We start from the raw sequence: 242978 nt of genomic DNA on the forward strand, positions 1-242978 counted from the left end.
AAACCCTCAATTTAATAGCTTTCCCAAGCTTTAACAAAGTTTAGTATCCTAAATTAGAATATTTCTATATATAAAATAAATTGTAAATATTTTATGTAAATTTTATTAAATATATAAATATGAAGTGCCGAAGTGGGTTATTAAGTAACCTATTTATTTTTAGTTAGGATCTCAATATTTTGACACAGTTATTAAATGAGTCGTATTTGAATCGACTCAAATTCAACACAACACGAACACGACTCTATGGTCCATTTTACCAACTCTACGAAAAACTAGAAAGCTATAAACACAAACTTACGATAGCTAATGAAAGAACTTAATTCTTTCATTTAATTCATAAAATTACGGTTCGACATTGAGTAGGATCCTACAAAAGAGTTTCTGCAGTCGAAATCATAACCTGGAGTCCTGGACTACCCAGTGACTTATCCAGACCCAGCTTCACTGCTAATGACTGGATTGAAACAACTACCCATATAAAACCTAGGGAAAATTTGAAAAAGAAAAAGTTAACACGCAGATCCCAACTGAGGGACGAGTTTTATGTACATCGTACGATGTTATTCACATGCATCGCAAAAGGCTCATGGACTAAGATCTTGTTCAAGATCCTAGCATTAAAGAACCCGAAGCTGTGCAAGAAATGCTGCACATAGATCCAGAAACAGAAACTGTGGACCCTGAACCCTCTGAAGGTCGAGCAAGTATTTTTCATCGCGAGTTTTGTAAAGCTGTTGAAGACACACAGCAACAAAGATACATCAACAATAAATTTAAAGACTTTCTACATAGTTCGAAATGAAGATATTACAAAATGAAAACAGCCGGCATTTTACCATGCAGAAGCTTCTAATACAATAACGAAAATAACACAATTGAGCAGCATGGAAGCGTGTATTACCTGCACTTCGAACTTGACCACATTTGGTGACTTGACAACACCATCATTTTCAATTATGGCAGATTCGTCACCAAAGTAGTGATTACTGTGCAGTGGATTGTTAACCATGCCTTCGTGATGACCAGAAATGCCCGGAATCCATCTGCACTTCATGTTATAGTGCCCAATCTTCTTCCAACCCACATTCAGTTCTTGCAAAGCTTTGAGAACTTCTGTCATTATTTCACGTGGATGGGCTCGAGACTGTAAGGCAATAAAAATTATAGATAATATTTAACATAGGGCACTCTACCATGAGAACAGCCAAAAGAGACAGACTCAACCTGTAGTCCAAGAGCCCATTTCCTTTCATATGGCAACTGTCCTCTTAAACCCATTCCTTGATAATCCATGAATCCTGGAGCACGGTGTGCAACAGGTGATACAGCAGGTTCACTGGGATGCAAACGGTTGAAACCAGATTCCTTTTATATTTTTCATTTTAAAAAAGAAACGAAAAATTTAGTATAGCTCAATGATAAATTAAAATATGTTAAAAAACAATAAAATCATCAAATAAAACAAAAGATTACAGGACAAAAGAATTACTTATTCAATTGATAAGAATATACTATATATTATTCACAGTAGGATAGATTTCACATGGGAAGCCACAAAACTAGGTAGTTCAGAACAGAAAAATTTCATTACCACTGACAACTACACATGACTATCTAGAAATAAAACTAAAAATCAAATAAAATGTATGCAAAATCATTTTCAACATAAAATCAAATTGAGGAAATATGAGCTTACCATAGTTTCCTGAAACTCGGCTCCAAGGTAGCCACTGGAAACACGGAATCGGTTGTCCAACAGCAAATAGTATGCAACAGTAGCCTGAAATGTAGCAAAAATAATAAGACACCATATGAAAATTATGGGAACAGAGCTAAGAAGGTACAAACCTCGTTTTGTAACCTATTGCGAAGAGATTCAACCAGTTGGTTCTGGTCAAATCCCATCTTAACCACTTCCTTAAGAATCTCCTCATCAATCTGCAAGTAATATAATTGTATTGGAATCAACCTATCCACACTGAGTTTATAATTAAGGCATTGAAGATGTTATATTCCGAATAAATGCAAAGTTGTTCTCTATATACATTAATTACAAGCTTTGATAGCATTAATTGAAATCCCAGATCCCAAGAACCAAAATTGCAAAAGCCTCAAAACAGATAATAGAGACATTCGCCCTGAGCATATTTATACAACTGCGAAAAATCCATCTCAATGAACCAGTATGCTGGTTCTACACATATAACTGGAAGTAATAAAAGAATTACAAAGTCAACCAACCTTTTTGGCTTGTTGCATCGTATCTGGAGGGGGCACGGCTAAATAACGCGGAAGATGGGCTTGGAACCATGGGTGCTGACGTATCTCAGGAATAGTGATTCGCTTCATTGGATCAACTATAAGCATCCTTGGGATCAAATCTCTTGCACCCGGAGACAAATGACTGGGCAGAGTGTATATCCCACCCTATAGGACAAAAATTGATTATATCCAGCCGAAAAGTCTCTGTGCAGGTAAACTTATGATTGATAGTACGAACCTAATTTGGAAATAATTTGGTGGTTAAAAGGACAAAATGGTAATATCAAAGGCTTATCTAAGCAGATCATTAAGTTACACCAATAAGATCTCTCCAATAAAGCTGTACAGCTGAACAAAGATGTCCATCATCTTTAAGCTACAGTGTCTATCATCTTTAAGCTACAATAATTCTATCCCGTTCAATTATCTTGAAGTGCCAAAGACAATAAGCTTAATGAAGCATGCCTGTTCCATGGACTCTTCATTCCAACTAAAAGCATTTGTGTTAGATTCCACACAATACAAACTGCTTTGCCAGTACAGCAACCACACACTTCATTTCAGCGGAAAACATTCCAACTTTTAACAAGTATCCCATCAGACAGATATTGTGTGTTTTCCAACAATGTGAAAAGCCAATGAGCAAAAAATTGAAAAACCAGAATAGTCCTAGCAATAATTAAAAGTTTGATGACAAGTTCCAAAGAGGTCATCAGTGAGCTTATTTATTCAATAAAAGTATTATAGATAATCTACATCCGTTATAACCATTGCAATTTAGCTGACGAAAAACATTTAAATCATCGGAAAAAATGATGCAATACCTTAATTTTCTTAAAAAGGTTGGGAATGTTTTCATCATCAAAAGGAAGAGTGCCACAGAGAAGAGCATACAATATAACACCACAACTCCACACATCTACTTCAGGCCCAGCATACAACTTTCCAGAAATAACCTACAAGAATAAGGAATTGTAACCTCAGAAATTGAGACTTTTACTTACTGCCATATAAAACTTTTCATTTAAGCAAAAACCAAAAGGAGCAATTCATACTAAACTGTAATATTATTACCTCTGGGGCAGCATAATTTGGGCTTCCACAACTTGTCTTCAGAAAATGACCATCTCGCATTATATTGCTCAAGCCAAAATCAGCAATCTTAACATTCCATTTAGAGTCCAAAAGCAAATTCTCAGGCTTAAGGTCTCTATGAACCACCATATTCCTGTGGCAGTACTCCACACCAGAAATTATCTGCTTCCAGAAAAAAATTACTGCCACTTACAAGCCAACTGGGAGATGTATAAACAATAAAAAAATTGTAATATAAGGTACAACTCGTACCTGCTGGAAAAAGTTTCGGGCTTCATCCTCCTGCAGCCTCCCTTTCTCCACAATATAATCAAATAACTCTCCAGATTTCACATACTCCATCACAACGTAAATATCACTTGGTGTTTCTATAACTTCATAAAGTCGTATGATGTGGGGATGCATAAACAATCTCAAGATTTTAATCTCTCGTCTCACTGGAAGAAATATTAAATGTAAGAGAAAGGATTGATATACTCATAGATCAAATGACAATGTAAAAATGAAATTATGACCCCATGAAAAACAAATCAAATATTTCTTTACTGCCAAACTAAGAGAATATAATCACGAAAAGCACAATTATTAGGGCTCAATACATGAATCTATAAGCCTCAACTCACTACCATTAAATTGAATCCAAATTAACAGATATGAAAATAATCACGAAGATAGAAAATATCATCGTCCACAAACTTGGATCATACCTTTCTCTTCCATTTCCATGTTTTTTATCTTGCGACGGTTAAGTATCTTGATAGCAACTTTGTGGCCAGTCAATGCATGCTCTGCAATTTTCACCTTGCCAAAGGATCCAATTCCAAGAGTTTTACCAAGCTTGTAATTTGGTAAAAACATATCCACACCACTACTGCTTCGGTTAGAGGCTCCATCCATTTTCCTATCTTGAAAGGAAGATTGGAAGATTAGACAAGCATGTGCACGACTATTTTGAAAACTAAGAATACCTACAAGGAGGATGTTAGTAAAGCACAGATACATAGAAGGATGAACAAATATTTTAGGAGCCACTCCAAGAATTTCAACTAAATCAAGACAGCTAAACTAAGGAGCAGATTCTTCAGGCAAACACATCTACTACATCAAGACGGTGGGTATTTAAAATTACATGGAGTCCTCGTAATTATAAAATTTCAAACTCTAATACCATACTCCAGTGCAAAATTCTAGCATTCTTGGCCTCTATAAGCTCTAAATCTACTCACTACTTTAAACAAATTTTCACTCTGTTTAATTCTCGAAAGAAAGTATCTATCATAATATGCATACAAAGACAGCAGCAAGCTAATATCTTGTACTCTACAGACACAAAAGCAAAATAAGATTGACAGCCGTAGGCATCATCCAATTTCAGCTCTTTTCTTAATATAATTGAATCTAAAAATAAACAAACTAATTGTGTTCTTAGCACACATATAGCCTTTAAAAAAAAATTAAAAAAATATTTATTCAGCAGAGGAAGAATTTTCAATCATTTAATGCTCTTTAGTACATGCTAGCAGTAAAATGAAATCCAAAAATTATTTGTAATTAATAAAAAAATAAACAACAAAATTTTAGCTGCAAAAAGGGCAAATCTTGTCAAGGTCAACATCGATCACAAACCCAAAAACCCAGATTTTCTTAAAAAACTAGAAACCAAAAAAGTCGATTCTCAATTGAATACATGTTCAACAAAACCCTATCAATCACAACAACAGATCTCAAATCAATCCAAAATGACACCAAATTCTACAAATAAAACGACACAACCACCACCATTCACATTCACATATACATACAGAGAGATAAAAGAGAGGCTTACAGAGAAAGAAGAGGCAGAATCTGAGCCAACGACACTGAGGCGAAATCGAGCTACTAAAACTGAGTTGAAAACGAGACCCAAATTGAAAATTTCAATCACAGTTATTAACTTTTTGTGATAAAATGTTCAAATAAATTATGTATTTAATACAATTACTGTAACACCAAATAGTCTAGGTTTTTTTTTTTTTTTTTTGTCTTTTTTTCCAATTTTATTCTTCTGTTTCCTTTTCTCTCTGTGGGAGTTTAGAGGCAAAGAGACTCGAACGATCGACCTTTTTTTTTCTGAAATTTTTGGTTGTTCATTAATTTGAAATGACTTCTTCGTCCTAAATAATTTAGTGAAATGGCAGAATTGTCCTTGTTTGTTTTGTCCGTTCAATGGTTCTGACCTTTTTCAAGTTATTGTTTGATTATGAGGGGTAGATTTGGGATTTTGAGGAAAGTGCAGATTGGAGGAAGTATTCGGTAAAGTGATGATGAGGGGTTTTAGGTCTTTACAATTCCGAAATTAATATAATTTTTAACTAATAATAATTATTAAAATAAAAAAAAAGGGAAGTAATGTGCAATTCAATGTGATACTAATTTCTTTTATAATTTTGCTTGGGTGGTTGGATAGTTTCAGCGAGTCACCATTGAGTCAACAGGGGGGGGGGGGGGGAATAAATCAATTCAAGTAATACGCAATCTAATGGGATATGATGTCTTCTAAAATTGTTTTTGGGTTGTTTCAATGAGTCAGAATCAGCTATGCAATTTCAGAGAAAAAAAAAAAAAAAAGAGTAAGCTTTGTGTCGCATTCCTCTTTAATAAAATCTGGGAACAATTTGTCAATATTTATGCCTGAACAAAGTTTGAAGTTTTTAATATTTCATCGTACATTATTCAAGAGAGGTGCATTGGCAAGTTGAATTTATTTTGAATTATTGATATGAGAGACTCATATCACTATTTAAATATATGGCAAGAGTAGATGTTTACACCTAATAATTATTTAGTTCTATGCCTAACAATTTTTAAATTATATAATGTGAAATTGCCATTTTTCAAATGGAGTTTCGAAAAAGATCAAGTTTAATAAGAATTTTTTTTTTTTTGGGTTTCCATTTAAGGAGAGCTTGAATCCATTACTTCATGTCCGAGTTTTATTAGATATAAGGCAGGGTGATGATAGTACCTCTCAACTTCGGCCATACCCACTAAACTGATTAAACTAGGCCTTGTTTGAGCCGGTTCAATTCATTTTCTGGGCTGGTCCCATTAATTTTTCCCCAAACCCAAAAAAAAAAAAAGAAATTCAGACAAGATTGTGCAAACACAGTAGCAAATCATTCTCCGCTTTAACCAATATTTATATATAGGGTTTTATCTCTCTAAGGTCACCCATGAGGGATGTATGACCAAGAGCAAGTGATCATTTTGTGATCATTCTCAGACCATAAATCAGTAGCACAATCGGATTTATCGGTTTTCTGCATATAATCCAAATATGTATTTAAATTCGGATTTTCAAGTTTCTATGTTGATTCTTTCTTGAAAATCAATAGGATCGTTAGAAGGGGTGCTACCAAATTAACTAAAAAAAGAATCCAATGCACAATAGTTACATATCATCTATTCCTTGATAGCCAAAAGATGGCAATTAACACAATTGAAGCGGAAGCAAATATTAACCACAATACTAATGGTTTTAGAATTGAGTTCTGAGAAACAAAAGTGGAAAAAAAAAGAGTTTTGAATGTAAATCAAATTAAAGCGAAGTGCGAAAATTAAAACATGAAGTGCGAACCATGCCATGAGTTCAGTACTGTGTTGTTGTTGATCAAAGAGGGAGTTAGTGAATGCAATTCGATCACTGGAGCTGAAGTCGTCAGAGCTAGAGCTTTGTTCAATTGCATAAGGAGCGAGAAGATGAAGAGGGAGAAAATCCAGCTTGTTAAATGCAGCTTCATTTTGAATTTCCCACCCGGCTCTGATTCACTGTTATTATTATTTTTACTTTCACCTTCGGTGCTCTCTTGATTTCACTATTAATGTATATATAGGAAAATTTAAAAATAAAACGAGGTGGGATATTTTCCATTGTTACTTTAAAAAATAAACCAAGTGGGGCGCCGTTACAAAAACAAACGAGTGGAAATATCATAATAAAAAAATTCCATAGATTTTTTATGTTTTCACTTATATATTTCAATGTTTAAAAAGTTGTCATTAAAATGTGCAACCAAAATAAGCTCTCACAATGATCTACTTTCATTCTTTTATTGAAACGATTTATAGTCAAATTATACTGGTTGAGAAATTTGATAACCAATAAAAAGTATGGGCATTACAGGGATCTATTCGGGAAAAATGAAAAAAATGTAAAATATAAAAACTTAGTGGTGCAATCTAGTTTCTTTTTTGAAGTAGAATTATGATTGTGGTGATTGTTGAGTGTTAGAAAATGCATATTTATAAAGGAGAAAACCGTCATTTTACATTTCAAGTCTTACTAACAACCCTTACTTTTATGTATTTAACCTTCTTGTGATTTAATTACATGTGTTTTATTTTAATTAAGTATTTTATGTATTTTAGGGGCATTATAGTCATTTCACAATAAAGGAGAAATCAGACGGCAAAACGGACATCACTTTTGAACTTAGGACAATCGAAAACCTTAGGAGGAGCATAAAAGGAAAAATGGCACTATTCATATGTACGGTACTATTCACGTGTACGGTACTAACTACGTTACTGTTCACAACACTGTTCACATAGACGGATTGATGACGTGGCATTGACCGATGATGTGGCATTGACTGATGAGGTGTCACGATCCTGTTGGACTAAAATTCTTATGTACTGTTGATGGTGACGTGGCAGCATATCAGTGGACGAAAAATCTCGCGTACGGTGCATGCATCACACAGGATTATTTTCAACCAAACCGTCTTACTGTTCATCCGGGTCAAACCGTGTTACTGTTCATCCGCGTGGTCAAACCGTGGACTGTTGACTGATGATGTGGCGCAATCCTGAGCGTCCAAACTGTTTTTAATTCGATGGCCATGATTTACTCCATGTATTTATAAAAAGGGGGCCTCTCCCCCCTAATTGGATATCTCTGAATCCATTTTTGGGATCCATTTTCTGTAATTCCTTCTCCATCTTGTATTTTCTTCGTATTTTAATAAATTCCCATTTTGCCCCTAGTTCAATTATGAGTGGCTAATTTTCTTTCAAGCTTGGGTTGAAGGTGAAATCTCAACATGTGTCATGGGCTTTATTTGGTAAATTTATTTTCTCTTCCCCTCTAGTTTTTGTGGATGTTTTGACTTCTCGTCGACAAATAATACTAATCTTGTCTAGTACCGCCTTGGTTTCACCGGCTCTCTAGTATAAGGTTATTATTATTTGGCACGATAAGCCCTTAGCACCATATTGATTTGAGCGTGGTTCATGAGGTGTGGATTCCCCCCTCATGATTTAATTGGCATTAATACGGATTATTTAGCCCATGATGCATGTTGATACGGATCCAGATACCCAAGTACGTTATTTCAATAGAATTCTCTTCAATTTCTTCTCGCCATTTTAATTTAAGTTGTAGCATATTCCAAATCATTTCCACCACAAATCCAATCACCCATTCACAAAATTAATTCTACACAATTAAAATCCACCTCCTCGTGGGATCGACACTCGTCACCATTGATCTATACTATAATAGATTCGTGCGCTTGCGAGTACATTAAAATTTGCACAACAGTGATCTTAACAAAACTATACAAACAGTCGGTTCAATCCATAATGTTTACATATCCGTTTGTGTTGATTTTCGAGCAAGAATCAACATAAAAACTTGTAAATATGAATTTAAACACATACTCGGATTATATGCAGAAAACTGATCAACCAATGTTGTGCTACTGATTTATGGTCAAATGATGATCACAAAGTCGGAAAATCCTCTTTATTCACGTTGCAAGAATTCTCTGATCTTCTCTTGAATTGAATTTTCTCCAAATTACACTTTACTTAATTTTTGCTTTGCTTAACTTTCTCTATGGATTTGCACTCTATTTATAGCATTCCAAAAGTAGTGATCATCTTTTCAATGATCACTTAATAAGCTTAAACAATTGTTGGAGTGATCATTTTTTTAATGATCACTTTCTTAATGATCACTTAATATCTTTCAATATAATATTGTAAGATATTATAGAGTTATAGCTTAAAATAATCACTTGCTCTTGGTCATGCATCCCTCATGAGTGACCTCAAAATGATAGAACTCTATATATAAATATATTAATATATATTTACATACATATTTCCAATAGTTTATGTGTATGTGTGTGTGTGTGTGTGTGTCTATATATATATATATATATATATATAGAGAGAGAGAGAGAGAGAGAGAGAGAGAAAGAATGAGAGAGAGAGTTTTTCGATCTTATCTTAAATTTTAAAGTCCGAGAAAGCTATCAAACCATGAAATTTAATAGCATTATGTAAATATATTATTAAATCACATCGTTTAATAATTTTTCTGAACTTTTCCGTATTTTAAAAATCTTGCATTATAACATTGATGTATGTCCTCTATCGGAAATGTTTTAATATGAGAGTCTCGGATTGGAACAATATCCAAGACAAAGGTTGGTGGCCTTTGGATTTAAAATTACTTATAAAATTCTTAGTTATTTTTATCAACATGGAATGTGAGATATATGAATAAGTTGATATAATGAAAGGAAAATGAGTAAGTATGACTATAAAATTATTGTTAATTGTTACCATATGTCATTTTATAACTTTCTAATGCCAGTGAGGGTATTATAATATATTAACTTACACTTTTCTTTCAGTTGTTATAAATTTGTAGTGTACAATTAGTTATTTTATTTTCTTTGGTGTTAGGCATTTGTCTAAAGTAGGCCTAAGTCCCAAGTTATCCTAAGAGGTTTATTTGAGCCTCATGTGACCTTATATTTACTCCAAAGAAAATTTATTTTATATATATAGCTTTATATTTACTCCTTTTGTAGTGATGTATCGTTATTCAAATTTTACATTTTGAATACAATTAATTAATTCAAATAAAAAAAAATCTTAAATTTTTTTATGATAAGTTAAAGGAGCCTTATGAGGCTTCCTTTTCTTATGGTGTAAATAATTTGTATCATAAAAATTATTATAAAAAATTAATAAGTTCATAATTAGAGATGGCCAACGAGTCGTGTTGTGGTGGCCCAGGTCCATCAGAGAAAGCCCACGCGTGCTCGTGCCGTGTCATGCCCACTATGCGTTTCGTGTCGTGTCGTGCCTCGGAAAAGTAGTCCATTAAGCTTTTTTTTCATTTTTATTTTTTTAAGAGTGCATGCTAAATTACCGTCTTATTTTTTTATAAAGTCTATGTACTTTTTTTAGATCCATGTGCTCTTATTTAAATTTAATAGAATAAAAAATTCAAAACTCAAGTCCATATTCCATAATAATAAATTAATAATAATAAGATAATGAAATATTAATTGCTAAGTTTAACTCTATGGTATTAGAATTCTTTTTTAGTACTTAACAACAACAACAATAATAATTTTTTTTAAGGGTTAACTTAGAATTACGTAGAGTCATATATCATAGTTTATAATAATATTAATACATATTTATAAAATCATGATATTTATAATTTTATTTATTAAAATCATGATATCAATTATTTATTTAATAAATTATAAAAATAAATCAATTATAATTTTTTTGAAACTAAGAATTAAATAAATTTAAAAAACTTGAGCCAATAAAATATATTAAAAGATTCAATTTCAAGTGATTTATAAAATCATAAAATTTTAAGTTTACTTTCATTAAAAAATAAAACATGCTTATTGCGTGTTTTTTCGCATGACGTGCTTTGGCCGTCTCTAATCATGTCATGCTTTTAAGGCCCACGTGCGTGTCGTGCCGCATGCTCTACCGAAACGTGCTCGTGTCGTGCCGTGCCTCGTGCCGTCCGACCCATTGGCCACCTCTATTTATAATATCAGGATAACTTTTTATGTGAAATATTAGCTGACATAGAAGGCGAGATATATTAATCATTATGTATGTATATAGATATATCATATTATAAAATTTTCATATATGCATAGTTGCGCGCGCGCACACACATACATACATGTGTGTGTGTGTGTTATATATATGAATGCATTACAAAAGAATGTTTTTAATATGTTGTAGCCAAGCTTGGCCCTCTATTTTTTTTATAATAAATTTATAAATTAGAACAATAAATTAAAATTTTAAAAAATAATAGAAAAATAAAAAAGAAAACTTAAATTTCTAATTAAAAAATCAATAATGATTCAAAAAACTAGATACATACATACGTACGTACATATATATGTTATATCATTATCAGCTGAGCGTAACAACAATTGTCAGCATTGATGATACGCACATCCAAGAGTTTCAAAACCAAAATATGCAAAATCATAAGAAAAATAGAGTAATATCATGAAACCGACATTGTTGCCATTCTTTTGTATTACATTCATACATACATAGATATATACATAAATAACACAAACACATGTATGAATGAGAATGGGTTTTGTCCTTATGCTTCCTCTACAATAGGCTTGGGCCTGGGCTTGAAAAATCTCGATCCAACTCACATTTTTGCCATCCGCATGTGGGATGGAGGAGTAAAAATTATTGGCAGTGTTTAGTTATTAAAAAAAAACATAAAGGAATGATAATGAAATTAGAGTGGATCCCATAAATTTGAAAATGAAAAATAAAAATCTTATTTTTCATAAGGAGGTGGGAATATGAATGAAGAGTGAATTAATATTTGTACTATCAATGAAAATTAAAAATTTCTTTTTATCCCATTTAAATAATAATAATAATATTATTATTATTATCAACAATAACAACAATTACAATCGTCGTAGTAACAACAACAACAATAATAATAGTAGAAATAACTATTGTAAACTTAAAATGAGTTAATAATCAACAAGTTGTTTTAATCAACAATAAATTAAAAAATTAATTTTTCTAAATAAATAGTAAACAAAGAAAATAAAGTTAAAAAAGCTTAGAGATTTAATTTTTTAAATATTGGAATCTATGAATCAAGCAACCTCTTGATTAATTAACATTTAATAGAAAGTTTAGGGGAATTTTTAGTTTTTTGAATCATTATTGATTTATGAATTACAAAATATAAGTTTTTTTTTTCTATTATTTTCTGAAATTTTAATTTATTATTTTGATTTATAAATTTATTATAAAAGAATAGATGATCCTGGACCGAGCCCACTGGGGCTTGGGCCATTTACCCATCCTAATCCCACGTGTACACACACTAGTCGTGTTTAATTTCATCATTCAGAGATTTAATTAAGGTACCCATACATAATAAACTAATAATTATTCGGTGCTAGCTTTCCCGGCATGTTCAAACCTCAAAACATTTTAGATGGTGTGGCAACCAAACAGAAAAAAACCTCTAGATTTTTTGCTACAGAGAGACCTGTGCTGCCAGGTACAATTTCCCAACACGCGGCCTAAGATATCACGAATCAAAATTAATTATGCCAAGAATACGGGAATACAATTATATCAAACAAGATGTAACCTGATAAACCAACACATCTAACAAGGAATAACAGATTTGCGCTACATCAAGACCAGCATTTTATAACTGATCGCCATACATGTGATTGATCATGCATGCGAAAGATCCAATTATTTTAATTATTTTTTAACTTTTTGATGAGCATAATTTATATACATATTTTACCTTTTATTATATATTTGCTAGTTATTTTTATTTTTTATTTTTAATTAATTGTATTATTTTATTGAATAGGAAATTAATTGGAGATTGCGGATAAAAAGGCCATGAAGAAGTTCAAATTGAGAATGAATAAATATTAAATTAGAAGATAAAAATACAGTCAAGAATTGATAGAACCGAATGGAAGAAATCAAAGCAATTAATCCAATTGGGAAATGTTGAATAATTAAAGCAATTAAAAGATTTAATTTTTTCAACAATTGGAGTGCACGTGCATGGCATTGTAAAAGTGGAAAGCACACACTAAAGGGGCCCGCAATTGACTTTCAAAAGTTGGAATTAATGGCTTATGGTGACGTTAAATTGGAAAAGGATTTCAATTAGAATTGAAAAAGGATTTCTTTAGAATTGTTGGAGAAGAATTCGGTCAACTAGCATTATAAAAGGAGGGCCGCCAAAGGACAAGAGAGAAGAAGAATAGCGAGAGCAGCAACAATTCGGCTGAGAAATTATTCAAATTATTAATTGGATTATTAATGACTTATTTTCCTAATTTCCTTACGAGAGTAGGATTATTAATGACTTGACTGAGAGTTGAAAACAATATAAATAAGCATGGATTCCATTAAACAAACTCTGATCAATCACTCGTCAAAATTCGTTGGCTAATAAATCTCTTTTTCCCCAACTGCAATCTACGTATAAAATGTAAGTAACAAGACTTAAAAAGCGGAAAAAAAAACGCTTATTCTCTTTGTGTTAATTTCTATCGTTCTTTGTTTACATATAATTACGTGCTGTGCATGAGTAGTCCATCGAGACCTATGCTTCTTCTTCTTTTTTTTTTTTTTTTCCTTTCTTTCTTTTTGAAGAATTCATGTTATATGTTAATGAGATAACAGATGATTTGGAGTTTCAATTGTTTGCTTTCGTGTAACGTTTTTTTTTATTTTAAATTACGTATTAATTTTAAATTTAAATTAGATTTTTCAATTTATAACAATCCATATGGGATCGACTTCGTTACTATTATTCTATCTCTAGATTTGTGCACTGACGAGTATATTAAAATTTTCACAACACTTTTATCATTTTGCTTAGGGAAAGTGGAATCCTCATCGTTATTTTTCCCTTTTAGAAAAGAAAAGAAAAGAAATAAATAAATATCAAATTTTCTTATTTCCTATTTGTATTTTTCTTTCCTTCCCTTAGAAAGATAGGATTATCACTGACTTGACTAAGAGTTGAATAACATATAAATAAGTATTGATTGCATTAACAAATCCAATCAATCACACATTAAAATTCATCAGCTAAATCTCTTTTCTCCCCCGCTGCTGAAGTCTACACATTAATGTAAGCAATAAGACTTTCAGAGAAAGTAAAGAAGAAAAAACTCATTCTCTTTGCATAAATTTCTATTTACGTGCATGATTAATTTTATTCGTTCTATTTTTATTCAGGTATTAATTTAATTTGAAAGTATAGCTCAATTGTTTGTTTCGTGAAACGCTTTTTTTTTTTTTTTTTTTTCCCTATATGAAAAGTGGTTCAATTGTTTGTTTAATTATTGCAGGCACTTGACAAATTTAGATTCAACTAATTAGAATGGCAGTAATAGTAATTATTACGGCGGTAGTACTTGTTGCCATACTTTTGATCAGATTTATATTTGAGCAAGAGCAAGATTCTGAAGCGCATCATCATCACGTACGTAGTTAATTGCTTACCATCATTATATGTAAATACTTTGTTTATCATTATTATTATTATTATTATTATTATTTTGTTGCCACAGAAAAAACATGTGTGTCTTTCTTTTGTGTGAGTATGATTATTTGTTTATTTATTAATAGTATAATTTTTACATGATGCTCAGACTCAGGGATTAGATTTCAGCGACAATAACGTGGGTCAATATTCAAATTATCCACCAGCAACACAATTTGAGTACTCGGAAAAGGTCAGCTGAGAAATTATTCATAAAATTTGATGACAATCAATAGATTGGATTTTATTAATTAATTTTGTGTTGTTAATATTTATAATTTACTGTGACTCCATATGGCTGAACCCTTAATTTTTTACATATATATTTTAGGAAATTATTATTCCCGTTACTATTATTATTATTATTATTATTATTATTATGATGTCAGAGATGGACATGTTTGTTTTGAATATATTATATATATATATATATATATTTTAATTTTTGCAGGATAATATGTTTGAAAACGGAAATATTAAAGGATCACACGGTTACACGTCCATCAGTACTGGTACTACTGACGATGCCAACTATCAATATAACAATATGGTGGTGGGTTTTGTCTTTCTTAATTTCTTAATAATATTAATTGATTTATGTATATAATATTCTGTTCTTTGATTCATAATTACTGATTTATTATACCTGTGCAGGATAATAGATTCATAAAAGAGAATAATGGACAAATTACTGATTATAAAGATAACTTTTTGAGGGATTACATATTTGAAAACTGTAACAACAGCAACTACAAGGGACAAAATCACACCTCTCCCCCTCACCCCTGCTACAATTATAAGATGGTGGGTTCTTTTAACATTATATTATGTATTTTTATTTTTTTTTTGTTTCTTTACTCTTAAATGTAGTTTCATATTATATATATATATATGTATATATATATATATTCATTATTATTTTTTTTTTACAGAACCAGACAACATCGTCTTCTAATAACAATAATCATGCAAGCAATGGAGGTTTTACTCGTAACTATTGTTGCAACTGTCATCGTTATCAAGTATGTGTGTGTGTATATTACTAAATTAAATTACATACATGACTTTCAATTTTTTTATGAATTAATATTGTTTTATCATAATTAATTAATTAATTAATTAGTTGTTGGTGTATATATATTGTTTTGTGGGCACCAATTGAAACAGGTTATTACAGAGGAAGAATTTATTAATCTTGGTGATGGCCGACGTCTTTGTCGAAATTGTTACTCAATATCAATGAAGGATGCTGAGGACTGCAAATTACTTTTTCATTTAGTTCGTAAATTCTTCGGATTATTTGATCTTAAACTCGATGAGCGCCCTATTTTGTTGACGGACGAATATGAGATCATGAGGCTGCGAGGATTAAAAGTACGTAACTTTAACTTAGGCATCGTCATGTTAATCAAACGTTTTTTTTTTCTCTATTTCATCTATATATCTATATCTTTCTGGTTTTTTTTTTGTTTTTAAATTTGTTTCTTATTTATCTATAGGAAAGGGCCAACGGTGTATTTGCAAGTAAAGAAAGTTGGGTCGGCATAACAACAACGAGGGTAAGAATTTCGCTCATCTTATTAGACACTTATGATTTATGTCTATTCTTTTGTTGTTTTTATTTTCATCAACAAACAGTCACATTAGTAATCGTATAACTTTGACCAATATACCTTGCTGCTTCTATTGTTTATTAACCATAATTTATGAAAGCGCATGCCATAGGAAACATATTGTAAATATCTATAAATATTTTGAGCTTTTTTTCCCTCTCTTTTTGAGACAAGTAGCGAATATTATGTTCTTTTATTCTTTATAGCGAAAGGAGTTGGGAAGAAGTTGTTAATAATAAGATTATTGAAAAAAATAGGTAAAAGAAATATCCTGTAAATATTTAATGTAATTGCTAAGTTAAAAGCTAAGATGAGTAGCGGATCTTCGTTCAATAATTTTCGTTAAATTTCTCTCTTATTTTGTTCTATAATATATATTGTAATTACCTTTTCCAATGGAATTTTAAAATAGATTGAAAGCTGGTCTTTGGAAGGAGGGGAGATTAAAAAAATTACAGTGCCGCAAAAGAAGACCAATAAAGAGGCTTGGGTTTTACTAACGTTCGGTTATCCCAAGTAATTTTTATTTCTCTCTCTCTTTCTCTCTCTATACATACATACATACGTACATATATATATATATATATATATATATATATGCACTTTTTTCCTTTTTTTTATAAAATATAATGAAGCATTCAGTCTTGTATTAGTTTAAATTTATAAGATTAAATTTCCTATATAAAGGGTTAAGACTGGAGCAACCTTGGCGCACGAAATGATGCATTCGTGGTTCTATAGTAACGGTCTTAGAGGTAAGTTAATTTGTCATTTAGAAAAAAAGACCTTAATTTTGCTTAATCTTTGATTAAGGTTTTTAAGCTGGGAATCTATTAAGTGTACGTCTCGCATCATCATCATCATCATTTGTTTCTGATAAATAACTGTGTAATAACGCAGGTACTAGAAAATTGAAAAAAAATGTGGAAGAGGGAATTTGCCAGGTGATGTCCGTTAGATGGACTGATTGGTACATAGCTAATGAATATGATAGTGATGATCAATTTGTTCAAAAATTAATACCATTTTATGAAGCTTGTCGGGCACAGACGGATGGGTACAAAGAAGCTTGGGATGTAGTTCAGAAACATGGCTTAATGCCTACGTTGAAACAACTTGTCAAAACTAGAAAATACCCCAAGCGTTAGGCTCTTGCAGTTGTGAGACAGACAATAACTGATTATAATTTTATGTAGTAACTTTCCTTTAGTCTTCCCGTCACCATTTCTTTAATTTCAATTTTTTTTTTCCCCAAGACCTGAGACACAGCTAGAGTGCAAGGGCGGGTTTTTGGGTCACCATTGCAATTTCATAGAAGCATCACAACAGAAGATGCGTACTTCTGGGGAAAAAAAAGATAAAAAAATAAAACCAATTCTCAAGGATACATGTTTCTGCATTTCACCACTAGAAATTACAAATTACAGACGGGCTTGGTTCTATACAATAAGTTTTTTGAAGTAACTGTTGTCATAAATACACTCAAATCTGAAAGTAGCAGCTCTACAGCAATTCAAGGAACATACATATGAAGGCACGAGCTTCAGTAATCAGGAATGGAAGCAAAGCGGTATCCTTCAGCACCCCTCCAGGAGTAATATGCTATCCTGGTCTCATAGAAGCCTACAACAATAAGAGCAATGTCGTCTTTGTTAGCACAAATCCCCAAAAATGTCGCTTTCATTGTGTAAAGTCATAACTTCACGAAATTACAGTGCCGCATAATCAATCATACAGAAATTGAACAAAGCAAGAAACAGACAGCAAAGCTTCACACTTTGTTCTGTAGTCTGTTACAGAGAACATTGATAAATTAAAGGTGTATTTCACAAGATAGCAGCAAATCAAACTCCAAAGAAGCCACATCCATGTAGACCAGTTTCAGAAATAAGAAGGAAAACTAATAACAGAAGACAACTCCATGTATTTGACTATTTTGGAGGTTTTTGCAGATACATTTTACTAGATCTTTCTGTAGAGCCTTGCTCCAGCTTCCGAAATTGGAATCTCATCATTGCCAGTTCCAATCCAAAAACTGGTTCAAACTCATAAGAAAAACCAAGATTCTTAGGAGCGTAAGAACACATTTTAAGCACCTTGAAAAATAGAAGGGATTCCAAACAGTTTCAAGGTACTAAATCGACAATAAAATTGACAGCAAACATAGTGGAGAAAAGCTGCACAATGTTTACCAATACATCAAGTGATGGTGGTCTAACAGCACTTGTCTCAACTCTCAAGAGCTACAAATTGTGTTAGGTGATAAAGCATTAAATTGAAGAGGCTAACCTCAGTAATACACTTAATCTGAAACAAAAGTTCAATGTTTCAAGCAACAAAGGCAGTAGGACGTGGTTTGCAAGCACAAGGAGTAACTGCACAATATGTGTTTGATTTCATCTTTCAAAGAATTAAGGTACCCACAATAAGCTAATTTTTCAGTGCTTTCCAGGTTCAAAACACTTTAGAAGGTGGGACAACCAAAATACCGGTAAATTTTTGCTTCAGAGCTCTGCTAAAATTTACAATAGCCAAAACATGTGGCCTAGATCACAAAAAAAAAAAAATAATAAAATAAAATCTGAGAAAATACAGGAATACAATATATGTCACAATGAATATCAGCCATTGTCGTTTGAAAAGAATCAAAGTTCAAGAGTAGAACTCAAGACCAGCATCTTAGAATTGATTACTCTACAATTAATTTATTAGGCATTTCGGTTATGACAAAAATGCCGCGACGTACCTGGGAGGAACGCAAGGATTCCAAGGACGAGCAGACCAAAAGCTTGGGCCGTCTCTCCACCCATGTGACCAGTGAAGATGAACAAGGAAAGAAAGAGAAGCAACAATCCAAGACAAAGCAAGAAAAGGGCAAGAGCAATGGACTTCCATGGGATCTTATCAAAGGCTTTTGGGGAATAATCAAATCTAGGATCGTAACGTCGACTCCTACTACCATCATATTCATCATCGTCATCAGTTGAAAGTCTGCTGTATTGAACATTGCGCCGAGACGCCATATATGCAAACGAAGTGCACGCCAAACTCTTCAAGCGTTCAATCTCAAATCACACAAACAAACAAATTTCAACTATGATGTAATTATTATTTTACAAAAAGTTTTATCTTTTTTTTTCCCCTCAAGCAGCAACACGCTTATTAACAAAATGAGAGAGAAAAAAATTGAATTACTTCATCTATCATAGTTTCTACAACTCAGCCATAAAATTTTCATATATTGTTTTTAATTTTTTAAATATCGTCGAACACGGCTCTCATCACAGCAATAAGGATTCAAATTTTTTTTTTTTTGGGTAATTTCAGAATCTTTACAAACCCTGGATCTCAAACATCAAATCTATTCAACCAATAAACGAGCGATTGGGTGCGAGAGGACTCACCGCAACGTGTCCGGCGTGGCGTTTGGCTTTGGGAGAGGAGGAGAACGACACGAGACGACGCGCGGAGTTTGCTAGGTGCCGAGATTTGAATGTAAAGACGACAGTGCTGGTTGTCTCTTGACTTTCTGTGCGTGGAGCAGTGCGGGACTGATCTGGACCGTCGATTTTAGCCAGATGATCGTTTCCTCCGGGTCCCGCTCTCGCCAGGTAGTGTTAGCAATAGTTAGAGGATAGCCGTCAGTCACGACTCATGAGGACGACATGCCGTTTAAACAGTAGCTAACACTATAATCTCACAGATGATCTTATCATTCAGATCCCTGATCTATTTCTTTTTTATAAATTATAATCAAAGCACATATAGCTTGTCTAATTGTATTAAATAAATCTGTACGGTTAATTTTCCACAAATACCTTTACCGCATCATCTTATATGTTTTGAACTGATTACTGATTAATATGTATTCCGGTGATTATAAGAAATTCAACAATATGATAGGAATTTCAAGTAAAATTACATGCTACAAACTTAGAATATAAAGTTTACATATTTTATGATTAACAACAAAAGCCTAACTGATAAATATCAGGTGATAATCATATGATACAGAATAATTACAATAAATACACCATTAATTAGGATATATGCGTGGGTAGATGAGATACTCCACCTTGTGTTTGAAGGTTAGTGACTTACCATCTAAAAAAGGATTCGAATAGCAAATATTCTTTTACGGATGCTCGTTGTTGCTTACGACAACAACCAGCTTAAACTTCATCTGAAAGTTCACAAATGTTAGGCAACAAATCAAAATTAGCTAATAAAAACACATATTACAAAGGACAATGCGCATTCATACAGTTTGGATTTGGCTCAGAGAACTTTCTTTTAGGTCACGTGGGCATCAATTAAGTATGTCACTCATCAATCGGTTAAGTTCTACCATATGACAAATATGTCCCATGACGCAAAAACAGCACACAAAAAGCTAGTTTGATCCAACAACTTTATTCCCCCCTTTCAACTCTTTTTTTTTTTTTTTTGGTTTTTGTTTTCGTCCAGAAACAAAAATAAAATAAAAATAAAGTCCAAAGATTCAACTTGTCACTCTCAAAACCCTCGATCGCTAAGCCCAATACTTTACCACTTCAATGGCCTCTCACAATCACCACCACCACCATCACCATCACCAGCAGCAGCTGAACTGCGCTGGAGGCACCACCAACTGTTGCTGCAGCAGCTGTTGCAGCCACCCTTCTCCTCAGCCAACGGAGCCACTTCTCCAAGCCATTGCCTCTCAACTCTTCCAACAACAACAGCACCAGCAACAGCCAGGATCTTGTTGCCAAGGCCGGACTCACATAACTCGTCAAAGTCAAAATTTTCGCCAAAAAATTCAAAATTTTCATCATCACCAACAAGAAAAATTCGTTCTTTCATCTCTTCTTAGCCGTATTGATGCTCTCGAAGCCTCCCTGCAAAACTTTTCTTTATCCTCCACATCTTTTTCTTTAAGAGATATGGCAGCTCGTGTGATTCAAACCCATTTTCGGGCATTTCTTGTGAGGAGATCCAGAACCCTTAGGAAGCTCAAAGAGCTTGCTTTGATCAAATCTGCCTTCAACTCTCTTAAATCATCGGTTTCCAACAAAACGCATTTTGATTTTCATGTTGTTTCTCAGAAAGCCTTGGACTTGCTTCTCATACTTGACTCTCTTCAGGTATATGAATGATGGGTATTGCTTAGTTTGTTAAGTTCTTGTGCTTTATTTTGTTGGCCTTTTTATGAGTGGATTTGTTTGCAGGGTGGTGATCCAATGATCAGAGGTGGGAAAAGGTCGGTAAGCAAAGATTTGATTAAGTTTTTGGAGTTTGTTGATGGGTTTGCTGCGAAAAGGCATGAAATTTCAACTAAAGCCGCAAAGAATGTCAGATTTGTTGGGAATAGTATTAAACCTAGGGATTTTAGGACTAATGGAGGATATTTGAGTGGGGATCAGGCTGAAGTAATGAGCAAGGTGAGGGACAGAATTGAAAAGATACATGCGTTTTCGAGGGTTATTAAAAGTGAGGATGAAGATGTGGAGCTCGAAAGTTTTCATGAAGATAGCATTATCATTGAAAGATAATGCATTATGTTATTTCCTATTTGTATTTTTCTTTCCTTCCCTTAGAAAGATAGCATTATCATTGACTTGACTGAGAGTTGAAGACAATATAAATAAGCATGGATTCCATTAAACAAACTCTGATCAATCACTCGTCAAAATTCGTTGGCTAATAAATCTCTTTTTCCCCAACTGCAATCTACGTATAAAATGTAAGTAACAAGACTAAAAAAGCGGAAAAAAAAACGCTTATTCTCTTTGTGTTAATTTCTATCTTTCTTTGTTTACGTATAATTACGTGCTGTGCATGAGTAGTCCATCGAGACCTATGCTTCTTTTTTTTTCCTTTCTTTCTTTTTGAAGAATTCATGTTATATGTTAATGAGATAACAGATGATTTGTAGTTTCCATTGTTTGTTTTTGTGCAACGTTTTTTTATATAATTACGTATGAAAAGTGGTTCAATTGTTTGTTTAATTCTTGCAGGCATTCATAAAAATTTAGCTTTAAATAATTACGATGACAATAATAGCAATGATAATGGTGGCAGTACTTGTTCCCATACTTACTCTCTGTTTTATAATTTGAGCAAGAACAAGATTCAGAAGCACCTTATGATCAGGTATATAGCTAATTGCGTACAGTCATTACATGTAAATACTTGTTTTATTATTATTATTTTGTTGCCACAGAAAAAACACGTGTGTCTTTCTTTTGTGTGAGTATGATTATTTGTTTATTTATTAATAGTATAATTTTTACTTGATGCTCAGACCCCCAGGGATTAGATTTCAGCGACAATAACGTGGGTCAATATTCAAATTATAATTACGTATAATTACATGTAAATACGTTTTTTTTTCAACAATTCAAATTATAATTATTAAGACCAAATTATACCTATAATGAATACATGAATACAATATATATCAAACGAATATATGAAAGTCGGCTATTAACTCTAGTGCTTAGAAGATTCAAGATTAAGATCAAACAAAGAAAGAAACAGAAGCAATATTGATATAGTTATTTTTAATTATTTTTTTAGTATTGTCTTCATAAAGTGGAATCCTTAACCTTATTTTTCCATTTCAGGAAAGTAAAAATATAGGCAATTCCACGTAACTTAACGTCTGGCGAATATAATTATTTTTAATTTTGTCTTGGTGCTTTAAGGAAAGCGGAATCCTTAATATTTTTTTTAATTTTGGAAAACCAAAGTTTGATTAAAAAAACTGACGAAAGCCTTCCTATTTTCCTAATTTCCTTACGAGAGGTACAATTGAACAAAATAAATCAAACAAGCCTTCCTATTTTCCTAAGCCTGCCAGGTACAATTTCCCAGCACGCGGCCTAAGATATCACGAATCAAAATTAATTATGCCAAGAATACGGGAATACAATAATATCAAACAAGATGTAACCTGATAAACCAACACATCTAACAAGGAATAACAGTTAAAATAACAGATTTGCGCTACATCAAGACCAGCATTTTATAACTGATCGCCATACATGTGATTGATCATGCATGCGAAAGATCCAATTATTTTAATTATTTTTTAACTTTTTGATGAGCATAATTTATATACATATTTTACCTTTTATTATATATTTGCTAGTTATTTTTATTTTTTATTTTTAATTAATTGTATTATTTTATTGAATAGGAAATTAATTGGAGATTGCGGATAAAAAGGCCATGAAGAAGTTCAAATTGAGAATGAATAAATATTAAATTAGAAGATAAAAATACAGTCAAGAATTGATAGAACCGAATGGAAGAAATCAAAGCAATTAATCCAATTGGGAAATGTTGAATAATTAAAGCAATTAAAAGATTTAATTTTTTCAACAATTGGAGTGCACGTGCATGGCATTGTAAAAGTGGAAAGCACACACTAAAGGGGCCCGCAATTGACTTTCAAAAGTTGGAATTAATGGCTTATGGTGACGTTAAATTGGAAAAGGATTTCAATTAGAATTGAAAAAGGATTTCTTTAGAATTGTTGGAGAAGAATTCGGTCAACTAGCATTATAAAAGGAGGGCCGCCAAAGGACAAGAGAGAAGAAGAATAGCGAGAGCAGCAACAATTCGGCTGAGAAATTATTCAAATTATTAATTGGATTATTAATGACTTATTTTCCTAATTTCCTTACGAGAGTAGGATTATTAATGACTTGACTGAGAGTTGAAAACAATATAAATAAGCATGGATTCCATTAAACAAACTCTGATCAATCACTCGTCAAAATTCGTTGGCTAATAAATCTCTTTTTCCCCAACTGCAATCTACGTATAAAATGTAAGTAACAAGACTTAAAAAGCGGAAAAAAAAACGCTTATTCTCTTTGTGTTAATTTCTATCGTTCTTTGTTTACATATAATTACGTGCTGTGCATGAGTAGTCCATCGAGACCTATGCTTCTTCTTCTTTTTTTTTTTTTTTTCCTTTCTTTCTTTTTGAAGAATTCATGTTATATGTTAATGAGATAACAGATGATTTGGAGTTTCAATTGTTTGCTTTCGTGTAACGTTTTTTTTTATTTTAAATTACGTATTAATTTTAAATTTAAATTAGATTTTTCAATTTATAACAATCCATATGGGATCGACTTCGTTACTATTATTCTATCTCTAGATTTGTGCACTGACGAGTATATTAAAATTTTCACAACACTTTTATCATTTTGCTTAGGGAAAGTGGAATCCTCATCGTTATTTTTCCCTTTTAGAAAAGAAAAGAAAAGAAATAAATAAATATCAAATTTTCTTATTTCCTATTTGTATTTTTCTTTCCTTCCCTTAGAAAGATAGGATTATCACTGACTTGACTAAGAGTTGAATAACATATAAATAAGTATTGATTGCATTAACAAATCCAATCAATCACACATTAAAATTCATCAGCTAAATCTCTTTTCTCCCCCGCTGCTGAAGTCTACACATTAATGTAAGCAATAAGACTTTCAGAGAAAGTAAAGAAGAAAAAACTCATTCTCTTTGCATAAATTTCTATTTACGTGCATGATTAATTTTATTCGTTCTATTTTTATTCAGGTATTAATTTAATTTGAAAGTATAGCTCAATTGTTTGTTTCGTGAAACGCTTTTTTTTTTTTTTTTTTTTTCCCTATATGAAAAGTGGTTCAATTGTTTGTTTAATTATTGCAGGCACTTGACAAATTTAGATTCAACTAATTAGAATGGCAGTAATAGTAATTATTACGGCGGTAGTACTTGTTGCCATACTTTTGATCAGATTTATATTTGAGCAAGAGCAAGATTCTGAAGCGCATCATCATCACGTACGTAGTTAATTGCTTACCATCATTATATGTAAATACTTTGTTTATCATTATTATTATTATTATTATTATTATTTTGTTGCCACAGAAAAAACATGTGTGTCTTTCTTTTGTGTGAGTATGATTATTTGTTTATTTATTAATAGTATAATTTTTACATGATGCTCAGACTCAGGGATTAGATTTCAGCGACAATAACGTGGGTCAATATTCAAATTATCCACCAGCAACACAATTTGAGTACTCGGAAAAGGTCAGCTGAGAAATTATTCATAAAATTTGATGACAATCAATAGATTGGATTTTATTAATTAATTTTGTGTTGTTAATATTTATAATTTACTGTGACTCCATATGGCTGAACCCTTAATTTTTTACATATATATTTTAGGAAATTATTATTCCCGTTACTATTATTATTATTATTATTATTATTATTATGATGTCAGAGATGGACATGTTTGTTTTGAATATATTATATATATATATATATATATTTTAATTTTTGCAGGATAATATGTTTGAAAACGGAAATATTAAAGGATCACACGGTTACACGTCCATCAGTACTGGTACTACTGACGATGCCAACTATCAATATAACAATATGGTGGTGGGTTTTGTCTTTCTTAATTTCTTAATAATATTAATTGATTTATGTATATAATATTCTGTTCTTTGATTCATAATTACTGATTTATTATACCTGTGCAGGATAATAGATTCATAAAAGAGAATAATGGACAAATTACTGATTATAAAGATAACTTTTTGAGGGATTACATATTTGAAAACTGTAACAACAGCAACTACAAGGGACAAAATCACACCTCTCCCCCTCACCCCTGCTACAATTATAAGATGGTGGGTTCTTTTAACATTATATTATGTATTTTTATTTTTTTTTTGTTTCTTTACTCTTAAATGTAGTTTCATATTATATATATATATATATGTATATATATATATATTCATTATTATTTTTTTTTTACAGAACCAGACAACATCGTCTTCTAATAACAATAATCATGCAAGCAATGGAGGTTTTACTTGTAACTATTGTTGCAACTGTCATCGTTATCAAGTATGTGTGTGTGTATATTACTAAATTAAATTACATACATGACTTTCAATTTTTTTATGAATTAATATTGTTTTATCATAATTAATTAATTAATTAATTAGTTGTTGGTGTATATATATTGTTTTGTGGGCACCAATTGAAACAGGTTATTACAGAGGAAGAATTTATTAATCTTGAGGATGGCCGACGTCTTTGTCGAAATTGTTACTCAATATCAATGAAGGATGCTGAGGACTGCAAATTACTTTTTCATTTAGTTCGTAAATTCTTCGGATTATTTGATCTTAAACTCGATGAGCGCCCTATTTTGTTGACGGACGAATATGAGATCATGAGGCTGCGAAGATTAAAAGTACGTAACTCTAACTTAGGCATCGTCATGTTAATCAAACGTTTTTTTTTTTTTTTTCTCTATTTCATCTATATATCTATATCTTTCTGGTTTTTTTTTTTTGTTTTTAAATTTGTTTCTTATTTATCTATAGGAAAGGGCCAACGGTGTATTTGCAGGTAAAGAAAGTTGGGTCGGTATAACAACAACGAGGGTAAGAATTTCGCTCATCTTATTAGACACTTATGATTTATGTCTGTTCTTTTGTTGTTTTTATTTTCATCAACAAACAGTCACATTAGTAATCGTATAACTTTGACCAATATACCTTGCTGCTTCTATTGTTTATTAACCATAATTTATGAAAGCGCATGCCATAGGAAACATATTGTAAATATCTATAAATATTTTGAGCTTTTTTTCCCTCTCTTTTTGAGACAAGTAGCAAATATTATGTTCTTTTATTCTTTATAGCGAAAGGAGTTGGGAAGAAGTTGTTAATAATAAGATTATTGAGAAAAATAGGTAAAAGAAATATCCTGTAAATATTTAATGTAATTGCTAAGTTAAAAGCTAAGATGAGTAGCGGATCTTCGTCCAATAATTTTCGTTAAATTTCTCTCTTATTTTGTTCTATAATATATATTGTAATTACCTTTTCCAATGGAATTTTAAAATAGATTGAAAGCTGGTCTTTGGAAGGAGGGGAGATTAAAAAAATTACAGTGCCGCAAAAGAAGACCAATAAAGAGGCTTGGGTTTTACTAACGTTCGGTTATCCCAAGTAATTTTTATTTCTCTCTCTCTTTCTCTCTCTATACATACATACGTACATATATATATATATATATATATATATATGCACTTTTTTTCCTTTTTTTTATTAAATATAATGAAGCATTCAGTCTTGTATTAGTTTAAATTTATAAGATTAAATTTCCTATATAAAGGGTTAAGACTGGAGCAACCTTGGCGCACGAAATGATGCATTCGTGGTTCTATAGTAACGGTCTTAGAGGTAAGTTAATTTGTCATTTAGAAAAAAAGACCTTAATTTTGCTTAATCTTTGATTAAGGTTTTAAGCTGGGAATCTATTAAGTGTACGTCTCGCATCATCATCATCATCATTTGTTTCTGATAAATAACTGTGTAATAACGCAGGTACTAGAAAATTGAAAAAAAATGTGGAAGAGGGAATTTGCCAGGTGATGTCCGTCAGATGGACTGATTGGTACATAGCTAATAAATATGATAGTGATGATCAATTTGTTCAAAAATTAATACCATTTTATCAAGCTTGTCTGGCACAGACGGATGGGTACAAAGAAGCTTGGGATGTAGTTCAGAAACATGGCTTAATGCCTACGTTGAAACAACTTGTCAAAACTAGAAAATACCCCAAGCGTTAGGCTCTTGCAGTTGTGAGACAGACAATAACTGATTATAATTTTATATAGTAACTTTCCTTTAGTCTTCCCGTCACCATTTCTTTAATTTCAATTTTTTTTTTCCCCAAGACCTGAGACACAGCTAGAGTGCAAGGGCGGGTTTTTGGGTCACCATTGCAATTTCATAGAAGCATCACAACAGAAGATGCGTACTTCTGGGGAAAAAAAGATAAAAAAATAAAACCAATTCTCAAGGATACATGTTTCTGCATTTCACCACTAGAAATTACAAATTACAGACGGGTTTGGTTCTATACAATAAGTTTTTTGAAGTAACTGTTGTCATAAATACACTCAAATCTGAAAGTAGCAGCTCTACAGCAATTCAAGGAACATACATATGAAGGCACGAGCTTCAGTAATCAGGAATGGAAGCAAAGCGGTATCCTTCAGCACCCCTCCAGGAGTAATATGCTATCCTGGTCTCATAGAAGCCTACAACAATAAGAGCAATGTCGTCTTTGTTAGCACAAATCCCCAAAAATGTCGCTTTCATTGTGTAAAGTCATAACTTCACGAAATTACAGTGCCGCATAATCAATCATACAGAAATTGAACAAAGCAAGAAACAGACAGCAAAGCTTCACACTTTGTTCTGTAGTCTGTTACAGAGAACATTGATAAATTAAAGGTGTATTTCACAAGATAGCAGCAAATCAAACTCCAAAGAAGCCACATCCATGTAGACCAGTTTCAGAAATAAGAAGGAAAACTAATAACAGAAGACAACTCCATGTATTTGACTATTTTGGAGGTTTTTGCAGATACATTTTACTAGATCTTTCTGTAGAGCCTTGCTCCAGCTTCCGAAATTGGAATCTCATCATTGCCAGTTCCAATCCAAAAACTGGTTCAAACTCATAAGAAAAACCAAGATTCTTAGGAGCGTAAGAACACATTTTAAGCACCTTGAAAAATAGAAGGGATTCCAAACAGTTTCAAGGTACTAAATCGACAATAAAATTGACAGCAAACATAGTGGAGAAAAGCTGCACAATGTTTACCAATACATCAAGTGATGGTGGTCTAACAGCACTTGTCTCAACTCTCAAGAGCTACAAATTGTGTTAGGTGATAAAGCATTAAATTGAAGAGGCTAACCTCAGTAATACACTTAATCTGAAACAAAAGTTCAATGTTTCAAGCAACAAAGGCAGTAGGACGTGGTTTGCAAGCACAAGGAGTAACTGCACAATATGTGTTTGATTTCATCTTTCAAAGAATTAAGGTACCCACAATAAGCTAATTTTTCAGTGCTTTCCAGGTTCAAAACAATTTAGAAGGTGGGACAACCAAAATACCGGTAAATTTTTGCTTCAGAGCTCTGCTAAAATTTACAATAGCCAAAACATGTGGCCTAGATCACAAAAAAAAAAAAATAATAAAATAAAATCTGAGAAAATACAGGAATACAATATATGTCACAATGAATATCAGCCATTGTCGTTTGAAAAGAATCAAAGTTCAAGAGTAGAACTCAAGACCAGCATCTTAGAATTGATTACTCTACAATTAATTTATTAGGCATTTCGGTTATGACAAAAATGCCGCGACGTACCTGGGAGGAACGCAAGGATTCCAAGGACGAGCAGACCAAAAGCTTGGGCCGTCTCTCCACCCATGTGACCAGTGAAGATGAACAAGGAAAGAAAGAGAAGCAACAATCCAAGACAAAGCAAGAAAAGGGCAAGAGCAATGGACTTCCATGGGATCTTATCAAAGGCTTTTGGGGAATAATCAAATCTAGGATCGTAACGTCGACTCCTACTACCATCATATTCATCATCGTCATCAGTTGAAAGTCTGCTGTATTGAACATTGCGCCGAGACGCCATATATGCAAACGAAGTGCACGCCAAACTCTTCAAGCGTTCAATCTCAAATCACACAAACAAACAAATTTCAACTATGATGTAATTATTATTTTACAAAAAGTTTTATCTTTTTTTTTCCCCTCAAGCAGCAACACGCTTATTAACAAAATGAGAGAGAAAAAAATTGAATTACTTCATCTATATCATAGTTTCTACAACTCAGCCATAAAATTTTCATATATTGTTTTTAATTTTTTAAATATCGTCGAACACGGCTCTCATCACAGCAATAAGGATTCAAATTTTTTTTTTTTTGGGTAATTTCAGAATCTTTACAAACCCTGGATCTCAAACATCAAATCTATTCAACCAATAAACGAGCGATTGGGTGCGAGAGGACTCACCGCAACGTGTCCGGCGTGGCGTTTGGCTTTGGGAGAGGAGGAGAACGACACGAGACGACGCGCGGAGTTTGCTAGGTGCCGAGATTTGAATGTAAAGACGACAGTGCTGGTTGTCTCTTGACTTTCTGTGCGTGGAGCACTGCGGGACTGATCTGGACCGTCGATTTTAGCCAGATGATCGTTTCCTCCGGGTCCCGCTCTCGCCAGGTAGTGTTAGCAATAGTTAGAGGATAGCCGTCAGTCACGACTCATGAGGACGACATGCCGTTTAAACAGTAGCTAACACTATAATCTCACAGATGATCTTATCATTCAGATCCCTGATCTATTTCTTTTTTATAAATTATAATCAAAGCACATATAGCTTGTCTAATTGTATTAAATAAATCTGTACGGTTAATTTTCCACAAATACCTTTACCGCATCATCTTATATGTTTTGAACTGATTACTGATTAATATGTATTCCGGTGATTATAAGAAATTCAACAATATGATAGGAATTTCAAGTAAAATTACATGCTACAAACTTAGAATATAAAGTTTACATATTTTATGATTAACAACAAAAGCCTAACTGATAAATATCAGGTGATAATCATATGATACAGAATAATTACAATAAATACACCATTAATTAGGATATATGCGTGGGTAGATGAGATACTCCACCTTGTGTTTGAAGGTTAGTGACTTACCATCTAAAAAAGGATTCGAATAGCAAATATTCTTTTACGGATGCTCGTTGTTGCTTACGACAACAACCAGCTTAAACTTCATCTGAAAGTTCACAAATGTTAGGCAACAAATCAAAATTAGCTAATAAAAACACATATTACAAAGGACAATGCGCATTCATACAGTTTGGATTTGGCTCAGAGAACTTTCTTTTAGGTCACGTGGGCATCAATTAAGTATGTCACTCATCAATCGGTTAAGTTCTACCATATGACAAATATGTCCCATGACGCAAAAACAGCACACAAAAAGCTAGTTTGATCCAACAACTTTATTCCCCCCTTTCAACTCTTTTTTTTTTTTTTTTGGTTTTTGTTTTCGTCCAGAAACAAAAATAAAATAAAAATAAAGTCCAAAGATTCAACTTGTCACTCTCAAAACCCTCGATCGCTAAGCCCAATACTTTACCACTTCAATGGCCTCTCACAATCACCACCACCACCATCACCATCACCAGCAGCAGCTGAACTGCGCTGGAGGCACCACCAACTGTTGCTGCAGCAGCTGTTGCAGCCACCCTTCTCCTCAGCCAACGGAGCCACTTCTCCAAGCCATTGCCTCTCAACTCTTCCAACAACAACAGCACCAGCAACAGCCAGGATCTTGTTGCCAAGGCCGGACTCACATAACTCGTCAAAGTCAAAATTTTCGCCAAAAAATTCAAAATTTTCATCATCACCAACAAGAAAAATTCGTTCTTTCATCTCTTCTTAGCCGTATTGATGCTCTCGAAGCCTCCCTGCAAAACTTTTCTTTATCCTCCACATCTTTTTCTTTAAGAGATATGGCAGCTCGTGTGATTCAAACCCATTTTCGGGCATTTCTTGTGAGGAGATCCAGAACCCTTAGGAAGCTCAAAGAGCTTGCTTTGATCAAATCTGCCTTCAACTCTCTTAAATCATCGGTTTCCAACAAAACGCATTTTGATTTTCATGTTGTTTCTCAGAAAGCCTTGGACTTGCTTCTCATACTTGACTCTCTTCAGGTATATGAATGATGGGCATTGCTTAGTTTGTTAAGTTCTTGTGCTTTATTTTGTTGGCCTTTTTATGAGTGGATTTGTTTGCAGGGTGGTGATCCAATGATCAGAGATGGGAAAAGGTCGGTAAGCAAAGATTTGATTAAGTTTTTGGAGTTTGTTGATGGGTTTGTTGCGAAAAGGCATGAAATTTCAACTAAAGCCGCTAAGAATGTCAGATTTGTTGGGAATAGTATTAAACCTAGGAATTTTAGGACTAATGGAGGATATTTGAGTGGGGATCAGGCTGAAGTAATGAGCAAGGTGAGGGACAGAATTGAAAAGATACATGCGTTTTCGAGGGTTATTAAAAGTGAGTATGAAGATGTGGAGCTCGAAAGTTTTCATGAAGTTATTGATGGTGATGATGAGGAAGAAAACCCTAGCGTTTACGGAAGCAAAAATGGGGTTTTGGTGAAAAGGTATGTTGTGGCTCAACCTAAAGTGAAGAAAAATGTGACCTTTGCAGAGAATGGGAATGTGTATAGGTTTATTGACAATGGCAATGGCAAGTCAAATGGGTCAATTTCAAGTGGGGACGGTACTTTAACTGATGAAAGTGCTTCAAGTGATGGTAATGGACAGGGCATTGAAGTTAAAGAGATTAACGATTTACCTAAGGAGACTGAGGATGAGAAGGAGTTGTACTTCGAAAATGGAGTATGGATGCAGAGCCCTGATGGAGAAAGAAACCCCAGAAGAAGTATGAAGGCTGAAGGTAGAAATGAGATTGATGGGGACTATAAAGTTGAAGATGGGCAGTTTGTGTTCTCTGCTCCAATGCCCGTGAAGATGGAATCCAGAGCTGATTTGATGAAGAAGAGAAAGGCGTTGAAGATTGTCGCATAAGAGGCCATCCTAAATGGGGTTTTAGGATTTTGTCGTCTTTAAATTTCTGTGGCTGTTCGGTGGATATTAAAATCAACTTTCATGTTGCCACTCTAATTGTTTGTTTAGGTCTTCAGTTACCATGGTAGAGGTGGAATGGGACTTTGTTATTTCGGTTAGGAGGTTAGTGACTGTAACAGTCCCCTGGCCCAACAAGCTTGTAATTTTCACCGGATAATAATTCTTGAAATTGTGATTGGCTTTCTTCTGCTGAATTTTGTTTCTCATGAACTCAACTGAAAGAAAGTATTGTTATACCCTGAAGATTTGGTGCATTCAGATGTTTGTGAAACAAAAATTCCCGAAGAACCAAGCAAGAAGTATTCAACTCAAATTAATTACTGATGATTACCATAAAATTTGTAAAGACAAATTCGAGCAAAACATATCTCATCTCAACTGAAAGTAATGCATGATACATAAATTACTGAAATTGCACAGCCAATTCTGCAAGTTTAGAATTTTGTTCTCCAAGGAAAAAAAAAAATTCTTATTAGGCAGGTACTGTGAAGGTTGAACACCATCTCTTCAAACGATGAACAAAACTTAGTATACTGGCCTGAATCTTTCCACCACAAGTGTAAATGACTATTGTGTGATCCTGTCCAGGGCATTCACAATTAGTGCACAAGTAACTCAGCTTGAAGACTGGTCCAATGCAGATTTAGAGATACTATTTTCTGCACAAGATTATCCTGTTTTGGCATTTTGGTGGTCTGAAGGAGGCAGCACTGATGAACCGTCTACTTGACTAGCAATCGTGGTGTTGTCGTGAAGGCCAGTGCTGGCATGGTTTCAAGTCTTGGGGCATTCATATTATTTAAACAGCTAGCACAACCTTAAAACTATGGTCAGACGCCATCCCTTTCTCGGCACATTTAACAGCCTCCTGATACAAAACATCAAAATATGAGTTCTTGCCTTTTGGTAAGCTACCTTGTAGCTCAACAGAGATCATCGTATCCATGTCAGCCTCATCCTTCGCATCTGTACTCCATTGCTTTAAAATATAATGCTGTGGAAGCATAAAGATATTTGTCTAAACGCTGCAATTACATGTCTGCAGAGGATCCCTTCGAACTCAAACATCTTGCAACTACAGTTAGCTATTTGCACTGCTGTAGTGATTGCAGAATCATAGTCAGTTATGATGAAGCCTGGTTGCCATCCAGACATTGCCTCAAGCCAACTTGTGAAGAGCCATGTGAATGTAGATTCAGTCGCATCAGCGAGCAATGCACCGCCAAATACTACTGACTGCTCATGATGATGCACTCCAGTAAAAGGAGCAAATGGCATTTTATATTGATTCACTTGATACATCATATCCAAAGCTACAGCATCACAGAAACAATTATATGCAATCCTCGATCAAGTGTCAACCCAAAAAGCACTACTCAGCCTGTCTTCTTCAACCTGTATCGTATAATAAAAACCAGGATCTCTACTTTGCATTACTTTAAAAAATCCAAGGAGACTTTGGCATCTATTCTGAAAGTGCTTAAGCGACCTTCACCAATGTAATTAATACCATTTTATGGAGCAAGTTCCATTTTTCCAAAACCGTTGTAATCTTCAGCCAACACATTCAAAGAAGCAGTCAATCCTGCTCCCATGGAACCAAAAGAGCTACTCAACGACTTATACTTGAATCACATTCCTGCTTATGTGACCGAAGAAAATGCCTCATTGCAGGGGTAACGAGCTGACGTTTATGGTACTTCTCTAATTTCGCTACATACCACTTCCCACTACCCCTTCTCCTCACAGTCATTAATGCTTTACAGACTCCTCTTCCATTTGTTTCTTTTTTTAAATTTAATTTTATGAATCCTGTCACATGCACACATCAAATCTTCAATGCGACAACCCGCAAGTGCTTAGAGTTGACATTAATCAATCCTCCCCAAATTCTAGTATCCCATATTAGTGTCTTCTAATTAACTAAGTTTTGCACCCATTATAACATTGATATTCATAGCAGTCAAAACAATCCTCGTTTACATGGTTTATGAAAAATATAATATACCCAGATGGTAAAAATTTTAAATTCACTACAACAAACACATTAACCGTCACTATAATGTAAAGGAAGCTACTGAAACAAGTGAAAGAAAAAAAAAAAAAAAACAGCTTAGAGATAACACAGAACAGCAAATTCTTGTTTTTTTTATCTTATTGCTTGATTTTGTTAAATTTTAAAACTTTTTATTGGTAGTGAATCAATAAAACGTAAGAGAAATGAAGGTGGTTTTATGGGTTACACTTTGCTAAAAGAAATGAGGCCGCCGACGAGGACACAAGTTATCGTCCGCTATTTTCTTTTGGATTAAGAATGTGAAGTGGATAAATGCAGACCGTTAGATTGGTTTTGTAAATAAGGTTATTAGAGATCCGACGGTGGGTGTTTTGTTTTAGAGGGAATTTAAGTTCTGCTCGAGACTTCCCTTCAAGTCTCGGGCGTATGAAATTATTGGATTTATATATTTTTTTTACTCTTTAGAAAAAAATTTAGGAATTAATATGCCACTAACTCAACTCAAGCTTAATATAAAACCTCTTAAATCAACGTTAAGAATAAACTATTTATATTTTTTTAAAAAAATGTTTTTTATTATAAGATTGTCTCATTAACTTTGAAGATAAGTTATACCACTATTCTTACAAACATTACATTACCTTATATAAGTTATTACGTAACGTAAAATGATAAAATGATAGTAAACAAAACATTAACATGTGAAGGTTAGGCATTTATAAACATGCCCCTGACGTCGTACCATTTTCTTAAGCTTGAGGTAATTGGCACTAAAATAAGAATTGATGAATGGCCCATCTCACCATACACTGCCAAAAACTACGCACCTTGTGATAAAACTCGTGCAACAATATGCAGCCACCAAATCCATCGCAGGAACCAAGCAACTACATGCATTTATTATCACCTCAGGCCCCTTATTTACCCACCTTCGCTCAAGTCTCATACGCGCGTATGGTCATGTCTCCAATGTACGTATATTGTTCGACGAAATGTCTGAACGAAGTTCGTTCTTGTATAACACTGTGATGAAAATGTACGCACAAAATGGGGCTTCTCATGATTCGCTTAAAATGTTTCTCGGTATGCTTAGGTTAGGAGAATATAACCCGGATAATTATACTTACCCTATTGTTATTAAGGCTTGCACTGACTTGGCTTGGCGCAAATTAGGCATTGCTTTACATGGGAGGGTTTTAATAACTGGTTTTGACATGGACACATTTGTGGGGAATTGTCTGATTGCAATGTATATGAATTTTGGGGAGGTCAAGGCAGCCAGGAAGGTGTTCGATGCAATGTGGGAGCATAGTGTGGTGTCATGGAATACTCTGATAAGTGGGTATTTTAAGAACGCGTATGCGAAGGAAGCTTTGGTGGTTTTTGATTGGATGTTGAAGAGTGGGGTGGAGCCTGATTGTGCCAGTGTGGTCTCTGTGTTGCCCGCGTGTGGTTATTTGAAGGAAATTGAAATGGGGAGAATGATTCATGAACTGGTGGCCGGTGGACGGTTAGGGAAGAATATTGCTGCTTGGAATGCATTGGTGGATATGTATGTGAAATGTGGTAGTGTAAATGAGGCGCGGTTGGTTTTTGATAGGATGAGTGAGAGGGATGTTGTTACTTGGACTTCGATGATAAATGGGTATGCTTTGAATGGTGATGTGAGGAATGCATTGGGGCTTTTTCAATTGATGCAGTTTGAAGGCGTAAGACCAAATTCTTTGACCATAGGATCTCTTCTTTCTGCTTGTTCCAGTTTATATTATCTGAAGCGTGGACGGTCTTTGCATGCGTGGACGATAAAGCAGAACCTTGAGTGTGAGGTTATTGTGGAAACTGCATTGATAGATATGTATGCTAAATGCAACCTTGTTAAACTTAGTTTCCAAGTGTTTGCAAGAACATCAAAGAAGAAAACAGTGCCATGGAATGCGATTCTGGCTGGGTGTGTTCACAATGGGCTTGCAAGAAAAGCTGTAGAACTTTTCAGACAAATGCTGGTGGAAGTAGTAGAACCAAATGATGCTACCTTAAATAGTCTTCTTCCGGCATATGCCATTCTTGCAGATCTGCAGCAAGCAATGAATATTCACTGTTACCTGATAAGATATGGATTTCTTTCAGTCGTAGAAGTTTCAACTGGGCTTATTGATATATATTCTAAATGTGGAAGTCTAGAATCTGCGCACAAGATTTTCAGTGAGATTCCCATAAAGGACAAGGATATTGTGGTGTGGAGTGTAATAATTGCTGGCTATGGAATGCATGGACATGGTGAGACTGCTGTTTCACTTTTCAAAGAAATGGTTCAGTCAGGGGTGCAACCGAATGAAGTTACTTTTACTTCAGCGTTGCATGCGTGCAGCCATGGTGGTTTACTGGATGAGGGCTTGGATTTGTTCAATTTCATGCTTGAAAATCACCAAACATGCTCTCGTGCTGATCATTACACTTGCATTGTCGATCTTCTCGGTCGAGCTGGTCGACTTGATGAAGCTTGTGATCTGATTAGAACAATGCCTCTAAAGCCTACTCATGCTGTTTGGGGTGCACTACTTGGAGCTTGTGTAATACATGGGAATGTTGAGCTGGGAGAGGTAGCTGCAAAGTGGTTATTTGAGCTTGAACCGGAGAATCCGGGAAACTATGTACTGCTGTCAAAACTTTATTCTGCAGTACGAAGGTGGAAAGATGCAGAGAATGTGAGAGACGTGATGGATGAGAAAGGATTAAGAAAAGCTCCAGCTCACAGTTTAATTGAGGTCAGGAATATTTTGACTGCATGATTTAATGGTAAATGCTATCACTTATGTGTGGAAGACTAATTTGATGAAGTTAGTGAAATCTCCTTTTGAAGAGTCCTTGCTCTACGGACTGGCTGAAGGAATCATTATCAAGCATCAATAATTATGTGCGAGGAATGAGAATGGCTCCATATCTTTATAGAAGATAATCAGTACACGAACAGTTTTACAATAGTAAAACTACATCAAAATTGCCGGTTGGTGGGTCAAATTCAATAGTTCAACTTTCACTATGCACGGAGCCATTGACCTCTGTTCCACACGTATATATGTTTGTTAAATAGTAAATGGATTCACGGGAATGCAATAATTGGATGCATGGTCTTCGACTCTTCGTTCCTTAAAAGTGGGAGCCGTAGACAGCGGTGCTTGACATTTAACTTGACTTCACAATGCACTATGTAAGAGTGAGTTTATGGCATGATTGATCTGGTGATTTATGATGATGCAGATGTCCGGTCCCTTGAGGCAGAGCCCAAGATCGTCGCTATGCATTCTAAAGGTCTTAAATTTTTCTTTTGCAAAGTATATCGTTGATGCTTGATGGTACTTGATATCCTCAAATTGACCTGACTTCAATTTTTCCTTGTATCATTTGTTTTCCCTAATAAATCTTCTGAGAAACCTCTCAATAGTCTCTATATAGCAGTGTACTTCATTAGATTGAGGGGTTCAACTTTAATTGATGGAGTTAGAAATTGTCAAAGAATAACTATATTTTTGTAACTCTGTAACATGAGCTTCTTGTTACTTCATTTTATTCAAATGCATTTGATACAACTGCTGCCAACTGCAGAAATGCCTATTACTGAAGACAAAACAATTCATACAGCAAAACCCTGGGAGGAGTTAAAATCTTGTAAAATGACTTTGAAATCGGGTAGGATTTGCTGAGAATATTGAAGATTCAAAACTAAGAATGCATAATATGGTTATGGCTTAAATTAATAGGGATGTATTTGTCGACGTGATTGGCTTCCTGGTTTGCCAGAGTTTTACCGTTTGACTTTTGCTTTTGTGTTGTGAGGTTTGGTTATTTTGTCTTGTTTTCTTGCATTACTTGCATGTGTAAATAGCGTTACTCACAAACATCATGAAAGTGAGAAAAACCTGACAAATCACCTAAACCCCTCTTTGATTTTCGTAGTTACATTACATTGTGGTCGTGTTTCATTGTCAGTATCGAACTTTCAAGCTGAAGATCATATCTGGCTTGCTGCACTAGGAATTTAACTTTGAAAGAGAAACAAATGGATTAAGACAACATGTAGCAGTAGTAAGTGGAAGATGGATGTGCATGCTTTGTTTCTGATTTCACTTATGGTTTTGTTGACCCTGTTGGCTATAGAATAAAGCATCAAATGAATGAATATTGCTTTGAAATCACTGACCCCAACTCACTGCTTCAAGGCATGTGCTACGCAACTACAGCTTTTAGACATTAATATATTCTCCCTTGACTGGCCCACTTTTGCTATGCAATAAACGTGTGATGCCAGAGAGATTCCAATCTCAAATCTCTTGTTATTTATCATCTAAATGGGCTCATCCCAAAAAAAAAAAAAAAAAAAAAAAAGTGTGTATCATCTAAATGTAAATGGATTAATTAATCTCTTGTTATGTATCATTTTAAACGGATTTTTTTGGTTCAACTAGTTAATATGCAAAATTCGCCATTATTCTACGATGCCAAAACTTATGCTTTGCATAATTATTGAATGATGAGTAACAAAAAGCTTGAAGAAACAGATTGGCAAGTGGCTCTCCCAAATGAACGTTCCCACCCAGTTTAAGGCATTCAACTGCTCATTTTCATCAACTTCTTATGTGGCGTGGCATTTAAGTTGCATTGCATTCAAGTGAGACATGACAATGGCTTCCGCACCAAATCGTTTATGAAAAATTAGCAGTTCCAATACTTAACAGCTCATTTATATCATGCGATGTTAATACATTATTTTGATATCTCATCGCGGTGCAATTTTTTCCTTCTCTTTTTTTCTGTAAATTTGAGAGGCGGGATCCAGTTAAAGTATGATGAATACAGGTATTGTCAATAATTTATTAGCCTATCTATCAATTCTAATGAATAGAAAAGGAGCCTATCTTAATCCTAGTTATATTTTTCTTTTTCTTTTTCTTTTTTTCCTTGCCGACCAAAGGAATTATTATATTACAGGACCTCCTCGGCATCAATATTTTTTTACATCACTTTCAATATTGACACTTTCATAGTGAAATAATATATTTAGAAAGATCCTTTTTATCTTGTACCAAATTACCTAATCTAGCAAAAGTCTACACAACCGTTAACATAACATAAGGATGAAACTACTATTAAAATGATTTTTGAGTGTAATTTTTATCAACTAATATACATATTCAAAATGTCGGTTGGACATTATACAATTCAATTAATACTATCAACAAGACGTTCACATCCTACCCAAATGAGAACCATACCCAATAAATCTACTAATGACAAAACTTCCGTAAATGATTGTAAAAGCCCTAATCATTAATTCTGTTAGGCCCATAGCCTCTAACCTCTCCCTAATCCAAGTAGCCAAATCTGCCAAATCTTTTGAACCCATTAATTTAATCACAGCTTAAGCATGGGATTAACCTAACTTTAGCTCTAAGACCTCAAGGTCAAATCTCAAATTCCCACACGACCCCCATCACATTTTCAAATGATAATAGGAATATATTTTGTAATTTTATTTTTACTTCTCTCTCTCTCTCTAACCCCAACCCCGTTTTGAGTTTTGACTTGGAATAATTAATGTTAAAACTAAAAGAAAATTAATTTAATTAAGTAATAAAATTAATAATAATTAAATAATTGTAAGAAAAAAGGGCAGCGAGATCGGAAGATCCACCAATGAAATAGCAGCTCACGCCCAAGCAAGCAAGGCAAGAAAGGGAAACAAGGAAAAACAAAAAAAAAACAAAACCAAAAACCAGAAAAAAACCCAATTTTCTCTCGCTTTCCATTTCTTTGTTGATCCATTGTTGAGAAAACAAAGATAAAAAAAAGACACAACATCTTGCCAATTACAGTAATAATAACACACAACCCAGAAATTTTGACCTTTTTTCCCCTTAGGGTTTGATAAAAGGAGGGATTATTATTATGTGGATGTGAGAATCAATGCGGTCTTTGAGAAAAAGACCAGAATTGAAAAAAACCAAGAAGGTAAAATCTGTAAATGAATCAAAGCAATTGAAAGAACGCAGATCTGATGGTGGGTTTGTCTTTGGTTTCGTTAAAAAGGGAGGATTTTTATTGCTATCGGGATTGGTTTTGTCATTGTTGTTGGGGTGCTAGTGCAGCAGTTGTTGTGAGGCTGCATAGACAAGGATGCAGCTTCACTTCTCGCCTAGTATGAGAAGCATCACGATATTGTCAAGCAATAGTAACAATGGAGGGTTTATTGACTTGATGAAGATCAAGGTCGCAGCTCGCCACCTCTCTTATAGGACTCTTTTTCATACCATTCTTATTCTTGCTTTCCTGTTGCCATTTGTCTTCATTCTCACTGCTCTTGTTACCCTTGAAGGTGTTGACAAGTGCTCCTCATTTGGTACTTTCCCCTCCTCTTTTTCATTTCTAATGCAATCTTTATTTGATGGATCTTGATTTTATTTTATCTGGCCTTTTTTTGGGGATGGATCTTGATATGATTTTGAAATTTGAGATATATGTTTGTTGGTTTGGACTAATTGTTTTTGTTGGGGCATGATTAGTTTGATTGTTAATTGCTATACTAGTTTGGTGTTACCAGTTTTCTGTTATTTTTAGATCTGAATGGATTATAATTATGAGTTTCTTCTGATTGGTTTGTTTAGTTCAACTTTGAATTTAAGTTTAGTGCAATCCAATTAACATGGGCAGGAAGTGATCTAGGGCATTGACTTAGTGGTTGTTTTGTGCCACTTTGATCATAACTTCACGCGGGTTAGAGCATTTTCCTACTTTTTACTTTTGAATACATTGTTTAGGCTTATGGAATCGAAATATGTATATTCTTTTTTTATTGCTGGTGCTAAAATCAGTAGAATTATGGGGTTATGGCTGCATAGCAAACTCAAATGTAAGTTCTTGAGTCACTGCTTCTGAATTTAAAAGAATAGATGCAAGTTAGATTAACCATTTATTTATTTATGTGATCATTGTAACTGGAGATTGACTAGGTATCTACCATGACCGTATTTCAATCACTTAATGGAAGATTCCCCAATTGATGAGTTTTAACTTTTATCCCTATTATTGTATTGTTGTGCAAAATATGAAATTTATAGTTCAGTGATTTTGTGTTTTTTCATAGCCTGTACAGAGCATATTTATATGTTACATAGATTGGGATCTGATTTTTTCCCTTCACAATTCTTATAGTGTACTTTAAGTGGATTTATGATTCTTGTTCTCTCCTTTTCTTCTTTGCTTCAGATTGTTTAGGTAGGCGGTTGGGACCAAGGCTTCTTGGAAGGGTTGATGATTCAGAGGTTAACAACTCGTTTTAATTTCCTCAAACGTTATTCTTTCTTTCAACATTATGTTACATTTTTCATCTGGTTTGCTGCGTATCATTTGTTCATGGTGTTAATTTAAGCTGGTTCCTTTTGGTGCCACAATAATGATGCAGAGACTGGTTAAAGACTTCTACAAAGTCCTTAATCAAGTTGATACTGAGGAAATCCCAGATGGTCTAAAGCTTCCAGATTCTTTTAGTGAACTTGTTTCTGAAATGAAGAACAACCAGTATGATGCAAAGACATTTGGTTTCATGTTAAGAGCAATGGTATGCTGCTCTACATATATATTTTTATCTGGTTTATCATTAATAATTTTTGGAGGGGAGTAGGTTTTCAGAAACTGAGGTTTCAAGCTGTAGGTTATCTTTCAGTTTCTCTACACCAAAAATTTTCATCTTTCTTTCATTGAAGACTTTTGCAATAAGGCTAAGTGAGGTTTCAATCCTGACTTTTTATTAGGGTCGAATGGAGTTCTTATGATTTATGCAAAGTGTGTGTGAATTAGAAGTAAATATTGCTGATGTACATCCTTGTTTCTTTTATGTGATGTTTTTGGAAATCCTAGGAATATGCAATATACGTATAATCAACAACCTTGCAGTAGGATTGAATAAGGTTCTACACCTTAGCATCTTGTGGGTGGGAAGTCGAATTTTTGTTGGTTTTGATTCTTGTTTCCTGTTGGTGATATCTTTTGGAAATTTAGGGGAACATATGAAATGGAGAAGTACATTGTCTTTTGGAACACATTTATTTTGTCTTCCATGTTGGCATTCATAGTGGGAAAAAGATAGTTAAGATGGTCAGTTGATATGATTCATTTCTGCGCAGATGGAGAAATTCGAAAGAGAAATTAGGGAATCTAAGTTTGCAGAGCTGATGAATAAGCACTTCGCTGCAAGTTCCATTCCTAAAGGCATCCACTGTCTCTCACTGCGTTTGACTGATGAATATTCCTCTAATGCTCACGCACGCAGACAATTGCCTTCTCCTGAGTTGCTCCCTCTGCTTTCTGACAACTCTTACCACCACTTCATCCTATCAACTGATAACATTTTGGCTGCTTCTGTTGTTGTTACTTCTGCTGTGCAGTCCTCTCTAAAACCTGAAAAGATAGTCTTCCATGTCATCACAGACAAGAAAACTTATGCAGGTATGCATTCATGGTTTGCATTGAACCCGGTCTCTCCTGCTATTGTTGAAGTGAAAGGCATTCACCAGTTTGACTGGTTAACAAGAGAGAACGTTCCCGTTCTTGAAGCTGTTGAGAACCATGATGGGATCAGGAATTATTACCATGGAAATCATGTTGCTGGGGCAAATCTTAGTGATACAACTCCACGAACTTTTGCTTCAAAATTGCAAGCTAGGAGTCCAAAGTACATATCATTACTCAACCATCTCCGCATATACATACCAGAGGTAAGCGTAATTGATACTTCCCATTTCTCTTCTCCTCTACAGCCTGGAATCTGTCATGATTTTTAACTTTTTCCTAAAGAGGATATAACTATGTCTCTTGGCTAACAGAAAGTTAATACTTAATACTATTGGGAATTATAGGAAAAGATTATAAGATGATTTCACTGTTGCTTTTGAAATTTTTAAAGCAATTATGATCTCCTATAGTTGCTGTTTGTGTGGTGGATTCCTTGCTGTTTATGTGGTGGATTCCTTGCCGTTTATTGATTAATCGGGACATGGAATTTGTTGGCTTTCTAAGAACTTGTGTTTTGCATATTTTTTGAATCCACAGAGAGAGCAATGGTTAAATTATTTTTGCTATTGTGTATATTGAACAGCTATTTCCACACCTCGACAAGGTGGTCTTTTTAGATGATGATATTGTAATCCAGCGTGATTTGTCTCCTCTTTGGGAAATTGATCTTGGTGGAAAGGTTAATGGAGCTGTAGAAACTTGCAGAGGTGAAGATGAGTGGGTAATGTCTAAGCGGTTTAGAAACTACTTCAATTTTTCCCATCCGCTCATAGCAAAGCATTTGGATCCTGAAGAATGTGCCTGGGCTTATGGAATGAACATATTTGATCTACGTGCTTGGAGGAAGACAAATATAAGAGAAACCTACCATTCCTGGCTGAAAGAGGTAAAATTTTTAAATCTTCTTTCTTAGACAAAATTTCCCCCTTTTTTTATATGCTTTAATGAGGATTGAAAGCTAAAGATATTGAGATATAGAAATGTAATGCTCATGCTACTGGATCTCATCGCTGACGCACTTTTCTTTTCTATGAATGCTACTGCAACCTTATTTGGCTTGGAGCCACACTTCTGTTGTCTTTATTAGGGCTCTTTCCCCTTTAAAAACTTATTAAACTTATTATTGAATAGTATTTGATATTTGATATTTGGCTATGCAACATTTTTTGCTTCTAAATTATTTCAAGCTATGAATGTTTCAAACTTTTGACTTTTTTTAATAGGATGGTCATCTATGGATGGAGTTTGAAATATCTGACATGATTCTGGAGTAACAACAGGATTTAATTCTAAGGAGCTGGAAATGTAGATGTTCCTTTTTTTATTTTTGTTGTATGTGATAATGTGATAATATATTGTTGGCAAACAACTGAAGTTTTTTGACCACTTTATTCTGATTGGTGTTATGTTTGCTAGAACCTGAAGTCTAATCTCACGATGTGGAAGCTTGGAACTTTACCACCTGCTTTGATAGCATTTAAAGGCCATGTTCATCCAATTGATCCCTCGTGGCACTTGCTTGGCTTGGGCTATCAGAATAAGACCAGCATTGAGAGTGTGAAAAAGGCTGCAGTAATCCACTACAATGGCCAGTCAAAACCATGGCTGCAAATAGGGTTTGAGCATCTCCGGCCTTTTTGGGCCAAATATGTCAACTACTCCAATGATTTTGTGAGGAACTGCCACATCCTGGAGACATAGTCCATCGTCTAGATAAGCTAGAAAAAAGAGATGGAAATGGGAAAAGACATTAATGGTAAGGGTTTAACATACATTTTGTTGTCTCTCGAGATTTCTCTCAAGGTCTGTTTGAGAGGGCCAGTTGAATTAGTGGCCAAAAGGGCAATGCTGTCCGGGTTTAGATTTGCTGTCATCCCCACACCTATACAGAAATTGTTCCTGCATCACCAGCTCGGGTCGGGCATGAGTTTCATTCTTTCTGTAACATACAAAATCCATCATCATTTTTTGGTTCGGAAAAGGATACTATTATTGATCATCCAGCTGGGGGTTCTTGCTTGATTACTTTGCCATATTTTGGAATAAAGGGAAACACACAAATTACTGCCTGTGTCAATGTTTTCCTACTTGATAGGTGACCGGAACAAGAAAGCTAGGAGTTATTTTGTGAGGCTCCCCCATTAGCCCAGAAATTTTTTTCCCCTTTATTAATTGCTGTTTCATTTTTTTGTTAGTACCTTCCAATTTTTTACCCCCTCGATTTCGATATCTTGGTGACATTTAGGAGTAGGTCATGAAGATTGCTTTGTCACAGGTCCCATTGAATTGGGGAGCTGTGCTTAGGTTACATATTGGTATTTCTTATGTAAGATTCACGATAAACATTTGAAATGTGCAGATAATCAATTTTCTTGAATTTGTTTATCTTCTATTGCAGCATTTGTAATGTTGTTACTTTTGATCAATGGTGATTGCATGCTAAAGTTGCTGTTGATGCTTAAAGCCGTTGTCTTTTGTCAAAAAATTGAAGTTATTTCATGAAATTTCTCAAGGCTTCAGCAACGATGATCCCCATTAAGAAGTAGATTCTTATCACAATGAAGTTTAAGAATTTTATTAGCAGTTAGTCTAAAGATAGATTCTTCTTGTCCTTGGAATTTGCTTAAGTTGATGATAACAAGAAACCCACTTAGAATAATTGCTTTCTTTTAGCTTGCATCAACCAGTTTTGGAAATTCTGTTTTTTCGAGGCAGAGGTTCCATTTGACACATTCCTAATTTTATAAAGAGTTCCCCATCTGATTGGACTTCCTTGGCATTTTGCTCTTCTTCAACATCCAAATTCTTGTCTTGTTGATAATTTAATTGAATGATTAAAGACAAGGTTAGCGTCTTTTAGTTCCCTATTGCATTAAGTTATTATTATCGATTCTTCCAAAGCTTAAATGGAAGAATCTGTAAGGTTCCTGGCCAATGTGACAATTGACATGAATGTACATAAAGATAGACTCATAAGCAAAACTTAAACTGTACTTGGTCTTGTCATCCATCTAGATTATAGGTTGTTGGATTTCCCAAGTTCATTATATAAGTCAGGGTTGACACGATGAACCCCAACCACCAAGATTTGAACTTTATACAAAATTGGCTGCTGTATCTTGAATTTGACCAGTTAATTACAATTCCATGGATCATACCGCAATCTGTCCGAGTCTAGTATGTTACGTTACACGAGAATCACATTACACACATGGGTTCATTCAACATAAAACAACATTTAGGTTGAGTTTTTAAGTTTTCCATTTCATATTATTAAGTTTCCGCGACAATATGTACATAACGCAAGTACTGTTGGAACACAAAACACAAAGCTCACTATATGATGTGATATTTGACAAGTAAATTATGTTAGTCCCAAATTTAGGAGAAGCATTGCACAAGTGATTTTACTGCTGCTAGGAAAATTATTAAATAGCTGTCACGCCCATTACCGGGACATTACGGTAGGATTATTTATTTTATTATTCATTAGATAACCATAGACCCATTTTGATTTTTGACATTCATATTTTCATCATAAAAGGGTTTTGATTGGTGGGGTCTGATGAAGATCAAACGACTGTGACGGAAGATGGACACAAGTGATCTTGTATAAGTGGGACACGAAAGAAATGTCTGATTAGCGTTTGTGAGATTGGAAGTTAGGAAAAGGGTCACAGTCCTATAAAACTTAAAAGAGAGGAGAATTTGTCCACTTCCATAGCCTTAGGAGATTGGAAGGAGAAGGCAAGAAATGGAAGCATTGACCTTAGATTTAGAATTAGATGACTTTGAAAACTCTGAAACTGCCTCCTCTCTAAACACTTATTTTATTTCGTCTCTTTATTATTAACTATTGAAAAAAGCCACAACCTTGTTTCTTCTTCTTAAGGTTTTGGAATTTTTGAAACAATAACTGGGGAAAAAGGGAGTGACCGGATCAGTTTTTGAGGCAAGTAAGATAACCCATCAAGGTTTTTGGATTCTTTTGAGCGTTTGTTTTGTTTTTTTTTTTATTGGTTTTGAGGTGAGAAAGATGTTTGGATGATATAAAGCGTGTCCTCTGGATGAACGTTTGATGTTATTATTGATGATTGGTTGATTGATTGCTGTCACAGACATTTTGCTGCTTTATTCGTGCAACTTTATTTATGGATTTGGTCTGGCTTTTTGTTCTATTTAGGGATTATTGAAAATCGAGGATATTGATGCGAATTTTGATTGCTAGAAATCCTAATTGATGCCTCTATAATTATCTTTCCTTTTCTTTCATTTTTTTTCCAGTTTAGATTTTTTATTCTTTTTAAGATGTATCCAAACTCTCAAAGTTCTTCTTTTGCTTGTTTCTGGATTTTCAGCGCACCAAAGTGAGAATATTGATCAATCTGCAACTTTCTGCGTATTCTGGTGGGTTTTTGATTGCTCAAAAGTAAACCTATTGAGGATTGACGTATACTTTGGTAGAAGGCTTCAGTGAAGATCTCTGAGATTGGAATTTTAAAGTCTTTGAGGTCCTTGGAGTCAATCAGAAAGCTTTAGAATGGCAAGTGTGCAAGATCAGTTAGAGATCAAGTTCCGATTGACCGATGGATCGGATATTGGTCCCAAGAGCTTTCCTGCTGCTACAAGTGTTGCAACCTTGAAAGAAAGCGTTCTTTCTCAATGGCCTAAAGGTAAGTTTGGTGTTCATTAAATTCCATCATAATGAATTTTTTAAATATTAAATATAATGAATTTTTTAAATCAGCATTCTGGTTTGGTTATTGTTTCATTATAGAGTATGGTCTTGAATAGAACAATGTCGGAGCATTTATTATTAATCGAACTATACATTTACTTCTCACTGCTGATAAATATTCTGAAAAATTCCTCATCTACAAATTTGATTCATTCCATTGCCTTTCATATCATGTGTCATATGAATGCAGATTACAATGCTTTTAGAGCACAGTGATCATAGAATGCTTTTGGCATCACCAGATTTATGGATAAATATTTTTCAGCGATACTGCAGACTTGTTTTGAAGGCTGTTCAAACCTCAGCTTGTAATTTCATTTATGTGATCTTATCTCATTTAATATGCCTAAGAAAATATTTCTCTACTCTATCGTGATTAAATGAACATATTTGTCAAATAATTTGCTACCTTTCTTGCATTTATTCTATCGTAATTGTTAGGTGCCGGACTGAGTCACTGCATGATTTTTTTTTTTCCTTTTTTGAAAGTTGTCGCTGCATGATTGATATGCCTAAGGATCCCTTGCTTTGGATTTTGTCGTCTTCTTGCCTACCATGTGATTATCAAACGATCTCTTATTTGCTACTTCTTGTTCCCTTTAAATATGCACTTAACATTATTATTCTGGACAGAGAAAGAGAATGGTCCAAGGACAGTGAAAGATGTAAAGTTAATAAGTGCCGGAAAAATATTGGAGAACAATAGAACATTGGGAGAGTGCCGGAGTCCGCTATGTGATATCCCTGGTGGAGTTACAACCATGCATGTTGTTGTTCAACCTCCTTCTACAGAAAAAGGTAAAATATCTTTATTTTGGAAAAATAGGGGCAACGAATGTTGTCTGATAATCCAGGCACATATTTTGCTCCTCCTCCTCTCATGCTGTTTTGGGTTAGGAACACTGGAACCATGTACGAAGTTGACAGAATATTATATATCAAGATTAATGCGATTCCTTTCTTCATTTTTTTTTTTTTTTAAGTTTTTGGGGAAAAAAAACATTACGGAGAAATGCGTAATCAATATTTCGCCTTTGTTTCACGTTTGAGGTTTCCAAACTCTTTATTTCAAAATATTTTTTATTTTTTAACAAAATATTTTTATTTTTTAACAAAATATTTTTATTTTTTAAGTTACATAAAATTCCATCCTTGATTACCTCTCAAGTGGAAAAGGCACCAACTACAGCCAACCACTCAGATATGATTACCTAATACCTTCAGCATTTTCCCCAACTGGCAAAATTTATTTCGTTATGTTTCACATGCTTTGTGTTAAAGTGTTTACTGTTTCTGTTTGTAATGTAGCAGAAAAGAAAGCAGCTAGTCAACCAAAGCAGAACAAATGTGTTTGTGTTATATTATAATTTGCGATTAAGAGGGTGGAAGACATCATTCGCAGGTAGGTTTGAAATTTGGAATATTATTTGCATCACCGGTTTTGGTCATGGCTCTTTGAACTAATCCTAGCATTGTGTACTAACTTTGTCCCAGATAAATGACGGTGGAACTGTTATAGAGGATTGAGTTGGTGAATTGCCATAGATGAGAGACAGTCGCATTAAGCACATAGGTCTTGTTTTTTGAAGTTTTATTGTGTTCTCTTAACATAGCTGTTGCATTCACAGCATTTGGTATACTGTATGTATGTTGTTATGTTGAGATTAAGCAACTATATCTCAGATTCAATATTCTAGAATCTTTCAAGATGATTGTTTATTTTTTTCTTTTTGGCTTGTCAAGATGAACTTGATCTTAATGCAAATCCAGGTTGGTGGTAAATGTAATGGCATACAGGGAACTTTTTCCGCATGTTGAACACACAACAATGATTGCCTTAACACAATTGTAATATTATTATTGTAAACATTCATGTTCTGCCTGCTTCTCCAATAACTTGAACGGTTGAGAGAATCGGCAACAGCCAAATTTTGAGAATGAAACTATTAATGTTACCTTCTCACCATATCTTAATTTAATTTTGATATAATAACATTAACAACCATCCCACCCTCCTTCAATCTGAAAGCACGACGACGTGTTCATTCGTATTTGGCCTTGGCCGTTTCAACAATATTAATTTACAAAATTTCCCAAATTGGGTTTTTTTTTTTTTTATAAGAATCCAAATTGGGTTTTTGCTAAATGATATCCACAGTCCACCGGTGATGCCACGTGTCATGACCTCGCAAACTTTCGGGAACGCTCTACACTCAACCCAATTTTAAGCTCTTTTGGCTCTGCAGTCTGCACTGGTCCACCCAGCTCGAGCTTTAATAATAACGACACTACTACTTGAAGCTCAAGAAAGCTCTAGATTTTTGTTATTCTCTTCCACTTCTTTTAACATTCCCAAGCAATCCCAATCCCGCAACAGTTTTTGATAATTTTTTGTAATACCCACATCGGAAAAAAGTTTTGTTTACGATGGCTGCAAGGGCGTCGTTAAGTGGAGTCAGCCTTTGTACTCCCCCGCCGTCGCAGAAGAGGAATGTTTTGGTGTTTGGGCAGCCGCAGTGCTTGCTGAGCTTCCCAACGAGAGCTAATTTCTTTAAAGGTTTGAACTTTAATTCTGTACAATTGAAGAAGCGTAATGGGTTGTTCAGTAAAGGACACGACAAGTTGTTTCTTATTAGATGTGAAGCTACTAGTGGAAGAGTGAGCTCATTTTCCTTTTTCTTCCATTTGGGTTTGTTTAATTATCTTCTGGGCTGATTTTATTTTAATTGATAATTGATTTTTTTAATTTCTAAATATTTAATTTTATGTGCTTATTTCCTTTTGAATTTGCTAATTATTTTGCAAGTATAAGCTTCAAATATGTTTGATGTTTAATACGGTGGTAATGTTATTTTGTGTATAATTTATGAGATAAATCGATTTTGATGAGATTCTGAAGTCACACGGTTGAGATTTATTTCAATTTGTGATGCTTTCAGAGCTTGATTTTCATTGCTTGCTGTAAATCAGCTTAATTGGACAATGTTTTCAAGTTATGTGATATTTGTTGGGTTTGAGATTGTGAACAATTGAAGCTTGAGTAATGGATGAGATGGCTTTTGTAATGTAATGACAGATTACGCAGCAGGAGTTTACAGATATGGCCTGGCAGGCCATTGTTTCATCACCAGATGTGGCAAAAGAGAACAAGCATCAAATTGTGGAGACTGAACACTTGTTGAAGGCACTGTTAGAGCAAAAGAATGGGCTTGCTAGAAGGATCTTTTCCAAGGTTGGAGTTGATAATACACGTCTTCTGGAAGCCACTGAGAAGTTCATCCAACGTCAACCAAAGGTAATCATTATGCATAGCTGTTTTATCCCCATTTATATGTTTTGATGTCTCTGTATGTGAACTGCATGGAACAAGTAGTTAAGACAAGTTTTTCTTAGTAATGCTGTAAATTTGGATCTTTAATAGCAAAAGGATGTTTTAACCTGGATGGTTGTTGGTCCGCAAATTTCACTCTTTATGTATGAATAGGAAACTGAGATGGAGTTTTGTTCAATATGATGGGTTCTAAAATGCTGAAATAGAGAGAGCTGGAAACTCTGATCAAATTTGGAGACCACTTATGAATTGATGTTGTGACTCTTACTTGTTTAGACCTCTGGACATTCTCATGTGTATGACTTGGAGTGAAATGTGAAGATGCATTAGGTTGAGCTGAATTTTTTATCTTTGATTTTAGGGAATGGGCACATACAGTTTACCTGCCTTGCAGTTCTTAAGCTGACAGCATTCTCTGTCCAGTAAGCTTGTGCTGATTCCCCAATTGTTTTTCCTCTTTCTGATCAATTATACTAGGTGCTTGGCGAAACAGCTGGTTCTATGTTAGGACGTGATTTGGAAGCCCTTATCCAGCGAAGCAGGGAATACAAGAAAGAATATGGAGACTCATTTGTTTCTGTTGAGCATTTGGTTCTTGGGTTCACCCAGGATCAACGATTTGGGAAGCAATTGTTCAGGGATTTTCAAATATCCTTGCCGACACTGAAATCTGCAATTGAAGCTATAAGGGGACGTCAATCAGTTATTGACCAAGGTGATACTATGTGCTTTTCTTTGCATTATGGCATTATACAGCGTAGGTCCTCGTACACAATCACAAACACCTTTGATGTTGTCTTCCAATTGTAATCTGTCATGAAATAATAAAAGTGCCTTGCTTTATTTGTTATTAATTATTATTATTATTATTGTTGTTGTGGTTCTTCTTCTTCTTCTTCTTCTGCTTCGTCTTCTTATTCTTATTGTTATTATTGTTTTTTAACTTTACTTCTGTTGTGGTACATTTTCTTCTTGGAGCATGCTGAATTGGAAATACCAGAGCATTTGTGTGAAGAATGCGCATGATGCCCTTTTAATCTAGTAAAAAATCCTTAGAAGTGTGTTTTACTTCCTGTATGCTACAAAAGAGATGAACTGCGGGTGCATGATGCCTATCTTTCCTCGTTTGATCGGCCAGGTGTTATGTGTGTAGTTGAAATTTTATAAGTATAGTGTCTTTGGCCTCATTCAAGCTTGGAAATATTTGTTTTTTGCAAGTATGAATTGGAATTTTACCTTTATGCATCTTTTCCTAAACAATTTTTTGCTTTCTGTTAAACATTTAGTTTGTGTGATGCTGGTGTGTGTTGGGTAAACAAACTTAGCAAATATTTAGTTGTAATCTTTTCTTGGCATGTCTAAGTGGAATTCTAAGTTTTACTTTTTACAGGATGTCTTTTGTTTCTCTAAAGGTCTTGGGAGGTCTCACAGTTTGCTTTTGTTACAGATCCTGAGGGTAAGTATGAAGCACTGGAGAAATATGGAAAAGATCTGACAGCTATGGCAAGTGCAGGGAAGCTAGACCCAGTGATAGGGAGAGATGATGAAATACGGAGGTGTATCCAAATTCTTTCCAGGAGAACAAAGAACAATCCTGTGCTAATTGGTGAACCTGGTGTTGGAAAAACTGCAATTTCTGAAGGGTGAGCTTTTAAGTCTTTTTGCGTAAAATGTGCAAATGGGGGCATGCAAATAGGGTTGTAGTAAACCTGGTTGCTGGGTTCACATAACAAACATGAAACAGCGATCATGTGGATTTGACATGAGAGTTGTGTGCATGCTCTAACTATAATAATAGTAAGAACAATAATTAGAGCCTATGGGCCTATGCCTGATTGTAATCACTAGGAGCACCCCCACTGCATGCTAATCTGTTACATGAGCCTAGTTTGAGATTTAGGATTCTTGATATACATAGATTGAATTACTTTCGTTTCACTTGATATACATAGATTGAATTACTTTCGTTTCATTTGACAGCTTTCTTGGTCAATTGACCCCTTCTACTGTGGTTCTTTTATAAGTATTTTAACTTCACCATTCCTTGTAAACAGGCTGGCTCAGAGAATTGTGCAAGGGGATGTTCCACAGGCCCTAATGAACCGCAAGGTATTTTCTATTATTCTTGGGATGGGTTTGCAGGGAAGCATAGGATTTTGGTTGTTGGCTATGATAACAATTGCTTAGTTTTCCTTAATATTGTTTAGATCTGGATATGGATCTGACTTCTTTTCTGTTTTCAGCTGATATCTCTTGACATGGGTGCACTCATTGCTGGAGCAAAATATCGTGGAGAGTTTGAAGATAGACTGAAGGCGGTGCTTAAAGAAGTAACGGAGTCTGAGGGCCAGATCATCCTATTCATTGATGAGATACACACAGTTGTTGGAGCAGGTAATATGCTTGTTAGATTTCTCGTCACTGCCTTCATTCCTCAGGTAGCTACATTTTTTGCTGCTCCTTCATCCAATATTGCATGAGGAGAATTAAAAAATGACTCATTTGATCCAATTCACATCTAAGTACTTTAGGAGAAAATATTTAAAGCTTATTCTTTACTTTATGTATAATTTGATGGAAGTCGGCCTAGCAGTTGCAGGAAATGAGGTTTGATAATGATTCAGATACTAATATATGAGCTATTGAGATCTTTTACAGGTGCTACAAATGGAGCAATGGATGCTGGCAATCTCCTGAAGCCTATGCTTGGTCGGGGAGAGTTGCGATGTATTGGTGCAACTACACTTGATGAATATCGGAAATATATCGAGAAAGATCCAGCATTGGAACGTCGTTTCCAGCAAGTTTATGTTGATCAACCTACTGTGGAGGATACAATTTCTATACTAAGGGGTCTGCGTGAAAGATATGAACTGCATCATGGAGTCCGCATTTCTGACAGTGCACTTGTGGAAGCTGCTATTCTCTCTGATCGTTATATAAGTGGGCGGTTCTTGCCTGACAAAGGTAATGGCATAATGTACATACTCATTTAGCATCCTGATTTGAGCCGCATCATGGGGTCAGCAACATTTCCTTGCAGTAATTAGGATGAGTGTACTTGCTGTTTGTTTTTCGCTTCCTTCTCTTTTGGCAGTACATGGCTAAATTCAACAAATGGCTTACCTACTTCACATATGTTAATAGCTGATCTGCACACTACTTCAATATGCAAATGCAATGATGTCTATGCAGACATGTCATGACTGCTGCTAACATTGCAAAAGAACATCTAGGACACCAACATCTGCATTTTTGTCTGGTACATCTTTCAAAGTTGCCTTTGTGAACCTTCTGTTTCTTTTACCTGAAGCAAATCCTTGTCGTTAAAAACTACATTGAAATGTGCTAGATGATATTAGCAAAATGCATGAAGAATACACTGGGAGTCTCTTTTCAGTAATATTATATGTGGAAGTTGTTACCAGATTTCATCTGCTTTAACAGATCTGCATGACACATACTTTGCTTTAGTACTTGACATAATTTTGTGGAAATAATATATTAGCATCTACACGTTACATCAAGTGCAACTGGACTTTTGTACTGCAGCTATTGACCTTGTGGATGAAGCAGCTGCCAAACTGAAAATGGAAATTACTTCAAAACCTACTGCCCTTGATGAGATCAATCGTTCGGTATTGAAACTAGAGATGGAGAGGCTATCTCTGACAAATGATACAGACAAAGCTTCAAAAGATAGGTTGAACCGCCTTGAGGCTGAACTGTCACTTCTGAAGGAGAGACAAGCTCAGCTGACTGAGCAGTGGGAGCACGAAAAGACTGTCATGACGCGCATTCAGTCCATTAAAGAAGAGGTATGTCATTATTCTCTTATATAACTGTAACCACCAGTGGGCGGCAATGGCAGCTCCCTAGCATGTTTTTGAGAAACAAAGACTTAATAGCATTGATTAGGCTGGTTCCAGATTAAATTGATGGATCAGATCAGTGGAAGCAGTGGAAAATTAGTCATCAGAAAGATCATGATGTTGAATTAAAAAATTGACTGATTTTTTTCTATTTTTGCAGATTGACAGAGTAAATCTTGAGATCCAGCAGGCTGAGCGTGAGTATGATCTTAATCGTGCTGCTGAGCTGAAGTATGGGAGCCTCAATGCTTTGCAGCGCCAACTTGAAAGTGCCGAAAAAGAGTTAAATGAGTACATAAGCTCCGGCAAGTCCATGTTGAGAGAAGAAGTTACGGGAAGTGACATTGCTGAAATTGTAAGTAAATGGACTGGTATTCCTGTTTCCAAGCTTCAACAATCAGAGAGGGAGAAGCTGTTACATTTGGAGGAAGAGCTGCACAAACGTGTTGTGGGTCAAGATCCAGCAGTGAAATCAGTAGCTGAGGCGATTCAGCGATCTCGAGCAGGTCTTTCTGATCCTCACCGTCCAATAGCTAGTTTCATGTTCATGGGTCCAACCGGTGTTGGAAAGACTGAACTGGCTAAGGCACTAGCTTCCTACATGTTCAACACTGAAGAGGCCCTTGTACGAATTGATATGAGTGAGTATATGGAAAAGCATGCAGTTTCAAGATTGATTGGAGCCCCACCTGGTTATGTGGGATATGAGGAAGGAGGACAGTTGACGGAGGTAGTTCGCCGTAGGCCCTATGCAGTAATTCTGTTCGACGAGATTGAGAAGGCCCACTCTGATGTATTTAATGTGTTTCTTCAAATTCTGGATGATGGGAGAGTTACTGATTCACAGGGTCGTACTGTGAGTTTCACCAATACTGTCATCATTATGACTTCAAACGTGGGTTCACAATACATACTTAATATGGATGATGAGACATTCCCGAAGGAGACAGCCTATGAAACTATCAAACAGCGGGTAATGGATGCTGCAAGATCAATATTCCGCCCCGAGTTCATGAACCGAGTAGATGAGTATATAGTATTCCAACCACTGGACCGTGACCAGATAAGCAGTATTGTGAGGTTACAGGTAAGTTTCTCTAAAGTGTCTTGGATTTACTCTCCCTGGCATTTTAATTATGAAATGCTGGTTAAGTTTTGTTACCTAGCTTTTACAATTAGGTCCATTGTTTCTTAGCAGGTAGAAATTGTAATTCTTATAAAAGATACTGAATTCCTTCTTTTTTTTCCCCCTCATTGCACATTAAATTTAGGAGCTAATAATCCAACCCGCTGTTGCACCTTATATATGGCTGACCTCACCCAAACTTTAGGAGAATTTCTTTTTTCCCTTTTTTGGGGAGGTCTGTGGGTGGGCAGACTGAAACATCCACTCAAATTGTTGCCGCTTTCATGTATGCACTTTTTTGTCTGGATTTTTCAAAATGGATCTCACCAAGATCTCCATGGAAAGTTCCTAGACCAACTGCTTATAGTCACATTCAATTAAATTTACGAGCTGATAATGCCTACCCGCGTTGCACCTATATATGACTGACCTCACCCAAACTTTAGGAGAATTTCTTTCTTCCCTTTGTTGGGGAGATCGGTGGGTGGGCAGACTGAACCCCCTCCACCAACAACCCCCCCAAGAACACACAACCAACAAAATTGTCGCCACTCTCATGGATGCACTTTCTTGTCTGGATTTTTCAAAATGTATCTCACCAAGATCTCGATGGAAGGTTCATAGAGCAACTGCATATAATAACATTTGATTGAAATGGTTGTTTCAGTTTGTTTGTTTTGTTTTGAATGTAAACATAACCTGCATTATGTCTGTGTTACAGTTGGATCGGGTGCAGAAGAGGATTGCAGACCGGAAGATGAAAATGCAAGTGACCGATGCAGCTATTCAGCTCCTTGGGAGTCTTGGGTATGACCCCAACTATGGTGCAAGGCCGGTCAAGAGAGTGATTCAGCAGTACGTTGAAAATGAGCTTGCCAAGGGCATTCTGAGAGGGGAGTTCAAGGATGAAGACACAATTGTAATAGACACTGAAGTTACAGCATTTTCCAATGGCCAGCTTCCGCAGCAAAAGCTAGTCTTCAGGAGACTTGATACCAGTTCGGATGCTTCTGCTGCAGATAACCAAGAAGCTTTCTCACAGACAGCATAAATGTCTGTCCAATGTGTTTAATTTTACCAAATTATATTTGTGTTCAGCAAAATTATGAGCGAATTTTCTTAACTGATAGGCTGTAACCTGCTTCTTGTATATGATGATGCTTTATACAAAATCATAAGCCTTGAAGAGTTTCTTTTTCAACGATCATCACAAATTCACATTCGTTTTATCAATGTTCCTAGTGATAATTTTTGGTCCTCTATCTGTTACGTTATACGTGGAAAGTAAGATGCTTTCGTCGTCATCAATGTATTTTGTGTGTCATGTTATCAAGTCTGTTTCAATTGTGTGAGAAACGACTGTTTCTGATTCGGACACTACAAGCAAATGAATCAGGAAAATGCAATATCAAGTTATATACAGACATATAAAAGAACATGTAATTTGCTTAAACTATGGTACAATGTAGGTCAGTAAGTTTTCTTCTTTGTACCGTTCTTCATTCGATATAAGCCACAAACATTGGTGCATTATAATGGGCTTCGAAACTAAGTGAGTCCTTGTTTAAATCTCTCTGTAAGTTTGTTTAAATCTTTCTCTGTAAGTTCTGAAGCATCAATGCCCGTGTTTTGCCATCCGGTTTAAGGCCAATCTCACGCATTCTTGTGTACAGCTTCTTTGCTGATTCAAACTTGCCTCTTAAACACATTCCTTGAATAACAGCATTATAAAGAGATACATCTGGTGCAACCTGCAGCAGATCAAACATGTAGTATGAAGTTAAATTTACTGCGTCAGAAAAGCACATGATGTAACCATTAAACTTACCTCCATGTGAGATACACAAATGCTTATTCATAGCCTCATTTTATTGGGAAAAAAAAAAATTCAGTCCTTTGATTTAAATTCAATTTTTCTAATATCATTCTAAATAGCTCTCAGAGAATCTCAATAAATTTCTAACATCGATGATACTATGTGCACAAATGCTATGAGATTCATTCAAAATGTTGAATGATATGTATGAAAGGAGAACCTACTTCAAGAATTTCTTCCACTTCAGCCCAAAGAGATCCCCAAATGCAGCCTCTTATTAACGATAAATATGTTAACGTGTCTGGGGTGCATTTCCGGTGAACCATGTGTTCATAAACTTGCAATGCTATTTTTGGTTTCCTTGCAATCTCACAAGCATGAATTACAATATTATATGATGAAGTCGAAACTGGAAGTTCAGAAGTTTCCATCTGCCATAAGAGCTGCAGAGACTTTTCCCATAAACCCAATTTCTGACATGCCATTAAAGCAGTATTGTACAAATGCACATTTAATTCCGAGCTTTGTTCTGTTTTTATGCTCTCAAAGAGCTGAAGAGCATCAGCATGTTGATTTGCCTTGTACAAAGCAGTAAGCAGTCCGTTCCATGTGTACACATCTGGGGTATGACCCAAAATTTTTATTATACCGTGGACCTTAAATGCTAGCTTTACCTCACCTGCTTTTCCAAGAGAGTTAATCAACGCATTGCAAGAAATTAGATTTGGCTTAAGCCTACCATTCAACATATTCTCAAAGAGATTTAATGCCAAATCCCACTTCCCCTCCCTTGTGCATGAACCAATTACAGCCTGCGTTACATCATCCCCTGGCTCGAGTCCATTCTGGATCATCTCATTGTAGGCATCAAGAGCCAGTTCGTTCTGACTGCAACGAGCAAAAATGCAAACTAATAGAGAATAAGTAACTCGTGTTCCAATAAGACCATCTTCCTTCATACTCCTCCATAGTTTCTCAGTCTCAATCCAATTGTTTACTCTGCCGCAAACCGATATCATTGTGTTATACACAATTACATCAAAATCCTTCTTCTGTCTAGAATACCCTCCAAATCCTACAAACATATCAAGGGCCGAATCAAAACCCTGTGCATGTTCAACTGCTTTAAGGATTAAGCTATAACTATGGCCCATAGTTATCTCATTTGTCCTCATGAATTCAAAGACTCTCAGAGCATAGTCAAGAAGTCCATTCCTTATAAGGCATGAGAGAAGAGAATTACAAGCATGCACATTTGGTTGTAAACCAGAGCATTTCATAGACTCGTACAGCTCCAATGCACTTCTCACCTTGTTGGACCTACTAAGCATCAAAACTCTCCTTGACAATATCTCTTCATTTGCTTCCTCTAAGAACTGCACTCTTATTTCACTCCCAAAAGCCATCTTCCCAGAAACAGCCAAAGGTTGATTGCCACTTTTAACTTCAACATCTGAGCCTCCTTGCTGGACCACCACATTTCCCCAAGGAGGCAAATTACTTCCAACAAAATCCAAATCAAGAAATTCCTCTCTTCTTTCAATCAAATGGTTTTCTCTCACATCCTCGGAAGTAGTCACGGGCTCAATACTGGCAACGATGTTTGATGCAATAATTGAATTATGTAATCTCTGCGGACCCTTCATTCGTAAACAACCAAACGAAATACACCTCTTTGATTTTACAGTAGAACCATGAAGCATAACACAACCATATTTTCTACAACATATTGTATAACTAGAAGTACTTGGCCTACCATACAAGTTATTCTGGCAGCAAGCAAACCCACTCGATGCTATTATAACAGAAACTGAATTACTCAATACCTCCCCCATCATACTAACCCAGAGAAAGCACAATCAAGAAATGATAGAGAAATATATTCATTCAGCTCCAATTCAAGCTAGCTGAGCTAAGTGAGCAAAAGGAACCAACTTTTCAAAAACATAACATATGGGTTGTAAAAAGAACAGTTTTTGAAATTTCAAAAGCGTTGTAGGTCAAAAAACTCACGGTAAGTTGTAAACTTTGAGACTCTTTAACACTGCAAATGGATTTAATGCTTATGTGAAAGAGTGACTTTTGCTATCACAAGAAGATAGCACTTCTGGATGAAGCTCGTTACCTGAAAAGAGTCAGATATTTGCAATAAACTATAAAGTGAAAGCGAGAGCAAAGACTCTGCCGCTGGGGCGTGGGCTTTGTTTTCTTAGAAGCACTAAAGCTGAACGTCGTCGTTTTGACTCCGGAAGTTCTTGTCCGTCTTATTCGAGAAAACGAGAAACGCGTCTTTTTTAACCATCAGTGTTCCAACCCAATTTGCTTTTGCTGACAGAAGGTTCGATTTTTAAGTAGTGGGTAAGTTTCTTTCTCTTTTCAGTTAATGGGTATTGATAAAAAATTATATATATATATATCTAAACTAATGTTTAATGGCTCAAAATTGATCTTACATGAATTTTATCTTTTTAATGCTCCTTAGCAATTGGAGATTTTTATTTAGTTATTCCGTTTTGGAAAATAAAAATTGGCGGTGCCAGAGGAAGGGGAAGAAGAGGAACAAATGGAGAGAGTGAAAGAGGAGGAAGTCAAGGAAGGAGTAGCATCGATAGCATTATTGCCAAATGGGTCCATTTCTGGCCACTTTATCCAACTTCCTCGCTCTATCTGCTATGGCCTTCATGGCACTGGTACTTGCTTCTCTCTCTCTCAATTTTTATGTGTTCGTTTTGTGTGTATTTATCTTGATGTAGGTGCTTATGTTTGTGTTTAGCATTGTTCGGAATAGCTCTTGTATCCAGTTTTATTCTTTAGGAGCATGAAATTTGGTGTGATAATCATGCATGTGTAGCATGTAGTGCTTGTTAATGGGTTTGTTACTTCGTCTGGATTCTTAGATAGCAATTATTAGTTTTCTGTATTATGCTTATTGTTCCATCATATGGTTTACCAGTTGCATGATCAATATTATTTGATAATGTTGATATTATTTGATAATGTGGTTTTGGCAATGTGAACTTCTGCTGTATGTATGTATCTTTAGTTGATTTTGCTTGAATTGTAAATATTGCATAGTCTTCACAAACTGGTCATGCATAACACCAGAAACCAAGCAATGTGTTGGATAACTTTTTCAACATTTGAAACCTATGGAATGTCAAGTATCTGCTTATGAAATCATTTCATACACTTGTAGTGCATAACATTAGAAACCAAGCAAGGTTTAGGATTACTTTTTCAATGTTGGAAAGTTGTGGAATATCAAATATTTGTTTATGAAATCAATTTATTTGTTGATTTAGAGTTGGCTTGCGAAAGGGAGTGCAGCAGGGGAGAGGATTACCGGTTGATCAAGCTCACAATCATAGACTACAATGTAAATCGGCAACTTTTTCTTTACTTGATATTATCTTCAAAAAGTTTTAATTTGTTATAGTTTTTTGTCTAGTGAGTATTAAAGCTGTGCTTTCCACCATCAACGTTCTGTACTTCTTCTCTTCATGGCAGAAAAAGAAAGAACATGATGTTATAGTGGAGTGTAGAGGCCATGATGCTGCTCGGTTCAACAACATTAATCACGCTCATGGGTAAGCCATGTTGGAATACCTAGCTCCTGTTTTTTATGTCAATTTTTTTTCCTTTTTTTCTCACCAGCAATATCTTACCATCTTATTGTTTTGTATCTACCATTATCAGTTTGACTATCGGTTATCATTTTTTTTTTAATTTGAAAATCTAGTATACATTGAATATCGAAAAGAATGGCTGAATAAATCTAAGCTATAAACTTCACACATGAAATGGGTTGACCGAAATGACCTTGATTTGATGATATATTATGATCACTGTATAAATGTCAACTTTTTCCTACTTTCTTTTCCTTTTTTTTTAAGTATCATGTGACTGATTTTGTTTTTAATTAGCTTATTAATCACCAGTGGTTATTTCTACTGAAAAAAGTATTTTTGCTAACAAAAGCCTCATTTTACGACAGCTGGGAGAAAGATGTTTCTGGAATGGTTGAACAAGAGCAAGAGAAGAACAAGATTGCGGTTTCTTTTGAATGTGAAACACTGAAAGCTGAGAAAGTAGCGGAAGATCATATCAAACAGTACATGCCAAAATTAGCTGGTCTGGATGCAGTTGGTATGTATTAACCTTCTATACCTTCCTGAGGCTAGCGGGCTCTGGGCATTTATCAGTGCGAATGTGATTATCATATCAAATCAAGTAGTATAGTTTTATTTTCTTCCCAAGATGTGCTTTGTTGGAGTGATGCTGTCTTCCAGTGTTAACTGGCCCATATTTCCTTTTTACGTGCTTCTTTTTCTTTTAGTATGCAGCTTAAAATGTTGTTCAATCCCTGACTGAAGTTGGAAAATGTGCAGTTAACATTGGAAAGATGCGCATATCAGGATTGGACATTGAAGCAGAAGAGGATGTGTAAACATTTACAGCATGGAAAGCAGCTACTGTGTCCGGTTCATTGTATTCTCAGTTAGCAAATGGATTTTCTTGCTTACTTTTCATGTAATTGATGCTTTTGGGTCCTTTTACCACCGTATCTAACAAGACATCTAGATAATATCTGAAAAATGCATATCACGCAGGTTAGCGTAATGGTTCCGTGTCCAAAATATTTGCCTTAAATGTAATATTCCAAACTCAAATTCTTCAAAGCGAGTAGTAAAGCTTGGCTGAAATAGAAACGGAGCTCAAAAGCATAGATGATGCAAATCTTGGCACAAACTGGCAAGTGGTTACAACGAAGCAAAAAACGACTGCATCTGTGATAGCTACATTCCAGACCGACAAAAAAGCGTCATGGGCAGTGGTGCGCCACATTGCCACAGCAATATAGCAGCTTGGGCAAGGGTAATATGAACAAATGGTAGATCCAGACTACGAGGTATATGAGGCATATATTCAGGCCCTCGATGTCCACATTCCTGATCAGATGCAGGAGATGAGTTGAAAACGCAGAAGATAGGAAGAAGACTCCAGTGATGCGTTATGAGCCCAGCATCAAAGTTTAATAAGAGAAGAACACAAATGCACATACTTGAATCTGTTAACTCACCTCTTCCCTGCAACTTGATTACTGGTTACAAATTGGAATCCACATTCATTTAAACATATATAATTGATTACAGTTTCCTAACCTGGATTCAGATTTGTCGAGGATATTACTATTAGTTAAAACATCTTGTAAGGCAAATGATTACTGTAAACCAATTACCGTAAATAGTAAGTTGTATGAATTATTATTGCAGATCATCCAATACACATATGTAACTGTGACATCCACAAATGTACATGGTATTACATGGTTCACAAAACCTGTTCTAACGGATGTTTTGAAAAGAAATGATTACAACTTGAATTTAAACCTTCACTGCACATTAGGAAGTTGAGACCAGATGATTCAGATGGTTGGGTTCAGCTTCTGGACACGGAAGTTGGCTGAATAGCTATCGAAGTATCACTTTTCAAAATTTATCGGGGTCCAACTGGAGAGACTAAATACATGCCTGCTTGGTAAACAAAAAAAAAAGTAGTTTTGTCAGGCTAACAAACCTAATGAACGAACAAACTTACAGAAGCTATACCATTCGCATTATGCATGATTGTTACCCTAAAAGTAGGTACTGTCTACTTTTCAAGATGAAAAACAAAAAAAAGATCATTTCAAACTTGCAAATTGATTAATATCATTTTTTTCCACTAGTTTTTGAATTTTCCATGTGAAAATAAAGACTGCAGCTATAGTGGCCTAGAAAATGCAGCAGGAAAAAGAATTAACACTTACATTGTCATCTATCATATGTCAAAGCTAGCCCGAGAAAATGCTTATAGCTGGCATCATCAAGGATGCTTATTCTTCTCATTGCAACAAAATTCTAAGTGCTGTCAACAAGTCTTACAAATGCCTATTTGCACAGGTAAAATTTTACATGCAGGACCTAGTATAGAAATCACGTGTCCTGCCAAGAGTTGACAACGGCAAGCACTTGTAGATAAGGTTCAACTCGAAAGGTGCACCATTTCAAAGATTTTACCTTGACCAGCATGACCCAACCAAGATATCCACAACACCGAAAATCAGGTAATTTGAGTTGACCACGAATTTCAGCCCTTTTATGATTCCTACTTTTGTACTAGAATTTTCCAAAATATTTCACAAATCAAATCTCATCAAAAAATTAAATTGCATGACACAGAGATATAGATGAAATGGGAATTCTGAGGTACCTAGGATATTTCCCAACTATCATTCTGGCTCGGATACCTCCTCTGAATCAGATAAGGGTAAGAGGGAACAAATCCCAAGCATATGTCCATTGAGGCACACATAATACTCGATGCAATCTTCATAAGCACCCAACCTGCAGCTGGCACTCTGTGGTATCATTTTGGCTTGTAACATGCTCCACAACTTTGCTTTGCAATAAGGACATGCTTCTGTTGGATGAAGCTGGGCCCCTCTCTTAATCAGCATCTTCCGAACCTTTGACATTTGGAACGACTTGAAAACTCCACGGAAGAATCCCACATCTCCTTCCTCCCCTTGGTCAAGATGCTCACAAGGATCAGAGACATATAACACATCAGTTCTGCATTGTGGCAAAAGGAAGCTCTTTCCTGATGTCCTAGAGAACCTGGTTTTGTTCACAAAATGACCAGGGATCTGAATGCTATTGAACAGGCCACCCTTCTTACATCCTGAACAGTAAATAAGCAGCTTCCCTAGTGCCCTCCAGTTCCCATCCACACTGTGACTTCCACTAGATTGCAGATCAACCATCATCTTTGGGGCCCTTGTTCGGCAAAACTCCTTCCATAATACTCTCTTGGCTAGATCATCAAACCATTTGCATGTACAGGATAAAGCAGCAATAGTCTTAGGGTTCCAGTTCATGTGTTGAAATACTAGGAAAATCACATCTTCACTAAGATGTCCTTTTGTGCATTGACAGCTTGCTGAGTGTACGCAGCGGTACTGCTTGGTTAGAATCATTGTTTCCACTCTCCACCTAGCATGAGAAAAAGCAGTGATCTTAAATTCTAGATTTACATGCCAAAAGACTTATATCAATTGCCATGTATCGTATATCGGAAACAAACAAAGTACCACAAGATGATGAACTCGAACTCATGCAATAAACCACGCCAAGTAAGCAATGAACTTTAGATCAGAGACAAAGTGCTTGAATGAATTGAACAAAACTAAAGCCTAACCAAGAGAAGGGACTAAAAAAACAAAAAACAAAAAACAACATAAAGTCATGCAATGCAGCAAGTTAACTTCACTCCCGCGCATTGTAAAATGAAGAATAATGACTTCAAAATTTCAAAAATATTTGAATTCCCAGCTGAATGTCTTATTACTTACTTATTACCATCTATTACAGCCTTTTCAAAGAGCTTGTACCATTCTATATTAGGATTTTTGGTACAAAATTTAGATACTATAAACCAAAAGATAGGCAAATTATCTTAGATTATCAATGCATGTTACTCAATGCAAAAACCTCAGGTCCAAATACCCTTTACATGAAAACTCTGAAGAGTCCAGAAGAAACTCCGAAGAGTCAATTAAACCAAAGAGAACGCATTTCATATCTTCACTCAATACCACTAAATCAACAATTAGAAAAAAAATTAAAAAAAAAAAAAGCTTACAGCAACCTACCTTAAATCAAAATCAAACACAAAAAAGGCAGAGAAGCTGAAACTGAACTAGATCGTAATGAGCATGCAATCAAGACCAGAATTTTTCACCTCAGTTCATGAAGCTCCCCCTTTGCATGTCCTCAGAACCCAATAAAACTCGTCTCTGCACAAAATAAAATGAATCCAGATTAGGGTTCAACATGTGCTAAGTATCAAACCAAAAATTCCCTAAAACTAAGCCAACAAAAATGCGAGAAATTTAAAAGTTACATGCAAGGACGAGTTGGAAAATTATACAAATTTCAAAAGGGTAAATTGTCAAGAAAAAATTAGACTTACAGAGGAAGGAGGAGAGCAAATGCAGAGAAATGGCAGTGAAGAGAGAGAGGAAAGAAACTCTGGGCTTCAACATAGAAGGAAGAAAATACTAAATATTGAAGGACAGGGATAAAGTCACTCGTCTGTTTTCTATATTTGTAACTGACAAGTGGTTTCACGTCACGTTTGCATGGTGACACGTCGGTGATTATGTGGCGCCAGCAAAGACTGAGTGTGGGAACCACTGTTGGTATTTGTCAGTGAGATGATTGGCGGTCACTTTAGACAAATGACTGTGACATGCTTGGGTGTCACCCACCATTTTTCACTGTTGTTTGTTTTAAAATATATACATGCTTTGTGTGATTGCGTCCGGCCGTAATGCGAGGCCAATGCGGAAGTGCTTGCTGTACAGCCCACAGAGAGATTCTAAAACCCCACCTTTTTTTTCCATGTGTCATTATGTGAATTTTTTATTATATTGGTGAGATGTTGTTTTTGTGTGTGTGTCACCTGTTCATTGGCCATCTTCCTTTTCCCTTCGGTTTTAGCGTGCGTATCCTGCGATTTTAACTGTATATAGTACGTTACTACGGGTGAAATTCTGAACCAACAAAGGGTTGTTGCAGCTGTAGAATGCAACTAGAGGTGGCAAACATGCCCTAATCAACTTGTTGTCTAAACTGAACAAACAGGTTCGGTTCAGGATTTTTGGAACAGTGCAAGCCTGTGTATATCTTAAGTTTGATGTTGCTTTGTCTTTCTTTTCAGTGTTTGATTTCAATCCCGCTAGGCGCAAAAATGGTTGAATTTAAATGCACAGATATAATTGATCTAATCAAAGGGATTTAATCAAAACAGTCTCTAATACCATTTTAAATTAACATTCGATCCAAAAACTTAAGCTAAACTGTAAAGCCGTAAAGGTAAGAACACATCAGTTTTGAAGGATTGAACTTTTTTGACATCTTCACCACCAAGGATGGCCATGGTCATACGAAAAGATTGAAAAGACTCTTCTTAATCAAAGAAACAGACAACTCGGCGCTTGAAACGATCATGCAACAAGCAATAATATACAAAAATCAATCGTCAGCCATCATATTACAAGAGGAGAAAACTCAGCATATAGCAAACCAACAAGCAATTCATAGTCAGGAAGATTTTGTACTCCCCCCCCCCCCAAAAAGAAAAAAAGGAAAAGATGAGTATATTTGTTTTATTCACAAGACGTGAATCAAACGAATTCGAAGAGAAAATGAAACACGCCCTCCAGCAAATTGTATACGAAGCAAGTCAAAGTCAGTACTGAAACAACTCTACTTGTTTCAACTGAAGCAATTACACAACTGAAGTTCCATTAGCTCGTCAATTCAATTCTCCATGTACAACCTTATATTTATTCCTTTCCATTCTTCCTCAAAATAAAGAAACAAAGAACAGTTAATGAAGGTGTCTTCAAACTCTAGGTGAGGACATTTGCAGAAGGTTTGCTCTCTTGGAGGGAGATCACAGTTTCAAAAGCACCCACCAAGGCCTTAACCTTACTTTTCCGAGTTTCAACAAGTTTACTTGCTGTTTGTTCGATGACATTGTTAAACAGAACCTGGGAATCTTTCTTCCCCTGCACATCTTGATGCCTCAAAACAACTTTTTGTGAACGAGGTTTGGTGCTATTCATCTCATCATCAACTCCTCTCTTCTTGAAGCTTCTTCTACTGTCAGCTTTGAGATTTTGATTCTGACCCAGTACTCTTCCTCGCCTGAACTTAAGCCTCCTTGGACAATTGCTCTCAGACTGAATGTCAACAATCTTTCCCCTCCTAAAATGCAATTTCATTGCTTCAGAATCCTTGTCCTCAGAATGAACCATCCCATACTTTTTAGGTTTACCCTGGTGTTCGCCACCCAAACTTTCTTCTCCATCCACGCTCATGCTTTCTTCATATTCAGATTCAGAAAGATAGTCATCTTCTGCTTCGGTCTCCGTATACTCAGACTGTTCTTTATCTTCTTCATTCTGTAACAATGATGATGGAGATGTTGGGATGCATTTGGGTAACAAGGATGAAGGAGATGGAGATAATTCAGTAGCACAACTTGCACTGTGATCAGATTCTAAGGATTTGTTCTCAGTTTCCATCTTGATGACATACAGAGTCTTTTCATGAACCAAATCATTATTGTTGGCCTGCTTCAGCTCATTCTTAGATTGCTCAGTTTCAGCATTTTTGACCTTGCCCTGGTTCTTCAGAGGAGACACAACTTTCACACTCTTGTGCTTTCTTGAATTTAGGCTTGCAATTCTACAGATAGAAGGTTTAGGAGACAATGATACCCTTGGGGATGCTAATGGAAGTCTTGGGGAGGCTGGGGCTTTCTTTACAGCTATGTTAGAAGAATTAGGAGAAAATGATGCCTTTGGGGATGGCAATGAAAGTCTAAGGGAAGTTAGTGGTTTCTTTACAGCTACTTTAGGCTGCCCCATCTTCTTTCCACTGTTGATGTCACTGTTTCTTCCACCACTTAAACCTCCTAAATGATCAGGCAAAGACAATGGCCTCTTTACCGGAGATTTCAGCTTCATAGAAGAGGCATTTGTTTCTTTAGATTTTGATGAAACAGTTCTTGAGGATACATTAACCTTCTCAGAAGATGATGACACTTCCTGCCTATTGAATTTAGGGGATTCAGATAAACGGGTTTTTGGTCTGGGAGAAGTTCTGAGGATGGCTGCTGCTGTCTTCTTCATCCCAGAATCGACTTCACTGTTAACGGGATTTTGGCCACCTGATGTTGCAGTAACATTTTGAACATATGGTGATTTTGTAGATACTTCCCGCTTGATGATCTCGGCCTCAGATAAACGGGTTTTTGGTCTGAGAGAAGTTCTGAGGTTGGCTGCTGCCGTCTTCTTCATCCCAGAATGGACTTCACTGTTAACGGGATTTTGGCCACCTGATGTTGCATTAACATTTTGAACATATGGTGATTTTGTAGATACTTCCCGCTTGATGATCTCAGCCTCAGATAAACGGGTTTTTGGTCTGAGAGAAGTTCTGAGGTTGGCTGCTGCTGTCTTCTTCATCCCGGAATGGCCTTCACTGTTAACGGGATTTTGGCCACCTGATGTTGCAGTAACATTTTGAACATATGGCGATTTTGTAGATACTTCCTGCTTGATGATCTCGGCCTCAGGGATATCTAACGAACTTTTCAAGAAGGGAGAAGGATCAGACTTTACCACAGATGTCTTCTTCCTCTCAGGCACTGTCACAGTCACAGTTGGACTTTGGCTGTCAGGCGCTGGTTTTATGATCCTTTTCTGAATAGGACGCCTTTCCTTGGCTTCAGATGCATGTTTTCTCCCATATTTACAGAAATCGTGACAAGAACCAGTGGAGGCTCTGAGATAACGAGGAAGAACTTTTTCTCCACTGTTTGAAAAACTTGCTTTTCCCATAGAGTTTCTTCTTGAATTTCCTTCGTTGGGCTTGGTTATTTCCGGAGTCATCGGTAAATCACCACTCTCCTCAGCCATCAACTAGGTGCAAACCCGAAAATTAATAGAAATATTTTATGAAGGTCAATTTGAGTAGATTTACATGTACGCAAGATATCAAGTAAAAATCCGCAAAATTAAGGCCCCATTTGGGACTGCTGAGGGAGCGCAGCAGTCCCAAACGGGACTTAAGTAGACAGCAATATAAAAGTACTGGGAAGAGAACTCACCGATATCTAAATAAACAATATTGTGAATGAAGAACGGCTTGGAACTAGAACAAAGTCTCGAGGAACTTCAACCTAAAATATGAAAAAATAAATAAATAAGTAAGCATTACATATACCTTAAAAATCAATAGCAAACTCTGCTTGTGATTGGATTTTATACCATGTAAAACTAAAGAACAATCATAAGTTTTCGGCAAGATTGGAAACCGAGAAGAAATAGAAACTTCTGGAGAGAGTACAATCAATTCTTACTATCTTTCCAGGGCCCATGGACAAGGAACAGTAAAGAAATATAAAAAGCTCTTGAACTGCTTGCTTTCATTAGATTTGGCAACACTAACGGAGAAAACCAAACACCTCCACAACAAACAACAATGAAGAGAATTTTTCAAAAGTGTTTTTGCAGGGCTTAAAAGGTAAAGGGCAATAGCATTCAGCATTTGGCAGTCTTCATTTCTGTGCAAGAAGAAATCTATGCAGATAGTTCTCATTAATGTCTTGCTGAAAAATCCACAACTAACAAGAACCAACCAAAATTTCACCTAGAATAGCAATTTTATTCATTTCAACCATATGAAGGAATTATACATTTGAACCTCTAAACCCCTGCAGAGCAACAAATTGAACAAACAAGTTTCACTGTTTAATGAAAAAGATGAAAGCACAAACTTTTACGATCACTGTAAAGCAATGCTGTAGCAAATCATGATAAGAGGGAAAAGAACATAAAATAGATTGCATTGAGAAAAGCATAATAGAAGCAATCAAAAACAATCAATTTACCACCAAAAAAAAAAAACAAAAGAAAAAAACCAAAAGCACCATTGCACCAATTAAAGAAAGCAATATCACAACCATAACATCTCATATATGCAACAAGTATTAACCTTTATTGAAGACCAAAAAAAAAAGAGTGGGAAAAAAAAACGTTTACACTCCTAAATCTATCAACCAGCAGCATCTTATTGCTATCAAAGAGAAGCCCATCGAAAAAAGAAATTGCATAAATAAACAAACAGAAATATCGAGAACAAGCGTGATAGGAAAACAACCATAATCAAGTAAAAGTTAAACGCACCAACAAAACGACATAAAAAAAGAGCTCATCTGCAACTCCAAAAGGCATCGCCAAAATCACATTTTGAAGATAACCCATTTGGCGAAAGAAATCAAAAGCCGAAACTCACATGGCTTTTTGAGCCAAAAAGGGGTTTATAAAAGAGAAAGTGAAGCATTACCTTTGTCCTTTGCTTTTGCCCTGTTGCTGGCTTGCTTCTGCTTACCCAGAAAGCTAAGAAAAGAGGAATTTATTATTATTATTATTATTATAATAATATAGTGATTGAATGCTGTTTTGGGGTTGTAGTTTTGTTTGTGTGAGTTAATTGCTTGAGAGATCGTGCAAGCAACTGTTGTTTTGTTGCTGTTTGTGAAGTTTTGTTTCTGGAGTGGTGGTGGGGGCTCCTTGCTATTGCTAGCGGCTGCCGCGTTTGTTGCTGCTGAGTGCTGACTTTGTAATTTGTATTCAGACAGACAGACTTGAGAGAAACCAAACCAAACCAAATTTATATTATATCATGCTTTGCGTTGTGCGACAAATAATCCCACTAAAACTTCGACTCTTATTTTTAATTTATATCTAAAACAAAAATATAAAATTATGCTATCTTAAAATTAATTAATTAATTAATTTAGTGGGTGCTGCTTATATTATAATTATAGCCAATGGTATCAGTGCATCCGTCTGGTAAATTTATGTTTAGTACTCCAGTTAGTATTTGATTTTGTGAATAAAATAAATAAATAAATAAATAATTGGGAAATCAAAAACACGTCATCTTGACTTGAGTTTGATTAAAAATAATAATTAAACTCAGGCAAAATGACGTCATTTTAGATTTATCCTTATAATTTTTTATTATATGGTTGTTCTCTTAAAATGTAAAGATATCCCGTGCATTGATATTGACAGATTTTATGTCCATATTAATAATAATAATAATAATAGATTTTCCGAAGCAAGCGACAGATGTTGGACAACGCGTGTCCATCCTCTTAACATATTGTTTTTTTTATTCTTTTTATATTTTAGATTTGGTTCGGTCGAGTCGGTCGTGTTATTTGTTAATTATAATGTTTACTTTTTTTAATGGTTGATATCCAACAACTTATTTTTAATCATACAGTTTCAGAATTTCAGATTCTTTATTTCTAAGCCTTCGTCTCATTTGTTTATTACTTTCCGTTAAAGATATTAATCTTCATTGGCTATGTACATCTCATCAATTTTCCAATCAAACCAAACACTTTTTCTTTTTTTTTCTTTTTTTCTTTTTTTTTATGGGTATTGGGGCGTGGATGAAAAATTTTAGTCTTCTTAATAAAAACAAGAGTAAGGGGCTATTTATTTTTTTGACTGAATGACTTAATTGATTTAATTTTAATCAATTAACTCATAAAGTTTTTTTTTTCAACTTAATAAAAATTTTCAATCATTAAATTATTAAGTTAATTTTTTTTAACTTTTTTCTTAACCTAAAAAGTCTGAATGATATCATTAAAATATATTTTTTAAAATATCCATGTCTAATTAATTAATTTTTATCATTATCTAAATAAGATTTAATAATTAGTATTATTACACATCTCTATATAAATTTTTTAAGTTAAAAAAAAACTTAACATTTATTTTTAGCTATTCAGAAAAAAAAATAAACATATCATTTAAATTTAAACATTTAGCTCTATTAAAAATTTAGACTAATTCAAATATATTCAAATTGCAGACCAAAAAAGACAAATGCGGCCTAAGTTTAAGATTTTACAAAAATTTAAGAAGTATTTTAAAAATTATCATTTTACGAGAGGATGAAATCGAAATTAATCTAAAGAAATACGGTACTACGTGTTACTTTCATGTTGTTATTCTGATTTCTTTTTTTTTTATACATACATATTCGTCTAATTCATTTTTTTAAAGAATAAAAATTTTCGTTAGATGAATTATACGTTAGAAATAAATAATTGTCTTAAGACATAAGGTATACTAAAACGTAATATTAAAAGACTAAATAGAGCCACCCCACGTTTCTTTGAATTAGACTAGAAAAACGACATTGAAAATAAAAATGAAAAAAGCGAGATAGATCCAAATTCTCTAGAACATGCCAACTAGGTGCAATCGAATTTATGTCAACGGAACGTGCCAACTTCTCTCTGTTGAATTTTTATTTTTTGTTATTATTAATATACAAATTTATTTTGTACAAATTCATGTGTCATGATAAAATTAATTGAATTAAATATCACTTAGCTCACATGTTTTGTTTTTATTATTTTATATTTTTATTCAACCAATGAATTAATGCTACGTTAGTTTGTACAAAATAAATTTATACAAAAATTTGTGACTCTATCATCACTCTTTCTAAATTCATCTTCTCTAGTAAATATTTAAGTGTTAAAAGTGAGATAGATCTAGCTCGCCTGTATTTCGAGCCAAATTGCTGGATTTAAACCATGAGTTAATCTCTAATGGTAATCTAAATTTCAAAGAAAAAAACAAAATATTTGATTCTTCATTTATTAATTCTTTTGGGTATATTTATTTTGTCGTGCTTTGGCTACAATTTTAACACAAACTCTTAGACATGCTCATTGGAGCGGAGCCTCTATTCCTGCCTGTGGAAGCAAACGTGGAAAGGACTTTCTGAATGAAGTGCTTGGCAATTCGGCATGGGATCATCTCACAAACTTAAAGGAGGAGGAGAACGAATGGCCTTTTCCGAGAGAAAGCTAAAAGCCTGTGCATCTTTCTGGCCGTGGGGAAAAAGTTTTTGGCAAGTGATCTTTAATCATTTCTCAAAATATGCTTTTGACATGACAGAGTTATGGCCACACTGCAACGCAAATAATTAAACAAAGAAAGAAAATGACAATTGAGTAATAGTTTCAATCTCCTTGGATTCTCTAGTTTCCATCGTGACCCATGCCCAGTGTCTAGCATTTTCTTTTCAATGATTTAATTAGAGCTCTATTAATATTTATAATTAAAAATCAATCAGAATTTATTTTAATAATTTTATTAATTTAATACTAAAGTGATATCTAGTTTACTCCGAATAATGAAGAGACAAATATATTTTTACTCAAGTTTATTGAGAGGAGAATCAATTGGGACTTAAACTCACCTTGAGTGCATGAGTTGTAAAAGGTTACGAGCCCATTGGATGTTAATGTTGTCACCTGATGTTTGCATGTTTGGTTCATTTAAATTTTCAACACAGAGTATATAAAGTCGTGTCACGCGTGCAACAGATACAGGAGTATACATGTGTGAGAAGAATGTAAATAAACCAATAATTACAAAATCAAAATGGTTGGTGGCTTTGGTTGAGGAAGCTGACCATCCAACCACGAATTAGGTGAACCAAAAAGCTTTAATTCCATTTTGAGTTTACTATTACAGTATTCTCTTTCTTTCTTCAAAGGCCCTTCACTTCTTTGGATTTTCTGTACAAATTCCATTCTTTGCTAAACACCAAGTCACCAACCAAGACAGAAGAGGAAAATCAAAGTTTATTACTTATTATTATTTTTAACGCCTTGCCTTTAAAATCTTTTTTCCGCTTCTTACTTTAAACACAGCACATTATTTTCAAACCACTTAAATTTTGAGGTTGTGACACCATAGTTATTCTAACCTAACTTTTTAAGTTTCAACGACCTTTAATAAATAGCCAAAGAACCAAATTGTGAAGCCTAGACTTTAATGTGATGGTAGATTTTCTTTTAAATATTTGATAATAGATCTCCTTGTTCTAGTCATGCCATTTTTAATTTTAAAGGGTCTGTCACACTTCTCATTGTAATATCAATCAAATGTAATATTTAATATTTCCATCTTTTAGTTTTTTTTTTTATAAAAAAAAAAACTTTATCTCGAGCCAAAAAGTGCAGTTATCAAATTGATGATGTTTCTACTTCAAGAAAAATATTCTGTTTGACTATGAACATACAAGTATTTAAGGGGAACCCAAAAAATATAAATATATACATGATTCTTCCTATTTGCATTTTTTTGATAATTTAAATTTGAAAACATTACGACACTACCAGTGGCCTTACTTCCCTTTCTTCAAATGTGAATATACAGAACAATGATAAAAAGAGAAGAAAAATTCCATTATATCCTAGACAAGTATGTGTTTGTGAGTATTTACGCTGAAAAACTGATCATCGTTTCTGGCCTGAGACAGTTTTCTTGACAGCACCAACTGAGACTAAAAACTCATCAAGGGATGATAATGTCTTCATGTCATCTGGAGGGAAATAACTAGCTGCTTTTCCCATGAGTGATGTGAAGAGAAGGGAGAGTGAAGGTCGAGTAACGTAGCGTTCACCCAGAAGGTCATCGAGAAATGCAAATGCAGCTAAGAAATCAGACCTGCTTGCATTTATCGGAGCTGCAAAATGAGCTGGGATTATTCTCCTGAACCTCCAGTCGCATACAATACGATCAATCCAATCCCTGACCTATAGTTTTAAGAATCAAGTGAGGTGTTAAACTATTTGGATTTAAATATACGTGCAAGGTGAAACAGTAGGTGTCTTTACCTTCTCAGGGACTTTGCTGAAAACCAGTGTCTTAACAATAGGTGAAACAATCAGCTTCTGTGACATCTGAGCAAAGCTAGCATTAGGTTCCAACAGATTGGAAGGACCAAGGAACAAGATTTGGAGAACCATTCTTTCCCACCCTTCAACAAGAAATTAGTCTGATTTAGTTTCTTTGTCATAAAATACTTACTGATGTTTTAAGTTGCATCAGCATTGAACTGGTATATGACTTGAAATGGAATGGAGAACCAACCTTTCTGTTGATTCATCGGGTTGTCAACTACAGGCTCCTGAGGAACCTCCTTGCCTTTACTAAGAATTTTCACTGCCAGACCATTCTTTGCGGATGCTAACAATGACTCTTTGCTAATGCATTCGGGTGGCTTTCTTGGGACAAAGATGACAGCATCAGTAACGAGTAGTGTTCTTGAAGGTTTATGATAGAAAGCAACCTCCACATAAGGTCCAATCCCTGAAATAAATCACAAGCAAATAAGTACACTATGATGCAGTGTATTGAAGTTTGAGGCAGGGGAAAATGCAGTTCTTACCAACTTCTGGTGAGCTTAAAACCTTTTGTTCAATCTCATCAGCCCACGGGGTTGATAAATCCTCATCTATCAAGGTTTTGGCGCGGAAAATCCCAAAAAAGGCCAGCGGCAAGTTCAAGGGCCAACTCCATTGCCTAGGTGCAACCCATATCTGAGCCCGCGGGAACTTTCTCGAAAAGGGGCCAACAAAAATTTTGTGCTCATAAGCAAATGTTGGCAGGATGATATACTCTACTGGAGCTGCAAGCTCCTTCACAAGCTGGAAAATTTTGAGAAGTCACTAGTTAAATTAGGCATCCCAAGAATATTACAGCATGACAGCTGAAAAAGATTTTCTTTTTGTTCAACTTTGAAAACCTGGTTTTTAGACAAAAAACAAGCTAATAAATCTCACATGACCTAAGATTACAAATGCTATCAAATTTTCTTTCTAGTGTTCAGGGTGGCACAATGAGATAGAACCTGAATACACTCCTTAGTTGGAGCAATGGGTGCATGGACCCATAATCCTCCAGATTTGAGTTTGATGACTGTCATTCGGATGTTAGTGGAGACGCTGCTGAATCCTAATGCTTGCTCTTGTTCAAATAGCCATATCCGGCCTTTTACAACCTAAAGTAGAAACCAAAGTCAAGATTTTTAGTATAAGACAAGCAGAACTGAGGCTACAATGTACATCAACAAATGATCATTATCTATCCAAATGCATGAAACAATTTGCTACATCTGTACAATAGAATCCTTTTATATCAAACTAAGAATCAACTTCAGCAAGCTGCTTGGCATCTTTATGATCAAAGGATCTGTACATCACAAAGGTCAATGATTTGTTGTCTCCTTCCAAGACTCCTCAACTATCAAGCAAATCTTCACAAGTCAAAAGTGTAGCAACAACAGGCAAATTGACTGTTAGAGCAACTCCATGGCTTTGTCCTAAGTCCAAGTATAGAAACAAAGAAGCAAATTGACTACTAAAGAAACCTCTAGACCCAAAATCTTAACTCATAGGTAAGAGTTTCAGCACAAATATTAAATACAAGACTCAATTGGCCTCTAAAGTAAAACGTGGATTCGGACGAGATCCCGAAAGTCAACCAAAATATTAAAATAATTGAAATAGTGTTTATACGTAGAAGAAATCGAACATGAGACATGAAACTTAGCTCTAGTAGTAGTATTATGTTCGACAAACAGGTAGACCAATAAGAAGCTTAATTGGGAGGTAAGAGTCTCATCATTGACATTGATACGAGAATATGTATTTTCACATATTTATTAATTCTTAGAACATTTGTTTTCACTTAATTCATGAACCCACATCAAATCTAATGACCATTAAAATCTGATTAAAGCCAAAGCGGGAGATAAAGAAGCAAACCTCAGTTCTAATAGTGCGCCTATTGAGAAAAGGGCCTAGAGGGAAAGGAAACCCAGTAAAGTTAAGATAAAACCTGCCACTGTCACTTTTACTGCTTCTTGTTATATCACCAGCAGCTGCAGAAGAAGCAACAACCAAAGTGCTTATATCTCTCTTTCTGCTTCTGCTTTTCAGCTGAAAAGAGAAACCATTTAAGGTCCCACCGAAGAAACCTGAACTTGAGTCTCTAATGGCAATTAGGTTCTGTAGAATTGTTGGGTTTGGAGAAGAAACAGCAATGGCTGCTGCCATTTTTGGTAACTTTGCTATTTGTGTATCGTTTGCTAACGACTAGAGAGTTGAGTTTAGTTTGCAGCGTGGTTGTAACGTTAACAGCACACAAACGTTGAATCTCCAGGCTGTGATTCTTACACGTGGAGGCTTATGTTAGATTCATAGATGGATTGTCCTAGGTGGATTGTTTGAGGAATTTTTATTTATTGTGGATGACAAGAAACAATTAAGAAAAAAGATGGAAAATTTGGATTAGTCGAAGAGAATTGGAGTAATGACTATTGAGCATTATTGATTCTATATTTATGAGGCTACTCTAGAAATTAGGGGCCACTTACAGGAAAAGTCCACTGCACTTCTAATTTACCAGTCATTTGCACAATAAAATATTGATATGTAGAGTTTTCATTGTAATCACTTTTTCAATGACTGATGGTCGAAACATTCATTTGCCACGCTAATGCTGCAGTAAGAAATATAAATAACGAATATCGGTAAACGGACAATCTGCAGCCTGGTGATCCGCCCACCACACAGATCACAGAGGGAGAAAAAAACCAAAAAGAAAAATTCCAATAATTCCATCTCAAACTCTCAGATCCCATAGCTTGGACAGAATCATTACATAGCTTTAATTAACACAACACCAATCTCATTACAAACAAGAATTTGAGCTACAGAAGGCATGTTCTACTAAACAATTTCAACTCTAGGCTCCCAGAGCTCTAGAGGTTCAGGACATCACAGGCATCATCATATAAGCCACATCCTCGAAGCATTTGAGGTTCAGGACATCAAAGACTTCGGATGTAACACTAGGGAAGTCGACAAATTATAGAGTTGATGACAGTTGTAATAAGGCATGCCATCTTGTAGGTGCAAACTCCTATTCACAGTGTTGACCAACAAAAATCCAATAGCAGCTCAGGTGACAATCTCTCTTACAAGCCAATCCAAACTAGGATATGCAAAGTAAAGAATTAGAAATGATGGAAGAGCAAACAGAATGGTGACGAGTATGTACAGGGCCAAGATAGCTGCACTGGCAGGTATTGCGTACACAACAATCAGAAGAAATATGACGACCAGTGGGAACTTGGCTGTCAGATGAACAAAGAAAATCAAAGACTTCCGCAAGGAAGAATGTATTCTCTCCACAGTAAGATAATTAGTAGCATGAAGGTGATCACGGTTTGATCCAGCTGGCTCAGGATGATGATGATAATGATGATGATGATGTTGTCCCCTCCTGTGGTTGCCACGGTTCAGTTGATTTCCAAAGGTAGAACTGCTGCTTGATGATGAGGCTGGTTGAGGATCTTCACAGAAACCAGAATGAGACTTCACTCTGTCACCGTTCATGCTCTCAACCATCCAAAGTAGAAAATAATTCTTGCGAGGAAATTTGAGGTTTCCCTTGTAAACAACACGGAAAGACAAGAGATTGCACCATGGGCAGGAGATAAAGAGGGGAAGCTGAACTGGTAAGGTGGGAAATTTCACAACAGCCCATTGCAATCCTAGGATGCAGTTTTTACAAAGGGTATGGCCGCACCATAAAACATAGGGCACATTTTCAACCATATTGAAGGATTCCCAACATATCGGGCACTCCAGACTTTCCTCTCTGCTAACAACAGAAGATACATCATCATCCGAGCATTCTGAAGCAGCTTCAGAAGCCTTTAGGGAGTCATTTTTCACTCCAACATTTCCAGCTAAACAAGTGGATGCAAAATTCCACATTTCGATAGTTTGGAAGAGACGACTATACAAACAACATCACTTGCTAGGGTTGCAGCAGCTGAACTTCAGAAAAGAAACCAATAACCATCATCACAAACCCTAAGAAAATGCTCTGCCAAATTTCCCACAGTGCTCGCACTTAAAAGGGAACCTGGAAAGAATACGCCAAGTAAAGGCTGTGCTTAAATTTTGGAAATATTTCACATTGTTTGCTATAATGCCAAAGCAATAAAATCTTATCCAGATTCCATTATGTAGTACCCTCTAGGAGACAAAAACACTAAATTTATGCCTTCCTCAGGGAAATAATGTAATAGTCAAAAGCAATCAAACCTTCAAACCGAAACACTGAAATATAAATTCAAAAAGGAACTTTAGAAAATTTAATGAAAAACCAAGACAGAAAAACGATGAAATCTATTTAGGACTATATGTTTAATTGGTGAGCCTCTAACCCACAAAATCCCGAGATTCAAATACTTGGACTCATTATCAATCTATAGGGGTACTTTTTTTTTTTTTTTCCCTTTTGATAACAGCCTACAGGGATACTTAGAATCTCAAGAAAGAAGTGAAAGAATATGAATAAACGTGTTTATAGATAATTACTTCAAAATTAACTGTGAATATTCATACAAAGAATCCATTAGTTTGGAACAAAAGAGAAGGATTCAATCTGCAATCCGTCACATTCTATGAGGAGTATAAAACCTAGGCGGGTCATCTCAAGGTAACGCATGGACTACATCACTTGCCGCCTAATGATCAGAGATGTGATTTAGCTAAAATAAGCTTCATGATCAGTCCAGCTTCAGCAAGATTTAACACATTTTTATCCATCATCATTCATCTATCCCAGCTAAACACAAGAACTATACAATGAACAAAGCATTAGAACCATAATCAACAAATTTAACAATTTGACACAGAAATTTTAACTTTTGGCATAAATTTCAACAATGAACACAAACATTAAAACCATAATCAACAAATTTAACAATTTGACGCAGAAATTTCAAATTTTGGCATAAATGATCCCAAAACTAGAATCATTAAATCCAAGAATCAGACAAAAAAATAACCTTCAGAATTTAAAACTTAAAAAAAAATAATACACGATTGAACCCTTAGTTAAACTTATAAAACGAAACCCAACTACAAATCAACAAAGAACCCAAAAAAAAATGGAGTAAAATTGAAAAAAATGATATTATAATTAACAACAGATCCGTACATATTCAACGTTTATGAAAATAAAAAGTAGCAATCTTACCGCGTGATCGGAGAGAGAAAACGAAGAGGGGGTTGAGTGAACCCTCAAGTTCTCTCTCCCTGTCTGTTTCTTGCTATATACGTGTGAGCTGAGCTGAGCTTCGTTGAAGAAGCAGATGAGAAAAAATCAAAATGAGAATTTGTTTCTGATTTTTCTTTCTTTCTTTTTTTCAATTATTATTTTTTAGAGAGAAGTTTTGGGTTTCGTGGGTTGCGTTCGAATGGCTCGTTTTCTTTTTTATTTTTTTATTTTTTTATTTTTTTCAACTACTTGTGGTAGTTATTAAGGAAAATGACAACGACGTCGTTGTCGACATCCTCCAAAACGATGACGTTTCAATGCTGCTTTGCTTGAGTTGGCTTATTCATTCATATCCATTTACGACCTTTATACATAGTAATAGCAGCTACAAATACAATGAGAAAAGGGTCGTTTATAATTTTATTGGTTTTTCATTTTTTATTTTCAATACTACGTAACATATGTGGTATTTATAACCAGAAATATGCTCAAGTTTCTTAAATCATTAACTTTATTTTTTGTCAGAATCATTAAATTTGCATCTACATATTCGATAGAGAATAACATTTGTAGCTTTATCTATAAAACCGCTCGACATTATCAAAAAAAAAAAAAGGTGGTTCTTTATAGCCATTGATTACAACTCACAACAACTATACGACACCTCTTTTAACACATAGATCCGAAAAATTCTTTCAACCCCGGATCCAGTCCTCAGTAACCATTATAATTGTTGAATGCAACAGTTGGTGCATTTATTCAAGGTGGTCGTGTGGTCTAATTGACATGAACATAGCAGCATACCTTCTAAGCCTTCGTTCAATGCCCTCAATTTCGTTTCCCATTACATGACTCACATTTTCTGCGGTACCGCCTCTAATTCTAATCCTGTATCTCCTCCAAGCAAATTGTATATTCACAGCTGCCCATGTTCTCCAATTTGATGAGTAATATCTTGTTATTCTCTTAAGCCTCTCATCGGCTAACTTGTACCGAAAATGATCAGCAATGTACCTCAAGTCACTCGCATTGAGGCCATATGCCTCTACTGATTCCATGCAAGTAAATGTTGCCGGGGATGCCGGAAGCCGGTCCTTGAATGGCCGGCGGAGGCACCATGAGAGCAGCTCATCCCCCAGGAAGCCACCAGGGCCGAGTACACTAGTGGCTAGCTTGCCTTTGCTTAGGCTTTGGCTACGTTTAATGCGGCCTCGGACTAAGAACACCATTCTTGACACAGGGTTCCCTTCTCTTATTATCTGCGACGACATGAGTATATTATAAAAGTCTAATTCACAGTAGTTTGAGACATAGCTTGATTTTAATTTTGCAGTCCAAGTTCGTACTTTACCTTTTCATCTTTGGAGTATATAAGGGCCTTGACTCGGTCGCATATATTGTCAAGAACAAGATCATCCAAGCAATGGAAAAGAGGTACCTACATGCCAAAATATTAGAACTGAAAAGACAAATTCTAGAGTAAGTTATTCTACCAGTGGCGCGTCGGTGCTCAACAACGTTATATAGTCGCTAAACAATAGAGAGTAGATTAGTTGTTCAAATCCTGTATTTGAAATTGGTAGCTAGTCTAGAACATATACAATGCTATGTGACTTTGCCGTATGTGGTACCTTTTTGACAAGGTCTAGGCAAAGATAACGCTTAATGTCCCTCCTTAGCCCTTGAGGCAAGTCTTCAATCCAATCCAATTCATCTTCTCCCATGGTTGCCCATCGCTGCCGTTCGAAATGGCGTACCCGCCACTTCAAACCCGACGTCAACTGCCTTCGCCTCATCCACCATTCCATATCTCGACTTCTCAACTGTATTTTCTTCCTCCTTGCCATTACCACTTGCAACGACACCTTCAATAATTTTTTGTTCAATTTTTTTTTTTTTAAAAAAGTCTATATTATCGGACTAAATGTGATGTAAATAAGCTATAATATGTGGAGCTCAAGTCCAATTTAAGTCTGAATTTTGTAAAACCCGAATGACTTGAAATCATTAGAGAAAATCAATTCAAATGTCACCTGGATATTTCCAACTAGTAAAGTGAAGAGTGTCAAGCCACAGAGCACAATGCATATGCTAAACATCACTTCTAGCACATTACTTGTGGGCTCAAGCTCATTGCCAAAAGAGCTGCAATGAATGAAAGATAAATTAATGCCTAATGTTATTTTAACAATATTTTAATGCATAACGTGAGCGTTCACGTCCTGAATTAACAGTAGCATCCTGTATCATATATATGTATGTGTATATAGTTTTGGATTAGAATTGTAGTATAAGGCTTGTTATTACAGAACTGCAATCTTAGTTGTTTTCTTACCTCAGGTTTAACAAGCCCCAGAAAATGGGATAAAGGATTGTATCAGCAGTGGAGTTGCTAGAAATGACAGGAAGAGCTGCCGCATATATGCCATATCTGTACGGTCCATCATCATCTAAACACGATGATTTCCCGACCATCAACGCCAACGGGAACTCGGATTTATGATACACCTTTGAGCAAGACACAGGAAAATCACAACTTTTGCTATTCTCACATTGCTGCTGGAGACATGAAACTATACGTTGGGTCGCCAGTGCATACCAGCACCCTCCCGCAACCTGGAAATCAAAAACATAAATAAATGTGCGTAGATTCTGTATCCCAAAACCACGAGCCTAATTGTGGGATTCAATTACTGCAATGAACAAGATTAAGTGTAACCCTTTTACATGTGAGAAGATTAAGTAGGCAATGAGATTGATGCAGAAACCCCACCAAACTGTACCAAAAATGTACCCTGTGACCTTCCTCATTCTTCTCATTAAGCAGAGGCTGTGATACACTTTAGGCAGGAACTGAAACAATATAACTAATATAAGTATCGTCATAATCAGCTTCATTCTGTCTTCTTTGATTAGTTTTGGTACCACCAGCCATAATACTGCCTGCAAAAATTTGGGGGGAAAAAGAAAACTCAAGATTGATGTTCAAACTAGAAAATATACTTGATTTTTTGGCAAAACACCAAATAGATCCAAAACATTAGTCCAAACAAAAGATGACAAAATTAGGGATACGTGATCTTAGTATTTATTTAATCAAATCATCTTCGTTGCACGTTTCAAAATCTAACTTTGAGAATAATTATTGTTATTTAATTTGACAACACTATTTTAAATATGTTGAAGTCTGCATTGGAGAACAATTTTTATTTTTTTCTCAAGTGTTTTAGCATTATCATCTAATGGAGATATGTAGATCTCCACTTGTAGCAACAACGGAATAACATCAACTAGTAACATCAGATAATGTCAAACTTACAACTAAATATATTGAAAATTCATATAAAACATTACATGTAAGACGTTACATATTATAAGATGTTTGGGTATACACATGATACGATAGTGAGGGGGCGGTTATAAGATTATGACGAGGCAACAAATATTAAATGGACTGCATCTGCATGCGTTGAGGCTGAAATTCAAAAGAAGGTTGGCTGACAGCTAACCTGAGGAATCGGTAGTATGACAAAAACATCAAGCCAAAATTTTGTAGGAGATATGACATAGTGACGAGCAATCGCACGTGCGTCCCACACGAGTTTGCCACAACCGACAACAAGCGATTCCCTGGACACGTAAGCCAGCCTGAACTGAAGCCACAAGTGCCACAAATGCACGACATCAACGCACGTGCGAATAACCGTCACAATCAGTGCCAGCTCAGCATCCATGTAGACACAAGGGGCCCCACCTCTACCAGGCGCAACGTACAAGGAAAACACGTAAAAGAACAGGGGATCGACGGCCAGGGCAATCCCACGAGCCAGCAACAAAACTCTGTTCAACTTTTGGACGAAATCACAGCGCGGGTCCAAGATGCGGGTCCGGGTCTGATAATCGGGTCGAGATTGGGGGAGGGGTGATCCAGCAGCAGAGGGTTGGTGGTGGGCGTGGGAGCTGGAGAAGCCAGGTTGAGTGGTGCATGCGTTGCAGTACTCAATGATTGAACCAAATTTAATTATGTGCTCCCCGTTGTTGCTATGGTTACCATCTGATCTACCTTGACTGCATAACCTTGCAAGAAAATAAATTATAGAAAAATAAATGTTAAATTTCTTTTCTTTTTCTTTTTTCCTTTTGGGGGAGGGGGGGATATTAAAATTCAGAGAGAAGAAGATGACCTGAAGAACATTGTCTTTGGTCTTGTGGAGTGTGGAGGGTGTGATCAGAACGAGATGATGGGAGAGAAAGAATTAACAAGTTAGGAGAGGCTAGGTAATCACTATATTTAATATTAATTTGAAGATGTTAGCCTTACCCCTACTGAGTTTGTATATGCTGTATTTGTGCAATAACTCCATCATCACCGCACATGAGCGTCTTGGATTATGGTGCTCATTAAACTTCACAGAGACAACTCATTTTATTAGTCATAATTAATTGGGTTATAATAATCTTATTCAACAAGTTAATAAACTTTCCAAATATATGTGATTAGGAGGGGCCGGGCATGCATAAACTGAAACGCGTGTTCCAAAGCAAATCACTCCTTTGATGCCCTCTTTTTACTTAATATCAAATTATTATAAAAGTTGTTGTAGTTTATTATTTTATTATTATATCTTTATGAAATTCATTATTTTATTATATTTTCTATTAGTTAATCAGTTGATTGATATACATATATACGTACATACTATATACATATTCAATTCGAAATTTTAAAGTGCGGGAATATCCGGAAAAATATATAAACCGTGTGATTTAAGCGCTTCAAGTTGTAAGTCTTTAAATCTCAGACTTTTCCCGTACTTTAAGATTCCGGACCGGAAAACTACTATATATATATATTCTAATTCAGGATTTTAAAGTGTGGGAAAATACGAAAAACTTTTAAAACCTTGTGATTTTAATTCTTTAATTTCATAATTCTTTAAAACCGTGTATTATGAATTCAAACAAACTTGTCATGCATGTCTTAAGAAAATACCCTTTAATTGTATGTACGTATAATGTAATGTATTATAACAAAGATTAATGATGATGGACATCCCAAATTTTCTATTCTAAATGACGTGTCATTCATTGAGTAGTTAGTAATTTTTAACAAGACTTAAAGTAAATTAATTGTATTATTTTACCATTCAATTGATAAATGTCACATCATCTAGATTGCATTTTAAAATTAAAAAATTTAAGATTGGTAATAGATCTTACCAATAGAGAGGCATTTGAAATATATAAATTGCCTATCTAGTTAGTTTTTATGCAGAGTGTATACACACACATATGTACATTTGTACATACGTTGTAATCATATGTTATCACATTGTATTAATGATCTATTTTTCATGATCATCGGGTGCTGCAATATATAGAAGCCACCTTCAAGGCAATAGCTTCTAAATTGCTAAACGTGTATGGACAAGTTAATTAAAAATGCAAGTACGTATATGGTAGGAGGCCCAACGAAATACAAACTGTTTTTTGTTGAATGCATGATAATTTTGAGTAATTAATCCTTTTTAATAAGAATCCAATATTTAATAATAATATGTAGCTATAGTTTTCAGGTTCATATTAGGTAGTTTATGCGAGAAGTAATGGACTATTGATTTCAGATAGGGGAACAGAGCAATACACGCAAAATACAAACTCTCATGGGTACACTATTATTAGATGAAAATGTTAAAAAATATTACACAGTTATTAACGCTCGTGACTCGTTTTGCGCTAGGTTTTTAATATTTTCTGAGAGAGCTTGTCGCATTTTTTTAATGTAAAAGATATCAGATTATATATATTAAAAAATTGTGGAGATTTGTCTTTTCTGAGATTTACCTGGACCTACGTGCATGAAAATAAGATTTTGTAACATTTTTGTGGGGCTGACGTGTTTTCACTTTTACAATGTTACAAAACAGTCCTCAAAATTTGCTTCTGAAGATGCATGTGCTGCATATGAGTAGTGCTTCTGCTGCGAGTTTCTTTGCAACGGATGCCCAAGCAAGCAAAAGTGCTTTCTACCAGACTTGTGATTCACGTTATTATAATTAAATATAATATTGTCGTCCTCAACTTTCAAAAAGTGCTTTTCGAGACAAGAATCTCTATCCCATATATGTGATTACGACATCGATCGAGAATTTGAACTCTGCATTTTGTGATACCTTGCTAGCTAGCTAGCTAGCTTCTTCGTCAATACACATCGTTTCTTTCCTTTGCATTTGAGTGGAAGATTCCTAAAGCATATGTAACTTTCCGTACGTACAGCCATCCAAATGGGAGCCCCGGAAAGCAATTACAAGAAAAATAAAAAATAAAAAATAAAAAATGACATTTTTTTTTTGTGGGGTACCCAAAAGTGCTGGTCACTTGCATTAATGCCGTATCTTTTGTTTACTTTTTAATTTTTGGATTCAGTTTATACGAACCATCTCCCAAGTTTTTCAAAAGCACTTCCAACTTTGTATTGTTAATAAATATATCATCTTTCGTGCAAGATGAATTTAATTTGTTGTTTTGTTCTGTTGAGTCATTATTTAGGAAAAGATCCATCTCTTATTTTACTACAATAAGAGATAAGTTAAAAAAAATAAAAAGAAATACAAATACTAATTAATATTTTATGAAATAAAATACATTACATCAAAGTTGTACGTAACATGAGCTTGCTTTATTAAAATAAAAAATCTCTTTATTGAAAATTGTTGCTGATTTGTTTATATTATAAAAGCTTTGACAAGGTACATGGTATTAAGCTAGATTCTTTTCTTTTGAGGCTTGAATAAATATATTTGATTAAATATCACTTTGCTTAAACTACCACTCAATTCATTAATTGTTTCCTTTTTAGAGTACGTTTACTTCATGAATTATGATTCTCTACTATAGGAGCTTACCTTAATTTTGAAACATTCTTTGACATACATGTATTTTGAATCATATTCCTCTCACGAGATTATAATCCACTGTATTAATAATTATCAATTACCTATATTTCGCTCAAGAAAGAAACTTTTTTTTTTAATCAAAAAATAGAAACTTAAATCACGAGAGAATTCTAAAATAATCATCAATCATATATAAATGCATATGATATTGTAATTTAAAACTCAAATTATGGAACAATCTTTGTTTGGAGAAGCATGTGATTAATATTGTGATAAAAAAAATAATAAAAGAATAGTTGAACCACTTATGACTATCAAGTACGCCGAAAGAATTTTATGAAATCGAGGTGATTAAGCCCAGACGAGGAGGGGTAGACAATGATAAATTGTACGGTACATGAGCTTGTAATATGAAAAAGGAAGGGTGGCAAACTGAAAAAGGTACATACTTCGATCGTATTTGAATAACAGATTTAATTTTTAATTTATAAGATAAAAAGATGCTATATATGAATACATTTAATCGTTACATATTGTCTGTGGTCGATTCATGTATCAAGAGATCTAGGTTTACGAAATTTTAATGGACAGATATCACAATGTATTAGTAACCACAGTATGAAACTATTTCAGAATATATCCAATTATACTTTGCTTTTTAATTAGTTTCTGATCTCTAATCAATCAAAATGCAATAAAGACAATCATATATACAAACAGTCTCAATTAAGAACTAGAGCTGATAATAAAATTTTAATATAGTCACGTCCACTTTCAGAAAGCAAAATAATGCAACTCTTTCAGATTATTATTATTATTATTATTATTATTATTATTTCAATAGGATGAGAAAAAAAGATAAAAAGGATAATGAGATTGCTTGCTGTCTTTTTTGTCTCGTGGGAAAAGCAAAACGTGATGCACGGTGACTTATAAAAGTTAAAAAGATGCTTAATCATCGACTGCATGCCCAATAATTGGCACTAACCTCGAGCGGCTCCATATTATTATTTTTTTTAAAAAAATAAATTATGTAGGATTAGTCTGTTGAAATGTGCATGTAATTATTGTGCAAACTAATGGTTTAACAAACAAACCGCAGTCTGAATGGCAAGGATGTTATACTTCTCTATTTCACTTATTGTAAAAAAAAATAATAAAAATTAAGGGAACAAGATACATAAGGTCCATAAAATCTATTAATTCATTCTCATAAAATTTGTAGTAAAAAGAAAAAAAAAAAAAAAACAGAGAAAATCCTTTTGGGGGAAGGACCACAACTTCAATTCCAACCACAATATTTGGAATCTCCAACAGCTAAAGTTTAATTAAGATCTGAATGTCTTGTAGCTTATTTACTTCCACATGAGGGCCACAAAATTATTAGACTCTAGTTGTTTCTTTTCTTTTTTTTTTTTGGGGGGGGGGGGGGGGGCTTATTGAAGTATGCATACTGCGGGCAGCTAATTAAGGTGGGACTAGGGCGTGAGTCATATGACCCTTTGTTGGTCTAAGATGTGAACTGTGTGTGAGCTACAAGACAGAAGCAAGTTGTCTGCATGGACCAGCCATATCTCTTGCGCACAAATTATTACTGATCTGTTGATATCTATGTCTAATGCCAATCTTTATGATAACCCCAGCATTCAGTGTCACTCGATATATGAACAACAACTGCACACTTGATGAGATGTGGTAACTACCCAGCAGTAAAATCAAGATTTTAGTTCCTCGACAAGCCAGCCATAATATATTCAAATTTTATGTAGCTCGCAATTAGTCAATTTTGAGGGTTAAAAAATGTAAATTTACATGTAATGATTAAATATCATTAAAACATTTTATATTTCCTCCAGTTTTTGGGGCCTGGTTCAGCCCTCCATTGTAGTTTGTATCAATGCTCATGTATTAGTGATATTAAAATTGTAAATTAACCGACTTAGGTCCCATTTGGAATTGAGGTACTGTAGTTTTTAAGTTACTGTTGCAGTGGAAAAAAAAACTATAACGATCAAATAAAAGTTAATAATATGTAGTAAATATAAATTTTAAATATAATTTTGACAAAATTACTAAAGATATAATATATTTTTCATTATGTAAGTGAAAAATCATATCAACATAACTTAAAAGCTACAACAGTTAGTGTTTATCAAACACTTTAGTGTTGTACCTACCCAACCTCAATCACAAACACACCCTTAAACAATGTTATTCTTTTATATATTTTAACAACGTTACATAGTTAAAATGTTGACTGTAAAATTGTTATTCTTTTATATATGTAGGGCCATATCGTTCTCCTTTCTCAACAATATGACTAGTTAGTAGGAAAAAATGAACAATATATGAGAGGGGAGGGTCCAATTCAAATGCATGCATGGATAATTATGGATTAAAACTATTGTAGTTTGAATGCTAGAGAAAGGGAAAAACCAGAAAAAAAAAATAGTACAATTGGGTTAAAAATGATGATATATTCGGAACCTCTTTTACACACTTTATAAAAGATAATGAGATTCACAAGTTCCCTATTTACGCAAAAGTAATAATGATCCCCACAAGTGAAAGCTCTACATATTCCTAATTCCTGAACTATAAGTGTTTCTATTTCCCTATTTTTTTTTTGTTAGTTAATCATTATTTCATGAAAAATCACAGTAAGGTCAAATTCTGGAATGATTATATTTGGACACGTAATTTTTTATTTTATTGAAATTATATTTGAGGTTTTGAGTCTGTTCTCACCTTTTTTTTTACATATTTATAAATTTTTTTAATGCGAATACCTACATCTTTTAAAATATGAACACTCTGTATTGATATATTAGTTAGTTAAATAAAAAAGCTAAATAAGTAAAACAAGAGGGGGAAAAAAAGCTACTGCAATAATTTGCTTCTTCTTCCTTCTTTGTCACGATCCAAGCACATCTTTACCCAAAACGGGAATTGGGAAATCTCAGTTTGCCGGAGTCTAATAAACAAAACTCTCTCCTTCCCCTTCAATGGCTCTACACAAATGAAGAAACCTAAGCATCACATTCATAATATCAGATGTGATGTTTGGCGCCAAGATGTGATGGGTGCTCACCTAATAAATAAAAACGCAGAATCGCTTTCGTTCTCTGCTGCCTTCACAAGTGCTTCCGTATCCGTATTGAGTGTATCGCTCACCCCATGTGAAATTTCGAAGCACAAAGCTTATCACCTTAGCATGTTTCATTCAGACTTCTCTTCATTTTTGGACCCACTGGTATTTGGATTTTTTGAAATTCAACAAACATCAATATCTTTATTTTAATTACTTAAAAATCTCAAATAATTGAGTTGAGTGTATGATTAGGAGTGTGGTCGTTTTCAATTTTCCGTACATATAATGCTAATCTCACCGTACCACTAGCTACTTGCCAAGAGTAATTAAAATTGAATTAACTGACTATGAAAGTTACGAGTAGCGATCAAGAAACTTTGATATTGAAAAATAACATTCATGGAGGTTGATAATTATACCTAACCTGTTTCTAAATAGAAAACTTCATTTGAACGAACAACGTACTTGATATAAAATGTGAATATAAAATGAATTGTAAACTCGAACGTTTTAGTCGGATCACATGTAACATATAGGCATTAATTAACAAGCTAAATTGAACCAATATATAAAGTGTTCAGAATCCTTTATCTTACTCAAGATGTGGCGAAAGAATTTCTCATCGTTTAGAAGGAAATTGACCTCAAAATTAAAATTAGAACTTACAAAAACACGCAATTTAAAGACTAATGAAGAATCTTTCATAAGAAAAATCAAATCTCATTTCCGTTTTTGTATGTTATGCTTCTAACTGAAACTTGTCAGATACAGATATAATTCACGCTTTATAGAACGTAATTTTAATTTTTTAGTAAAAAAATGTTTTTTTTTTCGTAATATACTGTTGCTTTACTATAATAATTCTAATATTTAAGATATAATCAAAGTACGAGAGCGCAAAAGATATTAGAAATTATTTTTTTAAAAAAAAAATTGATTTTGCGCTTTCACCCATGGTAATATCAAAAAATTTAAAACAAGTATCGCGGAGCCGGGAGCCCCATACTGACCCACAAATTCTAAATTAAATATAACAAGAAACAAAAATCTTTCCATATATAATTGACAGATACCTAGTTTGGCCGTTTGTTTTAAAAGAAAGAAAGAAAAAATTCATTGTGATCGCACCTAGTTGCGAAGGTTACGTCTCTGCCGAGCAAAATTAAATTATTTGAATTATTATTAATGAAGAATCGTTTAGAAAATCAGTCAGTAATGAAATATTTCCGTCTACTTCATCTGCTCAAATTATTATTATTATTTTTTTGCAATTTTTGCAACTTGATGTTAATTTGTGGGCTACGTCTTGTCAGTAAGCTGGTTTATGCGGTTTATTGGTAATGTATGCTTTTGGAAGAAGCCCGAATGTACTTTTGTTTTATACCTCTCATTCTTTTAATTCTATTTTTTTTTTCTTAACCACGAGGTATTCTAGGGAGAACCCTAACTGTGGGAGGCACCTTTAAACTCATACCACAATTCAGATTAGAAGTCACCGCTCGAACAGGGAAGCACATATTCTCCTAACAAAGGCGACTTCCCTGCGACTCGAATTGGGGAGCAAATCCAATCAAGCCACTTAAAAGAACTTCATTGCCAGTGGAGCCAACACTTTGTTGGTTTTTAATCCTACTTATTATGTTTCCTGAAACAGCAGTACAGTACATTTACTTGTGTTGCTGCAAAATGTTTATTAAACCAAAGTAATTTGAAAAATAATTTTTAAACCTCAACGTTTAATTTCAGAATTACATTAAATTATTTTATTTAAGTATCTGTACTACGGGTTATGTCAAATGATTTCATTTAATCTCATTCACACATGTAGCTATCAAGTATTTATTTTAATATAGAGTTGGCATTTATCTTAACTTAAACCAAACAAAAAAAAAAGAAAAAAAATTCTCCTCTAACTACAAATCTCTACTATTTTATAACTAGATAGAGGAGAAATTGTATAATACATCATAAGTAATACAATCAACGTATACATGTATGACATGTATTAGCAATTAAGAAAAAAAATACTTAATCATCAATTTCAAAAAGTAGATAAGGACTTTGCATATATGGAATAATAATAAACCCAAATTCTCAAGATTCATTAAGTAGTTAACAACTTTCCATGGAATAATGATTACCATTAGCAGAAACACAATTAATGTTTGTAGGTTGGAGTGGATTTTAAGTTTCTACTTTACTAATAATGTACCAAAACCAAAAATGTTAATCGCTTTCCACGAGAAGTGCTATTAATTCCTCGTCATATTGACCGTGAAAATGACAATGAAAAGAAGGCATGTTTGTCCGTTAAACAGTAAGAACATAAGTGCATTCATTTTCAACTGAATTGTTCTAAGTAGGTAAGAGTGTGAAATTTTACTGCACAAACCACTACATCGTGTAATATTTGTGATTTAATAGCAACATGATGGTGTTGACTAGAGCTGGCAAAACGGGTCATCGGGTCGTGTTCGTGTCGTGTCAACTTTGTGTCGTGTCAAATTTAGATCGACCCAAACCCGACCCATTTAATAATCGTGTCAAAATATTGAAACCCAAACCCGACACGGAAAAATAATCGGGTTACCCAATAACCCGTTTAATATCTATATATTGAACAAAAGTTACATCAAATATTTACACAATATCATACATACGTATGTACATACATACGTACATACATACATACATAATTTCTCGATATTATAAAATATACATATCTACCAATATATTACACATTTACACTATTGAGGTTTTAATATTATATATATATATAATATTATATATCAATATTATAAAATATACATGTCTATCAATTTTTACACGTTTACACTATTGAAACTCTAAATGTATTTAAAATTTTATAAATAAAACATTGTGTTTATATTCACCCTTTTAAAAAAAAATAATCTCTAATATTTGAGTTTTAATGATAAGAATATGTAAATTATTTTAAAATAGAAAATATAATCGGGTCATTGATCGAGTAAATGGGTCAAGAATTTTCACCCTAACCCGACACGGAAAAAAATCGTGTTGACCCGGACCCGACCTATTTAATAATCGTGTTAAATTTAATGACCCATACCCATTTATTTATGTCGTGTTCGTGTCGGGTAATCGGGTCGTGTCAAATTTTGCCAGCTCTAGTGTTGACCCCAAGAGCACTAGTTAATTAAGGAATTCTTTTTTTTTAAAGGGTTAATTAAGGAATCTCAAAGCGAGCGATTAATAAATGTAATTCTTACCCCAATGGTAACTGATTGCAGCGTCTTGTTGTCAGTGAATATTGAATTAATTAATTCCACTGCATGTAATAAAGGATCAGGATTCTCTCCTGATCTGAACACTCCGGATCTTTTACCGATCTTGTGCCACATATTTTTTAGTGTTAGTGAATAATTAGGATTTAACTTTTTTAAAAAAAATTTATTAACTACTAATTATATTAATAAAATTTACTCTAATAAAAATCAGATCATGAGGGAATCTTAATCCTGTAATAAGTAGCTAGCCAGTGAGATGAGATGATCAAGTGGTTTACGTAGTGCATGGCCATGCGTGGTGGTCCATAAGTAAAGCTTGTGTAGATGATCATCGACATGAAGTGGTCACTGATCACTGATCACTTCACCCCATGGGTGGACCCCAGTAGCTTGCTCGTTAACATTATAGCCAGACACACAGCAACCCCACTTCCAGGCCAGTACTCAACTCAGCCACACCGGCTTTTAACGTGTTTTGCTACCCCCTTGATCACCTTCACTTGCGTGTATCTACCGCTCTCTTCTCTTCTCTTCATTTACTACGTGACACCGCAGCCCTCAACATGATACAGCCTAACCATATATAGCCCCTAGGCCTCCCTATCTCTCTTATAATATAATCCCTGCATCATACTGCTGGTTGATTGATTGATTGAATCCAATTGGCCATTGTACACCATCGTCGACCGGTACCAGCACCAACACCAGCGCCTCCTTTCTCCTCCCATGGTTACTCCCTCATCACCATGCCCTCTCACCCCAACCTCCCCTTCTCCCTGCCAAGGTACTGTATGTAAGCCGTTTATACAGTTTTAGGATCTTGCGCGTTCCGGTTGTTCGCATAGATAATTAAATTCTAATACAAGAGGTTATTTAATAATGCCTGCAGGTGGATTATCGAATTGTTTCGAAGCAAGAAAGTTGACGGCGATCAAAATGGCGAAAACAACAACGACGGCAACAGCGACGACAACAATCCAATATCAAACCACAACTTTGAATGCTATGCATGCACTCAAGTAGGGGTTCCGGTCTTTCACTCCACCAGCTGCGACCAAGCCCACCAGCCCGAATGGGAGGCCTCTGCCGGGTCCTCCCTCGTCCCCATTCAGGCCCGTAGTAAGATCCTAGGCCCCAAGGACGGCCGTCCTGCCTCAGCCACCTTCGCTCATGTGTTCGATCCTCGCAGCAAGCGCGTGCAGAGACTCAACCGCGCGTTCCTCCTCGCACGTGGCATGTCTTTGGCTGTGGACCCTTTGTTCTTCTATGCGCTGTCCATCGGCCGAGGTGGCGCCCCGTGTTTGTACATGGACGGCGCCTTGGCGGCGATTGTAACCGTTCTTCGCACGTGCGTTGACGCCGTCCATTTGTTTCACTTGTGGCTTCAGTTCAGGCTGGCGTACGTCTCGAGGGAGTCGCTTGTTGTCGGATGCGGCAAGCTCGTGTGGGACCCACGTGCCATCGCTTCTCATTACGTGCGGTCTCTCAAAGGATTTTGGTTCGACGTTTTCGTAATTCTCCCCGTTCCTCAGGTCAGTTCTGCTGAAAGTTTAAAGGTTCATGGGTCGGAAAAAATAATTTCTGGAGAAAACAAAGGTTTTCTAAAATTTGTTACATTTCACCCCCTGAGATTCACCTTAGTTTTATGGTATGACCCTAATATTTGTTACTTTTATATTATAGCTCCCGTTCAGTGATACTAACCAACATGGGTCAATTTCAATTGTCTCCGAACGTTTTGATTTTAAATTTCGCGTGCGTTATGGGTTGCACACACCAGACGCAAAGCCGTGTTTTGTATCAAAAGTATCCTTTTTGCTGTCTTATTCAACTTATTAAATTACACAAGTACCCCCAAAATGGTAGGCTGACGTGGGTGACAAACAGTGTGAGGTTTAGATTTCAGTTTCTGCAAGCCTACCTGTCATGACAGAAACAGAAGCTGAACTGGAGACCTAGCATCTTTTGTTTGTTTTGATTTAGGTTTTCAGTTAGGTCTACGCGCCAAAATGTGCAAGTTTTTGATACTCGCTCGCATCGTCTGGTTTCACAGCAGTAAATCACAATTATGAAGATTAACTACGTAGAGTCATCGAGGGATATTTACCTTCAACGCTTTAATTTTTCTTCTTTTGGTTACATATATGTTCGGGTTAATTTTAATTTATCCCTTGATAAAAATGATAATTTTTAATACGTGTCTAATTTATTGAATACTTGAATATACTCTCATTTTTTATTCAAAAGATCTGAGTAAATGAGAGTTACGTTGATTCAATTTCTCGTCTTCTAAATAGTGAATGGAGTCAAACTGTTATTTTCAGTAAAATGAAATGCTCTGAAGATTGTCATCTTATCATGGATAATTTAAAATTAACCACTCTCTTTCAAACTGAGGCGTCATATTTCATACAAATTATAGGACCTGCCTACGGTACAGATTCTGTACCTAACATCTCCCATCATCCCACCATCCCATTTTCTATTGTTTAATTTTTCACTCCACATCCAACGGCTGATGCTGCAGTCTGTAGCTTACAGATTCTGTAAGCTAGTCGAGTCCCAAATTATATTGTAATACAGGCCTGCTTGATCATAAGATTGCATGTTACTCCTCTAACCAAGAGGATAGGGCAATAATGAGTCATTGGTTCAAATTCAGTTTCTTCTTGATGTAAAAATGTGATTGTGTTGTGATGTGATCTGATCAGATGTGGCCTAATACTGATAACTGAAGGTGGGATCCACAGACCCCATCACCCAGCAAACAGATGGTACAATAATTGCGTTTTTTGGGTGGGTCTATGATGATCATATGATATGATGTGCAACTTTCTAATTATTGGCCGTTCATTTGCTTCTGTTACCTCTGTTTTGGTGATAAACATTGAATTACCTTCACCTCAATTCCTTACACCAAGAAGAAACATTCAGTTTATACAACTTATATTTTCTTTATAATTTCTTATTAGGTGCATGTATTAATCAATCAAGCAGGAACAAGTGCATGGTTGATAAGAATATTTAATGGACGGGGGACTATAAATAAGAATATGTATAGCTGTTGTGACGTAATTTTTCTGATATCGATACTTAAGCATTCAATTTACTTGCGTTTTTGCAGGCTGTGTTTTGGCTAGTGGTACCAAAATTAATAAGAGAAGAGAAGATTAAGATGATAATGACAATACTTTTAATAATCTTCTTGTTCCAATTCCTTCCTAAAGTGTATCACAGCATCTACTTAATGAGAAGAATGCAGAAGGTCACTGGCTACATCTTTGGCACCATTTGGTGGGGATTCGGCCTCAATCTCATTGCTTACTTTATTGCTTCTCATGTAAGCAACCTGGATCGTAAACTCTCAGTCCAAAGAGTTACTGGTTCGCATTATTCACTTCACCCCGACTGTACCAGTAATAACTTTTTGATTAACGACTTTCTACAGGTTGCGGGAGGATGCTGGTACGTCCTTGCCATACAACGCGTAGCTTCCTGTCTCCGGCAGCAATGTCACCGGCAAGCAAATTGCAATCTCTACTTATCTTGCTCAGAGGAGGTATGCTATCAGTTTCTGGTGCCGTCGGGTGCTATTGGCAACACATGTGGAGGTAACTCAACCACAACTGTGAGGAAGTCTTTGTGCTTAGATGTTAATGGGCCCTTCCATTATGGAATCTACCAGTGGGCTCTTCCTGTCATTTCTAGCAACTCTGTTGCCGTAAAAATCCTTTATCCAATCTTTTGGGGCCTCATGACTCTCAGGTAAACTTATCGGCCGTTACAAAACTGCAGTGAGCTTTGAAATTAAAAAAATTGCTTTCGGCTTTTGGCTAACTTTCGGACTTTCGCTAACAGCACTTTTGGCAATGATCTTGAGCCTACAAGTCACTGGCTTGAAGTAATGTTCAGCATATGCATTGTACTCAGTGGACTAATGCTCTTCACTCTGTTGATTGGTAACATTCAGGTAAGTCATGTATGATCGACTACAATTAATGCAAATTTCAATGATGCCGGAAATACTGACTCTAATAAGTTAAATTGCTGTTGCTGTGAAGGTGTTTTTGCATGCTGTAATGGCAAAGAAGCGAAAGATGCAGCTGAGGTGCCGAGACATGGAATGGTGGATGAGACGGAGGCAGCTGCCGTCGCGTTTGAGACAGAGAGTTCGCCATTATGAGCGTCAAAGATGGGCAACAATGGGAGGAGAAGATGAGATGGAACTGATCAAAGACTTGCCGGAAGGGCTGAGGCGTGGCATTAAACGGTATCTCTGCCTTGATCTTATAAAAAAGGTACTCGATCGTATTTGCGAGATGATGTTCTTAATAAGAAATGAATCAACGGGTCCTGAATTCTCATTACTGTTCTGTGTATTAGGTACCTTTGTTCCACAACCTGGATGATCTCATTCTTGACAACATATGTGACAGAGTTAGGCCCCTTGTATACTCTAAAGATGAAAAGGTGAAAAAAAGAATTATGGATATTTATCAAAAAGCTGATTTATATGATTTACCAATTCACTGAAAAATTTCATTTGCTTGCAAAAACAGATAATCAGAGAAGGGGATCCTGTGCCAAGAATGGTGTTCATTGTTCGTGGACGGATTAAACGTTGCCAAAGCCTAAGCAAAGGCATGGTAGCAACAAGTGTGCTTGAACCAGGAGGGTTTCTGGGTGATGAGTTGCTTTCCTGGTGCCTGCGCCGCCCGTTTATCGATCGGCTGCCAGCATCATCAGCAACATTTTTTTGTATGGAATCCATAGAAGCATTTGGGTTAGATGCAAAGAATCTCCGATACATCACAGATCATTTCCGGTACAAATTTGCCAACGAAAGGCTGAAGAGAACCGCGAGATATTATTCATCAAATTGGAGGACATGGGCGGCTGTGAATATTCAATTTGCTTGGAGAAGATACAGGATGAGGACTAGAGGTCCTGTGATTTCTGTAACTGAAAATGGAGAAGGCAATGAGAGCAACAGACTTATGAGATATGCTGCTATGTTCATGTCAATTAGACCACATGATCACCTTGAATAAGCACACCGTGTCGTGCAATTCTTCCATTGATGAATGAAGTTTCTTTTCTTTTCTTTGGGTAGCAATTTAGCCATGGAACATCGAACTTGTACTCGATTTAGACAATTGGATTTGAAATAAAAGAAAAAGGGGGGGAAATTCTTTCCTACTTCAGGTTTTTGCTAGCGGATGAATGATAAGAAAGCAAGCTAGATTTCTCAGTCATTATTTAATAATATTTGAATGAATTTTTTTTAAAAATAAATTATTTAGGATTAATAAAAAATTTGAAGACCATTTTGAAGATACTCCAATGAAGTGCTTTTCCAAATTCCAAAGAGTATTTCAAAATCTTAAAAAGCACCTCAAATTTCTATCATATACCGTTTATATATAAAATTCACAAAAATTTGCTTATGCAATCTTATTCAATCTTAAGCAGGACTTTTGTCCATACGAATCTCACAAGCTACTCTTAAGGTCTATTAACATAATTTCTTTATAAATGGTTATTCAAAAATTGTTTTCTGAATCGGAAAAGAGAGCTTGAAACTTCATACCTCTGTTACTAAACGAAAATTTATATAAATCTGTACACCAAGTGTTACTCTTTTAAGTTATAGACTAATGATCTGTTTATTAATTATTTTATAAATTTTGTGTAAAATCACGTGACAAAGTAAAAAATAAACAATTCAGCAATCATGTATCACTGCCACGTGAATTTGGTACAAACAAAATCTATTCATTAGTTTTGTTTACATATAATTAATACGACTGTAAATGAGTTATAAAGAGTATATACAACCAAACATTTAGAGGGGGGAAAAATATATATATATATATCTTGCTCAAAGCCCTTCTACTTCAAACCATTTTTTTTCCCAAAAGGCCAGCCAAACACGGCCTTATAAGAAAGCTAGCTCCCGCCAATCCAAACTGTGATTTGATTGACTTTCGTTCAAAGTCAATGACTTTCCACAATTTCCTCTCAAACCAGTGGGCTGTAATAACCCCACAATTCCCTCCAAAAATAGAAAAAAATTGGCAATCCGCTTCTATCAACAATCTCTCTTGCAAACCAAACAACATGAAGATCATCATTGTCTCCTGACCCCCTGGAAATCTTTCTGGGGTGGGTCTCCACTTCTTTAATTTGGGTTTCAAATTTGTATTCTTGATGCTTCAAATTATTTTCGTGTAAGTGAATTTTTTATAAGCTTCATGTTAAAGTTCAATATTGCAGGTACATAAATTGTACATGCTTTCATGAATGATCGCATATATACATACATATGATGTGTTGGTATCAAAATATATGTGGAGTTATAATGTGCTTCACTGGGTTCTTTTTTCTTAGTTTTTCTGATACAACCATATGGAGAAATATAAAGAATTTCTAAATGTCGTAGCTTTTGATATTAAGAGTTTTGTTCTATGTATGAGCTTGATGGGAAGATGTGTGTAATGAAGGTCACGTGTGATTTCGATAATGAGAATTTTGGCAGTAAAAAGTTTACGGCTGAAATTAATGTTTGCAATCATGTCGTGATTGTATGAAAAATGAGTTATAATTTTCTTTGGGAGAATAGTTGGAGTTTCTAAGAAAACAGTATCAGGTTGCAACAAATTGGCAGTAGTTTCATTTTTTGCCATATTGATAAGAATGGCAAATGTGGTTGTAAGGTGATGAACAGCCTTTTGATATATAGCAATGTCAATAAAATGGAAGGGAAATTGCTAGCTTGTTTATCCTTGTTCCTGTATGTGACAGATTATATCGGAGTTTACAGGGTTTCATTTGATAATGTGTTAACAGGTACCTTGTATAGAAGTAGTTTATTATATCAACCAAATGGGGGGGAAGTCTTCAAAGCATGAGATAGCAAAGACCAAAAGAAGCTCATCCTTCCATGATCTCCATTTTGAAGTCATCAATATTCTCACTAAAAGTTTTTATATCCGTAACTTGGTGTCTAAGAAACGAAGGCGTATGCTAGTTGAGGGTTATGATCTTGACATGTCGTACATAACAGACCGTCTTTTGGCAATGTCGTTTCCTGCAGAACATATGCGAGCAGTTTATCGCAACCCTCTCTGGCAGGTCAAGGCTGTCCTAGACATGAGACACCAAGAACATTATAAGGTAGATCTTTTCAACCTATTACATTTTCAAATACCATTTTTTATCATGTATTTGGTCTTCCTATCTCTGTATGTAATGGACCTTATAGAAGTTTGTGACGAATTAACTGTCCACTGGTGATAATCCTCTGTTCTGAGGTTATAAATAGAAAGAAATTAGGAAGTTCGATTTCATTTACTTTAATGAACTTTATGTTGTATGTGCTTGGCATGATGACAAAAAGAGGCTTCTGCAGGCATCTACTTCAATTTCTTTTATGTTTTTCAGTGTAGCTACTCATGTTTCTTGTTAATCGTAAAATTTTAGCTGCCAAAATTTTTTATTACTTTTAAATCTTTTGATGTATATAGCTCTCGATTCAGTAGTATTTGTTATTTTCAGGTTTATAATTTATGTATAGAAGAGAGCTATGATCCAGAACACTTTTATGGCCGTGTCGAGAGATATCCTTTTGATGACAACCACGTCCCCCCTTTGGAGATGATAAAGCTCCTTTGTGAGAGTGTGCATTCATGGCTATCAAGTGACCCCAAAAATATTGCTGTCATACACTGCATGGTATAACTTGCTTTTCCGTTTAATCTGTTTAGTTGTTTTTAAGACGGTTCATGAGTAACGTTGATCAAAATTAATTGGCCAAATTTCAACCATCAAATAAAGTTTGTTCATAGCAGTTGTCACTTGTGGCCATGCTCAAATTAAGCAAAGCATGTTTCGCAACTTGCAGCAAACCAAATAAATGCACATAAAGACTTAAGAGCCTCTGCAATGAACAGCAGAAAGATCATAACTATCTGATTCTCATTTTTTCTGATGCCAGTTGAAATCAATGAAAATTTTGTAAATGCTTTTAACTATTGCCTGGAGCAATCTTGATAGTGTCAAATGACTAACCTATGACTTGATTGAGCTAATATTTTGAATACAAAATGGTAACAGAAATTTTTTTAGTATTCTGGACTTGGGTGTTCCAACAGTAATTCCAATTTTTTTGCCTTTTGGTGTGGTTACATTATGCTTCACCTTGGTCTTTCTCATTTGTACTTTCAGGCAGGAAAAGGCCGAACAGGTTTAATGGTGTGTTCATATCTTGTTTATACTGGCATGTCGGCAGAGGAAGCTTTACAGTTGTATGCACATAAACGGACTACTAATAATGAAGGAGTAAGTCATATTAGGTAAACAAGATTGGAACACAAATCCAGTGCGATAATAGATGATAGAAATTAAAAGTTATCCGTGTTCTGTCTTATGTGTTTGTGGAGAAAGGATTGGCCTGATATTGGTAGTAAATCTATTCTTTCTGTCATTTTCCTCTACATAGACTTAAACCCTTTATTTATTTATTTTTGTACTTTTTTTAATCAATATAATGTGGATGCTGAGATGGACAAGCCACTAGACATGACAGGGTGGAGCTAAAACTCTGAGATGTGCTTTCCTACTGGGAATAAGCTGATACTGTTAACACCTAAAAGTAGATCAAATGTGCAGTAGAGCCTAGGAACTTTATTAAGGTACTGCAAAGACAAGGAATCACCGAAAATGTTTATGGGTTGAGGCAGTCACAAAATGCATATTAGCAAGTGATTTGAGGAAGTGTGTACCCACTTGAAATGGAGAAGGGGAAGAAGGGATTTGTTTGAATATATCGACCTTTTTCACAAATCTGGTTTCATTATGTTGTAAAGTTTGATGATCAAGTTGAGGAAATGCTATAGTATAAATCAAAATCAACTGAAACAAGTAACGGGGGAGTACTAAGACAATTGAAGCAAATGATCTCTTTAGGATTTGCACTTTTTACAAACAAGGTCACGTAGTGTTTGGATATTAGTTTTATTTAACGCTAACGTATATTCTTTGAAGGATTGTCTCTTAGTGGCTGCAGATTTTAGGATTTGTTAGGTTGGTGATAATTTTTATGCTTGTGTCGAACAGGTCTCCATACCAAGCCAAAGACGTTATGTTGGCTACTGGAACAATATAATTTCATTTCCCAGGGGTGTTCACAGTGGAACTCCAGATGTAAACTTGCCTAAAAGATGTAGCAGAGAATTGCTCCGAGTTCGACTTTATGACACGATCAACACTGATGCAGTCTTCTTTGTTGTCTCAGAGTTGCAAGAGGTGAGTTCCCCCTAACACGAGGTTACCGGCATTATTTTAATGAGGCAAATCTTTGATTAGCCCAATACGCTCTCTTTGGTTTCATAGGTTACTGGTCAGTTGCACCGTCCAGCAATGGAACTTTCCAGGAGTTCTTGCAGACCAGTCAAAAAAGGAAATCAGAGGAACACAAACCATAAGTACTATGTTTCTTGCATTGAAGATGAAGAAGAAGGAAGCAAATTAGAGTCAGAAGAACCACGTGTCGTTGTCCAAATGGACACGGAGAATTCCATAATCTACCAAAAGACCTGTCTTGATCATTATTTTGATAAACCTTTACAAGTATGCCCCCCGCAAATATGCACACCAAAATCGCTAATATAGTAATTAAGCTGAATTTGTCAATCAAATCATGTTCCAAATGCTTCATGTACGTTTTTGATATCTGACTGCGCAGGTAAGCGGAGATGTTCGTGTTATATTTTACCAAAAAATGATTGGATCACGTTTCTTCTACGCTTGTTTCAACGCAGCATTCATCCGAAACAGCATGCTACAGGTCACTTCTATGGTTTCTACATGCAAAGAGATCAATTCGCAGGTTGCTTGCGTAAAAAACTTAATTATGGTTCTGTCTTTGCTTTCTAAATCCTGCAGTTCTCCATACGGGACCTGGATAAAGTTGGCAGCCGAGGTCGATCAATATGTGGGCCTTCATTTTGCTTGGAGCTGGTGTTTGGTCCTGCTAATCCAAAGTGTTCATTGGTGCATCCACACGATGACGACGACGACGACGACGACGACAAACATTTCAGCCATGAATAGTCATCATGAGATCGGATTTATAGAAATGTTAAAAAGCTCGTACACACAACTTTCATAAACACACACCTCTGGAAATTTTTTCCACCAAAAATGGATGAATCTTCGTAGTGTTTAATGGCAACTGATTTATCTTGCTTATCCTGTCTGGTTTTTCATGGGCGGGGAAGCATAGGAAATGAGAGCAAATTTTTGTAAATATTATTATTTTGGTAGCTAGCTAGATGATGTTTCTTTCATTTCTGTTTCTGCTTCTTGATACAAAACCACTTGCATAAATTTAGTGCTCATTGAACTTTGCACCATCGCTCGGCCAAAACTCATGCATACCAATGCCACTTCTCTTTGTTTCGGAGGAGTTATTTAATTTTACAAAGAGTTTTGGGGAAGAAAAAAAAAAAAAGAGAAAGAGAGAGAAAGAAGGTGAAGAGGAAAAAGAAAACACTTTAAGATGGAGCATGACTGCTATTTCATACAATTTTGTTTTGATAAGTAACCCCTTTAATGAATTCAGCTATTTCTATGACTAAAAACTAATTAATTCAAAATAGAACACCAATTCTGTAGTGCTTCTTCAGTCACACTCTTCCATTAATTCCATTCACAATTTGCCACATAATCGCGGTACACGTCACGTGTGTGGATATTTTTGTTAAAGACATGGCAAGCCCACCAAGCAGACACTCTTCATAAACCACCATTTGTATTTGACTATTTGATAGGGTTAGGGAGGGGCAAAAAGACGAAGCCCGATCCAATTATATAGTAAAGCCCCCCTGTTTGATGCGGATTCGGATAGGATCACAATAACTTGGAGGAGGGTTAAACTTCCAACACCGCAACGACATCGTTTCTAACTCCGTCTTTCCTCCTCTCGATACAAAGTACAATAAAACTCCCGCAAGTTACCGAACAGAAGCCTTTGTAAACACTGTTCAACCAAAACGGAGTGTCTGTCTCTCTGTCTCTCTGTTTCTCTGTTTCGTTCACTCTCCAATTACCTCCCGATCCCTAACCTTGCCACCTATATTTCGTTTGTTTCCCGAGAAAACCCCCCCGAAACCCTAAAAAAAATCCCACCCTTTTACCTCCCGATGGCGACAACTAAACCGCAACGATCCCCGGAAGAAATCGAGGACATAATCCTCCGAAAAATCTTCCTCGTAACCCTAAATGAAGCCACCACCGACGCCGATCCGCGAATCGCATACTTGGAATTAACCGCGGCGGAGCTTCTGAGCGAAGGCAAAGACATGAGGCTCTCCCGAGACCTCATGGAAAGAGTCTTAGTAGACCGCCTTTCTGGAAATTTCCCCGCCGCCGAGCCGCCGTTTTTGTACTTGATCAACTGTTACCGCCGCGCCCACGACGAATTGAAGAAAATCGGAAACATGAAGGATAAGAATCTCCGGTCCGAGCTGGAGGCCGTAGTTAAACAAGCTAAGAAAATGATTGTATCTTATTGTAGAATTCACTTAGCCAATCCTGATTTTTTTGGTAGTAATAATGATAATAATTATGAAATTAATAATAGTAATAATAAGTCGAGTATTTCACCATTGCTGCCGTTTATATTTGCGGAGGTTGGGGGCGGAATTGATGGCTTTGGAAACAGTACTAGTAGTGGGTCCCAGTGTCCGCCGGGCTTTTTGAAGGAGTTCTTTGAGGAGGCGGATTTTGATACCTTGGACCCCATACTGAAAGGGTTGTATGAGAATTTGAGAGGTAGTGTTTTGAATGTTTCGGCATTGGGGAATTTTCAGCAGCCTTTAAGGGCTTTGTTGTATTTGGTTAGTTTTCCAGTGGGGGTGAAGAGTTTGGTGAATCATCAGTGGTGGATACCAAAAAGTGTGTACTTAAATGGGAGAGTTATTGAGATGACGAGTATTTTGGGTCCATTTTTTCATGTTAGTGCTTTGCCTGACCATGCTATTTTCAAGAGCCAGCCTGATGTTGGGTGAGTGGATTTTCAACTGTTATTTTTATAGCTACTATTAGATTGTTTCGATTGTTTAAGAGTATTGTTTGCTGCAATTTTGTTTCCAGAGTAGGGAAATACAAATAATGAAACCTGCTAATGCTCTTTTGTTCTGTAAGAACAAAAGAATAAACTTACTTATCTTAATCTATGAACCTTTCAGCTAATTTCATTTGGATTATTCATTTTAATAAGCAAACAGAGGAAAGAAAAGGGTAATATGTATTTGATGCCTTTTCTGCTAATGAAGTAAACTTGATTATGTTTCCAGTTGAGTTGACGAAGGAAAAAATGTGCTCTTATGAAAATAAACTAATTCAGTGATCTTACAATGCTGTTATGGTAGGAAGTGCTTTTAATATTTGCTAAATAAATTGTTTGTAAATGCTCTGGTTTTCTAACATATGAACCTACTGCTTGGAGTACTTTTGGGTGGAATATTTGATGCCTAATAAGGATTTCTTATTGATATATCACTTGTTGCCTGAGAAAACCAGCCAGCAGTGTTTCTCTGAAGCATCAACTCGTCGACCAGCTGATTTGCTGTCTTCGTTCACAACAATTAAGACTGTAATGAGAGGGTTGTATAAGGATCTTGGAGATGTTCTTCTTGCTCTCCTGAAAAATACCGACACCCGTGAGAATGTTCTTGAGTATCTTGCGGAGGTGATAAATAGAAACTCTTCAAGAGCCCATATTCAGGTGATTTTTCCCTGACATACCGCATTTTTAAGTTGCCCTTAATGGCATTGAAACAATTTTTTCCAATAACAATACATAAAACAATCAACGCGTAAGTACTTTTATACTGTTCTTCTATTTAAAGGAAATGCTGAAGCCAAATTATTGAGGGTTGGTCCATAATAGAACAAAGTTTATTTATTGGTTACTTACTGCATCCTTTGGTCTACTTTAATATTGTATTGTGCATAACTTGTTTCACAGGTTGAGCCTTTATCTTGTGCCAGCTCTGGCATGTTTGTCAACCTTAGCGCTGTCATGCTACGACTTTGTGATCCATTTTTAGATGCAAATTTAACTAAAAGGGATAAAATTGATCCGAAATATGTTTTCTATAGTAGTCGTTTGGATTTAAGGTGAGGACTTTCTTTAATCGACATTTGATCTTCTTCCATTTCTCGCTATTGGTTTGTTGTTTCTGTTCCTAATTATTGGTTTTGAGTGTATATTAGATCATTGACCGCTTTACATGCATCATCGGAAGAAGTTTCTGAATGGATTAATAAAGGCAATCCTGTGAAAGCAGACGGGTCTAAACATTTTAGTGATGGTGAAAACCGATTGTTACAATCTCAAGAAGCCACCAGTTCCAGTGGTGGTGCATCTGAACCTTCTCTCCCAGCTGGGAGGCCAGCGTCAATCGGTGGTGGAAAATCTAAATACCCGTTTATTTGTGAATGTTTCTTTATGACTGCAAGGGTGCTCAACTTGGGCTTGTTAAAAGCATTTTCGGACTTTAAGCATCTCGTTCAGGTGTTGCTTGATTTTTGTAAATGGCTAATTTTGAACTGAAAATTATTGCTTTCCGAGTTTGTTTTTGTTTTTTAATAATTTAGGTAGGCAATGTGGTAAGCACCAGACTTTTTGTGACAACTTGTTTTACATATGGATGTAAATAAGTAAGTTTATTGGTGTTTTGTTTTATCCAGGACATTTCAAGAGCTGAAGATACGCTTGCTACTTTAAAAGCCACTCAAGGGCAGACACCTTCTTCTCAACTGAATCTGGAGATAACCCGTATTGAGAAAGAAATAGAGTTATCTTCACAGGAAAAGCTTTGTTATGAGGCTCAGATACTAAGGGTATGTCATTCCAACCCCAACCCCTTCTTTGTTAACACATGCATATGCAAAAAGAAAAAAGAAAAAAGAAAAAAGAAAGTTAAGTATTTTATTTGTTTGCTTGTTGCACCTTTGATGTTTGTAGCTATTCTCCATTTATCATGTGAAGTTAGGCCCCATTGTTGAGTGTTAAGGCCATTGAGAGCGAAGTTGGAATCATATCATTGTGGAGTGTGATTGGTTGGTGGGTCAATTGATTTGATACACATTGTTGTCTGTTTAATAAATCTAACTGTCTTTTTAAGTAGGATGTGGAGTCCCTCCTCCCTTTTCTTTATAAGATTCTTCTATGCACCATTTGGAGAATCATTTTGTCTCTCTTTTGTTGTTTCTTATCGCCTATTTCGATATAAAATTTTCTCTAACATACTGACTTTTTTCAAAAAATTTCTTTCTAAGGATGGGGATCTTATTCAGCATGCTCTTTCTTTCTACCGTTTAATGATTGTTTGGTTGGTTGACCTGGTTGGTGGATTTAAAATGCCTCTACCTGATACTTGTCCAATGGAATTTGCCTGTATGCCTGAGCATTTTGTTGAAGATGCTATGGAATTGCTTATTTTTGCATCCCGGATTCCAAAAGCATTGGATGGGGTTTTGCTGGTAAGCTGTATATTTTCCTGACTTTTCTGCTCTTTGTAATCTCTAGATGCTCATTTTCATTTGTTATTAATGCTCTTTCCCTTTTTTTTGTTTGGCAGGATGATTTTATGAACTTCATTATAATGTTCATGGCAAGTCCAAAATATATTAGAAACCCTTATCTCAGATCTAAGATGGTTGAAGTGTTGAACTGCTGGATGCCCCGTAGAAGGTGATTTGATATCTCCTGCACAAAGTCATATTTTGTTACATGTTCCACTTGAATTGTACAAAGTTGATTGTCAGCTAATTTGTATTTCGTTTATTGGCTATTCAGTGGTTCATCATCTGCTACAGCTACTCTATTTGAAGGGCATCAAATGTCTCTTGAGTATCTTGTGAGGAATCTATTGAAGCTATATGTTGACATTGAGTTCACCGGTTCTCACACACAGGTGATTGCCACATTATATAGTTTGCTGAACATTATAGTTGCCTCATTTCATGTTTCTTTCTTCTGTATATTTTTCACATTTGTTCGTTATCTTGATAGTTGTTTTTTTCCTTCAGTTTTGTTGAATATGCCTTTTTAATTGACTTGTTGCCTATCATGTGCAGTTCTATGACAAGTTTAATATCCGCCATAATATTGCCGAACTTCTTGAGTACCTATGGCAGGTCCCAAGTCACCGAAATGCTTGGAGGCAGGTGGGTGCTATTCAAGGACCAGCATATATCAAAATGTTCAAGTTTTTCCTTTATACTTCCCACTGATTGTGTTAATGTGATGTGCTATGTTCCAGATTGCCAAGGAAGAGGAAAAGGGTGTTTATCTGAATTTCTTAAATTTCCTGATCAATGATAGTATTTATCTTCTTGATGAAAGTCTCAACAAAATTCTTGAACTCAAAGTGATTGAAGCTGAGATGTCAAATACAGCAGAATGGGAGCGTAGACCAGCTCAAGAAAGACAGGAGAGAACTCGGCTTTTCCACTCGCAGGAGAATGTAAGCATGATCTTTAATTGCATAACTTTGTTTTGTTTGTCTCAAATGTAATCCTTTTTTATTTCTTATTTTTTTGTTTTTAATATCCTATTTAGTGGATTTGAATTGCTTAATAATAGATATTAATGGTATTTTCAGATTATAAGAATTGATATGAAATTGGCTAACGAAGATGTCAGCATGCTGGCATTCACATCAGAGCAGATTGTGGCTCCTTTCCTACTCCCTGAGATGGTACCCTCTTTTTCTTTTTCTTTTTTAATCTTCAGCCTCCTTGCCCCTGCATTCTTCTCCCTTGGAGATAGGGAAATGAAAGTTACAATTGTTTTCCGGTAAACTTTTTTTTTTTTTTTTGGGGGGGGGGGGTGTGGGGGGGGGGATATTTTCCAGATTATTAATTACTTCTCTTTCTCCAGATTGAAAGAGTGGCCAGTATGCTCAATTATTTTCTATTACAACTTGTTGGCCCCCAGAGAAAATCTCTTACTCTTAAAGACCCTGAAAAGTACGAATTTCGCCCAAAGCAGTTGCTGAAGCAGGTTAGCACTTGAGCAGAAATTTCTTACTCTACAGATGGGAATTCTTACTTGCCCTAACAAACTTCCATTAATCTGTTTCAAGATTGTGTGCATATATGTCCATTTGGCAAGAGGTGATACGCAAAACTTATTTCCAGCTGCCATCTCCAGTGATGGTCGTTCGTACAACGAGCAGGTTTCAGTCATATCTTATATGAACACGTCTCATTCAACTATTCCGTATTGCCTTTGCATTTTCATTTCGAGTTAGTTGAACTCAAATTTGATGATTCTACTTGGACTTCAGTTGTTTAGTGCTGCAGCAGATGTACTGTGGAAAATTGGTGAAGACGGTAGGATTATACAAGAGTTTATTGAGTTAGGTGCAAAAGCCAAAGCTGCAGCCTCTGAGGCCATGGACGCCGAAGCTGCCCTTGGAGATATACCGGATGAATTCCTTGATCCAATTCAGGTATGTTTTACATGTCTCCTTTCTAGTTTGGTTTGTACCGTGCTCAGAACAATGGTGATTGTTTCTTTTGTTGCAGTACACTTTGATGAAGGATCCGGTCATTTTACCTTCGTCAAGAATCACAGTTGACAGGCCTGTCATTCAGAGGCATCTTCTCAGTGATGCTGTAAACATCTTAACTCTGTTCTTTCATGCTTTTACAGATAATCATTGATTAAAATCACAAATATTTTAGATTTTTTCTAATTGACTTAATTTGTACTGCAGACGGATCCATTCAATCGATCTCATCTTACAGCAGACATGTTGATACCAAACACCGAATTGAAGGCAAAAATTGAGGAATTCATCAAGTCCCAAGGATTAAAGCGACACGGGGAAGGCTTAAACATTCAGAGCATCAAGGATACAATACAAACCACTAATGGGGATATGTTAATTGATTAGGGCCATTTCAAATTCTTGATTTTGGAATGTAATTAATCTTATCTGTTTTAAATTATAGAAATGTCTCATCGGTCCTGACTCATGAGTCTTGAGCCTGTAAAGTGGTTATTACCGCATTTTGCACAGAACAGAAAGAAACATGTTTAAATTATATGAGGTCTGTACATTTGCTGATTACACAACCAAAGTATAGCAAGTGTTGATCTTTTTATATATGTATATATATAGCCTTTCTCTGACGTGTGAGTGTCATTTTTTTATGCGGATAAGTTATTAAATCACATGATTTAACATCACGTATGTATTAAAAAAAAATGTGGACGTTTGAAAATGATTACACACACACATATATGTGTGTATATTAACTTCCGCACTAGTTATGACCTTAAAGAATTGACTGTATAATTAGGATAAAACATACAGCAAAAATGAACCCAAGCAGAAATTTATGTTTATCATTCAATACAATAACTAGCGTCGGCTCTATTCAGCTTCGATGTCCACCCTCAAATAACGGGAATGACACCTAGGCTTCCATAGCTTAATGAAACAAGCCGCATTAGCTCCAATTCTCAATTAAACGGCTTACATGTTTGATTGTCTTAATGATCTTTGTGTTCTCGTGACAACTTCCACAATAAGCACCGAACCAAAATTTGCTTATCCCCAACATTGAGCAAATTGATCTCCATGTTACAGTTTTGGCATGTGTGTAGTTTCCTTTCGTTTTGCATACTCATGCACAATGCTTATGGCACTTTTGCTGTGCCGCAGTGAGAACTCCGCAAGTAAGATTTGTTTTTCTTCCGATGTGAGATCACCATTACAACCCTGAAAAAACAAATGCAACACTATAGCTTCTCAATTCTTATATTGATTTGTAGACTCTGATTCATTTTAACAATCTACATCATAAAAATTAATGAACACAATTTATTCAGGAATCAGGAAGTTGAGTTGCTTTTATCTTTGGAAGGTCTCATGTTTATATAACAAAAACCATAGAATCAAGGGAAACACTACTACCAAGCGAGTAGCTCTGTCACAAACAGCATGATGCATGAGGATGCCTGCGGCAACTGAAACGTTGAATGAGTCCACCATGCCTTTCATTGGAATACTGCAGCGTAAATCTGACAGACTCAAAGCCTCGTCACTTACACCCCTGCATTTTAGGAACACAAACCTCAAGTGGTATTAATAACCAATAAAGAAATGAGTACCATAATGGCTCCCAAGACCATGAGCAGATTGAAGGTTTATATTATATATTTCATGACTTCATCATTCTTAAAATTTTGATGCATTCCAAAAGAAAGAGATCAAGAGGAGTTTTCCAAGAGAAACATGAAAACTAGATGTTACAACAAAGCTTAAAATCAATTACCTGTTTTCATTCCCCACAACAATTGCAGTCGGGCATGACCAGTCCATGTCATAAACGGATATCTAAGCACAGCACTGAATAGTAAGTCAATATATATATCAGATTGAAGAACTTCAAAACACAAAGTTAGCAATACTCGTCAGAAATGTACATCAAGATTACAGGATAATAACTTCCAGAAACTAAGCTTTTTTTTGGTGGAGGGGGGGGGGGGGGGGGAGAAGAAGGGGGGGAACATTTCCAAACAGATATTAGGCAACATTGATGAATACCAATAGGAAGTAGGATTGATAAATACCGCATCCATTCCCACATGTGTTGTAGCAATTCGATAACCACGAGACCTTAAAACATTAAAGCACTCTCGAGGGGCATCCCACAGTTCAATGTCCAACCACTTCTCAGCACCCATGCTAACATGGCGATTTTCTCTGTACCTGCATGAGAGAATGCAGGTGATGTTGAGAAAGCAAAAATTAGTTTCAGCTCAGCCAACAACAAAACACAACCCCAAACTGAAGTACAATTACATTTTTCTACTCACATACAGTGAGGTTCGTGCACCACAGCACCAATATTTCCCATGGTGATTAATATCATTTTTTTTGATTAAAATAATAATGAATACAATTCATGCTTAAAACCTAATTCTAGAAAATCCATCTAGCTCCAAGCAGTACCTGAACATAGGCCTAAAGATTAAATCCTTTCATTTCAAAACTGAATCTGACAAGATACTGATATCCTATGGTACACTAAGCATGTCATGCTATACAAACACATAGCTTGCAATCATAATTCTAGTTCAATCACAAAACTGCCGAACTCTCTATAAAATGTCAAAACTGTAGAGGAAAGCATAACCAAAAGAGCCAGATATCAATTGGTTATCAAGACGGCAAATTACAATTAATAATAATCCATAAACAAATGCAATTTCACTTCAAACTCCAAAACACCTTTTTGAGCTATCACACGACACAACATGAACAGATTGCACCCCAAGGGCATCAGCAGACCGAAATGTAGCCGAAACATTTCCAAAATCACTCAGTCCTTCCACCACCAAACACACCGAATAGCTCCGATTTTTCACAACGTTCACAAACCTCTCCTTCCTCTCCTCCATCAAGTATGGGGACAACGCCTCCACAACCTCACTGCTACTCAAATACACATCCCCACATTTATATCTATCCAAATAAGGAAACCATCTTTTATTACTCAATGATTCCATGCTCCCAACTCCATCATTCACCATACACCTCCTCTCCATTTTCATAAACTGGGTCACATCATCAGGGTTTGTTAGTAACTTCTCCACATTGTCCTTGGACGGCGTGTCGTTTTCATCATCTATCAAATTATTACCATTTTCTAGTGAAATTGCTGCTTGCACTGAACCATATTGTCTTGTACGAACACTGTACGGACTAATAGGTCCTATCAAATTTTACATAAGATAAATCGTTAGAAACTGAACAAAAATTTATACTTTTGTAATATACATGTATGTATATGTTATGTGTACCTGGTTTTTGAGGGCGAAGGGAGAGAGAGAGGAAAGATTTTGAAGGTAAAAAATAGAATTTTGATTCAACGAAAGAGAAAGATGTTCGAATTATGGCTCTGCAGGTGCTCATTTTTAAGAATTGGTGCCAAAATTGGGAGGGTTTCGCTGAGCTTTTTGCGGTTTTGAAGTGGGGTTTATCAGTGGATGGGTTTTTGTTTGGGGGTAATAATATAACTGTGGATAAAGATCAGTAAACGACGACGTTTGTTGATCCCTCAAACGACACCGTTGGATTTTTTTTTTTTGTTTGTGTGGGGGGTTTGGGTTGGGCGGTCTTTGGATTCTCTCTTGATCATTTTCCTTTACCCAATTAATATCTAACGTTAAAGATGGCAAGGAAAAACAAACAGTGCATGATAATTTGGTCACCAGTGGATTAATTGTCTATGAACTCATTCGATACACAATCGATAAAAATTCTATAGGGGGGCCTCTTTGGATTCTCTCTTTATCATTTTCCTTTACGCAATTAATATTTTGCACAATCTTTATTATATATATATATATATAATCACTACAAAATTTTGACACATTCTTTTCACAATCTTTATTTATAATTTTTTATTAATCAACTACTTTAAATTCAATAAAGTAACTAAATCTCAAATTTTAAAATGATATTTTTAAATCAAATTATAATTATAAAAAAATGAACACTTTGCAATTATAATTTCATTTAATTTTGTAATTAAATTAAGTATAGGAAGTTTACAAAAATTAACATGGAGAGAAAAGCTCCCTATAATTATTGTAAACTTCCTAATAATTAATATTAAGAAACTTCCCTATACAAATTAAATGAAATTATAATTACAAAAAATTAACATGATAGTTTTTAAATGAAATTATAATTATAAAAAATTAACATAATTGGATTTGAGATTTATTTATTTTATTAAATTTAGGGGTATTCTTGTAATTATTATTTTTTAAAATTGTATAGAATAAAATATTCTTTTAATTCATTTAGAGGTAAAATGATCATTTTTAGTGTCGACGTGGTTTATTGATACAAATTTAAAAACAAAGGTGGTGCAAAAAACATTTCAAAAGTTTGAGGTGATTAGATATATATATGACAAAATAAAAGTGGTGTAATATAATTTTCTTATTATTATTTGTATATAATTGCACTACTAATTTAATAAAATTAGTTATTTACAACATTTATGATGTATTTACTAATTGAGAATGGAAATGGGAATGAGATTTGTTTACCTGTTTACATCTAAAATAAAAGAAATTATATAACACATCAGAGGTCAGCCATATAACAAATAAATTATGTTATGACATATAAGTATTTACTGTGAAAAATCATCATGTAAGTAGTGATCATATTAAGTCTAAATATACATATTATACATGTATTAGTTGATTGTATTACATTTGATACATTTGAAAATTTCTTATAAGAATGGAGAATGAGAATGAAATGTGAATGGACCCTATAAATTTATGGAATGAGAATCTCATTCTCAAGGAATGGCAAGAATGACAAGTGAATTGATATTTGTACCTTTAGTAAAAATTCAAAATCCCTTTTTACCCCATTAATAATAATAATAATAATAATCATCATCATCATCATCAAAATAATTATTATTATGTTATGATTATTATAATAATAGTAGTCATAATAATTAAATAATTAAATAATAATAATAATAATTATTATTATTATTAACAATAATTATTTTGAATAATAATAATAATCATAATTTTTATAATATATAATGAATATAATCAACTAAAGTTATTTTAATAACTTACAACAATGCATTTCAATTTCAAGATAAAGAAAATATATTAATGACAATATTTATTCCAGTTTCGATTTCGATTTTCATTCATACACTTAAAGTAAATAATTTATTATGACGTCCATTCTCTATTATGACAACTTATTTCAATTTCAACCCATTCTTATTACCCATTGATAAAACACACCATTAACTAATTAAGTGGCTTGCAAGTGATTTGTTGACTTATAAATGAAGTATAATTCAAGTTGGAATAGGATTAAAAATTAAACTCCAAATTATGAAATTGTAACACAAAATTGAATTGAGATGGAAATCAAGGCATGATCTTATAATAGCTGTAACTATTAAGTAATTTCACCCGCATGGATGGAGAAGTCCACAAAAAATCAACATTCAATTTCAATCCCGAACTACTTTGTTAGTCCAAACTTTCTTGGCCTTCAAGTAAAACCTGCTGACTGTTGATTCTGCTTTAGTTAATTTTCCTTTTTTCACAGGCTTGCAAACTCTATGAAGCTGGTCATGAAGGCACCTTTCATAGAGAAAAAGGGAAAAATGAGGGGGGGGGGAATATTGAATTGACGTTTCCAGAATTGATTCGCTACCGCTACGCACTAGCGCGCGCTCACACTTAAAATTATCAAAAAGATACCACATATTATCCATAGCAGCTTCCCAAGCCAAGCCAAATTTTGCACTAAAATGGCAGATTCCAGCGAACTTAAATCTTCTCGACTTTTCGCTCTCCTTTCCAGTTCAGGCATGGGGCATCTGACGCCATTTCTCCGGCTAGCCGCTTTGCTGACAGCACACCATGTCAAGGTCACTTGCCGAGTCACGGCCTTTGTCTCAATTTTTCTCTACTTTCCCACAAATTAGTCAAGCAAAGCTTCATCTTGTTCCATTTGAGAATCTTTATGCCAATTCAGAAGATGACCCTTTTTACCACAACATTAAAGTCACCAGAGAATCATGTCACCTCCTCTCTTTCTCTTCTTCCTTCACTCTCTTCGCCGCCTCTCTCGGCTCCTGTTACTGACATGACCTTAACTGCCTCTGTTCTTCCAATCTCTAGAGCTATTAACGTTCCTAATTACATCTTCTTCACATCATCTGCTAAAATGTTAACACTATTTGTATCCTTCCACACACACACACACTTGTTGGCTCCAAAGATGCTATTGAAATGCCAACACTCGAACCGATTCCCAAACCATGGATCCTCCCACCGCTTTTCCAAGATATGAACAACCTCCTGAAGACTTCTTTCATAGAGAATGCTAAGAAGATGACAGAATCAGATAGAATTCTTGTCAACATATCCAAAACTATTGAAGGAAAAACGTTAGCAGAACTGAATGGTGGTAAAGTCATCGAGGGGCTACCCTTGGTTATTCCCATTGGGTTGCTTCCTCTATATGGTTTCGAGAAGAGTCAACCTTTAGCTTGGCTTGATGATCAAGCAACTGGGTCTGTGGTGGATGTTAGCTTTGGCAGTAGGACTGCTATGTCGAGGGAGCAACTCAGAGAGTTGGGTGATGGTTAGTGAGGAGTGTTCGTCGTTTTTTGTGGGTTGTGAAAGATAAGAAAGTTGATCGAGAAGATGATGTGGAGTTGTCAGATGTAATTGGACATGAACTAATGGAGAGTGTGAAGGGAAAGGGATTGGTGGTGAAGCATTGGTTGGATCAAGAAAGCATTCTAAGGCAATCCAGCAATAGGCGGATTTTTGACTTACTGTGGGTGGAATTCAGTGACTAAGGCTATGTGGAATGGCGTGCAAGTTTTGGCTTGGCCACAGCATGGAGACCAAAAGATTAATGCAGATGTGGTGGAGAGGACTGGAATGGGAATATGGGTGCAGAGTTGGGGCTGGGGAGGAGAAGCAATAATGAAGGGGGAGCAGATTGCCGAAAACATCAGTGAGATGATGGGGAATGAGTTACTTAGAATCCAAGAAATGCGAATTAGAGAAGAGGCTAGGACAGCAATAGAACAAGGTGGGAGTTTGAAGAAGAGATTGACTGAGCTCGTTGAGATGTGGAAGAATTAAAGAGCAAAGTCTTTAATGTTCAAAATAACTCTTCTGTTTTCCTGGCAATGTCTTTGTATTACCAATATGACGATGCAGAAACTTAAAAGAATCAGAATAATAATGAGAATAGACTCAGCAGCTCTCAATTAATAGTGTGGTGTAAGCAGTGTAAACTCTTAACAAGAACTCTACTTTCTGCATTCAAAGCTGAACTTCATATTATGATATTCTTTGAACAAGCATAGAATCTGCCATTGGTAGATTCAGACTTCAGAGACCAGAGGCTGATGTTCTTACAAAAATTCTAGCAGTGGACATGTTGGTGGAGCTAGACAAGTCTGCAAAACATATAAGCAAATCTATTTCCCAAAAAAATTTGCATCTCAAATTTAGTTATGGGTTTTGTAAACTACGACATACAATTTTTTTTCCCCTTTAAGAACATGGGAAATATGTGCATAAAAAAATTTCTTCGAATCACAGGTTGGTATTTTATAAATTTGCATGACTTTGTGTGGATGACACAAATAATCTTGGACATATAAATAATGGAAATAGATGAGCTCAAAACTTAGCAAGCGCGGTCAGAGACAGAACCACACTCCATTTGAAAAATTAAATAAATAAAAGAATTGGTGAGGATATTAATGACCCCAACCAGCATTAACTTATCCAACAGAAACTGATGGGTTTAAGGATGCAAAAATGCAATTACTGGACACAGGCAGAAGCAAATCAACAAATGATCTCATCAAAGCTATGACAAGATTTCGACAGAACTTCTCATTTATTATTTATTGGAGTTGTATGATAAAAGTTCAAAGTTCTCTGTTTCCTGGAAATGAAAGCTACACCCGTTAGGCAGGAAGTGAACTCTTTGAAATAACATCAAAAGATATTCCATTCTCTTGTAGTCTTTGTTGAAGCTCTGTTGCACCAAAGACAATTCCTGGTGGAAAAACTCCTCCCTTGGGTAGAATTTCACGTTGGCTCAAGACAATAAGAGCACACTGCATAAGTATTATTGGAGTGGCTATATAACCAATCTCAGGTCCCGTAACTCGTGTTATTATTTCCATGTCAGGTTTGGCATTCCCTTGTGAAACAAGACTGCTGTCACTAAAGCCATGTCCGATAAACCACATTTTAAATGAAGCACTTTCAACCTCATCTTCAGAGGGGCCCCTCTTCCTGAACCATCCAAGGCTGAAAATTGAAGGAAATTTTAAGAGAAGCCACCTCCCAAAGGAAAGTCCACTTAAGAGCCCAATGGATATCCCAAGTATGATGAATCTAAAGATGTCTAACAAAGATTTAGATCCTAATTTTACCCCAAAATGAGCTGGCTTCACAGTTGACCAAAAAGCCTCTCGTTTTTCTCTCTGTTCAGGACTCTCGTTGGCCCCAGGAAGACCATGAGGGTTTTCTGTTAAAATTGAAAGAGTTCTTCGGACAACAGTAGCATCTGCCGAAGGTAACTTTATAGCCCAAAGGCCAATCCTCTTCTGGCTTTCTACCAATGGCCCTCTTAGAGGAGCTGGACCAGGAATCTGCAACCATAATTAATTAACATCAATGTACACCTTATAGTCAAAAAGAGAATTTGAAATAGAAAAATGATTTCAAAGTACAATTGACTTCATTTTTGTTAAACAATTTTAGGTGGTTTCATGAGACTTTTGATCTTGACTTTATAGAACAAACCATCTCAATGTATTGAAGGATAACAAGATGTCTACCACGGATTTAGGCATATCTCAGAGCCAAAATCAGGTTCATGGTACTTCAGACCATGGTTATGTAGCAACAACATAATGAACAAAGAAGAGAACTTTGAAACACAGCCATAAAGTTAAACACTTGATAGAAAATTACAAAGGCCAAGAACATCATCAAGGTCATTCCCTTTATCATCACAAGCGACAACTTACCGCCACTAGCACAAATTCCAGCAGCATTATACATTGTTCACCAGAAAATGAATTTTAGATTCATAAACCAAGCACATTTTCCAAACCATGCAGAGCACAACAACTGCTAACAACAATTTATAGTAAACATACAAACAAGTAAACCAGAATAAGTCCTCACCACTGGCCTTGCTCTCCTGGGTCTTGATTGCCTCAGCTTTTGCAACTCTTGAGCATTGGCCACACCCAAAACAGCAGACTCATATGTACCAAAATTTCCCACAATTCTTTTATCAGACTCTAGGCTAACGTAAGCCTCAATTTGGTTTGGCACCGCCGGGGGTATCCACTGCCTGGAATTGAACATTACCCCCAATTCAGCAGGAATGGAATCAAATCCACATGCAGAAACCAGCAAAGAACCTGTTTCCACAGCCTTCTCGTGGTACCTGGCCTCCATTCTCTCCATGAACTCTGGCTCCCCACTTATATCCAAGTAGTCACACCTATTAGATAAAATCAACATAAAGAGAAATCACAACACTGACTAAACATACAAAAGTAACAGATTCCTCTCTCTCTCTCTCTCTCTCTCTCTCTCTTCGTTCCAATGGAACTCCAATTTGTTAATCGACAAGCAAACTCAATTGAAAAAAAAAATAAATATATATCTTGGGTATGTTGTTCTCAGAGTTATGCGACTGCTTAATTTTGAAAGTAGTACAACTGTACTAGTGATTCCAATTCCACAATTCCACGGCAGGTATAGGCACAACACCTCAAACAGAAACAGACCCTTAATCTGATCGAACAAAGTAAATGAATTGCAAAAATAATAGTAACAATAATAATAAACAGAAGGAAACAAAGAAGGCGGACCCGGAGTGCACGCAGGCGGCGGCAACGGGATCTCCATGGAGGCGATAGGGGCCAACGCAGTTGAGAAGCAGCTTGGTTTGGGAGCAGAGGCGGTGGAGGGAAGGTGGGTCGGTGGTGTCAGCGGTGAGGATCGGAATTGAAAGGGAATGGGAAGGGGAGGCCCATTGGAGGGCTTGCTTAACCTTGGTGGGGTTGCGGCCTGCCAAAGCTAGGTTTTTGATAGGAGAAGAAGGAAGATTGAACAACTTTAAGGCTTCTCTCACCACATACTTGCCTGTGAAGCCTGAAGCTCCCAATATTATTACATCAAATAATTCCGGAATCTGGCTCTGCGCTTGCATTGTGTTCTTTCTTGATTCTTCTTTTTTTTCTTGGATGGCAGTTCTCTCTTGCTTTGAGTTCTCTTATGCTCACTTCTTCTTTATTTATCGACTAGGACGCATTTTTGGAGAATAATTTTAATCGGCAGCTGCTAATATCAGTCTAATAATAAAAAAAATTATTAATACATATAATAATCAGTGCCAGCGGCCAGCCATTTTATTTTTATTTTTTTTAATTCTACAGCACAGCCACAATCACTTGGGTGATAGTCAACCCCAACAAGTAGATCATGTACCAATTGTTTAGATCTGCCGTTTCGTCTCACAAAAATCACAAATACTTTAGTCCCAATGAAACCGCAAGATGAAGATGTCATGTCACATATAACAAGTAATTTTGTTGATTTGGTTGGTTAATTGGCCACATTTCTTCGTAAAAATGGATTTCATTAACATCCAAATTCAATCATTCAAGCCAATCATGCTTCTGCAATGAAGGATTTCTTAATCTGTAATACATATATGCGATACTTTCAGACAAACACCCGCACTCATGCATACTACACTAAGCCGAAAGGTTTCGGTTTAACCTCAGGATTTAGGAATCAACAATGAAACTTATTCATGATTAATCACACAGCTCACTCAAGTTTCTTATGAGAAACCAAATTCAGGTTAAGCAAAGAAAGCATGTACAATGTCATGAATCAGGCATGGAGAATCCAAAATAGAGTGACAACAACTGTAATTCTCGCAGATCAGACCTCCATGTTTCGAATCATTTTATGGCGAGAAGAGGATTAGTTATTGGGTATCTCTGCCTCGGGGGACGTCTCGTCCTCTTTCCCCAGCCGAAAAGGTTTGTATGATCCTCAATTGCCACTTCTCTGCAGTTAGACAGCTGAGTTTCAGTTGCATTTGGCAGGCCGTCAGAATCCGGCACACGTCTCTTTCTCCTCCCCCCGCCACTTCTTGTGTTTTTCAACGCTAAACTTGATCTCCAGGTGCCACCAGTTGCTTGAATCAGCCCTTCGATTGTTTGAAGATCCTCGGATACCTCATTTTTTAGTAATGAAGAAAGAGTGGGAAGCACATCTCTTTGAAAGTCCTTTCGCTGCCTTCCTCTCCGTGCCTGACCTCTTCTAGGCCGTTTTAGCAAAATGTTTTCATTTTTGGAGTTCTCAAAAACCTGTGGCCTATAAGTACCAATTTCTTCTACCTTCGCTTCTGTTAAACTTAACGTCATATACTCGAAGTAATCCATCCCATCAGGTAAAATATCTTCATGAACACTATTCTTACCCATTGAAACAGATTCTATCTCGTTTTGAATATCACCTTTGTAAGAAGAAATCACCTCCGCAAACCAATGCAGGGGATCATCTGGGGAAGCTTCTGATTGGTGACAAAAGTTATCAACCTGAAGAGGAATGCGAGATGAAGAAATGGCAACTAAAGCCTGAGCAGCAGCCGCGATCAGTCCATGTGGTTCTCCAGATTGGTCTTGTAGCCTGTCACCAGGTTCTTTGATCTTGCATTGTAAAGATTCAAAACCAGGAGGGAGTTCACTGTGAAGAGGTTCAAAACCACGAGGTAGTTCGCTTTCAAGAGATTCAGAAGCAGAAGGGTGTTTACTTTGAAAAGACTCAAAACCAGGAGGGAGATTGCTTCGAACAGATTTGGAACCAGGAGAGCATTTTCCTTGAAAAGACTCAAAACCAGGAGGGAGATTGCTTTGAACAGACTTGGAACCAGAAGGGTGTTTGCTTTGAACAGACTCGAAACCAGGAGGGAGATTGCTTCGAACAGATTCAGAACCAAGTGGGCGTTTACTTTCAAAAGATTCAAAACCAGGAGGGAGTTTGCTTTGAACAGATTCGGAACGAGGACAGTGTTTGCTTGGAAAAGATTCAAAACCATGAGGACGATTGCTTTGAACAGATTCGGAATCAGGTAGGCGTTTACTTTGAAAAGATTCAAAACCAGGAGGGAGTTTGCTTTGAGTAGATTCAGAACGCGAAGGGTGCTTGCTTTGAGTAGATTCAGAACGCGAAGGGTGCTTGCTTTGAAAAGATTCAAAATCAGGAGGGAGTTTCCTCTGAACAGATTCGAGAGATGAAGCGTGTTTGCTTTGAGAAGATTCATAACCAGGAGGGAGTTTGCTTCGAAAAGATTCAAAACCAGGAGCGACATCAAGTTCTGTTTCATCAACTACTGGTGCCTCCAAATCTATCTCTACTGAAGTCTTCAGATTGTTTCTTGAGCAAGAGCATGTTGTCGGTTCAGTCTCTTCTCCAAACCCTTCATCAATGACACTCTTGTTCAAATCTATGTGACATATTGAATCAGAACTAAGATTAATTAATCCCTTTTCTATCCAACTCTCTGCCTCACGCCGCTCTCCAAGTTTAGGTGATAATTCACCAGGGGCCTTGGTATTATGTGGCCCATCTTTAAGAGGGTTGGTATCATCAACTACTGCAGCAGGACTTGGCTTTGCGGGGTTACTAGGAGAAGGATGATCCATGGATATAGGAGCCTTCTCAAAAATGGAACATCCGAGAATCTTCCTACTGCTTGAACACTCACCAACTTCTGTCCTCTGGTGCTCAGCATCAAGAGCACACGTCGCTGATGAAGAATCCTGAACATAGCTTTGAAAGGAGCTCTTTCTCATCATTTCAGTTTTGTCAACAAAATGCTGAAAACTGCTACGCAAGGAGTCAAGATTCATCTGAGAAGAACCTTGCCTTTCTTCAAAAGAGCAGCCATTGCATGAAGGCACTGCTTTAAGCCAAGGCAATATCGTCTGAGAGCTCTGCTTTCTTGACTCATTAGCAGATACTGCAGCACATTGAGAAATTCCCTCATTTTGGTACCCGTTTGAAGAAATTACTGCATCTGCTTTCTTTTGATCTGAAAACTTTGCATCCATCATGGAGCCTAAATGCCGACTGGAATTATTAGGACCATCTTGAGTGAGTTTTTCAGAAGCAGAACTATCGTTACTGCTGCCATTCGGATTCAGGTGACTAAAGCCATTCAATGAGTAGCAAACACATGATTCTTTGGACTCCAGCTGAGAACTATGGCAAAGGTGAGTTCGTGAAGATGCTTCGGCACTAATACTAGGAATGGATTGCAAATTGCTGCAAACAAGCAATTTGTTCTGAATACCTTCAGTGCTCTCCATCTCTGCCACTGAACTCTTATTTGATGGAGTAAAGCTGCTAAAAGAAGGGTTCCCTTGAACCATTGCCATATCCTGGCTAACCTCAGAATGGATTTTTTTCCAAGAAGAAAACAAGGAGGTTTCAGAATTTTCCACATTAGATTGAGGGAAAAATGAGTGCCGAATTTGCATACGTGAGTCCTCGACAGATGCATCATGGTTTCTATCACATATTTCTACACCAAAAAGTTTCTTCTTCACAAGCTCATTTGAGTTCCTTGGTTCAGTTTGCTGTGACTTAGAAGTTGGAAGATCTCCAGAATGGAAACTTTCAAAAAGGGAACGCCCATTGCTTCCGATTTGGCCTAAATAGAAAGCCATATTGATCAGTCAGCTTACATTAACCAGCTCTGAAATGCTAAGAGATGACCAAACTGCTAAAATTTATTTTTATGGCCAAGTTATAATTCAAAAAGTTTCATATCCAAAAAGATTTATAATGCAAAAAGTTTTAGCCATTGCTAATTTATGCAAAATTACTGAAACAACAAAAGAGGCACTTCCAAAATGTAAACTTAAAACCATGATAAAAGAGACACACACAAAATGTAAACTTAAAACATCTTAAGAGATTTATACCAACATAGCTAAATAAGAACTTACCAGCTTCAGTATTATTAGCCAACGACCCTTTTTGTCGCCTTTGAGTTTCTAAAAGCAGACTGTTGAGGCTAACTCCTATCTCCCTAACTTTTGGGGAGTCTTGAGAAAATTTAGACAAACACTGAAAGCTTGTATTTGAATTTGAAGATAGGACCTGTCTTTCCATCTCCTCTTTGGAGCATATATTATTTCCCAAAACATCAGTCAAAGCTGAAGAAGATGCTTCCTTAAGCTTGATAGGTTCATTAAAATTTCTCCACCACCCATGGGGATACCTCATATTCGGCACATCACCAATACAGCCAGAGTTGACACCGGTGTGAATAGATAGATTTCCATCCCTATCACGAGTCATCGCCTGGCTCCTGCTAAGAAGATAACTTTCAGCCGCAGACACTCCAGAAAGTCCTGGACCTTCCTCTTCATCATTCATGTATGCATCAGCAGGAAGTTCAAGATCGAACAACCTTCTTCGTAACTTCTTGCATTCAGATTCTGACATCTCACAGTTCTTCAATCTTAACTCATTTTGGGTAGGACCATAACTGGATTGCAGGATATTCTCTTCCGTGGATCTAAACTCACATTGGATGCTATCAGTATCTGACAAGGACACTCTACCGTGATTTAAAAACAAGTTGGAAGTATGCTGCCTCCCATTGTCGTCTACCGCTGGAATACCAGAAGAATAGAAACTAAATTGGGGTGTTCCTCTTTGCATCATATGTCTGTGCAATTCTTTGCTTCTCATTTCATTCATCATGTCCCTTTGTATTCTGTAAAGCCGATGGAGTTCATGGAGCTGGAAAACAAAACCATGTACTCAGCTTTTGCAACAAGCAGAGACATTTCAACCTCTATTGTTTAATATTCCACAAATCTAACTTTATCGTACAACAGAAAAATTTGAGAAATGAATACCTGATGCCTGAACACAGATTCGTGCGTCAATATAGTTTGTCTCAGTTGTTCTCTGTCAGGATGATCATTGACATCTATTGCTGGCCTTGTCAAGCAAAAATCATGATACTGTCCAATTCCTAACATACTGTTCTGCTGATGTAGTGACCAGCTACCATTGCCAGTATTGTCATTTAGATCTCTCAAGGAATAATAACAAGGCATATACATCTCAGACTGTACTTCAGTTCCCATTCCTGCAAAATTAATGGAAAGGAAAAGAGAGAGGGAGAGGGAGAGGAAGAGGAAGAGAGAGGGGGAGGTTACTCGTTTTGAAAATAATAATAATAATAATGATGATGACGATAACAAAAAGCTTAACAAAATGTTTCCCATTTCAAAACAGACAATGGAAGAAGCACACGTTACAAACTAAACTAGTGTAAATTTCCAATCTTGATGCCAATATCTTATATAGGATATTGCAAAACGAAACATATGACTTATTGAACAGTGCGGACTTGATATCCAGTAACTTGAATGATCTGGGGCCTTAAGCAATGCAATAAAAAAGATCGCAAGAAAGTATAACACAACATTAGCTCCAAATCATAGATTGAAGTCAATTCCCAAACTACATTCAACGAGGTCGTATTAAGGAATGAGAATCCAGCGGTAGAGATCAAGTACTCCACATAAAGCCCTCAACAAAGCAAAAGAAGATAGACAATCATTTTTCCTATGAACATGAATTCAGTGCTAAAATAACAATAACAAGGCCAGGAAAAAAAAATGCAGAGCCCCAAGTAGCAAAAATCAAAACAGAAGTATTGAACGAAAAAAAAAAAGAATTTGAAGTGAGAGAAGGCACAAATCAATCATCAAGCACAAAAACCCAAAATAAACAAGAGAAACCAGGAGGGGGAAAAAAATTATCCAGGCAAATAAATTAAAAGCACAAAAGAAAAAACAAAGAAAAAGAATTTTACCTCATAATTATATCATCCACCACCCCCTGTCAAAGCTTCCTCATAAACGCACCGAACTAGCTCCATGCTGAAGAAGAAGTTTAGCTTGTCAGATCAATAATAGATCATCACCAGACCAACAGGTAAAATTAATAAAAGAAGCAAGAAAAAAAAGGGAAAATTAAGATTTGGTTCTGGGCCAGAACCTGATAAGAGAATAAAGAGATCCCCCACATCCCAGAAAATAGTAGATCTTCTCAAAAACAAAAGTAGTTTCCCTACAACCACAACAATGACTTCAAAGACTTGATTTTTTTTTTTTTTGTCAACTAGTGGTGTCTCTGTCTCTCTCAATCTCTCACATAACTCATAATTCCTTGTCTGTCTATATACTTTGCTTCAGCTTTGGCTTTGGCTTTGGCTTTTTAATGATTTATTTTTATTTTTATTATTGTTGTTGTTAACTTGTTATAAGTATAATAGAGTATGAAGGAGGGGAAGAGCAATTTTTTTTTCCACAAATTCTAGATTCTCTCCACCTCCCATGCTTTTTTGGGCACACATAATTATTTTAAATAAAAAAATCAAAATTATTTATAAAAAAAAAAAAGAAGAAGAAAATGGTGAATGAATTGAGCATAGAGTGAGAGAGAGAGAGACTGTAAACGTAACGTAGGAGAGTAACTGAGACAACAACCCAACAGTTTCCAAAAGTAAGCCGACCCCACTCCCTTATTACTCTTGAATCTTGGGTTATTGAATTGAACGGCGATTTTTCTAAAGACTTTTAAGGAATGTTGCTTCACATTTACAACCACGCGCGTCAACAGTGCTTGTTTTCTCTTTACAATTTACATGATTACATGAACATGAACCTTCACATTTCATTTTTAAAGACTAAAGTACAGTACAACGTACGTAGACAATCAAGATTCCCTCTATCTAATCTAAAGTCTAAACTGCTGTTTCGCAGCTTTGCTAAACGTTTCCCACTTGTCGCTTTATTTTCTTGTCTATGTTTTCAGCCCATCTCACCCTCAATATTTATTCGGATTAAAATTATATTTTTTTTAATTTAATTGTGTGATTATAAAAAAGAGGACCTTCGACATAATCATTGCTTATTAATAATTCTCTCTCAAATAATCACTATTTGTAAAAGTAGTTTTTGTAATTTTTTTAGTGAAGGCAACTTTTTAATATTAACCAAATAATCTACTCAATAACAAAAAAAAAAATTACAATTTATTTATAATAAATTCTTCTAAACTTTAAAAGTTGAATTTTGAATTATACCCTAGTCGAAATAGAGGTGAGATCCTAATTGGATTGGCTCCATTGTTTTAAAATATAAAAAACTTATTTTCATTTGATGACTAGAAATATGTATTTTCTTAACTATTTAAGAGTACATGGTTGAAGGAAAAAAAAAACAGAGAAACATAGATTAATTATTTTATATTGTTAATTGTACAAATATTTTGTGCATGGCATTATGTTTGTAGTTGGGTGCTATTTCACGCTGCTAACAAATGTTCGATATATGAATTGGGGGTGGGTGTACCCTACAGTCATACAAATGAATTTCCCTAAAGCTATTTCATATTTTTCATGGCAGAGGATCCAACGAGAGTTTCCTGAGCAAGAAAAGAAGAAGAGCGGCAGGCAAGAAAAGATTCAGAAAAAGAAAATTCGTGGAATAATTTCATTTTGTTTGTGGCAATATCTCATTTCCTTCATCAGGGTCATTTTCTGGGGTTCATAACATAACAAGAACATAGATAGGTGCATTCTAAGCTGGCCAATGGCCATAGGAAACTGCTTTTGGTTAACTTCAGGAGAAAATAGAAAGAGCCTGAATTAATGTGAGAAAGCTGCTTTTTCCAAAAGCACTGTCAAATGGAGCTAGCTGAGTGATCCGAAGATAGCTTGCCTCATGGCCAGAAGCAGAAAAGGAAAAGCGTTAAAAAAGTGTCCCATGCATGATTACCAAACATGATAACACTAGACATCCTCAAATTAAAACCCTAAACTTTCCAATATAATCTTATGGGCTCAGGTTTTCCTGGTGCGGGACCATGTGTCTTTTTTTGTTTGGGTTAGATGATGATGATGATGATAATAATAATAATACGGGTAGCAATAATAATTCAACAAACTTTATATTGTTAAAATCAAAATTGCTTGGCAAATATAAATGGAAATAGCCTGGGATCAGGTAGGGTTTTGGTGGAGAGTGGAGAATAAACGGGTTGCAATTATGATTGCAGTAAATTTCTCGTGGGACATGAATGTGATTGACAGGTGTGTGTGTGTGCATAGAGTGTTATATTCATGAAATAACGAGTCCAAATATGCGAAGCCTTAATTGCTTAATGGATGAAATTCTGGACAACTCAACAATCAAAGTTTAGCGAGATGGGATGGGATTAATTATTGCCAAAGATTTGCTTATTAAAAGTGATGGAATCTCTTTACTGGAGTCATCTTTGGAGACAAATAAATTGAAACTATAACTTTCATCAATTTTACTCAAGAATATGACATCACCGTATCAAATCACTACAACTTTTTTTTTGTTTTTCCCCCCTAAAAAGAATCGAGTGAAACTATAATTTTACAAACAGCTTCAAGATTGGAAAATTGAAAGGCGTGAAAGGTGCAGGTTCTTAAAATTCAAATTGAAAGATCAAAGGTTCCAACTATTCACTTTATACTTCCTTTTTCTTTTTGGAATAAGCAACTTCAAATTGAGGTTGCTCACTTCCACTACAATTTGCGAAATAGAGGTTTATAAGATCACCTCCAAAACACTTTTTAGATTTTACTTTTTAAATATTAATTTATTTATTGATGTGGTAATAAGTAGATGGAAAAATACAATTTTCTTTAAAAGACTCATCAAATAAGAATAAATTAATATTATTTTAATCAAATCTTTCTACTATATAAATTAAATTGTTGTTATGTCTTTGAAAGGAAACTTAAATAATAATTGTTACAGTCTTATCTTTTCAATAAATAATAATAAAATATTAATAAAAAAGGGAGAAATAGAAATGGCAAAGGCTGGGTCGGGTCTGTGTTTGGGGCTGCCCGGGACCGACCCAGATGTCACACGTAGCTACCCAGACCTAGACCGTGCCCATAATTTTTCTATGCGAGCCGAGCATATGCCGGGCACTATCCGGGCACGGGCTTTTTTCCGAGTTTTCTCTACCCGCATTTTCAAAGGTGAAAGCTCTAGAAAAAAAATGCAGCCAAAATAATTATTTACTTCTAAGTTCTAACAAACCGGTAACAGTCCAAAACCAAAACATCTTAACTATAGGCAAACATCTAACAAAATTATTAAAATTAAGCATATATATATATATAACACCTAACAATAATAATGCCAAATACTGAATTTCATCATTTTTTTAAAAAAACAGCAAAAAAAAAAAACCTCGTGGGTCGTGGCTGTGATGTCGGGGTTGCAGCTGATATGGTGACAAAACAATGGAGTGAGACCAGCTATGGTGGCGGACACCGTCACGCGGTGGCTGCCGCTGAGAAGATGACCAAACGGTAAGGAGCTCTGTGATGGACTGACGGCTGTGTTTTGCGAGAAATGAAAAGAGTTAACCGAGGAATGTAAGAGGTTCGTGGAAGGAGAGGCACGGTCAACACTGCATCGGTGCTGGTGGGTGGTGGCTGTTGGTGGAGAGACGGAGGGAGGTGCCGATTCTGAGACTTGTCGCAATTTAGGGTTGGCCGGTTGGGTTTGGGGGAAATTGGACAAAACAAAATGCAGTTTCGTTTTTATATTTTCCTCTTTTTTTTCTTTTTTTTTTACTTAATAAAAAAACAGGCTCGGGTCCGGGTTCTGAGTTCTTAGTGTTGTGACTGGACCCGTGCCCGGATCCGCTTTTTCCATGCATTCGATCTGGATTTTACCCAGATCGCATACACTGAGTCCGGTCCGGGCAAGCTTTTCTGCCATTTCTAAGGAGAAACTCACTCGGCAATATTAAAGAATGAGAAATAAATCTTATTTGAAGAATCTAAATTAACATGTCTTTTGAAGTGTTTAATATTGTAATGACTCTTCAAATAAGAAGTATAATTTTATTTAAAGAGTGTTTTGGAGATACTCTAAAGAAGTAGCCTAATTATGAAAGGACCATTTGTACACAGCCAAAGATTTTTAAGATGTTTTTAGCAAATACATTAGTACTCACGTCCACACCAATATCAAACCGTCTCCAAATTAAACAATCCATGCAAAGATTAAGGTATCGTTGATTGGCACAAAGTAAATTAGTTTTATCATAATAATCTAACATGAATCATTAATTTATTAAGTCAAGTAGTACATGGATTGTTCTAGTATGATGCGACCCATTTAACATCTCACCACTATCATATTGATTATAGGACAGCGATTGAAAGAAGTATGGATAAAGAGGAGCCCAAATGCATCATTTCAGATTCTTATTTGCTACGTGGAAATACCAAACGTTATTATTATTACTTTTTTTGGGATAAAGAGATGATAAGCATAACAAGATTTTGAAGTTCATTACGTATGCATTACAAGCCCAAAATTGGTGATGTCTTGTTGCATTTTACACAAACCCACCACACATTTGGACAAACCTTGGCACAAATATAATTGCCCCCGACTATCAAAGGAATAGAGTCGGGGCTCACCAAACTTTTCTACGGCCCATGAGCCAAAGAAGCTCTTCCCAGAGCCCAAGAGTTCCGCTTTCTAGCCCAATTACACTTGGGCTACACGCAGCCACCGTCCAATAACCAGCCCTAATTTCCTCATTCAATTGCTCTTTCTCCCACCCACAACACCCATCGAAGAACCTAAAATCCTCAGGCCCAACTGCATTTCTCTTCACCATTTCAGCAGCGCAACCAACAGTCTCTTTAGTCCCAAAATACAATCCTTCCATCACTTGCTCAAACACCCCACTCTTCCCCACTTCATCACCACCCCCTTTTGGGCTCACCAAAAACAACCCTTCTTCTAAAGGTCCTCCGAAGAACAACGGTCGGTCGGAGAATGTCCCCGCTGCGTCTAGCACCGTCGAACGCATCTCCTTGATGGACATTAGGGACGGCCGGTTGAGTATGATCCCTGATGGGCCCATGGGCTCCATTGATAAGATTAGGATCACCGTCCGTTCGAAGATGTGGACCCCGTCAAGCTTCTCGGTTGCAATGAGCAAGCAGCCCTTTTCGGGCTCATGGATTGTATGAGCCCATTTGTCTCCCAAACTGTTTTGTGGAGGATAATTCACTGCGGCATCAGGATCAACTGAAGGCTCTTGGACCTGGGGCCGGATTACTTGCTCTGCCGCTACTAATCTTGCTCTGAATGATCTCCAATCAGCATCGATCAACGGTTTGTGGTGATCATCAGATGGCAGAGACGACTCCAAGTGGCAGCCTGTTATTTACAGTCAATTAGAAATCCCAAGTTATCATGCATAGCATAAGCTAAAGAGAGCACTTTGAAGAGTTCAGATTAGATGCTTCTCCTGAAAGCATTTCTATTAGAAGGCAGTTGCTCACCATGCATGCTTACAAACAATTTCACAAACCCCAGATCATCAGGAATGAAACTACTTACATGTGATAGAAGAGGAAAAGCCAACTCTTTTGCAATGAAAGTGAATGAGATTATGATTTCTCTTGGTGTAAGAAACAACTCTTGCTTTAGATACAGGGACAAGTTCGGTGGTTTTGTTGAAGGAATTTGATGTTAAGCAACAAGCTTCCATGCTTCTTCTTCTCTTTTCTCACTCTCTCTGGCGTAGCGTCAATGAAACTGTAGGATGATTTGATTATTAATGCAAAGAAGCATTACAAGTGTGGATGAATGAGCACCACAAGCTTATCTCATCGTCAGCATCATCATCCAAAGTTGGATTTTTGTTTAGCGTTTTGCAGGCATGGGCCGATGGATATGACTTACACTTGGCACGAAAGTGGAGTCTACGTGTACCTATAAACCTATGACTTACCCTTTTTGTGGATATTTGGATTGAATGAACCTTTTTTCAACTCTTCAATGTGTGAGCTGGCAGAATCCAGACCAGTTATTTGTTGGGCTGCTGCTGTTTGGGACGTGAACCACTAACTTTGTGATTGGAAGTTCCACATGAAGATGAGAGCACTTCTGCAGTTTTGACTTCGGTTCAAGTGAACAGTGATAAAGATACGTGAGCAAAGCAGGGCAATGTTGGCGATAATTAGATTTGCTTTCAGATATTTTTGTTAAACAGAGTATGGCACATGTCAATTTGATCTTCAAATAATATTCTTAAAAGGTATTTACAATTAAAAATACATTTATGCAGTTCTACTCAACCGCCAGTGCACAAGCAACATGCAGTGGTCTACTGGTCTCTCTTTCAAACGGAGCGACTCATTCTATTTGTTAATAATTTTCATATATTTCTTCTTACTAATCAACAAAGCACAACTCAACAAAATGAAAAGCTATTTCTAATGCTCAATATATTAAGCGACACAGATACTCAAAATGCAAGCAGTAGAAAACCCAGATGAGAAACAAAAGCATGCCTATTAATCACAAGTGTAATATGTGGAGCAACCGGAGACTGATCTGTACACTTAGATGAATAAGATGTCTACACATTATAAACACAGATGGTGATAATCACTTCCATTCCCACCTCGAAGCTTTGTGGTTGTAACCCTGATGACATGTTCTACAGGAGGCAGGAAATGGCCACTGGTGGGAAAACAAAGTTGAATTGTGATAAGTGATAAACCTTTGACATATAAGTCAGCTCTCCTCCGGTAGAAGACTGAATTATTTTTCAAATTTTTTGGGTTTGAGCTCATCCTTTTTTCTGCCCAGCTCTGCACTTTTCATTCTCTTAGCTGGTGAATTCAGGTAAAGGCTCCTACATCTGACAGCAGCTCTTGTCCAAGCACTTAATTTGATTGAGGGGCGGCTGGGGAATCAAGCACGCACAGAAATCGAAGATTATCATACAGGTCCAAATTAGTACCCTTCATGTTCAATAAACTGCTAAGATGATTGGTACAGGAAAATGAATTCCCTCAGCGGCACAGGAGAATACAAGGGTGCAGAAAGATTATAAAGAAGAATATCTTGCATTACAGTAACAAGTTCCATTGTCACTTGGATAAATATGACGGGCATTGACAACCACTGGATGCTTAAATATACACATATAAATTCACGTTTAGACCTTTCTTCCCCCTTCAATGGTATAATCAGCTCATAACTATACACAGAACACAAAAAAGCAGTAATATGGAACTTATTCTCTGGAAAATTCCTTGCCATCGGTATATATAAAAGTGTTCCCTATGAAACAAACCCTATCGCTTCAAGTACAAAGATACAAGCAACACAAGAATCTGTTCAACAGTATCTCCACCTAAATCACTCCCTCACCAATTTCTGCTGAAAGCTTTGCGGCATGCCCAACTGGCTTAAGATCTTTACCCAATGTGTTAATCATCTGATATATTTGTTCTGATTTAGGGTGTAATTGATCACATACGGAAAATTCATGGACCTCGTTATCCACCTCTACAGAACTAGCACCTGATGGCTTTTGGGCTCTAGTTTTTTTCATCTGTAGCCTCACATTAGCAACCTTGTTCCAGTCTCCTGTTGCAGCAAAAATGTTTGACAACATAGTATAATTCCCAGGATCTGACCCTTTCAATCTAATAAGGCAATCAAGCACCTCCTCAGCCAGTTCCACTGCATTATGCTTTCGGCATGCCCCCAATAGGGTGCCCCAAATAATAGCATTTGGTTCAACTGGCATGCTTTGCACAAGCCTAAGCGCTTCCTTGAGACGTCCACTACGGCCCAAAAGGTCAATCATGCAACCATAATGCTCAACTTGGGGAAGAATCCCATAATCTCTCTCCATAGAGTAGAAGTACTGTACACCCTTGTCAATAAAACCCGCATGGGTACAAGCACATAAGACACCGACGAAAGTATATTTATCAGGCCCAAATCCTTCGTCTTTCATCCTTGAGAAAAGCCCCAGAGCTTTCTCACCTTGACCATGCATGGCCAGCCCATAAAGCATCGCATTCCAAGACACTAAATCTTTCTTTGTCATCCCGTTAAAGACACTCATTGCATTGTCCAAACTACCACACTTTGCATACATATCAACCAAAGCATTGCACACATTTGTATTACACTTAAACCTATACTTGTTAATAGAGGCATGAACTTTCATCCCCAATCCAAGCAAACCAGACTCTGCACAAGCAGCAAGTATACTAATAAGGGTCCCATCATCTGGCTTCAAGCCTGCCTCCTCCATTTGATCATACAATCTTGCAGCCTCCTTCGCCATCCCCTTTTCGGCATAGCCGGATATTATTATAGTCCAAGGAACCAAGGTCTTAGCAGGCATCCGATCAAACAACAATTTTGCCATTTCCATATCTGCATCTTTGCTATACCCCCAAATCATCGTAGACCATGAAACAATATTCCTGTGGGGAATTTTCTCAAACAATTCAAACGCCAAATTCATTTCTCCAGCCTTTGCATACCCATCCAATATCGTATTCCAACTAACCGCATCTCTCTCAGGCATTTCATCGAACAACCTCCTAGCTTCACTCAACTCTTCCCCTTTCACTAACCCGGCTATCATTGAATTCCAGCTCACAATATCTCTCTCGCCCATCGACATAAACAACTTCTTAGCTAAACTAACACCAACAGCACCACACTTGGAGTAACTATCGATAAGCGAATTGGGCACAAAAATATCACCAAAATAACCACATTTATATATCAGAGCATGTATCATTTGCACCAAATGAAACCAGTTCTTCCCATTACACGCCTTTAAAAGAAAAGGGTAAGTAAAATTATCAGTAAAAACACCTTTTTCTTGCATATCAAGGAAAACTCGAAACGCTTGAGCGTTTAAAGAGTTTTGCACACAAGCCCTTATCAAAGAATTGTACAAATGAATATTAGGGTCTTGAATATCATTGAAAACTTTGATGGCTAACCCCATTTGGCGACAAAGTGCGAGAGATGAAATGAGCTTCGGGGCAATGTGAGGGTCTCGTTGAAGGTCCAGTTTGATTATTTGAGCAAAAAGTTGTTTCGTCTGGTTCAAGTTTTTGCATTTGTGAAGGTTTTGCAGCTTTTCTTCTAAGAGTCTTCGTTTCGAGAACCACGTTGGCGCTCGAATTGGAGCTGACATTTGTGGCTTAGTGCTGTGGACTTGCATTGAAGCAGCGATTTTTCATAGTGCTGTGAATTTTTTGGAGTGGGTTTCGATAAAATTTTGTGTTCAGGATTTCCAGAGTTTTAAACCACTGGTGTATGTCAAGCCGGGAAGATTGGGTGTCTGATGGGGTGCTGAATGATACTTTTTCAAATGTTTTGAACTTAAACGTAATAATAATGTAACAATATAAGAAACTCGTTGATTTTTACCTTTTTAATTTTAATATTGGCGTTTTAACAATTAGATCCTCGGATTTACATGCTTTATTTTTAATCTGAAGTAGCATGTGTTAAATTGTATAAAATAAATTCCTCTTCGCTAGTTTTTTTTTTTGTTTGGAAAGTAAAACTTTCATTGATTCAACTCATTGATCTTTCTAAGGTTAGCTTAGCTATAGCATGAGCATAAGTGTTACACGATCGAGGCACATGTTTAGCTTCAAAAGATCCAAAATCCTACTTTAGAGCTTTGATTTCCATAACAATCCACAAAACCTATGTACTATTATCTTTCCTATTGTTGATCAAGTCTGCTACCTTTTGAGAATTAGTTTCCAGGATTACTGATTGCAAACCTGCTTCCTTTGCAATATGTAAACCCCACTTAGCTTCTACTTCCACAAAAGATACATCTCCCTTAAATTTGGAGTTCTTGATAGTTGTAGCTATGTACTTTCCTGTATTATCTCTTATTGCTGCACACAATCTAGAACATTGTCTTTCTTTGTCAATGGCTGCATCAACATTAATCGTTAGTTAGCCCTGAGGTAGAGCAGTCCATACATTTGGCTTCTTCTTGTGCAAGTTTTCCCCATTCAACACATCTGGAAATTTGGTTCTTCTAAAAGCCTCATTAGCTACCTCAGCTTTGGCTAGTAAATGATTTGGATCAATTTTCAAGCCTTCAAACACAAACTTATTTCTAGCATGCCAGATCACCCATAAAATACTCACCAATAACTTTAGATCTGCTCTACATAATCTCTTATGCAGCATCATCAAATCCCCCAATATGTATGTACTTCTTATTTACTGAAAAGCACTTGCCAAAGATGAGAGTTGCCATACTTTCTTTGCTAGTTTGCAAGAAATCAAAGCATGCAGAATGTTTTCCACTCTATCTCCACATAATCTTGATCTTTTCTAGAAGAGTGAGCTTCCATATAATGCTCCAATTATTGTTTTGCTATCAGAACATTTAGAAGGATCTGGGAATTTCATATTTAGAGCCACTTGGTAGCTTAACTGAATATTTCCCTTGTTTGTTATAGTGCAAGATCATTTGATCCTCTATTTTTCTCCTTGGTAGTGGAATGCTCAAAATTACATCTGCATCTTCCTTTAGAAACTGTTGTTGAATCACCTTTGTCTTCCAATTATTTTAAGTGTATATCAATGCTGATACAATGCCATTAAAGGACATTTTTAGAGTAGAAAAATGTTTGAAAGTGGATAGTTGTAGTATCCAATTATCTTTGTATATTGAAATATTTCTTCTATTGCCAATTCTCCATCCATAGCCATTCAGTATCACATGTCGTCCCCACAAGATGCTTCTCTAAATGTAGGATAGATTTGAGCCTATTGAAGCATTCCGAAAATTCTATTCTTTAAAGTACTTCACCTTTATAATTCTAGCTGCTAAAAACTCTGGATTTTGAATCAATCTCTAGCTTTGCTTTGCCACTAAAGCTTGTTAAAGCTTGATATATCTCTAAAACTCATTCCTCATTTAATCATAGCTTGGCTCATCATCTCTCACTTTGTCCAGAAAATGCCTCTCTTCTCTTTCTTTTTGCTCCACCAAAATGCAGCTATAGATTGTTGGATATCATTACAAAGCCCAATAGGTATTTTGAAGACACTTATGGCATAAGTTAGAACAGGTTGTGCCACTACTTTCATCAGGACCTCTTTCCCTCCACTTGAAAACAGTTCTTGACGCTAACTAGATATCTTACTCTGGACTTTTAACTTGATCTCATTTGCAAAAAGTCTCCTTGTTTCTTCCAATCATCAAGGGCAGCCCCAAATATTTCTCGTATTTAGATACCACGTTAAGCTGAAATTCTTTTGATTGCTGAAACTGGTTTTCATGAACATTGCTACTGAAAAACATACAAGACTTACCAAATTGAAAAATTGTCCAGAAGCATGAGCATAACAATCAAAGATGTCCTTGAGATGTTGGCAATCTTTGGGTGAGGCTCTAGAGAAAATCAAGTTGTCATCTGTAAAAAGAATATGAGAAATGGAGATATGTTGTCTAAATCTCAACCCATGAATTTATTTTTTATTTTTTTTCTCTGTCAGCCTCAGCAAGTTAGAAAAAGTTTTTGCACATATTATGAATAAGTAAGGAGATAGTGGGCATCCCTACCTCAAACCCCTCTGTGGAGTGATCATATCCTTAGGTGTTCTATTGATAATTACAGAGAAAGATGAAGTAGTAATCCAATTCATTATTAATTTCACCCATTTATCCTCAAAGCCTAGTCTAATTATAATTTGGTTTAAAAAATCTCATTTCACTCTATAGTAAGCTTCACTTATGTCTAGCTTCAAAGCCACGAATCCCTTTTTCTTGCCTTTACTATGCTTGATCTTATGGAGGCATTCATACCCAACAATGATGTTATCAGTTATCAATCGGTTGGGAATAAATGCACTTTGAGACAAACCAATTACATCATGTAAAATAGTTTTCAATTGGTTGGCAATAGTTTTTACAACAATTCTGCAAATAACATTACACATACTTATTGGTCTAAATTTAATCACTTTACTAGGTTTTTCAACTTTAGGAATTAAGGCAATATCGGTATGGTTCAGAGGGGTAATATTACCTATTTCATTTGGAATACAAAGACATGTATTAATGACTCTCTCTTTGACAGATCTCTGGTGCTTTTTATAGAAGGCAACAAGAAGCCCATCATGTCACGGCGCTTTGGTTGGGCACATTTAAGCTAATGCTTTTGTAATCTCTTCGTCTGTAAACGGCTGACTCAGATGCTCATTCATTTCTGGTGACACTTTTGGAATCATTCCTCTCAGCGCCTCCTCTATTTGATCTTGAGTGGGGTTGAAAGTAGAAAATAACTTTGCAAAGTATCTACAAAATTCTGTCATCCATTTTCCTTGTGTATCTTCAATACCCCACATTTTGTTCCTCTTTCTAGATGAAGCTTTTGAGTGGAAGAATTTTGTATTTTTATCTTCCTCTCTAAGCTTATCCGCCCTAGACCTCTACTTTCAGAAAATCTCCTCATCCAACAAAAGATGATGAATCTTTCTTTCAATGTTTTTCACTTCCTTGCCACTATCATATTGTGTGTTGTGTTGTTAGAGCTCCTTTATTATGTTCATCAGCTTCTCCAATTTCTTACTACTACCCCTAAAAGTCATACATTACTCCCTGACCAATTTCCATCTTTTGACTAAACTTTGTGGATTATGTCTCTACATTTATCATATGAGCTACACAAGTCCTCGTAATGGACTCTTGAAAAAATTATTCTATTGTAGTATCCTCCATTACCCACGCCTATTACTTCTATGAAGATTGGGTTATGATCAGAATACTAACTGACTAGATTCTTTACAACTTGATCTTGAAAATTTTTTGTCCAATCTTTGCTATACAAAAATATATTCAGATGCTCTTCAATAAAATGGGGACCAAATCTTCTATTGGACCATGTAAACGGTTGGCCTAAACAACCCAAGTCCTTCAAATTACACTCCTGGACAACTTTTCTAAATTCAATAATCATAATAGCCTCTCTGTCATTTCCTCCATTTTTCTCTTCTAAATGCAATATTTCATTAAAATCACCAAAGCATAACTATAGAGATGAAGACAAACCCGCCAATCTTTTGAGTAAGGTCCAATGTGCTTTTTCTGACTCGTCTCTGGATGTCCATAAACCCTAGTGCATCTTATATGCTTCTCATTTTCAATGTCTACTTCAACATCAATATGATGGTTGCTGAATGAGGTAATATTTACCCTTGTACTAGAGTTCTATAATATAGCAAAGCCACTACTCTTTCTGTTACTACTTACGGCAAAATAGTTGTTAAAATTCAACTTATTTCCCACATTATTCATTTGTATAGTCATTAGCTTAGTTTCGCACATGAAAACCAACTAAGGTTTATATATCTAGAGGAATTTTTAAAGAGCTATAAACGTCCGGTCATTCCTCATCCCTTGGATGTTCTAACTTAATATTCTCATGGCTATCAGCGAGGCTGATCAACAGCCTCCGCCACTTGAATTGCATTTTGAGTAAGATCAATTTCCTCTTCCCTTCATGAGCAATCCTAGTTCAGTTTTTATCTTGGTGAAAAACAAATTGCAGGAGTTTGTTTTAGCTGTATTGGTTTTGAAGGGGCTTTGAATTCGTGTTCTTTTGTGGTTTGAGCTTGGTTTTCATTATTCACAAATCAATTTTTTCCCCACAAATAACCTCTCTTTACTTATGCCTTTTGATACTTGCACTTTTAGTCTGTAACTTTCATTTTCTTCTCTTGGCCCTAATGGTGTTTGTATTTGGCCCATCATATACCACCTCATTTGAACTTAAATTTTCATTCTCTTGACTTAAGCTGGTGTTTGGAATTTGGCTAAGTGCTAAATTAAGCACCAATTTTTTACTTGTGTTCTTCCAATTCTTTTTTCCACTTCTTTTCCTCGCCTTCCATAAGCATTTATGTTGTCAGCTACATTTTAGCAGCCACTAAGCTAGGTTGTTTCTTACTATTATCTTGTTGTTTTCTCGGTCAAGAGTCATCTGCGTTAATAGCTCATCAATCTTAGCTGCCGGACTATCAGTTTCTTCTGAACTAGGTGGGTTTATCCCGAGTTTATTTACATTTGGGTTTAAACCAGATTATTGTGGTTGACTTCTTCTATGATGCTCTACTACTCTGAATCCATTGAGTGGTTGCTCAAACCTTCTATTCCCTCTATTTTTTCCTCGATTCAACTTAGTTTTCTCAGCTTTGGACAATGCCTTCATTTAAACTCCATAAGGCAATTTTCCCTTTGGTTGCCCATTGTATGTCGAGCACTCTTTAAGTTGATGTCCAATAATTCCATAGCAAAAATAGAAATATAGGAGTCGTTCATACAATACTGGTAACTCCACTTCATCCTTATCATCCAACTCCAAGAAAGACCATTTTCTATAATGGTTTCGTAATTTCAATGGATACTCTAACTCTTACGTATGGGCCACATTCCCCTTCGTCATGAGTTTCTACCTCTAGCACCTCTCCCAAAAACCCCCCCCCCCCCCCCAATGTTTGAACATTATCCCACTCCATACATACTAATAGAACATTGTAAATTCTTGTTTTCTCATATTTCCAATTCCATTAGGCTCTTTAAGTACAATCAAGACTATATTAAACTGACATGGCCCTCCAACCATTACTTTTCACTTATCAGCTTCCAACCCAAACTTTAAAATAAAGATATTGTTGCCCAAGTTTTCAATTTTCACCTCTTTTGCTGTTTTCCATGCTTGCACTAATGCAATCTTAATCCCTTATGTGTATGCTCTTTGTCAATAATATTTTTGCAATCAGAGAGTTAGCCATAATGCGTCCTCCCTTTTCTTCCATGCCACTTCTGAAAATTAACTTACGTTCATTTCCTTCACAGATGGAGATTGGTTTGCATTTACGTATTAATTCCTCTTTGTCCATGAATGGTGGGCACAACTCAACTCTTTACCTACTACCTACCCAATGTCTGGAAACCTAGTGTCTTAAGACCCATACCCACTCTCATAAATCACTCCCTCAATTTAACCACCAACAAAAAAATAATAAAAAGGCACTCAAAATAAATGAGTGCGATATGAAGTCATTAAAACTCCAAACTACTCCATTCTTTTGTTCTCTTTTAAAGAGAAAGAAAGCATACTAGAAGGAGAATCTTAATTTTTTTTCATCTTCACTAGTTAGAAAGTAGTAAACCCCAATTTATTTTGGTAATATAAACTTGCATTTGCAAAGCTAGTTGGTCGCTTATATTTAATAAATTCCCCCTAAAATTTTAGAGTAACCATATGCTTGTTCGGTTAGAATACAGAGTTTATATTCCAATTCCCGACAAGCGTGCCAACAATAAATGAATCTCGTGTATTTGTCAATAGTTAAGTGTTTATATTATTATTACCGAAATGATTTCGTAATACTAAATTGTAATGAATAAATGAAAGACCATGTGCTACACTATTTACGATACAAAATTTATACTGTCATTGTAATTGTGCAAAGATATTATCACTCCGATGCGCGCCACACATTCTACAACTTGGATACGTATTAGACACGATAAGTATGAATCATGATTCATTTGATTTGTGCCCTTTTGTCATATTGCTACTCATTATTTATTATATTTTAATTCAAAACGCTAAATAATACGGAGACGCTTATTATTGTTTTGTTATTATTATTTTGGAATATGTCATTATATAGGACATGTGATGCGACTTCTTCTTCCTTGGTAGGCTACTTATTATTATTTGATACATTATTATAAAAAGAAATGCATGTTTTGATCGTTTCAAAAATCATTTTGAATTAAATAATGATACGTATAGATTAAAGAAACAATGTTACATTACATATGAACGCAATATTTTTTTTTTTTTTTTGTCTTTTATATGATTTTTTAAACTTCTGTCTTTGGATAGGTTTCTATATAATTATAAATTAAATCAAAGAAAGTGAGATGATGATGAATAATATAGATTCTGTTCAGGGGTTAAAAAAAAAAAAAAAAACCCCTTTTAGCATACATTTATTCCCCAGTTTTTTTTTTTTTTGAGAGGAAAATAAAGCTTCCGTTACTCGGGAAGAGATACTACCATTTATTCCCCAGTTTTAGTTGCAACTTGGAAGCGTTGCTCCAGAATTTGCGCGGATGATGATGATGATGATATTAATATGGCGAGGTCCCACAGCTCTACGCGTACCGTTGATTTTTGACAATTGTGAAATAAATTGTACTTTAAGGGCAGCAACACAATTGTAAAGTGTGATCTGGAACTTTTTATTTATTTTTATTTTTTTATAGTAGTGATCTGGAATTTTTGAAATTTAACCAATTCAAATTCAAATAATGGGTAAATTGGTCAATTCCTCAAATCTTAGATGGAGCCGTTAGATTTAACTACCATATTGACGGGAATGGCGGCGCGGCGCACTTGGTGGAATGTCTGATGCGCGAACAAGTGGGGGCTGAGTCTGACGCTAAATGACGCATGCACAATTATTAACTCTGATTTCCTCTATAAGAAAAAAAGCGACGTCGTTGTGTAAAATAATTTATAAATGTTTGCACCACTTGTATGAAGGCCACGTGTCTGCTCTTATTAAGACGCTATTGCCCCACAAGCTCTAGAACAAAAGTGAAGGTGGTTTTAATTTAAGCTTAGGTAAAGTTGGCGGTAACTTAAGGTCTGTATTTTAAGAAGGCCAATACTAAAATTCATATAAATTTTTTAAATTAGGTATAATAGGAAAGAATATTTTTTAAACCTCTCTTAGAAATTTTATTTTTTTTATACATGGTAAATTTAATATTAAAGAGTTATAATTAATAAAATATACTAACTGCTAATTTATTCATTATTATTTTCTCAATACAAAATCTAGTTAATTTATTAATTATTTTATATTAAATAATTTCTTACGCTTCTTTTTATAATGAAAATTATTATATTTATTGGTTTACTTTTAAAATGAAAAAAATAATTTCTTGAAATATTAATTCAAAAGGAAGTAAAAAAATTATCTTCTTAACTATTTTACTTCTTTAAAATGGGTCCATCTATGGTGTCACTGTTATATGGTACCACAGCTGGATCCAACTATTGAATCTAGTCCACAGTTGTCACCAGAGCTAGATCTAATGGCTGAATCTAGCTGTGGTACCATATAACTGTGACACCATAGGTTTATCCCTTTAAAATTTATATGGATCTTGTCGATTATTGTTGAAATTTAAAATATAATTAGAAATTCATGTTTTTCGAATGTTCATGTTGAGTAGGTCTCATAGAAATTTTTTTACTTAAGGGCTCCAGTGGTCTAGGGCCGGCCGAGCAAGAACCCCATCGACCATTGGAGACGTGTCAAAATTGTAACTCCACATGACATGACGAGTGACGACGAATCGATAGATAATGGTAGGTCATAACTGCGATGCGATGTCGTCCTCCGTTGGTAGACTAGACGCAGAGGAGTCTAGAGCGACCGCATCTCTCTCTCTCTTTCACATCGCATCTAATAAAAATAACAAAATGGAAGCTTCGTTTTTTCTAAGCAACAATTATAGATTAAATTAATAGGGCAAAGGTAAGCAAGCCAAGTTGCGGTGTCCGTTCCCACTCGTGTTACCACCAACTCTTGAGCTTCTTCACCTACCCCTCGCCAATCAACCTTTTTTAGTTTTTGAAGCCCCCATTTGCATTTCATTCTCTCTATTCTTTGTAAAACGCTTTCTTTTCAATGGAGACCAAGCTGTTGAGAGCCTCAGCCTCTTCTCCTACAATTCCAGGTCTTAATGCATCCAAGTTTTGGAGACCTAGTTGCCCTTTTACTCTCAGAACCAGACAGAGCTCTGCCTCCACAGTTTTGTTTTGGAGTTTGCCAGTGAAACGTGTTCAACCCGTTAATGCCATGGCTGCAACCGCTCTTATTGGGTAATGTTCAAATTTTTCTTTTAAATTTGTTTATTAATGCAGTTTTCACTCGATTTTGAATAATGAGTATCTGTTATTTTTGTTGATATCTTTTGGACCTTTTAGGATGTGTTGGTTATTGATTCTCGAAGTACTTGGTAACGTCCCATGACCTTTACAATGTGGCTAGAGTTCTTAGTGCATTTATTCATTTTTTTTTCCAATAAATTTTTATCGACATTTTTTAAGATTTGAGGGTGTGTTATTCTGTGATTCTTGGAATTGTGATGTCTGGTTCTAGGTTGGCAGTTTTCCTAAAGCCATGACCTTTACAAGTTATTGGAATTTTTTTTTTTGGGTTTTTGTTGTCATAATTCTGTGTTTCCAACATTGTATTGTTAAGGATATTGTTGACTCGATATGGGCGAGGTGGATGTGTCCCTGATTTTTTATGTACCTAATTTTTCATTGGTTGGTTGGGAGGGAGCTTGCTTGATTCTTGGATCTGTTTTGACTCCACCTCAAATGTATCTGTCTGTTTGTCTATGTAATCCAAAGTCATATATTTTGCCTCGGATGTACAGAATTTCCCATTTCAAATAAAAGTTTAACATTTGTCTTTCTCATTAACAAGCATGATTATTTGTAGCAAAAGCATTCCAACATCAAGCTGCGTACTCTTAATGGGCGTAAATGAACTGCCCATTATAGTGAATTCCATTGTTTGAACAAGTTTCATCATGTGTACGTGACTTTATCGGGTGAATTGTAACACCATAATCTTCCGGACACTAATAGTTCATTGACATTGTTCAGTGCAAATTTCACTGCAAACTTATGACATCTATTTCAGTTACTCTCTGAAACTCTTGCTATGTAGTAATGGCTTGCTGCTCTCACTCTGCCATATGCTCATATGAACACATTATAGGTGTTTTTGTCTATTATCGAATTTACCTCATAACGTTTTGGCTTTCCCTTGTAAGACTTTGGGCATTTTAGCTTTCGAGTCACAGTAAGCGGAGTATGTAATCGAGGCTTTTTGTCTGTGTAGGTCATCAAAAAGAAAGGGAAGGGTCGATGAAAGTGAAAACATGAAACTGGAGGGCATAAGAAAATCATTAATTCGACAAGAGGATAGCATAATATTTAGCCTTTTAGAGAGAGCTCAATATTGTATTAATGCAGATACATATGATCCTGATGCTTTCACCATAGACGGACAACGTTGCTCATTGGTGGAGTACATACTTAAAGAAACTGAAAAACTTCACTCCAAGGTATTTAACAGTTTTCTTTTTTCCCTTTTTTTTATCCTACCCTTGTTGTTAAGTTGATAAACCTGTTTAATATTAATGATTTATGCTGCAAATGGAGAAAGGAAAAAGAGATTTATTTCATTTGAGTTCTAACCAAATTTATTTTCATATTAGTTGGGCCGATACCAAAGCCCGGATGAGCATCCATTCTTTCCTGATCAACTGCCTGACCCAGTGTTGCCACCTATGCAGTACCCACAGGTAAATTTGTAGAATGCATTGTAAAGTAATTTTTTTGTTTCTATCCCCTGATAGTTTTAGTCCTCCTAGATCCTTGTTTGGAGATCAACCTCAGAGATCAATTCCCTGACATGTTTGTGCAGTAATTTTTTTGCTATGACTCTGAAATTCCAGTTAGCTTTTTCAATTTAAATTCACAGCATGTAAGCATTGCCTCAACATGAATTTGATTAAAGAGTAGTTTACGAATTTGATTAAAGAGTAGTTTATCTTTACCCTTATTTATCAATTGTTTTGGTCATATTTTTTTCTTGGTTCTGCTTCTGATTTAAACCTTTTTTTTATAAACAATCGTCAGGTACTCCATCCCATAGCTGATTCAATCAATATAAATATTAAAGTTTGGAACATGTATTTCAGAGATCTCATCCCAAGATTAGTAGAGGAAGGAGATGATGGCAATTGTGGATCAGCTGCTGTCTGCGATACAATGTGCTTGCAGGTATGTTTCTCAACTAATCTATTTATATTCATAGAAGATTTCATACAGTCAGATTACCAAATGGAGGCATTTGGATAGCACTGACAAGGAACTGATATTTTTCATCAAAATTAAAGTTTCCTGAACTGAGCTTTCTCAACTGCATATTCCAAGTGTCTGTATGTCACCATTGTGTATTGTGTTGAACATAAACTGCATTGTGGCTCATCGATCTCTCTTAGGATTTCTGTTGCCTGTTTATGATATTGCCTCCTGCATCAGGCTTAAGTGTGACATATGTCACATACGTACTCCCTATCTATACCTGTCGACCAAAGTACTATAATATACCTGTGGTGCCAGGATGAAATATCCTGTGAGATCACTGCATCAATCTGATTAGTTTCATTTTGAAGGAGTGATTATATCTTGGCCAATTCACTTCTAATGAATGCTGAGCACTTCACATCTTCTTGTGATCGCAGACTTTGTCCAATAGAATACATTATGGTAAATTTGTAGCAGAAGCAAAATTTCTAGCAGATCCAGATGCATATAAAGCTGCCATTGAGGCACAGGTATAATTATAGTAATCCTTTCTTCAGTTCATTCCAAACACACTTCTGCTTCATGGTCCCTGTAAAATTCTTCGTCACTCCTCAAACTTGGATTTCATTGGCTAAATGATTTTCTCGGTGAATTTTTCCAGGACAGCAATAAGTTGATGGAAATTCTGACATACCCAACAGTAGAGGAGGCGGTCAAACAAAGAGTATTGATGAAAGCCAGAGCTTATGGCCAAGAAGTTACACCCCATGATGGAAACGGAGCTGATCCCGTTTACAAAATAAACCCAAGCTTGGTGGCAGATCTGTATGGGGACTGGATCATGCCATTAACAAAGGAAGTCCAAGTCGCTTACTTATTGAGAAGGTTGGATTGAATAGGTATAGAATCTCGCTCACCCTTTTATGTTAACATACGTTAACAAATTTTATCTGAAACTCCAATTTGGATTTTGGTTTTTCTGCTGCTGAAGTTTGTAATTAAATAAGCTTGTGACAGGCCGCCCCTCACGGGCGTTTTTATAATTGTGAAAGTAGCAGTTATCCCATAACTAGATGATCTTGAGATTTCATGAAATTGATGCTCTATATTTCTTGGTCGCTAGATCTGAGACTGCATGTTACAGAGGTGAAAGGAGAGAGCCTTATACGAGAGCTAACACGGTGCTTACACGGTGCTTCAGTTGATGATTTGTGTGTACCATAGTTATGATTTATCATGATGAATTTGGCCATTTCGGTCCTTACAAGGTTCCAAGGATGCAGAGGCAAGCCGTGGATCTTACCAATATCTTCAGCAGGCAAAATCGTATAAAATTATTCCAATAATCATACATGTTAAATTTATACGTTAGTAATTTATTCTTGCTGTCAATTCATCATGATGTTTGGGCTTTTTTTTTTTTCACATGAAAAACACTATTTGATTTCAGGTCTTTTTTTTTTTTTTTTTTTTTTTTTTTGGTGTTTCCCAAGGCTTGCCCCAGTTAATTCATGAAATCCAGTCGAACCTTAAGTTACCTAACCGTACCCAACACCCATTGAAAAATTTAAAATAGAAATAAAAAATGAATTGTCTTCCTCATACGAGATATTACCTTCCTGGCATTCACGTGCCTCTCTAAAAAAATAGAGTAAATATGGTCCCCAAAAGTTTAATTGTTCAAACAGACGTTCAAGATTTGATGGAAGCTGTTATTTTCATCCAACTGTTATGCATTCAAAGGTAGACAAAACTAGAATAAACCGGAAGAAATGCATAAATGATATGAGGATTCAAACAAAAGCTACGCTACGCACATCATGTTCATATTATTATTATTATTTTTTTCAGAAATGACAAAATTTGCATGGCTGCACCAAGCGCAAGGTAGCCGTAAACGTGTTTTCAATTGAAGGCCATATAGGGCTCTTATCCCAAAATTTTGTATAAGAACCAGATTTCACTCAACTCAAATTATTTGTGGGGGCAAGTTATTTAATTAATGTTTACGAGATAGATGGATTGTATTATAAGTATATATCTAAAATCATAGTAGATTTCAAGTCGTAATAAATAGGTAGAAATATGTGACAAGTTCAAAATAAGGGTAAAACTTTGATATATATTAATTAGTATTAACTTTATAATTTTTTTCTTCTCAACGGTGTGTTTTATATTTTATTCAACTGAATGAAGGTTGTCCAGTCCTCCAGTCATACGTTAGCTCAAAAAAAAAAAAAAAAAAAAACAAAACAAAACTGCGACTGTAAGTAAGACCGGTAAGTTGTTAAACTGAAAACAAAGCAACAGTTAAAGAGAACCATCATCCATCACCATCAATGCGAAGTGAAAAAGGACGACAGGGAGACACGGTGACCAAAGCCCAGGAACGTGAAGCATTGAGGGCTTTTGTCCCAACTGTCGTCTAAGACTTGAAACGTGCAGTCGCTGTCAGCTTTACTTTACTTACTTATTTATTTCTTTTTTTTTATCTACAATTCCTAATTAAGGATCTCGAAAATTAATTTTTGTTGCGGTACAACAACTCAAATTTTTGTCTTTTAAATATAGTTTTAGTTTTATTCTTGCTGCTACTAATATTACTAACACATTTACAGGGATACAACTTTACTTAATATACAAATTAAAAAAATGCACCTTGATGCTTAAAATTTTTTTCTAATAGATAGCTAGCTTCCACCATTTCCCTTTCAGAAATAAGCTGTCGTGGCCGACTTTCTCTCTCTCTCTCTTTTTTTATTATTTTTAAAATAGGCATCAAAATTTTAATTAGACGAAGGTAAGAGCATTAGTTTACACTTCATAGTGTTTTATATATCCTATAGCCGAAAAACAATCACGAAGCGGTTTAAAGGATCATTTTTTAAATTAAAACAAAGAGAGTTTAGTAGGCATTAAGGTAAACAGAGAAATAAGAGATAGCTTTGTATTTCAATTTGGAAATAATATGAAAATTTTGAACAAATGACACTTATATGGCTAATTAAATCAACTAATTATTCAAAATTTATGATGATTAAATCAAAGAATCTTAATCTTAGATCGCGGAGATCATAGGATTGACCGCATGATATTCTGTTTCCTTTAATTTAACAAGGCAATCGGATCTGGGTAAAATAAACATTATTTTAACCAGAATTATTTACCCATGTTAGTTGTATCTCGTACGTGCATCATACATACAGATCTCTAGAGACTCCTACAAAAATAACAAAAAAGTAATAACTTTTCTCGATTGGACCATACTAAAAGCGACAACATAAGAACCCAACGAATAGAAAACCGCTTTGAAACTCTTTTTTGAAGGCTGAGAGTGCGGGAGTGAGAGACAGAATGAGGGCAGGAATGACGGTGGCGGCGGCGGCCGTGCTGCTGGTTGCCATGACGATTCTGGTGCCGGAGGTGGATGCAACTAGATGGATTGTGGGAGCCAACCAAGGTTGGACCAATAACGTGAACTATACCATATGGGCAAAAGATAAGCACTTTTACAATGGCGACTGGCTTTGTAAGTTCTTCTCTCTTTGCTTGTCTTAAGATCTGTTCTTTACTTGCTTTGAGTTGCCGGTGACTTCGAGCTTATTGGGTTTTTTTTTTTTCTGCATGGAATTCGGCTTTGGATCGGTTCTTTTGTATGTTGTTTAAGATTTGGGGCTCCTTTAGCTGCTGTTTATTATGTCGTAGTGATTTGTGTGAGTGAGTGGCGATGGCAAAGCTCATATTGTTTAATTTTAGTCCTCTTTTTTCGTCTGTTTGCTTTTGAAGCTAAATTTGTTAGATCTACTAATGCTTGAAGTGAGTTGATACTCTTGAAATTTTGTGTTTCTTGTTTGTTCTGTGTTTGCTCGTTTTAATCTTTTGTTAAGTTCAAGTTTGTGGCCTTTAGCAGTTTTAGTTTGTTGGCATTGAAGAAGAAAACGGTTGATTTCCTATGATTTTGTCAGTAGGGTAGCTATGTTTGTGTTAAAAATAACAACTTGGTCGTGGATTGTAAATATTGAGACTACTTCTTCCATCGAGACATTGAGCGCTAATGGAAAACTTGAGAAAGTGGGAAAAGTAGATATGTAAGAAGCTGTTGTGAGTGCTTGTTCGGTTTTGATTTCTCCTTTCATTTGTTTTCTCTGCAATTATGGTTTACCAAGATCGGGAGATTTTGCTTGATGCTCTCAGTTCTTTTCGCTGTGGAGATGAATTCTCTCAATCTCTCTTCTTACTCACCTTTCTTGGGTTGTCGGTTTCTGTTAGTTGAAAAGGTGGTTTTGAATTTCTGTTTCTGTTCTTTGAAGAGGGCTTTGTTTTCTCTTTTGGTATTTGTTTCATGAACCAAAACAATTTAGTTACTCATCCTTTCCCCAAACTGGCAACTTTATTGTTCATGCATTCGGTGTCTTTTTTAAATTGGGTAACATGCTTGTTTTTTTTTTTTTCAGCTGAATTAATCGATACTATAAAACATGAGTATCATTGACTTATTATGTGAACTCTTGTACAGCATTCACTTTGTGCTAATTCATCAATTGATCATTCTGTTTCCACCAATTTTAAGAATTCACTTTGCATAATATATATTGCCACTTGGTTACTCCGTTTTTCCCCAGTCTTTGTGTATGACAGGAACCAGATGAACGTGCTAGAGGTGAACAAAACAGACTACGAATCATGCAACTCTGATCATCCCCTTCACAACTGGACCACAGGAGCAGGAAGAGATGTGGTTCCTCTGAATGTGACCCGGCATTACTACTTCATCAGCGGAAAGGGCTTCTGCTATGGTGGCATGAAGTTAGCTGTCCGTGTTGAGAACCCGCCTCCTCCTCCCTCGGCTTCCCCTATTAAAGAAAAGAGCGGCACACCAAGTACTCTCTACAGAGGCCAGCTTGTTTTGCCAGCAGTTTTTGCCATTGGTGCTGTCTGGGATGCATTCGTCCGGTTCTGGTAACAATGTGAAGCTTATAATTATTTATAAGGATAATCAGAATCTCCTTAGACATTCCTTAAATCAATTTGTGAAAGGAATTGAGTCCTCTTCCACCTATTTTTTCGGGGGGAAAATTTTCTCACTGGGGCAAACTATTTTGTGTTGGGTCGTGAATTAGTGAAGGTAGTGTTTGGTGTTCGAATTTGAAATGTAGTGTTGTGGTTGTTGGATTTGTTGACAAAGAGACGAAGATTTTCTTTTATTTATCGGAGAAATTGAATGCATGATTTGGGGAAATGCTTTTGAATTTCTTAGTGGAATGTAACATGCTGTATGCCACGCCACCTTTTCTTAATAAAATGGGCCATTAATTAATTATATAAGGACCGCTGTGCCTGTTCATCATAATCATCTACTATTGGAGCAATGTTTCATGGTTCTTTTTATCTATTTGCTATTTTTCATGTGTGCATGCACGCGCATATGAAGCATACATGATAAGGAGAGAATGAAAAAAGAGCAATATATCCTATGCTCCAGGAGCACCCAAAAGTTTTTAGTATGGTTAATAATTTTATTAATTTGCTAAGGGAAGCTTTATCTCGTAAAGATGGTAAGTATTGTAGGTTTGTTGATGCTAAAATAAATGAAGCTTATAAGTATCAAAAAGATAATTATAAGCTTATAATATCTCTTATTGTATAATCTTTCAACAAATCATATGATAAAATCTGCAAATGTCATCATTGACTGCCTCGGATTGATTTTGGTATATTGAACGGCATAATTTATATTAGGTGATATTTATGTTAAATAATTTCGTTGTATTGAGCGGGACGACAAAAGTACTCTCAAACCTCTTATTATATTTATCAACACATGCTCGGTAATCATGTGATAAAAAAGAAAAGAAAAGAAAAAACAAAAATCCAAAAAAGGTGGGGGGGTTTGATTGGTACAACAAAATTGAACGTTACTGCTAAATTAGGCGTGGTATCCTTTCGCCAACTCATAGATCATAATTTTCATGCTATACATGGCATGAAGAAACAACTCCATTGTCGTTACTCTAAGTAATAAATCTTACAGTCTTTTTTTTTTTGGGGGGGGTTGGCTAATTTAAGCTAAAACCCTTTTAATATTTTCACAACCACCAGAGGTAGCTCAATAGTCAAGATAGAGGGAATTAAAGGGTGAGATGAGGTCGGTACTGAAAGTGAAACCAATGGAGGTTATGTGCAGCAAAATTAGGGGTTTGATCACAAAGATGATGATGATTAGCATGATGATGCGGTGTGTTTCGGGCACCGGCACTTTGCATCGAGTGGGAGGAAAATTGGGATGGACTCCCAGTGTTAACTTCACTGAATGGTCTAGCCATGAATCTTTTTACGTCAACGATTGGCTTAGTATTCTCTCTCTCTCTCTCTCTCTCTCTCTCTCTCTCTCTCTCTCTTTCTGTTTCTTTTCTTCATAATCATAGGCTTTTGACAATCAATCAAGTTTGTGCTTTACGTACTGAAAGAAAATTGGAAAATTGAATTTCTTTAACAATCATAATGATCTATGATTCTTTTTTCTTTTTTTTTTATAACTCTGCCAGCAAATCTTTCTTATTTTTAGTAATTATTTGTTTCTCTATACAATCTTAGCTGTAAATTGCAGTTTTAATTTGGGCAATTGTGACATCGTGAAAAGCCATCTTAATTCATTCTTATCTACGTATTCTTTTTACTTAATGCAAAAAAATTTTCCCCTTAACTATTGCTGTAACTCATAGGAAATTTTGATTGTATGCATGCGTGCCCAATTTTAAGAAAATTATGATTTTTTTTTTCTAGTAATCTTTTAAGTCATGAAAAAACTTTATGGCATATATGTTTTAGTTTTAAGAAATAAAAGAAGGGGATATATGAATAAATAAATTTTTTGTCAAGTCAAATAATGAAATTGATATTAAATCTTTTTTTTTAATTCTCTCTCTCTCTCTTTTTGGCCCTTTTCTTTTCTCTTATTTCTTTTAACCAAACATGAATTTAAGATATCAGATCAAGAAGAAACTGATTTTAATTAATTTTATCTCTTCGGTGGTAAGATACAAAATGTAATTAAAATAATTGATTATATGCACATAATAAATTCAGAGTCACGTACAAATGATGAAGTTTCATCCTAATTTGTGCACTTAGATATTTATTTATTTATTTATTATTATTTTTTGTTTTTACAAGTTTTCAACTTTGACAAGAACATGTACAATGTGTTGGAGGTGAACAAAACAAGTTATGAGAGCTGCAATGATCAAGGATTCATCAAGAATATAACAAAAGGCGGGAGAGATGTGTTTCAGCTCACTGAGCCAAGGCCTTACTACTTCCTCAGTGGTCGAGGCTTCTGTTGGGGTGGTCTCAAAGCTGCCATTTTTGTTCAAGAAACCGCGCCGACCCCGGCTCCGGTTCAGGCGAGAAACGGCTCTCCGTCGAGTACCGGCAGCTGGATTATCGCTCTAGTAATGGTCGCAGCTTCAATTTCTTTGACATGGAGCGTGCTTTAAGTATGTATACAGTATTATATGTATCTAGCTTGGGTGGCTACTTTTCTGTAGTGGAACATTAAAATGTATTATGATATGCATAGACAATATTGATTTGGCAAAAAAATTAGGAATTGTCGAAATTGGCTTTTCTACGTGCATATGAGTTCCTTTTTTAAAAAATAATAATAAATAAAAAGTTCTTCTGTTTAATGAATAAGAAAAGGAAATTTGGAATTAAATCAAATTGAATAAGAATGAGGTGAATCATCAACATCTTGTCCCCATCCCCGATGAGACAAAAGGATTCCCTTGCCTTATTAAGAAAATTTATTATTATTTTTTTGTCTGAAACACGAGGTGATCCTGAGTGGACTCCAACTGTAGGAGGTATCTTTAAATATGTATCACAATTCAGGCTAATCTCCGCTCACACCGGATCGGTCCGTAATAAGAAAAGGAAATTTGGAATTAAATCAAATTGAATAAGAATGAGGTGAATCATCAACGTCTTGTCCCCATCCCCGATGAGACAAAAGGATTCCCTTGCCTTATTAAGAAAATTTATTATTATTTTTTTGTCTGAAACACGAGGTGATCCTGAGTGGACTCCAACTGTAGGAGGTATCTTTAAATATGTATCACAATTCAGGCTAATCTCCGCTCACACCGGATCGGTCCGTAAGGGGTAAAGTGCTGGCCAAAATGGTGACTCTATACGAGAGCGGGACTTGAACCTCTGACCTCTCTTAAGAAGTGAGAGTGCCGAATCACTCACACCAACCAACTTTGGTTAAGAAAATTTATCTTTGATCCTTTATAATGCTAAATGTATTTATTACGCAATTAAGGGAGACAAAAAAAATATACTGCAGCTTCTATTATAGCCAGCTTCGTGTCACGCGATAAGTATAATGCACAACTCCTCGTGCGACACTTATACAATTTTTAGCACAAAAGTTACTAAGTAAGTTTAATGAACTTTTCAAACTAATCAAACAAGAATGCTTGCGATAATACTAGAGAGAAAAAAGATTAATATGATTAAATATAATTTTATTACTCATAAAAGAGTAAATACTAGGGGTGGGCACGGTTCGGTTCGGTTCGGTTCGAAATTAAGCAGAACCGATTTAAATCGGTTATTTTATAAAAAGAACCGAATAAGAACTAAACTCAAACGGTTCTTTTCAAATCGGTTCGGTTTGGTTTTTTCGATTCTGGACCTATTGGGCTTATTTTGAATTTTTAAAATTTTAGCCCATTGGGCCTTCATGAATGTAATAATTTTTTTCAACAATTAATTTATCCTAATTTTATTACAAATATTAACAATAAATACAAAGTATTCAAAACACATTTTATCACTAATATCTTACTAACTATTAATAAGATACTCCCAAAAAAATTAGGAATTGTCGAAATTGGCTTTTCTACGTGCATATGAGTTCCTTTTTAAAAAATAATAATAAATAAAAAGTTCTTCTGTTTAATGAATAAGAAAAGGAAATTTGGAATGAAATCAAATTGAATAAGAATGAGATGAATCATCAACGTCTCTTGTCCCCATCCCTGATGAGACAAAAGGATTCCCTTGCCTTATTAAGACAAATTTTTTATTTTTTTTGTCTGAAACACGAGATGGTCCTGAGTGGACTCCAACTGTAGGATGTATCTTTAAATACGTATCACAATTCAGGCTAATCTCCGCTCGCACTGGATCGGCCCGTAAGGGGTAAAATGTTGGCCAAAGTGGTGACTCTATACGAGAGCGAGACTTGAATCTCTGACCTCTCTTAAGGAGTGAGAGTGCCGAATCACTTATACCAACTAACTTTGGTTAAAAAATTTTATCTTTGATCCTTCATAATGCTAAATGTATTTATTACGCAATTAAGGGAGACAAAAAATATACTGCAGCTTCTATTCTAGCCAGCTTCGTGTCACGCAATAAGTATAATGCACAACACCTCGTGCGACACTTATACAATTTTTAGCACAAAAGTTACTAAGTAAGTTTAATGAACTTTTCAAACTAATCAAACAAGAATGCTTGCGATAATGTTAGAGAGAAGAAAGAGTAATATGATTAAATATAATTTTATTACTCATAAAAGAGTAAATACAAGAGAACTTTTTACAAGAGAGCTGGAGTGGCTTGTGTGCTGAGTGTGCACACCGGTGGCGTTGTGTGGTGTGTGTTGTGCAAATGGTGAGAGCTCACCCCTATTTATAGAGTCGGGTGCTAGCTCATGAATCTTCCTAGTTAGTGGGTGCAACTTACCTAAATATATAGGTAGGGGTTAGAACTTAAAAGTGTAGAAACTTCTAGGTTATTTACAATTGTAGAAAATTATAGAATTTAGGCCGGGTTTCGCTGATTGCTAAACTCACCATGACTAACTAGTTGTATAAAACGGCTTATCTGCTAAGTGCATTCTACTGTTGGGCGGACCTTTTTCTAAGTATACCCACACGCATCAATTTAATCCACATTTTCAGTAAATTTAAGCAGCCCACACTGGTATCTCTTATATCAAAACCAACAGAACATTGATCTTCTTCATCATCCCAATGTCGAAATTTGAAAGAATAATTTAATTTAATCTAACCCAAGCGGGTGAAGAGCGATAGTAGTAAACTAGTACGTGTCGCAAGCTGTAAATGACAGGTCGTCTACCAGTAAAGGAAACAAACGGTATGTCCCACACGCGGTCTGTTAACGCCTTCAGTAAATACCATGGACTAAGACAGACGACAGACGAGAACGAGATAAGATTAAGAAGATATTCAGAATCGCATACAGAACCTCAACTTTATTTCTTTCAATTGACATTTGACGCTGGGCATGGCGTCGTGGGTTTTCAATTGTCACACACTCTCCTTCTTCCTTCCTTCCAATCCCATTACCAAACAACAACCGCCAAATCATAACAGAACCTCAACTTTCCCGCCAAATCGCTCCAACCCAAGCCCGTTACCCCGCACCACCCTGGTCAGGGTCAAGAATTCCTCGTCAGCAACAGCAGCGGAACAGATGGAGGAGGAAGAGTCGATGATGAGCATCGATAATCTCAACCGCTTTTTTTATCTCAACAAAGGCAACTGGTCCGGCTCTTTCCACGTACATCTTCCATCACTCTCACTCTCGCTGCAATTATTATTATTATTACTATATTTTATTTTAAAGTAAAGTAGAGTACAGTGCTGCTAAGTGATGCGTTGTGGGATTTGATTTGATTTTTGTAGCAATTTGATGGTCATGGGAATTTGATGCAAAAAGTGAGTACAAAGCTTGCTGTCAGCACTTATGGAGAAGATGAACTCATCAGTCTCATTCAAACGTAACTGTTATTTCTACTCACTCACTTGCAGATTTCAATTTTACTTACTTATTTTTTTGACAATTTTAATCCCACTTATTCTTGGTCATCAATTTCCATCTGAATTTGAAAATATGATTCACAATAAATTTTTCTGTTGAACGTGGCGTTTATTATGACAACTTCAATTGTGTTATGCCTTGTTATTGAGACAATAAAATTTCTCATTTAATTCATTAGATGACTGCTGTGGTTTTGAGATTATATTATCTTGTGCTTTTTCTTTTTTCTTTTTTCTTTGGGGCTTAAATCCAGTTGTACTTTGTAGATTATACATTAAACAACCTCCATCAAGCACTTCAATTTCTGGATATGAAGAGGAAGAACCGGAATGGGCTGAATACAAAATCAAAGAAACCAACATGTTCACTGTGGACAAATATCAGCAGGTGGTTATCTTTGTTCTTTTTTTAGTACAATCTTGGCAGATTTATACCTTTGCTTTAATGATCCTGTTTGTTTTCTCATGAATGTCTTTGTTTTCTCATCAATGTCCATTATGATTAGTCTGCAGATTGGCTTTTTTCCCGACGAGAGGGCATTTTCTTTGAGGTATCAGACTGCTGGCATGTTAGAAACTGTTTTAAGGCAAGGAGTGTTGGGGGAAGACGACACCGGAGAAGAATCACCCAAGTCAGTCTTCCTCAGTCTAGAAGGCTTTATTTTTTTGTTGCTTAGACATCCATAATCTATAGAATGAGGAGTCAGATTAATGCATTCATTTACTCTTGCTCATCAATAGATATATGTATGTTCTTGCCAAGTCATTCACGGTCAATTTGTCCTACCTATATGGCACCAACCACCATATGATCACGTACTATACAACCCAAGTGTGATTTCCTAACTCATAGATAGTCATCCTATATGGTGGTGATGCACTTGCTGAACTGTTATTCTCTTGTTTCTTTTTTCTTCTAGCGAAGGTCAAAACTCCTTCTTAAGCCAATTTGCCTGTCTAGCTAGTTCCTCAGATTTCTCCTTTGTCTTTGGGTGTTTTCCCATATGTACAGCCAGAGGAGGTTTCCCCTGATTTCTAAGCAACATCATTTTAGTACTTATTAGTTCATGGACATGAGTGTAGTCTGATTGTGGGGAACTATATCTAAAATATGGCAATGATCAGCTTTTGTCCATGAGCACGGTTTCGATAATCTTGATTTTTCGATTTCCAGACATCATATGTTAGTGGATATGAGATTTTTGTGGTCTAGGAATTCACTGAAACCAACACAATCATAGTTTCAATAGCATTTGGGTTGTAAACTTTGTGCCCCTGTATACAAGGGAAAAGAATTCCTTGGTTCCATTAGAATCTGAATTCATGCTTGGCCCATGTTTTTATTATTATCTATTGTGCGATTAAGAATGTTTTCCTGCTTTATGTTGGTCTGCATGGTATGGGTTTATGCAATTTATCTTAATTTTTATAAGTTCTTCAACAATGCTATTACTTGCCTTTTTTTTACAACTTTGTTTTAATCTGCAGAAATCTTAAGCTTCCCTCTCGACAACCTGCTATTGTATGTGAGAATTGCCTATATTCACAGGAGAAAGATAGGCGAGTAAGAGCATTTCATATCATGGACCCTAAAGGCATTTTGGAAATGCTTCTTATCTTCCTAGAGGATAGAGATGGCGGGGTGCTTTTTCCTCCTTTTCTTGAAAATGTAGGGGTAAGTCCCAAAACTAATATAAAGTTAACCATTAGAACTTCGTAGAATTAACAACTTGTTTCAAATGAAACTACAGTGGGCAATCTTGCATGACGCCTGATTTCTGTCATTGGTTTCAGGACAACAAAGACAGGATTTTACCGTTTCTTGGTAAATGGAAAGGTCATTCTATAACAAAGCGCAGTGGAGTTTATGGAGCAACAATTGCTGAAGCTGACTCAGTTGCTTTACTCGAAATGGATGACAAAGGTCAGCTAATCCAGGTAAATCTATCAATATGCTTGAACTAACCATCAACCAAAAATTCATTGAAGTGGAATGTTGTAGAGAGCCTACTACCATTAATTGGACCAATGGTAAACTTTTAACAGAGGTTAAAACTAATGTGCATTCTTAATTGGTATAAAGCATAAATATTTACTACCTACATGTTCGTTTGGTTTATTTAACTTAAAAATCTGAGTTCCATTTGTCTTCCTTGAAATATATTCAGGATATTAATTCAACATCTAATACATCTGATGGGCAAGAGGTTACAACTAATGTGCATTGGACGGGTACCATGTCGGGCAACTTGGTAACCTTTGAGGACGCATACCAATTTACATTTTTGCCAGGAGGCATGTACATGGGATGTCCTTGTGATATTGCAAAGAGCGTTGCAGAATTCAAGTCATTCCATTTGGAGTTCGGCTGGGTTGAGACCCCTTGTAAGAGACAGAGATTGGTTCGAACTTATGATGTTGAGGGCTTAGCTGTGTCATCAACTTATTTTTCCGAGATCAAATTGTGAATTTCTCCTACTTTCATTTCATTGTAGCTATGCCTTATTCAGTTTAGTAAAATCACTTCTGATGTACCGTCATTAGTTGATTGAGTTGGGAGGTAATGAATTTGTTAGACTAATTGTGATTGTGAAATTGAGTTGAAGCCCAGATGAAATGAAACGGAGAGATGCTACCATAAGCCCCATGTGGCACGTGCATCACAATCCTTGCTATGTTTGGTTTTAAGTCTTTCTCCTTGTCACTCACTCACAGATCCATGCATGGCAATCTGTAACACTACCACACATGGATAATATGGTGGCCCCTACCTGATGAAATGGATAGTGAACCGAGAATTTGACAATGGAATAAGAGTGACCAACCTCCCAACTTGATTAAAAGAATTGTCAACTTGCTGAAGTTTGGTACCACGTTTCTTCAATTCTGACATTAACACAATTCAACTTGATTGAAACCCATATCTATGGCTAGTTAGCCAGTGAGAGTCTCTCTCTAGCTTATCCCTGCATTTTTGTTTTTAATATACTTGGGATCTATTTTTGTGAAAAATAAAAACTAAATAAATGTCAAATTTATGGCCGGGACTATTGTTTGGTTGAATTACAATATATGTAACTTGCATTTGATATAAGAATTATACCCAATAATTAAAAGGTGGTGGTTATAGTGGAGCTGTTCCACTATAAAGCACTGACGATGATCGTTAGATCATAATAATAAATATAAATTTTTTTATTTTTACGATCATGCGATCATCATCAATGCTCTACCGTAGAATAGATCCAACATAACCGAACTCTAATTAAAATTATATACATATTCAAATAATATTTAAGTAATTGAGCGAAGCTGAACATGATCCCATTGAATCATCAGGGTGTGAGTGTACACAGGCAGAGGCTGGCCACAGCTGATGCTTGAATGTTGCGTGAGTTGACACCCGTCACAATCGTGCCAATCAAACGGTGGATGGATGATGATGAGAGGCAGCGGAAGCTGATGTCTGTGGTGGGACCTAGGCTAAAAAGGGTCGTTCATCTTAATCATAGTCATAATAAATTTTGTCTTTAAGGAGACGGTACGCAGCCGCCATATAAATACAGTGAGATAAGAGACTGCAGTTTTGCCTTTCCTCGGTGGGACTGGGTCGTGGGTTCCATCAATTTCTTATTGTGTCGCCAGCCATTTGAGCAAATTCATCAGATTCATTTCCCATTTGATCACGTGTTCTTTGAATCTGGGCATCAAAACTGAATAAATGTAAATAGTTGCAATTGGCCCACAACAACCACAGCCAGCGAAGGCAATCTTGGTAATAATTATTGCGTGTTATATAATTTATAAAGACATCAAATTATTTAATAAAGAAAACTAAAATATTACAAGGACTTCGAGAGACAGTGATGGAAGATTTAGAAAAGTCGGAATATAAACAACGATTTGAAGTGAAGAAAAAAATAGGGTAATTTATCGTCAGCCCCCAATTATTTCGACATTTAGCACCGCGCACCCACACCTTTCGACTATGTGCACTGTACCCCCATTTCCGTCAAACCACCGTTAACTTAACGCCAAACAAGGGTGAAATGATAAGTTCATATAACATTAAAATAATAAATTAAAAAATTAAAAGAAACACTCTTTTATCATTCTTTTTTCCCCCTTTTCTCTCTCTCTCTCGTTTCCTTTTTTCTTCTCGTCTTCTTCTTCTTCTTTCTTTCAATCTTCTTGGCATCTTTTTTCTTTCAATCTTCTTTCTTTTTTCCTTCTTCTTCGCCTTCATCTTCTTCTTTCTTTTTTCTTCTTCTTCTCCTTCTTCTTCTTGCCTTTCACTGCAGCTGCTGCCGGTGTGATCTGCCGTCGGTGTGATCTGCCGCCGTCTTGAATCGACAACAACAAAATGGCGCATGCTGCGTGATCTGCCACTACTCGAAATCGTTGCCTCCACTGCTGCACGAAACTGCCGACGCCACTGCCTGAAGTTGCCGCCGTTCTCGCTGCCTCTATAATTTAATTTTTGTTAAATTAGTTTTAGGGTTTTTTAGTTTTGGTTCCTTTTGTTAAATTTTCTTAGTTTGGGTTTCTTTTGTAATTGAATTTTACAGTGAAATTTTGGTATAATTATCTTAGGTTTCTTGATTATTGGGTTTTGTTTGTTTTGGTGGGATTATTGGAATTATTTTGTAATCTACTAATAGTTTGTGTTTAATTTTTTTCTTACCCTTGGAATCATGCCTTTTCTCTCATATTGGAGATTATCAGTTTTACAATTTTGTTATGATAATGAAACAAGAAAAAATCGTTTCAATATATTATTGAAAAAAAAAACTGATATTATAATAATTAATTTTCATTCATAATGTAAATTTTATAAGTTATAGGGGTATTTTTTACTTCAGATTCAACGCAATTCAAACTAAGGGTAGTATGGTCTTTTAAGTTAATAACAGTCTAAACAGTTAAATCAACTGATTTTTTGCCGGAAATGGGGGCACGGTGCACATAGTCGAAACTTGTGGGTGCCAGGTGCTAATGGTCGAAACATATGGGGGCTGACGATAAATAACCCAAAAAAATATAATTCAAGGTCTCTTTAAAGAATTTGTGTTAGTTGATTGGTCTCAACGGGGTGACATATATTTCTAGTTACGTTAAAAAGTACAGTAGCTTTGTGATTGTGATTAAAGCTCAGCCTCTGCTCTCAATGTTTGATTATTTGAAGAAGTTTTTTTGTAACTCATAACTTGAAATATATTATGTTATGTCATGACTCGTGCTAATGGCTAAACAAACAAAAGAAATTAAAAAGAAAAAAAAGCACTTTTGGGGGGGGTTTGAAGGTCGTTCTCGTACTTTATGGCTTTGCCGGTCTGGACGGGCATATAAGTGAGGGACGGGGGAGGGGGGGGGGAGGGAGAGAGAGAGAGAGTGGATAAAGACATACACACCGTGTTTGGCTCCACTTTATCCACTTGGCATGTTACTGGGGTCTGTTTCATGCATTATTTTATAAATTTGTTTAATTACACTGGCTGTGGTGATATATAAAATATCACACTTTTATCATTGACTCTGAGCTAAAGAAATAAATGAAAGCCACTGTCATAACTTCAATTTTACCCAAAAAAGAAAGATAACTATTACCACAAATTTTATTATTAACTTGCTTAATTAAGAGCCGTGCAAGAAAATAGAAATAAAAATAAAATACTTTGTATTTTTTATTTACTTTTGAATAAATAAATAAAATGATGTCATTTTCAGTTATTGCTCCACTCCATGGACTTTTTTTTTTTTTTTCCTTTTTGATTGGCCACTCCATGGACTTGGTTTCAAGATGAGTATGAAACTACCATCAACTAACCGCAGATAAACATTAACCAAAGGAGGAAAGAAAGAAGCCTATTACCACACATTCAAGTTTTGTTTCTGAATAAACCAACTTTGTGCACAAAGGCCAAAGCTCAGACCTTTTATTTTATTGGAAATGGCAAGTGGGAAAGAGCACTTAACACAGAAGAAGCGCCCAACAATCATTCTCCCTCCTCGTCCTTCAATGGAGTCTTTATATGGGTCTGGTTTGAGCCCTGGACCCATGACTCTGGTGTCTAGCTTCTTTGCTGAGGACTTGAACAATCAATCTTTCTCTCAGCTTCTTGCTGGAGCCATGGCTTCTCCATTGGCATCTAAGCAAGCTCAGAGCTTTTTGGTTGATTACAGTACAGATGGGGATGGAGATGGGGACGACAAGAGTTATGGTTTTAAAGAGAATAGGCCAACAAGTTTGATGATTGCAAGGTCTCCATTGTTTACTGTTCCTCCTGGGTTAAGCCCTTCTGGGTTGCTTAATTCACCTGGCTTCTTTTCACCTCAGGTAATCATTTGATAAGTTTTTGTGTTGCTTTTTTGTTTTTGCCTTCTCGGGTTCTTTTGTTTGCTGTCTTTTAAGCTGAAAATGGAGTTATTATGATTTAGATGGTTCTGGATTTCGTTAGAGATAGAGGCTAATATTTTGTGAGGAAACATCATAGTGGCTTGAAAAACTACGTTGTTTGGTTCATTTTAGAGTCAATGATTTGTCTAAAGATTGGGTTTGCTTGAATTCCTATTCTATGATGATTATGTATTGCTTTGAAGTTGCTTGCTTGATGGTTTGGAAAATTAGATGTGTGAATGATGGAATTTGGAAACCATCTTGAATCACAATGCCTTAATTCTAATAAGCAAGTACTTTGATATTGGCTCCCCAGGATTTGAAGCATAAATTTGTAGATTTGTTAATGAGATTAGATACACAAAGAGCAATATGACCGCAATGGCTAATGTGTGTATAGTGGGTGCTAATGGACCATTCTTTCTTCATGTATCAATACTGATACACAGCGGCTGCTTGTCTTTGTATCGGTCATTCATGTGTTTGTATCTTCAAATCCATACAGAGCCCATTTGGAATGTCCCACCAGCAGGCGTTGGCTACAGTTACAGCTCAAGCTTTCCTAGCTCAATCTAGTATGCACAAGCAAGCTGAATATCAACCTTCATTGTTATCCGCTCCTGAAGAGTCATTGACTTGTAATCTATCAGTCACTCCCGATGAACCTTCTCAACAGCAGATGCCACATTCAAACTCAGCCCCTCAAAGTTCTATGACAGAACCACTGGAGGTCTCTCATTCTGATGGGAAACATATGCATCCTTCTGCTGTAGATAAACCCGCTGATGATGGCTACAACTGGCGTAAATATGGGCAGAAGCCAATTAAGGGCAACGAATATCCTCGAAGCTACTACAAATGTACACATGTAAATTGCCCTGTCAAAAAGAAAGTTGAGCGTTCTTCTAATGCCCAAATAACTCAGATTATCTACAAAAACGAGCACAACCATGAAAAGCCTCAACTCAGTAAACGTGCGAAAGATAGCAGTGATGCAAATGAAAATAATAATTCTCAGGCTAATCCTGAACCTGTTTTGCACGGTCAAACTCTATATGGTAGTTCTGTTCTAGGAAGTAATCAGGAATCTGCTCAAGCAGCGCCCATACATCTTGCTGACTCAAGTGACAGTGAGGAGCTAGGTGATGCAGAGAATAGAAAAGAGGGAGATGATGATGAGCCAAACACTAAGAGAAGGCAAGTTTCAAAAAAGTATTGTATATATTCATGTAGATGCTGTCCTTTATTCTTCCAAATTTTGAGTTTGTTTGTCTTCAAAACCAGGAACATCGCTGTAGAATCAGAGATAGTGTTGTCTCAAAAGACAGTCACAGAGCCAAAGATCATTGTGCAGACAAGAAGTGAAGTTGATCTTTTAGATGATGGCTACAGGTGGCGTAAGTATGGGCAGAAAGTGGTCAAAGGGAACCCCCATCCAAGGTATTAATTTGGTTACTTATCTATTTCTTGGAATCTTGTTCTAATCGTTCACTTTATGCCAGTGGATTCTTGGAAAGTGTTGAAATAGAGGTCATAAGGCACTCCACCCCCCCAAGAAAAAGTTCCAGTTTTACAGATGTTAATTTAACAGATAGAAGTAAGTTACATGTATATCAAAGGTTTAAGGATTGAGACGGACTCCAGATTGCTGGGTGAAGGCCTATGATAGAACCAAATGATTGTCTGAAACAGTTTACCATCTGTCTATAGAAAAACTGTTTGATGATGTTGGTACCTGTGATATTTATGCCGTTCCATGGATTTAGGGGTCACGAAACGATAAAATTCAGTGGATCACCATACTATAATTTTGGCCATGAAACTGCCACTTTTACCCAATTGCATCTCTTAATTTGTGAGCTTGTAACTCTTGTACTTCCTTTACGAGATTTGATTTTAATCATAGATTCGATGAGAAAAAGAAATATACATGGGCTATGTTTACTGTCCATTTACTCAACCTGACAATCATCAAAAGCTTGCAAATTCTATTTTGCTGGTCCATGAGACTTTCTTTTTCTCTTTTGCTGGTCCAGAAATAATTCCTAGTCATAATTGTAATGGTTCTGCAACTGTTCACTGAGATCGCCATCCAGCAAGATAATTGAAATTGCCAATTAGTATCGTACACATTTCATGTATGTGTAGTCATTTTACATTTGCTTCCTATTTCTTTAGGGTAACTAATTGTTTTTCTTCGCCCTCTCACTTATTTTCTCTTTTGCTCTTCTACTTTTTTTTTTTTTAATGGTATTTTGAATCTTTTTATTTGTTTCCATGTTTTTGTTTCCTTAAACTTTTCATGCCACTGGTACTATCACCCATTTGTTCTATTAATGGGATGGAAACTGTTCTGATGTGTGAACATATCTATCTACAGGAGCTACTACAAATGCACTAATCCCGGATGCAATGTTCGTAAGCATGTTGAGAGAGCTCCAACAGACCCCAAAGCTGTCGTAACTACATATGAGGGGAAACATAATCATGATGTCCCAGCAGCAAAAAATGGCAGCCATAGTGCACCACCACGGCTAAAACCAAACAAAGTGGTGACCGAGAAGCACCCCTTACTTAAAGACATGGATTTCGGACATGATGACCAAAGACCAGTGCTTCTCCGGCTAAAGGAAGAGCAAATCATAGTGTAAAATCTTCTGCCAAGATCAGTTAAGTAATCACTAAGCCTGTTAAGAAGCTGGTGACGGCAAATTTACAGGGAGCAAGGTGAAAAAGAATCATATGGAAGATCATGGCCTTTGGTTGATATTGGATTCCCATATGCGTTTCTAGCTGCCAAGTTGCCCTTCCAAGACAACCTGCTTTTGTACATTTGGATTCGCAATTAATATCATGTCTGATTTTTCTCGTTAGACGGTAGTTTTCCATGAAAGATTGGAAATGTGTATGTTGTTTTTGCCTGATAAATAACAGCCCTTTGTATGTTGATTGCAAAAATTTTGGTGGGGGAAACTATGGAATTCATCTTGATATGCATAGATAAATTTTGTATCTTGTCTAAGGTGGGAGATTCAAACGCACGAGATTAACTGTGTGTGTTAGGCTAAAAGAGCTTAATTTTGTACAAATGTGCTTTGGAATGATTAAGATTAATTTAACATTGGCATCTATTTTTCATGTGAAAGGACACAAGCTTATTCACTTTATAGGACTTGGATTTTCAACTTTCAAGCTTAGCTGCTGGTTAGTGGTTACTTTCTCATCTTGACCCGGGGGACGTCTTTAAGAAAAATGTCTATCGTTTGAGAAGCAACAAAAAACATTATCATAGATTTAACATACATATCAGTTCTTATTTCTTTGACCCAAACAGTAAAAGCTTCACCTTTTTATTTACTGTTAAACACCATCCATTTCTTCCCAATCCCAGTTGTCTCTCAACAGTTTGTTAGTTATAACTAAGCATTTCAGTTAGCTAAGTCAACTTCATTTTTTCTTCTTTTCTCTTTTTTGTGGCTATAATTTCAATCTTTCTCTTTTAATAGATTCTAGATAAATTTTAGATAGGGTAAATTTACAATAACTCCCCTTCTATAATTTGTGGTTTTTTTTTTTTTAAATAAGAGGATAAATTTTAGATAGGAGTGGGTTTAATTTTTCTCTTTTTTTTTTGTCACCTTAATAAAAATGAGACGTAAAATAAAGTTTTTAAAATTTGAAGGAGTGATTTGAAGATAACCAATTTACGAGAGGATAAATCAAAATTTGTCCTTTTAAATATATTAATTATAATGTACATTTCTTGCCACATTAACCTGGAAAACTCGAATTGCAATTTATTTCAAATTTATATTATCAAGATAAATACTATTGGAGAGATTGAGTCTAACACACCACGAACAAAACGATAGAGAATAAAAATAGAAATTAATTGAGCCATTTTTTTTTTCTTTTTAACATTGCCTAGATTATAGCCCAATAGTAGCTCATCCTCTCAATAAAAATGAGAGAGAATAGCGTCTACAATCAAGGACTTATATTCTCCTCTCAGCAATAGAGTTAATTTGAAAAAACAAGACCCCTTGTCAATGAAATAACAATTAATCTAAAAGTAAGACCACCTAATTAAGTAGATGACGATGATGATTAGTAATAATAAGTCTAGTCAGCAATCACTGTCAAATAAGTAATGACCAATCTAAGATTCGTCAAGAAACGGTATCGTATCGCTGCATGCAATGCAACCACGACAAGGTCCACTGAACTCTTTGGCACCAAAATCAACTAACATAACAAAGAAAATGATAATAACAGAAATTCTGTAACGGTCACATTTTCATCTTTTGCAGAACCAAGAAACCCTGAAGACAACAAACAACAAACAGAAAGAAGTTCCAATTGGGACCCCCAATTCTCTCACTGTCTCTCTCTATTTTCAGGTCTGTTTTGTTACAAAAACATCCTCCGCAAATCTCGCAACTCACAGCCAAAAACATAGATACAAAACAGAAAAAACAGAACTTGCTCTGTTTTTTTTTTTTTTTTCTATAACTCTGTATTTTTTAGTGTTTCTCGTTTTTTCGGACCTAATGGCTACCCATTCATCCTAATGTGAGGGGTGAATCCCCGTTCTGGATCCATCTCCCGATCTGGGCAGTCTCAGTTTCGGGATTTGGGTGATTTATGGGTTGCGTTAGCTCGAAAAAGGCGGCGAAGGCGGCTGGCTCCCCCGTTTTTGAAGCCTCTGTTTCAAAAACAAGGGCTTCAGAAAATGCAACATTGAATTTGAATTATGTTTTTTCATCCAAGAATCCATCTGGGGCTCTTGATTTTGGTTCCAAAGAAGGGGAGAGATCGGAGGATAAGCCAAAGGGAAGCCGGGAGTTGAAGAAATTGAAGAAAGGGAGTTCTAACAAGAAGAGTAATGCTTTTAGCATTAAATTGGGGTTGTCTCTTAGGCATGTTGATGCTGAACAGATTGCCGCCGGTTGGCCTGCTTGGCTCACCGCTGCCGCTGGAGAAGCTGTTTATGGTTTGGTGCCTATGCGTGCTGAATCTTTTGAGAAATTGGAGAAGGTATGAAAGATTTTTGGTTTATTGGCTTTGTTCTTTCAGTTGTTTCTAGAAGCGTGATTGAGAAGAAGTTCATATTTGAGCCATTATACACATTTTTGTTAAAACTTAACATCGTAACAGCGCAGGTTCGACATTTGTGTTAAAAGTCCCCCGAACATTTATTTTTGTTGATGAACTAAGGTTACAATTGACACAGAAAGAAGTCATACGACGATGATTTTGTCTCTTAGTTTTAGTTTATGTCAAAATTGGTGTTCCATTGGTCCCATTTGATTCACAATTGCTGACGAGGCTTCATTTTGACATTTTTTGTGTTGTGTAGATTGGACAAGGTACATACAGCAGTGTATTTCGAGCACGTGAAGTTGCAACGGGGAAGATGGTTGCTCTGAAGAAGGTGCGGTTTGACAACTTTCAACCCGAGAGCATTAGGTTTATGGCACGAGAGATAATGATTCTCCGCAGGCTTGATCATCCCAACATCATTAAATTGGAGGGGGTGATTACATCAAGGTTGTCGAATACCATATACCTTGTTTTCGAGTACATGGAACACGATCTTGCTGGACTATCATCTTGCCCCGACATCAAGTTTAGCGAGCCACAGGCATGTTAGGCTTTTGATTTGTGTTTCTGAGTTTGTGCAAAGGTAATATGTGCATGCGGCATTGGTTTCTATAGTTTAAGCTTAAATTTTATGCGTAGGTAAAATGCTACATGAGGCAACTACTACATGGAGTAGAGCACTGTCACTTGCGAGGTATAATGCATCGTGACATTAAAGCATCTAACATTTTGGTCAACAACGAAGGAATTTTGAAACTGGGGGATTTTGGATTAGCAAACATTCTTACCTCAAAGAACAAGCAAAAACTAACAAGCCGTGTAGTGACTTTATGGTATCGTCCCCCCGAACTTCTAATGGGGTCAACTAACTATAATGTATCGGTGGATCTGTGGAGTGTTGGCTGTGTATTTGCGGAACTTCTGATTGGAAAGCCTATCCTTAAAGGGAGGACCGAGGTGATTGTGCTATTATAGTTCTAAATCACTGGCCTACTTTAAAATGTTACTTATGCGGCTATCAATTTGCAGGTTGAACAATTGCACAAAATTTTTAAGCTTTGTGGTTCTCCACCCGAAGAGTACTGGAAAAAGTCTAAGCTTCCTCATGGGGATATGTTTAAACCCCAAAATCCTTATGAAGGTTGTCTTCGAGAGAGGTGTAAAGATTTTACGCCAACTGCTGTGGACTTGATAGACACTTGCCTTTCCATAGAACCATACAAACGTGGGACTGCCTCGTCTCTCCTTATGTGTGAGGTAACACTTAACGGAAGATTTGAGTGAGTTTCTCAAGTTGGATGCTCAAATCATCTTAGGCAGTGGGCTTTAGATTTCTAACTTGTCTGTCTAATCCTTCAGTATTTTACTACACAACCCTATGCTTGCGATCCATCAAGCTTGCCAAAGTATCCACCTAAAAAGGAAATTGATGCCAAACAACGAGATGAAGCACGGAGGTGAATAGCATCAGCATGTATATATTGGGTACTATGCAATTATGTATTCTAGGTTACCAAAATTTCTGATGTAATTGTCATTTTATGTTTAGGAGAAAGGTCCGTGCTAGGATGCGGGAGCCAGCTTCATCCAAAAGACAGAGAAGAGCTCGTCAAACCCTGCAACTGCAAGAGCCAAACAGTTATAGTAGTAAGGTGGCTGCAAAAGAGTTCTCTCCCTCTCTCGTTCTGTACATAAATCATGTAGAACAGAAGAAGGGTTAGCCTAACTTGTGTTTGTTCTTTTTTTTTTTTTTTTTTAAATCTTTTTTTGTAGGAACTGGAAGACGAGGCTCATTTTGCCGATAGAAAAAATAACAATAACGACAATAATACTTCACGTACATATAAGGGAAGAGGAAGCGCTGTAGGTAGAGAGCCACGAAATCCAACGTTTGATACAATATCAGAGACATCTCGAGCTACATCTACATCGCATGCATCACACGGGGACACCGTCTTCACAGTTCCAACACAAATCTCAGCATCAAGCGGCTTTGCCTGGGCGAAAAACCAACAAGACGAAGTTGCAGCCTCGCTGTCATTAAGAAGTCACACCAGTACATTTGATACATCAGGCCTCGGCTTTGAAGACAATACGTCTAATTTAACAAAAGATGATACGGTGATGCACGTGAAGTCTAAGGAGAAAGACTTGTTTGAGGCTTCCATGCGCTCGATGCGGATGCCACCAAACCAAGCTCACAGCAGGGCACAGTCTTTCAATGTGCAGGATTATTTGACGGAAACTTGTGATAAAGAAGAAGTGGGGATCGGTCGCGGAAATGGTCCGGTAAGTTGTAGCAAGTAGTCTCAGGATGACCCAAATAAATTTTTATCACGACCGTAACCTTTTTTTTTTTTTTTTTTTTTTTTTCCATTTTTCCCTCACAATTTGTTAGGGGCAGCAGGAGCAAGGAACAGTTAAATTTTCAGGTCCACTATTATCAGAATCTCAGAAAATCGATGAAATTCTTCAAAGGAATGCAAATACCATCCGTCATGCAAATAGAAGATCAAGGTTCTACAGAGGTACTCGAAACTTAGTTCCACATTTGGTTTTCATGCTTGTCGTAAAGTTAATGGTGTTATTTCATATTGGTTGCTGCAGAGAGATGATAATCAGCTGAAATCGCTGCTGCTCGGTTGTACGCGTACACGGCTCTACATTTTGTTGATTTTTGTTCTAGATTGATTTATTTGTGGTCAAAATTATAAGCACGTATCATACTAATGATGTAAGTAATATCTTGAGTTTACAGAGGAAAGCAAACGCAGTTGCCAAATGTTGTATGTACTGCACTGCACTGCACTGCACGTGCACAGCAATTTTTTTTCATTTTTATTTGAAATTTTATTAGAGGAGGGAAGGATAATAGTATTAGGCCAAAGCCGCAGCCAACTTTTTTTTTTTTTTTTTTTTCAATTCAGTGCAGCAACAAGATGACCCCTTTTGAAGTTGTTTTAAACTGTGTACTGTTCTGTGACAAATATTTTAAATTGGTTGCTTCTCCAGCGTATTATTTTTATTAATTAATTTAGTATTCATTCTGCTTTATTTAGTTATTTACAAAATTTACAATCCTCAAAGCCTGAACTCTGTATGTATCATTCCCAAAAACCCTAATTTTTGTCAAAAAAAAAAAGATCGAAATTTAATAACAAAATGGCAAAATATCAAAATTCAAAACCAGAAGTTTCCCCAGTTACTCTTCAGAATTACACAACCTTGACGAGGAACTGAATCCATTTTGAGGGGAAAAAAAAAAGAATTAAATTATCGGAAAAAAAAGAAAAAAGAAAAAAGAAAAACAAGCAGAAGATATTTTATGTAGGGCAAATCCCCTCGCTTTAGCTGCAAACACTAAAGCAGCAAAGCGGCCATGGAGCCCCAAAATTTGCTTAATGTACGCCCATCGCACTAACGTACGCCACCTGAAAAATACCCTCTCTCAGTGGAATACCACGCCACCTCTAGCTGAAGAGGTAAGCGCTCGGCCTTAGGCGCAATTTCACATTTAGGTTTGGCCCCCCTCATTCCATCCCTATTTATAACTTGATGATTTCCAAGTGGATGCCCTTATTTTTCTTTCTTTTACCTTTTCCACCACTGTTGTTTATTATATTTAGCAGTATGGTCCTGTCATCTTTTCATGATTCATGTCATTAACGCTTGTTCGTGTTTGCGATGTGGTGTGAGCTTTGGCCTTCGTAGGGATCGGGGTAATATTTAGTCAGGGTTTTATTTCTAAGTTTAAAAGAATAATTTTTCATGAATAATTTCAAATCTAATTTAGAATCTAAGAATAAGTGTGTGTGTGTGTGTATATATATATTCTTTCTTTCTTTGAAAATTTTGAAAGAAATTTCTTTTATAAATATCAATACCAACATACAATGGTTACAATTTTTAATTTATAAATGTAATATTTTTTTTGTACTTTCATAATTAGAAAGTAAAGTATATAATATGGATTTTTTTCCAAAATTAAGTTAGTAATAATTACTGCGTTAGTATAGAATTTATAATCTGGTAATATTAAGAAAACAGTTAATGGCTATCAAAAATATCTCCCCAAAAAAAAAGTCTCATATTAATGTTGAAATATTTTTTTTTCTGGGGACATCTATAGAATATAATCTACTACCCAAGAGAAACTGAAACTAGTTCGATTGAGAAACCATGTACAGACTCTGCACAAATGCAAAGCTATAAGGCTTAATTAGAGAGACAGAGAGACAGAATAAAATATAATTAATACATAGAGCAATTTGTTATTGCTTTAAAAGAAAGTTAAAAGAACATTATAATTAAGATATTCGTAACAAGGAACTAGCTTTCGCTACTCCCTTTCATTTACTTAAAAGAGTTGAAATTACAGGGAGGTTCACTTGAACACCTTGATCCTCTGTTACATGGGGGAGATAAGAGTGGATGTTATTGAGTGTCAGCCGTCTCAATTAATTCTCAATCATCACCAATGGTCATTAGTGTGGGTATTTGGCCATAATCAACAAAATCAATCTTGTTTAACCTCAAACAGCAGAGTACTTGCTCTGGTAATTCCTCTGGCTTTTGTGCCTGATTCATGGCATGTAAACAAAAGGGTTTAGCAATATTTCGACCTACAGCGCTAAAGTGTTTGGCATATATCATAAGCAAGCAATGAACCGACTGATCTATTTTTACCTGGATGGTTAAGCCCACATCAAGAATTCCATTTGCCAAACGTTCTCGGAATGCTTCAAATCCCTTCCTCGATATGTAGCTGAACCGGTGAATGTCCAGATCAATCTCAAAGTAATTCGGGCCCTGCAAGAGATAGAAACATTGCAGTAGTTGAGCACTAGAATGTACAAAAAGGATTTACATGTTTCACACAGTCCATAAGGCTGTAGAATGACACTTGGAGCTCATAATGGTAGGACCGAATAACGGGAAATCTGTGCTGTACCTTATAGAATTCGTGCTGGGGGCGTGAGAGGACTGGTTTTTCATTATAAGCATTGACAAGCTTCTTTTCAGCAGAGCTCATGTTGAGATCCTCAGGATTAACCAGTCCGGCCATTATCTTTAGTCTTTCTCTGAAAGGAACAATTGAGTCTTTTGCAAATCCTCTAACCTTCTCCATTTCATCCTCAACCAATTTCTGCCATAAAACAAACCTTTAGAGAGAAGTGAAAGATTAAATTCAATAGCCAAAAGCAGATCAACAGTAAATGTCACATTCACTCCAATGAAGTCTTGGAAACTGTCTCAACAATTTATGCCATAAATATGAGAATCAGTGAATATTAGCACACATTAGTATGGTCAATACAAAATACACTGAAATGGAAAGGCCTCAACTTTTCAATCCATTCAATTATACTGAAATTATATAGTAGCTTTGACTAATACATTTCTTTTGGCCAATGGTAAAAGCAGCAAAAAATTTCTGAGGCCGTAGGGAACACAAAAAGCATTTGTGCAAAACAACAAAGAGAACTAGCTATATCTAAAGACATTTAAAATGACGTTACCTTGATACTTTCTTGATACTGGGGGGAGATTACTTCCTCAAAGTTCTCAGAGACTTTGAAATACAGTACGAGACTCATCCCTTCGCCATCACTATCTCCAAGGAACATTGCAGCAGGATAAGCAGGCAACTGCCAACAGAGATAAGAAATGATTAGATATATGATGGTTGTGCTAACTGAAAAATCTGCAAGCAAAAACCTATTTTTCTAATTGTTATACAAATAGGTACCTGAATATTGACAATTAAAAGTGGAGGGACCTTGCCATCAGCTTTGAGGTAAGGAAGCTCAAGATGTTGGGCAATGTGATTTATCTTTCTTGGGCAATTAAATAAATCAACACCTATGGGGGTGAATGGACTGTGATCTGGTGCAGGAGACTTGCGTTTATCTCTATATAGTTGATTATTACATAGTTAGATCCTCATCAATGCTCATAAATACATAGAAGATAACTACTCATTGCATGTAACCTCCAAATTCATTTCAAAGTCACTAGATTAAGTGAATTGGCTTACTTGAAATATGTCTCGCCACGGAGTTTAAAAGTTGATGGTGGAATTTCAGCCCAACATCCTGGAGTTAGCTTCTCTCCTGTGGAGCATGGAATTACAAATCCTGCCTTGGGACGATACAGGAATTTTTTTGAAGTACCTACATGTATGTCAATTCATTTGCAGTTCAGTACTTAACAAAAGAAAACTCAGATAGAAAACACTCGAGCCACATAAGCGAATATGAACTTGAATACTCACATTGCTCTGTTGTTTCTTCTCCATCACATGATCTCCTCTTGAAAGAAAGACGGAAAACAGCTGACTTCTTTCTTTGAGGCTGTGGCCCTAAAGCTGCCGAACTCAGAATCTTGTCATTGAAACTTACAGAAGGATTCAACCGATGTAAGCCCAATTTTAAGGGTTTCCCTTCAGAGTTACATTTCTCATCTTTGAAGCCCTTAAAGCTTCCATAAGAATGTTCTAATAATTTCTTCCTCCTGTTGCAAATTTCATCAGCCTTGCCCGAGCACGAAAAGTCATAACCTTGGGTGCTGATGACTCCAGACCTGTTTGATCCCTTAAATTCATCTTTGCTTGAATACTTTTCTGGTTTACCTCCATCTATCTTTACATAACTTTCATGGTATTCTTCGTACTTGCCCTTGCCATCCATAAAGCATGAAGAACTTTCATACTGAAGCATATGGCTGCTTGAAATGTTACCAATTGGATTCCCTGCTACCGGAAAACCATCTATCCAAGGGGGGAATAAAAAAGAAAAGAGAAAAAATTTATAAATTTGTGGTATAGCTGGTTTTATTGTTCCAATCTAGTTGAGAAAAAGGTTGATTTTTGTTACCTCCGTGCACACTAATGAAATCATCATCTGAGTCAGAGTCCAGAATACTGACCGAATCAAACCAAGCATCCTCTTGACAAATTACTGCATATATAAACTTTACAGTCAATTTCAAGTTTTATGACAAAGGTGGCATATATTTTTGGCCACGAAACTGAAAGACAGCGACTCCTATAAAAATTAAGTCCAGATTAAAAAAAAAGGAAAGATCTAAATCATCATAGGATAAGTATGCCAGCACATAATTCGCCAAATATCTCAAAATTGGACAAAAGAATAAGACAATTATATACCATTTGCATCAACTTGACTAAGGTGCCATTGCATTTGGGTAAGATGGAATGCTGAATTGGTGACTTCAGATCTTCTGCAGGTGGTAGTTGCACCCTTCTCAAAATCCAAATGTACATACTCGCTAACAGCAAAATCTGTTACGCGTGATCCTGGGTCATTATTCAACTTATTGGTTCCATCAGGCCCTGAATTGATAATCTTCCGGTGGCATTTGGAGGATCGGTGATGGCGCCTTCGCCTTATTTTAACCCTACTTGCTGGTGTTGATACACAACTGCCCATTATGCAGGACTTTTATTAACTGAAACCTGTTAAAATTAAATAACTAAATATTTCTGCGTTAGAGAAGCTATTTAAACCTTACAAACGTACCAGTAAGAAAGAGTACAAATGTAGGTATCATAAACAGAGAGAAACATGCAAATCAATTGAAATTTAAACTTGCAGGCTTGGATGAAAAGATCATTCAATTAGTTGAGGTAAGAAACTGGACCAATCAACGTCCCTTGGCAAGTATTGTTTAGAAAATTACAAAAAGTAAGTCAAGAAGAGGAAAATGAGAAAATGTTTGTGTTAAAGTTCATAGAAGCTGCTGTTTTGACAATTACATATTGACTTTGAAAATTTTGGAAAATTTGAAGAGAAAATCAAAACACTGCCAAAAGGGTCCCCGATGGATGAGATAAAAGAAGACGAAAGCAAGAAACACGATTTTGCGAACAAAGAGCTGCCTATGAAAGGGATAAAAAAAAACTTATAAGGTGAAACATGCATTACGCAGGCAGTATTATTAATCATTATAATTTATGACAGACAATGTGAAGCCAAGCCCAGAAAAGAAGAACACAGTGAACACACCAACAACGGAAAACATATCACCGAGGAAAAAAAAAAAAGAGAGGGAGATAAAGAAACCAAACCTGAATGTATATATTAAAAAAAAAAAACAATAAAAGAAGCCTTTTTTTTTCTTTCAATCTCCGTCTCTCTCCTTCACCAAAAGAGAGGGTCGGGTCGGATCCGAACAAGCGGATCCGGGACCGAAAAGGGCCACAAGGCGATCTGTAACGAATTTAATGAAGAGATTTTTAGAGGGGGCTTGTAAATGAAGAAGAACGGGTAATGTATCTAAAACGCCCGTTAACTGTTGGTTTCTTTGTTATACTTGCAAGAAAGAAAGAATGACAGATGAATTAGTGCTTTTGCTTTTCTTTTTTTTTTTCTTTCTTTTTTTTTTTTTTCCTTCTTTTTAGTAACAAATTCGGTTGTGTTTTGTTTGGGTAAAATGTTTTTTATTAGTGAATGAATGAATGCATCCCTGAGTTTAGCTTGCTTTGCGTGTTCCAAATTTCGCTGTCAAAAGTTTTTTTGTGATTTGTTTTTGGGTGACACGTCATCTCTCTGTCAGTTAATCTATTAACTGTTTTTCTTTCTTTTCCAATTCCCTCTAAATCTTTTTATCTAGTTATGGTTATTTCTGTTAATTTACGCGGCAAAATTATTATTATTATTATTTTTAATTTTCTATTTTGTTTTGCTTCATTTTATTCAGATCTACAAATTTGGTATTAAGTTTTCGAGGGAATTTGATGATCTCAGCCGTTAATTCCACTCTAGATTACTTTCTTGGGGGATTACAAAGTCAATGGCCAGGTGACATGTGTATGTCAAATCAGCAATCAACCATTTAATTAGTTAATTAAAGGTTTTTAAATTCTAATGAATAAATCATGACCACTTAATTAATTCATTATCACAGAGTTCATGGGTTCCAAAATCATTAATTAGTTAGGGAGGGTTTTTTCGAGGGCAATTATTTGTTAACAAAAATGAAAACCCTAGACAATTCTTATTTTGTTCCTCGATAATGAAATTATCTTTTAACAATATATTATCCTAATTCATAGTCTAATTCTTTATTCACATAGTTGGCATATATTATAATTGTTTATTAAGTGCATAATTTGATTCGTATATTTATTTATTTATTTATTTTTTAAGAGCTAACTTTTTATGATTATTAGATGATTCAACTCATGAGATCTATTTAATTTCGAAATCCACTCACATCATAACAATTCAAATGGTGTGTAAGATCTATGGCAATAGTACAAAAATCTAAGATTCAAGCCTCGTTAATAAATATTTTACGTGGAGCAAAAACTGAGCATATTAATTTTTAGATAGCAAAAAGTGTTTAATTTTTATTTTTCATTACTCGAGTAATGCGAATTTTCAAGAACAAGGTGGGCAGGGTTGTAGCAAGGCCATTGTAATGTCTAAGATAGTGCACCAATAATACTCCAAAAATAAGTTATCTGATTAACAATAAAAGCTGCATTGTTGCCATAATAGTCTTACAAATTTAAGTGGTCCTAATAGATGTCTCACATAAATAAGAATAGATTTAAAAAAAAAAAATCATTAAGTAATGACACGTACTTTATCTCACATAAATAAGAATATATGCAAAGTAACTTTAAAATTCTAATCAATAAATCATTGTCTCAAATAATTTTAGAAAAAAATTTATATAACTTATTACAATGTGAAGTTTATTCTTATTTATAATTAGCTCATATTGGAGAAATTCTAAAATACATTAAAGGTATTATATCAATCATATAATAAGTAAATGGTACTAATTATGACATGTGTGTATTTATTTTGACAAACAATCATGTAAGTAGTGGTTATATTAAATTTAATTACATATATCATATATGCATTAATTAGTTGGTTGAACTACCTTGAATATATTCTAAAATTCCTCCTCAAATTAAAACCATAATTCCTTATGATTAAATAGAGATTATTCACTTATATAGGGTATCATTATAAAGAAGTTTACTGTATGCGCTAATTATACATCCTCTAGCTTTTATTAATTTGCTCCACTTTTTGAAGCTCTGTTATTTATTGAGAATTTTGACATATATATGAAACAGGAACAAACTCCCAGGTGCCATTTTAGTATCGTGTATATAGGGAACAAGATTTAAAGTGATGATTCTAGGTGCATTGTGACTGCACGCATATTTTACAAAGTTAGGTTGGTGTTTGATAAATGCAAGGCATTGGCACATGGAAGCTTAGAAGTGGATATTATGAAGAATTATTGAATCTTGTTTGTGTGGTATGATCAGTGAGTGAGAAACTGGAAAATGTTGCTGGATGATATATATTTATTTCGAACTGATTTGTCTGCTTTTCTTCTTCCATTTGATTTATTTGATGGGTTTCTATGCAAAAGGAGGTGATCTTCAAATATAATAATATCCAAATGTTTGAAGGTGGATAGATTATTATTATTCAATGCATTTAGCATGTCAGTGTACTAAGAACTTGACTTCCAGCAGGTAGCTTCCTTTCCATGGACCTGAAAAAAGTAATATTCGATGATGTATCTCTTCTCTTGGATCTTCTGAGAATCCAACAACTAATATTATTCCCGGAGTCGTAAATTAAGAAAGATGTAATAATTCTATGCTGTGTTGGTCGGTCACTACTAGTGGAGTTGGTTGCCGTGTGATAACTCCTTTCTATTTCTATATTAGTTTTGGAAAGAAAGTTCGAATTTTCTCATATGCATTTGTGGACTCACATTCAGATTGCTCCATAATAGATAGATTTCAGATAGAGTCAAGCTAAATATTTAGAATGTTAGAGAGAAAGACTGCGAGAAACGGGTGTTGCCGTTTCGCTTCTCTCTCCCTTTCATCATTGTAAACATTTTTCATTGTTAAAAAAATAAAAAAGTGAAAAATGACAAAAATATCTACAATGCCAATATAAAATTATTACAATGCCAAGCGAGAAAATGATTACCGTGAATAGATTCAATTTTTTCATCATTTTCCACTTTTTTTTTTTAATTTTTTTAACAATAAAATTATATGCAACATTGAGAGAGATTTCTCTCAGTCTTCTCCCAATGTTCTAGACACACAGCATTTTCCTTTCATGATATTCTAACTGCCTTGTAATAGAGAGTTGGTATAGCTACAACATCAAGTTATCTTATGGCAACATGGTTGGGCCTAGAGTCATCATAGCCCTGGGCTGAGAGGAGTCATCAACTCAAGATCATCATATTCTAAGACTCCTTTAATTTTCTTAAACCATCACAACATCATTTCTTTGATCACTTTGATTCTCCACAAAGCTTGATTCACAACAGGCAACAATAAGAGAATATGGAACCACGCAATCAACATTCCCTCTAGAACAACATGTGCATCAAATCTCCCAAGAAAATTGTGTAATCTTAGTGAAACAAGGCTTCAATGACAAGTAAGTACAAATTTGTGAGCAGAACTAGCAGCAGTAGAGCCATTGAGTAACGTGTGCCCTTTATAGGCAGTACTAGCACACAAGCTTTGTAAATTGCTGCGCACCCTTTGCGCGAAGTGTCAATTCCTGAGACTGCCAACGCTAAGTTGCCTATAAATAGAGTGTTGGACAAGAAAGAAAATAAAATAATGCTAGCAAGTGGAGCGAAAATCGCAGAAATAATCACATTAATTAATGGTGACTAATGGGACTGAATTGCAGAGAAAAGTTAAAAGAGTAGAAAAAAGGCGACGAAATAGCTAGATGGTTTCTGGTGAATTAAATCAGCAACGAGAAATGAAGATGGTGTAAAATCGAAGAGTAAAAAGATAGATAATAAAAGTTGTTTGAGGAGAATTGACAAGTGGTTTTGTTAAGAGCGCAGAAGCTGAGAAGGGAGGCAAAAGAAGAAGTGGTGTCGATGAGCGGCAATGGAAGTGTTTCAGGAAAGTAAAAGATCGATCTTCTGATCGTTTTTGCTGTCATCTTTTCCATTTTGGTTGATGTTTTATTAACAATACGGGAAATTCAATGTTTCATTTATTTATCACATCACATATAATAATAATAATAATAATAATAATAATAATAATATTGTAAGTGATACCTTGTTCGTTTCATCGTTTCAACAATTGCATCTTAATTAAACCATAACCACTCACACGGGCTAGTTAATTTTCCAAAGTTGTTCTTCTTTTCCATTTTACATTAATTTTTTTGATGGTGCAATGAGCCAACTTGGGATATAAAATGTAATATCGCCACAATTTAGTGGAAATTACATAGCATGCACCAGATCTGTAATGAAGATTTGCTATTTTTTGAGAAAAAGTAATCATCGCGCGCTGTCTAAAGAATGGTTAATATAGTAATCATGATTAAGTTAAAAAATTAAATCTAGGAGTCAATTCGGAGTTGTGGAAAACACAATATAGATCTGGCTGCACCAGATGATTCTCCGTCGACCAATCATATGCTCCAAACTGGACGGTGTTAAAACAACCAGGCATCGCCGGGTCATGTTGTCGACGTGTCGTTTCTAGCAAAAAAATACCCCTATTTGACTAGCTCATATCAGTTCAAGACCTCCTAGAATCACTCCACTAAGCCAGTCCGGTCCCACTCACTAGGAGACACCTCATAAGAGATTAGCCTCTCTTGTCGACGTGGCACGACACTGCGGGTGAAATGAGTGGTGCGGTAATTTCCTAATGCAGGGAATCCATACCCGAACATATTTAAATAAGTTAATCATCGAGCTGAGATAAGAAAAGTCAATCGCTCACTCACTCACCCCCTCACTTATATTCATTCAGTGTCAGTCAGTTTCACTTCACACTCGCTCACTGAAACTGTGATCCCAGAGTGAAAGAGAGAATGGCAGTTTCGCAATTTTCTTCAATGTCGACCCGACCTTCGGAAGCGTTGGTGCAGTGCACTAGCTCTCTTTCTAGATTCATTGAATTCGGTTCCAGAAACAGAACGTCGAAGCAGAAGCTTCTGCTGATCCGAACCTTCAACTCTCGTCCTCCAACGACGTCGTTTTGCATCAAATGTGTCTCCAGTCAGCCGTCGCCGAAAATCAAAGATCGCGTTACTGAAGAAGGTCCGATTTCTTTCCCTTTTTTTTAAATTTTATTTGTTTCTAAAAATCTTAAATCTTATTATGAACAAGTGTTTTTTTTTTTTAAATGTGATTATAGGAAGTGATGATCATATTATTGCTATGTCAGCATTGAGAAAGGATTGGGACCCACTATTGGGTGAAATATATCGAAAAGAAAAAAAAAAGGAAAAAGTTATGCTTTATTTTGGTGATAATAGCTCTGTCTTGCTCCTCAAAATTGATTGAGATTCATCTAATTAAGCTAGCTTTTCTTTTCTTTCTTTTTTTCTTTTTTTGTTATGTTGAGAAGCTAAGTGCGTCCGGATCCTTTTTTGATACTGATATGGCAACGTGTGATTGGTCATTTAGAAAATAGAAATGTAGCTTTTTTCTATCAGTAGCATTGTGACGCCAATGCTACATGATGGAGGAGTCGGTTTAGCTCCATGAAGTAAACAAAAAGGATTAGGATCCTCCTGAGCTTATAAAAATATCAAATAATAATTTATAAGCTTGAATTTTGCTTAGTAGAAGCTTGCATTTATGATTTTAGCACATTCGAAGTCAATTGCAGGCTTAGAATCTGCAAGGTGATATCATAATGATGAAAGTCTTGTTCTCTGTATCTTCTGAATGAGGTGACATTTTTTTTTTTAAATTGCTGTGGTCAATATATTTGATACTTATCCTGTTGTTTGGATGGCACTTTGATTTTAGACACTTCAAGTTCTCAGAATTCATCTGGTCCAGATACTGCCTCTGTTGCTTCAAGTATCCAATATCATGCAGAGTTCACTCCTTTATTTTCTCCTGAGAAATTTGAACTTCCAAAGGCTTTCTTTGCTACTGCACAAAGTGTTCGTGATTCTCTCATAATTAACTGGAATTCCACGTACGAGTACTATGAGAGGTTGAATGTGAAGCAGGCTTATTATTTATCAATGGAGTTTCTGCAGGTCTGTCATGATCTCCTGAATGGACTCCCTCTAGTGATACATTGATTTCTGTAACCTACAACTTTCAGTATTTTTGGTTTCATCGTTTTCCTCTTTTTTTGTAGGGTAGAGCACTGTTGAATGCAATCGGAAATTTGGGGCTTACTGGTGCTTATGCAGAGGCTCTGAGCAAGCTTGGACAGAGTCTTGAAAATGTGGTTTCTCAGGTGAAGTTATTTTATAAGTTTCTCCTTGAATATAAACTTGGAAAAAATATGATCTTGGTCAAGGATTCCTCTTCCTTCAAGATAAAATTATTTCAAATGACCAAGTTAATTAAATAGTTGAATTGAGATGAATACCAGTCTTTGGGTGGTTGGGAAGAGCCATTACCAACCATTTTTCTCTCTTGGCTTGGTGAGAACTTGATATTGCTCATTTTGTCAATCTGTGTGCTTGAGTATATACATGCCCAGACCTGTTGTGGAGACTAAGCTCTTTGGTCAATTAATGATAGGAACCGGATGCTGCACTTGGTAATGGGGGACTTGGGCGTCTTGCCTCCTGTTTTCTGGACTCTATGGCAACACTAAATTACCCAGCATGGGGTTATGGACTTAGATACAAGTATGGGTTATTTAAACAGAGGATTACAAAAGATGGTCAAGAGGAAGTTGCTGAAGATTGGCTTGAGGTATCCCTTGCTTTTCTGTTCAACTTCAACCGGTTCGTTGTACAGTGGTGCTTGTGAAGGCATTTTTATGTCATTGAATTTTTTTAGTTACTTTATTTTTTTTATTACAATTTAAACTGTCTCTCTCTATTGTGGTTGACTAAATTTTTTTATTTGAATTTGGTGTTATTCTTGTAGTTGGGAAATCCCTGGGAAATAGAGAGAAATGATGTTTCATACCCAGTAAAATTTTATGGCAAAATTGTTCCTGGATCAGATGGGAAAAGTCACTGGATTGGAGGAGAAGATATAAAAGCTGTTGCATATGATATCCCTATACCTGGGTATAAAACTAAAACCACAATCAACCTGCGACTTTGGTCTACTATGGTTCCTTCGGAAGATTTTGATCTATCTGCTTTTAATGCTGGAGATCACACCAAAGCAGCTGAAGCCCTAACCAATGCTGAAAAGGTTCCTGTACAGTCGTACTTGTTTTTATTTTCTTATAATTATCGTGAGTGCTTGTTTTAGAACTTTATTAACTATCTTGTCTGCACATCTCCTCAAATTGAATCAGCAAAGATGTTGTTTGAGCCCTTACTCATACCAGAGTTTCTGGACCACCAAAGTTCTAGACTAGAAAAAGAAATAAAGTAAAATAAAAAACTGAAATAATGAAGTTGGGTATTGGTACTCGAAAAAGCAGTCATTCACAAATTATAGGGTCTAATTCTGTTTTGCTCTCTTTGGTACATTTTCTTCATTTTTTTTACCTTTATGTTGGTGCAACTGGTAAAAGGAGTGTCTTTATAACGTTTTCTTTGCTATCAGATTTGCTATATACTATACCCTGGGGATGAATCAGTTGAGGGCAAGGTCCTACGTTTAAAACAACAATACACCCTATGCTCTGCTTCTCTCCAAGATATCATTGCACGTTTTGAGAAAAGATCTGGTGCAAATGTAAACTGGGAAGAATTTCCTGAGAAAGTTGCTGTTCAAATGAATGATACTCACCCTACTCTTTGCATCCCTGAGCTGATTAGAATTTTGATAGATTTGAAAGGTTTAAGCTGGAAGGAAGCCTGGAATATCACACAGAGGTAACTCCTACTATTATTTTCCTGTGTATGTGCATCGATGATTCATTTTACTGTCTTCTGTTTTTGATTTATGTTTGAACAAGTGGAAATAGACTCTTCTGAAGTGTAGTTTATGTTTTAAGGATAACTGAAATTAGAAAAAATCATGATGAGTTTAGTGAATGTGATCCAATGTTTGACATTTCTTATTTCTTCATAGGTGTGCTTTATTTATCCAAACATTTTATAATTTATTGAAATTGACTGCTTTCTTTTTCTTTTTCCATTGGCTTGTGCATCATCCAGAATTAGCCATTTGTGCCTTGCTTGCTGTTATTTCTTGTTGTGGATTCAATACAGCCAGCCTAGCTCATAATTTTTCTCAAGTGTGAAAATCATGAAGTAGCATAGATATCTTCAAGTTATATCTTCTTTCAGTACCTTATGTGCAACTTATATCCCTCACATGCTGCATCCTATGTGCTAGGACTGTGGCATACACAAACCACACTGTTCTACCAGAGGCTTTGGAGAAATGGAGTTTTGAACTTATGCAAAAATTGCTACCTCGACACATGGAGATTATAGAAATGATTGATGAGGAGGTAGTTCTGGAATACAAAAATAAATCAAAGCCTTCTCTTTTTGGTGTCCTCATCTTCTAATTTCTACCATTTCATATTTCCAGTTGGTTCACACAATAGTTTCAGAGTACGGTACAGCAGATCCCGATTTACTGGAGAAAAGACTGAAAGAAATGAGAATCCTAGAAAATGTTGATTTGCCTGCCACCTTTGCAGATTTGTTTGTTAAAACCAAGGAAAGTACTGATGTTGTTCCTGATGATGAACTTGAAAATTGTGACGAAGAAGGTGGACCGGTTGATGAAGAATTAGAGTCTGCACAAGAAGACGGCGTCCTAGAAGAGGAAAGTACTGATGTTGTTCCTGATGATGAACTTGAAAATTGTGACGAAGAAGGTGGACCGGTTGATGAAGAATTAGAGTCTGAACAAGAAGACGACGTCCTAGAAGAGGAAAAAGAAGCAGAGGCAGTACAAGAACCACCACAATTAGTCCGTATGGCTAATCTCTGTGTTGTGGGCAGTCATGCAGTAAATGGAGTTGCTGAGATACATAGCGAAATAGTGACAAATGAAGTATTTAATGAATTTTATAAGGTAAAATGTTGGAAATTCTATTTTTCCATTATATATATATAATATTTAGGAAGACTAAAGTTTTTCAGTTCTTTTGCTATTGTTATCTCAAAGAATGCTCTTAATATCAATCTCTATGCTATGGTTTTTGGCAGTTATGGCCTGAGAAATTTCAAAACAAAACAAATGGGGTCACACCACGAAGGTGGATCCGTTTTTGTAATCCAGATTTAAGTAGTATTTTAACTAGTTGGCTAGGCACAGAAGACTGGGTCACAAATACTGGGAAGTTGGCTGAGTTAAGAAAGGTAATCACTAATCAACCATATCCACTTTTCTTATGCATCAAGTTATCTTTATTAATGGATCACATGTTCCCACTGCTGAAAACAGATTGACAAGGATATCCTTTTGTTGTCAGAAGTACTCTATTAATTTTTTTTAAAATAAGATATATTTTAATTCTTTTTTGTGGTTATTGCTATATCTCTGATTAAAGCATTGTGGTTTATTTATAGTTTGCAGATAATGAGGATCTCCAATCTCAGTTTAGGGCGGCAAAAAGGAACAACAAGATGAAGGTTGTGTCTTTCATCAAAGAAAAAACAGGCTATTCTGTTAGCCCCGATGCAATGTTTGACATCCAGGTTAATTTTCTTCCTATTTAATCTTGTTCCATTTTAGCATTAGATTACATTACAAAAATTCTTATAAAATACAAAAAAGTTGATAATTTTGAATTCTGTAGAGAACCTCCGATTGTAGTGGCGTAAAATGCTAGATGGGTTCTAATGTTGAATAATTTGAGAAGAATCTGTGATACAAGGCTTTCAACCTCTGCACTTGAAATATTATTTGCCTACTTTGCTTACGCTTATTAGTTTTCTTTTATGTGGACTATTGTGATGGTTATACACAAAAGAATAGATTATCCTTTTTCCCTCACTCCTCACCGATTGTCTATCACACTTATTTTTATATTTGATAAATTGAGACTGGATAACATAATTTTAGGTGAAGCGCATCCATGAATACAAGCGACAATTGATGAATATCTTGGGAATTGTTTACCGCTACAAAAAGATGAAAGAAATGAGTGCAGTAGAAAGGAAGGCCAAGTTCGTACCAAGAGTTTGTATATTTGGAGGAAAAGCATTTGCTACATATGTGCAAGCCAAGAGAATTGTGAAATTTATTACAGATGTTGGGGCCACGGTTAATCATGATCCTGAAATAGGTGACTTATTGAAGGTATGCTTTTGTCACTGAATATCTTTTAATGAACCGTAAGGAGAATGTGGAAGAGCTTCTTTGTAACTTAAATCTGATTTATTTGTGGTGCTTTCTATTAGTTTGTTGTATCTCTAATTAGAGTTATTATATTATCCTCTGTCCTATTTTTAGGTTATTTTTGTCCCTGATTACAATGTAAGTGTGGCTGAATTGCTTATACCTGCAAGTGAGCTCTCACAACACATCAGGTATATTGCAATTTTCTTATTTAATTGAGAGGTTGGCATTAGGTGATTGTCTTACATTCTCTCTGTCTGCTGCTGTAGTACTGCCGGGATGGAGGCTAGTGGTACCAGTAACATGAAATTTGCAATGAATGGTTGCATTTTGATTGGAACCTTGGATGGTGCCAATGTTGAAATACGGCAAGAGGTTGGAGAGGAGAACTTTTTCCTATTTGGTGCTAGAGCCCACGAGATTGCAGGATTGAGAAAAGAAAGATCTGAGGGGAAAGTAAGCTTATTGCCATTTTATTTTTGTTATTTTTTTTCCCTCTCTGTTTTGATCTGTTTGTAACGAACTTTTGAGCACCCTCATTGTATTCTAACCTATCTGCCTCTTACATAGTTTGTTCCCGACGCACGTTTTGAAGAAGTGAAGAAATTTGTCAAATCTGGCGTTTTTGGTTCTTACAACTATGATGAACTAATGGGATCACTGGAAGGAAATGAAGGTTTTGGCCAGGCAGATTATTTCCTCGTGGGCAAAGATTTCCCTAGTTACTTGGAATGCCAAGAGAAGGTTGATGAAGCATATTGCGATCAAAAGGTGAGTGCTATAATTCCTTTTCATGTCATCGCTGCACTTTTTAAGCGTAGCAGCCACAAAACTGTGCCCAATTTAACATTCTGTAACTGATGGCAGAGATGGACGAGAATGTCGATCATGAACACAGCGGGTTCATCCAAGTTCAGCAGCGACAGAACGATTCAGGAATATGCCCGAGACATATGGAACATAATACCCGTCGAATTGCCGTGACTGTGTAATGCTTGTTCCTAGTACTTGAGTTGGGACTACCACAGGCTTTTCTGATCACTTATGGCATCCTGTTGATATATGTTCTATGTAAAGCAAAATGCTTATGATCCCTGGATGAAAGCCGTGAATAAATGTATCTTCGATGAATATAATTACTGTATTACGTAATTAAGAGAATAAAATAAATAAGAACTGAAAATCTTGTTTCACCACCTTTCTAAAAAAGTAGTGCGCTTTCCAAGCTCTTCTTGCGAAAAAAATAAGAAGATTTGGCTTCATCTTTATTCCATATCAAATTTTAGATGTTTTGTAGTGCCGTCCTACTATTCGGTTGTGGTGCCAGATAAATGTCTTTCAGTGGGCCATATTTGCTTCAAGTAATTGTAAGCTAGGTTTATCGTTTTTGAAAAATAAATTAAATAACCTTTGGACCTTATGGTTTTTTTTTTTTTAAAGATTCTGTGTATTTATGGCCAATTGGAGGTGAGATCTAAAATATATTTACCCCTAATTTACATTTAGATGGAAATAAAATTATATGATAAATTTATGGGGCTCGAAACGACGCACTTAATAATGATTCATCGGATTTAAATTGGCGCTATGAATAATGGTCCTATTAAATTATGAAGTTCAAATAGACATTTAAACCCTTTATTAATGAGTCCCATCCGTTCTATTATTATTAGTGTACCATAACACCGACAAGATTAATACACTGTAAAGTCCCAAATTTCATCCAAATAAATGAAATTTACCAATGAATGGTAGTTTAGATGTGAATTTGCAGAACAGTAAATAGTCGGATTTAGTTGTCTATTTCGAAAAAGACCGGCTCTAACCATCTACTGTGACAAACTTTAAGGGGTTCAGGTGTCATTTCCCCTAAAGTAAAATGGTTTGATATGCGGGTACTTTTAAGATAGGTGTCAAACAGCCATTTTCAGCTCAGATATTTAAATAATTTCGATTGTCACCAGACATAAAACAACCACCAGGAAATCCAGCACAAAGGTCCAGTCTTTCTGTTTTGTTCTTTGAGCTTGCTTTGGCCTAAAAGAATGAGAGAAAGTTGATGACTCAAATCAAGATCAATGATAGGACATCAACAACATATCGAGATCAATGAAAAATGCATCCGCTTGTCCATTATGTTGATAGATCATTTTGTAACAACAATGTAAAAGGAGAAAACTTCCTACTACAGTATCAAACTTTCCTATGAAAAAGTGTGTGAGCAAGCCCCCACTTGTTCAATAATGGAGACTTACCAGTGCAAATGATAGCTGAAGTCTGAAGATACTAAAGCTTGAGAGCAGTACCTAGGTTCAGTAAAAACAGTTTTAATCTCCAACCAGCAAAGGGTATTATTACCATCTTATGAACTATACTTCAAGTAACAAAATACTACACCTAGGTCTGGCTTCATATGTCTCAGCTGGCCATCATGCTCAGCAGTCTCTCATGCTTGTGCTGCTTACTTTCAACCAACCATGGCTCAGACCCAGCATCACCATGAACCTCTTCTTCAAGCGTGTTCGAGATATTAAGGTCTAAATCATTGCTAAGATCAGAATAATCTTGCTCCACAGTAGTATCTTGCAGTATATTGTCCAAGTTCTTTACAAGGTGAGCCCTTTTGTGACCTCCCAATGCTTGGCCTGTCGCAAAAACCTTCAGGCAGATTCGGCACTTGTGCTCCTTGTTTTCTCTCTGCGTTAAATTCTCAATACATTCAAGTTTCACAAGCTTGGAATCAGGCTCAGTTTCAGTAAACATTGTGGTCTTTGCCGGTAAGGAGCTTCTTTTGGCGCTATGCATCCTTTGATGCCCTCCAAGTGCACGGCGAGAGCAGAATATCTTGTTGCAGGCCTGGCACCTGATTTCACTTTCCTTCTGAGGATCATCGAAAACATCATAATCAGAAGCATTACACATTGCCTTGCTACTGGAATCTCCCCCATATTCAGCATAACATGCATTGAAACCGACTTTCTTGCTTGAAGTTGAAGTAATGATTCTTTTTCCAGCCTCTGCATCTAATCCATCTTCTTCCATCAAATCCCCACTTGATTCTTTCCCAATCTCATCATCACTTGCTACCGACCCAGGCTTAACATCCAGCGTAGGCATCTCAAACTCACCTTCCTCATAAAACTTCTCAATAAAAACTTCCAATTTCACCTTCTTCCCCTCATCACTCTCAGCTCCAGAACCCACTTCATGACATTCATCTTCTTCCTTCTCATACAAAACAATAGAATCCAACTTTTCAAGTCTTGGTTTCTTCAGCAAACACCCATTGCCATTAGAAACAGAACAACCAGCCCTATTTGTCAAAAGCCTCTTTTTCTTACCAAATGATTTAACCTCAATAGTTACAGAATCATTACATGAAAACTCACTGGAAGAACAGAACTTACCCCAATCCTGCACACCCCTAGATAACATCATCAAAGATATAGCCGTTTGCACTAATTCTTGATCAATTTCAGTAACAGATGATAAAGATTCATTCAAGGTAGAAATCGAAGAACTTGCAATAAAATTGTACCTCTTTCTTTTTGACCTCTTTTTCTTCAAAACTAAGCTTTTCACAGCTCCAGATTCATTACAAGGCCTTAACTTCTGAGAGTGAACCCTCATGTGATTAGAAAGAGACTTAGCAGACAGAAGCGCTTTCCCACATTCTTTGCATTGAATTCTTTCCCTTTCTCTCCTCGAGTGATGCCTCATGTGACCATAAAGTGCTTTCAGTGACTCGAAATCTTTACCACAAACTTTGCACTGGCTTTCTTGCGTTGAAGCAGAAGCAGAAGCAGCGTGATTAAAGCTTGAAAATTTCCACGATTTCTTGGGGTTTTCTCTTAGGTCATAACTAATGTGCCCATCATCTCCTTTAGCTGAATCCATTGAAACCCAGCTGATAAAACCAACCAAAAGAAATCCCACTTTCTGGAGAAAATGAAAGGAACGCTTAAGAAACAGATGAATTAACGACAACCCAAGTCCCAAAAAACAAAATATCAAACTTCAACCGAAAAATACAAAAATCTTGGGGTTTGAAGTGATCAAATAGAAACGCATATTGGAGTTTTGTTTTGTATTCTTGATAGGCAAGAAAGAAAAGGAATTTGTTTGCGCCCCAAAACCAAAAACAAATTGTTTGTATAAGTACTCTGTTTTTTGGCAGTAGCCACAGCACTGGAATAGGAACAAAGAGACTGAGACTGACAGTGAGAGAGAGAGAAGATCCGTTTCTCTCTCTCAAACTGTCTCTTGATACTTGATGCTATCTATCAAATGAGGGGAAATGCTTGCATGGAAAGCAAATGAAAAATGCAAACTCTACACTTTTTTTCTTTTATGACATTTAATTTGTGAGCCAAACGCACTTTTTGTTTTTGTTTTTTCTTTTTTTTTTTGTGGTGGGGGGGCGTTTAGGAAAACAATCAAAATATTTTAGTGCTTTTGAGAAAAATTAATGAAAAATTGTATAATATTAGTTAATTTGAGTTCCATTAAATAGTTTGCCAAAATCGAAATCTTCTGCCAGGGCGGAACATAACTATTATATATATATATATATATAATTTGGACATAATTAATGCACCATCGTATCATTATCAAAACACTTTCAATGATGAGTTGAAAACTGCAGCATAATTAATACAAGTATGGCAACGCAATTTTGGTGTGATGAAAGCACCACGTACTCATTTTTGATGGATGATGGATCTCATTATTATTACTTCATCAAAAAGCTTTTCATTTTGGTATGGGTTGAGTGACTCATCCAATCAAACTGTTCCAAAGCTTTTAGCACTTTGGCAGTGAGCTAAAGAATCGACGCATCCCCCTTTCAGTTTTTTCACAAGTTAGCTTTTTTTTTTTTTTAAGCTCCAGTATAGGACTGACTTAACCAGACTTTGAAAGACTAACAATTAATTACTGCTATAGATCCCCCTATTTATTTATTTATTAAGTTGGTAAACTTGTGGAAATTTCAAAAGTAATAATAATAAAGTCGAAATCAATTTGAGTTAGACCTCTGACCAAGTAATTTTTATTTTATTGGTCAAGGTCAATGCAAGAATAGGTAAACTCTATGTGTGTTTTATTACATGAAGCGCGCGCGCGCGTAGTGTAATGTATTAGAGCTAATGACAAAAGAGACTCGGACTATATATATAGCGGGAAAATGGGTAAAGCTTGAAAACATTCATCATCAATAAGAGTCTCTTAATTAACTTAACATACGCTGCCTTGAAACAATTGAAGTGCTGTGAGATGAAGCGAGTAGTGGAATTAATAATGATTCCTCTTGAAGTTAAGTTTATTATTATACATAGATATGTATCAACTAGCAGCAAAGCAACTAACATAATTTGCTGCTATATTTATTTATATTTTCACTTCCTTTTTGTTTTCTATTGCTGTTGGCTATAGTTTTTGGTATGCAATTGCACGCCACAGCCTGGGGCCGGGGCCGGACACTGCAGGATCTGCGACCGTCTGCACGGCATGGCCAGCTTTGTTCAGGTATCACGCTGGCTATACATGCAACTAACGAGCAAAGCTCCAAAAATAACAGAAATTTTCTTTTCTTGTACGGACGTGGAGGAGGAAGACTATAATATAGCACAAAAATAGCGATAATAATAATAATAATTACCACTCATGTCTTGATGCATCTGCTTTTCTGAGCATCTTGTTCAAAGGGTTTAGAGATGTAATTATTTATTGTAAGAACTAATACTTTAAAACAGAAAAAAAATGTTAATTATTATTTTTTATTATTATTAAAAGAATAATAAAGGCAAGAATCTGGATTTAAGAATAAATTAATTAATAAATATGACTTGCCCTTTACTTTTCCTTTGTAATTCTATAACTTCCCTTCGTTTTCTTACTTCCCAGACAGCACCAAGCTTCATTTTGTTGATTTCTCACTCGAAAAGACCTAAATAGCACTACCAGCTAGCTTCTGTTCATATGTATCGCGCTCAGTTGTCCATTAAACAAAACTAAACTAAAATTGCATACAACTTAAATTTTATTCACTTCCTATCAAAATGGCTAGCATAGCAAGGCCATCCCCGCTAACCCCAAAATAATACTCTCACCGCTAATGCTTGCCATAAAAGAACAAGTGCAAGAAAAGATACAGGAATATGAAAAAATGATGTCAATCAATAAATTTTGATATCCACTTCCCACCAAATTTCTGGTGGTGAAGTCCTCCTGATCTTGATAAGTAATAAGAAACCAACGACTCTAGATAATTGCAGCAGATTGAAGGCAGAATTCCACGAGCATTCCTCTGAGAAGCCAACAGATTTTGACGTCATTCATTAATAACAAAATTTACCAGTAAAAAACCAGATCATCTGTCTTCTTCATTCTGGTTACTTGTCAGGTCCGGACAATTTTCTTCGAAGTCACATCAAGCCCTCCAAGGATGTGAAGATTTATGCTGACAAAGGCCAAACTGAGTTGGTTTGGCCATGATCAATAACTAAACTACCGCTAGTATCAAAACCTTTACATCCTCATTCTTTTCCTCGCTATATATCACTTCATTCACACTTGAGTAAAAATCAATTCCTTCACCTAGTATTGCCAACCTTGTATTAGTAATGAGCTTCACCATTACACAGTTCTACAATGCTGACTGTCTGTCTCAATCAAACAATAACATCCACCCCTTCAAACACATCCCTCTTGATAGGGGTACTGCTTTGCATCAGTCCTTGTATCATGTGGAGCTCAGCAATCAACATTGTCTAGCTGATACTCGTATGACGTCCACAAATCATCTCAAAGAAATTAATTCCCACACTTACTGCTCTGAGTGTTACACAAAAGCTGTAACTCAAGTGTCAGTGCTAGAATGACTAAATAAGTCCCTAACATGTGGTTCTGGTACATCATCAACATCTCCATCCTCCTCTTCATCAGTCGCAACTGTATGGACTACATTTGCATCATTTTTACAATCATCTATCAAGTAGCCACCCTCTGTATCATCTTGGCAATTCTCTACATGATCATCCTGCTGATAAGCAGAAACACCTCGATTAGATAAAAATTCCACACCAGACTCCTCATCTTCCTCTGCTGCTCCAAGGTCACATCTTTGCCACTCATCATCATCACTATCAATGTTTAGTGGGTCAAATCTGTTCTGCTCAGCACGTTTCTGGAGAATAAAGACATTAAAATAATAGCTGACGAGTTCATTCTTTGTCCGGGAGGGAAAAACCAATGAAAGATGGTCCCAGAAGTTCTTCCCCATTGATACAGGGTAAGAAGAGACGACCTCATGGAATTTGTTCTCTTCCTCTTTAGTCCAGTTCTTTGATACCTCTTCTCCCATCTCATGGAAGCCTAATTCCTCAAATATCTTATGGCCAAGATTCACCCTAAGTTTCTCTCTAGCTTCCATGACATGTTGTCTCACACATCTAATAGAACCCTTATCAAGGCATTCACAGTCATTTCTGGTTACCAAGCTTTGAGAGTAATAATTTGCAGATGGTGCAGAATCAGGCATTGATACGACACAAGTACCCAACAGCTTCTCCCCCTGAACGTCATCAACCACAAGGCAAGAACCCGACAATCGTTCAAGTCTAACTTGATGATCAGACCCATCTAGATGAGCAAGAGAGTTCTTTGAACCCTGCAGGCACCATTCTGGAACATCAGCTTGATACTCAGGACCAATTGAAACTGACTTCACAGGGGGATGATCGAGATGAGACGAGTAAATCTCATCAGATTGAAGAAAAGTCCTTATCTGGTGTTCAGTTGCAAAATATTCTGGGAAAAGGGAGAGGTAAACCTCCTCTGAATTAGCATCTCCTTCAGCAAAGAGGCCATTTGCCCAAAATAACGGAGAAATGCAGTCAGAACCTATTTCAAATTCCTTTTCAGTCCCATTTGAAACTTCTGCAACTGGTCCAAACAGAAACCTTCCTTGATCTCGACATCTGTTGATGTTCTGCTCACCATCACCATCTTCATAATGAAGCTAGGTTAGTCACAAAAGCTTACCAAGATTTAACATCTCCACATCATATTAAATTCATGAAGCATGTGCATGTATATCCCATTGCAATTTAAGCAATGTATGTATTTATAGAGAACATCAATTTAGTTGTTCAACCCCATCACCAAACATGCAGAAGTTAATGGTCAGAACATATAGCAATTGATTTACCAGAACTTTAAATTCCAGAATATTAGCAACATGAAAATAAAATATCAATAAAGCAAAGTCCGCATTGGATGAGTTCTCCCTATTATTGACAGATAACAATAGCTTTGTAAGTCTGCTTTGTTTACCACAAAGCAAAAGCATGCAAGTCTGAGTGAAACAAATCAAATCCTTCCAGAGGACAGCAAACATATGTAAGTTGTCCAATTGGAGGGGGGGAAAAAAAAGCTAAGATCACAAATAGTCTAAAGCTATCATGGAGATGCAACATGTCACTCTAGCAAACAGCTGCAGCATAGCCTCCACATAAATAACAAAGGCAATAGAGATAAATCAAAATGTATCCCATCCACCTGCCCAGTAATGCACCAAAAGTATAAATGCAGGTATTAATTTACTACCTGAAGTTTGAGGTTTCTGATGACCATCAGCAGGAGGACTCATATGCACCATTGGAGCAAGGTAGTTTGTGCATTCCCATTGTTTTGGGTGCTTACAAGGGAACTCAAAACAATCCTCATCAAGAAAAGGTCTTTTGTGAATCATTTCTCCCTGAAAGTCACAATTGTTTTCAAAAGATTCAGAAATCAAATCCAAAGCTTTATATATCTGTAATTTGAAAAATATGACCTTGTAGTTTCCAACTATGGAAGATAACAAGTTTTCAATGTAATATCTAGTTTCAGCACAAAGCATGTTATTCTATCCACCTTTATGAATGATAAAGTACCTAATTAAATACATATGCCCCATTATGAACCAGTAAATACTCATTTCATAACATTAATCAGCACTCATCCTTTGAGCTTAGTTAAAGAAAAGGCAGGAACATCCTATAAGCTCTCTAATTCCAGTTCTATTGACCTTAATGCCATTTCTACTCTTGTAAAAGAAATTAGCTCTTAGTGCAGACATAAACCCCAATATTACTTGATAAACTACCCATATAGCAATGCAAATTGCAAAATGCATGATATGTAACTATTAAAGCATCCAAATATGCAATTCAATGCGCCGACAACTAGAAGCGACAACTTATCACAACAAACACATATAAACAAATTCATAATGGTAAAAAATTAAATATATATACATACACACACAAAGCTACAGGAGCCATTTCTTACCTACAAAATCTTCCCTCGGGCTCGCAGGGATATTATAATAACAACAAGGGAATGAATTAAATAAATAAATAAAGAATAACCCTAATTTACAGAAGGACGAAATCTAGATCCCTGTTAATTGAATATTTAAAAATAAGTATTCTGGAAAAACGAATTAAAAAATTACCCCCGGAATCACTGTAAAATTTAAAACAAAAAAAATTTCAATAATCCAAAAAAGTTATAAATTTCTATAAATCCAAAAAATTGAGTCCACCCAGATGAATTTAAACAGCGAAAAGCAAGATTATATGCTTAAATTTACAAATCGAACAGAAACCTATACGAATCAATTATTTTTTACAAAAGTTTCAAAAACCCTAACCCTAGAATCGAAAACAAGGAACAGATAATGAAGATATCGGGATCGATCGATAGAGAAGAGATCAAATTGAACGAAACTGGTGGAATTTGACGATGAAATGAATGAAATCTTAAGAATTTAGGAACCCAAATGAAGAATTTGAAGTGCGAAATCGGTCACCGAAGTGGGTAAAGTTAGGGCACAATTTATAGGCCGCGTTTGGTGAATCTAAAGAACTGGATTGCGAAATTACGGAAAGGGGTAAGTATCCTGTAGGAAATTACATGATGTCTTTTATGCCTTTATGATTCCTGGAATGTGCAAATGATTCTGTCTGGTGAATTTGATGCAACAAACTCAGTGGAGGTGGGGCAGTGTCTTGTTGCCACGTGGGTGTACACAACTGTGCCATGTGCAAAAGAAGTCATAAAAATCTATTTCTTTGAAAATCCCAAGTTCTTTTCTTTTTCTTTTTTTTTATTATTTTGGCAGTTCACATTTCTGTTTAAGGAATGTTCCCCTGGCCATAATGAGATTTTTTTTTTAATTGGGACTACCGTCATACATTAGCTCACTAAAATATTTACTCAAATATTTTAAATTTTTTTTAATATTTGAGGGGTGTGATTTTTTTTTTAATTGGGACTACTGTCATACATTAACTCATTGAAATATTTGCTCAAATACTTTAAACTCTCTCTAATATTCGAGGGGTGTCTACTTTACTCACATTTCATAAGAGAGATGTTGTCTCCACTCAATTAGTTGATAATTGAGGGAAAACTGAAACTAACTTCCATAATGCTCTTATGGAGACTCGAACCCTTGCACTTAACATTGTAAGTGCAAGACTTCTCTCATTGGACCAAAGGCACGCTCGTGCCCATAACGAGATTGAAGAACGAAAATCAAGTCAAATGATAAAAAGCCGTAGGGATGAAAAGGGTTTTACATTTTGTTAGGCAAACTGAAAATGTTTCCATAATAAGATTTTAGACTAAAAAATCAAAGTTTAAACTCAAGTGGCGCTGGTAAATCACTTTCTTCGTTGATGTATCATATAATATTTTTACATTGTTATCTAATCATAATCTCAAAAGATTTCATATACTGTAAAAATAGACTACAAAATTATACAATAATTAATTTTTTGGTGCAATGTCAAATAAACTTCAAATGTGTGTTTGTAAGATTAAATAATTGACATCTTCTCATTAAACAAAAATTCTATTAACTAGATATTTTTAAAACACTAGTGACCATAAAATAATGAAACTGTTACGAGAAGTTGAAGTTCTCGTCACTTTATAATTTATTTTAGCATATGATTTTCTAATTGAAAAAATGCCAAATATTTTGTGGTCTCAGATGACCTGCAAAAGAGTATTTTTAAAAAAAGTTTTTTTACTTATATTTTGTTAATTGTTTTAACAACAATTAACTTTCAAAGAGATTTCTAATATTAAATGAAAAGAGTAACTTATAATTTTAAGAAGAGTGAGACTATTGCCCCCCCTCTTAACACCGCTTAAAATCTCTTTAATTATTTTACAATTTAATCTCTATTAAAATTATATAAAAGAACAATTTCTAATTAAACCTCACTCAAAAGTCAAATAATTTTTTTTCATTTTATAAATAAAAAATATTTTTTTTTAATTTTCAAGTGAAGAATTTATCACCGATGGTTACAATGGAGAGAATGAAAAATCATTGTCTTTTTATTTTAAATGGAAGAGATATGATTATTGAAATGTGTTTTAATAATGAAAAATAAAAAAATAAAGTTTACACAATAAATTTTACTTAAGAGTATTTTTATCATTGATGGAGGTGTTAAAAGAATTTTATAATTTTTAAAAATATTTTAATGAGACTACTTAAGAAAAGGAGTGTTAAGAGAAATTTATAAGGATGCCAATAGTCCCACTCTTTGAAGAAAGAATATACATTATCATTTCTCAAAAAAAGAAAAAGGACATTATCCCGTAAAAGATTCTAATTTTACCAAAATCTTTCTGAAATATCGTTAAGTGAGGAGGATTTAATAGAAGTACTTCTCATCACTTATTGTGTTTTGTGTAATATATGATTTTTTTAATCTTATAGAAGTCAACCATTCCATTGCAACTCTGCTCTTCATTGGATCGTGAGCCAAAACGGTTCCCACTTTCCATTTGTTTATTAAGATGAATCTCTCATAGCTTCAGCGACTCTAAATATTTATATCTGCAACTGCAACTGCAACGTGCGGCTTTGAGTGGCGCATGAGACATCTGGCTTCTAATAATATGGTCGTAACGGATTAAATCAAATAAAAATCAATAGAGTCTTCTAACAAACAAGTAACAGACAGACAGTAGTATCATCAAATAAAGTGACAAGGCAAAAACATAGAGCCTCTTAGCAAAAGCAAAGGCACAACAAAAACTCATCAAAATATAGTAAAGAATTGAACTGACTTCTTCATCATCTATAATCTGATGCCCGATGACACGAGCATGCCCATTGGCATCTCTTTTATGCAACAGCCGGCATGTCCTTCAACCATGGATCGAGTGGCTTACCAATGGAGTACACGATGAAACCAATCTCCCTCAACTTGTTGGCATCAACAACATTCCTGCCATCAAACACGAATGCTGGTTTCTGCATGTTGTCATATATCCTCTGATAGTCAAGAGTCTTGAACTCATCCCACTCGGTCAAGATGCAGACACCATGGGCATCTTTTGTTGCTTCATAGGCATCCCAGACCACGCTCACTTGCTTCACCATGGTGGGACTCATTGGCTGGAGGTGAAGAGGATGGTCCCAGTCAAACTTGTTCATTGTAAGGTCCCTCTGGATCTGGTCCTCGGTGACCTGTGGGTCGTATATGCTCAACCGAGCTTTGTCTCCCAAAAGCCCCTTGCAGACATCAATGGCTGGGGTCTCTCTGGTGTCACCGGTATCCTTCTTGAAGGCAAATCCCAGAACGGCAATCTTCTTGTTTGAAACCGTGTTGAACATAGAGGCAACTACGCGGTTCACAAAACGGCTTTTCTGGTAATCATTGATCTTAATGACTTGTTTCCAGTACTCAGCCACCTCTGGAAGGCCATTGCACTCGCAGATGTAAACCAGATTCAAAATATCCTTCTGGAAGCAGGAGCCACCGAACCCAACACTAGCATTCAAGAATTTGGGCCCAATCCTAGAGTCTGTACCAACAGCAAATGCCACCTGACTGACATTAGCTCCAGTTGCCTCGCAGAGAGCTGACATGGCATTAACAGATGAGATCCTCTGTGCCAAGAAAGCATTGGCTGCAAGCTTCGAAAGCTCTGCAGACCAGAGGTTGGTGGTCAAAATTCGGTCTTCTGGGACCCAGTGTGCATACACATCCTTCAAGGCTTTGACGGCTTTCTGGCCTTCTGGCGTTTCTCTACCACCGATAAGGACCCGATCTGGGTTAAAAAGATCCTGTATTGCAGTTCCCTCAGCAAGAAACTCCGGGTTTGAAAGGATCTGGAATTTGATTCCCTTGCTGTTGTGGGTCAAAATTTTTTCAATTGCCTCAGCAGTTTTTACAGGAACTGTTGATTTCTCAACAACAATTTTGTCAGACTTTGACACATCGGCAATCACACGAGCAGCGCTCTCCCAGTATGTCAGATCTGCAGCTTTGCCAGCACCAAGACCCTGAGTTTTAGTTGGGGTATTGACCGAAACAAAGACAATATCAGCCTCAGAGACATGCTTCTCAACATCGGTGCTGAAGAACAGGTTCTTCCCTCGGCACTGCTTTACCACACCATCAAGTCCAGGCTCATAGATGGGGAGCTGGTCACTGTTCCAGGCATTGATCCGAGACACAGAGATATCAACAACAGCCACTTCAATGGATGGGCACTTCAGTGCAATGACTGCCATTGTCGGCCCCCCAACATACCCAGCACCGATGCAGCAGATCTTCACCATTTTCCTTTACTAATCAATATAACCTACAGAAAATGGAAAGAACAAAAGTTAACTTGCATGCATGAGAAAACAAGCAACATTACCCATTTCCGGCATTTCATAACACATAACCCGCTTTCAAAGATGAAACAGTAAACAAAATAAATGAATCGACAATTTGCAAACTAGTCTTGCATAAAAAAAATAAGTATATCACTACGAGGTCAGTCATTCGTCATTCATTACAGAATCTTCAAACAATCAAAAAGACAAAAAATACATACATTTCCATCCACAACGACGGAAAATTTTAGTTTTCAGCAACTCTACGCACTACGTCCAACATGCATAGCTCAACTACACAAGCAGAATAGTTTATACACAATTTTTTTTTCCAAGATCTACACTAACAAACTCAATTTGATCTTCAAACTGCGAATTAGCCTCAAACCAACAAAAAAAAGGAAAAAGCGAACCCATTTTTCATACAATGTACTGTACTCCAAGTAAGTTCCGTTAGACAGCAAGTAACCCGATTCAGCTCAAATAAAAATGAACTCAGAAATCAACTAAACTCAATAAGATCTGAACCCCAGTTGTCGAATCACAATAAGGATCAAACCCATATAACAGATCTACACATAATTGCTTCAGATCCAACAACAATTCATTCGATTCATATCTAAAAAACACAAGTTTTTAACACAACAAAGAGCTCAGAGATGAAAAGAACAGATATGAAAAAAACGGTAAGATCACATTTCGGATCAAGAGAGAGTGCGAAGAATTGAGATTTTAATTTTTACCTCAGTGAGCTTCGATTTCTCAAAATCAAAACAACTGTTTCTACAACGATATGAAATTTTGAGAGAGCGGGTTGGGTATAAATACTCAACTCTTGTCCGAGATCTGTCCGTACCTTTTTCCAAAATGACCCCCGTGCCCTCTCCAGTTTATTACCACCAAATTGGATAATAACCTCCCAGTCCTTACTTTTCTTTGTTTAAAAGAAAAGCTCAAGTTTTTAATTTTATTTAAATCTATTTATAAAAGTTTACTAAATCCCACTTGGATCAAGTGTGTATGAGATTTAACTAAAGTGGGTATTTTTGGATTTTATTTGTGTTTTTTTTAAATTAATTAAGTTTGATCGCTTATCAATCACAAAAATTTAAATCAATCCTAAACTCATGAATCAAATCAAATGAACGGATCAAAATGATTGATTATTTTTCTTTTCTTTTTTAAAAATTTTTGAAGACATTTATCGTATCAAACCAGAGTCAAGTACCCATAATAAACCCGGAAACTTACTTACCTTTACCAATTGAACCAATATAAGTTTTATTGTTAAATTTTGTGTAAAATCCATTAATAAGTTCATTAATTATATTACTATATTTTTAAAAGCTAATTTGAAATATAATACTCAAATCATATTTTCTTTTTCTTTTTGAACTTCTCAAATTATTATTTTTTATTCAGAGGTGGAACCAATAATTAGATTTTGCAGTTGTCTAATTGCATATGAAAAAGTTATTGTCAGAACAAATAAAAATACATGATATTCAAGTCTTAAATTAATTACAATACAAAATAATTGTATGTAAATCTAATTTCATCATATATCAAAAACAAATTTTTTGTTCTTTCATACCTCGAAAGTCATCTACAATTGATTCTATACTAACCTTTTTGACAAAATTTCTCTAGATATTTGTTAGCAATGTGCCTGTAAAAAAATCACATTTATTTTATTACAGAGACTATTCTTAGTAATACGCATAGCTGAAAAAGATCATTCATTAGTTGCAATAGAAACTAGGAGAATAAACACCAACATAATTATTTGTAGACAATTAGATGTATTGTTAATCTTTTAGTAGTAAGTACCCACCGTTGCATAAATAAAGAATAGATGACTAATTTTTTAATCCTAAATCTCAAACTACATTACAACTATAATGTTTAAGATCAACTCTCAAATGCATCTTCTCATTACTAATGAAATCATATTGATAAAACTTACTAAACAATCAACAAATATCATTAAAATTAATTGGTATTAAAATTAGATGGTTATTGCCAATTGGTTTACTTTTTAAATTAATATATTAAAAGCTTTGGTTTTCACCTAATATATTAAAACTTTTTAAAGCGTTGGGTGTGAACATTTCCGCCGCTATTTCTATTAAAAAAGTTTATGTGACCAAAAGTTGTAAACTACGTTTTTTTTGTGATTTAATCAAAATTAGGGGTCCAGATGTTATTGCCCTATTGTTCCAATAGTTGACGGGAGCTCTCAATGAAGGGCGGAAATGTAAAGTGGTCAGTCGGTCAATCAACGAATTTACAGAAGTGCCCACAGATTTTTTTTTTCTGCCAGAATATAGAAATTGTAGATTTATTCTACGCGGTTTCAATACAAAGCACTGATTTTGTAACCTTCCCGGATATTTCTACAAGATTTACTTGCAATTTTTGTAATGCAAATACTAATCCCGTCATAAATTAAGTATGGTTTCGCCTGTGGGGTAAAAATTTCGTTAGAATTTGTTCTGTTTTGTAAAACAGAATGTAAAATTAATCAATGTTATACATATATATATAATTCATTGAGTCTTTCTTCAGAAGAAATGCATCCACATTTTAAATTGTCAATTTGAAACCAATCAATATTGTCTAACTAATTTTCTGCTACGACTTATCATACATTATCAAATTTTTTGTTACTAAGTTGATGTTCTATAGTTGCCATTGTTTAAAATTCACATCGTCATAAAAATTAAAAACAGCATAAAATATTACCATATATATTTGATTGAAGAGTAAAATTTTATTTATACAAATTAGTGCAGCATATTATGATTGATTGAATGAAAACACAAAATAAATATAAGTAAGTCATGTGAGGTAAGTGATGTTTTTGTTCAACATGCCACGACCTATTAAATTGTATAAAGAATTTATAGTCATATTATTAGTCAATATTATTGAAATAAATATGTTTTTAGTTAACAAATCTACGAGGGATGGAACTGTAATATTGTGATATTGTCGTTTTTGTAAAACTAAGATTTAGAAATTCTACAATGATAACGAAAGTGGGCAATATCATCTGACTGACACAAGACATATTTGGCTTAATTTTTTTTTTTTTTTTAATTGCTCTAATCATGAAAGTCGATATTATTTTTGCCCTTTCAGAGACTAAAATTGACAGACCAAAGATAATAATTTTTTACCTTTCCTATGCAATTATCATGCTGCCAGACAAAAACACATATTTTGACCAGACAGGATCAATTAAAGTCGGTCGAAATGAAGTTGGTAGAAAATGTCTTTCAAAAAATTAAACCCCGAAGGCATAATTAGGCAAAGTGACAGCTAAGCGCGGGCAATGATTTTCATGTGCTTTAACGGCATGAGAAAAATAGACAATATTTAATTCAACCATATTTTTGGTAAAAGGGCCTGCACACACAACTTGAAATCTAAGAATGAACTTGCTTAAAAACTCAGAAAATACGTTGAGTAAATCCGAAGTTATTCATATTTTTAAAAAAAAGTATAATAAAATAAAATAATTTTGGAAGGTTAGATGTTAGAGAATTGAACCAACTGGAAACTTAAAAAAGATCGTGGTGATGATGACAGATTATCGTTCTCACAACTCAAGACAAAAAAATAGTAAAAGAAATGATAAACTATTAAAAAAAAAAAAAACCTCACAGCATGTGAAAAAATTTGCATGTGGCCATGCGCTTATCATCAAGTAAAAAGACAAATCCATTCAGTGATGCAATACACACACATACTTCATTAACAAATATATAAAGGATGGAATCGTCATATTTGTTAGTTTGTATCTCATCTGATGTGATAAATGATATGTCACTATCTGATTTGTTCAAGTAATAAATAATTATTTAGTTTTATCTTTTTTAATATAAATAACAATTTTTTATTATTGACACATCAATTGAGATACAAACTAAAAGGTTATTTGTTTTGAAGTCTGAAATTTTATTAATTTTAGATTTTTAAAAAATTTTACTTATTTTTTTTTCATAATTTATGTTTTATTTTTAATATTTACATCTAAATAAAAGAAGTAAAATTTAATGATTTTTATCTGAATGAGAAAATATTTAAATTAAAAGTAAATATTATATTTCAAAATATTCTCTATAAAATAACTTATTTTCCAAAACTATAAAATATAATCCTTTTTCTTTTGTTTTGATTTACAAGAATATAAATATTAAATAACCAAGTTTAAAAATTTTTTTATTATGAAAACAAATAAAAATATCACTTATATTCAGATATTCAAATTTTTATATTCATACACATTCTGAAGAAATAAACGCTGCCTAAATATCTCAAGTACATGAACATGATATTATTTCGAAATTTTTTGAATGTTACAATTAAGTCCGATGTTTACTACCAAACCCAAAACTCAAAAGATTAGCGCAGCGTCTCTCTCTTGATGAAGTGGGCTCATGAACTTGGCCCAAAATGAAGCTGCACTCGGTCCCTCAGTCACGAACACAAGATCAAAATGAGGCCAATAAAATATATAGTGAGGTAAAATGCCAACAGAAGCCCAAAAGAAGTGAGGGCCTTGAACTTGATTGTATTTTTGATTAATGATGAGGGGTAAATTTAAAATTTGCATTGCGGTTAGATTAATTCTGGCAACTAAGCACTAGCCACACTACCATTTTCCGTAACGGTTCTTTAGTTTGTTAATCCAATCAATCTGAGCCCTACCCTCAGCAAATCCAGCGGTCAAAACACCGACAAAAATTTCAATTTAAATAATCCAACGATTTATCAACAAACAACCCACCAGGGAAAGAAAAGGGCAAAAAAAAAAAAAAAAAACTAGCCGTTACGCAGAGCGTCCAAAATCTCAACGTTCCTTTTTCTTCTCCATCCTCTATCAATTATTCCCTCAGATTCATTCTTTCTTTCGTCAAATCAAAACCCTGACTTTCTTCCTCTTTCTCATCAAACTAACAAAATCCATCCCTGGTTTCCTGCTCTTGACTGTTTTCTTGATCGAATTCTCGATGGAGTCGAGTTTGGTTTCAAAGAATTCGAAGCCTTTGACTCCAGTGAAAGATGGTGAGAAGTGCCATTCAAAGATTCAAGAAGTGAAAAAATTATCGGAGAATGTAAATCCTAATATCTCTCATTCAAGCCCTAATGTCGTTAAAACCTCAAATTCTCCATTGACAAAGTCTGGAAAGTCACGGAAATCGGCACCAAAAAACACGAATCATGTTGTTTTTTCGCCAAGAAACAAGATTAGAGAGAGGAAATTTGTGGTGGTGCCTAAGAAGAATTTGAAGAAAGAGAAAGATGGTGGTACAGGTTCAGTTTCAGTTTCAAGTGTTGTTGAGTGCAAGTGTAAAGAAAGATTTGGTGCGGGGAATGTGAAGAAGTGTCTTTGTGTAGCTTATGAGAATCTGAGGGCTTCACAGGAGGATTTCTTTAAGAAAAGGGATGGTTTTCTTGAAGACAATGATGAGTTCGATGATGCAAATAAGGATAACTTTGAGGGTGAAAATGCTGCAGATTTGAATGAGGATGAGTCGCCTCAACAAAAGGGGAGTTCAACAAGCAAGAGAAGGAGGGCTAAGTTGCTTGAAGAAGCAAGAAACAGTGTTCCTGAAAATGGGAAGGTTATGCACTTGGTTAAGGCCTTTGAGCAACTGCTTTCCATACCGAATGCTAAGGAATCTGTGGGAAAAGAGGAGGAGAAAGAGTGTGAAGAAAAGGTTGATGTTAAGAAGAAGGCAATGAAATGGGCATTGCCTGGGCTGCAAGTGCTTCCCCAACCGCCTAAGGCCCCTGAGTCTCGGGAGTCGTCTTGTTCTTCATTTTGTCCATCAGATTTGATCTTGACTGCTGAGAATTTGGGGCTGGATTCTCGTGCTTCAGTTTCTTCTTCGTGGGATAGTAGTAGAGGAAGGTTGGTAACAATGCTTTGATTTGATTGCTTTCAACTCATTAGCCACCACCTCATTTTTTATTTTCTATATTATCTTTTTTCATACTGACCTTGTCCTTTTCAGTATTTCTAGCAGGACGTCGAATGGAGGCAGAAGAAGCAGGAGAAATGTAAGCTTCCACGTCTTTATTGGTCACCTTAATGTTTGCTGAATTTCTCGCATCGTTGTAATTTGAGTTGATGGTTTTTGTGCTTGTGTTTCTTTGAATTATAGAGCTCTGAATCATGTGGGACCTTGGGAAGTAGGAGATGGAATAAGAATCAACTTAAAGTCACAAGCCAAAAACCATTTAAGCTAAGAACTGAGGTCGATATTTTTTCAAATAAGTTTTGAGTTGACCAAGCAACATGCAACTTATGATTGTTGTGAATCTCATTGTGATTGTTTGGTAATTGGTTTATGATTATAGCAAAGAGGAAGACAGAAGGAGGAGGAATTCATGAAGAAGGTGCAAGAAATGGTGCATGAGGAGGAGAAGTTGCGGATTCCTGTTGCTCAAGGCCTTCCTTGGACAACAGATGAACCTGAGGTGAGACCTCTCATTCAAATCTATGGAGGAAAATCTCCTTTCAATTCTCTTGTTAGGTTCAAATTGTTTTTAATTTTGTCGTGGCCTCTAAAATTGAATGCGAAAAAAAAAAATGTCTGATTGGGATTTTTGATGCCTTGCTTGAATTTTGTTACAAAAATAATGAGAATGCTCAAATATTTTGTGCTAATGAGATCAGTTACTCTGGCTTTGTGTTTGAGCTACTAAATTGTTTCTCTGTGTATTCTCATGGTTACTAACTTTGGATTCGATTACTTGGTTGAATGTCATTACAACAATTGTGAGATTAGTCAATTGCTAAGAGAAGATAAGAGCTTACAATGTTGATATACGACCATTAGCATTTTTTTTTACTTGCAAGGGGGATTTATGGTATTTGAGGTTTTATTATATCTTTGTGCTGAAGGGATCGCTTGCTACGGCCTTTGTGTTTGTGTTTTCAGTGTCTAATTAAACCTGCTGTGAAAGAGTATACAAGGCCGGTTGACCTGAAGCTCCACAGTGACATACGGGCAGTGGAGCGTGCTGAGTTCGACCAACAGGTAAATCGTCACTATTTGATGGTCTGCTGCTTAATATATATACAGTTTAATTAGCCAATTGAAGGTGGTTTATAAAGGCATGATTCTTCAAGTTTTTTTAAGTCATCTAACATAAGATCATGACATTTGTGCACGTTGTGAGACAACCTTGAGTTAAGATATTGATTGACTCTTGTGGTAGATTCTGATTCTCAGCACAAATAGGCCGCAAAGCTTCAATAGTTAGTGGCTTGAATGTGTGCTCTTGCATATGTGTTATGCGACAATATAGCACCTTAAATGTAGGGTTTGACTCTCTTACTGGATACTGATTGAGAGTTAGGTTTTAGTTATCAGCAATTCCAAATAGTCTGTGCTTTGTGCACACATGGATCACTGACCTGGGCCTGACTAGATTGTGTTTTTTGATGGGTTATATGATGAATCAGGTAGCTGAGAAAATGTCCTTGATTGAGCAATACAAGATGGAAAGAGAGAGGCAGCAGAAGGTACATGATTTGAAAAGGCATGATCTTGAGATGATGTTTCTGTAATGTTATTGAATGATATTCTTATTCTGCCCTTCTGGTTTGTAGTTGCTAGAAGAAGAAGAAACAAGAAGGTTGAGGAAAGAGCTCGTTCCAAAGGCACAGCCGATGCCCTATTTTGATAGACCTTTCATTCCCAGAAGGTAAAGTGTTTCTGAAACCAAAGGTGCCATCATTATTTATAGCACTTAATGCTAAGCAGTCAAGGCACAATGAATTAAGCTCTTGTGTGTTTTGTTTTGGTTTGTTTTCAGGTCAGAGAAGCATCCAACAATTCCAAGAGATCCAAAGTTTCACATACCCCAACACAAGAAGATCAAATGCTGCCTATCATGGAATGATATCAGCTCCTTCACTTACCAACAGTAAAATGCCATCAAAGAAGTCTAAAGTAGAAGTTTTCGGCATCACTCTTTACTTTGGATTCCAACTTCTGAATAATGTTAGTTCTCTGATCCTCGTTTCTTCTTTTCCTTCTTTCCTTTTGTATCCATTTTTTATTTGTATATGCAGCAACCAATTTAGTTGCAATTTTTAATGTCCCCTGGCTTGTTACTTGAAGAAACTGAACTTAGAATCTGTAATTGGCGGACTTATTATTAACGAAAAGATCAATCATTTTCTTACTTGTTTTTGAAAGCTTTGTACTCGGAGGTTTGTTCATGGTAGAGCTCTGGTAAAGTTCTTGGACATTATTTAGTCAAAATTTACAAAAGTTCTGAAACTCATTGTATGCACGCAGTATATATCAAATTAACTTCACAGCGTCAGCCACCTTCACGGTCCACATCGCTGAGTACATGAATCAGTCCTCCTTTATTTTTATTTTTTTTTCTCTTTTTTAAACCTTTTTATCCATGTGCCAGGTCGTTTCTTGTTTCTAATGGGAATACCACTTCTCTTAGCATTGGGAATACTACTTCTCCGAGTATATTGAGGCCTTGGTTTCCTGTGTTGAAAAGAAAAAATTTGTAAATTTTTATATATACAGTGACTGTCGTGTTAAAATCTTCTGACACTAAAGATGTGTTAAATATTTTTCAATCATTGATTGAATATAAAGTAAAATCTTCTCGGACAAAAGAAGTGTTGAATATTTTTCAAGATTGGATAAGAATCCTCCAAAGGAGGAGATTACTACTTGCTTCCAGTCACCATCCGAGACATTTTAGTGAGACTTCCAGCAAAATTTCTAGTCCGATTCAAATATGTGTGCGAGGACTGGTGTAATGTACTTTTGATCTCTCAAATTTCGAAGATATTAATCCAAAGATGCAGATGTCTAAATGTAAATTTCTTGCGAATTCGTTATTACAACATAAGGGGTTACGACGTCTCTATAAAAATGATTTAATAGCAAATTCACACGAAATCCACTAGAAATCCGAAACCGAGAATTTCTAGATATTAATCTTCAACATTCAATGTCAAAAATCTTGATTGCGAATCAGATTATGGACAATCATGGTGATGGTGTCTATGCATCGTTCAAACTAGAAGGAAAGAACATGAAGCAAAAGGAAGCAGCGTTTTCAGGGTTCTAAGGGTGCTAATGATTATTTAATGAAACTAGAAGAAACAAAGGTACTGTGTTACTCGACAATCAGATGGCAGGAGAGCAATAAAAGATGGAAAGAAAGAGGCAGAGCCGTAGAAGGTACATCTAATTGAAAGTTTTTGAGACGAGTGGTTCTTATATGAAATTTGTTTATGGCATTAGTAGCCATTTATGGCATTATTTCTCTCTCTCTCCACTCTATGGAATTCATTCCCAATTCAAGTTGCTTAAAGTTAGTGGCCTCACTCTTGAGGTTGGGTGCCGATGATGGTAGGATCGCATCACTATTCGTATCAGGATGATATACTTGTGTTGGAGTCATTGAGGGGCTCTATTAGTTGGTGTTAGGCTTCAGTGGCCTAAGACAAAAATAAACGATGGCCTAGGATAAGAGTTCATCTAAAGGCTCTTTTGAGGATTACCATAAGAGAGAATTCTTGTTGCTGGGTCCTCGTAGTTTTGTTGGTTGTTTTTTTGCTTTCGTTTTTAATATTGTGTTGCATTATTTTGTAGTTTTTTTTTTTTGGTTGATTGGAAGGAGTCAATCTACGCAGAGTGAATCGGTCCCTAAGGAACCCCCGAAAGGGCTGCCGTCCGATGGGTACACGAAAGTGACGAAGTTGCTTTGTCTATTAGAGAGAATTGGACGATAGGCCTGACATAGTCCACTTTTCCTCACTTACATTAGGTGAGGTGGGCTGGACTAATCCTAGAAAATTTCTCATGTGCTAAAAATAGTTCTAATGAATAAAATTATTTTTGTGGTTTGTTGGTAGAGGCCATATTATTTTAGGCTTGGTCTTAGATTTTGTCCAATAAATTGCACTTAAGCTTATCCTAGATGTGATCTTGGATTTACGCCTTCATGAAATTGTGTTGTTGGCCATTATTAGCCTTTCAATGAAATTCATTCCTTTCAACACCCCCACCACCAACCCACAACCCCACCCCCCCACAACAAAAAAAAAAAAATTATAATAATAATAAAAGGCTAAGATTCCTAGAGCCAAAGTTTCGGACAACCGGTGTCCCTAGACACATGAATGAATAAAATTCTTTTCCCTTGGGTGCCAAATTCTTAATGACGTGAAGTCACTGGTCCGGGCTAGTTCTTTTCCATTTCCGCATGTTGCTTAAATTTGTTTACTTAAAACAACATGGGCTTGTTTCCTGACGAACTTGCCAGACACAATTGGCAGACTGTCAACTTATTTTATTGCAAAGATCACATCATTTTCTTACTTCTATCTGAAAGATTTGCTAGAATAACAATAAAATCTTCTCCACTGCAGGTGGAAGATGCAAGCTACAGAGAACTTTGGTAGCGATCGTGCAAATTGAAAATTATTACGATGATGACAACATCTATCAATATCCTTCCCATCCTTGTGAATTGATTAATGAAATCAACAACAGATCAGAAATATAATATCTATAAAACAACAGCCTCTTGGATAGCAGGAATTTATAGTGAATACTACAGATAAATGTCAAACATCTAAAAGCAACAAAACTGAAGCTGGGTTCATCATAAAAAGTCCACACTTGGAATCAAAACTTACTTAAGAATGCAACATCATTCCATCAACTAACAAAAACCTGCAATAAATCAAACAAGATCACCGTCGAGCAGCTTCAAGGAGCAACGACAATCCTTCCGGCAACTTGGTCAAGGTCTCGTTGGCCACTGGAAGTAATTCTCCTTCCACTGTTATACAAGAAAATAGAGATTGGAATAAGCATAAGATCATAACATACCCCAAAAATAACTAACAATAGAAGAACGGTGCATGTTAAACAAGTCCTAAGGATATCTAGAGTTTACCCCTTGGGCTCAATATCTATAATGTTCATGTTCTGCAACTGTTGAAGAATGTGGCGAGCAATAGCACCACTGCTTTTGCAGAAGTGAGGTGGACGGCTTCCATTCCTCTTACTTCCACCATAAATCCTCCTGAAAGAACCCACACCAAGCCCTTGCCTCAAGTAGATTTTCCTTGCCATGGAGGCTGCAATGCCGTTTAAGTATAAGACACACAGCATAAAACCTTGACACCAATACTTAATTTAACTGGTCACACAAACTCACCAGCTCTGACATAGTACCAGTCAGGGTCGTAGGGAGCAAGCTCCTTGAACTGAGCAGTCTTGACTATGTCAGTCCATGGGGGAAGTTCCATCTATTTACAGACAAGATAAAAAGGAAAAGAATAAAAAAAAATCAAGACTATTGAAGCACAAATATCACATTAAAAGCAAAACTGAACAAATCTAAAATTTCTCTTCAATTGACAATCTACCAAGGAATGTACAAACTAGTTATACATTATTCTTACACACTCCTAAATAAAAGTAAGCATGAACAGTAATAAGTCCACCAATTCTGGCAGTTTTGTATCTTAATAACAGGACACTCGTACAGCATTATACAAACGATCATCAGTTTGCTTTACACACCCACCAACAACTACATTAAATTGTTTAAACACAAGTACAATCTCCATTAAAGTCAAGGTCGAATAACATTGTATGAACCAAACAGTTAAATTCCTATCCACAACCACCTCAATAACAAATGAACTGGAATGAAAATCCAACTTTTTTTCCACTTAAATTCAAAAATCAAACAATCAAATACACGTTAAAACCATAAACCTAGAAGTAAATAACATAATATAACTAGAAACCAGATCAGCCGTCAATAACAGACAGTATGCTATGCCAAGAGCTTACACCTTTTTCTATAAATAATCAATCAAAAGGCCCAAATGACCCATAATATATCCTACAGCGAGAAAAGAAAAACATGACCCAGATACACATACGTCTACGTTTGTGAGAAGCTTTGTGTAAATTTACCTTGCCAGATCGCTTGAGATGAGCAGAGTAAGCCTTCACGAACTCATGAGGAGACACGTCCTTGACAGTCCTAGCTGTAGCCATGGTCACAACAGAGCAGGAGAGCGACTCAAAGCTTCGCTTTTGCAAGAAGGTGGTGGAATTGCGCTCTCTCTCTCTCTAGGGTTTCTCCGCTGGTTATTTTCGGTGTGTATATATAGTCGTCGATTTTAGGGTTTCTGCTCCCGTTCGCAGCGTTTTGTTGTTGGGCTTGGGCTAAGTGTCTAATTAGGCTTCGGCTTCAAGAACTTTTATAAAATTGTAGATATGGTCAAATTATTTAGTCAATTTACAAATATTGCTCAACTTAAAACTTTTTCATATTTTTGTTGCCAAAAATATTATTTTGGAAAATCATGTCCTGCGATGACTTGCCAACTGCGTTTATCAATTTGTTTGTCCATACGGACCACAAGCAAGGTGGATTATATTTGCCATCAAGCGGCAAGTCAATCCGTCTCCATATGAACGTTCTCATTTTAATAAATTATATTTGCCATCAAGCGGCAAATAAATATAAACTGAATCTACTAAATTACTATTAAATATATACAATATTCATCAGTTAAATCGTGAGATAATATAATTCATTTTTTAGATCTTATAAGAAAAATTATCAATTTCTTAATAATGTGAAATTTTAGAATATCAATTTAAACACTTTTGATTTTAATTCAATATTTATAGTTATTTTACTGTGTAATTAGAGAGAATTTATTACTTTTACAAGAATCTTATGTATATTTATTTTAAAAAATGATAAAAAAAATAAGTAAGAAGGAAATGAAGTTGCTGTTAGATCAATAATAACAATAATAATGATAATACAAAAAAATATGTATGATGAACCCAAGTTCAGAGTCACATATTAATAACAATAAAATTCCTTAAAAGGGAACGTTCATGTTATTAAAAAAAATTCCTTAAGAAATAATAATCGTAAAAATAACAATAGAATATATATTACGGGTAATTGTTAAAAAAAAAAAATATTGGTCAAAGAGAAAGAAGCAGAGCCAGCGAAAACGACACCGTAGTTGAGACAAATAAGTCACCCGTTTCAAACTAAACTCGTGCCTTTTTACGGTGTCCCTCCGCTCAATAATAGAACTGGCACACCAAACCCTATAAACTAACCATAGCAATCTCGACTCAAGAGTGAAAAGGAAACTCGAGACATATCATCAGTGAGTCCAAACGATGGCGTTTAAGCATCTTTTAACCCTAGCTCGCCGGTCTCACAGGCCTTCGTCCACGGCCCTCTTTACCGCCATCCGATCCTCCTCCTCCGCCTCACCCCTCGCCACGTCACCATCGTCTCCGCCGCCGTCCCCGCCTCCCCCAAATGTCATGATCTACGACCGTCTCGCCGAAGCCGTCAAAGCCAAGCTCAAAAACCTAGAAAACCCCGACCCGAAGTTCTTAAAGTACGGATCCCCGCACCCGACCCTTACTTCCCACACGCACATCCTCGCCGCGCCGGAGACCAAAATCACGACTTTGCCTAACGGACTCCGCGTCGCCACCGAGTCGAACCTCGCCGCGAAGACGGCCACAGTTGGAGTTTGGATTGACGCCGGCTCGAGGTTCGAGACTGATGAGACGAACGGGACGGCTCATTTCTTGGAGCATATGATATTCAAGGGGACGGAGAAGCGGACTGCGAGAGATTTGGAGGAGGAGATCGAGAATATGGGGGGGCATTTGAATGCTTACACTAGCAGGGAACAGACGACCTATTATGCCAAGGTGTTGGATAAGGATGTGAATAATGCTTTGGATATTTTGGCTGATATTTTGCAGAACTCGACGTTTGATCAAGCGAGGATCACCAGGGAACGGGATGTTATTTTGAGAGAAATGGAGGAGGTAAGAGTTAAATAAATAAAGTTTTGATTTTTTTTTTCCAAATTATGGATAGGATTGGCTAGTTTTGATTTGTTGATAGTGTTGGAACGTTTTTTTTTTCTTAGTCAGGGAGTAGGCTTAGCTTAATGTATGTCTGTTTTGCTCTTTTGGTGTCATGAGTATTAATTGTTTAATAGTCGGTGGTGTTTTGTAGTTTTTGCTAATTTTTACTACTATTTCTATTGTACATTACTCATTTTTTATTTTTCATTTTAGTTGCATACGGGTAGTATCTATTTCATATTTCCGAAGAGGAATAGTATTGTTGTCCAATATTGTTAAAATACTGTATACCTTACTTGATGTTAAAATATGTCTTTGTATTTTTTTCTAAGTTAGTTGTTGATTGGTTGTTCTTGCTTATGCTGAGTGTTTGTCTGATTTACTCAACACGCTGTGAATTGGATGAAATTTTGGGAGTTTTCATTTCTCTTGTTAATACTTACTAATGTGCCCGGTATTAGTAAGCTTAAAACTCCGTATGTGCTGCATTTGGCTCATGTTGAATAAATAATGATTTTTTATGGTTTTCAAGCCTATCAATTATGGTCATTTCGTTACATAACATAATGCAACAGTGTGTTATTTTATATGGAAAGTTAAATTATTTCTTTCAGTGTCTCCCTTAAGTTTCATTAAATTGTTTAGATCATAATCATGTTCTTTTCTATTGTTGCAGGTTGAGGGGCAAACAGAGGAAGTCATTTTTGATCATTTGCATGCAACTGCATTCCAGTACACTCCTTTGGGGAGAACTATTCTCGGTCCTGCTCAGAATATCAAGACAATCACAAAAGAACATCTGCAGAACTATATTCACACTCACTATACTGCTCCCAGAATGGTACTGAGATAACCATTGACGTTAATGATATTTTTTTGTCTTAAGTGTGGGCCATAGTACTGATCAACAGATTATGTTTCCTTCTGCGTGGACCTTCATTTTAGGTGATTGCTGCTTCTGGAGCTGTGAAGCATGAAGAAGTTGTTGAGCAAGTGAAGAAATTGTTCACAAAATTATCAGCGGATCCAACCACCGCTTCTCAATTAGTTGCAAATGAACCAGCAATTTTCACTGGTTCTGAGGTGGGGGAAGTGTGATTTAAATACATTTGATTGTCCTCTATGCTATCAAATTTCCATCTCTGAGATATTTATTTTGATTATTGGTGTGAAAACAGGTTAGAATAATTGATGACGATATTCCTTTGGCACAATTTGCGGTTGCTTTCGCTGGAGCATCTTGGACAGATCCAGATTCCATTGCCCTGATGGTTATGCAGGCAATGTTGGGTTCATGGAATAAAAATTCAGTGGGTGGAAAGCACATGGGGTGAGTGTTTTGTCCTTGTCAATAAGGCATCTTGTTCACAAATTAGAACTACTTGCCCATTAGCGTTCATATTGATTTGCTCTTGAGAATCCCTTAACAGTTCCGAGCTGGCACAGAGAGTTGGCATTAATGAAATTGCAGAAAGCATGATGGCCTTCAACACGAACTACAAAGACACTGGTCTGTTTGGTGTTTATGCTGTTGCTAAGGTGAGGTCACTCCCTACATTGAACAAATATTTATTTTTCATTTGCAGAAAATTTTCTTCTCTGCCAATGTCTATGGTACTCTTCTGTGCAATTTATTTCTTCTTTTTGCATGAAAAGTTGAACTTGAAAAACTGAATATTGATTTTGATCGAGTTTTATTATGTTTTGTATTGTTTTTAGCCGGATTGCTTAGATGATTTGGCCTATGCAATTATGTACGAGACTACCAAGTTAGCTTATCGGGTTTCAGAAGCTGATGTCACTCGTGCCCGTAATCAGGTTGCTGCTTCACTTCCTACTTACCCTGGATATTTGGACATTTGCTTACTCCCGACATTTGTAGGGTTGTAATACAATGAAAGATCAATGATAAAGATATTATTACTTTTAGCAATTTACTGATATTCTATTGCGCCTTTCTTTGGAATTGCATTGTCCATTTACGTGCTTTGCTATGCATATCAGAGTTCTCACTCTGTTGGATCTGAACATTCTTTTATCAAGTGTGTGCTTCTTAGGATCAGATGGATAAATGGTATATCTGTGTCTAATTTTGATTTCAAGTGAAATCAGAATCTAAACATCTTTTCTTTTCGTATGGTCTTATTTCATGTCAGTGCATAATCCATCATTAGTCTATCATACATGTCTAGGGTGGCCATTATCATCCTCTTCCTCTTAGCAGAGGCATATTTGTATTTGTGAAACTTGATTGGTTTATGTGTTGCATAGATGATGGAATCTCATTCATGTTTTCATGGATGGCGCTAACTAGTATTTTGGTTGCAGTTGAAATCATCCCTGTTGCTTCACATTGATGGAACAAGCCCTGTAGCTGAAGATATTGGACGCCAGGTATATTTTCCTATCACTATGCCAGCCTTTTTGCATTACCTATACCTTGCAATGTCTATTATACGATTGAATAATCACTTTGGGCTTGATTATTTGCAGCCAGAATAACCAATGTGATTGTCATGTGCCCATAGTTTCTGCTACTGCCAAAATATTGCCTTTTTTTTTTTATCTTTTTATTTGTTCACCTTGGTCTGCTTTTACTTGCAGCTGCTTACATATGGTCGAAGAATCCCATTTGCTGAATTGTTTGCTAGGATAGACTCCGTAGATGCAAGCACTGTCAAGCGCGTTGCAAACAGATTTATTTACGACAGGGTATGTACTACAGTCGTACCCCCACAATTCTTATTGTGCTTGTAACATTCCACTATTATTTTTCTGGGACCAAAAATTGCTTGTCAAAACTGGTTTGCTAATTTTCTGGTCTGTGCAGGATATCGCAATTGCTGCAATGGGTCCAATTCAAGGTTTACCCGACTACAACTGGTTCAGACGCAGAACCTACTGGAATAGATACTAAGTTATCTCATGGTTGTTCATTACTGCATCCCCGCCTTCCTGGGCGGAGATTTCAAACAATTTTTGGGTTGCAATTTACACAATCAATGCCCTTGGGAGAGGCTTCAGGGCTATGGTATTTTATTGAATTCTTTTCTAGCTCTTGCTTCTGTAACTTCATAATTTGTTCAGGAAATAAGTAAGCTGTCTTCAGTGATTTGGCCCTCGGATTTTCATTGCTTTGAGCTGAACAGCTCAAGCAACAGCTTTGAATGATGATAAATTTTCAGCTGCATCACATCATATTGCCTTTCGTTTTCAAGGCATTAAAGTTTCTGGTTGGCTGCATTGGTGGCTCAACTGCCTGCCTGCGATTTGATTGATAAATAATAATTAAGTGTTACTGTTGAATTAATAGCAAAAAGGCTTTGTAAAGGTCTTATTTCTTTTTCCCTCCTAGTGAGTTTCACATCAATTCAACAACCTCTATTAGTTTTTGGGATTTTCTGCTCCTTTTTTTTAAAAAAATTTTTTTAGAAGATTCGTAAAAATAATTTCGGTCTCTAAATTGACTCTTGCTTTTTCCTGTGGTCTCATTTTACCATTATCTACGTGCTTGCGAAAAGTTGGATGGAAACTTTTAAGGTTTGGTCCTCTAACGAGAAAATAGCCATATAAAGGCCTAGAACTGTGTGCTATATGACCTTTACTTTTGTGCCCAAATTGGCCTTGAAAAAAAAATAATTTGGTTTTTTTTCCACTAAAACACTATTGGGCCATAAAAAGATCTCAAAGCGTTTCACATTTAATCCGACGAGTTCTGCTAGTTTTTTGAGATTTTTTTTTTTATTTTGTTAAAAAATTATTTGGGTTCTCCAAACTGACTCTTTTTGGCCTTCAATCTAGTTTCACTAAAAAGGCTTCCTAAAGATTTTCACGTTAGTCCAATGACTTCTGATAGTTTATTTGGATTTTTTTTTAAAATTTTTTACAAAATTTCTCAAAAATTTCTAAAAAAATATTTTGAGCCTCCAAATGGACTCTTTTTTTTTTCCCTATGGTATGGTTTCACCAAGTGTAAAAAGCTAACTCGAGTTGGCCCTTTAAAGGTAAATCGATTTTTTTTCCTCCTCTGGTCTAGTTTCACCAACATCAACATACAGACGTCTAAGGAAACCAGCTTAAAATTTTAAAATCATCATTCAAAGGCTCAAAACTGTGTGTTGTTGTTGCCCTTTTGTTTTGGACTAAAATTATGATTTTTTTTTTTTTTTTTGTTTTGTTTTCCGACCAAATCCATATATGGGCCATAAAAATGCCTCCCAGAGAGCTTCTCATGAATTTGAAGACTTCTGCAACTTTTTCGAGATCATTTTATTCTTTAGGCCCTCAAATTGACTCCGTTCTTTTCCTATGACGTTAATTTTCATGCAAAAAGACTTGCTCAGAATTTTAGAATTTCATCCTTCAATGACGAGATCGTCCTTTTAAAAATCCAAAGCTACGTTCTTTTGACTCCAAACTCTTTCCTGAGTTATCAGCCTACCGATGAGTTAATTGAGTTGGGTGATCTTCTATTATTATTATTATTATTATGTATATAATATTATAATATTATAAAGTGAAGACATTTTACATAAACGAAATAATAATAATAATATGTTCTTTGAAATTATAAGACGAACCGTCGGTTACCGCAGCTGCACATTGGTAGGAGACGATGAGAGCTAAGCATCAAATTTTGTCATTGTGATTGTCATCAGACCAACAACACACACATGATAGAAGGGCGAGGAGGAGGAGGAGGAGGAGATGACCCCACAATGACACACGTGTTGATATTGGAGGGAAACCGCCCCCCCCCCCAACCCAAAGTCTCTCTGTCTCTGTCTTAACAAATATAATGCGTCGTGTGTGTTTAAGTTGTTGAAGTTAGTTAAAACAACAATGTGTCTCATAGGAAATATCGAAACCCCACAAGCAGCTCTACTCCCTTTTTAACCCCCTTTCTCTATCTATTTGAATAAATTAATTCATTAATGAATATATACATACATACATACATATCATATGTGGGTGTGTCATATGTGTGTGTAATTTTTATTTTATATATATATATATATAATTTTAATTTCAGCCCTCGTGGTTCCCTTAGATTTCTCACTTCACTTCTTTGTACTCATCGCCCTCCTCTCCTACTTATTTCTCTTACCCACCCAGAAGCCAGCAAAAGAAGGAAGAAAAAAGAAACGCTTTCTCAAAATCTGCTTCCTTTTTTTTTTTTTTTTATTTTATTTTTTTCGGTTTTTCGGATCTGTTTTTTATTATCACTCTTTTGGGGTCCAAAAAACAAATCCAAAATCATAATCATCGACAATGGCTTCAATCTGGATTCCTTGTCCCAAGATCTCTTGGGTTGCTCCTGTTGGATCCACAGGTGGGCAGCAGCCACAACAGCAAAAGCAGATGCTTTCCTTTCAGAATTCTTCAAATTCGAACCCCTCATTGTCATTTGCTTCCTCTGCTCCCTTTTCTGGATTCCAGGTAATGTCGTCCCGGGGTTTATTTTCTCTTTTATTTTTTAGACAATTCTCTCTTTCAAACTTCTCATTTTCATTGATTTGGCCTTTTGGTTATGTACTGCGCGGTCTTTTCGACATAAAGCTATGATTTTTTTTTTTTAACTACTTAAAAAGCTGATTAAACTTACATGCCAAAAAAAAATGGTTTATTCTTTTTTTAAGTGTAGTGCATATAAAGTCTGTTGTATAATGAACTCGTTTCAGTTTGGTTACGGCGACTGACATTTGTTATCTTCATGATAAATCTTGGTCCTTTATTTCATACGGAGGAAAGTTGAGGGTTATATCATAAGAACTTTGATAGTGTGTGACTATCATAAGAACGGCCAGTAGATTGTTGTTGCTTCAAGTTTTGATTCTCATCTTGTGTTTGAACTACTTGATAATCTTCAGGAGTTCTAGATTGTGAAAGGATTGTAGTGTTATATCATTTTCCCTTCTTCATCACGTGTGTGTAAACGGTATAGACCACCGCTGCAGCAAAATGATTTGATTGCTGATTTTGTTCATTTTTTATTTGACTTTTGCAGTGTTCTATCAAGAAGCAATCTGCTGTCTGGAAGGTGCAAGCAAAGGTTAATGACGTGAGTTGTTCATAGTGGCTTGAAATTTTTCGTGTTTTGATGAGATTACATTCTCAAAATATGCTTAAGCCTACTTTGTAATTTTAAGGTTATTGCCAAGAAGCCTTTAAACTCCACAGCTGCAGTTGACACCGGGTCCGAAGTTGCATCATCAGAAGAAAAAGTTGAATCTGCGGAAAAGAAAATTCCTGATGCTTCGGCTATCTCAGCTTTCATGACGCAAGTATCTGACCTTGTTAAGTAAGTCAAAAATTATATATTTATATATTTTTTTCAGTTTCTGCATGCATGCAAATTGGTTAATACAAAAACGCAGCAGTTTAGTTGGAAATTGATGTCATCTTCATGAGCAGACTTGTGGATTCGAGAGATATTATGGAACTGCAAATGAAGCAGTCAGACTGTGAGCTCATAGTAAGGAAAAAGGAAGCTTTGCAGCCACCAGAATGCATTGTCAATATGCCACCAACTATGCCCCACATGATGTATCCGACTGCACCGCCAGCAGCCCCAGCAGCTGCTCCCACTCCAGCTCCGGCTCCTGCAAGCCCTGCTTCTTCTGTGCCGGTGCCAGCATTACCTCCCCCTGCAAAGAAATCATCTCATCCACCGCTGAAGTGCCCCATGGCTGGAACCTTTTATCGATGCCCTGCGCCTGGAGAACCAGCATTTGTTAAGGTAAGTGCTTGTGTTGGTGAGCTTAGGTTTTAAGACATTGTCCTTGCAGAGAAGCAATTAAAAGAAAATCACAGTACGAGTAAGGGAACTTTTCCGTCATAGTACTTGTGTATGTTTTTTCAGGTTGGAGATAAGGTGCAGAAAGGTCAAGTTGTTTGCATCATTGAGGCCATGAAATTGATGAATGAAATTGAAGTATGTATTTGCTTTATCTTCTATCCTGTATGTAGTAATTCTAGTGTCTCGTTTCCTTTGTGCATACTTATTTTGCTTTTACCATTTCTCACAGTTTGTTGCAGTCTAGCCAGGATTTGTGAAAATTCATCCTCTCCATATGTCACTTCTTATATATATACACCACCTATTGGCCCAAACATAGGAACTCTGGGAAATATTTCTTGTTTTTCGTTCAGTCATGTTAGCCAACTACTTCAACCCTCTCTTCCCCTTATCACGAATCTTTTGTTTCTACAAGGACAAGGGTAGTAAAACCTGATTTGCTTTTCTTTATATTAATTTCCATATCGGATTTTCAGGCTGATCAATCTGGAACCATTGCTGAGATACTGGCAGAAGATGGAAAATCAGTTAGCGTAGACACAGTAATGACTCTCTTCCCGCCTCTCTCTCTTTATCGGTCTTGGTGTCATGATGTAAACTTATCTATCTCATGTATTGTCTCAATGCAGCCTCTTCTTGTCATTGTACCATGAAGAATTCCGCAAGGACCTTCTCAAGACGTGGAGACCTCACTGTATCTTGAAGTTTATAGGTTTTTTATATCTAGTTTCTTGCGACCACAGTAATTTTCGTGTAATAATTTCTCAGAAATTTGTTTGAAGTACGTTCATTACAATTACAATGCTTGATGTTTACAACAGGGCATAATTTAATAGTTAGGAGCGCTGAAGTAGTTTATTATAGCTTGAGACATTTTTGTGGAGTTATTAAAGGGAAAGCTTTCATTGCCTAGTCATGTTGGGGGGGATCAAATGTATTGTCTATTTATTATTTTTATATTATTATTATTTCGCGTCATTGGCAGAGGATTGTTAATATTTTGGTTACACTGTTGCAAGAAAACACTTGGCAATTTAACAGAACAGGTCAATTTATCATATAAAAACAATTCCAGTTAAAACATTTTCATTTCTTCACTTTTGTTGGAAAATAAACATTGGATAAAAGGCAGTGGCTAATGGTAGAATTATTCTACTGTAGAGTACTGTTTTACAACACATGATCAAAATAATAAATAGTAAAAAATTAATTATTATTATGATCGTGTGATTATTAACAGTGTTCCGCAGCGGAGCAACTCTACCATAGCCAGCTAATCTAGATAAAAATACCTCCAATTCCGGAGTAAGATAGCATTAATCAACTGTGGTGGTTTTGTATTTTTGTGCAGCCAAAAATACATTTCAATTGGTTCGTTTTAGAAACTTGACGTCGAGGTAATTTATGTAAATTCCCAAGACGACGCAAAATAATTGTTACCACAGTTCATGAGCCATTTACAGGCCGCGTCCGTGTTCCGACTGTGGTAAAGGTACCGCAGTTTTTGTCTGTTTGCTAGTATACCATTGATTTCAAATGGAAGTGATCCAACGCTTAATAGCTGACACCTGGACATTAATGCTGTTAATGGAAGGTAATAAATTTGGAAACAAAAAAAAAAATGGAGCTAGGCAACCAGACTATGGCTGTGGATAAAGAAATTAAACCGTGGGCCTTGGTAACAACACTGTGGCAATAAGAATAGGAATAAGCTAAACTAAAGAGTGGTTATTAATCCGGTTCTAGGGAACGGCGGCAAAATTATGAGAGGTAATTTATCAAACGCTTACACGGTGGTTATTAATCCAATTTTAGGGAATGAATGGCAGCAAAATTATGGAATAAAAATATCAAAGGCAATTGCCATGATTTTATACAATTATTCTTGGTTTTACAACTGCTAATTTGCAGTCCCATTACGGACCCAATAATCTACCATTATCAAAAAAACTCCAATCAACACACCATAAAAATAGCCTTTAAATATAATAAAGAGAATGATAAAAAATCCGCCTTCGGTAAGATTTATAGTCGCTAGCTGCCAATGCCGCTATTTCTTTGCCACCTATGTTCGCAGGCCGCTGTCACTTTCACAAGGGCAAGCATTTTGATCTTGCTGCCATTGTCTGGACTTGAAATTGCAGGTAAAAGCCTTGCTGCCATCACGGAGATGTATGAATCATGGCCAACAGGCACCAATCCCATGTCAAGCACAACAACCACCACTGATTAACGGCAAAGTTTAGTGTTTTAAAGTTTTAGAATTTTGTAGCCACTGTTGGTTTCGTTCGCCGCCAATTTGGTTGAGGAAAATAGGTGTTTCAGAGTTTACATGTGTAATTGGTTAACATTACCCAAAATATATATATATATATATATGTTGTAAGTACGGTCTTTTTTAAAATTAAAAGATGGAAAGTGATTAAATCTATAGATTCCCATTAAAATTAAACCAAAAAATATAATTAAAATATTATACAAATTCATTAAATCAACTGAAGTATAAAACCACAGAATCAAATCATTAAGTTTCAAAAAAAGAAAAAAATGAACATTACTTCGATAAGCACTTGCTACCGTACCCAAGTATCAAATCATCAAAAACCCATTTGGTTTGGACTCCTCACTTTCAATTTGAATCCCGCCCACCAATAACTCAACGGCGGAATCACTCGTTCCAATAGCATAACAATCCGGCTGTCGGTTGCCCGCACGGGGAGAGGCCATTTTCTTATTCATGATCGGAATTTTGCCAAATTCAGACAAAAATTGTGGCATGGTACAACTATTGTAACATTGCTGGATCCCCATGTACATTCAATATGCTTTGTGATGCGACAAAATATCATTGTGCAAATCCCCAATCTTACAAAGGGCAAAATATGTAATTTCATAGGCAAAAGAGGGATTACATTTCCACCAAAAAAATGATAAGATTGGATTTCATCAAAAGAAAGAATGTGCAGTAATTAAATCCAGTGCCTAGCAAATTACAAAGTTTTCCGGATCAAGAAAGCACTTCCATCCTACCTGTGCTTTACTTGGTTCTGTTTCAAGGTTTCTATTCTATTCCCTGTCATCATCCTATCCTGTATTGATGATTCCTATAATGTACATGTTAGCCTACTGGTTGGTTATGTACTTGGAACTACAATAACTGCCTACCTCCTTCTACTACTATAACTTTTCCTGCCGCTATTACTCAGCTTCCGAGCTCCACCTCCCCATTCTTCATCACTATAGTCCTCATCATCATCCCCGCCAATAATTCGTCCATATCTCACCCCCTTTCTCGGTGCAGGGCGCTTCCTTTTGATGTTGGCTGTGTATACTGCATAGTCGACTGTATCTTCCTTCAATGCATTCTTAAATTCCTGGAGAGTAACAAAACCAGTAAGAAACAACATTCATAAAGATCAGCATTTAGCTGTAAGAGGCTTCTTCCCTAAACACAGTACCTGATATTTCTGCATGAGGTCTTCATAAGTGGATGGCAACGCAACACGTGTATCACTGATGTCAAAGGGGATGTTCTGCTTGGTAAGAGGTTCTCCTGGTTTTTGGGGTTCACTTGGAGAATATGCCTGTTTAGAAGAAATATATCAAACGGATAATTCAGTAGCACAATGAAAAAACTAAGCCTCTTATGTTTTATTGCAGCACCAATCTCTATAATTTACCTGGCACCGAGCATCATTTAAACCATACACAATCTTTAGGTACCTCTTCAGCTTCAGAAGAAGTTGCAGTGCAGTAGCTGAAATACAGTCAACCTGTATAAACACCGCAGAATAAGCTTTAAGCTTTTTTATTATTTGTATTTTTTTTCAAATAATTTGGTTAAATGCGCCACCTGAACTTTCTGAAGATCATCTTTGGGGATGTCACGTGGTTCACCCGAACTCATGACATGCACCTTTGCCTCCAATGGAGGGATTCGATGTAAGAGTGGTTGATCATTGGGTTCCGGTTGCACTGTTCCATTCAAGTCGATTGATGACATATGATAGAAAATAGGCTGAGCAGAAGGCTCCTCCTTAATTGTCCCATTTAAATCCATTGAAGTCATGTGATTGAAAACAGGCTCAGCTGATTCCTGATCAACCATTCCATTCTCATAGGTGGTCTTCTGAGCATCTCTTTGTAACAAATGGGTACTCATCGCTTTCATATTTGCCTCGAGTGCTCCAGCTCTAACTTGTATAATTCGATTTATGGTATAAATCAAATAAAGGGGTTCATCAGGTGAGGAAAATGGAAGTAAGGCAAGGACTTCAGTACAGTACCTGTAGAAAGAGGAAAAAAAATTGTACTAATTTTTTCTCAAATGATTGAACGAAGAAATTTATAACTGGCATCAAATAACTCACATCAAAAAAGGAATCACTAAATCACTACAGCTTGGGTTATCAAACTTCCGGACAATGGATGACATAAATTTGTTCCTCGAATTTCGGTTCCCACGAATAAGCTTATAAATTTGTGAAACCCCAAGCCTTGCTTGAGTTAAAGAGCTTCCATCAGATTTCCCCTTCATAGTTCCTGCAGCCTTGGATTGGAATTTCTGGTTTCGACATTCAGAAGAACCACCACCGATGGATTGTATAAAAACAAATGACATCTGAAGGCCATCTCCCAGGCGGCTTTCAAAGAAAGCAGGGTACCTGAAATAAGGCTTCTGTCAGCTGGCAAAAGCAATTGATAGGGACACAGAAATACTACAAGTGTTTAAAGGCACGTACTTTTCATTCATATTCATCAGTAAATGATGAGCCAACTTTGAGTTCACTTCCTGAGGATCTGTCTCAAGCGCTATTAGGTATGGAACACAAGTAATAGGATGAACAAGACCTTGACGTAGCACTACTTCCACTATCTGCATTAACAGCAAACAGTCAACAGTCCGATAACAAAATTAATCTGATATAAGGCTTCTATTTTCCTTGGTTTTTATTTTGAGCTCCTAATTAGCTTTAGGTTAATAAAATACTTAATGATTTTATCGGTCATACTCAATTGCTTTACACAAAAAGGTCCTTTATCCTCCATTCAACTTCTAATTCAACTAGTCATAATGTAGAAATTCCTGGCCAGCATAAGGCCAGCTCCTATCATAGAATAGACAGAAAAGAGAACGAAGCTAGATTCTCACCTTAAGGGCAGTCTGGCGAACTTCCTCATTAGCGTCCAAGCATCTTCCCAAAATCTTATCCCAATACAACTGAATTGTACCTCCACATATGTTTGTATCCCCTGCACCGGCAGCAACAGGTACACTGTGGCCATCTTCTACAGTGTATTCAACCTCATTACTACTGCCTTTATCTGTTTCCATTTGATTTTCCGCATCAAGAAGATATTCATACAGATTTTGCAAAGCTTGCATCTGGTCAACAGAATGATTTAGTAAAATTAATATAGGAGAAGGATATATCAAGTGATATTTTTACCTTAAGTCGGATATGAGAAGAGTCAGCCAATGTTGCCTCTAATATCTTGCCAATGTCCTTTTCCAACATATGCTCTGGTCTAGCAATCAAAACAAAGCCTAAGGCCTACAAAGATCCAAAAGATAAATGAGCTGCCTAAAAGTTGAAACAAGATTCAGATGAACCAAGTAGAGCAGAAAAGAGCATACCTGCAAAGATCTAACCTTTACACTAAAATCCTCCATACGAAGATACCTTTTGAAAAGATTGAGATTGCTGACAATATCAATATTTTTCTCATATGAGGTAGTCAGCAGAGAACTCCCATAACGGATAAGCAATCCAAGACAGAAAAGAGACCGCCCCACTTGCTGAAACTAGTAGAAGAAAAAAGGAGAAATTACATTCAATTCAAAATAAAATCTTTGTACTGAATAAGTGTAGAAAGCAAAAGAATAAAATGCAAAAACAAGTTTGTACAATGAAATACAAAAATATGCGAATCTAATCACAGAATTTTCAGACAGTGGAAGCAACAAATATATAAATGTCTAAGACGCCAGCCATAGAATAATGAACTCAAGCAAAACAAATTATGGGACAAATAAATCAAAACTTGATATTAGCAAACCAACCTGCTTGCTATCAGGATTGTGGCTATCCAAATACTTGAAGAAAACCAAAATAAGATGCTCAACTGTGCTTAACCCTTTTCCTGATATTTTACTCACAGAGCACAGACACCTGTTATAAGAAAACAATAATTGAAGTTGTAAACAATTACTTTCTGACAGATGGAAGCATGACAATATGCGTGCATGTGAAAGGAAAAATCTGTCAACCTATACAAACAAATGCCTGCTGTGCTCTCCCACCCATTTCATAAAATAAAATAAAATAAAATAAAAGGGAGATCTTGCAGACAGAACAAGTTGCACAAAGAAAAAAATGTTGACATCGTAAGGACTTGAAAACCCTCTATAGCATCAGTTGAATAGATCAAGATGCAACAATCTGGTAAACAAAATCTTTTTCAACCTTTCCACCAGCAGCAGCTAGATAGCTGTAACTCAGAACCATACTGAAATTAAGCAATTCCTTCAAATTAAAAAAAAAGAGTTACAGTTATTGACATAGAACCGAATAATTGTTTCTTGCATTCAATTAAATCAGTTCAAACCCCCACTGGATGATGAGAACAGTCAAAGAAACCAATTATTTGAAAAAAAGTACTGAACCTACTTGATGCAAGCATGGACCACTGTCAAAAAAGAATGCCGAACAATCATGTGCTTCAAGTCTTGTTCCAGTTCTTCAATGACACTCGAAGGTAGCTTTCGAACCAAGGGCAGCACAGCATCAATTATAAAAATTACACTCTCTAGAAATTTTGCAACCACTCGATTATCAACCTAAACACCAGATAAAAAGGAGTGGATCAGGGACAGGCAACAGTTGGCAATTTGCAAATAGAGTTGCTTATGAAGGCAATCTCAAGGATCTAAATCTTGAAAGAAAGAATTTAAGTTTTCAAGTTCTATTGCATCAATATATAACTTCGGACATGCTCTGAAAAGACAAATATCGTTGGACTTGCGAGATGGAAGCTAGAACATTTATTTCCAAAACACCAGCTGCGAAGTAATTTTAAAGAGGAACCCTTTAACATAAGAAGTGCAATCACTTTAATCAAGTCATATTACATTTTGTCAGAATGATATGCCAAATAAAAATTAAAATGAAATTCAAACAACCTGACTCTTGAGATATGGCTGCAGAGTGATGACAAACTGGGAAGGGTCTGAAACAGGTGCACAAAGTGTTGGATCCACCACACAAAATGCATGCAAGACCAGCACATAGGGAAGGGTACGCATCTCCATTCCCTCATTATTCATCTCCTCTACCTGAACAAATACAAGTTTTTCAACATGTCTTTTGAAACTGAACAAAGCCCCCAAAATCTAATGACTTTACAAGCTAAAAAATTACCTGCAATATCCTTTCCAATAAGCACTTGCACATTAGTTCACAACGTCGACGTACTGATGCAAGTGACATAGGGTTGATCCCAGCAGCTTTAGCTGACTGAGGGAAAAAATCAAGAGCTAAGTTGCGCTTAATGACAGTGACCAGAAGCTGATGATTTGGCAACCCCCTTAACATTTCAACAATCTGCTCAGTCTTCTTAGCCACCTCCAACGGAACAGAACTACCATCTCCAAAATATTGAGTCTGCAATCCAGAAGGTTCCTCAAACCAGAACTCATAAAAGGTCTTGCAGACAAGATCCTGCAGATAAAAGAAAAATAAATACTAGGACCAAGTATGAGGAAATGGTACATGTCCATACAAGATATGAAGGCTATGTTTAGTAAGCAATATGCCAAATATCTACCAATTTACAGTCTAACTAGTTGTGAGCAGATTTAACAAATCCATGGACCTTCCCAATCCTATATGATTCCCACCAAAAAAAAAAATTCATGAAAGTTTTGCAGTGATCAAATGAAGCCTCAAAACTAAGTTAAAACCATGTATCTATAAAATAATATAAAAGTCATTCATCAGCTTATTCCAACTCAAGTCACAAAATCCCTCAATAGAAAGCAGAACTTGCTAAAAGTGTGGATCAGCTGAATTTATCAAGTTGTAAACTGTAATAGATAAAAGATTAGTGCTTCTCTCTCTCTCTCTCTCTGTCTCTCTCGTCTCTCACAAGAACCACTACAGAACTATAAGTGAATCCCCAATAGGAAGCAAAGCATAAATTATAAAGTTGAAATAAAATTAGTGATTCAGGTTACCTGTATACTGGATTCATCATCATTAACACGAGATATGATCTCGATGCAAGCGGTTGTAAATTCAGTGAAGTTAGTGTTTGAAGTGCACATATCTCGGATGATTTTGATTGCCCTTTTCCGCACACTTACTCCCGTATCTTTTATCCTCTCTGCTACTTTCACAAAATACTGGCACATAACCGGATAGTTTTGGGTGAGAACAAATGCAGTTGTCTTTAATTCAGACATCAGTGTCGCCACCAAATACAAAGAATGTGTAGATTGATTAGGCATACCTGCAAACCAACATCAGGATGTGAAGCAATATGCCGGCCAACGAGCTCCAATGCTGCTTCTCTTACAGATATTGCTGAGTCACAAAACCTTCCTTCAACAGCCAACTGTACACGTTTGTCACACAACACCTCAGGATCAACTTCGACGATTATACTAACCTGCTTCCATCATATAAAAGAAAATAGATGCCATCAGCACCACCACAACAATGATCATTTTCTTTCTCAAAATGCTTAACAGCTTAAAAAGATATTTTCCACTTACCGCTCGTAAAGCCTTAGCCCTGATTATAGGAGAGTTCTCCCTTAAACTAACCTGCAATAAATCAGGTGGTAAGACTAAAGATTATGTTACCTAGTATGTTGGGAAACAAAGTGAAAAAAAAATGCTCACCAGAAGCAGATGAAGGATCTTATCAAACCCTCTAGAGAAAGAATTATTTTGTCCCAGTGCTAGAGTGATCTTTTTAACTGTGTCTCTAGTCAAAGACAATGAAATAGTCCCAGATTCACGCACTATTTCTTTTGATTTCAGTCTAGCAAGGTAGTACATGGACTTTTGTTGAGCTTCCGGATCATCCTTGTACCATAGGCACACATAAAACCTGCAGATGAATGATCTTCCATTAGAAGCAATAAAAGTATAAAACAAGTCAGGAAAGAAGTTTTTTTCAGTACAAACCATCGCACAAAGAGATTCATTTCGTCCGCAGAAACAGCATCTTGAAGGTAATTCAAGAGCATCTGTTGAACAATTTCAAGTTTTGTAATTGTATCAGAAGTTTCGGGATTGCTTTCTGACCGACTGTGGCTCTTATTAATGTCACCCTTGCAATGTGACTTGCAGTATGATTGTAGTACAAGAAGTTGGTTCCTGCAGAGACAAAGCTGACAATTCCAGCCACGATTTGGCACTTCATGTTCCCTTACACCCAAACAATCAGCATGGAACAATCTTTGACAACCTTGACACATAAACATCCTTTTCTCAACTCTTCCATCTAAGCAAACACAACATAGATCTTTAGGGTAACTCTGATCAGAACTATCCTCTCTGACCAGTTCTTGTAACATCCAGAATCTCTCCCGGCCGCAGAGGACAGCTTCCTGCTTCAACCTGGCAGCAATTGTACCAAGAAGGTCAATGGCCATTGAACGTGCTGAGACGTCTTTAGATTTTGGCCCAGCATTCTGTAGAAGTAAGACACAGAGAACCTGCATGTAGAAATCCCTAAGCATAGTAGAACACATAAACTAACGAAGAAAACAAGTTTGACAAAAGTTACCTCCAGAATAGGAGCAGATGCTGGATATTCCGGTAAATTCAAAGTTGTCAGTAAATCCATGACAAGATTCTCCATCATAACTTTCAGCTCAGAAGCATCCTGAGTCTTTACACTTGTAAAGCGCTGAAGAACGCGGGTCCAGAACAAACAGCATGTATCTGTTGCTGCTTCATGGCATTTAGTTGGGTAACTAGAATCAATCTGGACTTCTAATATGGTACTACCACTTGTTGCTTTCCTCAAAGCTTCAGGGAGGTTTGCGCTACTATGAACCAACTGAATTAGCAAAGCAGTGACCATCTGAATCTGCCTCTGTTCTTCATCAGGTAGGTGATAAGTTCTCAATGCTCTTTTCGTGGATGGCAGCTTCCAAAGAAGCAGAAGTATTTCATCTATCACATAAGTGCGATGCTGGGTGTATGAATAGAATATCTGTATTCCATTGATAAAAAATGTTAGGAGATTTCTTCAAACAGCATTCTACCATGTATGAAAGCAAGACTGACATGTATCCATTAGCAGAAACGAAGAAACAAAACTTAAAAAATATCTACCGCGCTTAGTAAACCGATAGCCTTCAATTGCAAGAGCTGGACATTATCCACCAAAAATGTCGTAAAGCTTGTCTTCACCAGCTGCAGAATGCAACTATCAGATAATCTCTCAATTAACAACAAATCCTTGAGTAAACCAAGAATTGTACAGAGCTTCTGAAGTATCGAATTCACAGCACCAGAAACCCTGTCAAGGCAAAAACAACAACAATAAGAAGAAACCTGACTTCTAGCACCCTAAAAGCTAATATATGATAGGCAAACCTATTAAATGCAGATCTCTTCACTTTCACATTCTTCATTGTGCGCCGTCTCTTGCTAGCTGAACCTAAGTCAGCATCCACCTCTTCATCTTCATCAACTGCAAAGTATAAGACATTCAACTCAGTTGTTTACTTTCAACCAAAGAACTGCAGAATGATAAAAGTGAGGGAGAGTTGCTTCAGTATTAGATAACAGCTAATGCATAAGAAGGAAACATAATAAAAGAAAAGAACAACATATAAAAATAAATCAAAGCTTCTTTTATACAAAGAGTAATGATATAGCCACAAACTCTTGTACAATTTTATTTTGTACAAACTGATGTGGCATGATAAAATTGGTTGAATTAAATATCTCTTGGACCACATGATTTATTTCTATTATTTTATATTTTCATTCAAATAATGAATTAATGCCACATCAATTTGTACAAGATAAGTTTGTACAAGAGTTTGTGGTTGTATCATCACTCTTATACAAAAATGAAAAAGATATACATAGAGGAATCAATACGAGCTATCATAGTGGCCAAAGCATATGAAAGTAAATGATATATTGTAACTTAGTAAGCAGAAAAGTCAAGGTTGGGTAAATCAGAATGCAAACCCTCAAGTGCTGCACTTTCACTAGTTTTATGCAGAGCACGATATGACGGATCATAAGCTGACATAACATCTGTTATTTGATGCCTCGAGAACTCCAAAACCCTTTCAATGATCTGGCTCAAGCACATTACAAACGATCATTACAGATCACACAAATCACACGAAATAAAAGCTAAAAACTAAGGAAATGAGAGTTAGCAGAAATAGAAGTAATAAATTTAACAAGAAAATAAATAAAACATGCACCTCTTCCTTATAAAGCTGCTTTGGCATGTGGTCATGAGCCATTACAGCTAGAGCTGCATGAATCGATTCAAGGGCACAAAAGACCATGGAAACTCTATCTGAATCTAGCTGAAACATAATTAACAAAATTGATTAGAAACATAAAGAATCAAATTTATCAAGTAACCAGAATTTCTACAAAATAAAATTATGAAATTTAGAAGGACACTTGCAAAGGCAACAAACATAAACTGCTCTGAATGATTCTCAGACATGCATTATGTGCCATAAAAACTGTAGAATTAACTTCCAGAAATAAAAAGAGTATCGGTTCATCAATTTAAAAATAGATGTTTCACATCAGAAGAAACAGACAAGGCAGTGCCAAACTAACTTGTAAAAACATGAATATCTACATGTCACAAGAGCAATAAACAGAAAAATAATCATATTACTTACATGCTCACGTTCATCAACCGATAAACCTTCTGCTCGATGTATTTGATGATCTAGAACCCGCAATAGTCTCACCAGAATATCTACTGAGACTAAATGTAGAAGTTTCTTTGCACGTAATGACATTATTTCATTCACAACAATCCTGACATCAGCAACAGGTAAAGACAACAACTCTGTGTCATTCTGATCATCAGTAGGAATTTCAGCTCTGCCACAAAAATCCTCCAACATCTCACAGAAGTTCGTAATGGTAGCATCTGTTTTTGGTTGGGGGGGGGGACCAAAACGATGATTTTACCTTAGTGTGAAGAAAGGCAAAGGAGGAAAGAAAAAGAGGAGAAAGAACATGAGACAAGGGGGGAAAACACAAGTACACCAACCTTGAACCTCAATAGGATCAGGCTGAGCTGAGGAAGAGATGTTATCCCCACCTTTCTTCTTGATTTTGGGTTTTCGGGAAGATGAAGTGGATACATCCTGCAATTTAACTTCTAGATTAGCATTACAGAAGTAATTGAATTATGTCTACGGAACTCAAAGTGCATTCTTACATTTGTAAGGATACGGTCGAGGTGGGGATTCTGAGCTCCAATATAATCTCTCTGCAAACCACTAGCGCCAAGTATACTTGGCTCACGGTCTTTCCTTTCAAATGATTCACCGCCAGAAACTTGCTCCTTAATATGACCTGAGAGACTTGAACAATGCAATAAACAATTACAGCAACATTAAATCGTACAATAACAGCATATATAAAAAATAGTGTTTTTCTTTGTTTTTGGGGGGGGGGGGGGGGGGGGGGGTGTTGGGAGGAAGGCACAACACAGCTAGCTGCATTTGGCAACAATATTAGAATGGTAGAGAGTGTATGTCTATGTATAGTACATAACGCAGCAACACAGCATTTCCTCTCACATTGAAAACAAAAAATCGATAATGACCACTTCTGCAAACCTCTCTATGGAATTGACGCACGTTATTCTTTCATTAGTACTCTTAATTTCGCTCAAGACCCATAGAATTGCTATTTAAACTATATTCAAAACAGAACAACTCCATCATACCAACATGCCGTAATGTGTCACTAGCCTTCATTTCTGATGCAAAAACTAATAGCTCAATGCCAACCCTGTTTTAAACCTACTGTCCTCTTTTATCAATTAAGTATCGACTTAACTACACCTAAGTATCCACAAGCATACCAGTCACTAACATAAGTAGCATTCAACATGCCAACTAAAAGTTTCTCGATCAAGACGATAATCCTTTCTAACTTTCATTTTTCATAATTATAAGAAAAAGATTTAATTTTGTCAAAGTTGTTCTGTCACTAACCTACAGCAGAACAAATAGGTAGATCTGGTCTAGTTCAATTAGTACAATTTATTCCAAGCACTAGCAGGAGATATTTATAAAAGTAAAAAATAAAAAATAAAAGAGCAACTGAGAATACTTTGTTTACCAGGAGTGACATACTCAAAAGCTTCCGCATTATATTGGAGAACTTGGTTGTGAAGTTCTAAAGGCTCCATATCGCTATAGGGATCTGGCTTTGCCTCATCTCTAAGATTCCTATAAATGCAATAAAAAAAGAAATGCAATAACAGATTGATGATTATGTAAAAGAAAACCAACAATATAACAGAGCTACACTTGTTGGTACCACTAATTCATCATTTAATTACATCATATAACAGAGCTACACTCGTGAAATTTACAACACTAACTCTCACAATCATTAATTTCTCTAATTTCGAATGAATATAATTTTTTGTTGACAAAATATTTCTCCTAAACAGTTCCTGATTTCTATTTTGGAATTCAAATATGAATGTGTCAAAATTTCAAAATGATTAGTTTAAGTTTTATTTTAAAAAAATCAATTAAAAACGTTTAATTTACTTAAATTCAGCTACTTATAAAACACATTAAAATGAAAATCAAAGCATTTAGAAAATCTTTTGGCTTCAAACCAGTCCATTTCAAATTGCTTGCAACTGAATCTAAAAGAACGAGCAACTTATACAAACCGAAATGATCCTTCAAGCAAACCAATTCAAGCATAGAGAAAGTACGAAATTAGAAAAACCGACACTTACAAGTACGAAACATCGGTTACACGAAGTAGATCAGCAATTCGACTCGACTGAGTGAGAATCTCAGTACGATTCAACGACCTATAACTGACACCAGCGCTAGCTTCATCGAACAACCGCAGGTTCGGATCCGTAGCGCCGCAGAACACTGGAAGCGAAGGCAACGGCAAGCACGGAGCTACTTCCGAGTGTATCGTGTTCGAAAAGCCGATCCCCCACTGGCCGGTCGAGCCTAGGCCCGAGCCCGAGCCAGAGCCAGAAGTCGAAGCGCTCGGGAAGCTGCTCATCGATTAATTAACAACCGGTGAGTAGTTCGCAATTTGTGGAACAAAAGCATTAATAGGTAGTGGTATTGTTGCAATTAGAGGAAATTTGTGGGGTATTGGTGGGAAATTATGGGCTGACAGAGTTGAGTTGAGTTGAGTTCCGAGCCCTAGAAGAGAGAGAAAAAAAGAGAGCAAGCAAATGGCGGGGAAAGTAATCTTGGGGATGGTAAAGAGGATTGGATTTTATAGGCGGGGAGAAAAATAAAAGTCTACGGTTCTGAAGTTACGGTAATGCCCTTGTTATTTGTGTCATTGTGAGTTTCCAATGTTCGCTTCTTATGGGGGGAATTATTTTGAATTTGAAGGGATTGTTAGAATTTGTTGGTTCTTGTTGAACTTCGGAGAATTAAAATCATATTTTCCAATTTGTAAATTGATTTAAATTTGGGTAGTCCCGGGAATGCCCCTTTTGTTTAGCAGGTTGTGACGTGTGCTTTGGCCTAGGCTTGCCTCACAGGCTTTGTGTTGAAATGATTTTAATAATTGCGCCCCGTATTTTCATGTATTTATGGAATAACCCCGATTGGAATTAATACATTCTTTTTGGGTAGTGCAATGTCAATGTGTACCTTTCTTTCTACAATTTGTTTCAACCCATTAATTATTTTTTTAAGTAGCGCAAACATTTTCTATCACCAAATAAATTGGACATGCAATTCCCTTTGTCGAAATTATAAAGGATAAATATTTTAGTATTTTTCTTTTTTAACCATTAATTTTTTGTCGAAATTAAAAAAGTATTTTCTTTTCGTTGTTTGTCAATTTACTTCCAAAGTGTCTTTATATATACAATTATGATATGTAACTTGAATGTGGTATACGTACTTATACGTATAGCTTTATTTTAATTTGATGAGTAGTCCATGGATATATATATATATATATATATGTTTTGATAGAATCTAGTAATTGCTAGCAAATCACTGCTTGCGTTGCGTGATTGAAGGGAGTTGTATTAGAAATAGAAAGAAATAAAAGTAAATTGCAAACTTATATGCATTTTGGATATTTCAACCATGCTGTGCTGGCTGCTGCATACTTATAAGGAAATTCTATCAATTACGTACCTTCCCTACTGAGAAATTTTTGTATATCATTTGGCTCTTCGCACTTAATGCTCACAATATCAATGGCAACAACCGGTGTAATCTTTATATATATTTTTTGTTCCTTCCACAGCTGATTTCTTTTCTGTAGTAACCAAAATTAAAAATCTCCATAAACAACAGTTTAATTTCAGAGGCAATGTTTCCTTTCATATCAAAATATGATGCCCATAAATTTCACCTTCGCTTAAACTTAATTTAATTAAACTTGGTCTAAAAATTATATCAATCATATAGAGCTTTCAAGCTATGGACAGTCCTAAGAATTTCTTTGCATGGTTCGGTTTCATGGCTGCTCTTGCAATGGCCGTGGCTTCAAGATTGCCTTACGATGAAGTTAAAATGAATGGTGCGTGGGAAGATGCTCATGCTACATTTTATGGTGACATGTCTGGAGGAGAAACCATGCGTAAGCGCGTCAATATCATATTATTTTTGTTAGAATAGTCTGACATATATTACATATTCAAGTTTTTATGACAATTAACTATATAATGACAGAGGGAGCTTGTGGTTATGGTGATCTCAAGAGACAAGGATATGGCCTTGAGACAGCAGCTCTAAGCACAGCACTCTTCAACAATGGCTCAACTTGCGGTGCTTGTTTCGAAATCATTTGTGTGAATGATCCTCAATGGTGCTTAAAAGGTGCCGGCTCAATCAAAATCACAGCAACCAATTTCTGCCCACCAAACTACACAAAGACAAAGGACATCTGGTGCAATCCTCCCCAGAAACACTTTGATCTTTCGATGCCTATGTTTGTCAAATTAGCTCCTTCAAAAGCGGGGATCATTCCTGTGAGATACCGCAGAATCTTGTGTAGCAAGCAAGGTGGTGTCAAGTTTGAAGTTAAAGGGAATCCGAACTGGACACTGGTTTTGGTGTACAATGTTGGGGGTGCTGGTGATGTTACCGCTGTGCAGGTCAAGGGATCAAGCACAGGCTGGCTGCCCATGTCTCGGAACTGGGGCCAGAATTGGCAAACAGGAACAGTGCTTCTGGGGCAGGGTTTGTCATTTCAGGTGACTACAAGTGATGGGAAGACGCTGCAGTTTGATAATGTTGCCCCTAGAAATTGGCAATTTGGCCAAACCTTTCAAGGGAGAGGAAATTTCTAGGGTTCTATTCCGTATTTATTGGACTGGGTGTCTCATTTTGTGATTTTTGTTGCTTTTCTAGCCTGGGAACCGTTAATGGTAAAATGTTTTTCAAAGTTTTTGTATTGAGGAAGAAATAAATGAATTTTGCCCGCCGGTCATAAACAACAAATTAACGTGCTCAATCAGTTGTTCAGTGGTTGATAATTTTTATTTTGAGTTTTAATTGTTGATTATTTTTGTGTAATTAGACCTTTTTTCTAAGGCCCTGTTTGGTATTAAAAGTAGGGAGAAAATAACTGCTGTAGTTTAAAAATTAAATTCTTTTAATTATACAATAAAAAACTTATAATATCTCTAGTGTTTTTTGTCAAAATTATTATAATTTAAAAGCTACAGTTTTTGGAAATTTCGGTTTTACACTTTAGTGGTAATAAAGTGAAAAACTTTTACACGCTTGAAACATCTAAGAACTTCAATAATTGGATTTGAAATAAACAAAGCTGCAATTGGTCCTCCAGATATACATGCCACATTCATCACGAATTCCCACAAATTTCCTAACACTAGGCAATGAAAACTAAAAAGAGCCATCACAACAACGACAACAAGCACAAACACACAACTTATTATATATTCCAATTAATCAATAACACACAGAGTCGAGTACAAGGTGACTTGGATCATCAAGCTGGCTCTGACTCCATGTCACCACTTGACGTAATAGCTTAACGCTATTTGTTTGGCAAGGGTCCAATATTCGTACTTAAGTTCTAATAGATATTATTGGAGTAATTAATATGAAAAACATATGTACAAACTTTGAACATGAATGAAACTGATAAACCCTTGCAGTTGTACCAGTCGTAGACTGAAGGCAAGGGAGTTCAAATGACTCTCCACAGACAGCCCACACAGAATCGGTAAAAAATCTGGTATGGACATAACTTATAATCTAGTTCGAGCCTTTTTCATTTTTTGGCGCAGCTTGGCAAACAGTTTCACCCTTCACTTCCAATCAAGCATGTCTAATAGCCACAAAACCTCTTCCTTGGAGTTTGCAACATCACAGAAATCCATCTCAATCCCAAAAACAGTAAGAACACCTTCATCTCCATCTTCCACGAAACGCAGAGAAATCCATCCTCGGATTCCTGAAGTGAAAGGGTGATCAGGAGAGAAATCTAGATACTCAAATGCATGGGCCCTACCGGTTGTCCGATCTATATACTCAAACCTAGATTTATTAATTATGCAAGCAACTCTGTTTGAATCCTTGCGTACCACGAGCACCGAAACGCTAACATTCTGGCTCCAAGTTACAGTAAACCTGGGTTCAACAGGTATGGTCATCTTGTACTCGCGAACCTCGAGGTCACAACTGAGATCAGCCATCATTCCATTCTGCAGGACAGTGCCAGCAACCACTTCTGAGAAGATTAACTTATCTTCACTCCAAATGTCAATAAAAAATTCCAAATCATCGAAGGAAAGCCTTGGCGGGAGAAGAGTTCGACGATGCTGCCGTTTATTAAAGGTCTGATATAACTTGTAGTAGGTTACCGTGGGAGGATTTGGTCGCTTGCAAAACGAAGGCCATCTCCTTGCACAAAGGCACTTCCATAAGTAATCATCACGAGCTATGTCTCTCCATTGCTTGCTTACAACCATACATGAAGCAAGATCTTTTCCATCCAGAAAAGGGAAAACTGCCTTCAAAACCTCTTCGTCTGCCATTTCTAGCTGGTTAATAATAATCAAAAGCAGAACAACAGTGTGTTCCCACAACCACTTACGGCATTGGAGACACCAAAAGCAGCTGATTCAGAAGAAATTCCCTGTAAAGGAGAAGATATGAAATTTTCAAATTGTAAAGTAAACTAACTGCAATCATGGGGTTCAAAACTAGAGCATTGAACACAGAGATGCCCTAGACAACAAGAAAGACAGCAGCAAAATCATTTAAACATACAAACGAGTATCAAAATTTTCAGGTGGCTATGAACCGCTTTTCTTATCAATACAAAAAAGACAACTAAATTAAAGTAATAGCCAAAACAAAGCCTTCATCTGATCAAGTCAATTCCATGATCACAACTGCAATATAATAAACCCAACAGAATCTAACTTACAAACATACAGTACACAGGGGAGTCATGAATATAGATGAAAATTTATAACAAATGTAGGGCAAGAATCCAGTTTTCTTTTTTCGGTCATAGTATCAAAAGCCAAGTTGATTACCTCACAAAACTTAACATAATAAGCACGCTCCAATACTAGCATATGCAAAAGACAATTCAACCGACTCCAAAATCAAATCTTTGGCAACCATATTAATCAAATACAACTCAAATCTCTCCTAATCGAGCTTCTATACTTCATAAAACCAAAAAGAAAAAGAAAAAAAACACTAGAGGGCCCGTTCGACAAAAAGATAGCAATAATCCTTAACAATCATATATATACAACAACATCGGTTATTTTCAAAATACGCAACTCATTTTGCATGCAGATCAAAACATCAGCAAATCAATAATTTTTTCTTACCTAAGGTCAAAAGTCTAAATTTTTTATCCAACAAAATGTTAGAATTTCAAATGCCCAGATGAAATCTTGATCATTCAAGTAAACCCAGTGCTGCATTTCGTCAAATGTACAGATAAAATCAACACATATATAAAGGACTAGATAAAGCAAACCCTAGATCGAACGCAGGCTCTGGAGACAAAGAGAGTGAAAATTGAAGCGATTGAAGTGAAATAGATTAGAAAGGAAGTGAAAAGAGGATCCAGTGAGAGAATTTCTCACCTAAAGTATCAGTTCGATTGAATTAGAAAAACCCTAGATTTCAGTTACGGTTGAAGAAAGGAGATCAGAAAAAGTGAGATACGTCATGTACATGGCGTAAGGTTTTTTATTCAATAATTAAACATTTTTTTATTTCAATAATTACACTGAGCAAATATTGACCAAAAACAACTCCGGATGTGGCTATAAAAATATTCATGGAAGGGAAATTGAATAGAATTGAAAACACAGAAGCCTAAAAAACCCAAAATCGGAAGATTTCAAAGATCCACTTGGACTAGCCCAGGACCCTAAATTGGCTAAGCCCATTTTATCGTTAGATTGGCCCAGACCATTCTAACAGGCAATGATAATAATGGTTCTTCAAATAGTAGTTGCAAATTATGAACCCTCACTTAATTTAAATAAATGGTTCACCAACTATTTTTAGAATCTAAAAGTACAACTTCTTTACCAATGTCCACTTGTAATTGGAATGTTTACTTTTGAATATTTAAAGGTTAAATACTAAAACTAATCGTAAGCACTTGATAAATGCTCATTTCATGATATATCATTGTGAATTGTAAAGTATATGTTGTCGCATTATTCATTATTTTTGAGTCAAAAGTTACTTGAATTTCATTTATTTTAACTATTACATTGAAGTTCTACCTTTTTAATCATCTTCTCTCCCGTTAGTTCAAAAAAATGTATTAATATAATGAGTTAGTAAACTTTTTTTTTTAAAAAAAAAAGAAATTACCAACCGTCCACCTGTTTTTTCACCGTTTTTCAAAAATACACAAATATTTTTTTTTTTACAACTCTCCACCTGAAGTTAACTTTTTTTTCATTGGTCTACTCTCGTTATAACACCGTTAGAACTTTGTTGACATCATAAGGGTAAAATTGTCATTTCACAACGACACAATGGTGGAAATGTGCAAAATAATATAACTTCAAGTAGAGTTTAGCAAAAAAAAAATTAAGAATTGTGTATTTTTGAAAAAATACGAAAAAAAAAGTGGTCGGTGGATAATTTATCTTTTATATTTGAGGGTCAAAAAGTCATTTATATAATATTCCGTTAGTTTTTTTAACGGTCTCCAAACGAAAGTAAAAAAGTAAAAAGAAATATAACTTCATATGAATTCTAGAAAAAAAAAAAAAAAAGAATTGTGTATTTTTTAAAATATTAGAAAAAACGGATGGACGGTAGATAATTTTTTTTAAAAAAATAATAAGAATAATAATAATAATAATAATATGGAGTGGGTAAACCATTTATGAAAATTAAGTGATTTATTATGAAGAACTTTCTTTGTACATGTGAATTTTAAATTACAAGTTCGGATCCAGCAAGAAGCGAGTGTGAATTGACCCAAAATTCAGGCATGAATGATATTATTGGATTGGAAAAAGCGGGCGAAAGGAAGGAGTGGGGAAAGCACAAATTAGAAACAATGTTGGGTGTTAGAATCAGACAAAACAAGTGGGTCACATGGACTCGTGGGCTCCCAAACAAAAAGGGTGAGCGACCCATGTTGATCAGGGCGGTCTCCAGCCGACCATTCCATTCCAATCCACAAAAAAAGGAATAAAGCAGAAGAGCCTCCTCCTGGATACGACCTAAAGATGCGCTGCTGCTGCTGCTGCTGCCCTGCCCGAATTATTCTCTTATTAAATTGACGATCCCAATTTAATTTCCAAAAATTTCTTTCTTTTTTTTTGGGGGGGGAAAAAAAGATCACTTTCATTTCATACTTGTTCATTTTGTTTAACCCAGAGGGCTAGAGAGGAATGAGT

General features: G+C 35.9%; 42 protein-coding genes and 1 long non-coding RNA gene across 79 annotated transcripts; 23 read left to right on the top strand and 20 right to left on the bottom strand.

The window, feature by feature from the left end:
• Positions 1–310: 310 nt before the first annotated feature.
• LOC102626026 (SNF1-related protein kinase catalytic subunit alpha KIN10) lies at positions 311–5453 on the bottom strand. 3 transcript variants are annotated; one of them, XM_006482584.4, is made up of 11 exons: positions 5186–5453; positions 4068–4328; positions 3613–3797; positions 3340–3522; positions 3090–3221; positions 2245–2430; positions 1852–1941; positions 1700–1783; positions 1228–1368; positions 905–1147; positions 311–734 (listed from the first exon to the last, which is right to left on the bottom strand). In XM_006482584.4, the coding sequence occupies exons 2-11, from the start codon at positions 4255–4257 to the stop codon at positions 621–623; spliced, it is 1548 nt and encodes a 515-aa protein (XP_006482647.1). In that variant the 5' UTR covers positions 4258–4328; positions 5186–5453; the 3' UTR covers positions 311–620. The 3 variants fall into 3 exon arrangements, with proteins under 3 accessions (XP_006482647.1, XP_006482645.1, XP_006482646.1); XM_006482582.4 differs by having other exon boundaries at positions 4068–4261; positions 5186–5452; XM_006482583.4 differs by having other exon boundaries at positions 4068–4265; positions 5186–5452.
• A 9383-nt stretch (positions 5454–14836) lies between these two features.
• Positions 14837–17702, top strand: LOC107177594 (protein DA1-like). Its single transcript, XM_052443081.1, has 9 exons — positions 14837–14948; positions 15207–15308; positions 15410–15559; positions 15688–15777; positions 15923–16129; positions 16255–16314; positions 16781–16884; positions 17056–17123; positions 17269–17702. The coding sequence occupies exons 2-9, from the start codon at positions 15213–15215 to the stop codon at positions 17514–17516; spliced, it is 1023 nt and encodes a 340-aa protein (XP_052299041.1). The 5' UTR covers positions 14837–14948; positions 15207–15212; the 3' UTR covers positions 17517–17702.
• A 41-nt stretch (positions 17703–17743) lies between these two features.
• LOC102614647 (uncharacterized) lies at positions 17744–30414 on the bottom strand. Of its 2 annotated transcripts, none has more exons than XM_052443082.1 (3): positions 30273–30414; positions 19115–19433; positions 17744–17991 (listed from the first exon to the last, which is right to left on the bottom strand). In XM_052443082.1, exons 2-3 carry the CDS (start codon positions 19389–19391, stop codon positions 17912–17914), a joined length of 357 nt encoding a protein of 118 aa, XP_052299042.1. In that variant the 5' UTR covers positions 19392–19433; positions 30273–30414; the 3' UTR covers positions 17744–17911. The 2 variants fall into 2 exon arrangements, with proteins under 2 accessions (XP_052299042.1, XP_006482682.1); XM_006482619.4 differs by lacking the exon at positions 30273–30414 and adding an exon at positions 19773–19975.
• On the top strand, positions 20755–33130 carry LOC102613679 (BAG family molecular chaperone regulator 8, chloroplastic). Of its 3 annotated transcripts, XM_052443080.1 has the most exons (3): positions 20755–21335; positions 31956–31994; positions 32079–33130. In XM_052443080.1, the coding sequence occupies exons 1-3, from the start codon at positions 20925–20927 to the stop codon at positions 32874–32876; spliced, it is 1248 nt and encodes a 415-aa protein (XP_052299040.1). In that variant the 5' UTR covers positions 20755–20924; the 3' UTR covers positions 32877–33130. The 3 variants fall into 3 exon arrangements, with proteins under 3 accessions (XP_052299040.1, XP_052299039.1, XP_006482679.2); XM_052443079.1 differs by lacking the exon at positions 31956–31994 and having other exon boundaries at positions 20758–21494; XM_006482616.3 differs by lacking the exon at positions 20755–21335 and having other exon boundaries at positions 31284–31994.
• On the top strand, positions 25012–26257 carry LOC127902954 (uncharacterized). The gene is made up of 4 exons (XR_008055622.1): positions 25012–25443; positions 25702–25803; positions 25905–26054; positions 26185–26257. It is a non-coding gene; the product is annotated as an uncharacterized LOC127902954 (long non-coding RNA).
• LOC102613067 (uncharacterized) lies at positions 28242–30414 on the bottom strand. The gene is made up of 3 exons (XM_006495254.4): positions 30273–30414; positions 29613–29931; positions 28242–28489 (listed from the first exon to the last, which is right to left on the bottom strand). The coding sequence occupies exons 2-3, from the start codon at positions 29887–29889 to the stop codon at positions 28410–28412; spliced, it is 357 nt and encodes a 118-aa protein (XP_006495317.1). The 5' UTR covers positions 29890–29931; positions 30273–30414; the 3' UTR covers positions 28242–28409.
• Positions 33131–35587: 2457 nt separating the features above from the next.
• Positions 35588–38540, top strand: LOC102615155 (pentatricopeptide repeat-containing protein At5g39350). Its single transcript, XM_025099658.2, has 2 exons — positions 35588–37718; positions 37814–38540. Exons 1-2 carry the CDS (start codon positions 35739–35741, stop codon positions 37907–37909), a joined length of 2076 nt encoding a protein of 691 aa, XP_024955426.1. The 5' UTR covers positions 35588–35738; the 3' UTR covers positions 37910–38540.
• A 2082-nt stretch (positions 38541–40622) lies between these two features.
• LOC102615430 (probable galacturonosyltransferase 14) lies at positions 40623–45903 on the top strand. Of its 2 annotated transcripts, XM_025099659.2 has the most exons (7): positions 40623–41347; positions 42214–42269; positions 42410–42565; positions 43131–43721; positions 44102–44404; positions 44742–44823; positions 44935–45082. In XM_025099659.2, the coding sequence occupies exons 1-6, from the start codon at positions 41125–41127 to the stop codon at positions 44790–44792; spliced, it is 1380 nt and encodes a 459-aa protein (XP_024955427.1). In that variant the 5' UTR covers positions 40623–41124; the 3' UTR covers positions 44793–44823; positions 44935–45082. The 2 variants fall into 2 exon arrangements, with proteins under 2 accessions (XP_024955427.1, XP_006482685.1); XM_006482622.4 differs by lacking the exon at positions 44742–44823 and having other exon boundaries at positions 40633–41347; positions 44935–45903.
• Positions 45904–47163: 1260 nt separating this feature from the next.
• Positions 47164–49965, top strand: LOC102615736 (membrane-anchored ubiquitin-fold protein 1). 2 transcript variants are annotated; one of them, XM_006482623.4, is made up of 5 exons: positions 47164–47470; positions 47877–48191; positions 48890–49054; positions 49565–49658; positions 49751–49965. In XM_006482623.4, the coding sequence occupies exons 2-4, from the start codon at positions 48059–48061 to the stop codon at positions 49621–49623; spliced, it is 357 nt and encodes a 118-aa protein (XP_006482686.1). In that variant the 5' UTR covers positions 47164–47470; positions 47877–48058; the 3' UTR covers positions 49624–49658; positions 49751–49965. The 2 variants fall into 2 exon arrangements, with proteins under 2 accessions (XP_006482686.1, XP_006482688.1); XM_006482625.3 differs by having other exon boundaries at positions 47171–47470; positions 49568–49658.
• Positions 49966–50497: 532 nt separating this feature from the next.
• Positions 50498–57786, top strand: LOC102616406 (chaperone protein ClpB3, chloroplastic). The gene is made up of 10 exons (XM_006482626.4): positions 50498–50914; positions 51333–51551; positions 52065–52302; positions 53035–53230; positions 53642–53696; positions 53831–53981; positions 54246–54554; positions 55140–55405; positions 55620–56546; positions 57307–57786. The coding sequence occupies exons 1-10, from the start codon at positions 50684–50686 to the stop codon at positions 57634–57636; spliced, it is 2922 nt and encodes a 973-aa protein (XP_006482689.1). The 5' UTR covers positions 50498–50683; the 3' UTR covers positions 57637–57786.
• A 184-nt stretch (positions 57787–57970) lies between these two features.
• LOC102618823 (pentatricopeptide repeat-containing protein At3g29290) lies at positions 57971–60239 on the bottom strand. The gene is made up of 2 exons (XM_006482637.4): positions 58626–60239; positions 57971–58336 (listed from the first exon to the last, which is right to left on the bottom strand). Exons 1-2 carry the CDS (start codon positions 60237–60239, stop codon positions 58172–58174), a joined length of 1779 nt encoding a protein of 592 aa, XP_006482700.1. The 3' UTR covers positions 57971–58171.
• Positions 60240–60822: 583 nt separating this feature from the next.
• LOC102617977 (uncharacterized) lies at positions 60823–63021 on the top strand. The gene is made up of 5 exons (XM_025099718.2): positions 60823–61091; positions 61704–61777; positions 61909–61988; positions 62396–62547; positions 62790–63021. The coding sequence occupies exons 1-5, from the start codon at positions 60965–60967 to the stop codon at positions 62846–62848; spliced, it is 492 nt and encodes a 163-aa protein (XP_024955486.2). The 5' UTR covers positions 60823–60964; the 3' UTR covers positions 62849–63021.
• A 615-nt stretch (positions 63022–63636) lies between these two features.
• LOC102616905 (EID1-like F-box protein 2) lies at positions 63637–66518 on the bottom strand. Of its 4 annotated transcripts, none has more exons than XR_003065894.1 (5): positions 66415–66518; positions 66184–66238; positions 64654–65435; positions 64461–64559; positions 63637–63932 (listed from the first exon to the last, which is right to left on the bottom strand). XR_003065894.1 is itself a non-coding variant. In XM_006482628.4 (4 exons), exon 3 carries the CDS (start codon positions 65417–65419, stop codon positions 64673–64675), a length of 747 nt encoding a protein of 248 aa, XP_006482691.1. In that variant the 5' UTR covers positions 65420–65435; positions 66184–66238; positions 66415–66518; the 3' UTR covers positions 63637–63932; positions 64654–64672. The 4 variants fall into 4 exon arrangements, 2 of the variants coding, with proteins under 2 accessions (XP_006482691.1, XP_015387113.1); XR_003065893.1 differs by having other exon boundaries at positions 64211–64559; XM_006482628.4 differs by lacking the exon at positions 64461–64559.
• A 1130-nt stretch (positions 66519–67648) lies between these two features.
• LOC102619126 (uncharacterized) lies at positions 67649–71668 on the bottom strand. 5 transcript variants are annotated; one of them, XM_052443481.1, is made up of 4 exons: positions 71364–71668; positions 70126–70197; positions 69352–69937; positions 67649–69183 (listed from the first exon to the last, which is right to left on the bottom strand). In XM_052443481.1, exons 3-4 carry the CDS (start codon positions 69932–69934, stop codon positions 67859–67861), a joined length of 1908 nt encoding a protein of 635 aa, XP_052299441.1. In that variant the 5' UTR covers positions 69935–69937; positions 70126–70197; positions 71364–71668; the 3' UTR covers positions 67649–67858. The 5 variants fall into 5 exon arrangements, with proteins under 5 accessions (XP_052299441.1, XP_052299442.1, XP_052299440.1 ...); XM_052443482.1 differs by having other exon boundaries at positions 69520–69937; positions 71364–71666; XM_052443480.1 differs by having other exon boundaries at positions 67649–69351; positions 69520–69937; positions 71364–71666.
• A 3478-nt stretch (positions 71669–75146) lies between these two features.
• On the bottom strand, positions 75147–78102 carry LOC102619721 (uncharacterized). Its single transcript, XM_006482640.4, has 6 exons — positions 77674–78102; positions 76758–76907; positions 76296–76554; positions 75998–76216; positions 75742–75884; positions 75147–75660 (listed from the first exon to the last, which is right to left on the bottom strand). The coding sequence occupies exons 1-6, from the start codon at positions 77962–77964 to the stop codon at positions 75361–75363; spliced, it is 1362 nt and encodes a 453-aa protein (XP_006482703.1). The 5' UTR covers positions 77965–78102; the 3' UTR covers positions 75147–75360.
• A 423-nt stretch (positions 78103–78525) lies between these two features.
• LOC102619999 (cyclic nucleotide-gated ion channel 2) lies at positions 78526–85479 on the bottom strand. Of its 4 annotated transcripts, none has more exons than XM_052443163.1 (10): positions 85308–85479; positions 85171–85191; positions 84496–85063; positions 83714–83929; positions 83322–83602; positions 83020–83131; positions 82618–82851; positions 82338–82424; positions 80966–82245; positions 80270–80450 (listed from the first exon to the last, which is right to left on the bottom strand). In XM_052443163.1, the coding sequence occupies exons 2-9, from the start codon at positions 85179–85181 to the stop codon at positions 81742–81744; spliced, it is 2013 nt and encodes a 670-aa protein (XP_052299123.1). In that variant the 5' UTR covers positions 85182–85191; positions 85308–85479; the 3' UTR covers positions 80270–80450; positions 80966–81741. The 4 variants fall into 4 exon arrangements, with proteins under 4 accessions (XP_006482702.1, XP_052299123.1, XP_052299122.1 ...); XM_052443162.1 differs by having other exon boundaries at positions 80270–80564; XM_052443164.1 differs by having other exon boundaries at positions 80270–80564; positions 84496–85054; positions 85308–85478.
• A 9203-nt stretch (positions 85480–94682) lies between these two features.
• LOC102621025 (cyclic nucleotide-gated ion channel 2) lies at positions 94683–99457 on the top strand. The gene is made up of 8 exons (XM_006482646.3): positions 94683–95026; positions 95132–95774; positions 97367–97582; positions 97691–98007; positions 98101–98212; positions 98304–98540; positions 98626–98712; positions 98802–99457. The coding sequence occupies exons 1-8, from the start codon at positions 94989–94991 to the stop codon at positions 99291–99293; spliced, it is 2142 nt and encodes a 713-aa protein (XP_006482709.1). The 5' UTR covers positions 94683–94988; the 3' UTR covers positions 99294–99457.
• Positions 99458–100120: 663 nt separating this feature from the next.
• Positions 100121–105526, top strand: LOC102621298 (phosphatidylinositol 3,4,5-trisphosphate 3-phosphatase and protein-tyrosine-phosphatase PTEN1). Of its 3 annotated transcripts, none has more exons than XM_006482647.4 (8): positions 100121–100472; positions 101092–101418; positions 101800–101976; positions 102469–102582; positions 103360–103548; positions 103636–103872; positions 103988–104089; positions 104188–105526. In XM_006482647.4, the coding sequence occupies exons 2-8, from the start codon at positions 101128–101130 to the stop codon at positions 104353–104355; spliced, it is 1278 nt and encodes a 425-aa protein (XP_006482710.1). In that variant the 5' UTR covers positions 100121–100472; positions 101092–101127; the 3' UTR covers positions 104356–105526. The 3 variants fall into 3 exon arrangements, with proteins under 3 accessions (XP_006482710.1, XP_052299085.1, XP_006482711.1); XM_052443125.1 differs by having other exon boundaries at positions 101339–101418; XM_006482648.4 differs by having other exon boundaries at positions 100121–100407.
• On the top strand, positions 105447–111457 carry LOC102621796 (probable ubiquitin conjugation factor E4). Its single transcript, XM_006482649.4, has 16 exons — positions 105447–106309; positions 106828–107032; positions 107276–107427; positions 107524–107824; positions 108001–108153; positions 108592–108795; positions 108894–109006; positions 109112–109229; positions 109393–109482; positions 109578–109781; positions 109920–110015; positions 110198–110320; positions 110403–110495; positions 110607–110771; positions 110848–110937; positions 111039–111457. The coding sequence occupies exons 1-16, from the start codon at positions 105447–105449 to the stop codon at positions 111216–111218; spliced, it is 3150 nt and encodes a 1049-aa protein (XP_006482712.1). The 3' UTR covers positions 111219–111457.
• Positions 111458–111642: 185 nt separating this feature from the next.
• Positions 111643–114330, bottom strand: LOC102622078 (uncharacterized). The gene is made up of 6 exons (XM_006482650.4): positions 114137–114330; positions 113565–114048; positions 112904–113042; positions 112606–112667; positions 112245–112383; positions 111643–112049 (listed from the first exon to the last, which is right to left on the bottom strand). The coding sequence occupies exons 1-6, from the start codon at positions 114246–114248 to the stop codon at positions 111912–111914; spliced, it is 1074 nt and encodes a 357-aa protein (XP_006482713.1). The 5' UTR covers positions 114249–114330; the 3' UTR covers positions 111643–111911.
• A 2857-nt stretch (positions 114331–117187) lies between these two features.
• Positions 117188–117997, top strand: LOC102616213 (zeatin O-xylosyltransferase-like). The gene is made up of 2 exons (XM_025100133.1): positions 117188–117485; positions 117699–117997. Exons 1-2 carry the CDS (start codon positions 117188–117190, stop codon positions 117995–117997), a joined length of 597 nt encoding a protein of 198 aa, XP_024955901.1.
• Positions 117998–118714: 717 nt separating this feature from the next.
• LOC102622381 (probable mitochondrial saccharopine dehydrogenase-like oxidoreductase At5g39410) lies at positions 118715–121250 on the bottom strand. The gene is made up of 3 exons (XM_006482651.4): positions 120769–121250; positions 120071–120395; positions 118715–119529 (listed from the first exon to the last, which is right to left on the bottom strand). Exons 1-3 carry the CDS (start codon positions 121107–121109, stop codon positions 118837–118839), a joined length of 1359 nt encoding a protein of 452 aa, XP_006482714.1. The 5' UTR covers positions 121110–121250; the 3' UTR covers positions 118715–118836.
• Positions 121251–121688: 438 nt separating this feature from the next.
• On the bottom strand, positions 121689–127644 carry LOC102622680 (uncharacterized). Of its 5 annotated transcripts, none has more exons than XM_025099689.2 (5): positions 127467–127644; positions 126816–126882; positions 125848–126083; positions 124927–125728; positions 121689–124628 (listed from the first exon to the last, which is right to left on the bottom strand). In XM_025099689.2, exons 3-5 carry the CDS (start codon positions 126079–126081, stop codon positions 121870–121872), a joined length of 3795 nt encoding a protein of 1264 aa, XP_024955457.2. In that variant the 5' UTR covers positions 126082–126083; positions 126816–126882; positions 127467–127644; the 3' UTR covers positions 121689–121869. The 5 variants fall into 5 exon arrangements, with proteins under 5 accessions (XP_024955457.2, XP_024955458.2, XP_006482715.2 ...); XM_025099690.2 differs by having other exon boundaries at positions 127455–127644; XM_006482652.4 differs by lacking the exon at positions 127467–127644 and adding an exon at positions 127001–127448.
• Positions 127645–131286: 3642 nt separating this feature from the next.
• On the bottom strand, positions 131287–132992 carry LOC102622977 (hypothetical protein). Its single transcript, XM_006482653.4, has 2 exons — positions 132424–132992; positions 131287–132240 (listed from the first exon to the last, which is right to left on the bottom strand). Exons 1-2 carry the CDS (start codon positions 132572–132574, stop codon positions 131486–131488), a joined length of 906 nt encoding a protein of 301 aa, XP_006482716.1. The 5' UTR covers positions 132575–132992; the 3' UTR covers positions 131287–131485.
• Positions 132993–133921: 929 nt separating this feature from the next.
• Positions 133922–136202, bottom strand: LOC102623266 (pentatricopeptide repeat-containing protein At3g29230). The gene has a single exon (XM_006482654.4). It carries the CDS (start codon positions 136073–136075, stop codon positions 134231–134233), a length of 1845 nt encoding a protein of 614 aa, XP_006482717.1. The 5' UTR covers positions 136076–136202; the 3' UTR covers positions 133922–134230.
• An 8000-nt stretch (positions 136203–144202) lies between these two features.
• Positions 144203–148259, top strand: LOC102623566 (chorismate mutase 1, chloroplastic). Its single transcript, XM_006482655.4, has 7 exons — positions 144203–144803; positions 145837–146062; positions 146216–146302; positions 146640–146783; positions 147248–147340; positions 147472–147709; positions 147934–148259. Exons 1-6 carry the CDS (start codon positions 144610–144612, stop codon positions 147703–147705), a joined length of 978 nt encoding a protein of 325 aa, XP_006482718.1. The 5' UTR covers positions 144203–144609; the 3' UTR covers positions 147706–147709; positions 147934–148259.
• A 1804-nt stretch (positions 148260–150063) lies between these two features.
• LOC102623851 (lamin-like protein) lies at positions 150064–152049 on the top strand. Its single transcript, XM_006482656.4, has 2 exons — positions 150064–150339; positions 151433–152049. Exons 1-2 carry the CDS (start codon positions 150165–150167, stop codon positions 151771–151773), a joined length of 516 nt encoding a protein of 171 aa, XP_006482719.1. The 5' UTR covers positions 150064–150164; the 3' UTR covers positions 151774–152049.
• A 791-nt stretch (positions 152050–152840) lies between these two features.
• Positions 152841–154428, top strand: LOC102624140 (lamin-like protein). Its single transcript, XM_006482657.4, has 2 exons — positions 152841–153161; positions 153984–154428. Exons 1-2 carry the CDS (start codon positions 152951–152953, stop codon positions 154304–154306), a joined length of 534 nt encoding a protein of 177 aa, XP_006482720.1. The 5' UTR covers positions 152841–152950; the 3' UTR covers positions 154307–154428.
• Positions 154429–157050: 2622 nt separating this feature from the next.
• LOC102624426 (uncharacterized) lies at positions 157051–160357 on the top strand. 3 transcript variants are annotated; one of them, XM_006482659.3, is made up of 7 exons: positions 157051–157409; positions 157535–157629; positions 157937–158057; positions 158183–158301; positions 159158–159338; positions 159464–159607; positions 159838–160357. In XM_006482659.3, exons 1-7 carry the CDS (start codon positions 157134–157136, stop codon positions 160135–160137), a joined length of 1236 nt encoding a protein of 411 aa, XP_006482722.1. In that variant the 5' UTR covers positions 157051–157133; the 3' UTR covers positions 160138–160357. The 3 variants fall into 3 exon arrangements, with proteins under 3 accessions (XP_006482722.1, XP_006482721.1, XP_006482723.1); XM_006482658.4 differs by having other exon boundaries at positions 157053–157409; positions 159158–159344; XM_006482660.4 differs by having other exon boundaries at positions 157260–157409; positions 158176–158301; positions 159158–159344.
• Positions 160358–163447: 3090 nt separating this feature from the next.
• On the top strand, positions 163448–167095 carry LOC102625075 (probable WRKY transcription factor 4). Its single transcript, XM_006482661.4, has 4 exons — positions 163448–164006; positions 164572–165263; positions 165351–165506; positions 166447–167095. Exons 1-4 carry the CDS (start codon positions 163620–163622, stop codon positions 166715–166717), a joined length of 1506 nt encoding a protein of 501 aa, XP_006482724.1. The 5' UTR covers positions 163448–163619; the 3' UTR covers positions 166718–167095.
• A 1180-nt stretch (positions 167096–168275) lies between these two features.
• On the top strand, positions 168276–171795 carry LOC102616508 (cyclin-dependent kinase C-2 C). Its single transcript, XM_025099723.2, has 8 exons — positions 168276–169103; positions 169426–169710; positions 169809–170126; positions 170199–170426; positions 170529–170626; positions 170719–170821; positions 170943–171458; positions 171568–171795. The coding sequence occupies exons 1-8, from the start codon at positions 168711–168713 to the stop codon at positions 171793–171795; spliced, it is 2169 nt and encodes a 722-aa protein (XP_024955491.1). The 5' UTR covers positions 168276–168710.
• Positions 171796–173403: 1608 nt separating this feature from the next.
• Positions 173404–177561, bottom strand: LOC102625365 (uncharacterized). 3 transcript variants are annotated; one of them, XM_025099721.2, is made up of 10 exons: positions 177259–177561; positions 176338–176646; positions 176045–176128; positions 175444–175938; positions 175207–175342; positions 174919–175081; positions 174689–174817; positions 174121–174315; positions 173856–173978; positions 173404–173747 (listed from the first exon to the last, which is right to left on the bottom strand). In XM_025099721.2, exons 2-10 carry the CDS (start codon positions 176618–176620, stop codon positions 173634–173636), a joined length of 1722 nt encoding a protein of 573 aa, XP_024955489.1. In that variant the 5' UTR covers positions 176621–176646; positions 177259–177561; the 3' UTR covers positions 173404–173633. The 3 variants fall into 3 exon arrangements, with proteins under 3 accessions (XP_024955489.1, XP_024955488.1, XP_006482725.1); XM_025099720.2 differs by having other exon boundaries at positions 176338–176663; XM_006482662.4 differs by lacking the exon at positions 177259–177561 and having other exon boundaries at positions 176338–177218.
• Positions 177562–181941: 4380 nt separating this feature from the next.
• On the top strand, positions 181942–188611 carry LOC102625638 (alpha-1,4 glucan phosphorylase L isozyme, chloroplastic/amyloplastic). The gene is made up of 15 exons (XM_006482663.4): positions 181942–182276; positions 182994–183232; positions 183337–183438; positions 183729–183905; positions 184083–184358; positions 184719–184990; positions 185457–185574; positions 185658–186149; positions 186284–186436; positions 186647–186775; positions 187143–187379; positions 187533–187609; positions 187688–187874; positions 187989–188189; positions 188286–188611. Exons 1-15 carry the CDS (start codon positions 182048–182050, stop codon positions 188400–188402), a joined length of 3006 nt encoding a protein of 1001 aa, XP_006482726.1. The 5' UTR covers positions 181942–182047; the 3' UTR covers positions 188403–188611.
• Positions 188612–189525: 914 nt separating this feature from the next.
• On the bottom strand, positions 189526–192394 carry LOC102616805 (uncharacterized). Its single transcript, XM_006482722.4, has one exon. It carries the CDS (start codon positions 191313–191315, stop codon positions 189837–189839), a length of 1479 nt encoding a protein of 492 aa, XP_006482785.1. The 5' UTR covers positions 191316–192394; the 3' UTR covers positions 189526–189836.
• Positions 192395–193387: 993 nt separating this feature from the next.
• On the bottom strand, positions 193388–197390 carry LOC102626117 (uncharacterized). The gene is made up of 3 exons (XM_006482665.4): positions 196752–197390; positions 196026–196176; positions 193388–195425 (listed from the first exon to the last, which is right to left on the bottom strand). The coding sequence occupies exons 2-3, from the start codon at positions 196168–196170 to the stop codon at positions 194278–194280; spliced, it is 1293 nt and encodes a 430-aa protein (XP_006482728.1). The 5' UTR covers positions 196171–196176; positions 196752–197390; the 3' UTR covers positions 193388–194277.
• Positions 197391–199386: 1996 nt separating this feature from the next.
• Positions 199387–201963, bottom strand: LOC102626416 (UDP-glucose 6-dehydrogenase 1). Its single transcript, XM_006482666.4, has 2 exons — positions 201843–201963; positions 199387–201080 (listed from the first exon to the last, which is right to left on the bottom strand). The coding sequence occupies exon 2, from the start codon at positions 201055–201057 to the stop codon at positions 199615–199617; it is 1443 nt and encodes a 480-aa protein (XP_006482729.1). The 5' UTR covers positions 201058–201080; positions 201843–201963; the 3' UTR covers positions 199387–199614.
• A 3678-nt stretch (positions 201964–205641) lies between these two features.
• Positions 205642–209752, top strand: LOC102626710 (microtubule-destabilizing protein 60). Of its 2 annotated transcripts, XR_008055794.1 has the most exons (9): positions 205642–207022; positions 207126–207171; positions 207276–207368; positions 207472–207591; positions 208056–208154; positions 208583–208642; positions 208730–208824; positions 208936–209123; positions 209548–209752. XR_008055794.1 is itself a non-coding variant. In XM_006482667.4 (8 exons), exons 1-8 carry the CDS (start codon positions 206118–206120, stop codon positions 209048–209050), a joined length of 1533 nt encoding a protein of 510 aa, XP_006482730.1. In that variant the 5' UTR covers positions 205642–206117; the 3' UTR covers positions 209051–209188. The 2 variants fall into 2 exon arrangements, 1 of the variants encoding a protein (XP_006482730.1); XM_006482667.4 differs by lacking the exon at positions 209548–209752 and having other exon boundaries at positions 208936–209188.
• Positions 209753–211654: 1902 nt separating this feature from the next.
• LOC102627002 (40S ribosomal protein S19-3) lies at positions 211655–213281 on the bottom strand. The gene is made up of 4 exons (XM_006482668.4): positions 213099–213281; positions 212329–212419; positions 212065–212248; positions 211655–211947 (listed from the first exon to the last, which is right to left on the bottom strand). Exons 1-4 carry the CDS (start codon positions 213180–213182, stop codon positions 211875–211877), a joined length of 432 nt encoding a protein of 143 aa, XP_006482731.1. The 5' UTR covers positions 213183–213281; the 3' UTR covers positions 211655–211874.
• Positions 213282–214212: 931 nt separating this feature from the next.
• LOC102627284 (probable mitochondrial-processing peptidase subunit beta, mitochondrial) lies at positions 214213–218394 on the top strand. The gene is made up of 9 exons (XM_006482669.4): positions 214213–215006; positions 215725–215889; positions 215994–216131; positions 216227–216378; positions 216479–216587; positions 216768–216866; positions 217377–217442; positions 217653–217760; positions 217879–218394. Exons 1-9 carry the CDS (start codon positions 214338–214340, stop codon positions 217963–217965), a joined length of 1593 nt encoding a protein of 530 aa, XP_006482732.1. The 5' UTR covers positions 214213–214337; the 3' UTR covers positions 217966–218394.
• A 1670-nt stretch (positions 218395–220064) lies between these two features.
• LOC102627568 (biotin carboxyl carrier protein of acetyl-CoA carboxylase 2, chloroplastic) lies at positions 220065–222825 on the top strand. 2 transcript variants are annotated; one of them, XM_006482671.4, is made up of 7 exons: positions 220065–220487; positions 221056–221100; positions 221198–221349; positions 221463–221787; positions 221911–221982; positions 222324–222389; positions 222477–222825. In XM_006482671.4, the coding sequence occupies exons 1-7, from the start codon at positions 220320–220322 to the stop codon at positions 222498–222500; spliced, it is 852 nt and encodes a 283-aa protein (XP_006482734.1). In that variant the 5' UTR covers positions 220065–220319; the 3' UTR covers positions 222501–222825. The 2 variants fall into 2 exon arrangements, with proteins under 2 accessions (XP_006482734.1, XP_006482733.1); XM_006482670.4 differs by having other exon boundaries at positions 220068–220487; positions 221056–221109.
• A 1888-nt stretch (positions 222826–224713) lies between these two features.
• Positions 224714–236333, bottom strand: LOC102628065 (sister chromatid cohesion protein SCC2). 6 transcript variants are annotated; one of them, XM_006482673.4, is made up of 28 exons: positions 235851–236333; positions 235228–235323; positions 234303–234447; positions 234132–234228; positions 233752–234008; positions 233314–233421; positions 233069–233180; positions 232463–232559; positions 232199–232385; positions 231645–232076; positions 231041–231573; positions 230753–230963; positions 230624–230674; positions 230359–230517; positions 230084–230251; positions 229269–229568; positions 229031–229183; positions 228519–228688; positions 227912–228020; positions 227486–227653; positions 227298–227402; positions 227000–227233; positions 226590–226723; positions 226218–226511; positions 225701–226133; positions 225528–225620; positions 225306–225431; positions 224714–225221 (listed from the first exon to the last, which is right to left on the bottom strand). In XM_006482673.4, exons 1-28 carry the CDS (start codon positions 236132–236134, stop codon positions 225009–225011), a joined length of 5469 nt encoding a protein of 1822 aa, XP_006482736.1. In that variant the 5' UTR covers positions 236135–236333; the 3' UTR covers positions 224714–225008. The 6 variants fall into 6 exon arrangements, with proteins under 6 accessions (XP_006482736.1, XP_006482735.1, XP_015387115.1 ...); XM_006482672.4 differs by having other exon boundaries at positions 234303–234439; positions 235214–235323; XM_015531629.3 differs by having other exon boundaries at positions 234303–234439; positions 235205–235323.
• A 1091-nt stretch (positions 236334–237424) lies between these two features.
• Positions 237425–238544, top strand: LOC102617104 (expansin-A23-like). The gene is made up of 2 exons (XM_006482723.3): positions 237425–237688; positions 237781–238544. Exons 1-2 carry the CDS (start codon positions 237529–237531, stop codon positions 238398–238400), a joined length of 780 nt encoding a protein of 259 aa, XP_006482786.1. The 5' UTR covers positions 237425–237528; the 3' UTR covers positions 238401–238544.
• A 445-nt stretch (positions 238545–238989) lies between these two features.
• Positions 238990–241366, bottom strand: LOC102628748 (F-box protein At5g39250). Of its 3 annotated transcripts, none has more exons than XM_052443669.1 (2): positions 241082–241366; positions 238990–240217 (listed from the first exon to the last, which is right to left on the bottom strand). In XM_052443669.1, the coding sequence occupies exon 2, from the start codon at positions 240114–240116 to the stop codon at positions 239388–239390; it is 729 nt and encodes a 242-aa protein (XP_052299629.1). In that variant the 5' UTR covers positions 240117–240217; positions 241082–241366; the 3' UTR covers positions 238990–239387. The 3 variants fall into 3 exon arrangements, with proteins under 3 accessions (XP_052299629.1, XP_006482738.1, XP_006482739.1); XM_006482675.4 differs by having other exon boundaries at positions 241191–241365; XM_006482676.4 differs by lacking the exon at positions 241082–241366 and adding an exon at positions 240930–241075.
• Positions 241367–242978: the final 1612 nt, after the last annotated feature.

Source organism: Citrus sinensis, chromosome 6 (genome assembly GCF_022201045.2).
Source record: "Citrus sinensis cultivar Valencia sweet orange chromosome 6, DVS_A1.0, whole genome shotgun sequence".
Lineage (NCBI taxonomy): Eukaryota > Viridiplantae > Streptophyta > Magnoliopsida > Sapindales > Rutaceae > Citrus > Citrus sinensis.

What these genes read in the sequence shown, in the direction of transcription:
- LOC102626026 (XM_006482584.4), bottom strand. Translation starts at nt 4,257, where the DNA reads ATGGATGGAGCCTCTAACCGAAGCAGTAGTGGTGTGGATATGTTTTTA. An exon ending in CAAATTATGCTGCCCCAGAG is followed by an intron (nt 3,222 to 3,339) that starts GTAATAATATTA and finishes TTATTCTTGTAG; the next exon opens with GTTATTTCTGGAAAGTTGTA. An exon ending in CCGAGTTTCAGGAAACTATG is followed by an intron (nt 1,369 to 1,699) that starts GTAAGCTCATAT and finishes AAAATATAAAAG; the next exon opens with GAATCTGGTTTCAACCGTTT.
- LOC107177594 (XM_052443081.1), top strand. Translation starts at nt 15,213, where the DNA reads ATGTTTGAAAACGGAAATATTAAAGGATCACACGGTTACACGTCCATC. An exon ending in CCTGCTACAATTATAAGATG is followed by an intron (nt 15,560 to 15,687) that starts GTGGGTTCTTTT and finishes TTTTTTTTACAG; the next exon opens with AACCAGACAACATCGTCTTC. An exon ending in GCAACTGTCATCGTTATCAA is followed by an intron (nt 15,778 to 15,922) that starts GTATGTGTGTGT and finishes CAATTGAAACAG; the next exon opens with GTTATTACAGAGGAAGAATT.
- LOC102614647 (XM_052443082.1), bottom strand. Translation starts at nt 19,391, where the DNA reads ATGGCGTCTCGGCGCAATGTTCAATACAGCAGACTTTCAACTGATGAC. An exon ending in AATCCTTGCGTTCCTCCCAG is followed by an intron (nt 17,992 to 19,114) that starts GTACGTCGCGGC and finishes TTATTGTTGTAG; the next exon opens with GCTTCTATGAGACCAGGATA.
- LOC102613679 (XM_052443079.1), top strand. Translation starts at nt 20,925, where the DNA reads ATGGCCTCTCACAATCACCACCACCACCATCACCATCACCAGCAGCAG. An exon ending in TCATACTTGACTCTCTTCAG is followed by an intron (nt 21,495 to 32,078) that starts GTATATGAATGA and finishes ATTTGTTTGCAG; the next exon opens with GGTGGTGATCCAATGATCAG.
- LOC102613067 (XM_006495254.4), bottom strand. Translation starts at nt 29,889, where the DNA reads ATGGCGTCTCGGCGCAATGTTCAATACAGCAGACTTTCAACTGATGAC. An exon ending in AATCCTTGCGTTCCTCCCAG is followed by an intron (nt 28,490 to 29,612) that starts GTACGTCGCGGC and finishes TTATTGTTGTAG; the next exon opens with GCTTCTATGAGACCAGGATA.
- LOC102615155 (XM_025099658.2), top strand. Translation starts at nt 35,739, where the DNA reads ATGAATGGCCCATCTCACCATACACTGCCAAAAACTACGCACCTTGTG. An exon ending in CAGCTCACAGTTTAATTGAG is followed by an intron (nt 37,719 to 37,813) that starts GTCAGGAATATT and finishes CTCCTTTTGAAG; the next exon opens with AGTCCTTGCTCTACGGACTG.
- LOC102615430 (XM_006482622.4), top strand. Translation starts at nt 41,125, where the DNA reads ATGCAGCTTCACTTCTCGCCTAGTATGAGAAGCATCACGATATTGTCA. An exon ending in TGACAAGTGCTCCTCATTTG is followed by an intron (nt 41,348 to 42,213) that starts GTACTTTCCCCT and finishes TCTTTGCTTCAG; the next exon opens with ATTGTTTAGGTAGGCGGTTG. An exon ending in ACCATTCCTGGCTGAAAGAG is followed by an intron (nt 44,405 to 44,934) that starts GTAAAATTTTTA and finishes TATGTTTGCTAG; the next exon opens with AACCTGAAGTCTAATCTCAC.
- LOC102615736 (XM_006482623.4), top strand. Translation starts at nt 48,059, where the DNA reads ATGGCAAGTGTGCAAGATCAGTTAGAGATCAAGTTCCGATTGACCGAT. An exon ending in TCTTTCTCAATGGCCTAAAG is followed by an intron (nt 48,192 to 48,889) that starts GTAAGTTTGGTG and finishes TATTCTGGACAG; the next exon opens with AGAAAGAGAATGGTCCAAGG. An exon ending in ACCTCCTTCTACAGAAAAAG is followed by an intron (nt 49,055 to 49,564) that starts GTAAAATATCTT and finishes TTTGTAATGTAG; the next exon opens with CAGAAAAGAAAGCAGCTAGT.
- LOC102616406 (XM_006482626.4), top strand. Translation starts at nt 50,684, where the DNA reads ATGGCTGCAAGGGCGTCGTTAAGTGGAGTCAGCCTTTGTACTCCCCCG. An exon ending in GTGAAGCTACTAGTGGAAGA is followed by an intron (nt 50,915 to 51,332) that starts GTGAGCTCATTT and finishes ATGTAATGACAG; the next exon opens with ATTACGCAGCAGGAGTTTAC. An exon ending in AGGCCCTAATGAACCGCAAG is followed by an intron (nt 53,697 to 53,830) that starts GTATTTTCTATT and finishes TTCTGTTTTCAG; the next exon opens with CTGATATCTCTTGACATGGG.
- LOC102618823 (XM_006482637.4), bottom strand. Translation starts at nt 60,239, where the DNA reads ATGATGGGGGAGGTATTGAGTAATTCAGTTTCTGTTATAATAGCATCG. An exon ending in AAGTGGAAGAAATTCTTGAA is followed by an intron (nt 58,337 to 58,625) that starts GTAGGTTCTCCT and finishes GATCTGCTGCAG; the next exon opens with GTTGCACCAGATGTATCTCT.
- LOC102617977 (XM_025099718.2), top strand. Translation starts at nt 60,965, where the DNA reads ATGGAGAGAGTGAAAGAGGAGGAAGTCAAGGAAGGAGTAGCATCGATA. An exon ending in CTATGGCCTTCATGGCACTG is followed by an intron (nt 61,092 to 61,703) that starts GTACTTGCTTCT and finishes TTGTTGATTTAG; the next exon opens with AGTTGGCTTGCGAAAGGGAG. An exon ending in AGCTGGTCTGGATGCAGTTG is followed by an intron (nt 62,548 to 62,789) that starts GTATGTATTAAC and finishes GAAAATGTGCAG; the next exon opens with TTAACATTGGAAAGATGCGC.
- LOC102616905 (XM_006482628.4), bottom strand. Translation starts at nt 65,419, where the DNA reads ATGATTCTAACCAAGCAGTACCGCTGCGTACACTCAGCAAGCTGTCAA.
- LOC102619126 (XM_006482638.4), bottom strand. Translation starts at nt 69,934, where the DNA reads ATGGCTGAGGAGAGTGGTGATTTACCGATGACTCCGGAAATAACCAAG.
- LOC102619721 (XM_006482640.4), bottom strand. Translation starts at nt 77,964, where the DNA reads ATGGCAGCAGCCATTGCTGTTTCTTCTCCAAACCCAACAATTCTACAG. An exon ending in CAACTAAGGAGTGTATTCAG is followed by an intron (nt 76,555 to 76,757) that starts GTTCTATCTCAT and finishes AAAATTTTCCAG; the next exon opens with CTTGTGAAGGAGCTTGCAGC. An exon ending in TCAGCAAAGTCCCTGAGAAG is followed by an intron (nt 75,661 to 75,741) that starts GTAAAGACACCT and finishes TTAAAACTATAG; the next exon opens with GTCAGGGATTGGATTGATCG.
- LOC102619999 (XM_052443163.1), bottom strand. An exon ending in TGGGGCTTGTTAAACCTGAG is followed by an intron (nt 83,132 to 83,321) that starts GTAAGAAAACAA and finishes CATTCATTGCAG; the next exon opens with CTCTTTTGGCAATGAGCTTG. An exon ending in TATACTCCAAAGATGAAAAG is followed by an intron (nt 82,246 to 82,337) that starts GTAAAGTACGAA and finishes ATGTCGTCGCAG; the next exon opens with ATAATAAGAGAAGGGAACCC.
- LOC102621025 (XM_006482646.3), top strand. Translation starts at nt 94,989, where the DNA reads ATGCCCTCTCACCCCAACCTCCCCTTCTCCCTGCCAAG. An exon ending in CTTACTTTATTGCTTCTCAT is followed by an intron (nt 97,583 to 97,690) that starts GTAAGCAACCTG and finishes GACTTTCTACAG; the next exon opens with GTTGCGGGAGGATGCTGGTA. An exon ending in TATACTCTAAAGATGAAAAG is followed by an intron (nt 98,713 to 98,801) that starts GTGAAAAAAAGA and finishes TTGCAAAAACAG; the next exon opens with ATAATCAGAGAAGGGGATCC.
- LOC102621298 (XM_006482647.4), top strand. Translation starts at nt 101,128, where the DNA reads ATGGGGGGGAAGTCTTCAAAGCATGAGATAGCAAAGACCAAAAGAAGC. An exon ending in GGACTACTAATAATGAAGGA is followed by an intron (nt 102,583 to 103,359) that starts GTAAGTCATATT and finishes TGTGTCGAACAG; the next exon opens with GTCTCCATACCAAGCCAAAG. An exon ending in TCCGAAACAGCATGCTACAG is followed by an intron (nt 104,090 to 104,187) that starts GTCACTTCTATG and finishes TAAATCCTGCAG; the next exon opens with TTCTCCATACGGGACCTGGA.
- LOC102621796 (XM_006482649.4), top strand. Translation starts at nt 105,447, where the DNA reads ATGGCGACAACTAAACCGCAACGATCCCCGGAAGAAATCGAGGACATA. An exon ending in ACCGAAATGCTTGGAGGCAG is followed by an intron (nt 109,483 to 109,577) that starts GTGGGTGCTATT and finishes GCTATGTTCCAG; the next exon opens with ATTGCCAAGGAAGAGGAAAA. An exon ending in AATTCCTTGATCCAATTCAG is followed by an intron (nt 110,772 to 110,847) that starts GTATGTTTTACA and finishes CTTTTGTTGCAG; the next exon opens with TACACTTTGATGAAGGATCC.
- LOC102622078 (XM_006482650.4), bottom strand. Translation starts at nt 114,248, where the DNA reads ATGAGCACCTGCAGAGCCATAATTCGAACATCTTTCTCTTTCGTTGAA. An exon ending in TCGTGTGATAGCTCAAAAAG is followed by an intron (nt 113,043 to 113,564) that starts GTGTTTTGGAGT and finishes TCTCTCATGCAG; the next exon opens with GTACAGAGAAAATCGCCATG. An exon ending in GTGACAGAGCTACTCGCTTG is followed by an intron (nt 112,050 to 112,244) that starts GTAGTAGTGTTT and finishes TTGTTTTTTCAG; the next exon opens with GGTTGTAATGGTGATCTCAC.
- LOC102616213 (XM_025100133.1), top strand. Translation starts at nt 117,188, where the DNA reads ATGAACAACCTCCTGAAGACTTCTTTCATAGAGAATGCTAAGAAGATG. An exon ending in ACTCAGAGAGTTGGGTGATG is followed by an intron (nt 117,486 to 117,698) that starts GTTAGTGAGGAG and finishes GGTGGAATTCAG; the next exon opens with TGACTAAGGCTATGTGGAAT.
- LOC102622381 (XM_006482651.4), bottom strand. Translation starts at nt 121,109, where the DNA reads ATGCAAGCGCAGAGCCAGATTCCGGAATTATTTGATGTAATAATATTG. An exon ending in GCCGCCTGCGTGCACTCCGG is followed by an intron (nt 120,396 to 120,768) that starts GTCCGCCTTCTT and finishes TTTATCTAATAG; the next exon opens with GTGTGACTACTTGGATATAA. An exon ending in CCAGGAGAGCAAGGCCAGTG is followed by an intron (nt 119,530 to 120,070) that starts GTGAGGACTTAT and finishes TTATGGTTGCAG; the next exon opens with ATTCCTGGTCCAGCTCCTCT.
- LOC102622680 (XM_025099689.2), bottom strand. Translation starts at nt 126,081, where the DNA reads ATGGGAACTGAAGTACAGTCTGAGATGTATATGCCTTGTTATTATTCC. An exon ending in AATCTGTGTTCAGGCATCAG is followed by an intron (nt 125,729 to 125,847) that starts GTATTCATTTCT and finishes TTTGTTTTCCAG; the next exon opens with CTCCATGAACTCCATCGGCT. An exon ending in GGCTAATAATACTGAAGCTG is followed by an intron (nt 124,629 to 124,926) that starts GTAAGTTCTTAT and finishes CTTTCTATTTAG; the next exon opens with GCCAAATCGGAAGCAATGGG.
- LOC102622977 (XM_006482653.4), bottom strand. Translation starts at nt 132,574, where the DNA reads ATGGAAGCTTGTTGCTTAACATCAAATTCCTTCAACAAAACCACCGAA. An exon ending in CTTTTCCTCTTCTATCACAT is followed by an intron (nt 132,241 to 132,423) that starts GTAAGTAGTTTC and finishes TGTAAATAACAG; the next exon opens with GCTGCCACTTGGAGTCGTCT.
- LOC102623266 (XM_006482654.4), bottom strand. Translation starts at nt 136,075, where the DNA reads ATGCAAGTCCACAGCACTAAGCCACAAATGTCAGCTCCAATTCGAGCG.
- LOC102623566 (XM_006482655.4), top strand. Translation starts at nt 144,610, where the DNA reads ATGGAGACCAAGCTGTTGAGAGCCTCAGCCTCTTCTCCTACAATTCCA. An exon ending in CTGAAAAACTTCACTCCAAG is followed by an intron (nt 146,063 to 146,215) that starts GTATTTAACAGT and finishes TTTTCATATTAG; the next exon opens with TTGGGCCGATACCAAAGCCC. An exon ending in CACCTATGCAGTACCCACAG is followed by an intron (nt 146,303 to 146,639) that starts GTAAATTTGTAG and finishes AACAATCGTCAG; the next exon opens with GTACTCCATCCCATAGCTGA.
- LOC102623851 (XM_006482656.4), top strand. Translation starts at nt 150,165, where the DNA reads ATGAGGGCAGGAATGACGGTGGCGGCGGCGGCCGTGCTGCTGGTTGCC. An exon ending in TTACAATGGCGACTGGCTTT is followed by an intron (nt 150,340 to 151,432) that starts GTAAGTTCTTCT and finishes GTTTTTCCCCAG; the next exon opens with TCTTTGTGTATGACAGGAAC.
- LOC102624140 (XM_006482657.4), top strand. Translation starts at nt 152,951, where the DNA reads ATGAGGTCGGTACTGAAAGTGAAACCAATGGAGGTTATGTGCAGCAAA. An exon ending in TTACGTCAACGATTGGCTTA is followed by an intron (nt 153,162 to 153,983) that starts GTATTCTCTCTC and finishes TGTTTTTACAAG; the next exon opens with TTTTCAACTTTGACAAGAAC.
- LOC102624426 (XM_006482658.4), top strand. Translation starts at nt 157,134, where the DNA reads ATGGCGTCGTGGGTTTTCAATTGTCACACACTCTCCTTCTTCCTTCCT. An exon ending in ACTGGTCCGGCTCTTTCCAC is followed by an intron (nt 157,410 to 157,534) that starts GTACATCTTCCA and finishes TGATTTTTGTAG; the next exon opens with CAATTTGATGGTCATGGGAA. An exon ending in CTTTTCTTGAAAATGTAGGG is followed by an intron (nt 159,345 to 159,463) that starts GTAAGTCCCAAA and finishes CATTGGTTTCAG; the next exon opens with GACAACAAAGACAGGATTTT.
- LOC102625075 (XM_006482661.4), top strand. Translation starts at nt 163,620, where the DNA reads ATGGCAAGTGGGAAAGAGCACTTAACACAGAAGAAGCGCCCAACAATC. An exon ending in GAGCCAAACACTAAGAGAAG is followed by an intron (nt 165,264 to 165,350) that starts GCAAGTTTCAAA and finishes CTTCAAAACCAG; the next exon opens with GAACATCGCTGTAGAATCAG. An exon ending in AAAGGGAACCCCCATCCAAG is followed by an intron (nt 165,507 to 166,446) that starts GTATTAATTTGG and finishes ATCTATCTACAG; the next exon opens with GAGCTACTACAAATGCACTA.
- LOC102616508 (XM_025099723.2), top strand. Translation starts at nt 168,711, where the DNA reads ATGGGTTGCGTTAGCTCGAAAAAGGCGGCGAAGGCGGCTGGCTCCCCC. An exon ending in CAAACAGTTATAGTAGTAAG is followed by an intron (nt 170,822 to 170,942) that starts GTGGCTGCAAAA and finishes CTTTTTTTGTAG; the next exon opens with GAACTGGAAGACGAGGCTCA. An exon ending in TCGGTCGCGGAAATGGTCCG is followed by an intron (nt 171,459 to 171,567) that starts GTAAGTTGTAGC and finishes ACAATTTGTTAG; the next exon opens with GGGCAGCAGGAGCAAGGAAC.
- LOC102625365 (XM_025099721.2), bottom strand. Translation starts at nt 176,620, where the DNA reads ATGGGCAGTTGTGTATCAACACCAGCAAGTAGGGTTAAAATAAGGCGA. An exon ending in TAGTCAAGTTGATGCAAATG is followed by an intron (nt 176,129 to 176,337) that starts GTATATAATTGT and finishes TTATATATGCAG; the next exon opens with TAATTTGTCAAGAGGATGCT. An exon ending in CGTGGCGAGACATATTTCAA is followed by an intron (nt 175,082 to 175,206) that starts GTAAGCCAATTC and finishes TCAACTATATAG; the next exon opens with AGATAAACGCAAGTCTCCTG.
- LOC102625638 (XM_006482663.4), top strand. Translation starts at nt 182,048, where the DNA reads ATGGCAGTTTCGCAATTTTCTTCAATGTCGACCCGACCTTCGGAAGCG. An exon ending in TTGAAAATGTGGTTTCTCAG is followed by an intron (nt 183,439 to 183,728) that starts GTGAAGTTATTT and finishes AATTAATGATAG; the next exon opens with GAACCGGATGCTGCACTTGG. An exon ending in TATTTAATGAATTTTATAAG is followed by an intron (nt 186,150 to 186,283) that starts GTAAAATGTTGG and finishes GGTTTTTGGCAG; the next exon opens with TTATGGCCTGAGAAATTTCA.
- LOC102616805 (XM_006482722.4), bottom strand. Translation starts at nt 191,315, where the DNA reads ATGGATTCAGCTAAAGGAGATGATGGGCACATTAGTTATGACCTAAGA.
- LOC102626117 (XM_006482665.4), bottom strand. Translation starts at nt 196,170, where the DNA reads ATGATTCACAAAAGACCTTTTCTTGATGAGGATTGTTTTGAGTTCCCT. An exon ending in TCAGAAACCTCAAACTTCAG is followed by an intron (nt 195,426 to 196,025) that starts GTAGTAAATTAA and finishes TTCATTATGAAG; the next exon opens with ATGGTGATGGTGAGCAGAAC.
- LOC102626416 (XM_006482666.4), bottom strand. Translation starts at nt 201,057, where the DNA reads ATGGTGAAGATCTGCTGCATCGGTGCTGGGTATGTTGGGGGGCCGACA.
- LOC102626710 (XM_006482667.4), top strand. Translation starts at nt 206,118, where the DNA reads ATGGAGTCGAGTTTGGTTTCAAAGAATTCGAAGCCTTTGACTCCAGTG. An exon ending in AAAGAGAGAGGCAGCAGAAG is followed by an intron (nt 208,643 to 208,729) that starts GTACATGATTTG and finishes TCTGGTTTGTAG; the next exon opens with TTGCTAGAAGAAGAAGAAAC. An exon ending in AGACCTTTCATTCCCAGAAG is followed by an intron (nt 208,825 to 208,935) that starts GTAAAGTGTTTC and finishes GTTTGTTTTCAG; the next exon opens with GTCAGAGAAGCATCCAACAA.
- LOC102627002 (XM_006482668.4), bottom strand. Translation starts at nt 213,182, where the DNA reads ATGGCTACAGCTAGGACTGTCAAGGACGTGTCTCCTCATGAGTTCGTG. An exon ending in CTGGTACTATGTCAGAGCTG is followed by an intron (nt 212,249 to 212,328) that starts GTGAGTTTGTGT and finishes ACGGCATTGCAG; the next exon opens with CCTCCATGGCAAGGAAAATC. An exon ending in ATAGATATTGAGCCCAAGGG is followed by an intron (nt 211,948 to 212,064) that starts GTAAACTCTAGA and finishes CTTGTATAACAG; the next exon opens with TGGAAGGAGAATTACTTCCA.
- LOC102627284 (XM_006482669.4), top strand. Translation starts at nt 214,338, where the DNA reads ATGGCGTTTAAGCATCTTTTAACCCTAGCTCGCCGGTCTCACAGGCCT. An exon ending in TTTTGAGAGAAATGGAGGAG is followed by an intron (nt 215,007 to 215,724) that starts GTAAGAGTTAAA and finishes CTATTGTTGCAG; the next exon opens with GTTGAGGGGCAAACAGAGGA. An exon ending in GTGGGTGGAAAGCACATGGG is followed by an intron (nt 216,379 to 216,478) that starts GTGAGTGTTTTG and finishes ATCCCTTAACAG; the next exon opens with TTCCGAGCTGGCACAGAGAG.
- LOC102627568 (XM_006482670.4), top strand. Translation starts at nt 220,320, where the DNA reads ATGGCTTCAATCTGGATTCCTTGTCCCAAGATCTCTTGGGTTGCTCCT. An exon ending in TGCAAGCAAAGGTTAATGAC is followed by an intron (nt 221,110 to 221,197) that starts GTGAGTTGTTCA and finishes TGTAATTTTAAG; the next exon opens with GTTATTGCCAAGAAGCCTTT. An exon ending in AATTGATGAATGAAATTGAA is followed by an intron (nt 221,983 to 222,323) that starts GTATGTATTTGC and finishes TCGGATTTTCAG; the next exon opens with GCTGATCAATCTGGAACCAT.
- LOC102628065 (XM_015531629.3), bottom strand. Translation starts at nt 236,134, where the DNA reads ATGAGCAGCTTCCCGAGCGCTTCGACTTCTGGCTCTGGCTCGGGCTCG. An exon ending in ATGATGAATCCAGTATACAG is followed by an intron (nt 229,569 to 230,083) that starts GTAACCTGAATC and finishes TTTTATCTGCAG; the next exon opens with GATCTTGTCTGCAAGACCTT. An exon ending in CTTCTCATATCCGACTTAAG is followed by an intron (nt 227,234 to 227,297) that starts GTAAAAATATCA and finishes TCTGTTGACCAG; the next exon opens with ATGCAAGCTTTGCAAAATCT.
- LOC102617104 (XM_006482723.3), top strand. Translation starts at nt 237,529, where the DNA reads ATGGACAGTCCTAAGAATTTCTTTGCATGGTTCGGTTTCATGGCTGCT. An exon ending in GTCTGGAGGAGAAACCATGC is followed by an intron (nt 237,689 to 237,780) that starts GTAAGCGCGTCA and finishes ATATAATGACAG; the next exon opens with AGGGAGCTTGTGGTTATGGT.
- LOC102628748 (XM_052443669.1), bottom strand. Translation starts at nt 240,116, where the DNA reads ATGGCAGACGAAGAGGTTTTGAAGGCAGTTTTCCCTTTTCTGGATGGA.